The sequence below is a fragment of the Drosophila kikkawai genome, chromosome 2L, assembly GCF_030179895.1.
Source record: "Drosophila kikkawai strain 14028-0561.14 chromosome 2L, DkikHiC1v2, whole genome shotgun sequence".
NCBI classification, from domain to species: domain Eukaryota; kingdom Metazoa; phylum Arthropoda; class Insecta; order Diptera; family Drosophilidae; genus Drosophila; species Drosophila kikkawai.
Window position 1 is genome coordinate 23,737,127 of NC_091728.1, and position 235,223 is coordinate 23,972,349.

At 45.3% G+C, this 235,223-nt stretch overlaps 30 protein-coding genes across 41 annotated transcripts in view; 11 read left to right on the forward strand and 19 right to left on the reverse strand.

The window, feature by feature from the left end:
- Positions 1-7,801: 7,801 nt before the first annotated feature.
- LOC108080989 (uncharacterized) lies at positions 7,802-8,727 on the reverse strand. Its single transcript, XM_017175916.3, has 3 exons — positions 8,671-8,727; positions 8,525-8,617; positions 7,802-8,467 (listed from the first exon to the last, which is right to left on the reverse strand). The coding sequence occupies exons 2-3, from the start codon at positions 8,577-8,579 to the stop codon at positions 7,860-7,862; spliced, it is 663 nt and encodes a 220-aa protein (XP_017031405.1). The 5' UTR covers positions 8,580-8,617; positions 8,671-8,727; the 3' UTR covers positions 7,802-7,859.
- Positions 8,728-32,257: 23,530 nt separating this feature from the next.
- On the forward strand, positions 32,258-33,429 carry LOC108080864 (uncharacterized). 2 transcript variants are annotated; one of them, XM_070283277.1, is made up of 2 exons: positions 32,258-32,702; positions 32,760-33,429. In XM_070283277.1, exons 1-2 carry the CDS (start codon positions 32,651-32,653, stop codon positions 33,392-33,394), a joined length of 687 nt encoding a protein of 228 aa, XP_070139378.1. In that variant the 5' UTR covers positions 32,258-32,650; the 3' UTR covers positions 33,395-33,429. The 2 variants fall into 2 exon arrangements, with proteins under 2 accessions (XP_070139378.1, XP_017031257.1); XM_017175768.3 differs by having other exon boundaries at positions 32,353-32,705.
- Positions 33,430-45,196: 11,767 nt separating this feature from the next.
- On the forward strand, positions 45,197-51,071 carry LOC138928380 (uncharacterized). The gene is made up of 4 exons (XM_070285449.1): positions 45,197-45,269; positions 45,335-45,492; positions 45,561-45,706; positions 50,904-51,071. The coding sequence occupies exons 1-4, from the start codon at positions 45,223-45,225 to the stop codon at positions 51,069-51,071; spliced, it is 519 nt and encodes a 172-aa protein (XP_070141550.1). The 5' UTR covers positions 45,197-45,222.
- A 3,749-nt stretch (positions 51,072-54,820) lies between these two features.
- Positions 54,821-56,099, reverse strand: LOC108080948 (uncharacterized). The gene is made up of 3 exons (XM_017175859.3): positions 55,917-56,099; positions 55,615-55,823; positions 54,821-55,549 (listed from the first exon to the last, which is right to left on the reverse strand). Exons 1-3 carry the CDS (start codon positions 55,993-55,995, stop codon positions 55,232-55,234), a joined length of 606 nt encoding a protein of 201 aa, XP_017031348.1. The 5' UTR covers positions 55,996-56,099; the 3' UTR covers positions 54,821-55,231.
- Positions 56,100-56,611: 512 nt separating this feature from the next.
- On the reverse strand, positions 56,612-59,768 carry LOC108081011 (armadillo repeat-containing protein 3). Its single transcript, XM_017175947.2, has 4 exons — positions 58,040-59,768; positions 57,758-57,990; positions 57,307-57,703; positions 56,612-57,254 (listed from the first exon to the last, which is right to left on the reverse strand). The coding sequence occupies exons 1-4, from the start codon at positions 59,501-59,503 to the stop codon at positions 56,745-56,747; spliced, it is 2,604 nt and encodes an 867-aa protein (XP_017031436.1). The 5' UTR covers positions 59,504-59,768; the 3' UTR covers positions 56,612-56,744.
- Positions 59,769-60,164: 396 nt separating this feature from the next.
- Cap-G (Chromosome associated protein G) lies at positions 60,165-65,554 on the forward strand. Its single transcript, XM_017175945.3, has 7 exons — positions 60,165-60,789; positions 60,886-61,062; positions 61,126-61,940; positions 62,002-63,547; positions 63,613-64,245; positions 64,305-64,463; positions 64,765-65,554. The coding sequence occupies exons 1-7, from the start codon at positions 60,529-60,531 to the stop codon at positions 65,329-65,331; spliced, it is 4,158 nt and encodes a 1,385-aa protein (XP_017031434.1). The 5' UTR covers positions 60,165-60,528; the 3' UTR covers positions 65,332-65,554.
- Positions 65,555-67,516: 1,962 nt separating this feature from the next.
- On the reverse strand, positions 67,517-79,698 carry LOC108081008 (activated Cdc42 kinase-like). The gene is made up of 8 exons (XM_017175944.2): positions 79,546-79,698; positions 78,594-78,663; positions 78,094-78,493; positions 76,934-78,016; positions 76,126-76,868; positions 75,832-76,060; positions 69,642-70,997; positions 67,517-68,006 (listed from the first exon to the last, which is right to left on the reverse strand). Exons 1-8 carry the CDS (start codon positions 79,679-79,681, stop codon positions 67,815-67,817), a joined length of 4,209 nt encoding a protein of 1,402 aa, XP_017031433.2. The 5' UTR covers positions 79,682-79,698; the 3' UTR covers positions 67,517-67,814.
- LOC138927984 (uncharacterized) lies at positions 71,036-75,554 on the reverse strand. The gene is made up of 2 exons (XM_070283854.1): positions 71,784-75,554; positions 71,036-71,542 (listed from the first exon to the last, which is right to left on the reverse strand). The coding sequence occupies exon 1, from the start codon at positions 75,410-75,412 to the stop codon at positions 73,649-73,651; it is 1,764 nt and encodes a 587-aa protein (XP_070139955.1). The 5' UTR covers positions 75,413-75,554; the 3' UTR covers positions 71,036-71,542; positions 71,784-73,648.
- Positions 79,699-83,587: 3,889 nt separating the features above from the next.
- TppII (Tripeptidyl-peptidase II) lies at positions 83,588-90,205 on the reverse strand. The gene is made up of 13 exons (XM_017175946.3): positions 89,506-90,205; positions 88,493-88,740; positions 88,090-88,426; positions 87,481-88,030; positions 86,651-87,205; positions 86,463-86,584; positions 86,239-86,395; positions 85,981-86,174; positions 85,757-85,920; positions 85,587-85,698; positions 84,533-85,522; positions 84,144-84,471; positions 83,588-84,077 (listed from the first exon to the last, which is right to left on the reverse strand). The coding sequence occupies exons 1-13, from the start codon at positions 89,777-89,779 to the stop codon at positions 83,705-83,707; spliced, it is 4,404 nt and encodes a 1,467-aa protein (XP_017031435.2). The 5' UTR covers positions 89,780-90,205; the 3' UTR covers positions 83,588-83,704.
- A 1,033-nt stretch (positions 90,206-91,238) lies between these two features.
- Positions 91,239-94,729, forward strand: Nrk (Neurospecific receptor kinase). Its single transcript, XM_017175948.3, has 4 exons — positions 91,239-91,998; positions 92,056-92,341; positions 92,404-92,646; positions 92,704-94,729. The coding sequence occupies exons 1-4, from the start codon at positions 91,624-91,626 to the stop codon at positions 93,981-93,983; spliced, it is 2,184 nt and encodes a 727-aa protein (XP_017031437.1). The 5' UTR covers positions 91,239-91,623; the 3' UTR covers positions 93,984-94,729.
- Positions 94,603-95,457, reverse strand: LOC108080863 (uncharacterized). The gene is made up of 2 exons (XM_070288952.1): positions 95,340-95,457; positions 94,603-95,272 (listed from the first exon to the last, which is right to left on the reverse strand). Exon 2 carries the CDS (start codon positions 95,143-95,145, stop codon positions 94,741-94,743), a length of 405 nt encoding a protein of 134 aa, XP_070145053.1. The 5' UTR covers positions 95,146-95,272; positions 95,340-95,457; the 3' UTR covers positions 94,603-94,740.
- GLaz (Glial Lazarillo) lies at positions 95,292-100,066 on the reverse strand. Of its 3 annotated transcripts, none has more exons than XM_017175949.3 (5): positions 99,920-100,066; positions 98,307-98,503; positions 95,919-96,073; positions 95,783-95,855; positions 95,292-95,728 (listed from the first exon to the last, which is right to left on the reverse strand). In XM_017175949.3, the coding sequence occupies exons 2-5, from the start codon at positions 98,451-98,453 to the stop codon at positions 95,456-95,458; spliced, it is 648 nt and encodes a 215-aa protein (XP_017031438.1). In that variant the 5' UTR covers positions 98,454-98,503; positions 99,920-100,066; the 3' UTR covers positions 95,292-95,455. The 3 variants fall into 3 exon arrangements, with proteins under 3 accessions (XP_017031438.1, XP_017031439.1, XP_017031440.1); XM_017175950.3 differs by having other exon boundaries at positions 98,307-98,557; positions 99,920-100,054; XM_017175951.3 differs by lacking the exon at positions 99,920-100,066 and adding an exon at positions 99,682-99,844.
- A 232-nt stretch (positions 100,067-100,298) lies between these two features.
- On the forward strand, positions 100,299-102,415 carry zda (peptidyl-prolyl cis-trans isomerase zonda). Its single transcript, XM_017176369.3, has 7 exons — positions 100,299-100,453; positions 100,589-101,092; positions 101,154-101,236; positions 101,305-101,446; positions 101,495-101,662; positions 101,722-101,952; positions 102,014-102,415. The coding sequence occupies exons 2-7, from the start codon at positions 100,595-100,597 to the stop codon at positions 102,089-102,091; spliced, it is 1,200 nt and encodes a 399-aa protein (XP_017031858.1). The 5' UTR covers positions 100,299-100,453; positions 100,589-100,594; the 3' UTR covers positions 102,092-102,415.
- An 804-nt stretch (positions 102,416-103,219) lies between these two features.
- On the reverse strand, positions 103,220-104,615 carry Cth (Cystathionine gamma-lyase). Its single transcript, XM_017176367.3, has one exon. The coding sequence runs from the start codon at positions 104,497-104,499 to the stop codon at positions 103,318-103,320; it is 1,182 nt and encodes a 393-aa protein (XP_017031856.1). The 5' UTR covers positions 104,500-104,615; the 3' UTR covers positions 103,220-103,317.
- A 1,317-nt stretch (positions 104,616-105,932) lies between these two features.
- Positions 105,933-108,419, reverse strand: Sec6 (Exocyst complex component Sec6). The gene is made up of 2 exons (XM_017176335.3): positions 107,362-108,419; positions 105,933-107,304 (listed from the first exon to the last, which is right to left on the reverse strand). The coding sequence occupies exons 1-2, from the start codon at positions 108,331-108,333 to the stop codon at positions 106,057-106,059; spliced, it is 2,220 nt and encodes a 739-aa protein (XP_017031824.1). The 5' UTR covers positions 108,334-108,419; the 3' UTR covers positions 105,933-106,056.
- A 447-nt stretch (positions 108,420-108,866) lies between these two features.
- Positions 108,867-113,290, forward strand: Atg7 (Autophagy-related 7). Its single transcript, XM_017176298.3, has 9 exons — positions 108,867-109,097; positions 109,157-109,678; positions 109,735-109,947; positions 110,032-110,176; positions 110,236-110,583; positions 110,641-110,805; positions 112,467-112,763; positions 112,818-112,934; positions 112,996-113,290. Exons 1-9 carry the CDS (start codon positions 108,901-108,903, stop codon positions 113,047-113,049), a joined length of 2,058 nt encoding a protein of 685 aa, XP_017031787.1. The 5' UTR covers positions 108,867-108,900; the 3' UTR covers positions 113,050-113,290.
- LOC108081222 (32 kDa beta-galactoside-binding lectin) lies at positions 110,805-112,279 on the reverse strand. Its single transcript, XM_017176299.3, has 3 exons — positions 111,906-112,279; positions 111,187-111,774; positions 110,805-111,129 (listed from the first exon to the last, which is right to left on the reverse strand). The coding sequence occupies exons 1-3, from the start codon at positions 111,995-111,997 to the stop codon at positions 110,844-110,846; spliced, it is 966 nt and encodes a 321-aa protein (XP_017031788.1). The 5' UTR covers positions 111,998-112,279; the 3' UTR covers positions 110,805-110,843.
- Positions 113,291-116,184: 2,894 nt separating the features above from the next.
- LOC108081182 (cysteine dioxygenase type 1) lies at positions 116,185-117,612 on the forward strand. 2 transcript variants are annotated; one of them, XM_017176241.3, is made up of 3 exons: positions 116,185-116,472; positions 116,545-117,103; positions 117,169-117,612. In XM_017176241.3, the coding sequence occupies exons 2-3, from the start codon at positions 116,566-116,568 to the stop codon at positions 117,345-117,347; spliced, it is 717 nt and encodes a 238-aa protein (XP_017031730.1). In that variant the 5' UTR covers positions 116,185-116,472; positions 116,545-116,565; the 3' UTR covers positions 117,348-117,612. The 2 variants fall into 2 exon arrangements, with proteins under 2 accessions (XP_017031730.1, XP_041631762.1); XM_041775828.2 differs by having other exon boundaries at positions 116,185-117,103.
- Positions 117,383-121,277, reverse strand: LOC108081184 (protein FAM136A). Its single transcript, XM_017176243.3, has 3 exons — positions 121,142-121,277; positions 120,894-121,058; positions 117,383-117,890 (listed from the first exon to the last, which is right to left on the reverse strand). Exons 1-3 carry the CDS (start codon positions 121,226-121,228, stop codon positions 117,681-117,683), a joined length of 462 nt encoding a protein of 153 aa, XP_017031732.1. The 5' UTR covers positions 121,229-121,277; the 3' UTR covers positions 117,383-117,680.
- On the reverse strand, positions 121,274-122,463 carry LOC108081185 (protein FAM136A). The gene is made up of 3 exons (XM_017176244.3): positions 122,264-122,463; positions 122,028-122,192; positions 121,274-121,959 (listed from the first exon to the last, which is right to left on the reverse strand). Exons 1-3 carry the CDS (start codon positions 122,348-122,350, stop codon positions 121,771-121,773), a joined length of 441 nt encoding a protein of 146 aa, XP_017031733.1. The 5' UTR covers positions 122,351-122,463; the 3' UTR covers positions 121,274-121,770.
- A 582-nt stretch (positions 122,464-123,045) lies between these two features.
- Positions 123,046-123,859, forward strand: mRpS28 (mitochondrial ribosomal protein S28). The gene is made up of 3 exons (XM_017176242.3): positions 123,046-123,388; positions 123,451-123,572; positions 123,634-123,859. Exons 1-3 carry the CDS (start codon positions 123,110-123,112, stop codon positions 123,815-123,817), a joined length of 585 nt encoding a protein of 194 aa, XP_017031731.1. The 5' UTR covers positions 123,046-123,109; the 3' UTR covers positions 123,818-123,859.
- Positions 123,810-125,083, reverse strand: LOC108081181 (probable inactive tRNA-specific adenosine deaminase-like protein 3). The gene has a single exon (XM_017176240.3). It carries the CDS (start codon positions 124,955-124,957, stop codon positions 123,857-123,859), a length of 1,101 nt encoding a protein of 366 aa, XP_017031729.1. The 5' UTR covers positions 124,958-125,083; the 3' UTR covers positions 123,810-123,856.
- A 247-nt stretch (positions 125,084-125,330) lies between these two features.
- On the forward strand, positions 125,331-126,350 carry LOC108081092 (uncharacterized). Its single transcript, XM_017176079.3, has 3 exons — positions 125,331-125,662; positions 125,734-125,869; positions 125,923-126,350. The coding sequence occupies exons 1-3, from the start codon at positions 125,447-125,449 to the stop codon at positions 125,991-125,993; spliced, it is 423 nt and encodes a 140-aa protein (XP_017031568.1). The 5' UTR covers positions 125,331-125,446; the 3' UTR covers positions 125,994-126,350.
- Positions 126,351-126,496: 146 nt separating this feature from the next.
- Positions 126,497-176,207, forward strand: GEFmeso (Guanine nucleotide exchange factor in mesoderm). 2 transcript variants are annotated; one of them, XR_001770943.2, is made up of 9 exons: positions 126,497-127,231; positions 168,106-169,825; positions 169,891-170,085; positions 171,151-171,316; positions 171,391-171,544; positions 171,613-171,758; positions 171,819-172,032; positions 173,216-173,500; positions 173,836-173,977. XR_001770943.2 is itself a non-coding variant. In XM_017176078.2 (8 exons), the coding sequence occupies exons 1-8, from the start codon at positions 127,180-127,182 to the stop codon at positions 175,980-175,982; spliced, it is 4,794 nt and encodes a 1,597-aa protein (XP_017031567.1). In that variant the 5' UTR covers positions 126,497-127,179; the 3' UTR covers positions 175,983-176,207. The 2 variants fall into 2 exon arrangements, 1 of the variants encoding a protein (XP_017031567.1); XM_017176078.2 differs by lacking the exon at positions 173,216-173,500 and having other exon boundaries at positions 173,836-176,207.
- A 6,405-nt stretch (positions 176,208-182,612) lies between these two features.
- Rgk2 (Rad, Gem/Kir family member 2) lies at positions 182,613-192,517 on the reverse strand. 2 transcript variants are annotated; one of them, XM_017175819.3, is made up of 7 exons: positions 192,232-192,517; positions 187,510-187,668; positions 186,304-187,454; positions 185,833-186,234; positions 185,366-185,650; positions 185,186-185,286; positions 182,613-184,784 (listed from the first exon to the last, which is right to left on the reverse strand). In XM_017175819.3, the coding sequence occupies exons 2-7, from the start codon at positions 187,656-187,658 to the stop codon at positions 184,626-184,628; spliced, it is 2,247 nt and encodes a 748-aa protein (XP_017031308.1). In that variant the 5' UTR covers positions 187,659-187,668; positions 192,232-192,517; the 3' UTR covers positions 182,613-184,625. The 2 variants fall into 2 exon arrangements, with proteins under 2 accessions (XP_017031308.1, XP_041631980.1); XM_041776046.2 differs by having other exon boundaries at positions 185,366-185,656.
- A 1,122-nt stretch (positions 192,518-193,639) lies between these two features.
- Pepck1 (Phosphoenolpyruvate carboxykinase 1) lies at positions 193,640-196,270 on the reverse strand. Its single transcript, XM_017176191.2, has 2 exons — positions 195,949-196,270; positions 193,640-195,836 (listed from the first exon to the last, which is right to left on the reverse strand). Exons 1-2 carry the CDS (start codon positions 195,978-195,980, stop codon positions 193,925-193,927), a joined length of 1,944 nt encoding a protein of 647 aa, XP_017031680.1. The 5' UTR covers positions 195,981-196,270; the 3' UTR covers positions 193,640-193,924.
- A 2,481-nt stretch (positions 196,271-198,751) lies between these two features.
- On the reverse strand, positions 198,752-207,288 carry Pepck2 (Phosphoenolpyruvate carboxykinase 2). The gene is made up of 2 exons (XM_017176155.2): positions 206,816-207,288; positions 198,752-200,712 (listed from the first exon to the last, which is right to left on the reverse strand). Exons 1-2 carry the CDS (start codon positions 206,848-206,850, stop codon positions 198,825-198,827), a joined length of 1,923 nt encoding a protein of 640 aa, XP_017031644.1. The 5' UTR covers positions 206,851-207,288; the 3' UTR covers positions 198,752-198,824.
- Positions 207,289-208,613: 1,325 nt separating this feature from the next.
- On the reverse strand, positions 208,614-221,697 carry LOC108081246 (sodium-dependent neutral amino acid transporter B(0)AT3). Of its 5 annotated transcripts, XR_001770946.2 has the most exons (11): positions 221,405-221,697; positions 215,561-215,884; positions 214,187-214,419; positions 213,538-214,115; positions 213,032-213,179; positions 212,591-212,952; positions 212,362-212,524; positions 212,095-212,298; positions 211,769-211,837; positions 211,131-211,629; positions 210,654-210,751 (listed from the first exon to the last, which is right to left on the reverse strand). XR_001770946.2 is itself a non-coding variant. In XM_070288927.1 (9 exons), exons 2-9 carry the CDS (start codon positions 215,829-215,831, stop codon positions 210,539-210,541), a joined length of 2,172 nt encoding a protein of 723 aa, XP_070145028.1. In that variant the 5' UTR covers positions 215,832-215,881; positions 221,552-221,697; the 3' UTR covers positions 208,614-210,538. The 5 variants fall into 5 exon arrangements, 4 of the variants coding, with proteins under 4 accessions (XP_070145028.1, XP_017031819.1, XP_017031818.1 ...); XM_070288927.1 differs by lacking the exons at positions 211,131-211,629; positions 211,769-211,837 and having other exon boundaries at positions 208,614-210,751; positions 215,561-215,881; positions 221,552-221,697; XM_017176330.3 differs by lacking the exons at positions 211,131-211,629; positions 211,769-211,837 and having other exon boundaries at positions 208,614-210,751; positions 221,552-221,697.
- A 1,246-nt stretch (positions 221,698-222,943) lies between these two features.
- On the forward strand, positions 222,944-224,094 carry LOC108080922 (cathepsin L1-like). Its single transcript, XM_017175826.2, has 2 exons — positions 222,944-223,299; positions 223,375-224,094. Exons 1-2 carry the CDS (start codon positions 222,992-222,994, stop codon positions 224,081-224,083), a joined length of 1,017 nt encoding a protein of 338 aa, XP_017031315.1. The 5' UTR covers positions 222,944-222,991; the 3' UTR covers positions 224,084-224,094.
- A 10,005-nt stretch (positions 224,095-234,099) lies between these two features.
- The window catches only part of GstE11 (Glutathione S transferase E11), a 1,675-nt gene continuing 551 nt past the window's right edge, over positions 234,100-235,223 (reverse strand). For both annotated transcript variants that reach the window (XM_017175818.3, XM_017175817.3), the window contains exon 3: positions 234,100-234,805. In XM_017175818.3, coding sequence (XP_017031307.1) covers positions 234,226-234,805 — 580 coding nt within the window. In that variant the 3' untranslated portion in view covers positions 234,100-234,225. The remainder of the gene's footprint in view (positions 234,806-235,223) is intronic.

Genomic DNA, 235,223 nt, shown 5'->3' on the forward strand with positions numbered 1-235,223 from the left:
CAAATGGGTTATGTTTTTATGGCGAAGAGTGTCAAGTGCATTTTAATGACAATTGAAACGAGTATTCATGAAATATATTTAAATAAATGTATAAAAAAATGGGTCGTATTTTAGAAAATATGATGCCGTTTACATATAATGCTCCTGATTTTGTAATATTTTTTGTTACCTATTTTAAATTCTATTTAAATATTCTATGTAAACTCATTTAAGTCTAGTTAAGCCTTTCTTACTGTTGACAAAAGCTTGTAGTAAATATAACAAGAAATCTTTTCACAAAAAAACCTTTAAAATAATAATTACAAACAGTAAACTACTCCACTTTTCCACCCTTCTTTTTCTCACATTCCGTTTAATTCGAAAGAATAAAGAGAAAACTCAGCTTTTCTCTGGAAAGCCACAGAGTTTGTGTTGAAAAGTAAGCACCAGGATAACCACTAGCCCCCTGGGTCCTCCCTTTGCCCCTCTCTAAACCCCCCCACAACCAAATGAAAGCTTTTAAGGATGCTTGTCTGCATGCAAGCGAGTGCCTAGTAAATAACCCCATAATGACCAGCTCACATATCCAGTTTACAGTCGCCGCCTGATCCACTGCACCTAGGCCGCTGCTCTGGGCGGCCAGCCAGCCAGCCATTTAACATGAAATACAACCTCAATTACGTTTTACGAGTTTAACTCAACACCGTGCGGTTGTCTGATGGGAATTTTCAATATTATGTGGCGTGAATTTATGGTGCCAAGTGACAGGATCCGAGCTAAGCGACGACACCCAGCACGAGGCACGGAATGGAAGGGGAAGGGGGCGACTTTTATCTCCTCCGTAAAAGTATCTCCACGACAGCCAGCCAGCCCCTCGGTTTAAAGCCCCTCGAGTGACGAGGGCAACCGAAACGACAACGACAAGGACCCACAGTCTGTCCCCCACGCCCCAGACAATGGGCAATAATCATTGATTTATGGCTGTCATTTCGGTTATTAAAATGATATTTTGCCCGGCGCAGGCGGGAAATCTGAAGGACTTGGGTTTGGGGGACGACGACATCTGAGCCGGCTATCTGGGTCAGAGACCGTGTCCAGGCCCGTCCTCCTTTTGAGCTTTATGCCCCTAATTGAAACATCAAGCCGAGTATCCCGCAGTCGAGCGCTAAAAGCGTGCCTAATCTATGCATATTTCAGGCAAAGACCCCTAATCAGGCTGAGACTGGGACATAAAAAAGAGCAGGGCTAAAAAGGAAACTGTGGGCCACACTTACAGCCAACTTTTAGTTTCACTTTGAGCCGGCTTTGTTGTTGGTGGAGGAGCACTTAGGCATTCAATCAACGTGGACGTTAGCCTGTCGTGTCGAGGCGTTGGCGTGCACTGAGTGCTGCCTCGAAGGGTGGAGGTGGCGGGAGGCAGTTCGTTAGGGGTTGGCAGATGGAGGGCCTGGGGGTGCTGGGAGTTGGGGGTGCTAAGTGTCGGGCCAGCCCCATTCAGAGCTGGCCAAGCGCAACGAGAGATTTGCATTTTGTGCTTTATTCTTCTCCATTTAGCCACGGTGCAAATAAAGTTTTTGGGGTATATTTACTGGGAGGAGAGGTTGCAGGGCAAAAGGAAAGCAGTTGTGGGTATATGGGTATATATTCAACTTTAGACAGGAGGAGATTGAGCCACGTTTATCACACAAAATATACAGTATACAGTATATATTCTTAATCAGCTAAGTCGGCCTAGTTGATCATAGGTTACTTTAGTTTGTCCGCCAGTTTCTTTGCAATTTTCTTTCATAATTTGTCCCTTAATGTGTTGCTTAGTTTGTTAAACAGTCGGTTAGTAAATGCATCTTTTGGTCTGCAACTTATCCTTATTTATCTGTCAGTTTGTCCTTTACTAAAGGCTTGTCCGTTAGTTTGTCCGTTATTCGTCTCTCGGTATGTCCATCAGCTTGTCCGCATTCAATCTAGCAACACTTGTTCTTAATTTGTTAGTCAGTTTTTTCGTTAATTTGTCTTTTAACTTGTCAGAAAGTTTGTATTTTTATTTTTTCCAAGTTGTCCGTCACTTTGTCCGTAGGACTTAAGGCATGTTTATCCTTTAATTTATCTGTTAAGCTTAATCGTAAGTTTGTTAATCAGTCAAACCCTTTCTTCGTCCATAAGAAAGGATATACATACAAGAAAAATTTAACAATTTTAACATTATAATTATAATTATAAATATTTTAAATCGAGAATTAATCACTTTAGAAATAAATTAACCTTAAAACACACCCCTAGATATATTACAATTTTTTTTTATCGCAAGTGTTGGGTATCCCTTATTCGTTACCACCTATATCCCCTTCTTTAAGTGTTAATTTTTGTAGTTTTTTTTTGTTGGCCGTTCATTTGCTCTAGCTGAGTTTGCATTACTTTTTTATTGCCTACTTTTTGGCGCCCCGAGGAGCAGGTCCTTATTCTCACACATTGCAATTAGTGTCAGTCCGCCCTCGCAAGTTCACCGAGTCACGCAATGTGACACCATAAAAAAGCAACGAAAAAAAAAAAGAACTGAACCCACACCCCATATAGTGGGTTTATGGACGTGGGGAGACTCCGCACAATTATTTATTTAGTTCCGGTCGAGAGTTTGAAATGGGTGTGATCCCGTGTGACGGGTTCAAGCGGGTGTTGAAATCGGTCAGGCCGAGCAAAACACATTAAATGCTTACTTATATGGCAGGGGAAAGGCAATCAGCTTTGCGTCCGATGCGATGATGCCGGGGACTCCGGAGATTAATCCTTTTTTGCGCCCCAATCGGACAGGCGAGTTTTGCACTTCAGATTAGCACGGAATATATAAAATATATGAGCACTGCGGAGCACTTAATGCCCCATTTAAGCCGTGTCAACACGAGGCGACCACGAAACAATAATGTCGACGGCTGGGCTTTTCTTTATTAATGATTCGGTTTTGCGGCTGGCGGGTCCTGCAGGAGCTGCGGCTTCACTTCTTGTTGTTTTTATTTTCTTGTTGTTGTTGTTGTTGTTGTTGTTGGGTTGGACGGAGTATTTCGCGTTTTACACACACGCACACACACACTGCGGCACTGGCGGCGAACGACAGTTGACAACTTCCGGCGGTGGAAGTCCTCGGCGACCGTGTGTTTCGAAAAGTGTCGAGCGACTGACTAAAGTCCTTTGGACTCGAGTCTTTGAAGCCACTTCCTTGGCCACGAAGTCTCCTCGGACTCCACTGTGGGCACATGCGCAATTATTCCCGCCGAGAAGTGCGAGCGGCTCTCTGCCGAAATGCCGGCACTAAGTTTGGCCATCGAAGGGGGGTTATGGGTTGGATTTTAGGGCAGGAGAAAGGACAATTGTTTGTTTTGTGTTGTTGCTGCTGCTGCTGTTGCTGTTTGCCGCCTGCCACATGCAACTGTTGCGCATTTTTTTTTGCAAATGGCCAGCGATAAATGTGGTTGTTGTTGGCGCAGCGCTTGTTTATGATTGCACTCGATGTCGTGTTGAGTTTTTGGGGCTCCTGGCGTTGGCCGGAAGTGAAGCGGAACTAGTTCCGCTTTTGTGGGCTTTGTTTGAAATATTTTCAATGAAATCTAAAAATATATATTCAGGGAATGGTAGTTTTTGGAAAAGGTTTTCTTGGAAATTTGGTGTGTTTATCAATCATAAATGTTACAGGGCGGTCCTATGGCTTTAAAAATCTTTAAAAATGTAAATAAAAGTATTTATTTTTATGTGTATCATTTTAATGAAATCTTAAATATATATACAGGAACTTGGAGTGGTTAAAAAGGTTTTTTATAGTTATGTGTATTTATTAATAATAATTATTAAGGACATTTTGGACGTGGAGTTAACAACAACACTTAACTTAATACAAAAACAAATTAAGGGCATTATCCTAATGTGCTTCAAAATCCACAAGGCTTAAAAAAGACAGTAAAAATTTAAGTAATAGTATATAATGAAATTTATAAGGGTCATTATATGTTTTTTCAACGATATAATATATTATAAGATAATTTTAGACACTTTTGGGAGTTTCCATAGTTAATTTTTAATATTGTTTATTAAGTTTTTATATTAAAATAAAGCAAAAAAAAAAAAATAGTTAAAGCGCTTTAAAAACAAAAACAAGAATATAGTTAGCACTACAAATCCTTTTTTTTTAAATTTTACAACTTTTTTAGTCATCAAATCTAAATTTATCCTTTTAAAATGTGTTAGCAATTTAAATTAACTTCACAGAGTTTTTAATAAGCTAAAGAAAACCCTCTTCTATTTATGTTATTTTATAGTTATTCCGGAACTAGTTCCGATTTGCATATCCTTCGCCCATTGCTGTCAGTGTAAAACTGGTGCATAGTCCTAAATATCCTCAAGAGGATTTTTCGGTTGCATTTGGGGCATGTTGCACAGAAACAGTAGATAAACAAGGGCGTTATCCGCCCCTAGTGGTTTTTTGTGGAAAACAATGCAACAAACTGAAAGGGGGACTCGGAGAGATGAAAAAAAAAAGGAAAATGATAAAGGGAGCCATCGCTCTTCTAATTGCTCCAGAGAGCGTGTGGGCTATATATACCCTATGGACTTGATGTACGGTCGAAATGTCGAGTAGCCCCATTTTGTCACAGCAAATTCAATTTGTCACTCAAAAGCCGACGAAACGGGGCAATTTCCTGTTGGCAGCTGCGGAAAATCAACAAGAGGACAGGGAGCTGGGAGCCCAAGGAGCCGGCACAAACAATCTCCAAACTAATTAAATAAAACGAACTCCGAACTAAGCAAATTGGGCAACTTGTCGCAGTAATTACATCAAAATATCTATAAAGACCAAGGAGAGAGGACCGAAGTCCGAGTGAAAAAAGCTGAAGAAATAGAAATATATATGAGCTCCGTCAGCCCGATTCATTTGCAGCGACAGTTTTCGGGGTGGGGGCGGGACAGAGCAAAGAGAGAAGGTCCTGGGACAGGTCCTGTCCGGCTAACAGATGGTCGCCGGGCAGACGCTGAGAGGGGCAAACATTTTTACGACACAAAGCTTAATTTGCTGGAAGAACGAATGTCAATTAAAATTTTTTAATGAAATAACTTTCGTTGATTTGTCCCCCCAGGACCCTGGACACGACAGCTCTCAGGACTCCGGCAGGAATTCAATTAAAAAAGGTTGATTAGTTCGCCATTAGATCGGAGAGAATGCCTCATTACCACCAGCAGCGAGCACGAAAAAAAGTGGCAACTTTTAGGCCCGCCAACTTGGCCGATACGCTCGGACTTTTAATTAAACGAAGGGACAGGACACACACCCTGGAAAGTGGCAAAGCGAGCGAACCGAAGCGAAACGAAAGAAAACCAATTACAAATCATAACAAGGCCTCTGAAAATAATTGAAATTTTCATGGCTAACCCGATGCCAGTCAGCAGTCAACCCCATCTTCCATTTTCCATTCCGTAATCTCGGCGAGCTGTTCGCACGTGGAGCACGTGCCACGGTGGTAACCATTAAGCTGCCAGCAAGTAAATTGCCAGCGATAAAGTCCCGATTCGCCGGGAATCCCCCAGGTTAAACTACGCCAATACCGACTGATAAGAGACCAAGACCACTAATCCCCCAGCCGTGCACTTATCAGCGAGGCAAGCACAAGCTCCAGCTCCAGCTCCAGCTCTCGATTTATCCGCACGCTCTCTCGCCGAGTCCTTGAGTAATGAGTGCTGGGAAATGCTAGAAAATGCGGGTGAAAAAAAGCTGGTGGAACACAGGAACAGGAAAGGTTAAGCCAGTCAACCCTCGATGCAACAAATGGCATTGCCAAGGCGGATATAGAACACAATAAGAAGCCACAACACAGTAAATGGCCGAGGAGGAAGTGGAAGTGGAAACACAAGTGGCGGTGGCAGTGGCAGAACAAAGTGTAAGAGCACTAAATTGTTGCAGGAGTTGCAGGACGACGGGGTATAAACCGGAGAAAAAGCTGCAGCAGAGTGCCAAAGTTCACACCAACCCCATCGGGGAATCCCAGACAGAAAAAAACGGGTGGGTGGGATAAGGATAATAATGCGAGAGTAAAAACAAATATGCGTTGATCTGTGGCACGGACTTAGCACTCGCAAGATACATATATGTATAAAGGAAGTGGAAAGGAGTGTCTCTGTGTGTGTGTGGCAAACGGAAAATGGAATCAAATCGCAATAAAACGTAACGAAACACAGCGAGTGAAAACTAAACGGAATGGAATCCCCTTAATGCGGCATGTAAACAAAATGGGCACGTGACCAGAGAAGGGCAGAAGCCAGCAGGAGCTCTCTGAGGGGATAAGGGCCACGCAACCCTCCTCCAACTGGCTGGGCAGCGGGATGTGGCCAAAGTTGCCGACTGGCCAACAAATTGCCGCATGAAAGTAATCCTGACAGCCTGCAGATTGTTGCGCCGTCATAAAAACCCAAGTCGGATGCTGAAACCGAGACTCAGACGGCGCCAGGATCAGAGAATAAGGAAGCACTTTGGGAGTTGGCAGACACTCGCAGGACATTGTAAGGGGAGAAAAAGAATGCAGTCTTGTGCACTGACCACCAGTTAGAGCTCCGTTCGAGTGCAGCTGCAATCCTTGAATTGCTGGGCTGTCAAATCAAACGTCTTCGAGGCAATCTCCTGCCTTCCTTGGTGCTTCCCCTTTCATTTCCTGAACGCCTGTCGAACCATTCGCAGGACTTCCTTCAACACTCGCTGTCAGTCTGCTCTGCCGCTCCTTTGTGCTGTAACGTTTCCAGTTTAAATACTTTTCGTTCGGAGGCGTTGGCCTCACGTTCTACCCAACTGTTAATTAGCTCGATAAATGTGAAAATAATGAAGGAGGCGGCACTGCGACGCCTGTGGCTTCCCAAATGTTATTTCAAAGAAGGGAAAACTCAACTTGTCTTGGCACTCGCCTGCGTCCAATCAGGACTTTATGGCCAGAAGTTATGAAGTCCGAAAGATAATAATGCGCCAACACTTTATGCCTGATGATGCCTGGCACTAACTCAAATCCGACGCCACAAGGGCAACTCAACTCGACTCAACTGGCGGACAATAAAGTTAAGTGCACTGCAAGAAATCGCTGCCAACTTTTGCAGGACCGGCGCAATCAGTCACGACAATCACATTCTGCGATATTATTATTGCCGGGCCCAAACTAGAATCAAAGTCGCAGCCAACTTTCCGTCGAAAGGAAATTGTTTGCCGCTTCCCATGCAAAGCAGCATCGCCCCGAGGGTGTCGGAAGTGACGGGAAACTTTCATGGCCAGCAGACGAGTCTGGTTCTGGAGTCTGGCTCAGACCACGCCAGCCATTGCCGTCAACTGTCAGCCCCGGCGTTGGGTGGCGGCCAAAGAGGATAAGCGGACTTGCAACACGAAGGATACTTGCCGGGGGAAGAGGGAAACCGGGATAAGGCCAGAGGAGAATTTCTTTGGCAAACGCTTTTATTGCTCTTAGCCACTTGGATGTGTCTCCCCACCGAATGAGGGGATTGGGGGATGGTCGGAAGTCCCGGCAGCTCCAGCTCCCCGCCGAGGAGTTGTACTAAAGTAAATGAAGCGTGGCGCTTTGTTTTCCTTTGATTTAGTTTTATGGGTCTGCATCGGATGTAATTGAATTATGCGAGTTGGCGCCGAAGGCAGACGGTTTTATTAGCATTCGATCCTAGAAGATGGGGTTCCTAGAAGATCCTCGTAAATCCCTAATGATCTCTTTTTCAATCACAAGACTCTAAACTGCGGAATTCAATCTCGGAATAAGCAAAGTACAAGCCACCTGTAGGAGTAACTAAGTAATAAAAGTAGATTTAAGATTATTTATTACATAGTTCAAAACAATAGGTTTCTATGGCTTCCTCTTCTAATCCATATTCCTGCTTCGTTTCGGTTGGTAGTCTCGGTTGAACTCCTCGAGAATTTTGCGACCCAAGGAAACCGAGTCCTCATCAGGGCTTTCCGCTTTTTTGCGGTCCCCAAACTCCATGGGCTGATGCCAGTGGAGCTTGCCATCCTGAAAGAACATCGGCTCCAGCCGGCACTCTTCCTCCTCCTCCACGGGGTAGATCTCTTGGCCCTTGTCCTTTTGGCACATTCGACGAGCCCGCATCTCGAAGATATTGGGCTCAAACCCGGGCCGGTAGGCGACCATGTATCGGCTATCATGCCCGCTGTTGTAAAACATCGTCAGGCAGCCCAACTCCTTGGCCAGCTCCTCTGCGATAGCCTCCTGCAGTGGCTCCATCGGTTCAAAGTCGATGAATCGGCACCGACTGTCGATGAGTCCACGCAGTCGACGTAGGAGCACTTCTCCATTGCGAAAAAGGCGGGACAACTCCCCCGGGTGCTGTTTGGACACCTCGGGAATGGTCTTGATATAAATGAAAAAGATCAGCTCGCGGAGACTGCGCTTAGAAGGCAGTTCATCGGGCATAAGGTCGGATGCAAGGCCTCTGGACTCTTCCTTGATATCTGGCGGAGAATATAGTGTGGTCAAGATGTGCGTACCTGGACTAGCCACTAGCTTACCATGAGTGATGTTCTCTGCATCGCCCAGTTGCTGTTCTAGATTCTCGTCCGACATTATTGAACACTTATCCACTTTGACCCAGTTGCGAAAGCCTAGAAAGTTGTTGAGAATTTGTAACAGCGCTTGTAGCGTCAGCAAAGCTCACCTGATTGACTTGGACAAATTTTGTTTATATTTGAGTTTTAAACACTGGTAATGGCGTTACCAGATCAGACGTAGATCATTGTGGCCAGATCGTTAAGGTATCGATAGAAAGCTTAACAGAGCTGCCAGATCATCGGCTACTGGCAAGAGACAAGCTTATTTCCGGTGACCATTCTTTTTCACTGAACCGGCGCACAATAGCCACCTCTCAAACAAATAGCGTAACAAAAATAGGAAAAGTCATTTTTGGGCGAAATCGTACGATTTTGTTTTTAGCTGCTTCGGTTTTCGACAAATTTTTGCTATCGGAATGTTTCGTTTTCTCATCGTTTCTTACTGCTCAAATACTTGACTTTTTTTTATAAAAAGCAATAACGTGAAGAACTGCCTTTTATATTTACAATTGCTTATTTCGAAGCCAGGAAAGGGCAAAAAATGTCGAAGTTAAGCATACCTAGGAATTTAAAATGCTGCCACATTTTTCACAGTTTTAATTACGGTGGTGTTAATTAATTATTTGGTCAACTTTGACCATTTAAGCAATCAAATTAAACAGCATTATTTACAAACAACAATTTTGGCTCTTCTTTAAAGTTATTAATGTATTCATTTATATTTTATACGTATTTTTAACTGGCTGTTTCTTTCCACCGACAATATGGCAGCCTTGGCGATAACATTTTGCGATGGACTTATCGACCTATCGCGAAAACGAGAAAACTGGTTAAACACGGTAAAAATGTTGTCAAATCTGAGATAGGGTCAGAAATAAATTTTTTATAAAATAACTACCTGCCAGAATGATCTTATGGTGGTGTGGAATAAACATCAATAGACCACTGAGTAAACTATTTTTTTCCTTTTGTAAATAAGATCTGATTTCATATAAAAAAACCATTAACTTTTCATTCCGGCCAGGAAAAGGTGGTCGTTTTTCAAATCGAAAGAATCTTATGTTTTCTTAAACCGGAGCACCGATTTCTCGTTTTCAAAAACGAAAGCGAAAAAATCTTCCCGTTTTCAATTACCGGAGCAGGCCTGATTAATGCAGAATCAATTAATTTATTAATTAAAAAAAAATAAATAAATAGGGTAAACAAAATAGGTAAGTGCTGCAGAATTCAAAACCGAATAATTCATCTTTATGGCCCAATTCTACACCAATCCGGATGTTATTATGGCCCCTCCAGCAGAAATCAAAGTTTTAGTGCCCCGCAAAAGTCAGTCCTGGAACTTTCTGGCCATTTTCCCATGCAAAGCAGAGCCTCCGGAGTGTCAGAGTTGACGGGAAACTTTCATAAAGGAGACTCCGGGAGATGAGCCAACCACACGAGCAACGGCCATCAAGAAGCAGCCAGGAGTTGGAAGCGAACCTGCTTTGGTGAAAGGTTTTATTGCTCCTAGCCGACTCGATGTGTCTCCACTCCGAATTGGGTGCTTCGGCAGGACAGGGGATGAGGGATGTGGGATGTGGCCAGGATAGGGGAGCAGCCCGCCGAGAAATTGTACTAAAGTAAATGAAGCGTGACGCTTTGTTTTCCTTTGATTTAGTTTTATGAGTCTGCGTCGGATGTAATTGAATTATGCAAGTTGGCGCCGACGGCAGACGACTTTATTAGCATTCGATACTAAAAGGGGGAAAAGGGGAGGCTGATGATGACACGGATGATGGAGAACTCCAGGAGGCTGGCTACAGCTACAGGATACAGGATACTCTGACAAGGTTACGCTTTTTAGTGGTGACATTTGAATTTCAGATGATTCCGCACAACTCGCGGTGAAATGGGTTGGAAAATATGAGGATGAAGCCACGATAGGGGATGCAGGAGACACTCCTCCGAGCTGCTGGAGCAGCCACATCCAGTGATAAGCAGCTCAATGAATGCACGAAGCGATGGCAACTGGGTAAAATCCATAATGAAATGACAATTTTCAGGCGGACAAAGCGTTCCGCAGCCTAATTGACACCAAAGGATGTCCGGGTGCAGGACGGATTTGAAAAATAGAAAATCAAAGCTGAAACTGGATTCCAGTAAGGAGATCCAGGATAAGGGACAAGAAATCGATTTGTCAACTGCCTCAGAGCATTTGCAGCGGATTCAGTTTCGATATTGCAAGCCAATAATTAATATGTGAGTCGCCATGGCGCCAGGATAACCTCGCTGCAGATGTCCTAGCAGGTAGGAGGGGCAATCTGTCAGCTCGGTGCGGGTTTCGTCTGTCAAAAATGCAGAGCGAGAGAGGCAGTGCATCCTTGAACTGACAGGGACTGCCAGCGTCCGATTACAGTTTCATGAACAATCGAATGAGGAGGCTGGGTGGAACAGAGTGGGGGAGGACAGATCCCGGACAGAAACCAATGACAAACTGAAATCAAAAGCAGTCCTTATTCTGCTTTCGGGCTGCCGCAATCGGAGAAGTGCAAGGACACTGCGACTGAGAGTGGCATGTGTCCTGTCGAGTTGGGTTGTGCCGTGTCCGACAAGGACTAAGCTGATTCAGGCAATCCAGGGAAAGTGGCATTGGTGACTCACGCATCGCCACGCAGGTTTACAACTGCCGGATGATATCGTAATTCGCAACAACAGGAGAGGAGGGAGGAGATGGTCATCGATTGCTGCAGTCATCAAGGAGGCAACAATGCACTTAACTAGACCCGGAGGAGATGCTATCCGAACTGGCCTGCTTCACCCTGCCAACTCCTAGGAAAAGTTCTCCTCCACGTAGAAAAGTTGCCTAAAAATGCTCACGTCCTCGGCACGTGACCGAAATGTTTGGCCATAAACAAGGAAAATATGAAAATGAAGAGGCGAACTCAGCAAATAAAGGGAGGATACGAGGAAATAAGGAGGAAGTTGGGAGTCGGTAATCGGGCTGATATATTTATCCTGCTGAAACTTCGCACGAAGCCTCTTCAAAAATTCATCAAGGAGACGCGCTCAAGTCGACTTCAGCTGAGTTGAGTTCGTGGGTCGTCCTTCGTCCCACTCCCTCGATTCCTTGCTCCTGCGGGCGTGGACATTAACCCCAATTGGCTAAATGGCTCATTAGGTCAGTGGGGGAGTCCTTTCTTGGCTCGCTTCAATGGAAATGGAAACAGGAGCAACGCAAGCGAGTTGCACTGCTGCGTGGTCAGTTATAATTAGGGACATTCGCCTTCGGAGCTTTACGAGCGAGCGATTAAGCGAAAGGATACGGTGGTCATAGCTACCGTGGGAGTCCTAGGACAAGTCTAGTGCTAGGTCCTTCTGGGCTTAACTGACCCACTGTGTCCTCACTCCACGCTCGCCTCGCATTCAATATTATTAATTGACGACATGGATCCTAAGGAACTCGTAAACATATCGGTTACAGCCGGTTCATTCTCCAATTGGAAAGTGGCCAGAGCTGTGTTCGGGATGTTTGCTTAGGAGCTCCAAAGGGAGCGGCTATGGCTGAGCATAATACCAACGAAAAGTGTATTCCCTGCAAGGGCTCTTCGGCGTTAGACAGTTGATTAATAGGCCATAAACCAAGCGATTATCATTCTAATTTCGGGAGGAGAGATGGGGCAAGGGACATTCCATCTGAGCCCTGTTGGAAGTCTCTCCCCTTTCTATGTTCGAGTACAAAACACCATTCAGGATTAGCCAGGATATGCGATGTTCCACTGTGCGGAGAGTGGTGGGTGATTGCCACTTGTTCGCTGGGAAACATTTCTGGTGGTCTCGGGCTCCAATTCCGTTTGCCTGGGCAACGTTTACCGTTATGATTGCCGGTCCAAACTTCCTCCGCTCCTCTCTAGCTGGTGATTTTCCCTTGAAGTTGCCCCACAATCAAGGATACGTGGATGAGGGTTGGAGAGACGCCAGGCTGTAATTGCTTAATTTGATTACGTGCCGCCGTAAAAAGCAGAACAGGAAATTTGCACACACACAAGCTCCGTGCCGGGTAATGAAGTTAGGATGGATGCACGGACGGATGGATGGATGGATGGATGGTTGGATAGGTAAATGGGGAGTAACGGAGGCGAGCCCCAACCACAGGCTCGCAACTCGAAGCCTCCCCCAACGGAACCCGAGCGACTTTAAACTTTATCGCAGATGGCAAACAACTTAATTCGTGTTTCGGCTGAGCCTTTCGCCGCCTTCGCCCGAATGTCGCAGGCCATTTGCCATAAACAACAAACAAGGCAAGGAGCCTGGAGTGGGAACAATGGCGTCAAAGGATCGAATGGGAAATGGGAAACTGTTCGCGTCGGGCGATAATTAGAAGCGCCCAGTGCACGCTCAATTAGAAGCTTGTAGCCGCAACCCAGGAACCCAGAAGCCCGCACCCTGGTGAGGGGAGTCCGGAACACGGAACATGGAAAGTCTCTCCCACACGGCTGCACTCTCCTCCGTGCTGCAGACACGCGATGATCCGGAGCGGAGTGACGGGGTCCTGAATGTCTTAATTAACTGTTGGCTGCACTCTGCGAAATCAACAGGCCATAAATGAGGGCAGAGGGGAGTTACCCAGCCGGAGCTGGAGTTATGGCCCGCTGTTTGCCTCTAAATAATGTCGAGGACGTCGTGCCTCATATTTATGATTCGCAATTATTCTACAACGTGTGGCGGCAAATCTCCGCCTACTTGAAATTGCACGGGATTCGAGCCTGAAAGGAGGGTCTTGGCGAGAGGGTGAGCCGTGCTCCGCTTATCTGATCCCGGATACACGGAGAGTGCATAAATGCGAACACGTTGCCGTCGCCAGCAACGCACACAGGGAAATAATTCTCTTTGCCAGACGCAGACGAAAGTGTTTGCCAGACAAATGGAGGACGAGGACGAGGACATGGACGTGGACGAGAGCGGGTAGTGGGAGATGGAATGGGTTAGGTGGATTTACATGTCACTTGGCCATAAAAAGAGTTTATGTCTGACATGAGCCGAAAACAATTTGCATATATTTTAGCGCTGGATAACGGCTTAATTTGGAATACATTCGGGGATACAGACCCAGCAGAGCCGCGGCTCAGCTTTGTCTTTCTCTCCGGGGAGCATTGCGTAAGCGAAGGCCACATCCAGTTGGGCCACTTACTGGTCCTGCTCCCTGTTTTCTGTTTTGTGTTACCCGTTTTCCTGCCCTTTCACGTGGAAGGCAATCCATTTACGGACTCCTCCGTCTTCCTGCCATATTTTCTGCTACATTTCGCGGACCGAGATGAGGCGTGTGGCTGTGCTGACAGAGATGCATGTGGCTTGCCACGCAGAGAGTGCAGCTTGGCAAATGGCCTGGAATTAGTCAGCGGCGAACCTGAGCTACCTCCGAGTGCGAGGCGTTGAGGATGGAGCTGGGCAGCCAGTTGGGGAGAAAACGCCTCTCAATGAGCTTGCTTCTAATCTGATTCCCAACGACAATGAGCCTTCAAAGTGGCCCAATCAAAGCAGAATTTGGTTTGGGCCCGAGAGTAGATGGCTAAAAGGCAGACGTGCCACTAAGAGCTGCACTGAAAGAATTTTCGAAACATACAATTTGGAAGAAGTTTTTATTAACAAATATTACTAAATAGTTAGATAATATTTTTAAAGCTTATTTAATCACAGATCAATAAAGTGCATAAGGGAGCGTACAGATCTAGAATGCTGACCCTGCAGTACCACATGTTGCCAATTTCAAACTGGCCACATTGTTGACGAATCCTTGATGATTCTTTGATGAACCGTTGATGAATAAATGATTTACATTCTAGTACATACCTAAACTCATTTCCTCAGGAAATTGTATGGTCTGTCACTGATGAATTCAGCAACATCAAATTGTATGCTAATGAATTACTGTGTGCAAAACTTTTCAAGAGACCCTGAAGCTAGCATTAAAACCAGCTCAAAAGAATCGAGTACTATATAATCTTATATCGTTGCTTATCTCGTAATATATTATATTATTTTTTCGCTCAGTGATTTACTGATGACTGCAAATGCTGTTTGCCTGGACTCAGGCTCAGCAGTTAGCGTCCAACTTTGACCATTACTGGACCCACTTAAAGCGGGGGGAAGCCAGCCACCGAGTGGCATTTTGCAACACTGCCATTCTAATAAACTTGAAACTTTTTCCGCAAAAAAAAAAGAGCTGGTGGAAAAAATGCGATGGGGTGAACAAAAAACTTGTTCATTGCACTCGTAATCCCCCTTGTTCCATCCAAAGTTCGCCACGACGGCGGCGTCGGCATTGGCGCCAAATGAATTGCATTTTGTTGGAGCAGAACTCGAAATGAAGGCTCCATCCTCCATCCTCCAGCCAGGAGCCCAGACGCAACGCGAGCATTTTTATTCACTGCCAAACGGAATTTAACTGAGTTCCAGTTTCAGTTGAAATTAATTTAGCATTTTTTTGGGATTCGCCTTGCCGTTAAACTAATTTTCCCGAGCCAACAGCATATTTCCCGCGAACAGAGGGCATTTTTAATCCATTTCGGACCCGCCATTCGCCCCTGCTCCTGTCAGGCTCTCGAAGGACTCTCAATGGAGGAAATAGAGAGGCAAAGTCATAGGCAGATGCCGCCGAGAGGAGCACCTCCGCACTCAAAACTGGACTGATTGTGTTGTTAATGCCTGCAACGGTTGCCCCGGCAACCTGTCCGCCAGGCAGAGAGTCGGTGTGGCAGGCGGGGAAAACAATTTTGCAATTGGCATGTCGAGAGTCAAGATGCACTCATGCATGTGGAACGGAGCCGAGTCACGGCCGAGTGGACTCCCGGGAGTGGGATTTAGGATTCCGGGCTTCGATTCCGATGCCATAGCAACGGCAAGCGGGAAATTATGGAAAGGGCATTCAAAGTTCGCTTCAAGTTCCTGTAGTATCAATAACGATGGCCAGGCACTCGAGTTCAGTGCTCATTCCGACTGACTGACACTGGGTTTTGGCATCGCTTGGCAGGACACTGCACCGCCTCCTTTGAGAGGGAGCTTCAACACTTAATCAAGGGTCAGGCGGCGGGCACTTAATGAAACTTTTCACCAGCCGCACATACACAAAAACGAACTCGGACTCGGACTCGGGCATTCGGACACCACAAAAGAGCCGAAATTAATTTCATGCCTCAAAAAATCCAAAATCGAAAATAATTGTTGTTTCGGGGCTAAAAATCCAAACGACAATAAGCCGAATTTTTAAGAACCGAAAGAGCATGACATTTTTGGCAACAAGCCAAGTGCGAGCACTGCCTTTGTGTGGTGCGAAAAAGTCAGTGTCTTTGGGGGGAGAAGGATGTATGATGGCCATTGCTCCTGGATCTGGAGTCAGCCAAGTTCTCCACAAACCGCAATTTGTGCAAACACGCAACTTAAGCAAACCGAGCCAAACGGAGGCCGCCTGCGAAATCAAAGACAATTGGCAAAGTTTGTGCAACTTGCTTGATTGGTCAATTGTCCCCGGCAGGACATGCAATTAAAGTTTGCGGTCTGTCGGCCACCTCAAAGACCCTGTCAGTCGGTCTCTCCAAGCCAGGCCGGGCTCCTTTTAATTTGCCGGTCAAGTTTCATCGGCCTGCTCCCCCGGGATGCATGCGGTCTGGCGCCAAGGATCAGGCACAGAAACAGGACCTCAACCCCATCTCGCATCGCCTATTGAGCATGTAAATACATGTGCGAATGCAATCACCTGCGCAAACGGGGAATTCGCAGCAAATCGCTTTTTGCGGCATAATGGAACTCAAGTTGATGCCGATGCCTGGGGAGGATGCCTCGCATTATGTTCGCGTATTGATCTCAAATTGAATGTGAATCGCGGCAAGCGCGTATCAGTATCTGATTCCTCTCCGGATTGTGCACGTGGGAATTGGGCAGGTGTGGGTGTGAATGTGTGGGGGGATTCCCGGAAAAAGGAGAGGGAAACTCAGGTGGAGCAGCTCAGAGGATAAAGCATGCAGAATGGAGTGCTGCACGGTGAAAAAAGGGGTAACAGAAGGGATTTTAAATATATTTTTTTAAGCAGCTTTGCTTGTGGGGGATCCAGTTTGAATATTATACTAATAAGTATGTTATACCTTACATTTTAATTTGACTTTATTTAAAGTTCTCTATTCTTTGGATGATATATTTTAATAAAAGGCAAAACTTTCTTCAATTTTTTTGTACAAAAAAGAAAGCATTGCGAATCGTTTTAAAGTCAAATCTATTCAGATTTTACAGTTATAAAATAATATAAAACAGAGTCTTATTTATTCGGAAATATTAATAAAAGGGGAAATATGAACCCTGTAAAAAATAATTTTTACCTTTAATGAAACTTCTTTTTCCTATAGATACGAGGATACGAGGGCGAACCACTTTCCTCCTCCCCGATTTGCGTGCACTTTTCCTCCCCAGATTTCCCAGGCCAAACTAGCAACCCCCGGAACCGCAGAATATTTCTCCTTGGGGGAGTCTTTTTGGCCCCATTGATGACTTCATATGCCTTGCCGAAACTTGTTTCGTGCCACGGCATCCATGGACCTCCCTCGGCTGCTGTCCCGGCCACAGACTTTTATGACATTGAAGCACATTAAATTTAACAGCTTATCAAAGCAGTTGACACTTGCCCGGGCTCCCACTCCCCATTCCACCCATTCCACCCACTCCAGCAAGGACATTTACATTTTGGTTAACTGTAAATTGGCTTTGTTGTGTGCGAGCTTGGAGCGGGGCAAAAGTTTTTGAAGCTCATTGAGCGCGTTAATTGATTTTCGCGCCAAACAAAAGGCAAAGTTTCAAAAGGACATGGACACACGTCGGGTGTGAATGGAAAGCCAGCGGAAGCAGGAGCAGGAGCAGGAGCTGGAGTGTGACTGCCATGAAACAAAAGCCACAGGAACAGGAAGAACAGCTGGAGGAGGAACAGGAGCCAGAAGCCAGGAGCCGGCAGCCACGAACCAAAGCCGGAGCCAAAGCTAAAAGGCCAATTGTTGGCGGTGGCGGCACCAAAAAAAAAAAAAAAGGAAAAACCAGAAACAATATAGAAAACATAAAAGGAAAAGGGACCTAACCGAGCTCCGACCGAATGTCCCCGATATGTATGGGGAGTGTACATATCGCTATATGTTTGTGTTTGGGCTGGAAGCCCTAAAAAAAATATGCCAACAAGGGGTGGTGGTGGTGTGCACCCGGTGGTGGCGATTCCGGGTGATGGTGAACCAGAGAAGTGAAGCAATTTACGAAATGACATTATTTGAACGCAGGGCATAAAGAAAGCAGCGGCGACGACGACGGAAAAAAATTACCCCAACAACTAAAATAGACAGGGAATCGCTCCAGCTCCAGTTCCACATCCCACTCCAGCTCCAACTCCAACTCCAACTCCAGTTCCATTCCCCTGTTAGTTCAGGCAGTATTGTCCTTGTTGTCACTGCCATTGTCCTTGTTGTTATTGTTACACGAACATATACATCTATATATACTATATATTTGGGGGTCTTCCCCTCTGTATTTTTAAAGGAAAATACCAGGAACAACAAAAGCAAGGCCACAACGAACGTGTTGCAACTTTACATATTTTTACAAGGGGGCGAAAACTATTTTTTTCCTCACATTTTTTCTGTACTCCTTCTGCCGGGAAAAACATTTTGCAGAGAGTTGGAAGGGCAGGTCAATTGCAGGCGATTCTTTGAATTTTTTCCACTCCTTCCGCTCGGAAAATGCGGGGGTTGAGTTCCAAGGAGGGAGTGCACTCAATGCACGAAATGATAATAAAAACGAAATAAATTTTATGCAGCGGAACGGAGCCCCGCAGATGATGACGATGATGAGGGGGAATGTGGTGCGGAATGACTAACAAAATACATGAACATTTAAGGATACAGCGAGCGCATAAAGTAAATGAAGTGCATGCAATAACACATACACATACACATACACACGAAGGACCATAAAAGTCCTTCCTCTCAGTCCCCCCCCCCCCTTCCGGGGCCATGACTCAGCCAAGTTTAAGCTCGATAAACGAATATCGATTGCGGGCTTAAAATTAGTGAGTTTTTTAGCCAAAATCCATCTGAATATTTCGATATTTGCCAACATGTTCGTTCGGCCCCATACGGTATTTTAATTAAAAGCCTACCCCTGCCCACCTCCCCCAACTGCTGTCTGTTCATATCTATAGATACATCCATGTATCTACTCTCGAGCTGCAATCAACGGCCTGCAACCGAAAAAGCAGCTCTTGTGTGGGGTCAATATTTACCTGCTATGATTTTAAAATGTTATAGTCATTTTCTCTGATATGTATTTTAGTCGAGTGCGAGATTTCCCAGTCATCGCCAGTCTGTGGCAAATTGTGTTTGCCATGTCGAGAGTGTAAAAACAAATAGAAGAGGCCAGAGACCAGGCCCCAGACCAGGGAACCCCAATTGCACTTACAATAAAATCAACAATGTGCTCCAAAATATTTGCATTCTTGACTTTAATAACTCACCAAAAACACACAGAGAGATATGGAAATTTAATTTCAATTAAAGTAAAACTTTTGGATTATAGGTTTTGGTTGAGGAATTTTAAAAGTTAGATCTTTAATTACTTGAATGTTACATTCACTCGGATGGCAGAAATAGGGAGACTAATTAAATACGATAAAGAAATGTAAGCCGATTCATTTTTACAATTAAAGTCATTTGTAATAGATCTTGTAATATTCTGCAGGACTTGAGGTCTCCAGTCGGCTTCGTTTTTATAAACTGCATGCCAAGCCACTGGTTCAAAAACAACAAAAAAAAACTATTGGCGAATTTCGAGGTTTGCTTTTGCCTTCGCATCGACGCACAGTAGCGCCTTTTCTCATTTAACGTTGCAAAAATCATAACTTTTGAACAAAACAAGATAACTAAATAATTTAAACACCATTTGACAGGTAATTGTTGTAAAATTAACATTCGTATTGGAAAATCTGCCACGCCCACTCATTCGCCTTTTTAAAGGGTATCAAAGTAAAGAAATATTTTTTTTTTCAAGGAAGACAATTTTTTAAAAATATTTTTTTTTAAATTTTTTATCTTTATTTTAATGTATTTGCTTAAATAAAAATAATTTGAAAACTGAAAAAAAAAATTTTTTTTTGTTCTAAGTTTAACCGCCACAGAACCGTGAGCGCTACAGTTAGTATTTTTTATTGGTTTGTATGAAATTGTGTCGGTATTTTGGTATATTTTACCCTGAGTTGTTTCAGTGTTTTGCTTCGCAATGCCAGAGTCGCAGCTGGACGCAGACTTTCTAAACGGATTCTGATTCAGGAAAGACACACGCAGTGCGTAGTCATAGTGTAGTCGCCGGCTCTGGGCAGCTTCAGAAGTTATAGACTACTTTAGCCAGAAAAAGGTGAAAAAAATGGACACCTGGCAGGTAGCGATTTACCTGTACAAGCCCACGCAAAACTACCCTTTTTTTTTAATTTGAATAAGAGGTAATGAATATACCTGTCTTTTAAAAAGAAAATCAAGACCATTGGTTATGTAGTTTTTGTGTAATATTACCTGAAAGTCGACTAATTTACCAATTTTTTGTTGTATGACGCATACACGGAAAACAATTTGGACTTTGAATGCTCATATCTTCCTCAAAAAAAATCTGAAAATTTTTTTGGTTAAAGATTCGGAATCCTTGGGAAATTCTCTGTCGATTTCTTATGGTTTAAATCGATTTTGCGATTATGACTTTTTCGATTTTTGCAACGGCTTTTGTTCGAGAGGCGCTACTGTGCGACGCTTAGGATTCCCAACGGGTCTTAGCTTAGATTGAAGGCAAAGATTGGAGACCTCAAGTCCTGGCTTACATTACATATTCTACTAAGATATAGGTCAATGCTAAAAAAAACAAAATCATAAGATCTATAATAATAATATATAAGATAATATATAGTGAAGGATACCAGATACTCCCATAATTACCACAATTATTGAGACTATTTTTTAAGAGCTTTGGATTTTCGGAACGCTCTCGACATACTTTGCATAGCAAAGCAAACAAAATGTTGCCTGTTCAACATATTGAACACAAAGTAAAATGGTTCAAATTTGCAGTTCAGGCGGGAATCCTGAGGGGGTGGAGTTGGGTGCAGATGGAGCTGGAGTTGGAGACGAGGGCCAATGCAATTGTAGCCAGCAAGCCAATGCCAATGACAGATGCAATTATGCAAATGCATATGTGCGGGGCGGGGTGTGTGTAGCGTGTCTGAGTGTGTATAGTGTGTGTGTGTGCGCAAGCAACAATGCATAATGAATGCTCCACGATGCGTGGGTGTTCGTGTCATGTTGAATATGGACACACAAAAGGTTGCCACTGGACCAGTGATGCATGCAACTGCCATACAGCTGCAACTGCAACGGCAAATGTGACTGAGTGAGCAATTCCATCTGCGTCCATCTCCCCGCCGGCCCTTCCTTCGAGCGGGCAACCTTTGATTTATCCAATGAAATTGTTAATTTCGCAACCAAAGCCAATTTATGTCGGGCTGGAAAGGGGGACCAGTGCAGGGCAGGGCGGGCGGCCACAAAAATTGCATCAGCATCGGCAATAATTGACTCGGCATTGAAGTTTCCTTGCAGCCGCAGTTAATTCAGTTTCGGTTTCCGGTTCTCCCCTGCCCGACTTTTCCATTTTCCAAATTCGTACTTGTCGAGTTTCCATCGGCCACTTCAGTCCGGAGTCCGGAGACCCGAGCTCGGATTTCGGATTTTGGCTTTAGTTTTGTCCTGTAGAAAACGAATTTCAATTAAAATCACTGGCAATTGCAATTAATTGATTTCCATTTAAATTTTAATTTAAATCAATTGCCCTGCCCGGACCCACACACAATTATAGTCGTATATTGTTGTTAAGTCCCATCCCGATCCACTCCCCAGCATTTGTTCCATTTGCGGTCCAGTGCGGCCCGCTGGGTGGTGCATATTCTGTGCCCCCGGACGGGGTGCGGGTGCACTCCGTCTGCGGAGATCAATGTCAGATGCAAATCCATTTACCAAAGCTCGTTTGATGGCTTTAATTGGCTTTGATTGCGAAATAACAAGTGCATTTAATGCTTGTACATAGGCAGGGGGATGGTGGTGGAGGATGCCGGAAAGAGTTTCCATTTGGAGGGTGAGAAAATCGGTTATGCAACCAGTTTGCCAGACAAAATGTTTGTTAAATTCAAATGGAAAGGTGATGAGGGTTTGGGAGCTCAATACGGTTGGATAACAGGATTATTTTTAATATTTAATAGTAAATCATTCTAAAATAATCACAGGCAGGGTGATATAGAAGAAAATGGTTGCATGACAATTTATATGTAATATTTAACAAGAAAGGAAGCTAACTTCGGCACGCCGAAGTTTGTATACCCTTGCAGATTGGTTTTGATGTTTATTTTATAGATTTAAATGCTGAAAACACTCACAAAACAGAGTTTCATTACATTTTACCTATACTTATTATGTTTACAGTTTGACAGTTACAGTTTTACATTCTCAGCTTTATATATTTTATACATTTACCGATCGCTTCTATGGCAGCTATAAGATATAGTTGTCCGATTTTTATGAAATTTATACCAAAATTCTAGAATAATAAAAAAAACGTATATCTCAGAGTAAATAAAAATGCGTTGAAAAACAACGAAGCTATAATTTTATTTCTATTAATTTCTCGATCGTTCCTATGGCAGCTATATCATATAGTCGTCCGATTTTCATAAAATTTTTACCAAAATTCTGGAATAATATAAAATGGCTATATCTCAAAAATGATGCAAAAATATTGAAAAACAGCCAAGTTATACTTTTTTTTCTAAAAATTTATCAAACATTTGTATGGCAGCTATATGATATAGTCGTCCGATCCGGCCCGTTCCGACATATATAGCAGTGAGAGCATATAGAAGACTATATGCAAAGTTTCATTCAGATAGCTTTAAAACTGAGGGACTAGTTTGCGTAGAAACAGACAGACAGACAGACGGACAGACGGACAGACAGACAGACGGACAGACGGACAGACAGACAGACGGACAGACGGACATGGCTAGATCGACTCGGCTGTTGATGCTGATCAAGAATATATATACTTTATAGGGTCGGAAACGTCTCCTTCACTGCGTTGCAAACTTCTGACTGAAATTATAATACCCTGCAAGGGTATAAAAATTAAATATCTTAGCTAAACCGAACCAGGGTGCTATAAAAATTACTAGGTAATTGAAATGCCTCAAAGAGCTGAAAAAGGTATCTTCGTCTGTGCTTTAAAAAATTTTATATTTTAAATTTGATGTGTTATTTACGATTTGAGAGGTTATTACCTCATTTGTAACATAATTTTAAGGACTTTAAAGCTCCTCGTGATTTCTATAGCACCCTTTATAGTTTTAAACAATTAAACAATTAAATACAGAATTTTTTAGTCCTAATTTCTTACCACATTTATTTGTTCTTATTCACCCTCATTTTAGGTAATTAATATCTATAATTTATACTATAGCTAAACGCTTCTAAAGTCTTTTAAGGTATATAATTCAGGAACAGAGATAGCTAACCCCTTCAGTTCCATTTTCGACACCAAAAACCTGTACAGCTGTGCTCAAAGAACTACTTGCCGTCCACTTGACTGCTAGAGTCCTCGAAAAGTTCTGGAAAAAAAAATCGGGGGATATTGTCACCCCGGCCGCGTGAGTGACATGTGTGAGCTGGTATCATCCATCCGAACCCATTTCATCGCGTGCCGTAATCAAGTCAAAGCCATGCCTCCATTACTTCCATACACCCGTACAGGAAGGACCGAGGCCCACACCCACATCCACATCCATGGAATCCCTGGGCCTCCATACGCTTCCGGTGCGGGCTTTTTCGGTGTGACAAGCCACATTTCAGCCGCAGAGTCTTTTGTTTGACGCAAAATTCAATTAACGCGCTCGGCGGGATGGGGAACACACAGGAGGGGTGTTCCGAGAGAGCCAATTTACAGTTAACCAAAATTTAAATGACTTTCTGGGGATGCCCCCGACCCGTTCCAGAATCCAGTTTTGACACATGGGCCGTGGCGTCATCGTCGCTGCCTGGCTCTTTGATAAGTTATAAAATTTAATGCGCCATCATGGTCGTAAAATCCGCGAGACGACAGCCGCGGCAACAACTCAATGCCGCCGCGCACACAATATACATATATAGAGTCATGAGGCGGAAGGAAGTCAACGGAGACAGTTCCAAAGGCGAGCCAAGTCGGAAAGAAGCATGAACAAGCGAAATATGCGAGATGAACGACTCGGGAACAAAAGGAGACCATAGGCACATCGAGGATATTTCGAATTCCATTGGCATACGCTGACGCTAACCGCTGCTACCTTCTGTCGAGAGTCCGGCATTTCCCGCAGGTGTTTTCCTTTTGCCTCCACCGGCACGCCGCCGCCTGATTTAAATTATTCGCATGCCTGTCCTGGGGGCCAGGCCCCCGGCATAAATTCCCAGCTGGCGAGAGAATTTTAACCAAAGCCAATTGGCCAAGATAAGATGTAATGGCCTGTTATGGCCCAGTTCTCTGTGGCCACACATGGTGGCCGGTTGGCCGGTTGGCCGGCTGTCCAGTGTCGCCCCTGGTTATCTGCAAGAGTTACGAGGGGCCGGCTCGGTCCTGGGTCCTCGAGAATGACCAGCTGGAGCAGCTCTGTCTCAGGAGTCAACGACACTGGTCGCTGTACTTGGCTGCAATTGTTGCACGAGCAAGGCTTAATGGCCGTGGCATGATTTAGCACAACGCCAGGACGGCAGGACACCGGGATACCCTGTCGCGGCAGACGGAGTCCAGACAGGAGTCGAGCCACAGCATATTTTTGGCATGGAGCAGGGAGTGAAGGCCACACATTGGCAGTGCAGTCAAGTCCCTGCTGGAGTGCTCGTCCCAGCAGGCAGCTGCTCCATTCCCACGTGCATCACTCGAGTTGCCGCAATTTACATTCAATTTTAGATCAATACACAAGCATAATGGCAGTGCAACCCCAACTACCACCTCAACTCGGCAATGAGTGGGCGGCATTTCGGTATCATTTTTATTGCTCCTTGTGGCGGAGCTAAAGCGATTTGGTAACAATTGAGGTGGTGGAGGCAGAGCAGCCAGATTAGCTATTTTATTTACCCAAGTTAATGGAAATATCAGCTTGATAAATAGCTGTTTTTGGGGTGGAAATGGAAAGAGGTTTTTTATGTGTGCCTGAAAGTATGCAACATTTTAGGCAATTAAGATATCGTGTTGTATGGTCGGGGCGGTTTCGTAATTAAATTCATTTAAATCTAAATATTAGCAAATATTTGCTTTATTAATTATTTGTATTAACTAAAATTCAGCAAGAATATAGTAAATATCAAGTAAGAAAGCTACGTTCAGAGCTACAGCTATAGAGTTTGATTGTGAAATACGGAGCACCCAAAGCATTGTGGGTGAAATTAATGGGTTCACTTTGTCGAATAATGCTGAATGTATATGAACATTTTTAATTAAACAGTGCCAAGACAGAAGAAAATGTTGAAAAATAAAGACACATGTTGCTAGGAATATGTTGCGCAACATGTAAGTAGGGGGAAAAGTTGCTGGGAATATGTTGAGCAACACCCATTGTTGCAACATTGATGCTAATTTGGTAGCATTAGTCATATCTTTGGGATCGGTTCTGAATCAACTAGGCTGTTCTTTAAAGATGGCTCCATCCTTCTATGAAAATATTCTACCCTTTATTTACCGTGTTTGAAAAGAGCGTAACCTTGGATTTTTTAGCCATGCTTTTGCTGAATTCCTCTGGGTTTTTACATTTCGTGAGTACAATAATTCCCGCAAACCCAATAACTTTTAGCCTGTCAACTTTTGGCATCACTAAGTGGCGGAGTACCCTCATTCCCAGCCGCCTGCTCCTGGCGTGCTGATTTCTCAGGTGGTCGCTTTCGCACATGTATTTACATTCACAATGCGGCTTGGCAGGAGTACGGAAAGGAGCCGGGAGACAAAAGCTGGCGGGGACTCGCTCACTCACTGGTGGATGGATGGCGTTCCTCGCTTCGACTTTGGCGTGACTTGCTGCTGCCATAGCCGTCTTGCTCCTGCCTTTCCCCGGGGCGATTTCGCCCGACAGTCTCTTATTGTGCCAGGCCATCCTTCATGTTCATGCTCACGCTCCTGTTCATGGACAAACATTACTTGCATCTTTGATTGTGGCTGGGAACTATAACTACTCCACTCGAAAGTTGTTCAACAATTAAAAGTGTTCGAGGCGAGGAGCTGCCCGACAAGAGCCCTCCAAAGTGGCGCACAATTGCCCCGGGCATTGGGCTCCTCACATGGGCGGAGGCGTCTCTCGAGTGTCCGGGGACCACAAACTTTAATTGCATGCCCAGCTCAAAGTGCGGACAATTGGCCATTGGAGCAATTTGCCAAAGTTTGCCAGTTGCCGGCTTGTCAGCTTGCCGCCTGCCAGTCTAGGACTGGCTCGGACCAAGCACCAGAGATGACAGCTTAATCTGCATGAAGAAGGCACTTTCTTGTTGCGTTGTCTCAGCAAAGAAACACAAATTTCCAATTTGGGAAAAGAGTTTTCCGCATTGATGATGGGAATTGCTTATTGGGCAAGGCCTCATCCATCATTCAGGCAAACTTATTAAAAGGTGTTTGTCTATCAATCTCTGGACAATCTGTCAAATGTGAGGGTCAGCATGTGCGCTTGTTTGTCTGCCAGCTTTTAGATTTAATTTTCTAGAGTGTACACATGAAACAAATATCTAAAACAAAAAAGTTTCTTGAATAAACATATTATAATTTAGTGAGTCAAAAATAGATAAAAGGAAAGTACTGAATCTGGAAACAAAGACCCTTCATTCATTCAATAAATACGTATTTTAATTGTATAAATATTTATAAATTTAAATAAATTAAAGCAACTTTTCATTTAATTTTACAAGTAATTTAATTTTAATCTAAGTACACAAATGTTAAAACAGAGCTTCAAACAATCGACTGCAAGTAGTTTTCTCTTTAGTTTTCGATGTGCCATCAATTCCGCCTGATGTGGGGAATTTTTAATAGTCCGGCTTGCTGGCAAGTATCCGGAGCGGAAGAGCAAAGAAACCGGGATTTATGGGGATTCCATTCTCATTAGTTTTTATTAGTTTTTGGTCCTTTGTTCTGGTTTGCCGGTTTGATGGAGCAGCGGCGGCGAGCGCAGCCATCACTCTGGCACTTAACATATTATCCTAATTCGTTTCATTGCTGACATCTCTTTATCGTGTGATTCATCCTGGTTTGCCTTTGGCACTGGCTTTGCCTTCTGCTCGTCCTTCGCATCCTTGGCATTCCCTGGCCCACTTTATCTCAAGTTTATCTCAATTTGAGGGCGGAATCCTCCCAGGTCTTTGGCATGCACTTCTCGAGCACACTAATCGCTTTGTCTGGACTTTGGACTCCACTCCTTGGCTTTTTCCCATGCCTGCGGGCCCTTTTCGCAAAATCCTTAGTCACTGTGCCAGTGCCACTGCCACGCCCACGCTAGACATCCCTGCGCCCTGTTCCCCCGAGGATCTGTGGAAATTTGCCAGCTCATCATTTGCGCAGGGCTGTGTAATTAAAGGCGCTTGGAAAAACTCGACCACAGGACGGGACGAGGTGCCGAGTGAGTTGCCATTCCCGGTACTGCCTTTTCATGTTGATTATGCTAATTCCAAGTCGAAGCCGAACACGAAAACCAGTGAACACGACCGCTCTTACTGCTACACTCGCAAGCTCCTTTGAACCGGATCTCCGGCACAAAGGACCTCGTAGTCAGAGTCGTGGTCCTTCCGTCGCATTTCCTGCCGCAGGGCGGCGTCGGCAAGATGATGACTACCAAGGAGCAGACGAATCGCTTCGTCTGACACTCTTAATGAAAAAATGCTGCATAATCTTGGCCAGCTTTCTCCCTCCCTTGATGCCCTCCACCACCTCACGACGTGTCCTTGTAATTAAAGCCCCTGCAGGCGGGGGCCAAATGGATTCCTTTCAGGATTGCTCGGGTTACCGAGGAGCACTTCACAGCTCTGGCCATTAGCTCCACACTTCGATGGCTAAGCACAAAGCTGAGGGAGGAGGGAGGAGCTGGGGCGGAACTCGAGCAAGGAGGAGTGTGCGATGCCGAAAAGCGACTGGGAAGTGAAATATGCGCAGCTGACAGTTTTGAAAAATGAAAGCCGAGAGGGCGGCGGCCCAGGAGCAGCAGCAGAAGCAGCTCCAGCGGAAGCGGAAGCGTTCGGCTCGTGCGAATATTGCAAATGTGGCGGAAAATATGGCGTCAGTCAAAAGTCAGCGCAGCGCGTTTAATGCCCGCGACAGCAAATAAATTGCATTTCCACTGCAGCAGCCAGTGGGGAAAGCCAAGAGAAGGGAATAAAGAATAAAGCAAGGGCGAAAAGAAAATTCGCACAGCTCTGTGCTGTGGATGGGGAATGTGCAAAAAGCAATTTCAATCCAGCGACGACGACGACGACGAGGCCACCCGCTGAGCTGCAAAGGTGCAAAAGGCCCCAAAATCGCGCATCCGCCCGAGTGCCACTGGCAGCGGATCCCTTTAAGGCCAACCATGCCCCGGAACGCCGCTTAATTACCGCTCCGTTCCAGTTGGCCACGCAGCCCCTCGAATGTCTCCGGGCATATCCTAAATTAAGTTGTTATCCAGTGGAAAAATATGCAAATTGTTTTTGGCTCATGTCAGACATAAACTTTTTATGGCCAAGTGACATGTAATAGTGGGCCTCCAGCCCCATACTCTTCGCCCCTAATCCTCCCCCGGCTCCATTTGTCTGGCAAACACTTTCGTCTGCCGCCAAAATAAAAACAAAACCAAAAAAATAAACCATTTAAAAGCCGAACAAACTCCCTTAAAAAAGAGGGAAACTCAAATTCATTTGCTGTTGCCCTTTTACGCGAGTGTGAGCGACGTGTTTACGTTCATGCACTCTCCGTGTATCCAGGATCAGATAAGACGAGCCTCCGCCTCCATCCGCACCGGAGTTGGTATGGAAACCCCTTCTAAGAGCCAACTCCAGTGCAATTTCACGAGGAGTAGGCGGAGATTTGCCGCCACACGTTGTAGAATAATTGCGAATCATAAATATCAGGCACGACGTCCTCGACATTATTTAGAGGCAAACAGCGGGCCATAACTCCAGCTCCGGCTGGGTAACTCCCCTCTGCCCTCATTTATGGCCTGTTGATTTCGCAGAGTGCAGCCAACAGTTAATTAAGACATTCAGGACCCCGTCACTCCGCTCCGGATCATCGCGTGTCTGCAGCACGGAGGAGAGTGCAGCCGTGTGGGAGAGACTTTCCATGTTCCGTGTTCCGGACTCTCCCCACCATGATCCGGGCTCCTGGGTTCCTGGGTTGCGGCTACAAGCTCCTAATTGAGCGTGCACTGGGCGCTTCTAATTATCGCCCGACGCGAACAGTTTCCCATTTCCCATTCGATCCTTTGACGCCATTATTCCCACTCCAGGCTCCTTGCCTTGTTTGTTGTTTATGGCAAATGGCCTGCGACATTCGGGCGAAGGCGGCTAAAGGCTCAGCCGAAACACGAATTAAGTTGTTTGCCATCTGCGATAAAGTTTAAAGTCGCTCAGGTTCCGTTGGGGGAGGCTTCGAGTTGCGAGACTGTGGTTGGGGCTCGCCTCCGTTACTCCCCATTTACCTATCCAACCATCCATCCATCCATCCATCCGTCCGTGCATCCATCCTAACTTCATTACCCGGCACGGAGCTTGTGTGTGTGCAAATTTCCTGTTCTGCTTTTTACGGCGGCACGTAATCAAATTAAGCAATTACAGCCTGGCGTCTCTCCAACCCTCATCCACGTATCCTTGATTGTGGGGCAACTTCAAGGGAAAATCACCAGCTGGAGAGGAGCGGAGGAAGTTTGGACCGGCAATCATAACGGTAAACGTTGCCCAGGCAAACGGAATTGGAGCCCGAGCCACCAGAAATGTTCCCCAGCGAACAAGTGGCAATCACCCACCACTCTCCGCACAGTGGAACATCGCATATCCTGGCTAATCCTGAATGGTGTTTTGTACTCGAACATAGAAAGGGGAGAGACTTCCAACAGGGCTCAGATGGAATGTCCCTTGCCCCATCTCTCCTCCCGAAATTAGAATGATAATCGCTTGGTTTATGGCCTATTAATCAACTGTCTAACGCCGAAGAGCCCTTGCAGGGAATACACTTTTCGTTGGCATTATGCTCAGCCATAGCCGCTCCCTTTGGAGCTCCTAAGCAAACATCCCGAACACAGCTCTGGCCACTTTCCAATTGGAGAATGAACCGGCTGTAACCGATATGTTTACGAGTTCCTTAGGATCCATGTCGTCAATTAATAATATTGAATGCGAGGCGAGCGTGGAGTGAGGACACAGTGGGTCAGTTAAGCCCAGAAGGACCTAGCACTAGACTTGTCCTAGGACTCCCACGGTAGCTATGACCACCGTATCCTTTCGCTTAATCGCTCGCTCGTAAAGCTCCGAAGGCGAATGTCCCTAATTATAACTGACCACGCAGCAGTGCAACTCGCTTGCGTTGCTCCTGTTTCCATTTCCATTGAAGCGAGCCAAGAAAGGACTCCCCCACTGACCTAATGAGCCATTTAGCCAATTGGGGTTAATGTCCACGCCCGCAGGAGCAAGGAATCGAGGGAGTGGGACGAAGGACGACCCACGAACTCAACTCAGCTGAAGTCGACTTGAGCGCGTCTCCTTGATGAATTTTTGAAGAGGCTTCGTGCGAAGTTTCAGCAGGATAAATATATCAGCCCGATTACCGACTCCCAACTTCCTCCTTATTTCCTCGTATCCTCCCTTTATTTGCTGAGTTCGCCTCTTCATTTTCATATTTTCCTTGTTTATGGCCAAACATTTCGGTCACGTGCCGAGGACGTGAGCATTTTTAGGCAACTTTTCTACGTGGAGGAGAACTTTTCCTAGGAGCTGGCGGGGTGAAGCAGGCCAGTGCGGATAGCATCTCCTCCGGGTCTGGTTAAGTGCATTGTTCCCTCCTTGATGACTGCAGCAATCGATGACCATCTCCTCCCTCCTCTCCTGTTGGTGCGAATTACGATATCATCCGGCAGTTGTAAACCTGCGTGGCGATGCGTGAGTCACCAATGCCACTTTCCCTGGATTGCCTGAATCAGCTTAGTCCTTGTCGGACACGGCACAACCCAACTCGACAGGACACATGCCACTCTCAGTCGCAGTGTCCTTGCACTTCTCCGATTGCGGCAGCCCGAAAGCAGAATAAGGACTGCTTTTGATTTCAGTTTGTCATTGGTTTCTGTCCGGGATCTGTCCTCCCCCACTCTGTTCCACCCAGCCTCCTCGTTCGATTGTTCATGAAACTGTAATCGGACGCTGGCAGTCCCTGTCAGTTCTGGGATGCACTGCCTCTCTCGCTCTGCATTTTTGACAGACGAAACCCGCACTGAGCTGACAGATTGCCCCTCCTACCTGCTAGGACATCTGCAGCGGGGTTATCCTGGCGCCATGGCGACTCACATATTAATTATTGGCTTGCAATATCGAAACTGAATCCGCTGCAAATGCTCTAAGGCAGTTGACAAATCGATTTCTCGTCCCTTATCCTGGCTCTCCAGAGGACTAGTCTGAACCTTGTTGCTATTTCCTTACTGGAATCTAGTTTCAGCTTTGATTTCCAATTTTTCAAATCCGTCCTGCACCCGGACATCCTTTGGTGTCAATTAGGCTGCGGAATGCTTTGTCCGCCTGCAAATTGTCATTTCATTATGGATTCTATCCTGTTGTCATCGCTTCGTGCATTCATTGAGCTGCTTATCACTGGATGTGGCTGCTCCAGCAGCTCGGAGGGATGTATCGTGGCTTCATCCTCATATTTTCCAACCCATTTCACCGCGAGTTGTGCGGTATCATCTGAAATTCAAATGTCACTGCTAAAAAGCGTAACCTTGTCAGAGTATCCTGTATCCTGTAGCTGTAGCCAGCCTCCTGGAGTTCTCCATCATCCGTGTCATCATCAGCCTCCCCTTTTCCCCCTTTTAGTATCGAATGCTAATAAAGTCGTCTGCCGTCGGCGCCAACTTGCATAATTCAATTACATCCGATGCAGACTCATAAAACTAAATCAAAGAAAAACAAAGCGTCACGCTTCATTTACTTTAGTACAATTTCTCGGCGGGCTGCTCCCCTATCCTGGCCACATCCCTCATCCCTCATCCCCTGTCCTGCCGAAGCACCCAATTCGGAGTGGAGACATATCCAGGCGGCTAGGAGCAATAAAACCTTTCACCAAAGCAGTTTGCCTTTTCTTCTCCATTCGCTATATAAAGGATCCTGGTTGGCTTCCAACTCCTGGCTGCTTCTTGATGACCGTTGCTCGTGTGGTTGGCTCATCTTCCGGAGTCTCCTTCCATGAAAGTTTCCCGTCAACTCTGACACTCCGGAGGCTCTGTTTTGCATGGGAAAATGGCCAGAAAGTTCCAGGACTGACTTTTTCGGGGCACTAAAACTTTGATTTCAGCTGGCGGGGCCATAATAACATCCGGATTGTGTGTGGAATTGGGCCATAAAGCCGAATCTGCATATTGAGTTTCTTTTTTCTGGTTCGTACTTAAAGCTAAAAGTTTAAATTATTGATAAAATTAATAAATTATGGACAAAAACATTTTACTTTTTAACAACTAATATGTCAGACATCAGTAATCCAACACTATTTTGTGGGTTGTCACCTTGCCAACATGGGTTTGGCTCAACTCTGCTGCAGAAACTTGCTCACTCGGAGCAACTCTGTGTGTTGTCATTCCTAGCTGTCAATCGCTTAAATTAACCCAATTCAGCTCGGGCTGGAGAAAGTTCTCTATTAAATTCAAATTGCAACTTTGCTCAGCTGGAATTTCTCGAGTTGGTTGTCAGGAATTTGCTCAGACTTTGGAGAATTCTCAACAACTTCAAGGCTGGCAGCTCTCGCAACTGAGTTAAAGTGGAGAAGTGTTTAAAAATGTCGGGCGAGCAATTGGAAAAGCCACTGGGCGATGCAGAGAACATCACGCGTGGTGAGGTAATGGAGAACGAGAACGCACATTTTGAACAACTATATTCTCCATCAGGTGTTAAGGGAGAGTCCGCCAGACCTTTATGCGACCTGTCGCCGCGCATCCTGTCTGAGCACAACTATACAATTCTCTTGCCCGAGCCACTGCCTTCCAAACTCAATCTCCGCAAGCTGGTCTGCTCCATTCATGCCAGGACGAGTCCTAAGGAGTCCAAGATGCTCCCAAGATCGGAGTTGTCCGTCCTCGTTCGCAATGCAGACGTTCTGCTACGACGACTGCGTAGGCTCCTCGGCAGCCGCCGCCGATTCATAGACTTTAAACCAATGGACCCTCTGCAGGAGACCATTGCCCAGGAACTGGCCAAGAGGTTGGGTTGCCAGACGAGGTTCTACAATGACTGGAATGATAGCCGATATTTGGTTGCCTACCGGCCCGGCGTTGAGCCCAATGCCCTCGAGGTGCGGGTTCGCCAAATGTGCCAAGAGGACAGGGGTCTGGAGATCTTCATGGAGGAGGTGGAAAGCAACCAGCTGCAACCCATATCCCTTTCAGACAAGAAGCTCCTCTGGCATCGGCCCATCATAGTGTTTGAACAGCGCCAGATGCCGGCGAACTCTACTCAGAGTTCCCTTGCCCTGGGCAGAAAAATCTTCGAAAAGTTAAAACCAGAGTTTCGCCCGATTCGATAACAATTAAAAAGCAATTTTGAGAAGAACGTTGATCAATAGACACCTTTTATTTATTGTTATAACGCAAGTGCTTCGATTTACTTAAAATCTCTATAGTTAAGTCTTTAAATGGCTCAGAAAATATGGCAGTTGCACAGCGGAAATGAAGGATGGGCATGCCGCACTCTCATCTCTCATCTGAGCCTCGCCACTTCCACTCCAGATAGCTCCGCAGGATGTTTGATTTGACAGCCATTCAAGAGTGCTGCAGTTGCATTCTCGAGTCTCAAGGATGTGAAGCGATGGCGATGGCGGCCAGTGCTGGTCATTTCTGGTGAGAATAATGCACAATGTCCCTGCTGCTCCCCTCACATGTCCGCCTGTCCAGATGCCGAAGAAGTGCTTCCTTATTCTCGGCTCCTGGCGCCGAGTCTCCTACTGGGCTTTATGATGGCGCAACAATCTGCAGGCTGTCAGGATTACTTTCGTGCGGCAATTTGTTGGCCAGTCGGCAACTTTGGCCATATCCTTGAGTGTGTCCGTGTCCATCCCTCTGTGAGTTCCCCTTTTGGTCACGTGCCCATTTTGTTTACTTGCCGCATTAGGGGGGAGTCCATTTCCCTTAGCTTTCACTCGCTGTGCTTTCTTTTATTGCAATTTGATTGTTTTTTTTTCGCTTTATACTGTATTTTATATATGTCCATTGTTAAGTCCTTGCCACAGATCAACGCATATTTGTTCTTTCATCCGCTTTATTATCCTTTTTCACCCTTTTTCAGGGGGGAAATTGGTGTGAACTTTAGCACTCTGCTGTCGCTTTCTCCTGCTTATCCCGCTTCCCGCAAGTCCTGCAACTATTTAGTGTTCTTACACTTTTTCTGTGTTCCTTAGACTGTCATTTGCTGCATTGAGGGTTGCAACTGGCTTTGGCTTTATTTTCTTTTTTTCCTTCTAGGATGTTTTTCCTAGAACTCATTACGGGATAAATCTGTGTGAAGTTGTGCTGGGAGGAAAGGGGTTGAAAGTTTAAATGGGGATGTGTGTTTGCTTCGCTGATAAGTTCAAGTCTGAAGGATTAGCGGTCTGTTATCAGCCGGTGTTCCTGTAAAAACGCGGCTTTATCACAGTCATTTTACTTGGTGACGGTTTAAATGGCCCCTCTAGAGGCACGTGCTCTATGAAAAGCTCTTAAAATTTGATTACATTTTGAAGGATTCTCGGGATCATGTCCAACTGTTTCGCTTCGATAACTTTTTATTGCTTTGACGTCTGCCAAGTGTAATTGAATTCTCCCTTCGACTGGCATTTACAGAATTTAACTGCCGACAATTGTTTTAACCAAGTTGTGCAATTTGCGAGACTGCAAATTAAATCCATTGGCGCCGCAGCGCCTTTGTGAACTGCTCGCAATTAGTGGCACCAATTGGGACTGGACAGGAGATTCCCTTTCCGCTGCTGATTCGACCAGATTGGATTAGTGTCAGTTGCCAGTGCAATCAGAAAAAGGGAAGCAACAGTTGCAGACAGGACAGACCAGAGGATACGGCACATAGACACTGCGCATGTGCCCACACAGAAGTCGGAGACGCAGTCGGAATACCTTTCGGTTTCCGGTCTCCTCCGACCCGACTCCTGGCTGATGTTATGTAAACAAACGACAGTCGGACAACCGGCGGCTGACGAGCCTGTGGTCTGTTCGGAGATGGGCTTGGCTTCCGGACCTTTGACAACATCCGTGCTTGCCGTGTTCACGTCCATGTCAGGCCACCTTTAAGTCCCCGCTGAAAGTGCTGTAAATGCCCGGAGGTGAGGTTTTCGCCCGCTGATGAAGGTAGCAGCGGGTCAGATGCCAGATGTCGCTTACTTTTGTGTAATGAAACACCTTTGATATGGGAATCCCCATCGAGAAATGCCAGCGAGAGTTGTTCCCGCATTACTTGTCAGCAGTTTGAGTTGATTGCTTTGGCAAAGGGTTGCCGGAGCACCCTGACACCTCCCCACATATCCTTTTATAGGCAGCAAGGAGCTGGGGAACAAGGCAAATATTTGCACTCTATAATGCAATGGTTGTCTATTGAGACGGGAAAACAGGATTGTCCTCTAAATCGAAGTTAGGGTTGGTTATATATCATTTTATCTACATAAAAAGAGAGGGATTTTATCTTAAATTCCACATATAGGAACCTGATAAGGATGTCTTAAGGAGGGTTTAATACATAAAGAGAAAGAGTATTAATATATAAATAAATACAACAAATATAAATGAAGAACAAAATAATGAAGGGTTTAAAATGTAACTCAACCAATGTTACTGCTAAGCTTTTCACTTACTGTTTTACGCATTCATTGCTATTCAAAATAAAAGCCAAGGACTTTCCGTTGAAAAATGTTCATAAAAAATACTCCAACTTTTCCTTGTTTATTTTCAGAGAAATATGCAAAGCTTAAATAAATCCAGTTACTGTTTCAGTTATTGCTTATACATATTCCCCTGCACCATTCTTTGATTATTCTGTGAAAAGTCTTTAGTTTCGGATATACACAAGCTTAAACTTAAAATCAAGAACATCTGCATGCCTTAAAGCGATTCGCAAAATATATAATCCTTTGACCTTAGCCGCAAATGGCTGCAATCGAGGCCTTCGACCACACAAAAATCACACATACGCCGTGTGGTGCTGTAACCCTAACACAGGCGCACAACCGCAGGATTGCGTGACCAGCACTCATGTGTCGGTATGTAATTCGAGGGTGTGTATGTGTGTCCTGCTCTGATTAGAATAACAGCAAAGTGGAGGGAAGCGAAGAAGGGTGTACAGGAAGTTGGGGCTCCACTTGTGTTTACATAAAATCAAAAAGTTGACACTAATTGAAATATGCCAGGGATTAAGAGCCACTCAATAAATGCCAGCCAACGAGCCCTCAAAACAGGCCCCACCCTCCGTCCTTCTCAAGTTTCCTGCTTCCCCCACGACCGCAGAGCGTAAGCCATAAAAGAATATTATGCAAATTTGATGTTCCGCTCGAACACTTTCCAGCGACGGAGACCCGTCCTCCTATCGACGGGACCAAGTCCACTTTCTTCACTTAGGGGCTCGTTGATTGAATGACCACTAAGTGCTTTCGACATAACAACAACAGCCAAGGATCCGGCGACGGCAACGGAACAATAATCCGGGCACTTGAATTATGTCGGGCCCTTAAATGTATGCTATGATTTCTGGGAGCAAAATATGCCCAGATTAGTCAAGGTTCTCAAAGGTTTTTTACCACAACTAACACAAAAAAGGGAGAAAACTTTGCCTTTGCTTCGTCATAAATCAATGATTATGCCTTATTTCGTTCGAGAAAAAACATCCTCTTTCCGTTGCGATACCATCCTGGAGCCTGGTTTCCCATTAAATATTCATGCTGGCCACGCTGATACCCAGGACACTCAACTAACACATCCCCTATCAGCTGAATAGAGCTGGGAAATGGAAACATTAGCTTTAATGCGTCTGCCCAATTCCCCGAGTTTATTAAATTCGCGTAAAATATTTCGCTGGGCCCCGATTTTAATGAACCTGTAATGCGAACGGACGCTGGCCGAAATAACACCTGCCCACCGACCAAGCTCCGAGCACCGACAGACAAATTTTCAGCAATAAATTTTGATAGCTGATTAAAAATAACGAGCGACATTCGCTTTTGTTGTCCATGTAAATGGAAAATGATTGCGAATGCCTGCCTGGTGGCGTGGAAAGCGGGGAAATGAGGAAAATGTATATATTTTTGTTGTTCCCCCAGCTAATTTGTTCAGACAATTAATTTTTGTTAGGTGTTGGCGTTGGGCAGCCCAGCTTGTTTTTACAGAAAAAGATTTCTATCAGGGTTAGGGTTGGGGCTCTATAATATTTTAAAATGTTATCAATGAACGAATGGCCATTGAAGATCATTTAACCGTAAAAATAAGGGTCCATATAAAATTCACAAAAGCACAAATGTTAATAATCAATACTTGATATAAATTTATGAATATTAAAGAGTTTTAAAGCAAAAACTCTGGTAATTATATCAGAACTCCCCTGAAATCCAGAGTTCTTTAGGCGACCAGCACTTAATATTAAATAAACATTAACCCAATCAGAGTTCATGACCTTTTGGCAGCAATTTGAGTTGGTCAACAAGGAAAACTAAAGGCAAACAAAATAGAGTGCTCAGCGCCGGAATAAAGTACGAATCGGAATCACGATTCAATTAGAAATGAAAGCCACTTTGTAATTGAAACGAGGCGGAGGCCACAGGGCAGAACATCGATGTCCTTTTAATTGCAGGAGAATGACCGACCCGGAGACCGACCCCGAGTGAGCTCAGCAGGAGCCGGAGCAGAGTAAATATTGTGCCAGCCTGAAATTGTTCAAGGAAAAGCCGGGGAACGTGTCTCTCCAAGGATTCCCTCTAATGATGAAACGGAGCCAGGGCCGGGGGCCACAGGGAGTACAGATTATTATTCATTACTGCTCAGACTCCGCCTTCGGTCCTGCTCCTTGCGAGTAATTGAAAAGTTTTCCCCCTCCACCCCATCCATCCATTCAGGGCTCATCTTCTGCTCATCTCCTGGCGGCATCACATCTCATCAGCTCCTTTCGGTTCCGGAGACAATGCCAACTGCTCAATTTGTCACTTGCCGGAGGAGTTGGAGTCGGGAGCCGGGACTCGGAGGCGTGGCAGACTGACAGATGATGCGTGTGACTAAGCGGAAAATTCTCAGAGGAAACTTCATTTTCCCCCGGTAAGTTTACCCAGTTCTTGGCTCTGCTTCTTCCCTGATTATGATTGAGTTGATGTAGTTAATATGCTATCGACTAAGATGATGACTGCTCTGAATGGATCGTTCCTTGCTTCCTTCTCCTCTTATTATTATTACGTTTCCTCTTGCCAGAGGTGCTCCCTCCCGGCTGCTTGTCTGCTGCTCCATTTAAATCAGTTACAGCAATTCCCCTTCGGAAAACAAGCAGCGAAGCGAGCACACATACATTGCCATTCGTTTATTTGTCTTTTGAATTATTAATGCATCCGCTGAATGACTCCGAATGCCGAAGGATGCTAGGGCCAAGTCAACAGTACTTACTCCTGCTGGCTGTAATGAAGGTGCTGAAGATGGGGCAGAAATGGAAGAGCGGTTTGCTGATGCCGCTGATCTGGCCCTTAATCAAGTGGGCCTCCTCTTTGGGCGCAGATAAGTTTAATTAAAAAGACCGCAGCATTCCTCAGCAACTATCTTCCGTTGCTTAAACTTTAAAATTCCAAAAAGCTCGAAGCCAAAATAGATAAATTGGAAAGCGGAGGCAGCAAACTTTTCTGATTTCGATTTTTATTTCGGCTGGAAAATAAGAGAAGCGAGAAGAGCATTGGTTAAAAAGGGAAAAATAGAAAATGGAGAAAGAGATTGCCATAGAGACTGGAGCAGTTTCGGCCGCTTCTTGGCAACAATTTCATTTTGGGAGCACTCGACTGTCCCGGTTCCATTGCCATGCCTACGAGACCCTTTCCCAGTTCACTCTATCCACTCTTATCCCACCCCGATCCCCGCTGCAGTTGGAATTCCTTTCGAGTTACCTGCACACGCAACCAGCCAGGATGCGGGGCCAAGATAGGAAAGCAGGGCAGGGCAGGAGCACCTGAATAAACACGTAGACCAAACAACAATGGCTGGGAGTGGAGCGGGGACGGTGGCTAACCACCTGAACCACTGGAACCACTTGAACCACAAACAGTGCGAGGCCAAAGTTGCCCCTTTTCCAGTTCATAATTTATGCCAAACAAACACATAAATATTACCTCGAACTTATTAAAGCTTTCGCTTACCACCACCAACTTGACTCGTGTGTGCCGTAAGTGAATCCTTGGATGGATCTGTCTGGGCACCCCTGAGCTGTTAATCTTCCAGCAACTTTCTAATTACTTTTGCATGGGCTAAACTTTTTATTTAGCTTTTACAAATTGTTTGCGCCACTGAACCACACAACACACTCTCCACAAGGACTCTTCCTAATCCCAAAATACACCAATGGGTGACCGGGGAATGTGCTCATCCTTTGTCAGCTTCTCCTCCGTTTTTTACAGCCTGATTTGCACTAAACTAAATCACTTTCTATTCAACAGGATCTGGACTTTAACGAGGACACGAATGGGAAGGCAGTTCAGGAGGAGGCACTGACCAGACGTGCACAAAGTGACAAGCGATAGCCACAAAACAACACTGAGAGAGGAGGGGAGAAACCAGGAGGAAGTTGACAGGAGCTCAGCCAATAAAAGCTAACCGAGCCAGTCTGGGCCAAATACGGACACACCGATGCATAAGGCCGGAGGAGGAGGAGGCACCAGCACAACTCCAGCAGAGGAAGAGCAGCAGCAACCGCAGCAAAACAAAACTGGAAAAGTTGCTCCAAAAGAGCCCGAGGAGAGGGGACAGGCCGGAAGCCGGGGCTGAAAAGTTCCCAAATTTGGTAGACAGAACTGCCTCCAAGCCCCAACCGGAACAGTTAGCAGTTGGAATTTGATTTTAACGCTTCTCGTAGAGAGACTGTTTGTGGCACCAGCAGCTGACAACCATCACCAAAAGCAGGTCCAATTCAAATCAGCAGCAGCGGGAAAACTTCACCCGGAAACTCCTCTACCCTCAAACTCAAATCCAAAGCCACGCATCGATGGCCACACATTGAGATTGGCTGTCACAGAGTCACAGATCAGGAGAAAGTGGGGCTGTGGAAATGCTCGTCACCCTGGGCGACACATGCTCTGACAATTCATAGACTCCCCATAGAGCCCACTAAGCATAACCATCACCATGGGACGCCATCCGCCGATCCTCCCACTGCTCCTCTGCCTCGCGACTTGCACTTGGTGGATGCCCTCGGTCAGCGGCTATCTGAACATTTTCATCAGCCACCACGAGGTGATGAAACTGATGGGTAAGTCCAGTCAAAGTCCAGTTCCTGTCGCTGCCTAATCCATTATTGAAACTCGGAGGGGGACTGACACGCCCCATTCCAGGAGCATAACCTCCCCCAAGCTTGCTCTATGATTAATAGTTGGAGGCCAAAGTGCGACGGGACAAATTCATTGATCCCCGAACACGAAAACACAAACAATCCTCGAAGCCATGTTACAGTCATTAATAGTTCCGAAATTATAGTTGACCATTAAAGGGAAGGAACGTTCCAGAGGAGTCGAGGAAGTGGAGGGTACTGGAGGAGAGGAGGAATATAGTGAGGGAATACTTAGTAAGGCGAAACCAAAACAAATCGCACACAAATCGATTTCCGCTGTGCGCCTACCCTCACCGGGCTGACAGCTGCAAGTAGCTTTCCCTCCTCCCGTTTTCCATTTCCTTGTTCCACCACTCCTCCTGTTTCCCCCACCCATCTTTATTCCTCACCTTCCTCGCCGTGCTTGCTGATTCCTTGTTTGTTTTCTTGTTTTTCCGTTTGTTGCTCCACGCGAATCCTTGTTATTGATGGCGCCGGCTCCAGATCGAGCCAAGGCCAAGTTCTCCCACATTCAACTCCTCCGCCTCGCTCCCCACTCCCCCTGATGGGAGTTACATGGATTTCATAGACGTGCCAAGGCTGAATGGCCTCGTGCTTGTCGTTTGGCTCGCGATTTCCTGCTCCTCCAGTTGATTAATGGATCCCAGGAATAGAAGCGGGGAAAACTCCGAATCGGAGGTAGCGAGGCAGGGAGGAAAGCTGGCCTAGTTCGCGGTCGCTACTCCGTCAGCACTGAGTTGAGCTGGTCGCAGCATTTTCCGGCACTTAACTGTAATTGGAGCATAAATGCTTCCATCTCATTATGCAGGCTCCACTTCCTTGTTGCCAAATCAGGGCACTTCAATTAGTTGATGGCGTAAAAATAATCCACATCAAGTGGAGATGGATCCCGGATTGATGGATGAATGCTCTGCTCTCTCCTGCTTGCTCTTCAAACTCGGTAATCCATCTCTCCCCGGCCTGAATGCACCCAATCGCATTACAGATCTATGGGACAAGGAGGTTCCTTCCCGGCAATTGCACTTTATAAACAACCCATCATCTGCGCTGTCCTTATAGTCTCCATCATTCCCTCCGAGACTCTTGCAAATAGGATTTCATTAGCGACATTTCAAAGGACTTTTCCACGTTGCTTGTTGTTCTGCAATTTCCTTTCCCGACAGACGGAGCTTCCTTTCTGCCCAGTCCTCCATTATAGCCTCCTTTTTAAAGAGCTCGTTATGTCTTTAACGACCAGTTAACACCCCTGGCCATGCCATTCCTCTCTTGTTGGGACGGGTGCCACCCCCGGAGTTGTTTCGATTTGAAAATTAACAAGCAGCGTGAAATCAAACAAACTGACCCTCCGCCTCTTCTGATTCCACCCACCCCGAATGGAAAATGCCTGTGCATGATTTTCCAAGGCTTCCACCTCATTTCCCTGCCTTAGCATCTCCATGGAACCTGTTCATGTGGAAGGCTCGCTACGGTTGCATGACTCAGCCCAGATTCCTTTACGGAACCTCTATTTCCGCTTTTCTTTTGCTGCATTTCCCCACATGGAAACCTGGATTGTTCCCACCACTTTGTGTCGCACTTGTCGGCTTCTTAGGTGACGTCTTCGGTGTCTCTTTGTAGGAAGTGTAAACAAAGTTCATTGCAATATTCCTATTCCTCTCGACTGTCACAGAACCCTTGAGTTCTGATTCCACCAACTCCCGCGATCCCTTCGATGAAGTGTCGACAGCATTAAAATTAAATATTTTCCACGCCTTTGTTGAAGATTTTCCGCCTCTGAGTCCAATTTGGATGTGTTGTCCCAGCAACGAGCAATTTTCCCGTCTTCCCTCACTCCCTTTCTCAGCTCCCCTTCCGCCGAAGACTTTCCTGTTCAAGGGTGCGTAAAAATGCAATTTCAACAAGTTTCGCTTTGATGTGCACACTTTTTCCTGGCCGCCCTGCCACCCGATCCCTCGGACCGGCTTCCCTTGCTACATCCCCAAGGCGGACCACAACCTTGGGCGGGTAGCTGAAATATTCCCCTGCAAATGAAAAGTTAATGCAAAAGAAAATTATTTTTAATGAATAGAAAACAGTCCCAAAATCCCCACATTAATATACTCCCCCTCCATTTCTCCGTTTGACTCGGGCAAGAGTCCTCGCAGGGGTGGCTTGGCATCTGGAATCCATTTTTATTGCTCCGAAATCAGGAAGCAGGGGGAGGTGAGAAGCGGAAATCAGAAACTGTGCCAATCGAGCGAGAGTTTCCCATCTCCGATTCAAAGACAATTAGCAGGAACTGCCAGGGATTCCCCTTTAATAAGCGACGAGGTGAGACTGCCTCCCCTGAGATCGGTAATTGGGATGTACCGAAGGGGGATGCACTCTCCCAACTAATGACACTAATTATCCTCTTAATCTTTTATGCAAATTGTGTCGCCTCGCGAGAACTGAAATTCGCCTCAGCCAGTCCTGCAATTGCTCCTCCACTTTCCCCGCCAGAGCTCACCTCCCTTCCTGCGATTATGAGTTGCGGTTGCAGCGTCACGTGTGCGCGGCGGAGTCATCGAGACAATCGCAATGGCAGCTACTATAATTACGGCCAGGGGGGCAAGTCGGGAGGGGTCTTAGGGAGGCATTAAGCCTGCGAAGAGGTGCACCAAGGACAGGAGAAAGGCAAAACTTTTGCAGGCAAAGTTGTTGGCTCCGTGATATGAAAGACGAGCAAAGTTTGACATTGGCAGCGAGGAGAGGGATTTGTGGGGATTTGAGAAGTTATCTGGGAGCAGGAGCAACTCGCTGTGGGTGAGCGATGCCAATTGATGCTGTTTAAAGTGCAGTTGGGCTTGTGCTCCCTGAGAAGCCAATTGAGGTGGCAAAACTCTCGCAGGGATTGAGGGAATCGGGCGATGGAACATTTGTGACATCCCTGAATTGAGGACTGAATTAATTGAGGCAGTCACTTATTCAAATGCCTCCCCTCCAGCATCCTCGATACGGTTGTCAGGTCAGAAAGGAAGCAAACGATGGATGAGGACCGGGGAACATTGTCCTTTTCCTGCGTTTGTGCATATTTGATAGCGGGCACTTTGGGGTTCTGTTTGTGTTTTGCCACTGGTTCAAAGCGTCCTGGGACAGCGGCAGCAGCAGGTAGTTGGAGGCGGAGAGCTGCACTCGGAGCCCAGGCTAAAAACGCGATGGGGGGCAAAGCAATTTGGGACTCGAAAACGAAACCGAAATGGAAATAGTAAAGTAGGAAAGCGGATGGAGAACGGAAAGAAAACTGAGCTGGGATACAGAATCAGTCTGAAGATGTAGATGAAGCTGAGACCTGGATGAAGGCTAACGAAAAATGCTTTTTCTTGTTCTGTAATTGGATTTAAAATTGTTTTAAGTAGCGAGCGCGCGCTTTGTTCTATCCTAAATGCAGCACTCTCGCTTCCGTCCTTCATCATCCTCCCTCACTCAGTCTGCCGGAAGCGGAATTGCTACATTCAACATCCGGCGGAGTCGGAGGAAGAAGCAGCGTTAGAGACAGCTCAGCTAGAAGCGGGTAAACATCCAGGGTTCCACTTCAGCTTCCAGTTTCCACTGGTGAATAGCTAGCTCGGCCTGATCCCGTGGAGTGAATAATGCCTCCCACAGATGAGGGTAGCTGGGCGTCTGGCAGGAGTACAGGGAACAGAAGTAGAAAGGGCAACAATAAAAGCGGATGAATAAATTTAATTTCACGTCGTTTTAACTCAAGCAGCTCGTCTTTCAATGCCAGCGGGTGGGGAACAAAGATCAGGCTCTACTTCGGGACTTCTCCACTCGATAAGCCGTGGAAGCCGATTCCCTCCGATGATGAAGCACTCGCAGTTGACACCTTCTAATATCTCCTTCCTAGGTCCTTTTTTGGGACAACTTGAGACTCGACGCCCTGCCTCGTCGCCTGCTGGTGACGGATTCGATTTCGATTATTATTGTGTCTTGGGTTTTGTTTACTCCCCAGCATTGTCACCTATTCCCCCGTTTTCCACACAGAAAATCAATTTCCGCTTAATGGCAGAGAGATCGAGGGGAGAGCAAACAGTAAATGCACGAAGTTTGCTCAGCGGGGGAGGCCCTCTCTAAAGTAAATTGCGGGGAAACTTTCGCTTTACGTCTGCAGTGCATCCGTATCCGCTCTCACATGCTTTCCTTTCGCTTGCTTCGTCCCCGCAGGACTCGAGGCGGACTTGTTCTATGTGCACGATGGATCCATCAACACGTACGCGATGCACTTCACCGTCTCGGTGCCCGCGGACGTCCACGAGCTGGAGTTCTCCTGGCAGAGCCTCATCGCCTACCCAGTAAGACTCTACTCCCACCTATCCAGGTATATAGCCTGTAATGATTAACCAACGCATATCCCGAGCAGCTGCCCTACTCCATCAGCATTGAGTACAGCAACGACCAGGAGGCACTAGGCACGCCAACGCTGAGCATCCCGCACAAGGGTCTGGTGCCGCAGGAAATCGAGTCCTTCCTGGTCTACCTGCCCTGCACGGGCAACGTCAGCCTGCAGCTGCCCGTCAACGTCAACATGGTGGTGCGTGCTCCTCCCCGCTACAACGACACCCGGCTCCACTTCAAGCGCAACAAGATCTGTGCGAAAGGTGGGTTCAATACCCGGAGACTCCGACTCCTCCATTAATCCATCACTCATCCATTGCCGCTCACTCACTTGCAGGCATCTCACCTGAGCCCAATCAGTCGCCCGCCCCTGCCCACGCCCCCTCCCAGGGACCCGCCCTCCTGAGCGCCACCGCCTGTGCTCTGGGCCTGGTTTTGGACGTGGGCCTTGTGGCCAGCATGATGTATGTGAGGGCGCGCAAGCAGCTCCGCCAGGACTCGCTACAGTGGGTTACCTTTTGCTTCTTCTCCTCCTCAGTTTTTACCCATTAACACTCTGTTCCCCCTCTAGCACGAGCTTCACCACCGCAGCTTATGGCAGCCACCAGAACGTGTTCATCCGGCTGGATCCCCTCGGAAGGCCTCCGAGTGCCACGGGATCCTACGCCACCATCGCCCGCCTCAACAAATACCCGGCGGAGAGCAAGAAGTCGTGCAGCATATTCGACCGTAAGTTCATTACCCCGCCTCCTGCTTGAGTGACCTCTAATCCTGGGAGTCGCTCATCCAATCCACAGGTTTCCGAAGCTCTCCCACTCCCACCCCGTACGCCACAGCCCTGCTGCCCATGAACCACGAACAGGCCGCAGAGACGATTTACTCCAAGCCAGAGTCGATCTGTCCCTCGAGGATTTCCTACTACGCCTCCTCGCAGCTGACCCAGGTGAGTGCCCCACCGATACAACTATCTTATCCACTATCGTGTGTCCCAGGGGTTTGATTGGATTTGAAATGGGAGCTCGGACTGGGGTCCAGCGAGAAATCAAAGCCTTTGATATATTGTGACACGTGGCAGGCGCAAATGGAAACGAGATGGTAATGGGAATGGCAATCCCCTTGAAGCGGTCTCTGCTTTCCTTCCCCGTTGCCTGGGCTACCCTCTAATTTGTCCCGAGCACCACTCGATTGCTCCCCAGGCAGGGGACCCTCCTCCCCTCTTACTCTTCCAGAGAGCAACCTTTCCTCGACGATAAAAATTAAATTCTAATTTATATTTACGAGCTGATAAAGCTCCCGTAGTGCGTTAAACTCGAAACAAGAGCCATTCATAAATATGCGGCTTTGCTTTCCCCCCGCCTCCTCCCAAGGATGTCTGGATGTCGGCTGTCTGGCTGCCTCGGATGGGGAAACTTTCGTGCGCTCACGTACTTCATGTGGCAGGTGTGCCGCTGGAACTCGGAGGTAGAAGCTGCAGAAGGTGAAGGTGAAGGCGACACACAAACCCAGTGCCTGGCGACTAAAGTGATGTGAGTCTCTTGGGGGGAACGAGGAACGAGGTGGGATGTCCGCTTAGATAAGCAAAAGGTGCTCCACTGAGGCAGACGCAGACAGTCTGCCCCTGTGTGGTTATCTTGGCCTTTGTTTCCAAGCCACCAGGTTCTGTCCCAGACCCCTCAGGTAAAAATTAGCAAACTTAATCCGAACTAACCACAAAATACACCCAAACCGATGAGGTTCCACGCGGAATGTACTGAAAAATCTCCCATAAACATGGCAACTGATGACTCCTTAAAGACAGCTCCTCCCTTCCGTCTCTAGGGAGCACATTCGCATTTCTTTCGGGCCAAGTTAACTTCTTGGTGCTGTTGAAATCTCTGCCAAATTGGAATAAATTATTTAGCAGCCTCTTTCAATTGTTGTCCTTGTAAGCATTCCGGAGACCCAGCTCTCGGATTTTTCTAGACGCGCTGCTTCCCTCCTAGACACTCTCCCTATCTCCATTAAGACTCTGCCATTTTCGTCACCAAGTTCTAACGCAATTTCCATCGACGCATAATTAAATATTCAATTTCCATGGAGACTTTTATGTGCTTGGCTTAAAGTATCTCCTTTGGCCTGATCCCGCTCGTGATCCTTGTTTGTCTAACGATTTCTGTTTGTTTAGACTTCAATTTCATCCTCATTAAGGGAACAGCCTTCAATTGACGCTGGCACTGCTCCTAATCCATTCCCTTACATGGCTATCGGACGCCACACAATGCCAAGAATCATATCCATTTGAATTCGCCTCCGATTCCCTCTCTATCTCTATCTCTAGTGGAAGGACGCACGCATCCAAGCAGGGGACAGGGAATTAAATGAATTCTCCCTCTCTGTTGCTCTGTTTGTCTGCATGTATCCTCTGGTATTCCCCCAAATTGAGGGAAGTATAGCGGCGATGGAGATGGAGATGCGGTTGGAGAGGTTGAGGGTGCTTGCCATAATTATTGTTGTTCCGTTCAGCTCCCCCAACTCCAAGTACCAATCCCCTCCCCCTTTGGGCCATATGTGTGAGCGTTAAGCGAAGTGTACTACATTTTGGGGGCACAAACAAGGAACTAGAGAGCGAGAGAGAGTGGAAGAGCAGTCTGGGGCGAACGCACTCATTTAGTCAAACAATTATATCCAAGTGCACACAGATACACTAACACATCCGCACTCTGGCCCTGTTCACTTGTGTGGAAATATCTCATTTGTGCATGGAACCAACCCCCGCTCACGCGCTCCCTCGTCCTTCTGATTCTATTAAATCAGTCTATAAACGTCGGCAAAATGGCTTTAATGTGCAGCGAAAGTTTAGCTAACAACAGTGCTCGCAATACCAAAGGCCATAACAATGGGGTTGGAAAGGGGATGATGGGGGCCTTGGCCCCCCCCCCCATTGGAACGGGAGCCAAGCTTAGGGGTAAAGTAGTGGGACATAACAATAAAAACAGCGGCGAACAGAAACCAGACTACAGCTGTTGAAACATGACTTTGTGCTTGTTTAGAAACACTTGCAAAATATTATTGCAGCCCCAACAACAAAAGGCAGTCGTCCTCGGGGGATGGGGATGGGGAGAGCTGGAGCGGATGGAGCGGATGCGCCATGTGCAAACAGAACGGAACAGAACAGAACCTAAGCGGAGGCATTAGTATATTGGATCAGGAGGAAAGAGGAATCAGAGCAAACAGCGGAATCATGGGAATCAGAGCGGGAAGAGCCAAGAAAACGGCAATGGGTTAAGCAGAAGCCGAGAACATCGTGCGACGCATTTGAATGGCATCATTACAGGGGAAAGTTTGCCAAGTGCGTGGGCGTACTCCCAGAGAAGAAGCGGAAAGTACAGCGAGTGGAAACCAGGGAAAGCTGGAAAATTAATTTCCATGGAGCTGCGAGCATGTCTTCCTGTTTTATGGAGATTACTGGATCGACAAATGGCTGGCCAACCTGGTTAAGAGCAGGAACACGAACAGGTGCTAATTAAAAATGTTGTTGTCGCCCCATTAAAGAAATTTGTAAATCAACCTGCAGGCGACGAGCTCAGCATGGTAGCTCCAGAGGGGGAAGGAATCCTGTGAAGGGAAACGCCAGACAACCAACTCCCCAAAGAAAGTTGGAGGCACGTAGGCCGTTAATGGATTTACCACTGTTGTTCCTTTTGATTAAAACACATTATTTGCATTTGTGACAAAAGTGGAGCAACCAACGATTTAAAATGTAGACAAATTACCCAAAATGGTCAGCTGAATCTTGCTTTCCTCCGACCTTCTGCTATTGATTGCTTCCTGTCAGTGGCAGGAATCTGGTCTTTCTTGTCCCACACATAGTCGCTCATTATCCTCCACGGGATGCCGCGGTTTTCGCGCCCAACTATAGTAGGCTGGTCATCATAGATGCCCCCGCTGATTCCCCATTGCGGTCAAGTGGTTGCGGCGCCACACCACAGCTGGCCTTAATCGCTCCGCCTCCCCAGCTTGATGACTCTATGAGTGGATGCATGGCTGGGCTGGTGCTGGGTTGGACCTGCACTTAATGCCCACTGCCAACTGTAATGGCGCAATCGAGGGACCATGATTAGCAAACAGTAATTGAAGACAAGGGTTTCCCATAAAAGCTTATGCTGCCGAACTAGGTCAGTGGAGGAGGATTCCCATCCCGGCGACAAGTGTTTGACAGGGTCTCCAGCGAAACGTCAAAAGGATATGGAAACGGAAACGCAGTGTGCAATTAAAAGCATCCGCCGACTGCAAATGAATTGCTTTCATTCAAAAACTAATTGGCGGGAAATCGATATTTCTAATTCCCACACGTCGACGTTGCTTCTCACTCGAAAATTGAGGTAAATTTAAACGATTTAGCTAAGCTAATGCAATAACCATTAATTTATATTTTTTTTTTTACTTTTTGGTCTTTTTAATAAAGAGTTTTGAATGGATAAATGGGAAATAATGGTATTAGAAACAGCGATATCTCGCAATTGTCTTAAAGGAGACTTTCGAATCAAATAAAACCAAGAAATCCATGTATATCTAGACCAAACATGAAGTAAATACTACTCTTCAGTTCTTAAAATCACACTGAAAATTTCCTCCCGTGTTTAAGATAAATCTCAACCTCAAGCGGATCTGAAAACCAGCGTCGGAGTCAAGCGGCGACCTTGATTAAAGACTCCCTGAGTTAGGAGTCCCGCGGGAAATCCCCGAATGCGGCGTGGTCCTGCCCCACAGTAACGGAAGTAACGGGCGACAAAATTGAAATATAAACGCATGCTGAGCAGCACAGATCCCTTTGGTCCTGCGGCCCGGGTATTAGGCGAGGGAAAGGGACGCTGCGGAGCGACACCTGACTAATTTATGTTCATTAAGCAGGCGTTAAGTCGCCTTGAGAGCAGCAGCTGGCAACAACGTGGGGCCCTCATTTGCATACGCTCGAGGGGATGGCACTGGGGAAAGGGGGGACGTAGGGTGCAGCCGCCTGGCTGAGGGGATTCCCTAAAGCTTTGCGCACACACAAACAGACCGAGGCACACACACAGCTGATTACGTTTTACGTGCCTTAATGCCGAGGTGACAAACCAAAATGTGTAGTTCCGTGTAATTTCGGAAAGGTTGCTGCCATGGCGCCCAGCAAAAAGGGATGGAAAACATGGGGGAAGCCAGGGGGGAAAGAAACCCAAGATTAATATGCAAATTCATGTAAAGCATTAAACGTGAGCAGAGAAACATTTTGAGTGTGCATCCAAGTGAACATCGTCTCTGCACGGCAAATAAAAAAGGGGTTTGAACAATAGAAACTAAAAAAAAACAAAGGTTTTTTTTATCTATTAGATATTTAGGTAAACGTTCCTAAAGGACCCCTCTCTCAGCTTCCCTCTGAGCGAGCTAAGATTCAAGAAGAACTTCCTTTATTTTCTGCCAGTGCACGTTTGTGTGTGTCTGAGCAAATTACCGTAAAGCTGGCAAAAGAAAAGACAGGAAAAAATCAATTTCCCAACACGGAGTTTCCTTGGTTCTCTCTCTAATTTGCGCTTAGTGCGTTTTCGTGTCCTGCAGCTGTCAGGGAGAATGGCAGGAATTAAAGCCGTAAGTCGTAAGGACACCAATCCAATCCAATCCAATCCAACCCAACCCAACCCACACCCAAACCAAATCTAACCAAACCAAACTGAGCAAACCAGTCATTGGGAAAGTTTAAGGGACTCGCAACCGAAACCAAAATCCCATCAAAATCTATCAAAATCGTTTACGCAAATCGCAAGAGTCGCAAGCTCTTAATGGAGGCAAGCCCCAGCCCAGCGACTTGCCACTATCTCGTCCTCACTCCCAGAGCTGAAAGCTGAAAATCCAATAAGGGATGAGCGGCTGCCAGCAGCTTGGCGAAAGTTTATTAAAAAACAAGAACAAAAAATAGAGGAAAGCGAAAACGAAAACACTTCGCACCCGAAGTGGCGCCAACTGACAGCTTAGGTCACCACCCCCAAAACGCTCCCAAACACCCGACAGGACGCCACCCGCATAGCACTACAATGCCCCCAGGATGTCAGGCAGTCAGTCAATTGTAGTTTTCGTGGCTGTTACTCAAAGTTTTAATTACACAGTCGTTGCAAGGATGCCTCTAGCGAGGGGTAGTGGGCGGTGGGCTCCTCGCAACAAGCAGCTACAAGGCCACTGACATTCGGGGGCTGTCAATGAAGGCTGCTGCGATGCTGGATGCTGGATGTTGTGTCCTGGAGCAGAAGCCGAAGCATCAGCCCGGTCTTGTCTATGCCCCGCCAGATGCCTCGTAGTTGGGCATGTTTTTCGGCCAGCTTGTTCATCCTGCATATTCAGCGACAAGGATTTATCACCAGCATCAAGAAAACAGGGAAATTTTGGAAGGAAAATATGAACACTTAGATTTTTTATTTTTTTAAATTAGCATAATATCTCATGTCTTTTCATTCGTTTGCAAGACATGAAAAATTTTCGATATTTAGCGATTACAATATCGATTTTAAAATATACGAACAACCAAGATGTTTATATTAAAGAAAGAACATTTTTGGAAGAATAATGATCAATGATCTAAAAGTTGATTTCTTATATTTGTCTTATTTAAAATTATAATCAATTTCACGGCCTCGTTCTATTCTTTGATACTTCTACAAAACAATTCTTTCTGCTAGAGCTAGAAAAACATCGATGCTTATCGATTAAGATATCGAATCCTTTCCAATTTAGCTTTCTGTTTTTTTTATTTCTTTCAAACGTTTTAATTTTTATTTTCAAATAAATTAAATATTAAACCAGATTTAACTTAAAGTTCAATTAACAATCCTAAAACCCTTTAAGACAACTTTTAAATAAATGCCAATTTTAAGAAAGCTATCGTAAGTTTTAATTAATAGTTATTATATTTTAATTATAATTACTCAAAATTGCATTATGAAGTTAGCTTAAGTTAAGTAGTTTTCCCAATGAACTTTCTTTAGATTTAATTTATTTTCCCTAACTCATTATGGCAGTTGCCCAAACCCTCTCTTTTCCCCGGAAAACTTTAGGCAATGAAAACTCATTTGCCAGCCATTGGCGAGACGTGCGACATTGGTGGCTGCCGCTGCCAAATTCTAGGGAACTCGGAGGAGAGCCAGACCGGCAGTGCTAGGATCCGAAGCGGTAGCGCTAGCCAGGGGAATGTGTCGCGGTTTGTCAGCTTGGCACTGGATGATGGAGTGCAGCATTGTTGCATTTTAATTGAAATTTCTTTGTGGACTTGGCGCGACAAAGCAGCAACAGCAACAGCAATAGCAGCAGCAAGCAAACCAACATGGCAACAACAATCGCTAACGAGCGCCGGAATGATGGCAAATAAAAGCGGAAAAACAGAGCACAACGGCACAACGGAAAAGCGGGAAATCACAAAAAAAAAAAAACACAAAAACAGTGGAAAGAACAGTGTCGGGTGCAATCACAAAGCAAACAACGGGAATCAAGGCGGAACACTGTTCCCAATGCCAAAGTGGCAATACATAATAATGAATGAATAAAGCGAGGCGAAGCAATAAAGGCAGCGGGGAATCTCTGTGACATTTTTGAATGATTCCCGGAGAAGTATGTTCACTATTTCAATGAAATTATAATATTTAAATTTAAACCTTAATGAAAAAGTACAGATTTTGATTCGTAAATTTGATTTTAAAAAATAACTAATAATTCTAAAAATTTTCCCAAGAAAGGCCCTTATTAATAATACTTTTAAAATATATAACTTCCAATAACAATCATACGCAATGTGGACAATCCATATTTGTACAGTGCAGTAGTAAAAGATTTAATTTATAATTATTGAATTTTTGTTTTAATCTTTAGTTAAATTTTTAACTATTTCTTTCTACAAAAGTAAAGTTTTCAAGAAAACTTCCTTTCTCCATTCATTTTTTAATAGCTTTATCAGACCATAATCTACTCAATATATGCCTTTTTTCATATATTTATCATACATTTAATTTCAAATAATTTATTTTAAAAGCGTATCCCAAATTCATTACTATTCCGCCGATATTCACTCACTCTCATCAACGTTTTTGGGGTCGCGGTTCGAAATCCGTCGCATTTTTGCGGCTCAACGCAAATATAATAATAAATTTTGCATATTGCTGTTGCTATTATTTTTCATAAATGAAACTGTTGTCAATGGCTGGTCTGCAGTCGCCTCCTTCCTGTTATCCTTATTTTTGTTGTTGTTTGTTGCCGCCGCCTAGGCCTTTGTTGTTGGTGGTTTTTATGCGCATCCTGTTTGCCTTTTTGTCACCGTTTATTGTTTTTCCTGACGAGGTTCTGGGTGTGGGGGCTCGCATTGCGGTCACTTTATTGTTTGCCGGATACGTTCCGCCACATTTCGAAAAGTGCCCCCGAAAAAGCGAAGGATGCCGCTGAAGGAGCAGGAGGAGCAGGGCGCGATGGAAACCACGTAATTTGCCGTCTGATGAAGATTTACGACATGAAAGCCGCAAAAATAAACGCCGAACACACGAAGGCCACCACATAAAGCAATCCCCCCTGCCACGCCGATGCCGCCTCCGACGCCGCCGCCCACTGAGACCCATGATGGATGGCCAGCCGGATGAACCCTATCCGACTTCCTGGCCGCCGTCATTCTCCCCTCGGTCATTTATGTAAATTTGCTAAGAAAATTAAGCCCGAAATGAAGAGATTTGTCTCGGCTTTATTAGCCAAGATGAAGGAGTCTAGGCGCCGCCGCCAGTTCATCTAGGAGCCAGCAGCCAGGAGGCTAGCATTTTCGCCGCCTCCAACTGCCAGAATGTCCCTCCAGGGGAATGAAACTAGAGCAGGACATGTTCATCTACACTGCACATGATTTGGTCATTAAATGGTAAAAGTTTGGATATTCAAATCGTGGTAATCTAAGTGTAAATCACACTGAAAACTAGGAACATTTATTAATTATAAAATTATCAATATTTTTAGAGGTATATATGTAACTTTTTTAAATTCTATGTTCTTCCTGTGTAATTGTAAAAGTGTCCTGTGCAATTCATGGGCGTTAACGAGCCTTTCGTGTGTGCCCCTCACTTATGTATGTATATGGATATACGTACGTGTCCCAAATGAGGGGGCGTGCTGCATTCCAGACCCGAAAATAAGGACAAAACCAGAGGCCCGGCAGCATGTCTCGTGTTAGTATCTGTTTTTAATGGCAACTCCATTAGACGAACAGGATCTGCCGGCCAGCAGCCAAGGCCGGATAAGAGCTGCCGCCCCCTCGGCTTATGAATACTCCTCTCGGATGCGGCGACTGCTTGTCCAATAAATAATTCATGTCTGCCCAGAAGAGCCGCCCCACAGTATTTCCTCCGTCTGCTCCTCTTCCACCAGACCTCAGCCTAATGCGGATGCAGACAGAGGAAGCCGGAGGGCCAGGCCCTGTGGAAGCGGAAACGTAATGCAATTCGGAGGGCCAAATGAGGGGTTTAATGCATGTATTCATGGCGGCGATGTTTACCAGAATCTGCAATAACAAACAGTGTCCAGAGATGGGCACTGGAGGAGTTCTAATGCCGAGCTTCAAATTATTCTATTAACAGTTTATATAGGGATAAGCGCCCATGCCAGTGCATGATGTTGCCTTTGCTAGGCAATTAAGAAATTATAATTGCAATTGATTTAGGAAAATGGAATTATTTCCCAGACAATGCAAATCATTTATTAAAACTAAATCGGTTCACGCAGAGGAACAGGTATAAGCTCTTAATAGACAAAAGAAGAAGGTTAGAAAACTTTCTATATCAATAATTTAAGGTTACCGGAGATAGCTTTGTTTGTGTTTTATTTTTCCCTGCTAGAATAATCCATTAAAACTTTAGGTTGTATATTGGTATATCAATATTTTCAAATATTTTCCTAAGGAAAATATAAAATACCTACTAAAAACAAGGCTATTTAGTAAGGGATATGAATTATTTATTGGCTTGGAGAACAAACCTATGCTCTATATTTTCATATACCCTTTAGAACTATAAAAACAACGAATAACTAATTACTTTAGTTTACTATTCTTCAAATAGTAAATAAATACTTTATATTTTAATTCCAACAGTAAGTAAAATTTGACTTAAAATGTACAGAAATACAGCAGTTTAAACTTCCTCACAACTTATACACAAATTCAATTATATCCTTTCTATGATAATATAATTCTAATTAAACATAAATACGTTATTCCTTAATAGAGAAATGACAGAAAGATTGAGCTTTGGCTTTTGTTTTCGGGTGTGAGATCGCGCACTATGACTGGTCATCCTTTATTATCACACGGCAACATCGTAGTCTATCTACATTACACAGAGGACATAGATCTAAAATTAGCTAGGATTTGGCATTGAGTGGATTTGAGCATCTTTGAGGGAGCCTGGAGGCCCATCATAAATTCAGTGAGGCGGCCACAGGACTATTGCAGCTTGAGGAGAACGTGGCCGGCGTGACGCTTGTACAACACCAGAGACATGTTGACCAGGAAAGGAGCGGCCAGCCAGAACAGGCGTGTGCCAATGCCCGTGTCCTCGCGATGGAAGATCCCCGAGGCTGCTCCTCGACCCGTGTTGCAGAAGGACTCCTCGCAGCAGGAGGTGCAGGCATACAGCTTGGTCCGTTCCCCGATGATAATACAGCCGGGCTCACAGTTGGCGGCACAGCGGCGGTCCAGGGACCACATCTTCGGTGAACTGGTCGAGTTCTCCGTGCTCGTGGTGTACGAGAAGCGCTTGACCTGGATGCGAAAGATTTTTAGGTACATTTTTGGCTAAGAGAGGGCAAGAGCTAATCCACACTCACCATGCAAATGAACTCCTCGCCGTGGCACTTCTTCATTAGCGCTGTGTCATTCTTCACCGCCACATCCACGCAGGCCTCGCCGTCGTCCATCGTGTGGCAGGCGTAGCACCACAGCAGGTTCACACGCTCGATGGCCGCCGCCGTGCGATGGATGTGCCCGCTGGTCAGCGATGTGCTTGGACCGGGTCCTGGAGAGCTGGTGCCTGTGACTGGACGACGGAACATACTTGTTATTGATTTTTCCTACGCCAAGGTCGTCGCTGAGGGCTCCGCAGAGGCACCGCCAGCCAGCCGCAACTCACCATTGTTGACGCAGGCCGTGAAGACAATGGACGAGCTGGTCAGCAGGAAGTAGAGCAGCGTGACAAAGGGTCTGATCATGGCTAATCTACCGTGGAGACTCCGCTGCTCGGCCCGAGAACCTTGTTTACGTGCTCCGCATTCCGCTGGCCCCGCTGCTGCTCTCCATCTGTCCCACCACTGGAACTGCGAATGTCAGAAACGGAGCAAGACGAGGAGGACATGCGCAAAGGATTTTGATAGGCAGCCAGGACTCGAACCAGACTTATCGAAACTAATTTAGTGGTTCTTTCTGATTTATCGGTTTTTCTAAAAAATAAAAATTAATATTTATTAATTATAGGTATTTCTTAACAATTTAAATATATTTAAAACTCTTATTAACTGAATAAAAGGTTGGGAATTATGAGTTAAATTATTCCTAGAGTAAAGAAGCTCGTTTTTAGAATACGCTACATATTTTCAATTATTTTGTATTAATGCTATTTTTAATTTATTTTTAAATAAAATTCATCATAAAGAACAAAGTATATTGTACATAAATTGTTTTATAATTAAAATCAGTTAGAATTTTCCAGATTTCAAATTCTTTTTATTGATTTCTTAATATTCTAATTTTCGGAAACCCAAAAGAAAAGTTGGAAAGTTTTTTGTATTTTCCCGCTAAAACATAGACTACATAAAATTACTTAAAAACTTAAAGTTAAAAACAGCTAACCTTTTAGGTTGCTGCGCTTTACTGATTTATTTTACAATCAAGCGGACGTTACAATTTAGAAAACGCAACTATGTTGGTACAGTGATAACTATGGTACAGTAAAAACTGGTAATCAGTAGAGGCGCAGGTACTGGAGCGCCTGGCGGCTCTGCATCGGATACAGATCGCCCACGTTGTACATGAGATCCACCACATGGGTGGGTCTCAGCATCCGCCAGGGCATAAACTTGAGCGTCTTCTTGTCGCAGTGCACATCCTCCTCGGGCTCTAGGGGCAGCGGCACCTCGTTGTAGAGCACCCGTCCGTCCACACTGCGCTGTAGAGTGCAGGGGAGTCCGATCTGGTCGGCCAATCCCTTGAAGAGGATCGCCCGCTCGAACTGGCAGCCACTGCGCACCGCTCCGATCGGGATGAAGTTTGTGTGATACACGTACCGCAGTTCGGCCAGATGGCAGCTGACCGTGTGGCGGGAGCACTCCTCTGTCGAGTTGAGGTCCAGGATCTTGAGATTATCGCTCATTACTCCCGCTACCGCCTGAGCGATCAGCTTGCTGCGTTTGGCCACGTTGGCAAAGTCAATGGAGCGTCGGATTCGTTCGGGATTCTCTACCAAACCGTGTTCCTAAAGAGGGGCTTTTACAAAAAGGTTTTACTTTGATGCGACCACGACTGACCTCCAGCGTTTGATTTAGTGCCTCCAGGTACTCCGGCAAACCGGAATCCCCGGGGCGCTTGCAGTAGATCCAGCCCTCCTCGCCAGCCTGCTCCGTGATCGTGTGCAAGCACTTGACAGGCACATCGACAAGATCGGACTTATCCGGCGTGGGACGATCAAAGTTCACCACCAACACGGGCTCCAGAGGCGAGCAGTCGTTGCGCAGGATGTTCTGGAAGATGCGAAAGTCGTCGTACATTTTGTGAGCCACATAGAAGTCCTTGCCGGAGGTGATGTCGGTGAAAGTAAGGCAGTTGCGGATGCAGAACTTCAGGGTCGGGCACTTGGACAGAATGCTCTCGATGGCCGGTCCCCAGGTGGAAACGCAGAAGGCGTGCTTCTGGAACTCCATTAAACTGTGTTTGGGATAGGGTTATGACTTACTCTAAGGACCAATGACACTTCCTTACACTTCCAGGATGCCGCGATCGATGTATACGTCGATGAACTCATTGAAGCGCGTGGTCTGCAGTATGAAGTTGGTCACCGACGTCTTCACCAGATTGGACAGCGATTTGAGGGCACGCTTAATTGAGGTCACTATGTAGTTCTCCAGCAAAGTCTGGCGCACCCGCTGCTCGTCTATCAGCGTGCACAGGCAGCGGAAGATGTTGTTCACCAGTATGGAGTGGGCAAAGGAGCGCTGTGGTCGGTTGAGGATGAGTATAATTTCCTCGAATATGTGGACTTACCATCAAAAGCTGGGCAGTCTGTTCGGTCAAGGATGTATGCTCCCCCAGAAGTGTTCGGTACTCCTCGTTTTGGGCCAGACTCTCGATCACTGTCAGCAGCGAGAGGACGAAATCAATGGACAAAGCCGGCAGCCCCTGGGCAAAGACGGCTGTAAGGACGGCGGCTATGTCCTGCTCCTGCAGCTGGACGGCCGTATCCTTGAACGCGGCCACCAGCAAGCGGGCTAGGAACTCGGCCGCCTGCTCGCGGGTCTTGATGGCAACATCCGGTGACAGAACAATCGAAACTAGCTTACGAATCGCACCCTCCTCATACTCGGCCACGATGCGACGCAGTGCCTCCGGGTACTGTGAGAGGCGACACAGGCCCTGGATCACAAAGGCCGCCGGTGCCGGCTTGTTCTCCATGAGGCACTTCAGGAACATGTTCGTGATTTCCGCCTTGTGCATGCGCGGCAAGAACTGCTCGTACTGAGCTGTCTCCGCGAAGATAGAGATGATGGTGCAGCGCATCTGCAGCGGCAGTTGGTCCATGTACACCCGCAGCTGCTCCACGACCAGATCGAAGAGGTTCTGCTCAAAGAACAGCTTGGTCATCTTCTCGGAGCGCAGGGCCGTGGCTAGCACCTCGATTATATCGGTCGCCTCGGGTCCCTGGGGATTGTCGCAGAAGGCCTTGACCAGCTGCTCCAGCACAAAAAAGCAGCGATGCAGGGGCTCAAAGGCACTGTCCTCTCCAGTATCCGACAGGAGGGTCTTCAGGGCCTTCAGGGCAGCCTTGCGAATCTCCTGGTACTCGTTGGTCACCTCGCAAATGATACGATCCACCGGAAAGTCAGGCTGCGTGGTGAACAGCAGCATCTGGTCGGCGCCCTGGGCCTGCAGCATCTGGTGCAGAGCCTCGATGGAGTGGAACACCGTGTCCGGGTTCTCGGAATTGATGAAAACCAGCTTGAACTTTTCCAGGAACTCCGTTTCGTCCACAATACTGTGGGCCATCTGCGGATCCCTCAGGCACACATTTATTATATAAGTCAGATACTCGATGCAGAAGTCGTCGGCCTCCCTTTGGTAGTACTTGCGGGCCAGCTCCAGGATCTGATTCGCCTGCTCCGGCTCAAACGTGGACATGTCAACGTTGTCCAGCAAAGCAGTGAGCAGATACAAGGCGAATCGGCGGATCATCGTGTTGTCTTTGCTGATGAAGAGCTCCTTCTCCAAGAGCAATTCCAGCAGGCGATGCTCCCTCAATTCCAGTACATTCGCATCCTGACGGCGAGCAAAGTCCGTTATATGGCTGAAGACAGAGATCAGGACGCACTCCTCCATCGAGCTGAGCAGCAGCAGCGCCGTGTCCAGCTTCTTGATCGGCACATTCAGCTCTGTGAAGGACTTCTCCTCGGATTTGGTGCGATCCGGATAAGCGGTACGGGGCTCGTAGATGCGCTTCGAAATTCGGGACATATTTTTGTGGATGATCCGGTCTTACAACTTTTGTATTCGACTTGTATGAAAACGTTTTGTTATAAAAGAAAATAGCTCTATCAAGTGACAATGAAAACATGGTCGGTTTTGAAATTTTCCGAATGATCCAATAGCAATCTGCAAGGGTATAAGAACTTCGGCGTGTCGAAGTTAGCTTCCTTTCTTGTTTACATAATCATTTTACGTTGTCCTTTACATTTTGCTGATAGTTCCTATGGAAGCTATGGTAGCTAAAGGATATACTCATCAGATTTTCATTAAACCAAAAAAAAATTTAATTTTGATTCGACCCCATCCTTTTTTGAAAATAAATTAAATATATTATTATATATCTTGGAATCCCATCTTAGATCCTTACAAAAAAACCGAAAATGCTGTCTTTTGAGTATTCTTTTTCAGAGGATCTACAAGCATGTGTTCAAAAACTGATTGTGCGTATCTTTTCGGGTCAGGAAAATCCCATTTGACTCTTATCAAGGGGAAAACTAGGATGTGTAAACAATCTCCCATTTGTAGGTACATATTTACTATCGTTTTCGTTGAGCTAAAAAATCACCCCTAAAATTTCCTATTGAATACCCGGAACAGGAATGAAAATGCCAGATACCCAGAAAAGTATACTTTTATACAAAAGTCAGTTAATGCAAATTATTATTAAAACTGTTATTCACAAAGATATTCCCCGAAACACCACAATATCAAATGCAAAAAGATCCGTTAAGTTTAAACCCGAACTCGATAGGTAGCTGTGCCTATCGATCGCACCGATAACACCATTATCGCTGGTAATGCACTAAATTTGCCGAGCGCGTCGCATCGCTAGTTTGAATTTAACAAGCGAACAGGGGTGGAAAGAGGAATGAGCAATAACGCGACGCTTGTTTGTTTCGCCATCGCTTCGCACACTCTCTCCGCAATTCGAAAATAGTCGAATTTCCGAATAAACACAGCTCGAATCCGCGCTGATCTTGCGATCAGGACCACTTAAACCACACCACGACGAAATGGCCAGGCCGAAGGCAAGTGCCAAGGAAAAGGCCAATCCCAAGCCCCCGCCAGCAACCGCCAAGAGGCGAGGACGTACTACCAAGAAGCAGGATGGGGAGAAGGAGAACGAGGAGCAGGCGCCCGCACCCAGCAGCCAAGCTGAACCATCCAGAATCTCAATTGCGGCAGAGACCATGTATACGATAATGCGGCACGCCGAGCGGAAGGCGTCACTCCACAAAAACTACGTAAAGGAGATGCAGCAACTGTACACCAAGGTGAGTAGTGGCGGTGGCGGCGTTTCTAGAACGGCGCTGGCCTCGCGCAACAAGGACTCGTATTTAATGTTCGGTATCTCTGTGTTTGCCTTGTAGATGGGCCACCAAGCGTTCCAAAAGATGTTCATTGACGTGCTGAAGGCGGTCCTGGAGGCGGAGGAGGGCAACGAGAATGCCACCATGGCACTCAATTTTTGCGCCACCCTGGTGACCAGCTTCGAATCAGAGCGCACGCACCCAGTGCTTGCCGCGACCATCCACTGGCTACTCACGGTGAGTGTCTACTGTACTTGTACCCCCACCCCCTTGAAATCACAACTTAACTCTTCTGGACAGACATATTCCAGCAATCCACACATCCGGTATCGCATCTGCTACTTCGTGAATCTCATCCTCAAGGAGCTGGGACCCAATGCCGCCCTGGACGACACCCAGTGTGACGAAATCCTAGAGGCGATGCTGGAGCGCGTCAAGGATGTGGCGCCCAGTGTGCGCAAGCAGGCCGTGCTGGCCATGCAGCGTCTGCAGATGCCAGACAATCCCAAAGATCCCGTTGTGGTGGCCTACCAGTTCCACCTCTCCGCCGATCCGTCGCCCAGCGTACGTCAGTGCATCATAACGTGCATGGGCCGCAACTACATTACCGTGCCGTACATCCTCCAGCGCCTGTGGGACGTTGACGAAAAGGTGCGCCGGCACACGTACGTCAACATGTGCAACTACCCGGTCCGCTCCTACAAGGTGGCCCAGCGCCTGACCCTGCTTGAGCAGGGACTCAACGACAGCTCGGCCACCGTGCGCAAGACCGTGATCAACTACATGCTGAAGGCCTGGATCGAGTCGTACCAGCAAAACTACATCTCCCTCACGGCTGCCCTCAAGCTGGACTCCAACGAGGAGGAGTTGCTGCGCTTCCGGCGAGTCGCCAAGCAGATGCTACGGGTGATCTTCGAGAAAACGGACGTCGATCAGCTGACAGCGCTGCTGCCCCTGAGCGACGACTGTGAGCTGCACCGCTGTATACCCCACGACCTGCTGACCGTGGAGCTGCTGCTCTACTGGCAGTGCCTCAGCGAGTTTCTGGAGACGCAGGCGGACGAGACGGACCCGGTGTTGCCCGAGCTAAGTGTCTTCTGCAGCTATGTGGAGAAGTAAGTCGGGGTCATCTCTTTCCGCCGAAAGCAACCATTTAACGAGTTTCCTTCCCTGCAGATTTTGCCTGTTCCAGAAGCCCGACATGGACAAGTTCGCCCAGATCGAGTTCCAAAACATGCTGCTGTCGCTGGTGGAGATGCTGCAGTCGTACGACCTGGGCGACGAGATCGGGCGTGGCAATATGAGGGTGCTGATCACCTGCTTGCTGAAGGACTGCCTGCTGGACCACAAGATTGTGTGCGTCCTGGTGCGGAGCACGGAGCAGCTGATCACCGACCTCAACGACCGGATGCAGTACTTCATCGACATCATCTACGAGCTGTGCGAGCTGAACACCAAGCAGAACGAGCTGATTCACGACCGCAGCCTGATTAATAAGTTGCTGGACGACTTGGACACGCCGCTGAAGATGAAGATCTCGGCGCTGAAGGTCAAGATCCTGGAGCTGGAGGAGCAGGAGGACAACTTTGTGCGCCAAAAGGAGTACATACGCGCGCAGGCGGTGACAGAAGAGAAGACCGCCGTCACCGCGGAGTACACGGAGCTGATACGGCCGCTGCTCGAGCGGAGCGGCGTGCTTGAGATGCCCGCCCGGCCCAAGCTCTCCAAGCAGGAGCGCATACTGAAGGCATTGTTCATCTCGTACTACATGGTGGCATCGCCGAACGTGCACAAGCTAACGCCTGCCATCTGCCAGCTGTACAAGGACTTCATCTGCCGCCACCTGGCCTCCACCGAGGTGGACATCTTCGAGTGGGCCATCAAATGCGGCACCACCTACTGCTTGTTCTACGAGACGTACTGCAAGGAGATGTTCGAGGTGGTGGTGGAGCAGGTCTGCAACAACAACATTTCGCGCCTGTGCGAGACGGCGGCCAGCTGCCTGATGGAGCTGCTGGACCACTACGGCCTGGACTACTTTAACGAGCTTAACCAAACAGGAGCCGGCGGCGGTGGCGGCCAGTTAAACAAGAGCAAGCGGCGCCAGCTCTACACGATGCAGGACCTCTATGACTGCGACGACGATGGCACCCAATCGCAGAACAGTGACCAAAACTCCGACATCCTCATGGTGTTGAGTCACTTTGTGGATCGAGTGCAAAGCAAGGGCGTCCGCCTGGCCATAGTGCGCGGACTGTGCCGTCTGGTGCTCCGCGGACACGTGGACGACCGCACGGACGTCATGGAAACATTGCTGAGACGCTACTTCAACCCAAACACCGAGGCCATCGTCAGCCAAGTGCTGGGCATGTTCTTCGAGCAGCTGCTGCACTACAAGAAGCAGGCCCTGCTGCAGCCATGCCTCCTGCCCTGCGTGTGGACCATAATGAACTGCAACTTTGACTCGCCGCTCTGCACAGTTCAGCCAGATCACCTGACCAAGTTCTTTATCGAAATGACGATGCAGGAGGGCACCTCTCCGCAGACGAATATCCACAACAAGATCGCGCTGAGCTTCCTTCAGTACATACAGAACTACTTCACAGAGCGGCGGGATATGTGCCGCCTCTTGGCCAAGGAGCTCACCTCCCTAACAGTGAACGTATCCAACGGGCCGGCAATTAAGGCTGAAATGCTCGAGCTGGCGGACAAACTGATAGCTGTGAGTCCCTTTGCTGGTTAGCGTAAGATCCTCGTGCTTAATTTCCCTTTTTATTTACTTCCCAGAGCGACCTGGATCCCCGCCTGACCAAGAATATTGAAAACTTCAAGCTTATGGTCAACGGCAGCTTTGAACCGCCACCCCGCCGGAACCCGGAGGAGGGTGACAGCGACGAGGAGTGCGAAACAGCCACAGTGGCATCGGTTAATGTAGTGCCAGAAGAGACAGCTGCAGGGCCCGCTCCCGAAGAATCCGCCACAGAGCCATCTATGGCGGCTGTTACGGATGCGTCACAAGGTGAGGCAACCGCAGCTGCAGCAGAAGCCTCTCCGGCCTTGGCGCCAGCGCCAGAGCCCATTGTAACTACTTTTGGGGAAGCCAATATAATCGGAATCCGTCACCTGCGGCGCTCCCTGGCTATAAGTCGTTCGGAGGCGGATAGCCTGCTTGGCTTGGATGCCGAAGCCGATGCTGACTCCGAGCCCGACAACGTATCGGAACCAGAGCCTGAAGGAGCTGCTGCAACCGAGGCGGCCGAGACATCAAAGAGGAATCTACGCCGGCCGCAGATGAAGCGACGTCTCGAGCAAGCACTAGCCAGGTCATCCAAGACGCCGGAGAAGAAGCCGCCGAGCTACGAGGAACCATCGTCGTCGTCGGAAAGCGAAGTCGCCGCGAGTCCAGCCAGAGTAGATCGGGTAAGAGGTTAAAGAACTGGGCTACACTGGCATGCTAACCATCCAACTCTTCCCTCTAGTCAAACGATTCCGAGGTGATTGAAGCTTCGCCCACCGCAGTCTCGCCGCCGAGTGACAGCCGGACTCTGCCCAATGCCAGTCATGTTCGCCTGCGTTCGCTGCGCAGCCGAAAAGGCGGCGTGGCAGCCGCCCAGCCCGCTCCCAGCTCCGCCAGCAAAGTGAGTACCAGGCGCTTACGCATGCAGCTCTAAGCACTGCAGCAGGACCATAGGCACCAGCACTGAAATGACCAGACACCAGACACCCTTTATATTTAGCTTGTAAGAGAAAAGTTGCAATCCGCATTAACAAATCACAAACGTTTTCAAAACTGACACCAACGAGTTGTTTCCTTTAAGCTTTGCAGAGAGTTAGTGACTAGTTGACACTCCTCCACCACCACATTTGTAGCTTAGTTGCCTTGGGTCTTTAATTCGATATTTATTTGTTTTTTTTTTGTTTTTGCATTGTTTTCATTAGCGGAAGGTACTGGCCCTGGAAACGCCTCTCCGAAACGGACGGAAAAGAGTGCTCAGGCGAACGCCGTCCGATCCGCATTCCCGTTCCCTGCGGTCCAATGACTCGGCCGCCCCCTCGCCTCGCAACTCGCCGCTGCGAAAGCAGCAGCGCCTGGACGCCACTCAGAAGAATGCCAACAGTCCCACGGAGAGCACATCGTCAGTTAAGGAGAACAGAGTGCCGCCCATGATAGTTGCAGACTCAAAGTCCACATCCGAGGCTGAATCCGAGTCGGAACCAGAACCCGAATCCGAGCCAAGGCCATCGACGTCCAGACAGCCAGCCATCGCCAAGACGCTTCGATCATCGCGAACCCGGCTCGCCAGCACGAGCACTCCAAAGATAACGACTCGGAACTCCGCACGCGCCCAGCGGCTAAGCACCCAAGTCATGACCCGAAAGCGGATGTCGCTCGAGATGAACCTCAGTGCCGGCCAGCTGCAGTCCACGCCCAAGCGAGTGACGCGGGCGGCGCCCACCTCCATGAGCGAACACAAGACACGTAGTAGTAGTAGACGACGGAAATAGCCCTCAGCAATCAGCGTTATGTTATGTCCACTCTTGTTGTGTGTTCCAAGTTCGTTCGACTTTACGAGTTACAGTTTAGAGTTAATAACTTTCCGTGAGTTTCATTGTGTACAATATGTGTAAATTATATCTAGTTTGAAATTTCAATATATCGTTGAGTAATTTAATCAATGTTTAAGTCGCTGCGTAAAATTATAGACTAAATAAACATATAAAAGCCAAACGATTGTCTTCGAGCATCTCAGGCCAGGGGACCACCTTAGGAAGTGGGGGGTTTGATTTTTTTTCGTAAAGTTTTTTATTTTAAACAGGGCACGTAATCATTTTAGGTGGAAATATAAAAATCAATGTTTATTGATTTTAATATACATAAATAAGCAAAATTGCTTGCCATTAATAATTTATTATATTTACTGAATCGCTCAAAAAATAATGATTATTTTTTAGCCATCCCTGATTTTACAAGCTCAATATCTTAAGAATATTGTGTCCTAGTTTTACCTCATAGAAAAATTGACGAAGTTAAGCAGAGTTGAACGATGTCACGAGAACGACTATCACATTGTGTTAAACTTTCCTGAAAAATGCCAATTTGAATATCGGTATACACCATAACTGAAAATCTACTTAACCATTCGGTTTCAAATCCAGAACATAACTTCTTTAACTATTTTTAAAGTATCTTACGTCGTGCTATTTTTATACCCTTGCAGGGTATTATAATTTCAGTCAGAAGTTTGCAACGCAGTGAAGGAGACCTTTCCGACCCTATAAAGTATATATATATCAACAGCCGAGTCGATCTAGCCATGTCCGTCTGTCCGTCTGTCCGTCCGTCCGTCTGTCCGTTTCTGCGCAAACTAGTCCCTCAGTTTTAAAGCTATCTGAATGAAACTTTGCATATAGTCTTCTATATACTCTCACTGCTATATATGTCGGAACGGGCCGGATCGGACGACTATATCATATAGCTGCCATACAAATGTTCGATAAATTTTTAGAAAAAAGATTATAACTTGGCTGTTTTTCAATATTATTCCATAATTTTTAAGATATAGCCATTTTATATTATTCCAGAATTTTGGTAAAAATTTTATAAAAATCGGACGACTATATCTTATAGCTGCCATAGGAACGATCGGAAAATGAATAGGAAAAAAATTATAACTTCGTTGTTTTTCAATATATTCCTATCTACTTTTAGATATGAGCTTTTTTTATTATTTCAGAATTTTGGTAAAATTTTTATGAAAATCGGACAACTATATCATACAGCTGCCATATAAACGATCGGTAAATGTAGAGAAAATGTAAAGCTGGGAATGTAAAACTGTAACTGTCAAACTGTAAACATAATAAGTATAGGTAAAATGTTATGAAACTCTGTTTAGGGTCTGTTTTCCGGCATTATAATTTATAATATAAATATGAAAACCAATCTGCAAGGGTATACAAACTTCGGCGTGCCGAAGTTAGCTTCCTTTCTTGTTAATTTTAAATTTTATTATATTTCTTAACAAATTAACTTAATTTTTTTGTCAAAATCTGGTTTTTGACTTCCAGTTTTGATTAAAATTTGGGAAAAAAATTTGTAAAATAAAAACGCCAATTGAGAAACGCCTCGGTAGTAACCCTCCCTTATGGGCCCCCGAGATATCCTCTCTTGAATTTATATTAATATTTTTTCATATATTTCTGAGTACGACGAACTTGACAACATATATGGAAAAATACCGAAATTCAAAAGACGAAATATCCAAATAGATTTTTTTTAATTTTAAAAACAGATTTTTAAGTCCAAGATCAGAACTTTATGAATTAATTGCACCTCAAAAGTGCCCAAACCCCGTATTTGTTGCACTTTAAGATGAAAAATTTTAAAAACAAGACTTATAGGAAATATTCTTAGACCATTAAAAACCCTCGGTAAATTATATTCAGGTTCTTGGTTTTGCGATTTTTTCAAATTTTGTCAGCCTGTGTAATCGAAAAAACGTATTTGATATCACAATCTCCTCCTAAACTCCTCCCTCTACATAATTATAATGTATCCGAACATCTCACAAGGTTAGCATACATAAGGGCAGCGTTTGAGAGAGCCGTTTTTCTAAAAACTAAAAGCTGAATCCCATATTCAATTCAATCTCGTTCAAGAAAAAACCAAAGGGTTATAAAAAAGTTTATAATTTATTCAAAAAGATCTGTATAATTGTGTATAAGTGTGTGTATTTTGATGCTGGGAAGCATGCGTGAATAAGTACATGCTGAGATTCCGATCGATACGAATGAAGCCGATGGCTGGCGAGCAGTGATTACGTTAGGTTCGAGTTACGTACGAGTTCTTAGGTCTATCCGAAAAGCTTAGCCTACACGAATTAGAAACGATAGTTACGAGTTTAAGGCAACGCAGGTCGTTTAAAGCAGTTCAGGGTGACTGAAGTGGAGAGCCGAGGGAGCTGCGGCCGCTGCTAGGAGAAGTATTCTTAAAGTTTAAGGCCATTCAGTTTGTGGGCCGTCGTGTGCAGATCCCATTCGTGCTGCTGCAGGGCCTCGAACGAGGCTTCCAGACTGAGATTCGCCTCGCTAACCAGATTCTGCAGCTTGATGAGCTTGATGGACTTGTGGACGTCCCAGTTGATGAACTCCAAGGCTCCGAGACAGCGATTGGGGGTGCTCTGAGGAAAGCAAGTTTTACATGTTTTTAGCAAGAGTCACAAATTAAAAATGTATACCAAACAAGAAAGAAAGCTAACTTTGGCCAGCCAAAGTTTGTATACCCTTGCAGGTAACAATTAAAATATATCATAACTAAGCCAAAAATGCATTAATTTCGATTCGGAAAGCAGTTTAGTGTTAGTTTTTATTAATTTAAAAAAACTGCATACCAAATTAAAAATTTTAAGAAATCAAAATTTTTGGTCATTTTTGCTAATTTTAATGATGTAACCCCTTATGAAATTTCGCAAAAATGGCCAAAAAATCGATTTCTTCCGGACACGTCTAGAAAGATTCGCATGTTAATGCTGATCAAGAATATATATGGTTTATGGGGTCGGAAATGATTCCTTGACTTAGAAAAATATTATTTTGTATTATAAAATCTGATTTTTTATATTAAAAAACTTGTTGATTTTTTTTTAAATTAAAAATATCATAACTCGGCCAAAAGAGCATTAATTTTAAATCGGAAAACTGTTCTGTGCAAGATTTTCTACAGTTAATAAATCTGCATACTTCATTTAAAAATTTTGAAAATTCAATTTTTTATCAAAATCAAAAATTTTAATGATGTAACCCCTTATCAAATTTTCAAAAATGGCAAAAAAAATCGATTTCTTCCTGAAATATCTAGAAAGATTCCCCTGTTGATGCTGATAAAGAATATATATACTTTATAGGGTCGGAAACGTGTCCTTCACTGCGTTGCAAACTTCTGACTGAAATTATAATACCCTGCAAGGGTATAAAAATTGAGCTGGTATGACTACAAAATTATGTATACAATATTTTTTGAAGGACTTTTCAGAAACAAGATACATTTTTATAAACAATTTTTAATTATTAATTGGTTTTCAACATTTACTTTTCCATTTTAATAAACAAACAAAATTAATATAATTTGTATATAAAATTGAGTAATAACTCTAATTTGTAATTTAAAAATAAAAATAAATAAATATTGATTGAAAATAATTTTTCAATTATATTTTTTATTATTAATTTAAAATTACAAATAAAGGTTATTACTCAACTTTTATTTAATATAATAAAACAATAATTATATTTTTTGTATTAAAAAAGAATATTAAAAACGGAAAAGGATTATAAAGTGAAAACATACGAACCGAAAAAACATGAAAAAATGATGATTCATAATTTTTATAATAAAAATTATATTTAATTTCTTATTGGAAAATAATTTATTTTAATTTTTAATCACGGACCGTAATTATTATAAGTTTAAAAATAAAAAGTAATCTTTAATGATTATTATTTAAAAAAAAAATTTCTTTTTTTTATTTAATTTTTTTTTGCTTAAAATAAAAAAAATATATTTTTTAAGCTATTAAATAAAAATAAAATTATAACTATTAATTGTAAGCAAATTATTTTATAATGAATAAATAATCATAGGCATTGATTTTTATTTTTTCACTTGTAATAATTACGGTCCCTTATAAAAATTAACGTATTTTTTTTTGTTTTTCAAATAAGAAATTAACTATTAAATTTTTATAATAAAATTATATTTGTTACGATCGCTGGTTTTTAATCTTCATTATTTTAATATAGATTGTGTGTAGACTTACGTCCTTTCCCAGCACTTTCACCATGATGCGGACTTCATCGGAATCAACGCCCCGCTCGCAGCCCTTGGGCTTCTTGTCGGAGAACTCCAACAGGTCCTCGCAGCTCACCGAATTCGAGTCCGCCAGACGAGCGGCTGTGGCTGCAAAATACTCTGCTTCCGTTTGCGGCTTCGCTGGAGCTCCTCCGCCAGCTTGGCTGGTGCTCGGACTCGAGTCCGCCATTGAGTTGCGATTCATGGCCAGATTGACGGAGGCGCGTACCTTTTTGAACAATGCGTTTCCCGCCAGCTCATTGTCCACGCTGGAGAAGCGACGACTCGCCTCCTCGGCGACAGCTTCGGCCAGGGGCTGTGTCTCCTGATTGGGCGCCACCTCTGGCTCCAATGCACTGCAACTGCTTGCCGCAGTGGATGTTTTGCGACTGCTCTCCATGTCCAGGTTGCGCAGCTCATCGTCGTTTACATACAGACCCGAGATCTGGGTGGCCTCGAACTCGACATCCTTGCCCTTGTGGTAGTGCTCCTTTTGAATGGAAAAATTGTAGAAGCCGTCGGTCACATCTGGTGATTGTAGAATGCCCTCCTTGCTGGAATCCGCCTCCAAAATGGACTCGAACTGCAGGGATGCGGTGTCCGTGAGCCCGGCAGCATCTGCCGGCGCAAGCTTGTCCAGGTTCTGGTAGGTGTGCGAGGGTTCACTGCCCACAGCCGGCATATTTGCGTACTCCCGTTCCGGGGGACGCGACGGGCGTCGCATGCTACTGGGTCGTACTGCGGCCACCACCTCGATGGCGCGACCTGGTTGCGGCTGTTGGGAGCAGGAAGAGGAAGAGGAGTCAATGCTCTTTCCCGTCTCCTCTCCAAAGTCCGCCAGCTTGCTAAGAGTTCGCTGCAGGCCGTTGGCCGGTATAATCAGCGGATACTTGCGCACATGTCGTTTGGTGCTGTTCTTCACCTGCTTCTTGCCCTCGCGCGGCGGCAGGGGAATGGGATTGGGCGACTCCGGCTCAGGAAGTGGCTGTTGTGGTTCTTGCGGCTCCGACTGCTGAGGTGCGTCCGGAAACTTGTAGCTGCCGTGGGTCATGTAGCTGGGACTTTCGCAGGCCTCCAGCGAATTGGAGTTCTCGTCGTTGTGGCGACTCAAGGTGGCGGCCAGTTCCGCCTTGCGCACCCGCTGGGCGGCGCCTCGCGTGGGCAAGGTCATGGGCCGCTGCGACTGGTGCAGGCTCTGCAGGTCGAACTCGTCAGTGTCCAGGTGGCGGAGCAGCGTGGCTGCCGGACTGGGTCCGATGTCCAGCAGGGCCTTGCGCTCGATCAGGCTGTTGTAGGCCTCCAGTCCCTCCTTGCCTATCAGCGACTGCAACGGGGCGCCGGAGGAGAAATAAAGTGAAGGGAAATGAAATTGTACAAAATGAAAACGGCGGATGGGAAGGACGAAACAAATACGAAATAATCAGGGGCAGATAATAAATACAAAAGCAGTAAGAAAGTTTCCCTTATCAGTCCCAAAAGCAGCACCCACCATTGAAATTCAGAATTAGGTTTCCTTTATTAAATCCCTTTAAATATGCACAACATTTTCTTAGGTTTTTGATTACCAATTTTAACTCGTTTGTTTTTTGGTTCTTGGAATGCAAACTCTTCTCGATTTTCGCCACTTCAAATAGGTGTTGTTATCTTAGTTTGAATTTAGTTTAGTTTGGATGTTAGTTCTTTTAGTTCCTTAGTTTTTGGGGCTTGTTTCTTGTATAATACTTGAGTAAATTTTGGTTTTCAATTAGCTTTTTAATGTTCTCTGGGTTGAAACGCTTCGAACGTATAGTTTAGAATATCATTTTCCGTAATGCTTATACTTGTATACATAGAATTAGGTTTAGATTTAAGTAGGTGTATATATATAATCTGTATATCGTAATTTCAATTTGAGTTTATCCATAAATGCATAGAATGCGAAAATCTTTTAGTATAAGTATATTCTTTATAGTATAATATATATATTCTTAGTGAGGTTATCAAAAAATGTTTCGACACTTTGCGGCCGTCGGCAATTCGATTTGAGTTAATTTTTAGTTTTAGCTTTTGTTTGGTTAAGTTTTTTGGGTTTTTTAATGTTAGGTTTGGGGCTTTTAGGTCTTAGGTTTACGTTTTTTAGGTTAGTAGGCAAATACTCTTCAATCTCAAATCTTATCAGATAATCCATAGGGTTCGGTTCGACACTCTAGCTGAAGTGAGAGCTTAAATGCTTATCTTGGTTTCGGTATCGTTTGGTTTCATGTTTCACTTTAGCTTCACCCTAGCCTCGGGCTCAATAATAAAAATGCAAGCGTCTCAGGATATGGCAGATAATCCATTTGCATATGTACGGGATTCTTGATCCGACGACGAATGTTGTCTTCTGATGTGTGTGGACAAGTTCTGAGGATTGTCAACTGTTGTGGGTGTGTGTCTGTGTCTGTCTCTGTCTGTCCTTGTAGTTTCTTCAAAGGCTTTAGAATAACAAGATGAGTAACGCCGTTCTTCTTTTTGTACTAGGATTTATCTGGCTCTAGAGCTGGATTTAGGCTTTCTTGAAGATTTTGTTCAAAAGCAAGCTAACATTGTAGAGCTTTCATATGTCAATTCAAATGTATTGGCGTTTAGCATCTTGTTCTTATACAGTCTTTAGGTTCCTTGTGTCTGTGTGTGACTTATAATTACCGCCATGGTAATGGCCAATAGGAAATACCCTGTCTAGTTGGAGTCCCCCTAATAAGTGTGTGGTGTTTGTGTTGACATACTGTTTTCGACAAGCTACGAGTTCTTCTGGGTTTATATTTCTGTATTAAAAAATTCTTGAACATTCTATATTCCGTTTGTGGAAGCCATTATCTCTTTGTTATCTTTGTAATATTTCCTTTTAAAGTTTGTATTTGAATTTCTAGTTGTATATGATTTGTAGGCTACTGAGTGGAGTGAGTATTTCCTGTTTGAGAGTTGCAGATAAAATTTCAGACATAGTTCCGCTTTAAGTTTCGATTCTAATTGGTATTGCGTTTCGTAGAACGATAAAGTCGAAACACGTTTTTAAACTAGTCTTTGAAAAACAATGCATTTTAGAGCTTGAAATAAATTGATTTTCAGTGATTCGATTCGATGTATAAACAAATTTTTGATCTAGTATGCCAATTCTGCCTTCTTGCTCGGTTTTTAAGTGACAGTTGAAAATAATCGATGTTTGACAAGTGAACATCGATGTTGGCCGATTTTGTTGAAACATCGATTGTATCGAATAAACATCGATGTTTGTTCCAGCACTACTTTCAGCCATTGAAATCCAGAATACCAAATTCCAGAGTTTCGGGATTCCTAAACGAGCACAAATTATAATATAAAATAATAAATCAAAATTTTCAACTCTTTACTAAACTTTTTCGATTAAATCGACTCTGAAAATGTATATCGATCGCTCAATTTAAAAATCAATTTATCAACTATAGAATCGATTTTATTTACAGCTCTAATTCCTATTATGCAAAATTTAATCGAATTAAAAACAGAAACCCAATCAAAGAGAGTTCATAATGATGATGAGGAGCTATGAGCTATTAAGTGGATGAATGGATTTTGGAAGCTATGCAGCTGATCGTCTGCACATCATTATTATCTGTTCTGAGAGGTCTTCGGTGTTTTTCCTATAAGGCACACACTCTCATCTCGTTTCAAAAAATGCAAATCCAAAAAATATATATAATCTATTCGCTGTAAATACTTCTACAATTTACTCTTCGACGTCCAACAGACTCCTCCTCCGCTCAAACACTCCTTTCCCTCTCTCAAACACACACAGACACTAGCTAGCACAAACACAGCCCCGCCACGGTGGAGCGTCCATTCCTGGCCATGGTATTCCGGGTCAAATTCCTATCTCTCCGCCACACTCTTTGGGTCGTCCTGCCTTCCGATCATCCTCTAATCGGACATCACATTGCCGAACAGTAAATTGAGAACGTATTTCAGCATTTTCCTTAGTTATGGAGCCGGACTAGGCGGGATTCGCGGTGCTACGAACTCGCGCCGGAACTGAAACTCATCGCCACTCTCGGTGCTGGAAGAGGAGGAGCTATCGCTGGACCTTCTGGCTGCCACAGCTCCTCCAGCCGCGCCGGCACTGATAATCACGGCCGTGGCAAGCTGTTGCTGATGGTGCTGAGGCTGCTGCTGGTGCTGCATCTGCCGCCAGTGCATCTCGTGCTGCTTCACCGCCGAGGCGTGTATTTTCTCCGGCCAGTGGAACTCCGTGGGGCGCTTTGGCTTTGCCATTTTGCCAGTCGGCGTCAGCAGGGAGCCCATGGAGAGCTGGCGCTGCTTAAGCTCCTCGGGCGAACTGCCCACAAAATTGGTGGACGTGGGACTCTTTCCCGTCAGCCGGCTTATGTCGAACTCGTGCAGGGCGGCTCCACCACTCATGGGCCGCTGCAAGGCCGTGCCACCGTCCGGCCTGTAGGTGGCCTGCTGTACAGCCGACGAGGCTGCCGAAGATGAACCCGATCCGGAGCCGGGCATTTCGGCGCCGTTCAAGATGTAGCTCGGCTTCTGAGTGGTGCTCAGATAACTGGCGTGCGCCATGTTGTAGTTGTTGCCCGGTCCGCGTCCCCCGAAGTCGTAGATCCGCTCGTCGTATTGGAACTGCTCGTAGCCACCGCCCGGCACGCCACCCCCTCCGCGGTGGAAGCTGCGACGCTGCCCGCCGAGATTGTAGTGCGGCGCCGACTTGATGCTCGAGTTGGAGCCATAGATCTGGCGAGGTGAAATAACGGCCTCGCGCTCGTCATGGCAGGCGGACTGCACCTGGCGGTTCAATCCCGCTCGGCGGCGCCTGCCCAACGAGGCATTCGAGCTGGCCGCCACCCTGGCCCGGATATCGCACTCGGAGCGGGCCAGACTGGGCTTGACTGGCTCCTCGCCGCTGGAGGAACTCGAGTCCAGGGTCATGGGATTGTAGCTCAGTCGCCGCAGGGTTCGCGCTCGAATGGAACGGGGCTTATAGGAGGCGGAGCGCCGTGGCAGAGGCGCCTGATGCTCCAGCCTCACCTGCCGCTGGATCACACCGCGCTCCCGCTGTGGCTCCGAGAGAACCGGCGAGATGGGGTGGAAGCTCTCGTTGAAGGAGGTCGAGCGTTGGCGGTATCCCTTGGATCCCATGTACACCGAGCCGCTGCTGGCATTCAATCCCGACTTGATGGGCGAAGCGCTTGCTAGCATCTGCTTGGTGGCTCCGTTTCCAAATCTCTCGTACGCCAACTCATCCTTGAGACTGGTATAGCCGCCCGTCATGACCACAGGCGGGGCGCTGAACAGGGCCTCGCCCTTGAGGGGGAAGTGGAAGCTCTCCTGGGGACTGTAGCTGGACTTTTGGCTGCTGCGGCGCGACAGCGAGATGTTGGTATCCCGCGAGGCGAACCCCGTGTCCGGGGTGCTTGAGCGCTTGTCCTCCATGGGCTTGGGATCCGCAGGAGCGGGGGCGCTCAGCTGCGCCTGGTTGTGCATGTACTGCAGATGCTTGTCCAGGTGACTGGTGGCCGCATTGAAATCAAACATGGTCTGGACCCCGTTGCTGTAGCTGTAAACGGCCGACTTGAGGCTTCCCGTGGCACTGCTTATGCCGTCATCCAGGCTCACAAGCTGCGGCAGCTGGTCGTTGAGGATCGTGTCGTTGGAGTCACTCTTGTCCAGCTCCGTGTACGTGTGCATAAAGTCCAGATTGAGCGCCTTTAGGGTGTTTTCAATGTCCATGATGTTGTCGTCGATGCTCTTCTGCGGGTGCTCCTCCTCCGTAGCCCGCTCCCGTTCCAGGTTCAGCGGTCTGCTGAGGATCTCGCGCGATTTCTGGAACAGGAAGTCGGAGCTCTCCTTGTCGAAAATGGGCACACGCAGGTCCGTGCTGTTCTTGATCTCGCTCAGCGAGCGGAAACGCTGCACGATCCATCGATCGGATGAGGGTGGTAAACGAGAAAATAACCGAAAAAACGGAAAACGGAAAGGCCAAACGCAAACACAAAACGGGGGAAATGAGGGGGCAACGATGTACGAACAAGTAGGAGAAAGAGCAGAGTGTAGACAAAACTCGAGGATTAGAATCTGTCACGGCCAAGAATCGATGACCTAGTGCTACGGGAAAGCCAAGGGATCTAGCCAATGGAGTCGCTGCTCACCTGTATGTCGGGAATGCTCTGCAGCTCCTCCGTGAAGTTCTTCTTTTTGGAAAAGGGCGAGGCGTTGCCGTGGGTGGGTGTGTGGGCCGATCCGCTGGCACCGCCGCTTCCCATGGCTCCCGCCTTGTCCCCTCCGCTGCTGTTGCTCAAATGCGGAAACCTGAAGCTGAACTTGCGCTTGGGACTGTGGATGGCGGGCGTCTGGTCAGAGACCAGATCAATCATCGACCTAAAATGCGAAGGAAATCGGAGTCAACTTTATGTACTCGATCCAGGGTGGAGGCACTAGCTCACCTGGCGCTTATCTCGTTGGCAATCTCGATGGCGTGATTGAGAATCTTCTCATCCTTGACCGAAATGGGCTTCACGGTGCCCGAGGTCTTCTTCTTCGAGAGCGTCGGCAACAGTCCATGGCCGTGCTTACTGTTGCCATTGGTGTCGCCGCTCTTCTGGCCCAGTTTGGCCGACATTTCCGCAAACTCGTTCTTGCTGTTCACATGGTCGAACCCCGGCGACTTCGGCTGGCTTCCCGAGGCCCCGCTGATCGACCCGAACATGGAGTTAATCTCGTCCAGCAGCGACGGCCCAAAGTCCAGCTTGTCGGCCACCATCTCGTCATCCGATATCTCGTGGTACTCGTGCGGATCATCCGCCACACTCCGAGAGGCAGGGCGCCACCCTGCCTCGCTCGAGTGCAGGCTCTTGCCATCCCCCCCGTAGTTATTGTTGTGCAGGGCAAACTCCAGCTGTTCATCCTCCCCGCGGTTGAGGAAGAACGGATTGGTGGAGCCCCCCGTGGCGAAGTCGAAGGAGCTTTGGCCGTTGGTGGCTATCAGCTTGGGCGTGTGCTCGGCGGATGGAATGAAGGTAGGGTTCATGGAAGTGCCCATGGCACCGCCTCCGCCCTCTGGGAAGTAGCCACTGGCCGTTTGCAACGAATCCGGACTCGTGGGTGTCGGGGGGAGCAGGAGAGGCGTCTGCTCAATGTCCTCCGAGGGCTTGTAGGGCGTCACTATCTGCTTGGGCACGTGATTGTACTAGGGGGGAAGTAGATGAACAATTAGCAGGGAAATGTGAAGCTCTGTGGACCGGATACTCTTACATTCTGGGAGCTGCCGAGGAAGGCGATGTCGCCAAAGGTGGCACCGTCTATGCCCACGTGGCCGGTGTGCTTGAAGTCGTTCTGCGGCTTCGATATCATCTCCGTGCGCAGCTTGCGCTTGCTACTCCGGTGGTCACTCGCCCGGCTGAACGAGTCCCGGCTGGAGCTGGGCAAGCCTTCGAGGAAGGCCACCGTGTTGGAGGGGTTGAAGTAGCCCGTCTTTCCAGTGCTGAGCACTCCTTTCCAGAAGGGCGTGCCCGTGTTGCGGTCCAGGACACTGATAATGTCGCCCTGGCGGTACAGCAGGTGGTCTTTCTTGGGCTCCGCACAGTTGACCACCGCCTTGAGCTGCTCCGGCTTCATGTCGGGCAGCTGGTCATAGATCTCACCGAAACGCGGCCGCTTGGCGGCATCGTCCTGCCAGCACTTCATCATCAGGGTGTAGTACTCGCTGGGGCAGCAGTCGGGCTGCTCCAGACGCTGGTAGTTGGGCGAGTCGATGGCCTCTAGTATCTGGAGGCCGGTGAGCGCGGCCCAGGGCTGGAAGCCGTAGGAGAACATCTCCCACAGGCAGACGCCGTAGGCCCACACATCAGAGGCGTTGGTGAAGCGCAGGTAGTTGATGCACTCGGGCGCACACCACGCAATCGGCAGCTTAAGGTTCACATTGAAGTTTGTCTTGTAGTAGTCCTTGCCCACGCCCAGGGCCCGCGAGAGGCCAAAGTCCGAGATCTTAACCTTGTCCTTGCTGAACACTAGGATGTTCCGTGCCGCCAAGTCCCGATGGATCAGGCGCTTCTGCTCCAGATACCGCATTCCATTGCAGATCTGCAGGGCGAACTCGCAGAGAGTGGGTATGGTGAGGAAACTGACCCGCAGCCCGGAGTCCTTGAGGCACTCAAGCAGCGAGCGCAGGTGGGCCAGCTCGGTGACCAGCATGAGCGAGTCCGTGGCCAGGACGACACCGTACAGCCGCACGATGTTCTCGTGCTCGATGGAATGCATAATGGCCGCTTCCTTCAGGAACTCCATTGGATTCGACTGCATGCGCTCGCGGCAGAGGCACTTGATGGCCACTTGGATCTACAACAAAAAAAAAAAAAAAGGGATAAGTGGGCATTCATGAGGGAAAGGCTCTGAGAGGTCTCCTACGGACTCACCCTCTCGCTGCCATTGGTCCAGACGCCCTGCTGGACGATGCCGAACTCGCCTGTGCCCAGCTGCTTGTTCACGCTGATCGAGTCCGCCGGAATGATGTGCTTGTTGTTGGGCACCTTGCTCGGCGAACTGGCCCCGTTCTTGACGGCCAGCGATGTGCCTGCGGCGGCACCACTGCCATCGGCGGCCACTTGAGTCCCGCTTCCGGGAGCTTCCTCCCGCTTTACCATCGTGCCGGGCGCCTGCAGCAGACGCTTGATCTTGCTGAGGTAGCTGTGGGGGAAGTGCTTCTCGTAGAACTTGCGCAACCGCCGGATTTCCGGCCGCGACAGGCCGATGAAGCGCAAATCCTCGTCCGCCGCATACTTGAACTGCGCCGCGTTCGTTATTTTCAATTCGTTTCTGCGTGGGGAAAATTAAAAAAAAAAAAAAAAGGGGAAAAGTAGAAAAGTAGAGAAGAGCGGACGAGTGGCGGGCGGTTTCCGCTTTTTAGGTCACTCACTTGACGGCATTGTAGTACTGTTGCAGCTCGGACTCCGTGAGGAATTCGTATAAATCAATTTGTGGATACTCTGAAAGCAAGGAGAGGTACATGTATATATAAATAAACACATTAAGTATACTATATAAAAGCGAGACCACACAAAAAACAAATCCCGGGGCCCTTATCTTTGATGTTCTTTCTGGCGTCTGGCAGAGAATGCCGTGGCTGTGGGCTGTGGGATGTGGGAAGGGGCATCTCAATGGGAGTGTGGGAAAGGGGGAATACCCTAGGCAATAAATAACTTCTTTAACGATCGATCCGCCAACGCAGGCAGGCATCTCTGGCGGAGATTCTTTCGATCTTTTTATTTTCCAAAATTTTAAGAAAATAAAATAAGACACACACTCGCGCACACATGTGTACACCTCCTGCATACCTAAAAGTTGCCGTCCCACACAAACACACACACACGCGCAGGCAGGAGTACGTGAGCACATTGACACAAAACTCGGGGTTGTTGTTTTTGTTGTTTCTGCTGCTGCACCCGCATTTGTCATCCATTGTTTGTCCTCTTCGCTCCGCTTCGGAGTTGACACAGGGTACGGGAATACAGAGATTGCGGAGCTGATAGTGGCCCCGGGGTTTTGCATTTTGAGTCACCAATGCCGGATGCAAAATATCGCCTGGAATTTTCCGGCTCCGCCCCGGTCGGTGCATTAACGGCACTTTCCCGCAGGACTACGCTTGTCCTTGAATATGCAAAATAAAATCGATCGGCCAATACATACACTCAACACACACACAGACGCGCACGCACTGCACAGGAAAACAGCGAAAACTACGTTGCAGGAAAAGCCATTCTTAGCACGCTTTTCACTGGTTTTTCAATCGACACCGGTAAGTTCACTCATTGCGCAGTCTAATTAGGCAGTTTTCCGCCTATCAAGTGCATTTTTTCTGTCAAACTTACCCATTTTACTCTCGCCTGTGCGTCTGCATTGTATTTTGTTATTATTTTTACTCTGGGCTTCGTCGTCGATGTATTTGTCGTCCAATTTCGCAGTGTGGCCAGTGCTAATCTTTCCTAAAAATCTCAAAAGTGACATCTTCCAAAAAAATCCACATTTGACACACGAACCACACCTGATACTACAACCTCGGTCACAGATGAGAGTAACAGAGTTGTAACAGCATTTTCTGTTAATGAGAGCTTAACAGGCAAAATCGAATGTTCTGCACAATCGATTGTTTTCATGTAATCGAAGCCCCCATTCAAAATAATTTTATGCAAATTTTATGGTAAAAACATTTCTTATTTAAAGAAGTTTACAACAAATTTAACTTTGTTTTTAATTAACAACAATACATATTTACATATCTCTAAAATAAGCTATAAAATGTTTCCAGACTTCCCTGTTTAATAAATAAGACATTAAGGAATTAGAATAAATTTAAAGAAACCAAGAAAGAAAGCTAACTGGCAGTTTTCACAATTATATATTTTGTATTTTTAAAGGTTTAAAGTTACAGTCTACATTCACAGCTTTAGACTTTTGTGTACATCTGACGAACGATTCTATATGATAAAATCGTCCGATTTTCATAAAATTAAAACCGTATTTCTGAAATAATACAAAATCTTCATATCTCAAACTAGATAAAAACATGTCGAATTTTTTATTAATTGACTGATCGTTCCTATGTCAGCTATATAATTAATAATATACAAATAAAATTGAAATTCTGAAATACAAAATAACCATATCTATAACCATAGAGGAAAGTATGTTGAAAAACAGTAACAATTTTTTTCCCCATTGTTCCTACGGCATATATAAGATACATATGTATATAGTAATGAGAATAGTCAGAAAACTTTCTGCAAAGATTCAATTCCGATGGACATGGGCTAGACCGACTCGGCTGTTGATACTTGTCAATAATAAATAAACTTTATTGGTTCGGAACCGTCTCCTTCTCTACGTTGAAAATTGTTTACAAAAATTATAATTATAATACCCTGCCAGGGTATAAAAATGTTATTTTGTTTTAAACATTTTTTTTTTTTAATCACCGGTAAAATTGTCAATGTTGTTTCATTAAGCCCAGATCGGCACTCGGCAATACGAAATTACGGTAATTTAATTACCTATGTCATATAATCCAAGCAGTCTATGTCTAGCAGTGACTGCTTCGTGGTCGGCAACATAAGAACATAGCGGAGCGGGCAGTTCCCAACTGAAAACGGCTTGTCTGCGACTGCGACTGAGTTTTGGTTTTCTTTAGTTTTCAGAAAATCGCGGTCAAACTATGAAAAACGGCTTTTCAAAGTCGTATGCCAGAGAAGATATAAGGGTTAAATGAAAGCTTAATCTTTTCAATATTTAAAAAGATCCACAAATGAGGACCTCAGGTGCTACCGTTATATTTTCTTTGAATCTTATTTTTGCTATAGTTTTGGGTCGGAGATATAAATGTTCCAGTATCGATTAAGTTTTCAACCTATAGCCGAGACTTTTACAAATCTCAATGAACAATTCTTTTATTCCTATATTGCCGGCTGGCCACAGCGTTAATCCAAATTAATCTTTATACCCTTGCAGGGTATTATAATTTCAGTCAGAAGTTTGCAACGCAGTGAAGGAGACCTTTCCGACCCTATAAAGTATATATATTATTGATCAGCATCAACAGCCGAGTCGATCTAACCATGTCCGTCTGTCCGTCTGTCCGTCCGTCTGTCCGTCCGTTTCTACGCAAACTAGTCCCTCAGTTTTAAAGCTATCTGAATGAAACTTTGCATATAGTCTACTATATACTCTCACTGCTATATATGTCGGAACGGGCCGGATCGGACGACTATATCATATAGCTGCCATACAAATGTTCGATAAATTTTTAGAAAAAAAATTATAACTTTGCTGTTTTTCAACATTTTTGCACCATTTTTTAGATATTGCCATTCTATATTATTCCAGAATTTTGGTAAAAATTTTATGAAAATCGGACGAATATATGATATAGCTGCCATAGGAACAGTCGAGAAATTAATAGAAAATAATTATAACTTCGTTGTTTTTCAACCTATTTTTATCTTCTATGAGATGTAAGCTAATTTTATTAGTTCAAAATTTTGGTATAAATTTCATGAAAATCGGACAACTATATCATATAGCTGCCATATAAACCGATCGGCAGAAGTAGAGAAAATGTAAAACTGGGAATGTAAAGCTGTAACTGTCAAACTCTCAACATAATAAGTATAGGTAAAATTTAATGAAATAATATCTGCAAGGGTATACAAACTTCGGCGTGCCGAATTTAGCTTCCTTTCTTGTTATCATTTTCATTCTTTCTTAACAAAAAAAAAACAAAAAAGAACAACAGAACAAACGATTGAAGCAATTTCCAGACAATTTTGTATACATTTGAATTATACAATTTGTGCGTTCATTTCAATTCTGAAAGCGGTTCTGTGTTAATTTGTATTATTTAATTAAGTTAATTAATTTTAAGATATAAAATTTTTGTTTTTAATTTTTGACATTTTTATTAAATTTTAGGGGGACAAAAATTAAGTGTTTTTTTTTTTCTTCCCGGCATGGCTAGAAAGACTCACCTGTTGAAGTTGGTCAATGGTCTTTAAATGGATTTTTTCCATATTCTTAATGTTAATTTTTTGAAAAGGCGGAGCTTAAAAATATGAGGTCTCAGTCGAAAAAAACATCAAGCTCAATTTGAATAGCTTTTCTGTGCTAGTTTTTCTCCAGGTCAACAATTCAAATTTTAAGGCAAAGTTTTGTATTTTTATACCCTTGCAGGGTATTATAATTTCAGTCAGAAGTTTGCAACGCAGTGAAGGAGACGTTTCCGACCCCATAAAGTATATATATTCTTGATCAGCATCAACAGCCGAGTCGATCTAGCCATGTCCGTCTGTCCGTCTGTCCGTCTGTCCGTTTCTACGCAAACTAGTCCGTCAGTTTTAAAGCTATCTGAATGAAACTTTGCATATAGTCTTCTATATACTCTCACTGCTATATATGTCGGAAAGGGCCGGATCGGACGACTATATCATATAGCTGCCATACAAATGTTCGATAAACTTTTAGAAAAAAAATTATAACTTGGCTGTTTTTCAATATTATTGAATCATTTTTGAGATATAGCCATTTTATAATATTCCAGAATTTTGGTAAAAATTTTATGAAAATCGGACGACTATATCATATAGCTGCCATAGGAACGATCGGAAAATTAATCGAAAAAAATTATAACTTCGTTGTTTTTCAACGTATTTTAATCTACTTTAAGACATGAGCTTCTGGTATTATTTCAGAATTTTGGTATAAATTTTATGAAAATCTAACGACTATATCTTATAGCTGCCATAGGAACGATAGGGAAAGTAAAAGAAAAAATTAGAACTTCGTTGTTTTTCAACGTATTTTTATCTACTTAGAGACATGAGCTTTTAGTATTATTTCAGAATTTTGGGAACAATAATTTGAAAATCGGACAACTATATCATATAGCTGCCATAGAAGCGATCCGTAGATGTTGAGAAAATGTAAAGCTGTGAATGTATAACTGTAACTGTCAAACTGTAAACATAATAAGTATAGGTAAAATGTTATGAAACTCTGTTAAGTGTCTGTTTTCGGCATTATTATTTATAATATAAATATGAAAACCAATCTGCAAGGGTATACAAACTTCGGCGTGCCGAAGTTAGCTTCCTTTCTTGTTTCAAAATAATTTTAACTTTAATAACATAAAATTTTTCATAGAAAAGAAAAAATAATATTTTTTTGCTTGTATGTTAGATCGACTCTGCTGTTAATGCTTATTAAGAATATTTATACTTTATATGGTCGGACCATACACCTTCATTCCGTTGCAAACTGTTGACTAAAATGACAGTACCCTGCAAGGGTATAAAAACAGTTTCCATTTCTTGTCTAAACTAAAATGTTTACGTAAACTATCCCTTTATGAGGTTCGATTTCGAAGCATTTTCAATTAATATCTTTTATTCATTTACATATTGAGTACGGTATATATAAAAAACAATGATCGCATTGAAGCGTGCATAATTAGTATTGTGGCTACTGTCGAACGGCTAATGTCTAGAACAGACGGAAGCTGCTGGGGAAAGCAGTTATCATCATGCGATTGATGACCGCCCGGATGTGCTCGTGACCCAGGGCAGCGTTGATGGCGGCCAGCTCCTCGAAGTGCTCGCGGGCGCGCTTCTCCTCGATCAGCTTGACCACGCACTTGTACATGCGCCCGTAATGGGCATGGGCATAGGCGTGCCAAAGGGCGAATTGAATGGCCTTGGAGTCGGTGGCGTCGACGAACTTGATGACCTCCGTGTACAGGTCGTTGATGTCGGCCACACGATCCTTGACGTTATCATCCAACACTGCCAGCTTGGCCAGGGCAATGCCCTTCTTGCTGAGTGCCTCAATGAGATTATTCTTTTGCTTGTCCATGGTGCTAATGTGGAACACCCTCAGAGTGTTAATTGAGTTGATAAATTTCCAACAAATACCTTTTACTTACGTCTTAATCTTGGCCGCATCGGGCCGAGTATCGTTCTTGAGGCCGTAGTACGAAAGCAACGCCTCGGAATCGGTCTCCTGGATCACCTTTTCGGCCAGCTTGACAATGCGCTCAAGGGCGCCGCGCATCTTCTTTTGCTCCTCCTTCTGCTTATCGGAACCCTCTCCTGCCTCCTCTGGCGACGACTTTTGGGCATTGGCAAAAGTCAGCGGCAGCTGCGACTTCAGCTGCGTGGTCTCAATGCTCTGGATGAGCAGCAAGTGGGCCTGCAGGTGCTTGGGATGGGCGCCAATCACCTCGTTGTAGATCTTCTCGGCCATCTCGGGTTCTAGAAGGTGGAATCAAAGGTGTCAAGTGGCATAAACATCTTCGATTTCGGGTAAACTCACCGCACTTGACGATGTGCGAGCACTGGAAGTCACGCAAGCTCTCTGCATAATCGTCGGCGTTGGTTTTGCCCTTCTTGGGCGAGGCAGGGCAGGCACCGCTCTCCACCGGGGCATCGTTCTGGACAGTGACACCATCACCGGCCGCTGGATTAGCCACAGATGTGGCCGCCTGGGGAGTGGCCTTCGGCTTAGTGCCATTGGCAGTGACAGCGGCAGCAGCTGCTGCAGTGGAGCCGGCCGGAGGGGAACCGTTGCTAGCGCCATTCGTGGACGTCTTCTTCTCGGCGGGATTGAGGATATAGTGGAAGGGATGCAGGGCCACACGACGACCAGCCTCGTCCTGGGGAAAGATTAGGTTGCCGCTCAGACAGGAGCACTGGGCAGGCAGATTGGCCTTTGTGAGCCGCTCCTGGGCAATGGGGGCAATGTAGAGCACACGGGTGGCGCCTCTCATAGGTGCAGAGACAAACTTACGCCCACCCACAATGCACTGGTTGTAGTTCTCGTGGAAGTCGAGGCTGAGCACATTGGCCAGCTTGTAGGAGGCTACCATATTGGCTTCCGAGATCTTCTCCAGCAGATCGCGCTTCTCGTGGCGCACCTGCAGGCGAATGGTGTAGTCGCCCTTGTCGAGCTTCGTGTAGAAGTTGCGGGAATGGGCATCGCCGGTGGCCACAAGGGCCTTGTTCGCATCGTGCAGCATCCACATCTGCGACTCGAACTCTGACTCGTAGAGTAAGTCAGTGAAGATCGGGGCATACAAGGACACCTCGGCCGGCTTGGCCACGTTCAGGTTGTAGACCAACAGGTTCTGGTACACCTGGCGTCCGTCTGGTATCACGTCCCGGGTGGCGCTCAGCGGCGAGATCTTGGCCTCGCTTGGCTTCAGCACCACGACGGCGTTCTTCAACTGCAGCTGCGGCTGCAAGTCCTCCGACACCAAGGCCTCGATTTCCAGTTTGTGAATGCCACTAGCCGCATGCATGACATCTACAAGAGATCCGATCCATTCCGTGAGTTAAAAGAAACTTAACAAGGTATTAAATCCACTCACAGGCATTTGGATTGTGGGCCTCAAGGCCGCGAAACACCAGGCTGTACTTCAGGTGACTTTGCCCAAAGTTGGACCAGTACTTCGCAATGCACAGCTCCAGAATCTTGCCACCCTGCGAAAAGGAAGTTTGCTGTTTAAAAAGATCGGAATATATGGCAGATCCACTTTACCTTAACCTTGAAAACCGTGGTGAACTCGTGCTCCGAGCCCACAGGCACGATCTTCATGGTCTCCAGCTTGAGGCAGGACTGCTTGGGCAGCAGCTGGTTCGTGTGCACGAAGAACTTGCCCACGTCCTTGCCGCGATTGGGATCGGTGACACGCATGCGCAGCTCTGGAGAAAATAAGAGTCATTGAAGGGATCCCAAGTTATCTTGCGGCGCAGACTACTCACCCGCCCAAGTGGCACGCTCTGGCACGAGAATAAAGTCCCTCTGGATGGTGTTCGGCTGAAACTCCACGGTCTTGGAAGCGGGCTCGAAGATGGGAGTGTTCTGCTCCGACTCCAGGACATGCGGCTGGACCACAGTAATGGGAATCTCAAAGAGAGATCCCTTCTGCACGCAGTCCGTGTCAAAGGCCTGAATTCTATGTGGGGAAATAGTGAAACACCAATTAAGTGGAAATAGTTCGCGACATGGAAGCTTCTTACACGGCGCTGTGCACGCCCGGCTGCAGGCCAGTTGGATCCACGCGCACCGCAATGGAACGGGTGCCGTAGCTGAGATCCAGGAAGGCTCCGCACTGCACCCAGGTCTGCGAGGCTATCAGATTCAGGCGCACATTGAAGTTAAACTTTTCCTTGGGGTCTGCAGCGAAGGAATACGAAATGCTCAGTGCCAAGATTCTAGATTCTACCAGAGGTTCCCTACATACCCGCCTCCTTGTCGTTCAAAAAGACCGGCTCAATGTTGACATTGTAATCGACGAACTTCCGCTGAACGCCCTGGCGCAGGTGGATGCCCTTAGCCTGGTTGTTGCCCACGCGCACTGAGAACCTAAGGAGGTGGAGTAGTTAGTTGGTTAGTTAAGAGTATCCAAAGTTCAAGAATCAACGCCGTCACCTTAGCATATTGTCCTTTGACTGCTTGTGCTCCGTCAGGTGGTCGAAGGCCTTCTCTACATTCAACAGTCCATGGCCCTGGGCAAAGGGATCCACGTAGCCCAACTTGGTGGCTGTGGCGCCGAGCGCTCGCTTAATACTGTACGGCGAATACTCGATATTCTGCTGCTTCAGCCCGGAGATGAGCAGCGCCACGGCGCCGGCCACATGGGGTGCGGCCATGCTTGTGCCATTCATCAGCTGTGACTTGGCCATGGTGAATTGCGGAACGGACGCAATGGCTCCGCCTGGAGCGCACACTGTCACGCCCTGGCCGCCGTCTATGCAGGGATCCCGCGACGTCCAGGTGTAGACGTTGCCGGGCAGCTTCTCTCGCATCGCATACTCGGCCTCCATCATCTGGGGGGACACGTAGGCACCCACTCCAATCAAACTGGGCTGACTGATGTCCGGCGGAGTGCCCACGGTGCAGAGAGCAGGACCGTGGTTGCCGGCCGAGGCTACCCAAACAACGCCGTACTTGTTGACTACCTCGTTCATCAGCTCCCCAATCCGGCTGCGTGAGATTAGAGAGAGAGATAAGGAGTCATTAAAGATACAGTTTGACCAATTCTGTCGTCAGCTTGAAGTGATGTGTTTGCTGGAGATTGGATGGCGGCTGGAGAGTGTCGGAGACAAGAGGATTGGTGTGTGGAGAGTTTTCGGATATCTTATATCTGTCATTTACCTCGACGCACCCATCTTCTTTCGTCTGCGACGCACTTCACCCGATCCCCTAAAAGACAGCCACAACTCTGGGATTAGCTGTTACCAAAGCCAAGACTTGCTTACCCGGAATTCGACCAGTTGGCATGCTCGCCGTAGCTCATGTTGATCACGTCGATGGTCCTGCCGTCGCGGCACAGCTCCATCACCTTGGTCATGGCCCGCACCAAGGAGGTACCGGTCTCCATGGACCCCAAACGCCCATCTCCGATGCTCATCGATACGATCTTGGCATTGGGAGCTACTCCGTCAACGTCCCGTGAGCTGTGATTACCACTGGCAATGGAGGCAACGTGGGTACCGTGGGGCGAGCACATGCCCACCACCTCCAGCACATTGCCCTCGTCGTGCACGTTCACGGATATGGACAGGAAGTCGTCCACATTGCGGGTCTCGTGCGTGAGCGAGTACTCGCCGATGCGCAGGGCCTGCTCCAGATCGCCCTTCTCCGTGGTATCGATGATCGTCAGCCAGCCGTTGGCCGTGGGAAAAAGGAGGCAGTCGTAGGAGGTCTTAATGTCGCCGTACATCTTCTCATAGCTGTTGAGCATCTCTAGTTCAAAGTCTAGGTTCTCCTTTACGATCTTTTTGTCCCAGGGCAGCTTCGAGGCTTCCCCTGGCGGAAGGATTTTTCGGTTACTCAGTTGCAGCTGGGTCAGTGCGTTGTTGGCTCACCTGGGTTTTGTGACTCAAAATCGACAATCTTGCGATTGACGTTCGCGGTGGCTGTCTTGTGGGGCTTGTCCCAGTTCTTCAACTTCGCCTGGGCAACGATATTGTTCCTCACTTTACTGGGCACCAGATCGCTGAAGCTCTTAAGGCCCACGCGGACAGTCTTTTCGGGATCCGTGTTTAAGGACAACAACTCCTGACTGAGTTTGAGCGTGTTGCCGGAAAGTCCCTTTACGTTGCCGTTCTCGTCGGGCGTCACCTTCTTCTTCATGTCGACGTCGCCGCAACCGGAGCAGTCGTAGCGCTCGATCACCTTCACCGTCTTGCCATCGCAGAGCGTCTGCATCCGAGCAGAGAAATCAATTAGCTGCCGACCGCTTGGCGCTGCGAAAAAATGCCAACTCACCTCAAGTCCCGTTGCACGAGGATCCACACCGGAGTCGAAGATGGCTATGGTGACGTCGCGGCCATCGTAGTCCGGATACTTTTGCAGGAAGTTCAGCACCCCCGTCTCGGCCTTGGGCACCAGGGCGCCCGTGGGAAATGACTCGACAATACCGCTGGTGGCCATACTCATGCTCCTGTTCTCCGCTGATTTGTGGCTCTCGTTGTTGTTGCTGCGCTCAGAACACTTTGCAAATTCTTTTCTGCTCGCTGTTTTTGGAGAATCGAAGGGGGATTCAGTGTGACCGTTTAGTCGTTTGCAAAAATAGCTGACACTGCAGCAGTGATGAGCAGATAGCTCTGGTAGCAATTGTTTTTCAATAATAATAATAATTCAATTAAAGAAACCCATACTATACTAAAATATATATTTTCAGTAATTCCAGCGACGCCGAAAATACCGGCTATATGACTGGAATACATCTGCATTGTTGATTTTTAAATGAAAGGTCCAGTAGTTTAAAATAATAAAATTTTATGTATGAGAATACAACAGGTCTTGAGACTGGGCTTTGATTGAAAAATAAGCGGGTGACTATTTTTTTGATTTTTTCTATTCGGCTAAATGTAGTATACCAGGGTTTAGTACGAAGCTTACGTGTTGTATTATATGGAACTATAAGCGGTATACGTAAATAAGTAACATAAAAGGAGTACGAAATATTATTAGTTTTTTGGTAAAGCATTTTTTTTAACGCCAAAGCTTCAAAGCATTGTGATACGTATAGTTTTCCCAGCAAGTGTAGCTGTTTAGTCACAGGTTCCAAGTGAACAGGTCACTGATACTTTTGACTTGTTACATTGCCAACACTAGGCGACCGATAACACATTGGCCCATTACTTATCGGCACCTGAAACTTCACCTTTTCGTGGGATATTTGAAACGGTCGCGACGCGGTCACACTGTCTGGGTGTCTTGTTGAAAAAATCATAACAAAACTTATTTTCCCATCAAGATGTGGTTCGAAATCCTACCTGGTGCCGTGATCATCACCACACTCCTGTCGGTGCCCATATACGCCATGTACGGCCTGCAGAAGGTCACGATTGGCAATGTGAGTTTGATGGTCGCCCTCTGGCCGAGCAGCCTGAAGTTCTTATATAATCGCTGTTGGTTGTGCACTAAACGGATTTTGTTTAACATAATTACGCCACGCACTTGTCGCCAGGAGTGTGCCTGGATGCCGGATAGATTTCTTCGCGGTTTCTGATATTTTTCGTATGCTCCGCAGGCCTTCCGTCGCAACATGGACGAGCGCTTCAGCCGAGTGATGTACCAGCGCGATTTCCGACTGACCGACAATCCCTATTTGATGAACGTAAGTGATATGCTTTTATACTTTAATCTCTTGGCCAGATTTCAACAACAGTTGGCCAGCATTGGTGTTTTCTCTTTCACGTTTTTGTTTTTGATTTCTTGTACTGCTTTGGTTTGTTTTGTCATACAGTCATCTCCAAAATTATTCATTCGCATTAAATGCAATAACCCATATTATTGTTTATATTACCAATGGGAATGCATGCAATACTTAAAATTTTTCAAATGGGTCGGAAATTTTGATCAAGTTAATTTAATTAAAATTTAGACATATTTTATATTAGATTTGATCATAGGCTTAGGGAGGATGATCCTCCGGTTGAGCGGGACGACCGTCAGTTCATTCCGAACACTAAACAAAACAACTAAACTTAAACACTCCAAATTAAATAGACTACTAATGATTGTCATTTTTAATATCAACTAAAACTTCGATAATTCATCGCATTTAATATTTTCCAACATTAGCCCATCTCTTTTTTTCGTCGAAACTTTCCAACACTGCTTAAATACTTGAAAAATTTTCAAGCACAAAGGCACCATAAGCTTCTTGAAAATTGGAATAGGAGTTAAGTGCGTTAAAGAAAATTAATGTTTAATAATTCAATTATCTGTTAATAAAGTGAAAATGGTGGGATTACATAACCAAATACTATTATACTTATTATTTGTATATTTATAAATATAGAAAAAAGATAATTATTCATATAGTACATTTTATTATCATCAGTTCGGCGAGGTTATTGGCATTTTTTATATATATTTTATATTATTGTAGTGATTGCATTATAATAAATATGAATTTCTTATTGTAGTAACACTAACCTTTCATGATTATTCATATTTATGTTTTATCATCATTCCTTATCTAAGATATCAAATCTCACTTCTTCCCAAACTTCATTAGATTTTGTTTTCTATGGTTTCTAGTAGAAACTACCATTGTAGTTTTAAACTAACCCAAAATGCATGTTAATCGTCTAAGCTTTTGGAACCAACCTCCTCTATAAAGAAGACTTCTCGATTTCCTTGCAGGGTCTGGATGCCATACCGGATGAGAAAAAGAACTAGTTTGAATTAAGTCAAATTTTTCTTTAAACTTAAGGGCAAAAGTGAATAAACGAAGCGTTTAGTGCGAAAGTGATAGTTCAATTGGTGGCCTTTGTAGAGTTTTTCCTGTAGTTTCCCTCTTAGTTTCTCCCTCGGTGTACAGAGCCATTTCTTTCTAGGGACTCGAGCAAATTCCTGATGAAGAGGAGGACCAGAAGGATAATCAGGAATGCGACGGGGACTACGACGATCCCGAGCTCTTGAAGAAACGTAAGAAAGAGGAAAAATTGAGGGAGAAACAGCAGAAAGAAGAGGAAAAGAAGCAAAAGGCGACAAAGTAATAACAGTAAACATTTCGGCCTTATAGTTCCCAATCAGAATAAAGGACTCTCGGCATTTGCCGCGCGTTTAACAACCCTGTTCTTGTGTGTGTCAGGAAACCACCCCTAAGGGATAAATATGGGTGGCTAAAACCTCCCGTCCGTCGCCAAACTGTGTGTGGTATTCGGTGAAAAGGCGTCGTCGTTGAGCAGCGAGCGCGCAAATAAATACAAATTTCACCGACTAACTTTAGTTAATATTCTTGCTTAAAATCGGTTATATGCGGGCCGAGAGTATAGTTTAGTATTCGTCTGTGAAATGAGTGATTTTGCAAGTGCTTGTGAGAATTCCCGCTAGAGTTGGTTGAGAATAAAACAAGGCATATACAGAAAACACCAGCAGCCATGGCGGCCCGGCAGTGGTTGGGGGTGCCTGAGGGGACAGTGGGTGGCAGGACGGCAGGCGCTTGGCCTGCCATATTGCTGTGCGTGCTCTTGTTTACCAGTGCGACGCACGCAAGCTCCCTGAACGCCATCGAGGAGCCCGTCACCCGGCGCCACCACCAGCGGCATCACGAGCGGGAACGAGAGCAGCAGCAGCGCGAGGAGAGCGGCTACTGTGCCCCGTACAATGGCAAGGTGTGCAAGCAGTACATCACCGGCCAGGTGTGGTACAGCCTGGAGGATCCCACGGGCGGCTGGAAGAACGAGCAGGTGACCACGGCGCTGTGGGATGAGCTGATATCCGATCTTTCGGGCCTGTGCCGCGAAGCTGCCGAGGTGAGTGGCGTCTTGCCTGTGCTTTTGTGTTCTAGATGTTGACACCTGATCCTGCAGAAAATGCTCTGCGCCTATGCCTTCCCCAACTGCCACTTGGAGGGTCCTGGTGGCCGCGCCGTCAAGGCTCCGCTTTGCTTCGAGGACTGCCAGGCCACGCACCTGCAATTCTGCTACAACGACTGGGTGCTCATCGAGGAGAAGAAGGAACGCGGTAATTTTATCAAAAGCCGCGGCCACTTCCGGCTTCCCAACTGTTCCGCCCTGCCGCACTACAACGCCTCCATGCGACGGCCCAATTGCTCCTACATTGGCCTGACCGAGCTCAAGGAGTCAGAAGTGAGCTGTGAGTACACCTACCCAGAGATCAATGGGCCTCTTTTAACCCAGGAACCGAATCTTCTGCAGACGACTGTCGCAATGGTAACGGACGGTTCTACATGGGCACCGCAAACATGACCAAGTCGGGCATTCCCTGCCAACGCTGGGACACTCAGTACCCGCACAAGCACATCCAACCGCCTCTGGTGTTCCATCAGCTCCTGGAGGGGGAGAACTACTGCCGAAACGCGGGTGGCGAGGAACCGCATCCCTGGTGCTACACGGTGGACGAGTCAGTGCGCTGGCAGCACTGCGACATACCTTTATGCCGTAAGTTCATCGATTAGCTATCATTCCAGCTTAATCCCTTCTTGGTTACTCCTCCAGCGGACTACGTGGACCCCAATGCCGGCGACCTGAACACGCCCATCAAGATGGAGAAGTTTTTTACGCCCTCGATGATCTTCCTGCTGGCTGGCATTGGTTTTGTGACCATTGTGGCCCTGCACCTGATGATCCTGCTTGTCTACAAGCTGTCCAAGCACAAAGACTACTCGCAGCCCGCGGGAGCAGCCACCAACGACTGCAGCATTTCGATGCGGGGCATGGGAGAGTGTGCCGCAAACTTAAACACCAGCCGGGAGACCCTGGGTGGCAATGGGAACACGAATACCCTGGGCAAGTGGGGCACCATTAGGAGCACAGCCACCGTGCACAGCAACTGCGTGGCCCTCACGACCATTCCCAAGGAGGAGTCGAAGGGCACCAAACAGAATGCGCGCCTCGAGAAGCTGGAGTATCCACGTGGCGAAATAGTATATGTGAGATCCCTGGGACAAGGCGCCTTTGGTCGCGTCTTCCAGGCCAGAGCTCCGGGGCTGGTGCCTGGTCAGGAGGACTTGCTGGTGGCTGTGAAGATGCTCAAGGACGATGCCAGCGATCAGATGCAGATGGACTTCGAGCGCGAGGCTTGCCTACTGGCCGAGTTCGATCATCCGAACATCGTCAGGCTGCTGGGCGTGTGTGCCCTGGGCCGGCCCATGTGCCTTCTGTTCGAGTACATGGCGCCCGGGGATCTCAGTGAGTTCCTGCGCGCCTGCTCTCCGTACGCCACCCACCAGGCGCCGAACCGTGATCGCCTGCAGCTCAACGAGCTGCATCTGCTCCAGATGGCCGCCAACATAGCGGCGGGCATGCTTTACCTTTCGGAGCGCAAGTTCGTTCACCGGGACCTGGCCACGAGGAATTGCCTGATCAACGAGCACATGGCGGTGAAGATTGCCGACTTTGGGCTGTCGCACAAGATCTATCTGCAGGACTACTACAAGGGCGACGAGAACGACTTCATCCCGATCCGCTGGATGCCGCTGGAGAGCATACTGTATAACAAGTTCTCGCTAGAGTCAGACGTGTGGGCCTACGGCATTTGCCTGTGGGAGATCTTCTCCTTCGCCCTGCAACCGTACTTTGGCCTAACCCACGAGGAGGTTATCAAGTACATCAAGGAGGGCAACGTCCTCGGCTGTCCGGACAACACGCCGCTCTCCGTCTACGCTCTGATGCGTCGCTGCTGGAACCGCAAGCCGAACGAGCGGCCGGGCTTCGCTGAGATAAACCACTGCATCCAGCACAGCATCGCCGAGAGCGAGTGCAAGGCGATGCTCTAGAGGATCGCTCAAAAGAGAGGAAAACGTAACGAATCCGTGCACCACACAACGTTCGTCCGCTGTCTTCCGGGCATTCAATAGAACCGTATATTCACACAAACACACTGGGTGATTCGCAAAGGCTGAACCATCTTAGCGGGAAACTGTAATCCATTATACCCCGCCGAGATGCCGTGTCCTCGATATTTATTCCAGTGTAATTTCGCACATTTTATACTAAACCTATATGCATATTGATTTGAATTACCGCAGCAATAGGCGGGATCAGAGGGATGTTGTGATTAAGTTAGTTTAAAGACCACTCCATATCGTTACGGATACGCTTCCTTACCATGTCTCTAATCGGATTCGGATGCTTCCACACTCCAAAACTCTTGTTTGAGTACTCTGCCCTCTGATCTGTCGGTCAGCAATCGATTAGTCTGCCACAACAACGAACGCATCAGCAACGTCTCGTGTACTCATATCTAGCCCGTAGCTTAAGTTTATTAACACATAGATGCGCATATGTAGATTGCATTTTAGCGGGATTCATTTCTGACTAGCCCTAAGCACTGCCATCGGAGCTCACTCCGCGAGGAAGGAACCACTCACCGGAGACCATCAAAACAATAAGGAATATTTGAGATACGGAATATTTAGAGAACTGTCTACATCCCGAACTTTCTGGGGTAACTTTACATAATCTTTGTAACTACAAAACGTGTTAAATGTAATTTGTATAAATAAACCATCCATAATCGTAACAGAGATGATGTCAGCAGTAGTAATAGTTGTAGTAATAGTCGCCGTAGTAGCACCGGCTGTAGGTGGCAGGGTAGGGCACGGGAACGGGGACAACTCCAGCGTAACCAGCGTATCCCGCGTAGCCAGCAAAACCACCATATCCCCTATAGCCGTAATACGGGCGAGGTCCTCCTCTGTAACCTCCACCTCTTGGTCCACCAAAGCCTGGGCCTCTGCCTCCAAAGCCTCCGCCACGTCCGCCGAATCCTCCACCTCGTCCGCCTCCGAAGCCCCCACCGCGACCTCCTCCTCCAAAGCCTCCAGCATGGCCGCCTCCGCCATGTCCGCCACCGCCGCCGCCGCCTCCTCTCGCCTCAGACATCTGCCAGAGGGTCAGGAACAAAATTGCGCACACTAAGATCAGCAATCGGGACATCTTTGCCAGCTTAGAACCTTATCGATCCGTTCGTCAATCACGACTGAGTTGCAATGACTGGGAAATTCTGTTTATTGCCAACTAATTAGGACGCCAGCGCTAATTGAACCCAAGCGTCCAGAAGATACTGAAAGTCCCCGATCGAGTTAATCTTATTTGCTTCTGTATTTGCGTAATCCTCTCTCAGCACTCACACACTCCTCTCCTCGATATCACAGCAGCCTAAATGATTAGGCATCCAATGGGATTTTGTTCCTTAACCGAATGAACTTAAATATATATATAGATGGGGATGAAGGTGCACCGCCTCTCACAGCGCCTCGGGGCAGTTCTTGTTTTTGCTGATGATCAGTCTTTCCGGATCTAGGGAGAGTCGCTTCAACACATCGTAGACCTTGGAGCGTATGTCCACCTCGAAGTCTCGATCGCGTCCCAGTATCCAGATCTGATCGGAGTAGCCCAGGGAGCCGATGCTGCCGCAGGACCACAGAATGGCAAAGTTCTCGTAGTCCGTGTAGAGCACCTGGTACTTGCCAGAGCCCGGTAGAAGACGGGCAATCACATCAGGGAAACGGGTGGTAAACTACGGAAAATACATAAATATTATTGAGTTTTAATTTTCTAAACGAGCTTTTACCTTGAAATCCATGATGGAGGATCGACTATTTTCCGGTGTCGCATAGCCGATGTTTACATTCGGATTACCGGTTCTGAAAGGAGCCAAATAATATGAGTTTTCTGTACAATTTATGATGGTTTACGATGCTACTTACATGCGATTGATGTTCTTGATGGCCACTGCCAGCTTAAAATTGGCGAACTTGGACTGCTCTGCTTTATTATACGGCTGGAATTGGAAGGTGGTGCAACCGGAGGCAATTTCCGGCAGGTAAAATGAACGCTCTACCTCGTACCAATGACCTAGAACCTGCAAGAGAACCATATATAACTCTCCCATGACTATTATTTACCAGATAAAAAAGGTTCAGCAGAGAACAAACTCATGCTTGTATTTATTTGTTTATCTGAAAGATACAATTATTTCTAAACTAAGAGCTAGGGTAAGTGGGTTTATTAGTATAAAGCTATATCTTGGCAATGATTTATTATTTAAAAAAAAAAGGGACAGACCAAGTACAAATAATACATATATACCCTGGGCATTGTCGTAGAATGAGAGGTTGTTGTTCAGTTATTAATTACTCATTAGAATCTGTTACAATTTCAAAACCATTTGCAGTGCTAGATAGTTAGGAGATGGATAAAACTCTGCATTTATTCACACACTTTTTTTTTTTGTAATTATAGAAGGCTTTTGTTTATTGATTTGCATACAATTTCATCCTATTGTAGTTATAAACATGTGTTCCCTGCAAGTGTTCTCTATTTGCATTGCAGTTGTCAAAGCATTTGCCATGTTATTGACACCATAGTTCCATTGTTATCTCAGGCATTTTTATCAGGCATCCGGCACATGGATCCCAGCCAGAACTCTATAGCAACCGGCTGAGAACTCCAACTTGGACTTGGCAAAGGCATTGTCAACCCAACAGCGTTTCTCTCGGTCAAGAAATACCAAAGTGGGTTACTAATACGGCAACCTAAACAATGCGTAAAGCATAAACATTTTTTTGAAACTGGTTTCTGGCTGGCGTCGCACTTTTGGCAGGCACTTCCCCTTTGTCTTAATGCAGTTCAAAGTCGCAGGGCGCCGCAGCGAATTTAATGACCAGTAGCTGGCGTTTAATCGACGCTAGCGAAGAGCCGAGGTCTTTGCCCCGGGTCAACAGTGGGCGAGGATGACAAGTGGCTTAATTCACGCCAGTCAACAGCTCGATTGGATGGTGTGCCACATGGAAGCGGAGACCCGCACATAATTGGAGTCACAGATACGGCAACGGGTGCGATTATGGTGCATTATCATTTATGCAAATCAAGGCTCAATCAATTTAATTTAAGCTGCTAAATGGATAGAGCCAATTTTCTAGTCTATGGCCACAGTAGCTAAATAAACAGCATAGCTCGCATGACTCAAACACCTAAATGCCACAATGAAATCCACCTTAAAAAATTCTTAGAAATACAGAAAGTTCAGGAAACTGGTTTTATTCAAAAAAGAAATTTACGAAATGTATTATTTAAAAGACCTCATAAACCTTGTAAGTTATTTGAAATAATGTAAAGTTTTTTTTGAATATTAATTTAAACATCATGGAAGGAATTTAGTCACAGTTTCAGCTGACAGTTTCTCTACGGAATATATAAGAAATACCTCTTATTTTCCAATTCTGAAGTTGTCAGAATTTAAGATACATTTTAGTAAGCTATTTAGAAAATGCAACTTGTGAATTGTTCCAGTTAGGGATGCTCGACTGTGGTTCACTTGGTTGTCCTTGGCATGCCCATGTCTCTCGACTTTGGTACTGGTTGATTTACTTCTTTATAAACTAAGTGGTTTGTTTACCATTGGACAGGCCATAAAGCTTTTGTGCCTCTCGTCTCCTTCTGTAAAACAGGTTTTGCATTTTACACAGCGGATCTCGGATTGGTGGCCTTAAATTGGTTCAAGTTCATCTTATGCACAATCCACGAAATAAAATGAAGAAAGGTCTTCTCCGCCGCCTTGTGCTAATTAATCGGAGATGTGACACGTTTGCGTTGATGGCGAATAACTGATGACACTGCCGAATTTACACCGCTTATTAATGTTGTAAAAAATACTGGGTTGGGCGTGGTTAATGGTTGAGGGTTACGGGAAAGTTTAAGGATTAATAGAATTCCATTAAACACGGAGTATTTAAAGTCTAAATTTTTTATGATTGTTTTAAGAAGTTTGAACTTTTGCAAAAACTGGTTTAAATTGTATTAATTTTGATTGCACAATTTACAAGGCAATTAATCATTACTCAGGGATAGGTACATATGTATTTGTTTTAGAACTAGTAGAAAAACTAGTCACAGAGTTTAACCTTTGGCTTATAAGGTAACCTGATGCAAGAGAATTTTTATCTAAGCCTGTCCAAGTTTTTGTTTTACTTTAGTTTATCACAAGAGTGCTCTGACTTTTGATATTTTCAACAACAAGCTGTACTTAACTTATCTCAAGACATCCTAAGAAGTATATCTAGTTAATGGTTTGCACTTCCGGTTTGATCACTCACCCTGCTCATGTTGAACTTTGGCATCGATGGGTAATTCGGGCAACGTCCAAAGCCATAGGCCCTTGTCTCCGTAAAACTTAGTAGTAAAACCCCGGACAAAAGCCAAACACCACTCGTCACGACCGACAACGACGATTGTTTGCCCATAATTGTTTACTTGTTTGTTTTATTTTAAGGTTCACTTTGGATATTTGGCACTAAAATCAAGAGAATTGGCACGGTGGCGTTGATTAGTACCCAACACTACTAGGCTGCGTAGAATTCAAAATCGGGCATTATTTCCACTAAATCCAACTTGGATATGCACAAAGTGACGGGTTCACTTGGCCAACGAACTGCGGATTAACATTTTATACATTTCCTCAAAAAGTAACCGCGATTGTTTATTCCGCAGGGGAAGTGTTGTGCGATAATGAAATCGTGCTGGCTACTGCCGTACCGGCTTTAAGCCTGGACTGAAGTGGCCAAGAAGTGAAAACCACAAAACTGGGTTTCGCGGTGGCTATTTATTTATTTACACTTCACTTCGGATTTGGCTCGTGCTTGGCCCGCGACGTTGCTGAGAGTTACGTAAAGGAAAAGCCAGCGCCAAACTGCAGGCGAAAGAAAACGGGTTGCGAAAAGCAGATATTGCGCATTGCAAAAAAAAAAAGAAAAGGAAAGAAAATCGAGGTAAAAGCGAAAAGGCCTAATAGAGGAAATTCCGACCGGGATGCATCAATTGTGTCATGGAGTTACTCGGGTGCATCGCTCGATTTATGAACATGCACCTGTGCATGTTTGTTCAAGCGCATCAAGTTCAAGACAACTAAGAAGTCGGTTTCTTTCCACGACTTTGGCATTACCGCATGGAAAAATAGCTCATACAGTGATGGGAAAGGTATCATTACTTGTTCAACTAAGCTAGGTAAAAGGTTTACTCACAGAAAATGTGCAACATCATTTTTGAAACGGGTTTGAAGTCCCGCAGAACTAAATCGAATTCAAAGAAATATGCAACAGAGAAATTATATTACAAAGTTATATAATAGGCATTAAATTAATGGAAAAGAAACTAATTTAAGATAGTTTAATCGTTTAATATTGAGAGAAGTCTTTTATTTGTGTCAGGGAAGTAAAGCAATTATTGGCAATAAAATGAGTTATTATTCCTTACTTTCTACTACACTAAATCATTTATTATAATGTTAATTTGGTTAAAAGCAAAGTCTCTACGCAATAAGGGTTCAATTTATCATATTAGGAAGAATTTTAAAGATTTAAATTGGTTTGAATTTAAAAAACGCAAAATTTTCCAAAATTTAAGCAACATTTGACACCACAGAAATGCTAAAGAAAAGGGAAATGCGCTCGTAACCAGTACCTAAGCGTATACCTCCCATTACTGCCAATAGAAAGGGTGTTAATTTCACAGAAAACTGCAGCTACAACAGCCACAAGTGGCACAAAACAAAATAAGCCAAGCCAAGGCAATTGCAAAATCCACTTGTTGTCCAGCTGATTTCACTTTGTGCACAAACAGTGCCAGGCCCGAGCCCGTCTCGTTTCGATTCGCGTCTGTATTTATGCCCCGTTGGTATACAGCTAATATTAAATGTCATCTCTTTGTTTACATCGTGGCTGCTGCTACTGCTGTTGCGGTGTTCTTTTTGCATTCGCGGTTTTATCTCGCCAACTCGATCTCGGATCGCGACGAAAATGCGGATCGTTCACATCGATCAACCGCCCGGGACAACCGTTGAAAGGAAAATGAAGCTGCGGAATTTGAATTGAATTCAATTTCAGTTTTTTTCGCGTGAATGGCCACACTGACTGCCTAGTTTATCGATTCTTATCGATAGTAGGCAGAACTAGAATGCTTAAAAAGTCACGTATAAATAAATATAAAAGCGTTAAGAGTATACAATTCAAGATCTTTTAATAAAAACCTACTTTTAACAGCCCACTTATATAGTTTAAATATTTTGTCCCCTCTTTTTCCAATATTTCAAACGATAGTTGCCAGTCACAGTGACATTCCACCTCTAGTAGGCAGTGAAATGCCAAAGGCAAAAATAATTTTTTGTTCGTTTCCCTGTAGCACTTGCCGCATGTTGTTTTCGGAAACTAAGACTTGCTGTTAATAAAAGCCAGATTCAGTTACTACCGTAAGTCGGGGCTCCTCGCGGACTGGGCGACCACAAAGAGCCCGTTCATTCACCTCAATTTGCCTTTGCCCTTTGTTCATAGTTCCAGTGATTTACACACTTTCTCGCCCACCTCTCGCCACTCGTGGTCCGCAGGTAATAATGGATACGGAGAAGTCTAGCAGCAGCTCCTTCGAGGACCTCACCAACGCCGAGGACACCAAGGACATCCGAAAGGTGGCGGCGGAAGCCGCTTCCGGGGATGGCGCAACCCTCTCGGCGGACCTTGGCGATGAAAAGACAGCCGAGGAGCCGGAGTCCGCGGTGGAGGCCGAGGATGAATGTGATATACTGGGTAACAAGCAGCTGATCAAGCGAATTATCAAGAAGGCGCCGAAGGGAGCCGATCAGCCGAGTCGCGGCTTTTTGGTGACCATCAACTTCACCGGCAAGCTGGACAACGGCAAGGTGGTGGAGGAGGAGAAGGGCTTCCAGTGCCACATTGGGGACTTTGAGGTAGTCCAAGGCCTGGACATGGTGCTGCCCATGATGCTGGTCGGCGAGGTGAGCCAGGTCAGCGTAGATCCCCGCTTCGGCTATGGTTCCATTGGCCTGAAAAGGGAGGGAGAGTCCGAATTCGTTGTGCCACCCGATTCGAATGTAGGTTTCGACTCACAATCCCCTAGGAACTACATGTCTTAAATGAAGTCACATCTTGCAGCTTACCTACGAAATTGAGCTTTTGGACAGCAAATACGAAGACTTTGCGGATCTGAAGAGCTTCGAATTACTGCGCAAATATGGGTGTGTGCCAGACATGTCACCTGCCATGTGCCTGAGACATTATTAATGAAAACAAATCGTTCTTTCAGAACCCGCAAGAAAGAACGAGCAAACTTCTTCTACAAGCGCTTGGAGTTCAATACCGCCATTCATCTGTACAGGCGGGCCCTGGACTATCTGGATACAAGAGACGGGGATCCAGAAGCCGAACTCCTAAAGGAAGATCTGCCGGTGAGTACCTAACAATAGTGTTGAGCTGTGACTTGACCCCCGGATTAGTTTTCGAACAGCGACATGCAGACCCTGCTGGAGGATCGATTGATTGTGTACAACAACTTGGCCATGACCCAAATCAAAATCTCCGCCTTTGACGCAGCCCTAACGTCGGTGGAGCATGTGCTGCGTTGCCAGCCGAACAATTCCAAGGCCCTCTACCGCAAGGGCAGGGTAAGCGTCTCGTTTAGCAACCCGTTTAGTTCAATATAATCACACTCCTCACTCTTCAGATATTGGAGGGCAAGGCGGACACGCAGGGCGCCATCAAGCTGTTGCAAAAGGTGGCCACGCTCGAGCCGGAAAACAGGGCCGTTCAATCAGATTTGGCCAGACTTTTCATCAAGGCTCGTCGCGAGGAACACAACGAAAAGGAAATGTACCAGAAGATGCTCGGTCAGGCCAAGAAAATGGAACAAAAGACTGCCACCAGACAAAAGCAGCCCCTCGTAGACAACTCCAAGGTAACAAAGTCGAGTATTCCCTTCCTTTTCAATTCAGATTTTAATAATTGTGTTTTTTTAGCTCAAGCTACTGGGTTATCTGATGGGCTCCATATTGATTGGTGTGGCCGGTGTTGCCATTTATCGATACAAGTACTAAGGACAAGCACTACACGAGAACTAGTGGGGTTATTTTAAGCAATTTGAATGCATTTTTTTTAAGGAACATTATATATAATATATATATATTACATAAAAGGCAAAATTATGAATGTTGGAAAGCCGCAGTTGCTTATTATAACGGTATATGGCTCTTGTTGTACATCTAATCCTATGCACACACACACACACACACTTCACAGTAGTCGTATGGTATGGTTTTGGTAGTAGCGTACATATAATGTTAAAGCTTAATTTTTAATCAATTACATTCTGTCAGTCGAGTACCGGGAATTGTTGAATAAAACCCACAATTTTCATTTGATTTTTGAGACTTTTTCTTTCATTTTCAAACGTTACCATTAGGGATGCATCGTCGGTCTTAATATTATAAAGATAATGCCCTTGATTGCCCCTTCAAGTGCCTTATGGAGAAAAACAGCTTTGATAAGATAAAACCATCAGCAAAGATTAGCAAACTCACTTTGATATAGAAAGGAAACGGTTTTAAAACCTTGATCAAATCGAAACAGTTTCCGATTGTAGAGTTCGGAACATCCGCTCAGGAGATACATATGTCCCATATGCTTTAATACTAGAATGATTAGTGATAGGGCGAAAATAAATTGTGCTGATTCATTGTTTATGATAATCTCCACATGACAATGGCTGATTTCGTTATTTTCAAGGCTGTACCTATGGGGGGGGGGGTCACAAAGAGGCTTTATTTGAAAACATGGTGCGACAAAGTTAAGATTTAATTAGATTATTAAATGTAAAATTTAGTTTTATTAAAGCGTATGCTGAATGCATTTGAAATGCCTTAAAAGTTGATTGCTCGGCGCCAAACTGAAAACAGTTGTATTTCTGAATGGCAATTACAAAATTCCAGGAAATATATTAGTTGTCTCGCGTGAAAACAGTTGGTTATAATATTTATGATACTATATGTTTGCTTGTACATTTTTTGTTAAGAAAAACAACCATAAAACCTACATTTTAAAGGGCCTTGCGATGGGGTTTACAAAAAACAAAACCTATGCCGACAGGCTTTTTTATTTTGGGCTCGAATATTCCCTCTGTAAAGTTAATTTTGCGACTCTAAATGGATATAAAAATCCTTCAACGATCGCTTTTGAGATAAATCACTTTTATTTGGTGGGTAAAATATACAAATCCATGATCAAGCGATCTATCAATACATATGTGATGCGTAGTGTAAGGCACTTAGGCCTTGGCTGCAGCCTCGAGAGCCTGCTCCAGATCCTTGATCAAATCCTCAGCATCTTCGAGTCCCACCGACAAGCGGACCAGACCGTCGGTGATTCCCAGCGTTTTCCTATCCTCAGCGGGCACAGAAGCATGCGTCATCACGGATGGCAGCTCAGCGAGACTCTCGTATCCGCCCAGACTCTCCGCCAGGGTGAACACTTTGAGGGCCTTCAGGAACGCCGAGGAGTGCTTCAGCTCGCCCTTGATGTAGAAAGAGAAGACGCCGCTGTAGCCGTACGTCTGCTTCAGAGCGATCTGGTGCTGGGGATGCGAGGGCAGGGCGGGATGCAGAACTTTCTCCACGAGCTGGTGGCTCTCCAGGTACTTGGCGACCTTCAGGGCATTCTTCTGATGCTGCTCCATGCGCAGCGACAGGGTCTTCAGACTCCTGTTCACCTGGTAGCAATCGAAGGGTGAGGGCACAATGCCCACTGCGTTTTGCAGGAACTTCAGGCTGTTGTACAGCTTCTCGGAGTTCATGGTGATGCCGCCCATCACCACATCCGTGTGTCCGTTCATGTACTTGGTCATCGAGTAGCAGACAAGGTCCGCTCCCAGCTCCAGGGGACGCTGGAAGTAGGAGGTCAGGAAGGTGTTGTCCACCGCCAAGATTAGGTCCTCTCGGATGCCATGGACGAGCTTGGCGATCGCCTCGATGTCGGCCACCTTGATCAGAGGGTTCGTGGGCGACTCGATCCACACCAGCTTGGTCTCCGGCTTAACGGAAGCCTTGATGACATCCAACTTGGTGGGGTCCACGAAGGTGGCCGATATGCCCAAGCGAGTGGCCACCTGACGGATCAGACGGTTGGTTCCTCCGTACACATCGTCACCCATGATGATGTGATCGCCGCTGGACAGCATGGTCAGCACAGCGGTGGTGGCTCCCAGTCCCGAGGAGAAGGTCAATCCGTACTTGGCATTGTCCAGCGCCGCGAAGCAGGTCTCCAGCACATTCCGTGTGGGGTTGCCGCTGCGGGAGTACTCATAGCCGCGGTGCTCGCCGGGAGCATCCTGCTTGAAGGTGGTGCTCAGCGATATCGGCGGGATCACCGAGGCACTCTTCCACTGCTCGGGGCTCTGGCCCGAGTGGATGGACTTGGTGGCGAAGCCGCTTGGCTGGGGTTTGAAGCTCATCTCGGGGCGCGGATTAAACACAACTGACACGTGGGAGCGATCCGTACAGAATATATATGTGATGGGGGCGGGACGGAATCTGCCGACATATGTTCTCGCCTAGCCAGTGCTGCCAACGCCACGATTTCGCCCACAAGGGCCTTACTTTCGCCGACAGAGCTGCTCCATTAGCTATTTTGTGGACATGTTATGGTTTCAATAAGATTTGGATTTCGAATCTTGTTTTGGATGGTTAATTAGGGCATAAATAAAATTAAAATTAAATTAAAAGTTAATAAATTACACGGATTTTAGGGAAATATTTGTCTTAAAAATCAAAATACCCATTTTTTATTTGAATACCCAAATTAACAGAACTTTTACGTTCTAAAACTTATACATTTTCGAAATTTCTTGATACATGATATGTTGATATGATTTGTTGAATACACTTTCAATTGAATTTGCGGCTTTATCAAGGGCCAATACCCCATGACTTAATTTTGAAGGTAATAGAAATTAAACCTATAATAAACATAACTTAAGTCCTTATCTTTATCTTATCGTTATAACATTTCATAAAATACTAGGATGAGCGGCTTTTTTCAATTCAACTAAACCCGTACGGAAGAGAATACATCCTTTGCATAAATGACAAAAGGGAAATAATAAACCAGACATCCATCATTGGCTTTTTTCTTAAACTCTGCTTTTGCGTAGGCCGATATTAGGCAACGGTTTATAATTTATACCTTAGCTGAGTAATTTAATTTTAGTCAGAAGTTTCCAACGCAGAGAAGAACACGATTAAGACCATATAAACTTTATATATTTGATCAGCATCAACAGCCGAGTCGATCTACGCAAACTAGACCCTCAACTTCTGAATGAAACTTTGCAGAAAGTTTCCTGATTATGCTAACTACTATATATGTCGAAATATATCATGAAGTTGCCATAGGAAAAAAATAATAACTTCGCTGTTTTTTCATATTTTCATCTATTCTGAAGCTTGGCCCATTTAAAATATATAATTTTATTATATAATAGTTACCATAGGAACAATCAGGATAAAAAAAATAAAGCTGTGAATATAAAACTATCTATGTATATTTTTGTATTGATAAAATATAGTCGAAAGTTGGTATTATAAATTTATAATTTACATCATATTAAATATTACAAATCCGAAATATTTTTATTTAACGATTTGAGTGTTTTCAAAATTTTATAAAAATAAAATAATAATATGATATGTATAAAATATACATATATATTTTATATATCTCCTGTTAGTTTGATCCAACTGTAAACGACAAGGGTATACAAACTTCGGAGTGCCGAAGTTAACTTCCTTTCTTTTTATGGTTGTTATTAGAAACTTTATACTTAAGAATCTGATCCTGTGACTCCCATTCAGAAATATATTTTAAAATTTAAAAGCTCTATTTCATCGGTTAAGAATACAATAATTTAATCATTGATAAAGCACTTTATATATTTTACAATCCGAGATTAAGAATAGATACTGCACATAATAGATCATGCGGAATGGGGTGAAGGGTAACACGGCGACGCCTACCACAGTTTGTCGCTGAACACGATCTCCTTGAAGATGCAGTCCTGTTTGGCAATACTGACAATACTGGCCTTCTTGGACTTCATGGCATCCTGCACCTTTTCCCGCACTTCGGCTGCCTTTACGTCGTTTCGAATGTAGAAGAGGCGCACCAAATGGTCCTCGTTCAAGGATGGATAGCTGCCCAGTAGCGTGTGCAAATCCAGGACCAGCAACTCAATATCCGAGCTAAGCAGTGCCGAAAGAGTGGAGATTAGGTCGAGCGGCGAATCACTCAGAGAGATCTTGGGGGCGATCTTTTCAAAGAACAGCTTGAAACGTTTGGCCTCCGCCTTTATTTTCCGGGTGATGGCATCGCACTCGGTGCGCGGCTTTGAGAGCCGCTTGGAGAGCAGCGCCCGTATGTAGCGCTTGGCGAGAAGCTTCTGGGCCTCGTTGATCACCATCTCGAAGTTATTGGGCCGCAGGTGGTTGTAGTCTTGGAAGTAGTCGTCCAGGGTCACGCAGATGGTGTCCACGGCAATGTTGCTGGCCAGCCATTTGGCGGTGAAGAGGTCGTTGAAGTGGCACTCCATGTCCAGGAAGGCCTCCTCCAGCAAGTAGCTGGCGGCGTGCGCCCGGATCCGCTGGAAAGTGACCAGAAGGCGCTCAAAGTCCTCGTAGTGCTCTGTGCGCGACTTGGGCCAGTACAGCTGCTTCATCTGCTGCGCCAGCTCCACCATCTGCTGGCTGTTGTTCACGATGGTGATGATGTAGTGGGTGAAGTACTTGATCTGGTCGCGGTTGCGGAAGTGGTGTTCCTTCAGCTCGATCACGTTCTTCAGGTATGTCTGGCCAAAGATCTCCACCTGCTGGATGCTCATCACGAGCGCCTTGAACGTCAGCTCCTGGTGAATGGTGTTGGTCACCTGGAGATGCTGATCTATCATCTGGAAGATGATCACCGGTGCCGATGTGTGGTAGTAGTGCTCGTCCTGATCGGGCACCATCTCAGAGAACCACTCCTGCTTCTCCGTTTCCGCCGCCTTGGTCATCCATTCCTGGTAGTTGCGCTGCATATTCTGCAGGTACTCATCCTCCAACGCCTTGAGATGCTCTGGTCGCAGGAGAGGTCCGATCAACCGATGCACATCCACGTTGAGATCGGGGTGAGCCATCAGCTCCACGCCTGGATATGTATGAGTGACCCAGGCCAGCATGGAGACGTACTCATTGCCCTCCAGCCCAGAGCGCACGATGTTGTCCAGCTGAAAGGAGGAGTTTGATTAGGTATAAGCGCGGGAATCTCATCCGAGCCAACTCACATAACTAGACAGTCCCTCGTGGTAGAACTTGACGTACTCCCCGAAGATGTCATAGTGCGGCGGGAAGCAGGGCACGCACAGCGACTTGACCACGCGCAGGTCCTCGAGTATAATCTGACGCAGAATCTCCAGGTCGCGCACTAGCCACATCTTGTTGTCCGCCCGCTCCTCCAGCTTGGAGCCCTCGATGCGCGTGACCACCGACTGCTGCAGCACGTCCATTATCATGCGGCGCCATGCCTTGGGCCTGCCCGGGGGCAGGAAGCCAGTGACCTTCTGCTGCTGCAGGGCGAACTGGTCGTTCTTCTCCTCCCGCTCGATAATGCGCAGGGCGGTGACGATAATCGTTGGCTTCTTGCGCAGGATGTTCAGCGTCCGGCTGATATTGATGCGTAGCTTCTTCTCGAGCTCCCGGGACACGGTGTCCACCTTCTCAAAGTGGCGCTTCAGCGTGATCTTGTCGGAGGCGTGCTGCTTCGGCTGCTTGTGCAGTTCGTACAGAAGGTCATCCCGCGAGTTCTCCAGATCGGCCAGGCACTGGTGGGCATTGAGCAGCTTGTCGTCCTCGATCAGCGCCATTGTCTTCTGCACGCTGGCGTCCACGTTGAAAATATGCTTCAGGTTCTCCATGGCGGTGGCGTACTGCGAGTGCTTCGTGTTCTCCTCGCGGACGACCTCCAGGGCGTCGTACACCTCCGGTACGCCCTGCAGCAGGCGCTCCACCTCGTCCATCCGACGTCTTACCTCGCGCACATCCTGCATGCACGTCTCCAGCTGCTTGAGGCCCACTCGGACGCCGTCCAGTTGGTTCTGCATTCCGGTCTTGAGCAGAGCCTCCACAGAGGCTTTTTTCCGGGCGATGCGATGGCGGTACTGCTCAACCTTCTCCAGCTGCCCCGGCCGCTGCAGCATGTTCTGAATGTCCTTGAGGGCCGCCTGGCGTGCCTCCTCCTCCAGCTGTTGCAGATCCATTTTAATATTTTTCTTGTTTCTTGGGTTTTTTACTCTTCTGTTTTGGTCAATCTTTCGTCGGCCAATCTTAAGGCGTGATAGTGTGGCTGCAGCTCTATGCGGCAAAAATACCATTTTTGAGCCCCAAATGAGTACAGTAAAGGTTCTGTAAATTAACCTTTAAGATAGGGAGATTTTAGTTAACATATTAAATGATAATAGGAACTCTAAAATATATGGACTGAAAATTGTGATTAACAATACATCTTTTAAGCAATTGCTTTAACTGGATTTTTATATATTACCCGAAATTTAATGATTCATTTTTTAGTTGTAGACTACAACTTGTAATTAATCGTTTAAAAATTAAATTACTTAAATATATAATAAATATTTTTAACTTGAATAACAATAACACAAAATATGTTGGCTGCAAAAAAAAGAATACAAAATACCATTAAGTGCGTTTATATGCAAGCTCTACTGTAGTTTTCGATAGCTTTTGTTTTTGTTGGAATATCGCCCCGTCCAAGAGCTTTGTTTATTATTTTCAGCCAGTTCGAACGTAAACAACGCCCCCGAAATAGAATGAGTTCGGAACAAGAGACGATATTGCAATTTGCACCCTGGGAGTCGTTTGTGTCGCCAACTTTTTGGCACAAGCTGGCAGAGCTTAAGCTGGACCACGATCGCCTCTCGGACACCAAGAGATCCATAACTGGGCACTACACGAACCGCAATGCCAACGGCTGCCTCCTGGAAGTGGACTACACGGCCTACAACAGGTGAGCTCAAAGTGGTGTTAAGAATGCCTAAAGTAATCTCTTATCTCAATGGATTCCAGGTCATCACAGCCGCCAAAGTTCAGCCACTCCGCCAGCGGCACTATCTACAATAAGAACACCATCGAGGAGTTCAAGGCCCTGGACAAACTGCAGCTGCTGGCCGACGAGGGCAAGGAACTGCTGGCCGATATGTGCAGCGGCCGGGTGCTGGCTGATCCCAGTCTGTTGACCCGCTTCTTTGTTCTCTCCTTCGCCGACTTGAAGTGCCACAGCTACTACTATTGGTTCGCCTTTCCCTGCCCCCTGACGCCCACATTGAAGCAGCAAGGCGTGGTCCAAAAGCTGCGGGACTTGCCCAACGCCAACAGATATGTAGAGGCCTTGAAAACCCTGCCCTCCGAGTCGCAGAACTTTTTCATTCTGTATGCGAATGCAGAGCAGCAGGTGTACGAAGCCCGCAAGTTGAGCACCCTAGCTGAGGGGGAGGTGGAGCACTATTACTTTGGCTTTACCGATCCCAGCGAGTACGAGCACCCGGCTTGGTTGATGCGGAACTATGCCGCCTTCCTCCTACAGCAATGGTGAGGAGTCTCTAGTAATAATAACTCGTGATAGGTTAATCATTTCCCCCTCTTAGTCCCAGTTTTGTGGGCAAAACTCTTAGGTTTCTGGGCCTGCGTTACAATCAACAAATGCAAATGGACGACAGTCGCATCTGGCAGGTGACTCAAACGGAGGCCTGCGATCTGAAACAGTCGGGCGAGGTGAAATATGTGGGCTGGGAGCTGAACAAGAATGCCAAAATGGGGCCAAGATTGGCTCAAATGAGGGACAGCATGGATCCAGCCAAGTAAGCTTAATCATAGGAATAAATATTGTACCATTTGTCGACTACCCATTCCCTGACCTGTTCGTTCCACACTTTCCTTTGCAGATTGGCTGAAAACTCTGTCAACCTCAACCTTAAGCTGATGAAGTGGCGCCTGGTTCCTGATCTCAATTTGGAAGTCATTGCCCAAACCAAGTGTCTGCTCTTTGGAGCAGGCACTCTGGGCTGCGCTGTGGCCAGAAATCTCTTGGTGAGCTTACATCTATCCATTAGGCACTTAACCGTTTTGAGTATCTTGTAAATTTCCAGTCCTGGGGCTTCAAGCACATCACCCTGCTGGACAACGGCAAGGTGGGCTTCTCCAACCCCGTGCGCCAGAATCTCTACACCCATGCAGATGCTGTTGCGGGCAATCGGATGAAGGCCACCACAGCTGCCGAAAGATTGCGTGAGATAAACCCCAGTGCGGAAACAGCGGGACATGTGCTGGAAATACCCATGCCCGGTCACACAATTGGTGAGTCTCTTTTCGCCCAGACGGAGGAGCATTTGCTGGTGATCGAGCAGCAGGTGCGGGACCATGATGTCATCTTCTTGCTCACGGATTCACGCGAGAGCCGCTGGCTTCCCACGCTGCTGGGAGCGGCCAACCAAAAGGTTGGGTATATATAGTGTATTTCCCACGGAATCCCACTAATCTTAGACCTTTTTAAGGTGGTCATCAATGCAGCCCTCGGCTTCGATAGCTACCTGGTGATGCGACATGGCAGCACACGCGAAGAGGCCGGCGATGCGGGGCAGGAGATTGAGGGACTCAAGTGCATCCGTGGCAGCCAGCTGGGTTGCTACTTCTGCAACGATGTCACGGCCCCGGGAAATGTGAGTTAACAACGTATATATTTTCAGACTTGGTTCGGTTACACACACTCATAGTCGTGGCGGGAATACTTCTCGAAGCCGCCGCACGTCGGATCGCCCGTCTGCAGGTGATCCACACCCGTTATCTGGATCACCAGGCCATTAATACTGGTCACCTTGAAGCCCACCAAATTCATCATTGCGCTGGGTGTGCGCCAGGCATAGCTGAAGAAGTTGTACCCGTCCACGGCGGTCAGGACTTCTCGTTCCGTAAAGGCCAGCGCCAGCTTGAACTGCTGATTGAAGACGAAGGGGAATCCACCGTGGCGCTCCTCGTTTCCGAATCTAAAAGGAGGAGAGGTTAGCAATGGAAGGGTAACAGGGATAGTGGTTAGTGCGTACTCAAAGTTCTTGTTCATGGAGTTCCGCACCACCGCCTTATCGTCGAAGCGCACGCTGAAGTGCAGCTCTTCTCGCTTGGTGTCCGAGTCCATGAACTTGATGATGAACTGGCCCTTCTTGTTCTCGAAGCAGCGGGCTGTGATGACTATCACGTGGCCAGGACTGAAGAGGATCGGCTGGTCGTTGCTGAACGCCTTGAAGTAGTCCGAGGCGTGGACGGCGGGCCAGGGATTGGGGAACACGGTGCGGTGATCCACTTGCTTGATCACCTGGATTTGGTCACGAATCTCCAGCGCACGGATCGCTCCCAGCGGCAAGCGGTACCGGAACCGGCAGAACTCCCGGCTGTTTATGGAGATGGCGAAGCTGTCCTCGCAGCACAGGATGTACACGAGGAAAAACTCCCCACTGACGATGGGATTGGGCAGCGTGTTGCTGTCCAGGACATGGGTTTCCTCCTCGCCCCATACGCCGTGCACCCGGGAGTTTCTCACGATCACATCGTTGCGGAAATAGCAGGAAAAGCGCAGGCCAATGTCCGCGTCCGGATCCACCGTGGTCTTGGCTGTGCACAGGTTGATGTGAAACCTACCAAAAAGCCCAAAAACGATCATAATCGGAGCATTAGTCATGGGTCCGATAAGGAAGCCAGTTGGACAAGCAATTAGTCATGGTATGGGTGCGGGATGCAAGCAACCGTCTTCCACTCTGGCGCTCACCTGGCGGCACCATCAATGGTCTTGGCCACGACCTCCAGCACATGGCCAAACTCCAGCGGATGGGACAAGTTGCCAGCGTACTCGGTTAACATGATTCCTGCCTGTTTTTCGCCAGCAATTACCAATCGAACTCACTATCGCCTGTCCACTGAACGAAAACAAAATGTATTTTAGGGCCGGTGGGAGAGCCCGGAGCTCGCCTTCTCCCGGCTCTCCGCCGCTTGCCGGAACTTTATCTAATCAGCGACGGACGGGCGGAGCAACGGCGGTACAATTGGTGCTTGAGCAAACGCTGTAGCCGCGAGCGCAACTTAATATTTTGTGTATGGGACTAACTAGCTGTTTGTTTTGTTCTCGCCCTGGAGACGTCACCTCTGTTTGCTCGGAGCATGCGTTTGTTGACATTGCAAAGCTTGAAGAGCTTTCGATCTTCCCACTGCATCGGGGCTAAAGCTTCACGTCCCCTTAGCCCATATACATTTATTATGATCTCTGGCAAACTTAATTATTTAGAGACTCTTTTTAAAGTAATTTTCCTCCAAATTCTTTTCCTATTTGCAGTCCCTTAAGGACCGCACTCTGGACCAGCAGTGCACCGTCACCCGGCCCGGAGTATCCAATATTGCAGCTAGCTATGCCGTGGAATTGCTGGTGGCTTTGCTCCAGCATCCACGCCGGGAACTGGCGCCGGCCTATTACGCTCAGAGTGCGCGTGGTAAGTCGGAAGAGGAGGCGGCGGGCAAGGTGCCGGAAGGCCTGCTGGGCATCCTGCCGCACTCCATCCGGGGTATGCTGTGCAACTATGAGAACATCCTGCCAGCTACCCAGAAGTTTGCCCAATGCATTGCCTGTTCATCGGTAAGATTAGTTGGGGATTTAAGAGAATAACTGCTAATAATAATTACTTTACAGGCCGTTTTGGAGGCATACAGAAAAGAGGGTCATGCCTTCCTCTTTAAAACTTTTGAAACAGCCAAGTATCTGGAGGATTTGACGGGAATTTCGGAGTTTAAGCGCTTGAATAGCGAGGTTTGTGGCTAGAGTAGTGAAATGTAATATAAAATAATTCAAATATGCTAATTTATTTCAGATAATAGACTTTGATGATGAGGAATTCGATATGTCCGAGGAGGATGAAGATTAAAAAAACGAATTTTAATTGATTTCCTAAACTTTTGCTTCTGCTTCTTCAGAAATTTATTAAGCTTATCGAGGCTTCAGCTAGAAAGTTTGATTTTCCAGATTTTTAAGCATTTAAAAAGTTCAACGTGTAAGCCAAAAATTTAATCTTGATGTTTTTGCATGTACTTTTTCTAGTCATTAAGCAAATTGTGTAACAATCGTATGAAATAAATTGAATATGGCAATAAAAATGTTTAAATTAATCTGGAAAATGTAAATCCTAAATCGAATGATTCACTTGCTTTTACCAATTTAAATTTAAATACATAATAAATGTTTCCGTTAAATTACAAGTCCCGGCCTTTGGCCCCTGTGTTGTTCGCTGAATACGTTTTCCTGCTGATAAGAGCCTCCTCCCATTCAAACGCGAAAATATTGTTCTGATTCGAGAATTCCCCCCGCTGTTAATGAATGAAAAATATGAAAATATTTGTGTTCGGTCAATGAAATCATTTTATTAACTGCATTTTTCAAGGCACGAAAACAAAGATGAATTCTTTGTCTTAGATTGTTTGTTTTTCGGGAATATTCAAATGATTTACATACCTAGTGGGCTAGCTTTGCGAAAAGAATAGTTCAAAGTTTAATAAACTCGGTTAGAAAGCCGCGAGCTGGACGCATATGCTAAGTAGCTCTCGATTGGGCCAGCAAAAAATGGTGGAAAAGATAGCTGACATTTTTGAGATACACTCGCAATTTTATTTTATATTACTTTTTGATTTAAAATATTTATGAATTTAAAAATATATGCAATTATTAAGTTTAATTAATTTTTAAAGGTGTCTTTAAGTATAATTAGCAAAATTTTTTGTAAATTGGAAATATTATGTAACCTACTGAAAGCCACAGCACAAAAACATTTTTTCTGTCACTTCTTTAAGAAGTGTGCCTAAAAGTATGCAATGATACGTTAAAATAATGCGTTAGGTTGTTTGTTTTATCATATTCTTAGCCGAATTTAAAGTGTTTTGATTTTAAATCCCTAAAAACACGAAATTAACAAAAAATGAACACTTTATAATTTAATTAAACAACATTAAATTAAATTAAAATACATTAAATTGTAGAAAAATGTAGTTTTCGTTTCTTGAGAATAACGGCAACTGCAAATGTACCAACTCCAAATAACTCTTGATCAAAACAGAGTCAGACCAAGTGTTTTGAGCTAAACAAATATTGGCAAGCGGCACTTGACACCAAAATCGAAGCGGGGTTGAAAACGTTTCAAAAAGCCTTTTATCTTTCATCGGTTTTGACCCCAGGCCAGCATGCGACTTGAGAATGGGACAAAAAACACCATCGACCATTTCTCTTGGCCAAAAACGCAAAAAAGAAAGAAGACTGCCCGACAGCACAGACCCTATAATTAATAGTTTAGGCCGGCCGGGAAGGGGGAGAAATGTATCGGAATACCTGGCCGCTCAACCTCGGAGATCTCGACATCGACATCGGTAGCATAAATTTCGGGCCAACAACTGAGCAAACAACAACAATAAGAGCCAGGCCAGGCCAGGTTGCGGCGCTGAGTGGAAACCGCTTTGAGTTTTGGCTCGCAGCCGCTGAAAGCACTCAAAATGCCATTCGAGCGCCGCGTTGCCTCTGCCGGCGTCTCCAAATGTCACTCGAATTGCGTTTTGAGTGGAAACTGCGGCTCTGCCGGCCAAGATCTCCATAAATTGGTGAAAGATACCCAAAACGGCACACAAACCAAGTGGCGCGCATCCAGGTGGCAACTTGGCCATAGTGCAAATTTGAAAAAGTGCAAGTCCCAGTTTCGAGTCCTGTGAAAGCAAGAGTTTTGTATTGAAAAAAGTGCAAGTTACAAAAATTCAAAATTATTCAGTTACTGCAAAAGGAGAAAGAAGAGTTTACCAAGTCCAGCAAAATGGTGAGTCCTGCATCCTAGCTTTGTATCCACTTTCCTTAGTTTCGGTTTATTGAACTTGGCTTGAAAATTGCCTCCGGCTTTCCAGCAATTTTCCAAAGTGCTTGTGCTTTCTGTTGGCTAAATATTGACGCAGCTTGTAGTTATGTTTATTTGCCTCGTTTTTGCCATTGGCCTTAACTTGTTGCGAAAGTTGGCTACTGCCAAGTTGGCAGTTTAGTGCTGTTGGCCATTGCAAAACACTTTTTCAAATAACGAACCAAACCCCGAAATATCGTGATGTGGCGCACACTTAGGGGGAAAATATTTAATAACACAGCTCGGAAGCTCGTTAAAAAAACTATTATTATTATGTTGACAAGTTCACTGGCGCTGTGACATTGCAGCTGGAAAAGCTGGTGGAAAGCGTTTCCATCTCGAGTTATGCAGGGCATTTTCTGGGGTAAGGCAAGTAAGGAGAGCCATAAAAGAACCTTTGTTTGCCCAGTTGTTTGTTTTTTAGGGAGAAAGTAAGGTCAGTTAGTCATTAATGAACTTCCTGAATCACAAAGAGATCTGAAATGCATCACTCACTTGATGACTTTAATTTTAGTTAAGTTTTTGAAAGATAAAGGCAAGTCAGTTAAGCCCCATTTGTACCCGAAAGTAGGCAATATTTAAGCAATGTTCTTTAGAACAAAAAGAATTTCAATCTCTCATATTTTACTGGCTGTTGGCCTATCAAACTTTGCCCCCTTTGTCGGAGAAAGCTGGAATTTGATTAGTAAAATTTAAAAGCGAATATATTTGGAATTAAGTGGAAATCCAAGACCTTTGAACTGACCAACAAAATGGCGCATTTTAAATGGTAAAACCCCAAGGATCCATTATTTTTTTCAAGTAAAAAATCACCTCAAGACATGCGTCAGCATCCAGATTCGAGCAAATCAGTCCAGCTATCGTCGGTGACGGACGGGGACCCTCCATATCAGCCACAAAAACATATATTCGGCCATTGGGCAGATAATAGAATAGAAATTTGTTTTTTATTCGTTGAGCAGTCCCATTAGAGCGTCGTTAACCTCTGGTCCAGAAATTCAGGCAGGCACATCTGTTGGAGAGCCCCTCCTGGCAACATTCGATTCCCAGCTATTGATAGTGGGCTCGGCGATAATAGCTTCTTGTTTTTGTCCGGGCTTGTGACTCCGCCTTTCGTACGTCCGATCGATCCGTGCTGATTATATAGGAGCGGACCAGGAGAGACGATCTTCAGAAGCCGGGGTGTCAGTTCAGTTGGAATTGTCAGTCGAGGTGGAGCGTGTGCGCGATTACATTTACTTGAAGCGAATTCAATCTTTTCACACAACAACCAATCGGAATATATATATATATATATAGCGCCAGCCATCAGCTATCAGCTATAGGCTAGCATCGATCATAGAATCATCGATCATAGAACGTCGTAATTCATCTAAATCAATTGAGAATCCAGCTTTATAGAGACTTCCCATATATATAGAGGTAGTTTTCCACGGCCTCCATCTATTCAAAGCCAAAACCCTAACCCTTTTCTGTCTGCCCTTCGAACCCTAGGTCAATCAGAGCAAGCCCAAGATGGCCCTGTCCAAGATCGACTCGGAGATCGAGCAGGTGGACCAGGAGAAATACCTGCGCCAAGCCACCAGCTACTATCAGGCGCTGGAGAAACCCCTCAAGTACGGACCCGCCGTGGACAGCCTTCCCGACTTGATCGCCGCCCTTCATCGCGAGTTCGAGTCCAACTACGTGAACATCGAGATGGTGAACCACCTGCTGCTCTCCTACAAGTCGAATCCTCGGGAGTGGCGCAAGTACGCCAAGTTCGATCGTTACAGTTACACTCGGAACCTGGTGGATGCCGGTAATGGCAAGTTCAACCTGCTGATCCTGTGCTGGGGCGAAGGTCACGGCTCCTCGGTGCACGACCATGCCGACTCCCATTGCTTCATGAAGATGCTGAAGGGGGATCTGCGCGAGAAGCGCTATGAGTATCCCAATCGCTCCGGCAGGGATACCGGGCGAGGCCACCATCCCGACGGTGAGATCGACAGCCGGGAGCTGGTGGAAATCGGGGAGACACCCATTGCCGTCAACGATGTGGCCTACATAAATGGTGAGGAAACTGCACTGGAACTTGCAAGGGGATTTTTACTTACTTTGGGGTTTTCCTTTCCGCAGACAACCTGGGTCTGCATCGCGTGGAGAATCCCAGCCACTCGGACACCTCCGTCTCGCTGCATCTCTACTGTCCGCCCTTTGACCAGTGCTCGGTGTTCCAGGACAGCCAGAAAAAAACCACTGCCAAGGTGACGTTCTGGAGCAAGTACGGCGTGAGGACGAAGCTGAACGAGCAGTAGATCACAGCCAGATCCCAAATACAATTATTGTTGCATATTGCTAAGAATCTTTATTACTAGATATTTAACGTGCTAGGGCCCAAGGAGATCCGGGATCGGAATCGGAAACGGGCGAGCGAGGGCCACGTGGGCACTGGACTAGCTGATAAGCCTTCCTCCGATAAGCCCGTCCGTCCCGGATCGCAGTTTCGTTTTAAGTGTATCATTAGCCTTAGTTTATCTTTACCAAAAATCTTCAATATATAAGTGAAATTATTGACAACTCCCCGAATGGTGTATTAATTTATCCGAGGAGCGAGCTTCCTGGGTGGTCTCCCATTTTCAGAACAAACTTCAGACATCCAAGTTGGCGTCCCGGATAACAGACCGTTTGGGCGGACCCCGGTCCAGGGTCTGCTTGATGGACTTGAGCAGACTAGGTAATAGGTCAATGTGCTTGTCCACACAGTTGCCCGTGCAACCCTCAAACATGTGCTGAGATCGGGCCATGTCCTTGTTGCTTGGATTGCTGGGCAGACTAGAGCGGGCATCGCTGTTGCAATCCTGTGGGTAAGTTATGTCTTTTAAGATAACTATCTTTAGGAAGAGAAGCTTAGATGAACCCTTAAGGGGCTCATATAAAGCTTACTTTACTTGACATTGTGATAAATTTCGTGATCCCAAAGAATTCTTCTAAGAACTCAATGAAACCATTTATTATTTATAATCTAAAGACAAATTCACTTTTAATAAAAGTGAAAAGGAAAGCAGATACAGTGTTACGATTAAAATATATCTTAGCTTAAATCGAACGACAATACAAAAGAAACAAGAAAGAATTTGAAATATCGTTTATAATATAACAAGAAATATATACAATATATAAAAACAAAAACAAAGTAATAACAACTTTCATTGTTTTATATTTACAGTTTTACATTTTTTTTTTGTATATAGCTGCCATAAAAATAATCAGTAGAAGTAGGAAAAAATCTAGATCTACTGATCATTTCCATGGCAGCTACATATAAGATATAGCCGTTAGATTTTCACAAAACTAAAATCGAAATAAAAAATATTAAAAAATGGCCAAAGGAAAATATGTATGTTGAAAAACAGAAAAGTAATAATTTTTGTACTAAAAACTTTCCGATCGTTTTCTACCCCGTCGAAGACTCTGCAACGTTTCATTGAGCTTAAAAGCTGATAGCTTAAAAGCGAAGGACGGACATGGCTAGATCGACTCGGCTGTTGATGCTGATCAAGAATATATTTATGTAGATACTTTACAGGATCGGAAACGACACCTTCACTTGGTTGCAAACTTTTGACTGAAATTAAAGTATCCAGCTAGGGTATACAAAATTAAAGTTTCATCCGTAAGTTACTCTTAAGCTTAGACACAAAGTACAGATGGAGCAGCATAGATTTAAAGTATTAAGGGGTTATATACAGTTGTGATGATGAAAAAATCGACTTTTTTTTTATTGCATATTCTTCAAGTATATACTGTTGAGAATATTCTCACAAAAATTCATAACGTTCGGAGCATTAGAACCGAAGTTGTAGCTATTTATAGTGCAGGACCTGCATATCGGCTTGCACAAACTTGAAACTTTAAACGCGATTATCTCAGAATCGTTTTTTTTTCGAAGTTACCTTTGCGGTGGACACGATTACTAAAAAACTATTAATCCGATCAACACCAAATTTTGACCACTTATTTATTATAACAATATATAGAGCTCTAACGAAGAATTTTTAATTTTTTTTTTTAACTTTTTTTTTTAGAGCATAAAAATCGAAAGTCTTATACCTTGAAAAAGTAAATTTTTTATTAAAACCGTCGCCATTTTTTTTTAAATCAAAATTTTTACATATCCATGGTCTAAAGGACTAGACAATACAATATACTAACGAAATTTTTTTGAATTTTTGATTTCTGATGAACCGTTCTCGGGATATGATGTCCACCGCAAGTCACCATCGAAAAAAAGACGATCTTGGAATTCGGCCATAACATTTTTAATATTTAATATTTTTTTATGAAAAAATTTTATAAAGAACCCAGAAACATGTACTAAACAACGTCGGCAAAACATTTTTAATAAATATTTTTTATGATGTCAAAAACAAATCGACAAAATTGCATTTTTTTGCGCGGTACAACTGTATATAACCCCTTAATACATATTGACCTTTATTCGCCCACAATTATACGACAAAAGTTTACTTTCGCCCCTCACAGGAAAATCGGGAAGCATATTTTAACTAAATCAAGTATGGAGAATTGAAGCTTAATGAATTCTGCTTAAAATCTGATTTTCTTATCTCAGATTGCATCTTGCGTTTTTAAGTAGGGTTTAAAGGAGCACAAAAGTCTGATTTTTGACACACGTAAAGCTGTATCAAAACTATACGACACGTAAATTTGTTCAATTTACTTAATATTTTATTCTTAATATGGTAAAATAAAATGTTGTTGAATAATTATTAGAGCCATTTTGAGCATTTGCAACCTTAAAAAGTCTCTTAGGCATTGAATTCACTAAATTTGTAGGTAAATTTGGCCCAAAATTTCACTTTTAAGGCTGTCATCATTCTCTAATTTCTTGTTATTGTTATTGGCAAAAAAAAAAAAGTTGATTAAATGTTCAAATAAATTCAATTCAGGATCTCACTGGCCTACCTACGGCTCATACATTGTAATCATTGTAGCGCGGGGTCTCTCTGACTTGGTGAATAGGGTATTATCTTGCATTAAAACCTGATCTATTTCCATATTTTTTTTCCAAAAATGTTAGAAGACGATCCTGGAATACATTTTTGTATTCTCCTCTGTTAATCTTGGAGTTGTGAATCATAGATCAAGCGTTCTAGACAGTGCGTATCCGCTTTCGAAACTGCATTTTGAAAAAAAATAGGTGTTACCTCTCGCAAATCTGTCCAGTAGTGCTAAAATTGATCTGGGCCGTCAAGATTACATTTAAAAAAATGTCTAAATCAAAAATATTGGTTTTGTGGCGCGGCTTTAGGAACTGAGCTTTCTTAGTGCGGAGCACCAGGCAATCGAATTGAATCGATTGATTGAAACTTGTCTTATAGTTTTGATACAGTTTTAGGCATACCAAAAATCACTCTTGTGTTCTTTTTTTAACACTACTTAAAAACGCGAGATCTAATTTAACATAAGAAAATCAGATTTTAATCAGAATTTATTAAGCTTAGATTCTGCAATTCTGATTTTGTTTTTATATGCTATATATTTCTTACGAAAAGTAAAATTTTCAGGGTGTCGTATAATTGTGGGCAAGAGTGTATTGACCTATTTTAGCCAATATGTTTACATACCATATATACCGTTAGGCATTGGGCATAATATATAAAGAATTGAGCCACGGCACGGGCAGACATGCCAACGACAAGGGAAATCTCTATTAATTGGTCGCAAACTAAAGTTATAACAAAACCTATGCAAGACCTTATAAAAATTGTAGTTGTTTGTTTTGTGAAAGGGATTTCTTAAGAGTTCTTTTAAGAATGCTCAAAAGCAAGAACACATCCTACCCTGACACAGTTCTGCAGGCGGTTCTGAAATTGTCCGAGCTCGTGCTGAAGGTAATCCTGGGCATCCATCAGGGGACCGGCGCACTTCTCGATGCAGTTCTGCACACTCTCCAGCGTTCCACGCTCATTGTCACAGCACTTGGCAGCGCAGCGATGCATCGCAGACTTCACATCCATATATGTATATATCCGGGAGATAATTCTTAGCGGGAGAGTACTTGGACTCCAGAGACCCCCCACACACTCACCTGCATCTGGCGCAAGTGCGTACGGTACATGTCCTCGATCATGTCGCTTATGGCATTCTCCAAGCGTTTCTTCTGCTGCTCCGCCATTGGCCCAATTTTTAATATAAATAATTTGGAAATAAACAATTTAAATCTGGCTTTGACAGTTTTTCATGTGAATTTTGTATTTAAAAATGTGATGGAAACATGACTCCAGGAAGTTGTATAGATAGGTAAAAGTGTAAAATGAGCTCCAGAGCTAATAACACTATATATTTGCACGGTAATTAAGGTAAACGAGTTTCAACAACTTAATAGCAGAGCTCGTAAAATGGACTCAATCAGATCATTCGAATGCACTCCTTCCTCTTTTAGCTCTGCCGAAGCTCTCTTATACCGCAGACAATTCTCCCGTTCGTAACTAAGTTTTGTATTTGATGCTTGGCTTGATTGTATCGTCCTCGAGAGAGGCATGCAAAAGATCTTTCGGAAAAGCAAGCATACTGCTCTCGTTCTGTAAAGCGATCCGTTATAAAAAGGGCGAGTCGTTCTCCCAAGCCCCCGGACAACCGGGCGTTCTGCAGACTTTCGATCGATACGGGTGATACCCATCCTTGCGAGCTCTGCCTAATATATTATTAGAAATGCAACTAGACTTGAGGAATGCCCTCGGGTCCCTTCGAGAGCACAGCCTTCATCGTCTTCATCATGCCGGGTATAAGGCCCACATGCTTGTCCACACACTGGACGGCACAGCGCTCGAATTGGTCGGTGTATTTGGCTATTTGGTCTTCATTGGGGTTGGGCGGCATCTTCACCTTCACATCGTCGTTGCATTGCTAAGGGGGAAAAAATAATAAATTAAATAAGTTTGTTATAAGTAAACATTTTATGTTTTTCAACATACCATGACGCAACGCTGCAGTCTTCCTTGAAATTCTCCCAGTTCGTGCTGCACATAATTTTGGGCTCGTGTCATGGGCGTGGAGCAGCGATCGACGCACCTCTGGACGCTGTCCGCGGAGGACGTTCCATCCTGGCAGCACTTGGCGGCGCACAGATGCATCTCATTCTAGTTAGGATTAGAAATGATGAAACAAAGTCGGCTGGGGGTTTCCATGCACCAGGTGGCCGGACACCTACCTGCATTCTGCGCAGGTGCGTCTTGTCCATGTCTTCGATGGCTTCCGTCACGGCGGACTCGATTCGCTGACGCTGGGCCTGGATCATGTTCCTAATTGTTGATAATTTTACGCCAAAAAACTGATTTCGTAATATCAAAATAAATGCCGGCAGCGTGTTTTTTGTAATTCTAGCGATGTGCGAGCCCAGCTGCGATTTATCGATTATCTTGATTAATTCTAACAGAAATGTCGATGTTCGTTAGCGGGATGTTTCATCGATGTTTAAATCAATAAGCAACAAATGTTTGACTTGAAAGTCTTCAAGGGCAGTCGCCTTCGATCCCTTAGAAAGCACAGCCTTCATCGTCTTGATCAGTCCGGGTATAGGGCCCATATGTTTGTCCACGCACTGGCTGGCACAACGGTCGAAGTCATCTTGGAACTTGGCTATTTGATCCTTGTTTGGATTGGCCGGCATTTCTACCTTTACATCGTCCTGGCATTGCTAAGGGAAAGGATTAATAAACAAGCCAGAGTTAAAGGGAAACTAAATATTCAATTCTTCTGAGAATGCCCTGGAACTCTTCCATGATCATGGGCGCAGAGCTGCGGTCAACGCACCTTTGGGAGCTGTCCACAAAGGAGGTTCCATCCTGATATTTTTAATTTTTAATTAAATATTTGAAACGGTTTTTTGTAAATTTTAAATTGTTATTTTCGAAATGTCCAAATAAATGCCGGTATTCTAGAGATGTGCCAGCCCAGCTGGGACCAATCGATAAATGTTCATCGATAACGAAGCTTCTTCTTCCAGAGTGTTTTCCAATTTGTTTTTCTTTTTTGCCGGAAATATTGAATTAAAGCCATGTCTCTGCTTCAAAAACTAAGCAAATCGGCGCTCCAGATGGGCTCCTTCGTTGGCCGCCGGCGCATGCCGGTGACCTTGCGCTTGCTGAGCGGAGATACGGAGAAAACACCAACGGCGGAGGCGGTTGCTCCAGTGGAGACTTCGGCGGAAAGCAGCGGCAGCAAGGGCGGATTTGCCCGTGCCTTCGACAAGTACACGGCTCCCGCCACGCCCGAGCAGCCACCGGAGGACAATCAGACCTTTGCCTCCCTGCTAAGGAACTCGAAGTTCGTGGATGTGAGTGGCGCCAGATAATTCCCCAATTGGTTTATGTAATAACCCTTGATTTCCGGGAGCAGCTGGGCAGCGCCGAGGGCAAGGTAGTCAGCGGCAAGATATTCCATGTTGTGGGCGACGATCTCTACATAGACTTTGGTTGGAAGTTTCATTGTGTCTGCACTCGTCCAGCTCGCAATGGCAGGTGAGGGATTACTATTTGCTCTTAAATGATGTACCATTCATTTAAGTTTTTCTGCCGGCAGCGACTATGTCAAGGGAGCCCGCGTACGTCTGCGCGTCAAAGACCTAGAGCTGTCGACCCGTTTTCTAGGCTCATCCAAGGACATCACCATCTTGGAGGCAGACTGCCAGCTGCTAGGCCTCCTGTCCTCGCCCACCCGCCAGTCGACGGCCAGAACGGCGCCCAAGATCGAAGACATCCTTTAAATCATTTATTCTGTGCATTAAACCAAGGTTCGTTAATCGTTACGTCAGCTCCGCATCCTTTGTCGTAAACTGAAACACCTCGTAGTGGTGGTTAAGCTCCCGCACTGTGTGCAGTTGGAATCGTGTGGCGAGGGCCCCGTTCTCGGAGCTCCTCAGAAAGAACACTCTTTTCGCTCGGCTGTGCACCAAGGCCATGGAGCACATGAGGCAGGGTTCTTGCAGCAAGTACACGTCGTAGCCGGTGCACAGGTAAGGTCCGAACTTGACCAGGTTATCGGCTCCCTGAGCCTGCTGCTGATGCTGCGCTTCGTCGCTTCTTCTGGTCTCCGCCCCGAATTGCAGGTCTTTATACTCCTCGTCCTTGCTCAGGTAATCATAGTAGACTGTGGGAATGCCTCGAAGTGTGGTGTCCCCTGCTTTTGGATCCTCGGCGAAGGTAAGGTCTGTTTCAATCGCTCCTCCTTGCTGGGTGCGTGCCACATGATCTACCAGCAGCATGCTGCAGTGCTCGTGCGGACTGCGGAACTCTCCGCCTCCAGCGATGGCCACGACGCTGGGTCGCCGCGGGTCCACACAGATACCCACTGGCCGATCGGAATTCACATCACGCGAGAGCCTCACCAGCAGCTGTGCCATCCGCTTGTGGATTCGACGTTGTTCGGAGCTGAAGTTGCTGCCGTTTCTCAGGGATTCCGAATAGTGGTTCGGGTGGAACTTACAGGGCCAATGCCTCAGCGTCTTCTCGTACTGAGCCCGCAGCCGGGGCATGCGTCCCGGCACGTCCACCACCCGAACTCCCTGGCACAGTGCTCGGAGCACGTGTTCCGAGAACGCAAAGCGCTGTAGGTACTGCTCCAGGGTCTCCGATGACTCGACATCGGAGCTGGGGCAGATGAGCACACTGCGATCGTGAACGCGCTTCAGATGCTGAAAGTGGGGCAGCTTTTGGGACAACTCCTGGATCACCGCCTGCAGCTGCTGCTTCGTCTCCAACTGGCAGCTGTGCGCCTTAACCAGCTCTATGTCCCGATCGAACTCATCGGACAGAACAGCCCGGATCCCGGTGATGTCCTCGTCCTCAAAGTGGGTGAGGGATCGCCTCCGGGCACGTTTAACAGGAGGCGAAGCAGTTAAATCCATATTTGTTTAATTTCCTAGCCGTGCTGCCAACTCTTATGAAAAGTTATAATTTTGGTGTGCCCAGATGCCGCGATAGCGTCTTGGGCTTTTTTATATTTTTTAGCGGAAAAGCCGGCGGGTACACTGTTATTTTTCTAAAAACGGTACATTCCCCGATCTGAAAAGAAATAAGAAATGTAAATTTGTCCAATTCGAATGGATCTGTTAGAGTTAAAATATGTTTTAATTTGGGGGACATCAATTATTCATTATGATAGTAAAATAAATAATGAAGAATATATATACTTAATAGTCTCCTTCTTTGCGTTGCAAACTTCTGTATAAAATTATAATACCCTGCAAGGGTATAACAACGAAACATAAAACAATCGATATGAGGACTTTTTACATCACTCCTCTCAGAGCCCTTTGTCCAAAATTGAAGTTTATTTCCAAATTTTTAATAATATAACTAATGCAATATAAAGACAAAAGAAAAAAACAAACAAAATGTGTCTCAAGGGTTTTTGCGGCTACTTTTCCCTCTACCTTGGCTGCGTTTTCATCGGAGTTACGGGCGTGATTGTGGCAGTGCTGGTTTTTTCCGTGGCCCTCTTCGAGCTCATAAAGGACCAAGAGCAAGGGTTCTACGTCAAGATAATTGCGATGGTATTTGCCCTGGTCTTTGGCGTGGGCAGAGTATGCCTGCTCTTCGGCACGACGTGGGTAAGTGTGAGATCCTGATCATACGGTTGCCGAGTGTGTCTTGGGTCCCACTTTTGTTTTCCGTTTGACAGGACAGGTGCTGGGCCATCATGTTTGCCTTCATCATTGGTCTCGTGTCCTTCGCCCTGCTAATTGCTACGATGGTGTTTTTATGCATGTCGAGGAAAGAACCTGTGTACTACTTGATCGGCTCCATCCTGGCCATACGTAGGTTTAATTTTCATGTTCACCCCGATTTTATATGGCTATATTACCCTTAGTGGAGGTGTACAATCTGTGGCTCATCCTCTCCACCTGGTGGTGCTGTCGATCTTGCACGCAGGACTGCTAAGATTCATTGTTTATTGTTATTTTTTAATAATTTAGCACAGTATAAAAGTTATTCAGCCCGGACTCAAACCTTCGGTCGATGTTCGTTGCGCGCTCGTTCGAGCGCGGTTCGTGTTGGAACGATCGGTTGCGTATCTGCCAGATACAAGATACGGCGGTGGAACGCCTTACGATCGCGGCGGCAACTCCAAGTCAATCCACAGTCGCGCAACTGACCATATGTCGTTCCCGGAGCGCTCGAGCTGCTCCCCCAGCGCGTGAGCGTGTGTGTGTGCGTATCGTCGTCGATTAAAAGAAAAGGCAACCAGAGCGAGAGAGGCAAAAAAATATATAAAAAAATATAAATAAGAGAAGTGTACCTGTGTGAGCCGCCACGGCTGTGTTGTTGTTTTTGTTTCACTTGGCGCAATTAGAAGTAACGGTGCGAAGGTGATTTGCACGGGAGAAACTGGAAAATCAGCGAGGCGCGATCAGTAATTTCTGTGAATTTTCATTTTGGTTTTGTTTTCGTTTCGCAACAAGTGAGAAGACCCCTCCGAAGCCATCCATTTAATTCAATCAACGATCTGCGCGATCAACCTAAGGCCGTTGCCGCGTGTGAGGTGAGGCTTGGCTCGGGCGTTCTAAGCACAAACAAATGCTGAATACGAAAATAAACGAAAACATATCCAACGGATACAAGTTCGCGAGCCGGTTTAGTCATCATCCCAGAAGCCGGGGAGGCGAGCAGCACAGCTTCGAGATACACTCACGCTCCTCAACAGCTGTTGTTGGCTGCAATGCCACCGCACCTGGATCCCCATATTTGCCCTGCCTTGGAGCCTCGCGATAAGATATCGCTAAATACCAGCTAAACAAAAAAAAACCAATAAGAAAATCAAAATAAAAACGACGGAAAAGAAGGTGGAACGACGGGAAAAATCGCACAGTGTTCTCGGTGCCAGTGTTTAAAGTTAAATCGCGCGTTTATCTTATCGGCAGTCGGTCGGTCATTGATTGAGCTTTGCCTTTCCGCTCCCAGTCGGCGGTGAAGTCATTCCTTCAGATACAGTATCTACACGTTACGATATCTAATGCAGCAGCCATAAAGGCCCAAGCCAGTAGTCTCTATATTTAGACCGAGAGCCGAGAGCCAACCAAACCAAAAACCAAGACACTCGTAAATCAAGCCACTGGAGAGGACCAAGATGGACATAGAATCCGATTCGGACACCTCTGAGAGATGGGAGGACTTTTTTGGTAAGCGGGCGGGATCACTGAACTCCTTCTTCGTGCAGAAGACCACTGACATGACTCAAAAGGCACGGAGAGAAATCTATCTGTCCTCTCTTTCATAGAATTATGTTTTTATATCAAAGATATTTGAGCTGTAAGGATGCCTTCAAGAAACTTACTTATTTCTTCAAATAAAGGTATTTGCTTAACCTTGAATTTATTGTAATAATCAATAAAGATACAGATCCCAAATTATATTGATATTAATTTGTGCAGACAATTTTAGAAAAACTAGCTAACAATAAAAGTTGACTATGATATAAAGACTTTAAATTCTATATTCGGTTAAAAGATATTTACCTCCAGCAGGGGTCTTTTGTGAAATTGACTCACATCTGAACGCAACCCAGCTTAGTGGTTTCCCTTGGCAGAGTGTGACAAGTGACAATCGTGATTTTTGTGAAAAACCTTATCCCAAGTTAAGTTTCTTTCTGTGTCGCCAGATTCTACGCATTCCCAAAGAACTCCCGATATGGACATGCGTGCAAGAACAGACCATCGTTTTGCCTTTCTTTGGCTGGACTTGGAATGGACTTGGCTGGACGCGATTGCATTCGGTGGCTCCGTTCCGATCCCATAACTGTACAATAAGGGGGGAGAGCGAGAAAAAATGAAATAAAATAAGAAATAAGGTAACAACCCACTGCTGAGTGGTGGCATTGCGTGAATTTTGCGGTGTAACGGGTTCGCTTTGTTTTTGCATTCCGCTTTGCCCACAAAGTCCGAATCTTTTGGCATTATTTAAGCGCTCGAAAAGTCGGCCGTAATGAAATTTAATGATAATACATAATTTCGGGCTTTTGACCCACATTACCATACAAGTGTGGCCAAGAAAGGGTCCGTCTCGGTGTCTCGGGATTTGCAATTTATGCTTTGGGGCGGCGGCAGCTCCTCCATGCGGTTTGCTGACCCACTTTAATTGTGACGATTCCGATTTGCCTCAGTCGCAGAGCCCTTCTCATTCCTCACCACCACCCTGGTATTGCATTTGTTTTCCTCCTCGCCGAAAGCGTTTATTCAATTAGTGCATTAGTCACAAAGTCTCATTTAGCTGAGCGTGTATATCGGGGTTTTTCGTTGACGTTCTTCATGATAATTGCATGTTCGCTTACAGAGCGCTGTTAGATAAGGTTGCTCTTAACTACCGGGCTCTGTTAGCTAACCCTTGGTTAAAGTAGAGATAAAATTTGACAACTAGAAAAGGTAAATGCCCTGGCACTCTTTGTTAGTTAATTTCTGGTAAAATCTATTGATAAGGTTACCGTTGGCATCACGGCTCTATTAGTTAACGACAGTTTAAATCGAGAGCTAGAGTCAACAAGTGGCTGTTAGATAAGGCTTTTTCCTGGCTATTTGGCTTTGCAAACTAACTCTAGGTTAGCTCAGGTTAAATATTACAAAAAGGAAAGTCATAGTTAGAAAAAGAAGAGTAAGAAAGTTGTAGAAGCTGTTAGATTATGTTGTTTGTAGCTAAAAGACTGTTAGTTAACTTTAGGTTAAAGGGTGGGTTAGGTTTGACAAGTTTAAAAGTCTTAGGTCGCTGTTAAATAATGTTCTGCTAGTTAACCCCTGATTAATGCAGGTGCTGGATTTAACACTTAAGAAAGCTACAGTAAAAGGGGTTTAACTATGAAGACACCGGTAGCCAAGGCTTTAAGACTTAAAATATTTTTATCAAAATCCCTTTAATTTTTTTTTTTTTATTAAGGTGCTTTTTTTTTGTTTAATAAGAACTAAATACGTAAAATTATATATATATATATACAAGCTATGCTAAAGTCATACAAAATACATATTAATAATAGGCAATATAGTTATATTCATATAATTTTTTTCAAAATCACACAAATGTATTATAAAATGAATAATATTTACCAGAAAATATATTTTTATAGAATTTTATTCAAGTTTTTACCCATGACCCATAACAGCACGCGTTATATGATTGATTACTTAAGGAAGTAGAGGCTCCAGTAGAACCCAGTTCAACCCGGCTCTTGGGGCCTTTGTGATATCAATTATAGAGCTACTTTATGAGTAGTCTCTTGGCTCTCTCTCAATGAATCATATTGTGCGATTGAACGGCGGTAACGAGGCAATAAAGGGCTTGTTCTCCCGATCTCCCCCAGCTTAGGGGGTAAATACAAAAGCCCCCCAGAGCAAGAGATAAAGACTCGGGTGCGAGTGGCTGACATTTGGAAACGACCACCGAACGTGACTCCATCTGGGGTCTGCTGCAGGTCCAGATTGCATCGGGACCTATAAATAGAACCGCCGAAAGATATCGCCGGCAGTTGACCGCATGGCCTATCAAATGTCACCAAGTCTTCAGTCCCCGGGTCTTTCTCTTCACATTTTGCCTCATGTTTGCCTCCTCAATTTTCCCCCGACAAACAAACAAAACGGAGGAGAGATATTTTTGGTTTGTTGGCTGTGGACACAAGTGTATAGTGTGTTCGGGTCAAGTCGGTGGATTATTACCTCTCATAACTGGGGAGTGGAGTGGAGGGGGCACAACCACAGACACCACGGGAGTCGGAGTCTCCTCGGCTCATTCGATACTGTCGCCGATTGTGATCTGAAGAAACCTTTCTGGCCTTTCTGCGGTTGCGTTGCCCTTTTTCTCGTTTGTGACATTTATTCGACGACTGGCCTGCGTTTCATATTTTGTTTATTCAACAAATACTAATAGATATAGATATCGATGGTCGACGCACTAAGGAGTTGATAAGATTGCCCCGCAGCTATTTATTGACTCTCTGATAATGCCGACAAGGCCAAAAGTTATGTACTAGTCATGGGCATAGGCGGTGTAGTCGCAATTGAAATTCCTAAAATGTTAAGAGGTCAGTTTCGCACTGCTCCACTTCCGCTGCCGCCGAAGGGCAGAAGGTCTTCTCTTAATTAAGACAATTTACGAGGTTCAGCGAATTAACCAAGAGTTCGGTTTCATAATCGGTCGGCGGGTTCATTGGCCAATTAGATGTTAATGCCATTACCTCATCAAGACTATGGGAGTCATATATGTAGATATTGGAGTTGTCGAATAAGAAGACTTGAAAAATAAATAAGAACCATTAGTTGGGTCCATTAAAACTCTTGAAAATATAAATACCTGTTGGATTTGTAACTTTAAAGTTGGCTAAAACTTCAGTAAAAGCCAGAGTCGAGTGGCAACCTGGCCATAAGTCTTACCCCTCTAATTGCCTAAACCCCAGCCCCAGCTCCAGCTCCAGCTACAGAGACTTAGCCAGACTGTTGTATTTTGGAGTTGGAGTTGAAGTTGAAGCCCAAGTCATATCCCAGAACCAGACCAGACCTGAAGTGATCTGTGTGTGGGCTGGCTGTCTGACGGCTGTCGACGTCCATGGTAGTTCTCTCAGCAGCAACAATATAGTGAGGCCCTCGACGGTTCTCTAATTGCATTTCTCTCAGTGCAAAGACTGCCATTGTGGGCGTTGCAGAAGGTCGTAAAACCCGGGTATTGTGCACGCACGTCCCGAAAGGTTTTCCTCAATGGAGTTTGAGAGTGTCTGTCTAGCCACATACATATACTCTTAACCCTTAATTGGGAGTTTAAAATTCGAATAACAAAGAGGTACTTAATTAATAAATGTTGGTCATAAACTAATACAATAAATGGTTAATAGATAACAAACCTTTTAGGGGATCCTATAAGAAGAAAGCAAATAAAATTAAATAATATACAACTTCCTATACGGTTTAATTAGTGTAATGACTTTTAATGTTGTTTAGTTTATTAAAGTTTACATGTTAAATGAATATAAATAAATTAATAGAAATACAGTGTCAGGAAGTACATTTTCCAATTTTTGAACAGGTCCTTAATTGTGTACCTACCTCGATAATGTCTGCTAACATTCTTTTTGAATATTATTTATTGATTAACGAATTCTGTGGCACCCTTAATAGTACTATAGCTATTTATTGGTACCTTAAAGTTTCTAGAAGTCGAAAAATCTTTAAAAAAATAATGCATAACGAAAGGGTATTCAGTTCTCAGGAGCAGTGCTTCAAAGAGCCTGGCACATTTTTCGTTCTTTTTATGAGCCGCTGTTGGGACTCCGGCCTTAATGAACGCTCTTGCGGCTTGGCATCGGCATCCATCCCGCTCACAATTCTATTTGGCAGCAGATTTACAACTTCCTTGCCAAAATGCCATTTGCTTTGGCAATTTACGCCCACCGCTGGCGGGATAAGCGGGCTAAGAGGAGGGCTATGCATGGGCACCTCTGACATGCACTTAAGCCGCTTAGAACCCACATGCGAGTATATGGGGTGTGAGTGTGTGTTTGGGTTACTCGCATTTCGGGTATCGATAGGCCCGGCATGATCGTCATGAGTCATGAGCTTTAATCGAGAAAAGAGAGTGACGGGTGAGCTTGTGAACAGTTATGTTTATATCAAGCTTCGTTTCTAGTGAAAGTCATCGCTCTTGTCACTGCACTCTCCCGCTTACTCTCTTTTTCCTACTCTCCGGTTCCCCCACCTTCTTTCCATTCCATTTCACTGGGCAGGCACGCATGCTCAGTCCCCCCCCTTACTGCAGCGAAATGCAGTGGAGAATCTTTCACGCTTGGAGACTTTGGCCTCTCTCGCCATCTCCCTTGCTCTCGGTGGCCTGAAGATTAAGCCATCTCGCTCTCGCTGACACACTTTCGCTTTCATCGAATGTACTTTTCGATTGCTGACATAATGCTCCTCGATTTGCATTTAATGCTAAACGATTATTAATCGGTTCATGCAGAGAAAAAAAATGTTTATGAAATGCGAAAATCTACTTCTTAAGGTTTTTTATTGGATTTTCAAAAGTTTAATTAAATATTTTGTGATGTATTTGTACTTATTATTTATTTAAAAGAACATAATTTTGAGACGACTTTTTTCCCTTAAAATAATATTTATTCGGGCACTTCAATTAAGGTAATAGCTAAATAGAAATCGTCATAAAGTATCTTTATAAAAATGTAAAATTAATGCATACTATATTAAATTATTTTTAATTTTTGTGAGACGACTTATTTTACGTTTTTTTTTTATGACATTATCAGACCCTAAGGCTCTGTGAGTAGTACTCCAAATGTGAATTGATAAGATTGCATTGAAGATTAACGCATTCATTCATACTTAAATTTAGATTTTCATATTTTTCGTTGAACATAGAAACACAATGGCTGTCAGTTGTTCGTTTATTTGATCGTTAAATCTACAAATGTCGGCTCGTTATTTCTCTCTTTTTTTTTCCCAGATGAGGCGAAGCTCCATTTTTTTGATTAATTATCCCCCATGCCAAACGAAATTGGGTCATTGCAAATGCCAATACCAAGACAGCGGGAGTTGGAGTGAATGTGCCTTGGGGGGTATCAATATAATAACTTTCTTGACCGCATATTTTGGCCAATAGCGGGGGGTGGCCTAAAACCGGAGTCAAGGTCACTTGCGATCACATAAACACTTTCTACGCAGAAAACTTTAAATGTATTTCTATTTCTACTAATTGATTCACTGCTGGGTGACTCACCCCAAAAGCTTTTATTGCTAAAGTCATTAAATAGCAACAAAAAGTATATTTTCGTTCTTGTCATAATAACCCATTCCAGGCACTTGACCAAGTTTGAACAAATAAAAGCCCAAAATAGCCAACTAAATAAGTGGATACTCACTTTATATTTAAGCTGAGTGCAAAATGAAGACGAAAATGCCAATTCTTTTCTATCGATCATCGATCGGTATCGTTCTTAATGCGATTCAATGAGCTTCCGCATTGCCTTAGATCTCGCTGGCTTTTATTGCAAAAATACATGTGTATAATCAATGGAAATTTGTATATAATTTCCATACAATAGAGAAGCAGTGGAATGTTTTCCATTGGAGAGTATTTCAAAGGTACACATCGGCACACTTAAACTTCTTTTTAATATACTCGTATCATTATTTGAATTGAATTATTGCTAAAACCAATTAAAGTCAACAAGTCAAGCGGAGTCAACTATGACATTGATCCGTGGCATTGAAACTTCCGACTGTCTTACAGTTCTGAAACGCACTGTACCACAAGCACTTGGGTTGTAACGAAGTTTACGAGCCGACAACCTTCAAATGTCAGCGACTGTTTTACATTGAGCCTCTGCTTCGAGCCCAGAGTTTAGGTGTAAAATGCAAACGTACGGGTTAAACAATAAAAAAAAGTAAATAAATAAAAAAAACTGAAACAGAAATTAAAAAATCAAAGACCCCAAAAGTGGTGTGAGTGTCTGGGAAATTCCGTTCGAAAAATGCAGTCTCTCGTTACGTTGTCTCACATTTCACGCCGTCGTTGTCGTTGTCGTTTGCAAATCAAACAAAGCCACAGTCTGGACATTGTTTAAATATTCATGTGCTGGCAAATACTATTGTTTACCTTTGGCCAAACATACCTGGGCAAATACAGCTGTTTCGGCGACAACCCAGCTTTGAGCCAAACCAAAACAACTTGGGTTAGAACTGTGAGTTTGTTTTGCTCTCAAAAGCCGAACGAATGCAAAATTCTCTGAACCAAAAAATCACTAAAAAATATGTGTGCGGTTGAACAGGTTTGCTATTTTTTGCGTTTTTATTTTTTCTCTCTGCCTTGTTTGGCGCAAAAGTTCAACAAAATTAAGGCGAGGAAAAAATAAAAATAAAAATAAAATGAAAGAGAGCGAGGGGAAAAACGTGAGCAGCCGTGAAAAGCAAACAATGAGAAGCAAGAACCTGAACTTTGCTCAAGCCAAATCGAAAAATCTGCTTACGTAAGATCTTTAAACGCGGCTTTGTGCCCAAGAAAACAGAACAAATTATATTGGTAACCGATCTTTGGGCAGTGAAGAATTACATTCCTCGGTAATTACAAGAAATATGACTGGTAATTAAGATTTCGGTGGCATTGAGAAGCCGATTATTTGAGCTTTGAGCTGGCCTCAAGGTAGCAATTTTCCTAAAAAACTATAGTTCTTGATAATTATAGTTTTTAATCATTTTTCTGGGTCTATTATACGGTTCCTATTCTCTTTAAATTGTTTAATACAGTATAAGTTCGAGATTTATAAATTTTTTTAAATTCTCAATAAAGCAATAATTTATCGATCATTCAAAAAACAACACACAAAGACGGAGACTGATCACTTTCAGTTTTTATGATCACTTACATCTTCTTAAAAGAAATTTTCCAATCATAGTTTAATGTGTGATCTTTTAGTTGTTATCTAAAATCAGGTAACATTTTTAATTTTGTAAAAATACATTCCCAAATTACAGTTTAATGCGTGATCTTTTATCGATATTTTCTTAATTACTCCACCAAGGCGATGACTGATCACTTTCAGTTGCTATCGAAAATAGCAAAAACGAAATAGTAAAAACAAACATTTCCCAATCATCGTTTAATGTGTGATCTTTTATCGATTTTTGATTCATGATCACCAGCAGATGACGGTGATCGCAGGCATTTATAGCGCTGCTCTTTGGATCCCGAGTTTCCAGTTTCTCGAGGCACTTTTGCACCCAGACCACGCCCCTCTCACCCACGCCCACCTGCTAAATGCCAGTATGGGAGATATTTTTGCATAATTTTCGAATTAAAAACTAACAGAAAAGCGTGTTTGCATAATGGCATTTCCTAACGGCGATGACTCTATAACCGATCGGGCGCTGCAGAAAAATGCAGAAAGAGTGCCGAATTTGCATAGAGAGGCGTCTGCCAGCCAGATTTATGCCGAAAAAGCGGCGACGATATCGATGGATGGCGCGTCCGATGGTGGAAACACGGTAAAACTGGCTATAACCTGCCAGCCATGGCCATATCACTCAACGGTCTGTTTGAGCAATCTGCGTGATCAACACACGACGCTAATGTACAGATCATGAGCACTGATTGCGCCTGCTGCATGAAAATCGGAAAACTCGTTGTCGTCTGCACTCTGCACGGTCTGCAGTCTGCCAACTGCAGTATATGCAGTCGGTATGTACATATATATGATCTCTAGTAACTTGTTCTCCGATATAATAGTCATGATCATCATGATCAGCATGATGATCGCCAGTCGCTCGCTCGTTCTCTCTCCTCTTATTAATTTCCTCCACAATCTGGGCGGCATATCATGTCAAAAATTACAAAGACTCGCTTGTTCCGAGAGAGAGAGAGAGGGGTCAGCTCCTCCGGCTCCGGCTAGGTCCAGTGCTCATACAGCATCCAACGAGTGTGTGTAGCTTGGAATTTATGAGTTTGCTTTGCGTACCGACGCCGCTCTAATTAATTCGAACGATCGGAGCTTCGGGGCCCATGACCTGTGCACCCGTTTCTCCATACTCCCGGTATATTTGCCCGGGAAATTAACGCCGCGCCTCTTGGGGGCTCATTAAAAAATGGCAAGCAGCGTGACCGGCATTACGGATACCCTCTAATTTTTCATTAAGGCATTGTCTCTTATGGGAAGCACTTGGAGGAAAAATATATACAATTTTTAGCTTGGTATTAAATAAAATTCAGGGGATGTAAGTGACCTATATTGCTATATTTAATTTTTAGACTAGATTTAATCGTTTTAAGGATCAAATTTAAGTCAAATTTTTATTCCATTTCAGTTTAGATTTATTTTTATAATTAAACTGAAATCAGATTTTATTTGTTTCCGTGCACAACCTTAACCTTCACCTTCGATCTAAGCTGGGCCCCAAAAACACACATTTGTGTGTCGCTGACTTTGTGGGCTTTGTAATTTAAATGGATTTGTATTTAACAACATTATTCCGCGTGATGATGGGGCTGGCATTGGCCAACGTGGCGTATGATTTTAATGATGCCCGGCCAAGTCTAAGGTTACACCGCGCGCCCATTGTTGTAATTCGAGTCGGTTCTCAAGTTCGCTGGCTTCGGATGGATTTCCAACATTCATTCCGTTGCGATTATTGAACGATTACGCCGGGGGGCTGGCGGCCAATCCATTCGGCAACAAATTGTGCGGACATGCGGGAAAAATGTGGAAAAAAGTGAAAGACTTACTTGGTCGTGATAACACGTATTCCACAAACAAGGCGCGCATGCGTGGTGCAGCCTGCTGCCACGCCCCTCGATATTAATGCAACTGCAAGTTCAGATTTAGTTTCTTTTTTCGTTGTGTTTTTCGTAGTTTTTTCCTTCATCTTTGGCACGTCTCTGGACGCTCGGAGTCGAAGCAACACCCACTCGATATGACCGGCGGAGGTTTATCTCTTCGCGGCCCGCTGCACACTCTCATTTGGTGGCACTGCCAGTTTTTATGACCTCCCCAAGAAAATCGAACAAAAAACCAGAGAGAAAAAAGGAAAAGATCATGGTTACGCCTCTTGAGTCAGGTGCCCCGAACAAAAGCTCGGATTTCGGTTTAATGGCCCGGCTAAGGCTACGGCTAAGGCTTGTACACATTTTTCTACTTTTTTTTTAACGGCCAGCATATACATAAATCCCAGACGCGTTTGGCTTAACCCATTTGGACACTTTATTGTCCACAGAAAGAGAGAGAGAGAGAGATCCCAATAGGTCTTGTAAGACCTTATCTATAGAATCACACTTTCCAAAGCTCATGTTAAGCGCTGGGAATTTGATTTACAAGACCCATTTGAATTCATTACGGCCAGGATTATTTATGGGGCCACATTAAGGTGATAAACTTGAGACACCCAGCTGAGAGACATCAAAAGTTAACCCTTTTGGTAACATTATGAGCTAGATTTGCTTAATCTTGATTGTAAATTTCAAAATAAATTAAATTGGTTAATATTTACAAGGAATTTCTGTGAAATTTTCGTCATTAATACTGAATATTTACTAATTTTAATACCTTTTTAAGAGATTCCACAGTAAATAAATGCTCTACAATCATTATTAAATAATTAAATGATGAGAAATACGTTAAAAATCAAGGCAATTAAAAATAGTTCGATAATTTTATTTCCATTTTACTATAGTAAACCTCTTAAATGATCTATAAATTGATGATTCTTTAAATTTTTTCTTCAAAAGATTGTGTAAATTTTTAAATATATAAGGAACCTTTTCTGTAAGGAAACAATTTTATGTTATTTACAAATTAATATCTTAAATTATGTATAAACTTTATTATATAGTTCCATAATCTTTAGTAAATTATAAAAATATGAAAAATACCCTAGAAAACAATGAATTGTTCGCTTACCTTACCTTACCTTGAAATTCCAATAAAAATGTTATAATTCTCTAAATTCTTTGCCACGCTGCAATTAATTGAACATTTTAATGGCATTTCTGCTACCAATTGCAGAAATCAGCTCAAGCGCCATAATGAGCGCTCGTAAAACGCTCACCAAAACGCGCACGTAATGCTCATAAATTCATTTGCATTGGCCGAACATGGGAAAGAAACTTGAGGTGGAGTGAGAAGACATATCTCGGCAGTCTGTCGGCACTTTTTGGCCGGATCATGTTGACACAAATCAAATTGGAACAAGCCAACACGAAACAAATCAAATTAAATCAAATCGATCGCCATTAGCAGGCAGAGCACACGGAGAGCATAAAAAACATATATGGCCGAGGGGCTCTCGACCATTTCTTATCGCAGATCGGCGTGGAGTGGGTGAACCCGAGGGTTAACCTCATAATTAGCACCTCTAATTGCCGGCGCACCTTCGCCCTAATTGGGGTGGAGTAAATAAAGGGATTTGTGTTTATTTTTAAACCCTTTCCACTTGCGTAATCGCGGCTCGGTGGCGTATGCGTAATGTGCTTGTCTCTGTATTTTCTTTTCCTTTTCTTTGTGGATTTATTTTGGTTATTCCGAGTGCATGCTTTCCTTTTATTTGTCAATGTCGTGCAGTTGTCATTACGCCATTATTGTTATTGTTTCGCTTTGCGCTCTCCTCCCGTTTTTTATGGCCATAAAAGAGCAAATTGTTTTCGCCTCTTATGTAAACCAATTAGCTGCCCTGGCATTTGCATCGGGATGCATAATTTATGAGAGTGCAGAAGACAAGCAATTATTATCCAGCCAAATCCAGAGCCGAGTCAAGAGTCAAAAGTGTGGCAAAAGACATAAAGAAATGCCAGCTCGCACACGAAACCCAAGGCGCAAATGAAGCAATTAAATTCAACAGATGCAGACTCCTAAAAAAATTATAATTTCATATATGTTGAATGCCATGGAATTCAGCGTTTGAGATATTATGTTAATTCCCCCCGGAGCATGGAGCATAAAAATTTAATTTTGTGTAACTTTAATAGGCCGTAAAGCGTTTAAGTTTTGAATTTTAATTGCTTTGCTCTGCGATGATATAAGCTCTGGGGATAAATCATGCTGGTTCTGTGGATTGGATTTGTTTGGCTTTCACACACCGATCCCAGCTGCAGTTCTGGCCGATTTCCTACGGCTGAACACCGGCATTATCTGTGTCTAATGCGGGGCTTTCTTTTATTACCTTGTCTCTTCTTTTTTGTCTCTTATTTTCCTGCAGTCAAAGAAATATTGATGCTTAAGATAAAGTTATATTAAGAGTCTGAAGATAAGTTCTTGTTTATATAGTTTAATACGCCTTTTCCATGGATCTATTCAGACAACTTTTATGTGTCACTAAGTTTAATCTTAGCTTCATTGAAAATTATATATAAGCTATACTGTATTGCAAGTTGAAGCAGGTGTGATAATTCAAAATTCTGTTTAGATATTTGATTTGAAAACTACATCAATATTAATCAAATTATTCGTTCTCTCATATAAAAAACTATTATAGAAAACTTTCTTATTCTACAAGTGCTGGTTTTCTATTTTAAATAAAATTTCTCTCCGTGTATCTTCTCGTTTTGGCAAATTCATCTGCAGTTGAGTGGAGCCAAGTATCTGTAAGCTTCTTTTATGGCGGCAGCCGCTTAATTGCTTTTTCTCACCCGTCTAACTCTATTTTATATTCTCCTTTCTTTGCAGGTAAGCATCTCGCGCACAAATCACCGACGAGCACCACTGACCCACTTGCCTGGCGACAACAAGTGGCGCCGCCGCCAGCTCCTCAGCCTTCCCGCAGGGCGGCAGCATCCGACCAACCGTCCAACCTAATCCGAATCGAAACGATCGGATCTGCATGTGGGATATCTTTATTGATATGTGTCACCATTATCGGGGCGCGCTTTCCACTCCATGAGTTATGGCCCTGCCCGCAGAGAGATCGGATTGGATGGGATTGGATTGGTTTGGGTTAATTAAATGCGCTTTTCCCTACATCTCATCTGGTGGTTAGATGATGCTGGTCCGCTTAGTGATAAGATCTCCATGTGACTGCTCCATATTTCGGCTGCAAATTGAAATTGGCGTGTGTGCGGAGGTGCCGGCAACCTGTTCTCTAATTGGGTTAAAATGCAGTTGGCCCAAGGCGGAAATCAGAAATCAGCCCCGGTGCGGTGCAACGGGCGTTGGCCATTTAGCAATTGATGTTGCAAATGGCGAGTGGCATGATTTATCTGCCTGCCTGCCTGCCTCTGCCTACCGACTGACCTAAATTTTCGGCACTGCAATTAGAAATGTGACAGAGCTAGACTGAATTAAAGAAGTTCCGAGATACAAAAGATACATGTTTTGGAGGCATCTCTCTCGGTACCTTCGCATCAAGGTGGTCACCGTGTTGCTCCCCATCACTCGGCTGCCTCAAATGAACCTGTCAAACGCCAGCAAACATTCACTTTCTCTTCGGCACAGCTGGCGCTTGGCATGGGTCTCATTTTGTATCTGTAAGCTACATTTGCAGCATCCTGCATGGCCGCACTAAATTGCAATTTGTTTATCTGCCCAGCACGGGCAGCACCCACACAGAGCCGGCGATTGGCGATTTGTCTGCGAATCAGTAGGCAATAAGTCAAACGCCGCCGCCGAAAGTTCAACAAATTATGGCGAGCTGAAGGTTTTCAGTAAACGCCAGCCATTTGTTGCTATTTTTGCGCTTCCGTTGCATGTTGCACATTGCATATTGCAGGAGTAGGAGTCGGGAGACGGAGTCAGTCAGTTAGTCAGCCGGCTGTCTATCATTTGCCAGGCACTCATGCCTTTCATTTTAGCCGCAGACAATTGCCATGCCTCCCCTCAGACAGCGATCACCCACAGTACTGTATCCAATCCTGATCCCCGGATCCCCTGCTCCCTATTCCAATCCCTCCTGGTTTGCCTGGCCCTCAAAGACGCCGCTCTTTCATTTGCTCCGCTCGCAATGCAATTTCTATTTTTGTTTCGCTTCGTTTTCATTCATAACTTCGTGTTGGTCCGAATTGGGATCGGAAAAGCCACTGGATGCATACAAAGTAAGGCTAAACTCTGCTAAAGTCGCTGTCAAGTAATCAGAAAAATAAATTTATATATAGATAATTTTAAGCCATCGAGAGCGTTCTTTGTAATTATTATATTTATATTATATTTATACTTTTCAAAATTCTACGAATTTTTCTACAATTTATTATAAGTAATCATACGCTTTTTCGCTCTGTGCAGGCAGCACCACCCTCAAAGCCTTTTTCTTATGCAATTGCCGATGCTTTGATTTGCTTGCTGCTTGTGCTTTGTGCTTTCTGCTTTGTGCACTGTGTTTTCTGCATCTACATCTGCTGCTGCTGCGTTTTGCGGCAATGAGGAAGTTGTCTTTTGTGGGTGACTGTGGCAAATGGCCAGCGTCTGATTATTATTACAGCGGGGTTAAGTTTCGTCGCGGAGCTTGAAGGCGATCGCCCGCTGTGATAGCCCAAATGTCTGGCATGCCGACGAAAGCGACTGAAATCATAATTTCGAATATTATTGGGGCCATAACGAAGGCTATAAGCCATGAAAAGAAAACAAAATTTAGCAGATAAAATATATTTTAAGGAAGTAATTTTTATTTTAACTGGAAGAAATACAACTGATCGCTGTTTCATGAATTTTAACTTAAATTGAGATGTAGAAAATGTAAAATAATACATATATTCTCATGAATGCTTCCAGTTCTCTTAATAATACCACTTGGAGATATTTACACACATACATAACATATTTTTGTATATATTTCAAATATAAATAACTTGTTTTTAATCGTTTTTGTTGATTGAATCTCTTAGTAGGCTGGCGAAAGTAAAACAGGGTTAAATCTGGTCTGTAAAAAAGAGACTTCGCCTCAGCTGCACGTCCTCGACCTTTCCGCGATCGGCTAAGTGCCTGTGGTTGTTACTGCCAGCTTTTCAATAACAATAAAGGCCTCTGGTCCCCGCTTCCGACTGACTCTCTCAATCCCCACTCTCTAAATCACCTTGTCAGTCAGACAATGCAGCCGGCGCGTGCTTCTGGCCAGGCCCAGATACTCGAAGAAGGCCAGGCCATGATGCAGATGCAGATGCCAGACGATGACAGCTCCGAGCCGAGCCAAGTCGAGCCGAGTCGGGCCTAGCCCCCATTTGCCAGTGCCATTAAACGGCAGCCCAGGTGGGCGTCGCCCCTCATCCCGGCCAGACACTGCCTTGGCATCCGCATCCACATTCGCGTCCCATCTCCCCGTTCTGTGCAGACAACAATGGCAACAGAGGCGTCATCTACCAGACTACGCCGGCCAGCAAATGCGTCCGGGCTGGTTGATGATGGCAGGTCCCGGGATTCGCGTAATGAGTTAACTACACTTGAAGAAATATGGTAAAGATGTGCTAAGAAAATGTGGGAATCTTTTAAAGGTTTTACTCTGAGATTATAAACGATTTTGTGAAATATTCCTTGGATTAAGTGTTATGTCAGGTGCCTGAAATATATTTTCCACTTTAACTCCCCCTCAAGGCCCTTCTAGAATCTTTCCCAGTGCATGTCTGAGGGTTTATGCATTTTAGAGTGGACACATTCCTTGGGGGGAGGCGACGCCATTTGTCAAGTCAAAGTTTAAGCGGCGTCATGTGCATTAATTGCGGCAAATGTTTGCCTGAGCTCTGAACCCAGAGCAAACAACTGGAGGGCAGGGTGGAGGAGCGGAGCAGGCTCATGATTTTGGGGCGGGATTACTGTTCAAGACCGGAGCTGGAGCGAAAGTGATTTCGGCCGCCGGCTGCATAAATCCTGCAATGAATAATTTAGTCGTTCGAAACGAACTGTTTGGGGAAACATTTAAGCCGCAGGAGTTGCGCCGTGGCGCCCAGCCCCATTTTGACCACCCAAGCGTCAGTGGCGGCGGCGCCTTGGCGGCAAATTCATCACATGAGTGTCCCGTCCCGTCCCCAATCCAAGCCCCATGTACCCGCCCACATCCCTCGACAGCCGCCGCCTCCTGTGCCCCGCGGCGACGACTCTAAATCGTGTGTGAATGGCTTGACGAACTGCTGTGACCATGGTGCACAGTGGGGCCAATCAGATTAGACTCTGGCAATAATTAACTCATATATTTCGTTTAAGATCTTAAGTCATTTTTCGGAGTTTTAAAGCTCTAAAGGATGTCTAGGCTAAACTAGATAATATCCATATATCTGAGATACTTTTAAATCATTTTCTTGTCCTTTGGTTATTGATTTATTACTCAGTGTACTCAAATAATTTACAGCAGTGATTAACTGACCACCGTGCAGAGCGGAGCTTTTAATGGCCCGGCCCGGACCGTGGCCCGCCTTGGCCCGGCTTGACCATTACGCCGACCAATTAGTCATTCGGCACTGGTCTTACATGTCATCCGTCGAAGGGGTTTGGCCATTTGGCCAAAGACAAACGGCAAACAACACACAACACACCAATCACACACAACACAACATACAGGCAACGACAAAAGACAAACCAGCGAGCAGGCAGGCTGTAATTTGTTTGTCAATTAAAAGCGCCAGCAACATGCAAAATGCCTTTGTGCGACTCACTTTCGCAACATGTTGCTGGCTGAAAGCGATGCCGGGGTCACAGAATCCTCTGATGCACAGAGAGAAAAATGTACAGTATTATGCTAAAATTAATAAATTAATATATAAGAGGAAATATTGGATTCTTGGTCATTAAATCTAAACAAAATAATACATCAAGCCAAAAACACACAAAGATCTTTGCAAGAACAATTATTTAGTAGCACCAAAAGAAAACAGTAAGACGAAAATATCGTAAAGCGCTCATAAACGCACTTAGAAATGATATAAATTCGGTAGTTTTAGCTAAAGTCTTGCTAAATATTTGCAATGTTCGAAATCAGAAAAGAACGCTTAGAGAATAAAGAATCCGGATGTCATATCGACGCATTTCCCCGAATGTATCGTACATATGTTGAAAAATCTAATTTTACAGGAGAAGCTTTTTTTTGACTTAATTTCTTAGGAAGCTCTATAGAAAAGATAAAATTGTAAGTTAATTTTTATCGGAACTATAGGGTTTTCAGTTATAATATTTCACAGAGTAGTGAGACATTAGGTGCCTAACAATTTTGAATTAAAATCTCAATTTCGAAAAAATGCGACATACGATACTTTCGCGGAAATGCGTCGATATGTCCGTTTTTACCCATTTTAACTCGATCGCTATATTTTTGAGGTGATTATATACAAATTATTGCCAAAAAAAAAAAAACAGCATAGACTCGCAAACAATCCGTTTTGAAGCTACCTACATTTCATAACATTTTGAGATAATTATATTTTATAAAAGGCTCGTAAGCGATCCGTTTTTGAGCCATTAGAGATGAAGCTCTCAGTGCCACAAACTGGGCAACCCAGTGATAGTTATTTTTTATCATTTTTGGAAACGGTAATTTCCTATTTTGCATATTATATAATTTATTTTAGAAGGAAGACACCAATCATATCCCAGTAAAGAATATTTCCTAAATGTTTATACATTATTTTGTAGCCCCTCGAACCAGTATTCCTGTAGAGTCTAGAATTGAAAGCTCGAAATGTATGCTTAATGACCGCATTTTAGTTGCCCCGTCACGTGCCACACAATTTCTTTCCGTGTAAGGGAAAAGAAAAGCGAGAGGAAGCGGCCTTTTGAATGCGGAAATTGGCGACAGCTGGCGCTCACTTTCAACTGGCGACTTCTTTGTGGTTGGTTCTGCCTTGTCAGCGCTCATGGTGATATGCAAAAGGAAAACCGAAATCCCAATTTCGAATGCCAAAACTCAAAGGCTGGAACGCTGGAGCACTGAAAACCGAAAGCGGCAACAACAAATCACAGTGCAACAGCAGTTGCAGCTCATTATTTTAACGGCCGCCGACGCCGCCGGCGGCACTTTCTACCGACTGTCCAAAAATAAGCAGCCATGTTGCATATAGTCTCCATACACATTTGTATTATTTTTATTTCCACGTTTTTATTTTTATTTTTTTTTTTCTGCTCTTTTGGCCACAAATCCTAAAATGGCAACGGCGACATGTGCGACCGACTTAGCCAGGCAGAGGCGACAAGGTGATGGTGACATGCTCGCTGGGAAAGGATGGCACCGTGATTCCGCTGGAAATATATTCAAAGAGAGAGAACTAGAACTATAATATATGTATTTGAAAGAATGATTGACAAACTGAATGTTTAAATGCGTTTTTGAAATAATTTACAGAATTTAAGAAACTATATTTTTCATGTTTTTCTTCATCTAATTGATAATAATGGGGGTAAACCTTTCATATATATTTAAATTATATGAAATATGCATAGAAATTACTTTCATTTAACTTTAAACCAAAGCCAAAACTTTCGTTTTTAGAAATTTAATTCAAAGCCGAAAACTACATCCTAAAAAATATGTATATTCAAATAAATAAATAAAATATCGTTAGCACGATTAATGGCCAAATTTCCATCGCTGGCAGCACTCTGAGTCGCAGCTGTGTTTTTGGCAGTCCAAGTCGTAGTCGGATTCGAAGCCCCTGTCCGATCGGCCTGGCAGATGCGTGTGTTTGCCTCTCGGCGAATAAATCTCAAATATAAATAATAAGCAAATATTTTATATTTGCCTTTTACGGGTCTTTGTGCCGGGGGACTGGGATTGGGTCTCAGACGGAGATGGAGATCGAAACTGGGACCTGAGCTCATGTCGCTCTTGGGGCCCAATTTGGCGTTGGCGATGCGACGCGGCGCGCCGAGAGATCTTGGCGGCATTTGTGGGTCAGGCGGTCGTTTTTGAGGGAATCGAAATTGAAACTGGCGCCTAGCTGGCGTCGATTGATTTTCATATTTGCTCCGTGCAATTAAGCTCGAGTGGCAGAGCTGCACTGCATCCACATCCACATCCACATCCATATCCATCCGCTGCTAATTCGATCTCAACAAGCCCCCGAGGAGCCGGTGCCCCGTCCCGATTCTGATCATTCAATTAAAATATTTCATGGCACAGAGAGCGAGGGCCCCCGGCCGAATTGATTGATCAAAGCGCACAGAGCAATAAATAAAATGAGAAGTGAATAAAATGAATAAATGCAAGTGCCTCCGCCACACAGCCAATGCTCTGCACATGTTCAACACTTTGCACTTCCTCGTCCAGCGGGCATGCGGAATTCTGTCTGTCTGTATTCGCCGTTGTGCATTGGAATGCGAAATTAATGAAATCACATGCAGACGAGCCAGGAGCCAGGGAGCTCTGGGGACTCCAGGAGAGTCCAGGGACTAGGGGGCGGACGATGAGGTGGCCAGACCGCCGCTGACAGTGATTAATGCCGGAGTTGTCTGCTCCAGGAACAACAGAAACTGCGTACACGCTGGGAAAATATCAATGAAATAAAGTATAAGCCGTTTAAATTGATTTAATTTCATAAAAAAGTAAATCTGATAAGGGGATAATATGTTGTAAATGGTTGAAAGAGTTATTTAAAGTAAAAAGCACGCTTAAAATTACCAAAGAATGTAAAGGTCGGCTTATAACTTCCCCAGAAACTAGAAAATACAAATAAATAGAAAGTGTTTGAATATTTGATTATATTTAAACAACAGCAGTGTTGATTTTTACACATTTAAATATATACAAATAACTAAAATTGTGGCTGTAATACGATATTTCATTTGTAACATTTAAGAAATCTGATACAACAACGGTTTACAAATTATATAAATAAATTATCGTGTAAATAAGCTGCTCTGCTTACTAAAAACTATTATTAACGCTTTCAGATAGATTAAAAAACAACACTTTTAACTAACCAACACTCACTTCCCAGCTATTTCCCACTTAGCCTCTTGTGTATTTACAAACGCTCGCATTAGTGACACATTAAGGGCCCAAGAACAAATCACGGTCAAGAGGGGCTCCTTGGGTGGCTTATTAAAAGCGAAAATAAGCCCGAGAACACAACGGGCACAACGAAAGTAGCTTAGGTCCACAAAGCACTAAAATGAAATGGAATGTTGAAAGGGTTACCACAACAACAACAGCCACAAAAGCTGAAGAAACCCGAGGAACGAAGGTGAGAAGGCCCATTAAAGTGAGTCAAAAGTAAAAGCCGTGTGGGACAGTGACAGAGTTGGGAGATAATCCACTTAGCAGATACCAAGCCGTAGATACTATATTACGAATGGTGTGGAAAGCTTCCGTCTTTGGGTCTGGGTAATCCTCAAATCATAGTCACATTCTGCTTATCAAAATTTAATTCCCAAAGTCGGATACAGATAAAATGCTATGGCTCATTCTATAACCACTTGACTCAGCCTCAACCCTTTTAGGCTGAATCACTGCAGCCGCTGCAGACTTATGACATGCTTCTGACATGGGTTCTTCTTATGCAAGTCTCTCTTTTCTTGAGTATGAATATATATGAATTTTATATGAATCTCCCCCTGGGTTCTTTGTTTCCTGTGCGCATGCGTCACGCGCCAGACATTCATCATCATTATGAAGATCATTATGCCTACGAGATTGAGGGAGAAAGAGTTAAATTACCGACCTGCGAACCGTTTTCGCCTTTTGTTTTTACGACACAAAAATATTTGGTAATAAGCAGAAATTCAAAACAGCAGCCGCGACCGAAGAAAGTATCGCATTTCCACGGAGACCATCTTGGGTTTCACATTATACAACAAACGCAGCGCGACAAAAACTCCAAAAAACTCCACCGAAAAGATACTCACATGTGTTTCCGCAGTGGCCACTTATAATTTGTTTCATTAGGCAGCGTGAAATGGACTTTTGTCCATTCCCAGCCGTTGCAGTTGCTCCTTGGCTATAAGGCAGCTTTCCAACTTTGCCTGGTCGGTGTTCATAATTTTTCATAATTTCGCGTGGGCATTCGCATTTGCATTTGAATTTACCATTCATTCAGCCGGCCGACCGACTGACTTCCTTACTGACTACCAGCAGCTGCCTCTCGGTTTTTAGTTTTTCGGTTTTTGGCGGCCTATCCTCCAACCTCCGCAGACGCCCAGTGCCACGCCCACAGTCCACTGTCCACTGTCCACTGTACGCGGGAATGGGCGGCTATTTTTCATTTCAATTAAATTCGCATCGCGACTGCAAATCAAATCGATTGCCGGCGCATTTAACGCCTGTCACATTACTTTGCGAGCCCACTGTCCGCTCTTACGCAAGCGATCTCAGCGGTTGAGTGCTGAATGTATCTAAGAGATACAGATGCACTGAGCGAAGCTTGTTCCAAACCAAAGGATTGAGTGTTATGAGAGTCTTGATTCTTCGCTTATTCATGCTCAAGTCTGGATTCTGAGATATGGTATTTTAATTGTCCACTGTCCACTGAGATGATTGGGAGTTGGAATCCGACTAAAGGGCGTCTGGACAAACCATTCTATCAGTTCGGGTATCAAATCAAATATATGAAACTGTGTCAAACCACGAGTTTCTAAGATATTTCCTCCTGAAATCCAAAAGAAGAACTCATTTTCCTTTGCTCGAGTTTTCACTTTGCATGCCTGGCTGGTATAATAACGCTTTATTACTCTTACTTTAGTGCTCTGTGTTTGTTTTCAACGGTGGCACAGTTTCCAGCCAAGCGATTCGGGCTCCTTGTGGCATGTGCGTAGTGCAGCCATCATTTGTTTTGCCTGCTTGGGCTAATGACGTGTGCCTGGTCACGAAATGTGGCTCAGACACAGTTTTATCGCCCTAAAGTTGGTAATGATGGTAATAGAACTCCTTGCCCGCTGCTAGTGGTGGCAGCGTGAAATTCGAGCACAAAAAGGGAGAAATCGGAGAGGCACTTCATAGGGGGTTAAAGTCAAGATCTTTTCAGAAGAATCTGTAGATATGTAATGGGTATTTTCAAGAAATATTTTCAATAGATATGTCAATAGTCTGTCATCCCTAAACATTCCTCCTCTCTTCTCAAAACCACTCAGACGCGTGTCTAATTTATTATTTTGACCTTTGTCTGCTCTGCTGTGAGAGGGGATCGGATCTCCTTTGGCTTTAATTATTCACCGTGCTAAACACCTCAATTAAACAGATTGCGATGTCAGCGTTCACCCCTCAGCAATCGCGTGTCAAAGTCGGGTTTCCCTTTCAATGCTAAGTCACCCTTCGCCGGCAAGGAGGATATGTGCTGCACTGCACACACAATATGCGGAGGCACTCCCTGGAAGACAGGGGACGGGCAGAGCAACCCCATGGTGGCCAGCCCTCGAACATATATGTATTTGTTGTCCCAGTGCACGAGTGCGCCAATTTTCCAGGCACTCCCGAAAGGCACGCAACAGTTTTCGCCACAAAGCGCAGCATCCCCAGCTTTGAAAGGAGGGCAAAAGGGAAAGCCCATCCCCCGAGTTTCCACCCTCCCCCTGGGCTGGAGTTGAATAAACTCGAATTGGCGGCTGCACGGGGAGAAAATAAATTGATCTGAATAATAAATAAGGTCAGTACATATTCTATAACATTTATTTTTTATAATTTATCAAAGGGAAGTGAAGACTTTTTAGTTATTTATAGAAGGTTCCAAGTTTCTTTTATTACCTAAAATGAATTAAAAGTTACCAGGAACTTTTAACCCTTTCCTCACTAATTTACTTATATTTTAGTGCGTTTTGTCTTAAATGTTTGTTTGTTTATACATATATTTTGCTTTAAATTAAAGATCAAAGATACATATTTGACAACATTTCTTGATGAAAATGCACATATTGTTCCACAAAGAAAACAATAAACTCATGATGACATAAAGGGAATATTTCATCAGCATATCTATCATTGTTTTCTTTATTTCCCCTGCGTCTGTGTGTGGAAATCCCTTTCTCCGCTGTATTGTTCACATGTGGGGGAGTTGTGGAGACACTTTCACCCAAAAGCGGGGCTTCACTGCCGCCGTCAATACTCGTAAATCAGTGGAAGACACTCGACTCCAAGGGGAGCCAGGGCAGCATCTGCATCTTGCAACGGCATAACGAGCCCGTGCAGTGCATCCGGCAGATACGCGCATCTGGGAGTGCGGGATACAAGTGCAGGGCGACAGTAGTCACCCCCTAACAGCAACCACAGCGCCCACGCGCATGTGCAGCTCTTTCTTCCCTCTCTCTCTCTCGGTTACAGCTACCCACTCTCGCCTCTCTCTCTCGCTATGAGTTGCTCTTTCTCTTTCTCTCCGGGCGACTGTTACATTTTGATTTGGGTTTTTGTTTTGTCGTTTGGTTTTCTGTTTTCAGTTTTCAGTCTCACGTTGACCGGTGAACAGAGCGACCAGGAAAGCAAAAAGCAACCGAATTCCAAATCGTGCAGCTGACCGCTTTTTTGTTTAAACAAAAACCGAAAAAAAAACCAAGAAACAAAAAAAGAGCAGTGAAAACTACATACATAGTTAGTGGTGTGTGTGTGCAGCGATGCATTTAAATAGTTTCTGAGCGCAGCATAATACCGCTTCCGTTCTGCACCAATTGCCACTGGCCACCACGCCCTCCCCCGCTGGCATGGCAAGAAAATAATTTCAGTGTTTCCAGTGTGTTTTCCCCCAATGTTTAGCAACAAAGTTGCCCCGAAACGAGGTCAATGCATTTCCAATTGCCGATAACAAAAAAATATAAAAGCCGAAATCCAAAAGCAAAGTTCAAAGTTAAGTGCAGTGCATTTACTGTAAATCGTAAATAAATGAAATATGTAAATTTTCCACTTGAGTGAACCAACATATGTATGTGGTGTGTGTCTTGGAACTACTATATAGTACATAGTATTCGTATCTCTCGGCCCATAATTGCATTCCGGCAGCAACTTGTTATCAGCGCGGCTGCTGCGCTCTGCAATCAGACTTCCACTTGAACTATATATCCCCTCTTTATTGGTCTTTATTGGATTACCAGCCGAGAGAAGCGGGTTAAGAGGGTACAGTGGACGCACTGCATATTGGATATTGGATATTGCACAGCAAACATTTGCTTTAGCCAGGTGAGTGGGCAGCCACATTGTTGCTGCATCAATGTTAAGTGTAAGCGGGGAGGATGTTGACCAAGGGATTCCAGTCCAGTTAGGGCATTGCACTCGGCCGGGAATTGTGCCAGTGTCCACCCCCAAAAAAAAATATATATTGCTGAATACCCGCATCTCAGAGATACGAAAAGTACACAGATACAAAATATTGGTTTGGAATCTATACTTATCTTAATGAAATCAAAATAAATGTATGTATTAGCCATTAAATAAGAAGGAAAATGTAAGCCAACTTAAGGTATTGAATTTTACAAATGTTATTTTTATCTTAAAACCAAAACAACATAACATAAGCTATAAAATCTATATTTAAAACATTTTATTAGGAAACTTTGAACCTATATTACCTTGCTATTATTTTATGGTTTCATTTCGAAATGCAAGAAATTAAGAGCTTCTCTACTTACGAAACATTAAAAAGACCCTAAGATATAATTTAAGAGCCTCCCAATAGCTCTTTAATAGTCCCCATATATTTCTCTCAGTTCATAAAACTCACACAATTTGAGCCCCCCACAAACAAAAACGACTCAGAGATATAAATCTATTCTATTGAAATCTAAAATCAAAGACCAAGCGAACATGCGAAGGCGGCAGATAAAACGGATTAGCATAACATAAAGCGACAACAGCACTTAAAATTAATAAACAAAAGTCAATGACTGTTGTTGGGAAGGGGAGGAAAAGTCATACATATACCATATAGTAATGTGATATTGGGCCCAAGTACAGACTGCGTCTGCTATAATGGATACTTAGACATATAATAGATATAGATATTGTTGGGGCCAAAAACCGCATAATTGGTGTACTGTTTCCTAACTAGATCGGCGCAGATTGAGCCATAAACCCGACGATACCGTTAAAGTCATTGGATTGCCATATCTATATCTCTATGGCTGCTAATTAATCAGCCCAGCCCAGCGATTTGGGGTCACTATCTGCCATCGCTCCGTGCGGGGTGTGAACTATTCGCAATCCGCACAATCCGCTTATCAAATGAAGCCCAAAAGTGAGCGGATTGAGACGCAAAAGCGACAAAAGATAATGGTCAGTGGATTTGGACTTGGGAAACAAAAGAAGTTCAACGCTCGCGGCAACAGTTAGTTCACAGTGAACCCTCGTTTGGCGCGATGGCCGCTGGTGATAAGCCCATTCTCGCATTCGATATTCGTACTACCTGCGATCTGGGCCACAGCGTGACCAATTTCCCTGCCCTTTTCCGTTTCTGTAGGGAAAGCCCATGGAAACTAAGGTTTTTTTAGAGGGGGAAACCCGGAAGGGAGTGCCAGTTGCTGATATTTCTCACAGAGAAAGAAAATATAAATTATTTATGGTTAACAAGAGGAAGGAAATTAACGTCGCCTAGAATGCCAGCTCTTCCTCTTATAAATATAAATTTAAATATATATTACTAAACCTTTTCTACTTTTGAAAACTTGTTAATTTAAATGAAGAACCTGTAAGTGGGCTCCCTTTTTTTGTTCGCTGTAAACAGCTGTAAGAACAGCTTTATTTTGGCAATTGAAATTCCGTACCTGGAACGATCCCGTCCATTGAGAGCTGAAAGGGGGGTTCGCCAGCTGGCTCCAAGCTGGCCCACCGCCAGTCTGGCATAATAATAACCCTGAAAGTTTACTGACTTCCGTTGCAGCAACTGCAGCAGCAACTGGCCGTAGGCAGAGCTGGATGCGAAGTGGAGGCGCAGGACAAGTCCAGGGGCAAGGGCGATGGGTAGATCGGGATTGGGATCGGAATGGGGATCTGTGGACACAGATACATATAGGTATATAGCCAGAAGAACGGCTCACGTAGGTGGCGCTTGTGTTGTTTATGTCGAGGAGGAGGCGTTGGCTGCATTCTCCCGGTGTCGTCTGCAATTTGTTGCTGTTTCTGTTTCTGCTGCAGTTGTAGCTGCAACCTGCGGCTGTGCAAGGAGCTGCTCTGAGCTGCTGTGTGCTAGTGTGAGTGCTGTGTTAACAACCGTTGCTACGGTTTGGGCCCGCCGAAGAACCGTGTTAACTGAAAGGCTGCTGCCACTGCCACTGCTGCAGCATTTCCACACGTTTCCCCTGGCAGTGGCGACAATGACATGACAGCAGCAACACTAGCAACATCAGCCCGACTACCAACACCAGCAGCATAGCATCTCTATGCCCCGCAGATTGCATCTGTGTATTTATCTTAATTAGGCGGGCGTTGGCCCAGGTAAAAATGCATGAATCACAGGCGAGCTGCCGGAGTGACATGTGGAGGAAGCCTAAAAATAGCAGCTGTAATCGTGGGTAAACTGTTAAGAGACTCGGGCATTATTAAGCTGAATATGAATTCATTTAACCGAGCTGGCAAAACGTTTTTATTTATGAGATATACCACTTGCAAGGCACTGTAAAAAATAAAGGGTTTTATGGGCAAAATATGTATAAGGTCGTAAAATAATAATCTTTTAATATGAAATGAGAGGGGTTTTAATATAAAATTACTTCAATTTAAGCTTGGAATTTTTGAAAAAGACTCAAACTCTTCTAACTGAATCAGATAAATTATATCTAAACCCACTTCTAATCTCGAACTGACATTCCAAAGCTCCCTCTTTGACGTTATCCCGGTGCCTGCAAAACCAATCTCCCATAGGCCAATGTCAATTAATTAGAAATCGCTGAGCTACGAAAATTGATTTTACTTAATCAAGTGGCTAACACACACATATACTTACTCCGAGGCCAGACTCAGCATCAGAGAAAATGACGCTTTAAAAGTTTTTCGCTGTTGCCAAACGCACCAAAAATTAATCAAGCGGTAAAGGCAACAACAACAAATGCACATCGAAAATCGAAATAAAAATAATACCAACAAAAATCGAGGAAAATCGAATTTTATAGGCAGCGGCGGCGCTTGAATGCCCAAAATGCATATCGCTGGATTCCAATACGAAATTTACCGTCGCATGGCATTTTTTTTTCTGTTCGTTGTCGCTGTGGCTGTGTTGCCTGATTTTATTTTCAGTTTTGGACATAATTTACGTGATCATGGCGCGTCGATAACAAGAAATTATCGAGGCGCATGCGCAGAGTCCGCAGAGTCGTTGCAGTTGCAATCGATGTTGCCCCGACGTGGCGCTCGGTTTCTAATTGTTGCGCGCGTTTGTGAAATTTATTGCGTTTCGATCTTATTTCTTCTGCATTTGTTGCTGTATACTTTGTTGCTGTTGCTGTTCAGTCTGCCACGTAACTCGAAAGGCGCAAAAGTCGGCGGATCCGAATCCGAGGCTTACAACTTCATTTCGCTCCGGCGATTTGGTAGCCGCGATATTGCCAGCAAAAGCGAAATTTATTTTTATGTTAATGGCTCTGCCTGGGCGAACGCATTTCGTGAAAGGAAAAGCGCAATCGACAGAAATAACACAAAAAGTAAGGTTTTCGTTTACTGTTTTGCAGAGGGGGCGAGCTGAGTGGGCGTGGCAGGGGCAGAAGCACATGTTTCCTGTTTGGTGCATTGCTAAGCGCTGACTTTCTGGCTGGCTGAGAATCAGAATCACATGAAACAGCTGCGCTTTGTTTCCAGATCGCTGAACCAGGCTCTCCGACAGCCACCCGCCCAGCTCTCCCCTCTAAAATCTCTTTCTCTGGCTCCCCATAAAAAAATCTGAAGGAATTTATGGCCTGCATGAGAGCGGGGTGACTCATCGCCCCCAAGGAACATGCATCACTCTCCGGAGGCCGGATTTATCGGGGCACCGTGTGAACGAACGAAAGTGCCGGCAGGGTAATCGATACGCTGTTTGTTGTGACAGTGCGGCGATAAACATCCGCTTCGATTAGTTCTTTTTTCGGCAACCTGAACCACACGGATCGGTGGCTGGGATTTGATCAGGGATGGGGATCCCAGGCGGGAGGAAGTTCTATTTCTGCAACTGCAAATCTGGGCGAGATCAAAGCTAAAATTCTGCACAGCGAAAAAAGGTATTTGAGGTTGGTAATACACCAAAAGTGATTGATATTCCACTATAAATATATTTATACATATATTTATTTCATAATACTTTTACCTGTTGTTCTCTGAGTGTCTCTCCTTCTCCGTTTTGGCATCTCGCACTCTATAATCTCCATTAGGCCTTGGCATCTGCTGCATTCGCCACATAATTTGCGCTGTGCGTTGCATCTGCAACTTGGCAATTTCGCAATCATCGAAATGCAATTCGAGTGCAATCATTTATCTGCCGCCTGGCTGGCACAATTTTTCATTTTTTCCCGATCGCAAGTCCTGCGAAAGGCAAATATTGAGGCGCAGGGTGGAGTCCAGAGTCTAGAGTCTTGAGTTTGGAGACTGGATTCTGGAGGAGATGGAGTCGGAGTCGGAGCTGGAGTCCCGGGAGACAATCGATTACCCCGACCGGACTGCGGCGCAAACGTAATCAGACAAATTCAATTTGCGGCAATTTGCATGCCGCGCTGGTGAAAAATGACAATTGCGGCGGGGCAGTGTTGCTGCTGCAACTGCAATGTTGCTGCCGTCATTCTAATGTGGCCAAGGCTGCACTTTGCTTTTATTTATTTTTATTTTTATTTTTGTGTATATTTTTTAGTTGTTGCTGCCGCGTGGCTACCTGGTTCATGGCTGTTGCACATTCGGCGCCTTATCGCTGCACTGGCATCTGCCAGCAACTTGCAACTTGCTGCATGGACAGCGGCAATGGCAACCTGAGAGTAGCCGCCGGCAACGGCAGGTTTGGGCTTTTGGTTTTGGCCATTGCCTTAGCTTTGGCTTTGGCTATAGCTTTAGCAGGAAATGAAAAATTGGCAAACATGCCACGCTCTGCTCTCCGCGGCACAGACTTGCATATGTTGCCTTTCCGCTGGATTTCCTCTGGGCTTTTGGTTTTTGGTTTCCCTCTTTTTGGCCGCGTGTGTCTCGCATTTCAGTCGGGGTGTGTCGCCTGCAGCCGAATGCGGCCACTTTTGGCGCACTCACTTAACCCTTGAACTGGCAACATTGCATTGTTTTTGTCGCGGCCGAAAACGTGATTAAATTTAATTAACATTTGCTTCCTAAAAACTTGTCCGGCCGATGTGAAATTTAGTCATTAGTTGTTGTTATTGCGCGACCATTAGCGCAGACACGCCCACCTTTGATCACGATCCGATGCGGCCTGCAGGTGCCGCATGTTTTTGTTGTTGTTGTTGGCTGGCATTGCCATTCAAGTTGGCCAAAAAAAGTCGGCAAAAAATCGGAGTTACATCCCAGCACGATTGAATTAGCATAACCCAAACGGGGCCGAGTCACAAATCGGAATCACCGATAATGATGGCGTGTCGCTGGCAGACACACGAAAAGAATTTAATTAGAAGCCAGCTGGAGTGGGGAAATTCTGTTCTCTGCTGGCTGGGCTTTTCCAGGTCATCATCAGCCCGCCGCCACACGCCACATGAGTCGAGAAAAGCCCGAGGAAAATGCAGTCGTTAAGCGAAAAGCTTTGCGGCATGTCAACACGGCCTTTGCCGTAAATCAAATGCGCAGAGTTCTCTAGATCCCCACAAGAAATCTGAGAACACTGAGGAAAAAGCTGCCTAGAAATCTGTTTAAAATTCCGTATAAATTAGAAAGAGTGAAATTTTAGGGATCAAGAATTATAATAAGGAAGAATTTAATAGCCTTTGCAGTTTAATATAAAAAATATTATAACTTTAACATTTCCCAGAGTAAATGGTACATTAAACTATAATCCTTCGTATCACAGAGTAATGCTGGAGAATTATGTCCCTTAAAACCAATTTGTTTCCTGTGTAGAAATCCCTAGACCTAATAACAGACCCATTGCCTTTGGCCTGGCACAATTTGTCCGAGGAATGAGCTGAGGAATGTCGCAATCAAAATTTCAACATCATGTTGCCTCAACAACAGAGGGAAAAAATGAGAGAGAAAAAAGTGGGGGATGCGGAAAAATGGGAAAAGTGCGCCCACGGAACTATTTATAGACGCAGTCGATCGCCAGTCCATCGGGCCAAATGTTTTCGAATCTGAAGTAGATTCTGGATCTGGAACTTCTCGGGCATTGCACAAGCGCAGGCAGGCAGACATAATAATGGAAATAGAGGGCTCCCAACTCACTTCGAATGGGACTCTGAATATGCTTCTAATTGGCGCAAATTATTGAAAAGATCTTCTCCAGATTGTAATGACGGGAGCGAGGAGAAGTCTTTGAAATTGCCAGCAATTTGTTCTGCCTTCCCCGGGACTCTGCAGACTGCATAAATCTTCTATTTGGTTGGACGCTCTCCCCTGACAATAAAGTATTAAATTACCATAAATTATTATTGTGGAAAGGCATTTAATTAGAGAGCCAGACGCCGTATAAAACAAAATAAAATAAAATAAGGGGAATGCCAAAAAAGAGTAGGAGACGATATGGGGGAACTATGGCCAAGGCTCTGACACTAAACTTGACCCACAAAACCGAGATAGAGTTGTCTCTTTAATTTTTATATGGTTCAATTAGGCAGCGAGAACTGAACTTTGGAGCTTCTGTCAGATTTATGTAGGGACTCTAGTGCACAGCAATGAGTTCTTCTGGTATTTCTGGATTTTATTTTGATTTATAGATTAAAAAGTTCACTTTTCCCAACAATATAATCTCAAATTAATATTATCAAAATGTAGTATTTAATATGAATAGGTTTTCCTTCCCAAGTGACCTTATTTTTTCCAAGTGGCATCTCCAATTGAGCTTGATGAATGGACCGCGTGTTTTAATTTTGCTCGAATGTGTGGCAATGCCGGACTCCACAGAGATCTCCCATGGAGAGCGACTGGCCCCGATCCGCTCCGCGGAGGTGGTTCCTCTGTGGAGCCACTAATTAGTCACAATTTCCAGAGACATGGACAGTGTCAAAGGTCCAGAGGAGTTATTTTTAGCCGTCGTGTGTTGCCGCATCATGCTGCGGGCGTGCGGCAGAATGTTGCCGCTGCTGCTGCCGCTGCGCATGTGCAACCAATTATTAATTGCATATGCAACATCGCTGCATTCCTCGGGCCTCGGCTGGGATCTGAGTCAGCGGTTTGCTCCATGGCGCCGATCCTCGTCAGAGGCGTCAACAGCGTGTGCCCGTCGTCGTTCCAACCACAATGTGTAGGTGGATTGACTAATAGCCGGGCCAGAGTCTCTTCCCTCATCGAGGCAGACAGTCTGCCACAGAACCTGGACGAGGATCCCAGAAGGAATCCATAGAGTATCCAACGATCGGTGGATCGGCACGGGCCTGCTGCACTTTCTTGTCGCGCCCCTTTTTGCATTGCTTATTAAATTACAAAACAACGGCCCACACATAAATAAACGTGGAAAGCTCTTCCCTGGCCGGGCATTAGATGATGGCAATAGGAAATGCCTCCTCCTTAGTGCCCATATCGGGTCCCAGCTCCATCTGGGACTGTCTTATGAAAAATTCCTAGCGCTTGGCGTCTATAATTAAGCGTGAAATGTTGCTGGCGTTACGCCGCATTCCTTGAACCGAGTCTCGACTCGAGCCCTTCGGCTATGGCAGCGCGGATTCAAGACCACGAAGAAATATCCAGGGACCAAACAGCACACACTCCACAGGCACTGAGAGAAATTGTGTACGTAAAATATATATAAAATATCGATATTTGCAGATAAATAACCATTATTTTAATGTGCGATAAATCTATATATCGGTTGAAGTATCGGACTAATCTTGATCTATAAAGAAGTTATTTTTCGATATACGTTTTCTTTTTATCGATAAATGCGATATATTATATATATCATTAGATATTTTTCCATATCGAGGTGATATTAATGTATTTTTATACCCTTGCAGGGTATTATAATTTCAGTCAGAAGTTTGCAACGCAGTGAAGGAGACGTTTCCGACCCTATAAAGTATATATATTCTTGATCAGCATCAACAGCCGAGTCGATCTAGCCATGTCCGTCTGTCCGTCTGTCCGTCTGTCCGTTTCTACGCAAACTAGTCCCTCAGTTTTAAAGCTATCTGAATGAAACTTTGCATATAGTCTTCTATATGCTCTCACTGCTATATATGTCGAAATGGGCCGGATCGGACGACTATATCATATAGCTGCCATACAAATGTTCGATAAATTTTTGGAAAAAAAATTATAACTTGGCTGTTTTTCAATATTATTCCACCATTTTTGGGATGAAGCCTTTTTTTATTATTCCAGAATTTTGGTAAAAATTTTATGAAAATCTGACCACTATATCTTATAGCTGCCATAGGAACGATCGGGAAATTAATCGAAAAAAATTATAACTTCGTTGTTTTTCAACGTATTTTCATCTACTTTGACACATGAGCTTCTGGTATTATTTCAAAATTTTGGTATAAATTTTATGAAAATCGGACGACTATATCTTATAGCTGCCATAGGAACGATAGGGAAAGTAATAAAAAAAATTATAACTTCGTTGTTTTTTAACGTATATTCATCTACGAGATATGAGCTTAAATTATTATTATAGATATTTGGTATAAATTTTATAAAAATCGGACAACTATATCTTATAGCTGTCATAGAAGCGATCGGTAAATGTATAAAATATATAAAGCTGGGAATGTAAAACTGTAACTGTCAAACTGTAAACATAATAAGCATAGGTAAAATTTAATGAAACTCTGTTTAGTGTCTGTTTTCGGCATTATAATTTATAATATAAATATGAAAACCAATCTGCAAGGGTATACAAACTTCGGCGTGCCGAAGTTAGCTTCCTTTCTTGTTTTTATCGATATCTTTTATCCGTTTCTTACGTTGTGTTTCTTTCAGGGTTCATGTGTATTAGCTGTACGATATTTCCGAATAGATTTAAATATATTTTGGTCATACATTGATCTTATCAGATTTTCCCTCTCGATATAGATCCCTAATTCCCCTTTCTCTCAGTGTGGGTTTCATATCCCAGAGATGCAGACAAAAGCGAAGGCCAAGCGCAGGCACTTTTATGGGTTCCTTGTGCGCCGCAGCAACAGCAGCAGCAGCAGCAGCAATTCTTATTAATTGCAAGTGTCCGCACTTACTTTGCAACATGTTGCAATTAGAATCTCGGGCCGAACCGAGGCCTGCCGCCTCTTTGTTGACGGAAGTCAATTCAAATTAAGACCCCCGAAGGCTCCAGCTCCAGCTTCAGCCTCAGCTGCACTCGGTCCTCGGTCCTCGGCCCAAAAGTTCAACGATCTGCGTGGACTCTCGGCGGAACAATGCTGCAACATGCTGCAAGTTGGGCCTGCGAAAATTGATTTCTCTTGTTAGGGCTTTAGCGCTTTTTCGGATAGCCATCCGAGCATTTAACCAGGCAGTAATTAAAATAAATTGCCTGCCCAGCGCGGCCACATCCAGCCACATCTAGTGTTGGCCATCTAACGCTCCAGCGAAGCTGTTGATAGAATTGGCACTAGTCGGGACCCGGGACTATGGACTCCTTGCTCCCCATGGCCATCAAATTAAAGCGCTAAATTGTTGCTCGCCTTTTCCTGTCTTTCATCACGCCATCGTCGTCGTCGTGGTCGTCGGCTGGTTCAGGTTCATTAACATATGTTATGTTTGCCGGGGGATCTGGCAGGGATCCGGGACATGGAAGAGCCTGGCGAGTGGCAGTGAAACTTTATGATGGCACAAGACCAAACCCAACTCGAGTTGCAGATGCTGCGCCAGGTCCGAGTCGGAGTCTGGCTCATCAATTAAAGAAGTGGCCATAATTTGATTGTCTTAGCTGTGGCCTGACCTGCTTTTTATGGCCACGCCGCCAGTTTTCCACTTGCCAATTACGGCCATGGCCAAACAACAACAGCTGCCACACCGCCGGTGGTCTCTGTGGCCACCGCTCTTGGCCCGAACTGGATGACTGTCGATGGAACCAAACGCGTTCTGCGCCTCCTTTGGCCAGCGGCATATTTTCGCTGGAAAATCTGTGAGCCACTTGGCTCTATTGACTCCGAGAGCATTGACCATTAATTGATGCCTTTCAAAAGCATTGACATTGGATCTAGCTGCGGCATGTGGTCCACTGCCTTGGGCGGTGATCTGGCACAGCCACGCCGGATCGTAGCTCCAATCCGAATGGGGTAAGGCACCGCATTCCGCGGATGTGGCCTTGCTAAATAGGGGCATCCATCTATCCAGGGGGGATTGGCTTCGATGGCTATGAGTGCATCCCTTTGCCGTGATGTAACCGAAGGCCTCCACCTCCAAATATCTTATATTATGTGTATGCCAAGTTCCTATTTGCTCTGAAACTGAAGTAGTTTGTGAAGTATTTCCACCTTGTTTGAGTTTGTCAACTTTAAGAGAACTACGAGGGGGACCTTTGGTGACCCCGGACCCCGCCCCAGACTTAAGCCGCTGGGGATTGACTTGTCATATGGACAGACAGCAGAACTTGTTAACAATGTTAACAGAGATATACTCGATCTGGGCCCCGGCCAGAATGCAAATTTATCCAAGCGATGCGATACGCAGAGCAGCTTGTTTATGGAGCTCATTAGCGGTAAGCCACTACCAAGAAGCCAATGCGATCTGTCCAGTGGTCCAGCTCCTATCTAGAGTCAACAGTGTGCCCTCGAGTGGTTCCAGCACACACTTGGCCCTATCTGTGAGGTGTCTTGGCCTTCAAACCAGACAGACGCGACTCCCCCACTCCAGCAGCTCCAGCTCTAGAGCCAGCTCCACCTCCGTAGCGAGTGAGTGATTGACTGACTGAGATGGTAACCCGACTGGGTTACCAGTGTGTATCGCCCACGTAGATGCAAGATTTTCGGGGACTGCAATCCAAGCACTTATGCAATCCGTGCTCCACATTAATCAATCAGGGAAAAGCCTAAGCCCTGACTGACATTTCCTGCGTGCGATGTGTGTGCGCGATATGGCTATATGGGTTTGAAAATCGAATTGATTTCGAAAGCGAAAACCGCACGCCGAACTTAAACCGCATGGAAATGTTGCCTGTCCGCAGAGATTAGCGTTTCTTGGGTCATTGTATTAGCGTGGAAAGTGGTTAGCATATGGCAGTGCCAGCTGCTAATTAAAGCCGATGGCCATCGCCTTATATAATGTGTCTGCCTGCTCCTTTCTAGCGGTGATATCTCCATTTAGCTGGGAGAAATCGCTGGCAGGCAGGCAGCCCTTGAACTGGCCATATTTGGCACCGCCATCCAGGCCAATGAACTGGATTTGGATGCGGCTGCAGCTATATTTAGTGGGCAAAAAGTGTTTACACTTTTATGCATTTCGCGCAGTTGCCATTCATCAACAGACACATCGCATCACATCGCACAGACGCGCAGGAGATCCTCCGAAATGCCAGAGTCACGTCAAAGTCAAGGCGGGCCATTGAGAGGGCAACAAGGAAGGGAGGTTCTTCAAGAACACGTCGGAGTTGGCCTAGGCCTAGGCCCAGACCCAGTCCCGCCCCTTCATATTCCCGGGGCTGAAGTGCAAAGTGCAACAGCTTGGCCTGCTCCACTCCACTTCAGAACACTCCGCTCCTCAAGTGAAGTGTCGCCTGCCAGGATGGCTGAGAGAAAAGAGAGAGGCACAGTGGAGCCACTGCCAGGAAAAAAACTAAAATTAATAACTAACTGAGCTTAGTTTAAATAATATGTATTAAAATTTTGTCTTAAACTCGGGCTACTTGGCATAGAATAGTAAACTTTGTTAAGCTTAGAATACATAAAAATATGCTTGGTAATATATTCTTTCTGATTACATTTTCCCCTCTCCACACCCACTGTACTCCCAGGGAAGCCAAAGTTAATTTAGAATCAGCAGTCAGGCTATGTTTTATGAGATTTTAGCACTTTTCAGCCATGGCATGTTTCGGCCTGGCCGCGGCTGTTTAATGGATGTCTGCCCCATGGAATTTAGCACGTTTTGCCACTCCGCCACTCCAAGGAAAACTAATATGCCAGCCTGCCAGCCTGCCTGCCAGGCTGCTCTTCGCCGGGCCGTGTGACATTTATGGCTTCCCAACCCGGTCCGGGAGTGGGTCTCCTGACCAGAGTCTGGCTTTGGCTTCACGTGCAAATATGAACAAGATTTATAACTTTTTGGCGGCGACATTTTCCTAGATTTTTGTTTGCTGCCGCTTTAAAAGGATTTCACTTTTCGCTGGAATCGGAGGAGCTAGAGGAGGAGATGGAGTAGCTGGAGGAGGCGCACTAAAAGCAAAAGTTGCCGTGTTATTTGCCATTGCGTTGGCCTGGATGAGCAGCTCGCCGCTAGCAGCTATAGCAGCCATCGTTTAAGTGGATCCAGTGGATATCCAGCAGGGGCTAAAAATAAAAACCAAATCCATTGCCCTCGGTGAGGGAGCGGGATCTTGAGGAATTTTTATGCTTATGCGTCTGCAAGATTCGCTCAATTTCAAAAGAATTTCCAGGCCGGGAGGAAAGCGAAAACGATCGTTAATCCTCAAGAAATTATCAATGGGTCTTAACGAACATTAGATGCAATTGGCTTGAAGTTGGAGACTTAACTTAAATTGGCAAGAAAGTCTGGGAGAACTAAGATGAAACTATAAATAAATCAATAATGAGTGGATTTTATGAGTAAATATTAAAATACAAATACAAATTTCTAAAACATTTCCGTCGTCTTTATTTTCTCGAATAAATGTACACATTTTTCCCATTTAATTGCACTGCCTGGAGTTTCCCTGTTTTTGCTAAAACATATGGGCCATTTCCTCTGTAATTTCCACGCAGTTTTCCCCCACACACATGTTTTCCCGAACATACTTGCATATTTTTGCCTGCGGATTCCATTTCCGTTTGCCAGCCTTTAGTTTCAGCTTCAATTTCTGTGTGGCTTCTGTTTATGGTAATATCGTTTGAGTTAAGAGCCCTGTTCCAGGTCGTCGTCTTATCGAGGGAAATGTGTTTTTAAGTCGCGCTCAACGGCGAGGCATTGAATAACATTTTAATTGGTAGTTGCAAAATGCGTGCCCATAAGCCAAGACCCGTGGGGACACGTATGGTGCTCGGTTGATAAGGTTGTGCACTGCCGGAAATGTAGGGTTAATTTTAAATATTAAGTAACATTAAGGACGACCTTTAGATATTGCCATGTTCTGTTAATAATATTGAAAACGATTTAATATGCATACAAAAACTCAGATATTGCTCTTTTAATTTAAATTCAAAGCAATTTCTGTGGCACTCCTGATAAGAGATACTGTATCGATATTTAAGTCGTAGGTTGCATATAGATATATCGATGTTTTAACATTTTAATATGTATATCGCATGATACATCGGTTCAATTCCTCTGAAGTCAACCAAAGTAAAAGCAAAGAGAAAATCTTTCTTTCAACTAATTGATTGAAAACAAAAAAGGGAAGCATGTATTAAATCTATTAATTAAAAGAGGTTCTCAGAAGCTTCTGTTTTCTCAGAAAAGAAGCTGCGCGATGAATCCAGAAATATCTCCGCAATCCCATTTAATCAGCACCCATCCAGTATATAGTTTTAATCACGTTTTAATCAAGTTCAATATTTCCTTTTATTTCAATTCTTTTCGTTGCACTGCACTTTATTTTATTTAATAAAAATCAGATAAACACGTCTTCTCTCTCAGAAGAATAAAACAGGAAGAGGAAGAGACCACGCAGAATAGTGTGGACATCTCCTATTAGTTGTGTTTTTGCCACGACACACTAATATCGATATCAAGTGTGTTCTTCAAATAATATATCGATATAAGGGGTCTTCTAACAAAATCAATATAAATACGCAAACAAATTGAATGTTTAATAATTTATTTCATATTTCGATATATTTATGTTAAAAGCGATACATTTCGATATTTGCTATGTTTGAATCTCAAACCCCTAGTCTTGAAAACGGCTTCCTTTACCATTGTTTAGGCTTAACTCAGACTACTATTACATTTTTTCTCTCCCTGTAACGGCTCCCTAAACACCAGACTAACCGTGGCGCCAAGTCAAGTCGGGGCCAGACAAAATGAAATGCCGATTAAAATATCAATTGCCAGACGCGGACCTGGGCCATCCATCGATGGTGGCGACTAAGCGCATTAATTTAATGCTCTCAACTGCTGGCCGTGCATAAATAAGGTGTCTCCGCCCGGCATCCGTCGACTTCGATTTGGATTCCGATTCGGCTTCAGATTCCGATACGAATCCAACAGATGACAGCACTTTCCCTTGCGTCGAATAATTCAGTGAGCGACTTGCGCGTAAATTGCAAATCCGTCAAGAGAGCAGCTGCATCTTCGTGGCTCCGGATGACCTTTAGCTGCGGCTATTTTTAGCCACAATCGCGTAATCTTTGGCCAGTAACCAGGGGAGCCTTATGAAATTGTGTCAGGCCCGCCATAAATTGCCGGCTTTGGGAGCTTGCCCCAGGTGCGTGGCGAGGCGAGGCGCTCGCCGGGGAGTGGACACCTGAAGTCGTCGCTCGAAATTACGACCGCCTCGGAATGGCTGGCTGCCATAAGACACTTTGTCGCCGGGGCATTAAAGGGATTTGGATTTTGGAATGGGTTTTGTGGAAAATGAAACCAACAGACGGGTCTCGGATCTCGCATCTGGGGTCTCCTTCTCCTCCACGTTTACGACAATGTCCACATCCACATTCTGGCCCTGACACCCTTTCTGGCCGTGAGCGGGCTACTCCAATTGCAGGGGAAAAAAAAAACAAATTGCAAATTGCAAATGGCAAAATGACAGAGAGCTCACTTTGCATTGTTTCGCCGTTTTGGACAGGCGTCTGTGGCAGAATTTGTTGAGCACCCCGGTTGTTGGAGATCGCCGGCCAGATTCCAGATTTCAGATACCAGATTATGGCCTGGCCTGGTCTGGGCCAACAGTTTCCCAGGTCTCGGCGGAATTATGCCATAAATAGTTTTGGAACGGCCACAGCTGTTGGCTTTTAATTAAATGCTCTCCGGCAAGTGGCAGTGATTATAGCCAACATTGCAGTCTCAGCGAAAAAGTGTCACTAAAGTTTCAGATTTTATTTGAAAAATTTTAAAGGCTTGATATATGTAGCTATCTTTTTTATTTTTTAAGTTTACCTAGATTAAGAAAGCGTTCTCTTAAGGTAATTAAAAATCAAAAGAGTTTTTAAAAACCTTAAATATTTATTTATTTAGGTAGTTCCCATACCTTGTTCGAGGTTCCAAAATCAGTGTTAATTTTAAAGATTTTTATGAGGCGATTATTGTGATTGGAAACCCAATATTTAATAGATATTATCTAGATTCTGTCATATAATATCTAGCAAATTTAATTTTCAATTTATTTTGTTGAAATCTCTACCAAGTTACCCTATTTTTTCCCGCTCTGTATGGTTACCCATGGGGGAACCTGTCGGCACGGCCCACGTTTTGGCAATTAAGCAAAACGCTTCGCCGTCAAACTGGGTCAGCCTGCAGGATGACGGCGAGTGCGAGAGTAGTATCTGGCAATAAAAAAAGCTATATAGCATCCATGCATCCAAACTGTCTATTGGCCATTCCGGTGGAGTATCTGCTCTGTCTGCGCTCGCTCTCTGCCCACGCAAAATAATCAGACAGAATGATGGAAAATTAAATGTACAAATCATGTTTACGACTTGTCGTCAGTCTCCCCGAAAAGGCGGTGGGCGTGGCAGCACTCATGCAAACTAATTGTTGTTCGTGGCTTTTGCAAAATGTTGCCCAACATGTTGCCGCTGCCGAGAGAGAATCGCGAGTCCCAAACTCCAAACTCCAAGCTCCGGGCCGCATTGACACCATTCGCAATTAGGAGAAAAAGTGGCCCGTCGGCTACCGTGGATGAGAGGATGGTGCTCATGGCACTCTGGCAGAATCCGAATAGCTGGAAACCAGCTCCAGCAATTCCCCGGTAGCCGGCGAACGTAGGCCGCAGTTTTGTCTTAAAAAAGTTAATTGCCTGATTTGCTCAGCCTTTGCGCCAGCGGGAAGTGAGATGTATGGGCTGTTATGTTGTTAGCCAAATGTGCTAACCGATAATCGCATAAACTGTGGCCTTAATGAAGTTGCCACAAGGGAGAGCGGGCGAGGAGGCATTAGCACGAGCAATTGAATGAGCAGTCGCACTGGCAGATGCCGATGCAGATGCTGGAATGGTAGAATGCAGAATGCAAATTAAATCTCCCCTGCCTGGTATTTTATTTATAGAATTTACGATGTTGGCTTTAAGTGCAATTTTAGGGTCTTTGTCTTGGGTAACAAATGCAGAGAAAGAAATATGAAATGTTTTCAAAATTCTTTTTCTAAATGTAGCAAGTTAAAGCCGAGAAAACCAACTATAAAAGCCCTGTCAGTATTTATTTAGCCTCATATTTTGTGTTCTAAATTTGAACTTGGGAATTTTAGTTGCAAGACCTAGAGTGTTGTGTTATAAGAGATTCATTCAAACTCAACACAGAATCTTAAAAAATTAATGTTCAAATTCATTGATTTACAACAAATTATTATTTAACTATCTTTACCAGTATCTGTATGATGAATTTTTACATACATTTTCTATTTCATAAGCTTAGTTAGAAGATCGCAATTCGATCTTGTTTTTTCCTTGTGTGGAACAAAGAGCAATCATTAAAAGTGGCCTGCATGCACTATTGACTATTGAGTGACGCGATCTATAATTTATAGATCAAGTCTCCCTGTCGATAATGTTATTAAATCCGCAGTTGCGAGCGCTATTGATTAATTGAACCGTTTGTGAGAAATGATGAGCAGCAGGCCAGGCTTGGGGAATGTCCATGCCTATGCCAATTGCCGTTGAGTCGGTCGGGTCGATGTTCTACGTCTTTTGTCGATGTTGCCAGGCTTGGCATGTTGGTGTTGGTGTTGCCTGTTGCTGTTGCTGTTGCCATGTTGCTGCTGCGCGTTGTGGTTTTGCCATGTTGCGTTGGCATATCAATTCACATGTCAGGCCGCCAGGCAGGCGAACAGCAGCAACCTACTTATTTATGCGGCCGACCAGGCCGAGTTACCAACTCCGACTCTGGCTCGGATTGCGATGCCGAGAGCAACTCGAAGCCGGGCCAGAATACTAGCCTGCACTGACTGATGGCCACGTTCTGACCGCGGCTCGTTGGCCATGCATCCTGCGGCTAAACAACTCAATACATCAGCGCCGTCCGCCGTCCTCCGTCCTCTGTCCTCCGTCTGCCGTTGTTGTTTGGCCCCGGCATAAATCATTTTATGCAACAAAATTATGGCAAATATCGCAGGATTACGAGCGTGTGTGTTGCGTGGCCATCAACATGGCAGCACCTCCATCGATCGATATGGATCGCTGGGGTATTGAATGTGTTCGGGACTGGGAATGGGAATGCAACGCCCACGGGACACGCGCTTTGGAGCCTTAGGGAAATACTTTAAGCAAATTAGTCGTCACTCCATGACTCCTTTTCATAAACAAAATTTATAAAAGTATAAGAGGTAATAGAATAAAACTATAACACATTCTCCTCCATTTACAGGCAGCACCACAGAGTTGGCACCTTCGCTGCTGGGCATCTACGACACCTTGACGAACAGCCTCGGCGCTGGGCCCACGACATCCTCTTCGGCGACAACCCACGAAGCGAAGGCCTCCAGCAGCGGCGACTCGACGCCCAAGCGGAGCAACAGCAACTGCAGCAGCACCAGTGACTCCTCCTCCGCCTCCTCCGCCGCTGACTCCTCGGCGAGTGTCTGCACCAGCGATGACCAGGGCGCCAGCTACACGCTAGCCAAGTCCAGCTCCCGGTCGAATCACCCGGGGCCACTGCCACCGTTGCCATTGGTGGTAGCGGGTCTGCGCGATGAGCCCGACGGCGCACAGCTGAGCCGGCTGGTGGTGCAGCGAAACCAGAGCCAGAGCGGCATCCACGGCAGCAGCAGCAGTCTCGCCTCCAGCGGCAGTCGGCGGGGCAGCAACATCCGCATCCTGTCCCCCAACGTTCACCGGATCATCACGCACTCGGATATACAACCCGTGGAGGCGGTGTCCATCGAGGCCTTGCAGCAGCAGCAGCAGCAGTCCCAGAGGAGTCCCACCCAGGGACGCTACATCAAGACCCACAGCAGTGGATCATCGCCTGTGCAGGGCGTCGGGTCCACGCCCAAGCTTAAGCTATCGCACATACCCCTGTCCAAGATCACCGGCAAACTGTCGACGCAGTCGGGCAGCGAACTTGTGGCCACCTTTGACTCCAGCACGGAGTACCTGCAATCGCTGAACTTTGCCGCCGCCGAGAAGCTGAAACCAGGAGCGGACAAGGACGAGGATCGGACGCCGACGAACAAATCTGTGCCGGGGACGCCCTTCCACTTCGATGGGCATCCGTTCCAGGCGACGCGCAAACTGACCCTGCCGCGGTACGACTCCCAGCAGAGCATCAAGCTGATCGAGATGGAGCAGCTGGCGGCCACCAGTGTGCAGCTGCAGCAGGCGAAGCCGGGAACGCCTGGAACACCCGGATCCCCAACCACACCCACTCCGAACCTAAACCAGAAGCCAAATCCTAAGGCCAAGGAGTTCGTGTGCAGCGAGCCCCTGAGTCCGGTGGACATAGTGGACACTATCAACTTTGACCTGGTGGCTCAGCACATCGAGCGACTGACTCTGGCCGATCCTTGGGCTATGGACGGACCCGGTGAGGAGCTTGTAGAGGCGGTGAACAAGCCGCTGGTGAGCAAGCCGCTGGTCAGGAGCAGCTCCGCCGCTTGCGCCTCCACGATCTCCAGCTCGCCACTGCTGACCTATGCCCGCACCAAGAGCCTCGGCGCCAAGGCCAGCACCTTGGGCGGCGGCGTGCCCCTAAAGCTTCCCACAGCCGAGCAGCTGGCCGAGCTTGAGGAGGCGAACAAGCTGTCGGCGGAGAGTCTGGACCGGCTGACCGACATCAAGCCCAAGTTTGCCGCCCGGCTCAGTGAACTGGCCCGCCTGAACAATCGGCCGCTGTCCTCCTCCTCCATCTGCTCAACCTCCTCCAGCTCCAGTTCGGGCTCCGACCAGCTGCTCAACGGCAAGCTCACGGCCACCTCGTACCTGGCCAGCGTGGAGAGTCTGGCGGAGAGCGAAAACGATCTGGGAGACTCGCACCATCATCATCCGCACCATCATCCGCCCGCCATGAGTGTCCTGGAGAAGACCTGCCTGGAGATTGTGGACTCGGAGCGAAGCTTCGTCGAGGATCTGGGTCAGGTCATCAAGGGGTGAGATCTATATATAAGCTTGGAGTAACCCTAGATCCTAATGTTGCTGTCCTTTGACCTCAAAGGTACCTCAACGACTGGAAGGAGCGCGCCTGCCTGCGCGTGGACGAATTGCAAATACTCTTCGCGAACATTGAAGAGATTTACGAATTCAATTCGATGTTGCTCCAGCGGCTGGTCAACACGGGATTGGAGCCCGGCCGCATTGCCAGATGCTTCATTGACCTGCGCGATGGCTTTGATGTGTACACAACCTACTGGTGAGTGAATGACACACCAGGGTGTTGATAAGCCCCCGAAACTTCGGGGAAATCCCTAAATACTTTCAAAGTAACTTTGCTTAATCTTATCAGTGGCAGTACCTTGGAAATTTGGGTCTTATCAGGCAGAGCCTTTTAAAAATTACTCACTCAAAGCTTATCGTTTACATACCAAGTTCAGTCATTAGTTATACATTCATTTGCAGATTAGTTTTAGTTACTCTTGAACTAGTTTTTGCTAAACTTATTTTTGTAACTCAGTAAGTACTTTGATTAGGAAAATAATCAAAAGAAAAGTTTTGAATCCCCAGTAAACACAGGAAGATACGGTTACATAGAAGTATATATAGTTTCTGTAATACATATAATATTTCTGAGCCTTATCCATTTGGTATTCTTACCAATATATAGAATATATATTTAGGGATCCACCAAAGTATCTATGTATATTTTTGAAGAACTTAATACGACAAAGACTTCGAACTCTTATCCATCCGCTCTTCTTACTTTCCTGTAACTATATATTATAATGCCTTATCCTGACGGTTGTTCACACATCTCCGTAATTATGAGTCAAACTCCCGCCGCGATCTCGTTGTTCCTGCTTACGGGGAAAATTACAAAAAGAAAAGAAACACTGCAACCATCGCTGACCATCGCCACATGGCGTGTTCGCTCCATCTTCGATACTGTTTCTGGGGCTTCGGCCAAGAACGGTAACGACCAGGCCAAAAACGATCTCGATAGGCAAAGCTTTAGCTAGCAGCATGACACGAAACGATGGCCAAGACGATGGCGATGGCGTCTCTTGGCAATCCAGGCACGCCATGTTCCATTTAAACGCTGACGTTTACCTGGCCGCGATGCCAATTTGGAGAGCTCGGTCCGATGGCCAGAGTTTGATTTGTCGCCCCCAATGACATGTCGGCATACATCATCCGCTCCCTCTGACTGACTTCCTGACTCCCTCGCTGCCCATTTGAAATTCAGATTTAATGCCCGACCCGATGATGAAGACCTAAAAGCCCATGTCACATATGTCATAAATCCCTCTCCTTCCCGCAGCACAAGCTACCCGCAGGCCATCTCGCTGCTGACCAAGCTGCTCCAGGCCACCTACACCTACACACTGCTGGCCTCCACGCAGAAGGGACTCCAGCACCGGCTGCCCCTCGGCTCCTATCTGCTGAAGCCGGTGCAGCGCATCCTCAAGTACCATCTGCTGCTGGACGTAAGTGGGGAAAGTGGGTGACGGTTGACGACGAGTGACGCTACATGACTTTCCACTTCCTCCTCTCCCTACAGAGCCTTCGCAAGCACTGTGACTTGAAGGAGGTGGCCGAGGCCCACGTGATCATGCGCCAGGTGGCGCACAACATCGACCAGGTGAAGCGCAAGCAGGAGCAGCAGAGCCGCGTCAAGGAGCTGTCTGGGATACTGGACGGCTGGCTGGGACCAGGTGAGAGCGCTGGTCCACTTATGTAATGGGGAAATGCTATAACCATCATATGCCATGTCCCATTACAGAGCTAACTGTCCTGGGCGAACTGCGGCAGGAGGGCCTGCTGATGGAGCAGCACAACAAGCCCCGTCTGGTGCTCCTCTTCGCCACGATGCTGATCATCACCAAGCAAAAAGAGGATGGACGCCTGCAGTTCAAGACCTACATATCGGTGGGTATCTCTATATATATATTCCTGTGGCACTAATCCTAATCCCCGATCAATCGACAGCAAAACAACCTGATGCTGAGCGAACACCTGCCCGGAGAGCCGACCAGCTTCTACGTGATTCCCTTCGACGAGCCCCGGCACCAGATCAAGCTGACGGCCCGGAATCGTGACCAGAAGCGCATCTGGACGCAGCACATCAAAGGTGTCATGCTGGAGAAGCTCGACATTCCCATGCGCGCCAAGGAGCTGGTCTACCAGCTGGGCAACGAGGAAGGTGAGCGCTCCCCGCCTGGATTGCCTGCTAACTTGGCTAACTTGGCTTAGCTTTCTGGCTTAGCTCTAGGGTTTTAGTTTTAGTTTTTGTTTTCTTTTTTTTTCGTTTTGTTTTTGTTTTTCCTGTTGCTGTTATGTTTGTCATGTGGCCAAAAAACACTTAACGATTCGGATTGGGGACTGCACGAGATGATGAAGTGTCTGCAGTTATGCACATGCGGGTACTTGTTATAGTTGGGTAATGTAATGCCTGTCGACCTGTCGTCGTCGGCGTCGGCAGGAGAATAGTCACAGAGAGAGAAATGGCTGTAAGTCGGGCCTAATCAAAGGGCCTATTCTTACCATTGAGTATCTTATTGAGAGGATAACGATATCAATAATATTTGAATTTAAATTAACTTCCAAGTTGTACCACTATGTATAATATTTGATCTAGATGTGTTCATAGTATTTTGTTCAAAATCCAAACATTAACGAACTAGAAATGTACATAAAGTAAGAAGCTTTCTTTCAATAATAATTGTTTGAACGAGGTTTAGGCCCTTTCTTGGCATAGTTCGATATATTAAATAGAAATCTATCAACAATAAAATATAGATACAGATAGATGGATATATATGTATATATCGATACTGCCTTCAGTTCCTAATACGAACCCCTAAGATTTCACATAAAAAGTTTTACTCCAAGAGAGGTATAATTAAAATATTTGAATCTCAAAACATCAATTCTTATTTAACTTTTTGATAATTATCTCTCTGTGTACAACGCTCTCCTTGCACCAAGTTTTTTCTACCTGGAAGTAGGATCTATTTTTCCCGCAGTGCACTTATGATTCGCACGCTCCAGCTGCGGCGACTGCGGCGAAGTGACATAACCAAGTGGCGACTCCAGCCAGCCTTTCGCCAAAATCGTGCCAAATCTGTCGACGCCTCGTCGACCGGGATTTGATTTATTACTTGGCCCCGATGTAGGCGAAATTTTAATTGCGAACCTGGCGCAGTTGCTACTTTATATCTACATATATGTACATCTGTGTACCGGATCCGAATCGTTGAGGGTTTCTTTTCTCGGTCCTCCGCGGTGAGGTGGTGTCCTAGGCTAGTACTAATTTTAATGATCTGTGTAAACTGCCGATTTGATCTAACTCTACTCTATGAATTGCTATATGTTTACCGTTGTAGTACTACCAGTGATGCATTCTAAAACTAAACACCCCAAAACAAAGAAACGAAAAAACTTTGACTAGTGTTTAAGGCGTTCGTTCTAAGGGTAAACCCCCACACCCAGAGACTGAGACCGATATCTAATTACCAACCAAAAATATATATAAATCCAAACCGATCAGACAGAAACTAAGGGCTGTAGACAACTGTAAACCCCAACCAAGTACATCTAACTGTAAACATCCTAATCGTAATCGTAGTACTCTCGCTAGCGTAACGTAACTCTGGTGTCCGAAGAGCCTAGTAAGTATTGCGAGAACCGCACCCGTACTTGTACCTGGATTGCTAGCTGTAATTGGCCTCCTAACTCGATCGGGCTCTGTGTTTGTTTGCATGCATTTAACCCTCTTCTCGATCCCACTTCCCCATAATCGAACTGAGAACGAACTAACTCACCCACTAACCAAGTGACTAACTAATCTTAAAGGTTACCGCATGATCCCTAGTTAGAATGCATCCTCACTGGTGTTTGTTTATCGCCCACCTCCTGCTACCCTCATGTCACTCACCTCCGCCGCTTATCATTGTTTTGGAAGAACAGCCTCAGACCTCGACTAATCCACTTCACCTAATCCCAGATCGGACGCCGGATCGCAGCACCTGGAAGTGGAGCCTCCACTCGGGCAGCAACTCCACCCCCACCTATCTGGAGCGGCGGAACGCGTGTCGGCGCAGCGAGATCCGCCAGCGAAACTCCAAGTTCAAGCGAAAGACGGTGGCCAACTCCAGCTCCTTCGACAGCTTTAACGAGTCCTTGGAGGCGGAACAGGAAGAACCCAGTCAGGAGAAGCCATCGAAGCCCCTGTCCCGGAACAACAGTCTGGACGACACGGCGCTGCAGAAGCTGGCCGCTGCCATGAGGTATCGTAAGAGAGATGCCGCCGCTAAGGAGGAGAACAAGTCTCCGCCCAAGGAAGCCGCCTGCAAGTGCAGCCAGGAAACGAAGCCTGAGCAGGATCAGCCAGATCCCTGCTCCTGCATCCTGCGGGATCAGCGCAGTCGCAGCAGCAAGTCGCAGTCTCCGGTCTTCAGCTACAAAGCCCTCAAAGAGCGCAGCAAGTCGGTACCCCGGATCGGAGGCTTCAGCATGGACGAGGAGGCGGAGCGGGAACGAGAGCAGGACGAGGACAGCGCCGCCTCCTTGAGGGGCAGCAAGCCCGATCTCAGCGAGCGCAAGGCCAAGGGCAAGGGCTTCTTCGAGGTGCGGCAGTACAACCACAAGACGATGCCCAAGAGGATTGCCACCATGAAGAAGCAGCGGAGCAGCACCAAGAGCTGCTCCAAGTTCTACATGGATCTCAGCGAGTTCGACAGCAGCAGCGCCACAGTGCTCAAGATTACAGAATCCACGGAGGAGCTCCGGCCGGAAAGGGAATCGAAAATAGAGTTGGCCCAAGAGGCGGTCACCTTGGACGAATCCTCGTCTGATCAGTATTACGCGGCCAGGGACCAGGCGGAGACTGAGCTGCTCTCGCCGGCAGAGAAGTCGAAGAGGGACGCCCAGATCGTGCTGGACTTGCTCAAGAACACGAAGGAGTTCGAGAGGATCTACAACAAGCAGCAGAAGCGACGCGAGAGTCCCGTGAGTCCAGTCCAAGACACGAATCGTGGTCCCTTCCAACCGCCACCGCGTCCCCCATCGCGGTCTCCGCCGCCCCTGGAACTGGAGGAGCAGCTGAAGCAGGCCAAGGAAGACGCTGTGGATGCTGGGCGAAGTGAAGAACCCATCTACGAGACCTTGTTGCGCAACGTCCACGTCCCCTACAAGTTCTCGCCCGTCCTGGGACGCGCTAAGTCGGCCCAGCTGCTGAAGAAGCGCTCTAAGACTGCGCCACCGGCTCCGCGACCGGAGTCGGACTACGTCACGCTGGTTTATTCGCCGGAAGGAGTGCTGCAGCGCGTGGGCGAGGATGCGGTGCATCGGGACAGCTGCAGCTCCTCCTCTACGTCCACTTCCAACACTTCCCACGGATCTGGATCCACGCTGAAGCGCGACAGCCAGAGTACGGTGATCAACCTCTCGATGGAGGCGGTGCCCAAGAGCCTGGTCTCCGGCTCGGGCTCGGAAAGCTCTCTGCTGCCGCGGGCCTTAAAGTCCATTGACAACCTGACCATGGCCTTCGGTCGCTCCAATCGCCCGCCGGAGCGTCGTGTGTCCGACGTGAGCGAGATGTGCCGCCAGAGCGTGCTCCATCGCCAGGGCAGCGAGGCGGTGGGCGAGCGTATGGCACACGTGGACTACGCAGATCCAAAAACCCTCTTCGGCCTGGCCCCGCTCCTGAACCACTCGGAACGCGACTCGGTCTTCTCGCTGACCTCCTCCTCCAGCGACAGCATGTGCGAGCAGCAGCGCAAGCAGCGTTCGGGCATGGACCCGCCTTCAGTCTCCTCCGCCCAATTCGAGTATGAGCAGCAGGTGGAGGATAGTCTCGAGAACGACTTCCGGGACTCGGCCATTTACAGTGACGACAACAACGACAAACGTCCCGGGGACTATGAGCTACAGCCGCGGCGTCCTACCAGTCCGCCGCCACCGCCGCCTCCTTTGGGACCACGTCCGGCCTCGTCTCACTCTCATTATCATCATCAGCACCAGCATCCCCCACAGATTGCCCCGAAGCCCTCCAAGGATCAGATGCGACTCGGAGCAGCAGGCGGTGTCATCGTCTGCCAGTCAGCCTCCCGTAGCTGGGTCCTTCAGCAGATCGAGAACTTCAACAAGTAGGAAGAGGAGTCCTCGACGAGAATGCGGCTTCTTTTCCTCATTTTGCCATAAACACAATTCCTTTGTAATATCAACTTGTACATAGATCTAAGTGTCTGAAACACACACCCCACACACACTTTGTATGCAATGCTAATCTTAGATACTACATTTAGTCGACTGTTTTATGTTTAGAGCCTAGTTGCATAACCGCAGAGTCATTTAATAAAATTTGTAATCACTTTATATATTATTAAAGGGGGTTTGAAGGTTGTGATTGGGAAATCTGAAGACAACAAGGTATTTGTCAATCGATAAACGGATAACATCGTTTAAGAACTCTTCGGTTAGTACAGATAAATGCTCGGCTTTCCAATGAGTTTTTTAATAAAGTTTGCAATCACTTTGAAAGTGAAAAAATTGCAGATCCAAGTTCCGAAATATACTTTTCTGAACTGAACTTGAATCCAGCTTCAGGAAATTTCCTATACCCCTTGGTTTTGAGATATTCCATCTCAAAAGTGAAAAAATACGGTTTTATAAACTAATTGTTAAGGGAAGGAACAGTTTGTTATGTTACCGTTACGATTGTTTAGAAGTAATGAGCTTACGGTGCATCAAGCGTACCCAAAAGCCACCTTTTCTGCATTTTTTAGTATTAGCACAGCACAAGGTTAAGGTGGAAGTTATTGCTTATGATTGGAAATTGATTGATTGGGAATACAAATTGATTACAGCTTTAACACTTCGATGAGGACTAAACAAATTTGGTTTTCCACTAACAAAGCTTGTATCCGGTGGAAAGCTTTTGTTATCCTTTGGGAAACTTTTCAGGAAAAGAATTCATAGCAATGACTCAGAACTTTTATTAAGCTTTTTCTGGTTGCTATAAAGTTCATATTCCAGTTTATAATTATGGCGTTGTCTGTTAAAAAGCTAACGCTTGAAAGTATGCAACTAAAAATAGCACTTGTTTCAGCTTGAGAGTATGCAACAATACGATGGCCTTGAATTAGCAAATAAATTTTTATATTTTGGTAATATATTTATACCTAGTTTTATTTTAATTTTGTATAGTCTGGAAAAAGACATTCAAAAACCATCAAATAAAATATTTGTAAACTTACTTTTAGGCTGCGAACAGGAGGTAAATTTGCTTAAATTGATTATTGATTCTCAATTCGAAAGAATATATTTAACAGTTTTGAAAAGTACTTCTTTTGAATTCTGTTAAAATATATCTTAAAGCTTGAACTAAATTAAAAATTTTTTTTTTTTTTCCTATTATTTATTAAGGCATACGGGGAGTACTGTTTACCCCTTTGTGTCCTTAGTGTCTGTTAATTCAGCCCTAAAGCGGGCGCGCCGGCAACCTTATTGGTTAGCATTTTCATTAAAATATAAAAAAGAAAACAATTGATACAGATTTTCTGGCTCTACAAAGTTGACGTTTCCAAATAAAAATGTTATATTTTAAATCCTAAAAAAACATTCTAGGATTTAGATACATAATTTAACATAATGTATGTATAGTTAAATTTGATCAAAGATTGTCAAAATTAAACAAAATTCCAGCTCAATAGATTAACTCTTCTTTATAGTTTTGATTTTAGATATTAAGCATGGCTCACCATTTTTATGTAAGTTCTGTTTTGCCCCAACTCAAACGACATATAATTTGATTTTTAACATTTAGCAATTTGCATAAATTTTAATGGAAATTCTATTACCCGCTTAATGGAGTGTCATCAAGTGCTCTGCCCCGCACCTTAATCGTCTGATAATTATGGCGCAATATAATTTATAATTTGAATGCCGGATCCATCGCATAAGCCCTTCACACGGTCCAGGAACTCTTCTGGCCTCTCCGCTCATTATGCATGCGCCTGACCGTAGGTCTGGGAGGTTGATTCCCTCGGGGGTTCCGCCATCGAACAATGACGAAAATCAGGCCGTGGGCAACTGTCAACGTAATCTGGTGGAAAATTAAATGCAAACGCGAAACTCCCATATCGCCACTGTCAACACAGTCAGGCTGTTTGAAAATGCGAATAAAAAATCCACGTGAATTGGCGCTTGCATAATTCATGGCTGACAATTAATGCTCGCCCTTGGTCCGAAGCCACATACCAACACAGTGGCGGCAGCTTTTCGATGGTCAGCGCGGAGTCCTCAAAACTGGCGGGCAGTTTGTGGTTGAATCGCCCACAGGATCTCACCGAATGTCCGTGACGGCTGCAACAGAGTTGCCTGCATTTTATGGCGCTGCCCAGGCCAACGTGGGTCACAGCCCATTTGACGGCGGGGGCAAGGTCGAAAGTCTAGGCCAAAGCCAAAGCCAAAGCCCGAATATGGACCACTGGACAAATGGAGTCGTTCAATCGGATCCCAAGGTCGAGGTGCGCCAGGAAGCAGGGTACAAGGACTGGTACTGGGAGCCAGTTCTATTTTGCTCCCCGAGCGTTTTGCCAATCGTGCCCTGACTGCATTATGTGGCTGCCATACAGTCTGCGTAACCGAGTTTGCCCCCTCCGGTGGTGGCCTGTCCTGGCACAAAGGTCGCCTGCGTTTTCCACTCTCCCTTTCCTGGGGGAGCTGACAGCGTCAGTGTGTGGCATCGCAAAAAGCGGACAAAAAAGCTTATTCGCTTGTTCACCTGCCACCTGGTTCCCCCGAATATAACACAAAGAATAAAAAACAACACACAAAACACAAACACACAGACAGAATTTCAATTTCTTTGACACGTTCTTGTTGCTGTTCGTTTGCAAAACGCTCAACAAGTGCCTTCTCGCCAGGATGCTGAGCAGTTGAGCCCCAGCTTCCAGAACGGGCTGTGACACGAGTTACATACACTCGGGGAAAAATAGTGTTCTCTCTGCGTAGAATATATAGAATAGGGCTATTATTATGTAAGTTGGGAGCACGAACTAGTAAAACTATTTAGTAAGAAAGAGTTAAGCTGGTATCTTTTACAATGCATATACATCTGGATTTATTTTTCTATTTTATTTGCTTTATAATGTGATATTTATACTTTTCCAAATAAAAAGAAGGTTACCTGATCACTGATTGTTTAATAAATTTTTGTACTCTCTTCTATACGTAACGAAACTCTACCAGAGATGGATCTCTTTAACAAAGGTCTAGTAAACTTCCCAGTTTTGTTATTTTATTTTACTCTTCCATATTCCCATATATTTATTAATTTATTGCTGCAAGTTCTTTCCATTTTGTAAAGAAACACTATCCTGTCACAACTACTTTCCAATACAATTCCCTTTTTTGTTGCAAGTACGTTGCCACTCAACAAATTGAAGTAGTAGTGTATCCATATATCTATGTCTATATATACTTGTAATATTTTCCAAGTGCACAAGTAGATAGAGAGTGTAACAGACAAGCTTTGACTTTTATGCTAGACCCCCTTGCACGCCCGTAAGGATACCAGCCACCCACTCCGTTTCGGCACCCCATCTGGAGGTCGGTCTCTGGCCTGCTCGTTTCTGGGGAAAACTTTAGCAAATTGCCATTTTGGCATTTAGCGGCAATGGCGACGCTTCCCGTCCTGCCGCCAAACAATTTTCTTACATTTGAGAGATTATTTTGTCGTGGTCCTTTCACATTTCACATTTAATTCCGACCCCCTGGCCGGGCCGGCTCTGGCCGCCCCCTTCCGAAGGTCGTCGTGGGCTACAATCGAAATTCCGCTTGTAATTTACATGCCGCGAGTGCCACTCCCACTCGTATTCGTATCTCTACGCATTTTCGTATCGTATTCTTCGGGTTGCCAGCGCGCCGGCGACTTTTTGCGGCCTGCTGCTCTCCCGCCTTCAGCCGTAGAATAAACAATGCCCCAAACCCGCTTTCCCCATTTCCAAACCCAGCAGCAGGCCCTCCCCGCTCAACCCCGGACAACATCCTGTTTCCTGCGCCGCGCAAATTTGCAAGTATATCGAGGCCCACAAACATCAACAGGCAAACAAACAGCCGAGTGGAAGCCAGCGCCAACCTTTTCTCATTTCCTTTGTGGAGCGAGCAGGCCCCAGTGTAGACACCCGGGACCCACTATACTATATATGTACATTTAGATATACAGCCGGGGTCCGTAGTCCTTAGTCCAGGCAGCGCAACTTGTTGCTGTTGGCTCTCAGCCATCGCAAAAAGCAATTTCAGGCCAATGCGATGAATTGACAGCGACAGGAGTAGAAAATGCTGCACGGCAGAGGCAGGGCAGAGCAGCCGCTGGCGTTTGATTCTGATAACCCGGCGCACACACACGGACGGCGGACAGGTGGAACAGGTGCTGGAAGACAGGTGAAAGGGCGGGACAGGAGCAGCGACGGGAGGAATCCTGCAGACGACCACGACGACCCCTATCCGTTCAATCCATCCCAGATGCCCGGCTCTTCATTACGCTTATGGGCCAGGCCACTCGCCCTCGTTGGGCGTGCAGAGAATTCGTTCAGCAGAGCTCGGAAGCTCACATACTCTTCATTTTTTATATTTATTTATATTTTGATATTATATTTTTATAAAAAATATTTGTAAAATTGATTGAAATTGAATTAAATGTACTTACTTTTCTTGGAAAGCAAGCAACATTTTATTAAATATTAAGCATTTATATAGCCTTATAGTTTTTGAATATAAAATAATATAATAGTATGAGTGTTAATACTTAACATTCAAAATTTTAATTTACTTACTTTAATCACAACTCAATTTGATATTTAACTTGACCGTGTTATGTTTGTTCCCATTACTTTCCGTCTTTTACATTTTAAAGTAGTTTACCAATTAGTTTTATAATTAATTTGTTTATACTCAGTGCAGAAAATCTAAAAATCACCCTTTACCTGTTTCCAAGGGTATTCCAAAGTCCACATGGCCAGCACAGTGATTCGTCGCGTCGTCGACTGTTTGTTTATCACCCTCCGTCCCTCCGTGCAAATAATCATACTTCAAAGGCGATAAATCGTTATTTAAATTTCATTTTCCACATTGCTTAAAGTTTCATTTTCGTAAATTTTCAGTTTCGTCGCCGCTGCGGGATTCCCGATCCCAATCTTCTGCCTTCTCCGGCGGTGAGAATGAGCCGGAGCGCCGAGAAAGTATGCTTTAAAAATTCGGCTTATTTGGTTATGAATCCCCCGAGAGTGTTGGCTGCCGGCGCGAATATTTCTTCATCTGGGATGCTCTGCGAGAATACCTGGGAGTTTGTTTGTTTGTGCGTCTGAGTGGCCTCGATTTTTCCCTTATATTTTTTTAGTACTTTGCTGCGAGTACTAGACACACACACGAAACAGATGGCCAACAGCTTTCGGCCCTATAAAATTGTGTGTGCTTTGGCATCCCTTATGATCCCTTTTTCCCTGTAAGGACAAAGTAATCCGTTTGGATAGGTGAAAGCAAAGGCCTTCCGTCGTTCTTCCCTATCTGTGCCATATAATCGATGCGAGCTTCGAGATGGAATCGCCGGACGACAATGGCTGACCGGAGGAGAAGGCTCCGAATGATATTCCATAATTCCCACCTGCCGCCCCACCGCCCCGACATAATTGGCTTAATATACATTTGCCGCTTAATCCACCTCGACCTCGCTTTAATTGTGTGCCGGGCATTAAGCTCCGCCGGAATATCCTGGCTTGAGCGCCATAGCGCTTAAGCTTTTAATCGATTTTTGTCGACTCTCCTGTGACTCGATTATGATTACGACTCTCCGATTGCGAGAGAAGAAGCCGTGTGCCCCCGCATCCTTGGGTCATCCCAATGCCAAGCAGCCAACGTTGCTTATTTTCATAAGAATTTACAGCGCCTCCGAGGATGCTGATGAGGGGCGATGCTGATTAAGGAATGGCTCCGGGGCGGGATATTCATTTACGCTTGTTTATTGAACTTGGAATTAGTTTGATTTGGCCACTGAGCCCGGGCTCAGAGCTCCAGCACAAAGGACACCGAAAGAAGGACGCAGGGGGAAGTCGAAGCAATCTCGTATTAACGAAAACGACAACTCAAAAAGGAACAATTTCCAGGATAAACAAGAGGAGGAAACGGCAACGGCAACGACCGCTCCTTGGTGCGTTAAATATAATAAAATAAGCTCATTAAAATTATGAGACCCAGCAGGTGGCGGCAGTCCGGGTCCCGGGTCCCGGATCCCGGGAAACTTGCTCTTCCGCGTTGCGAAAGGCAGATAAATCTCGAATCGAGGTTGCCATGCCAGAGCTCTGGCCATCAATCAGAGCCGGATTGTCAACTTTTCAGCCGCTCATCTCTCATCTGGGTGGGTGGTGCGTAAGTTAATTACGGCTAGGCCCGGCCCCAACGCCCGGCGATTGATTCAACGGAAAAATCAGGGGAAAACCCGAAAATCCAACAGTAGCAGCAACCCGCAGAGTCGAAAACCAATATTGCGCCGGAGTGTTCGTGTCACGGAAGCATGAAATCCGGCAGAAGCAAGTTTCGGGTGCGATTGACAACCGGCACTTAACACATTTCCCGCGCCCCTAATGAACCGCAAGTGCGCAACAGCTGAGCTCCGGATGAGTTGGCATTGGATGTGGCCCCCGAGTCAGTCAGCTGCAGGAGTTCCATGCTCCACACCCCACTTACCCACTTTCCCACTTCCAGAGTAGAAAAACAAGTTAGTTACCCAGTTACAGAGCGTCCTTGTCCTTTATTTATCGGATTTTGTGGGATCGAGACAGCGGGGGGACGCGGATTCGGATTGGCAGGGAGCGTTATATAGTATGTACCGAGGGAGAAATCGGATTTTATCTCCGTGTACTCTAATTAATTTGCTTTTTCTGCAGCCTCATCTCGGTGACAAGCCGAAAGTGTACAATTGTGGATTAAACTATGCAGCACAAGGTTCAGTTTGCTTTCTGCGAGAGCGTTTTGTGTATAGGCCTTTGTCTCTGCTTTTGGCTTGGAAAAATATAAATATATAACATCGATCTTCACACACACAAATATCTATATAATGTATATATGTCATACGCAGTGGGTTATGTCTTTACAGTTACAGATACGCTTTAAGCCAGGTTAAATCTGCAGTAAAATATTCCTTTGAGAAACAGTTGTTATTATTTTAGCATTCGTTTGGTTTTGTTTGTTTCATTTTATGTTCTTTAACGGCTTCTACACAATAAATTCGGTGGGCGTTTACAGCTCGCTGGTGATTCGATTTTGGAAATCAAGTTTAGCGCGAATCAAATTAAAGCCTCGGCCTTGTCACACGCGGCGTATGCGCGATGCTATGCGTGGCCTCTGGAAATACTCGAATCCTCCGGCCACTTTTTTTGTTTTTTATGCTGCGCTGCAAATTAAAACTTTGGCCGTAGCAAGTTTGCTTCTCTGTTTTGTTTGCTAAATGTTAAAAATGATAAAGTGCACTCGACGCAGGCAGAGGGAGGGAAGTGGGACTGGGTTTGGGGCTGGAAATAGGACGTGACACGTGGAGCGGAAGGAAAAGGGTAAAGCAAACATGAGTGCACAGCTGTCGAGTGCTCGACTTTGGACGAGCCGGTGGCCACACATCCTCCTGGCAGCGCCTGGCAGCTCCTGGCAGCTCCTGGCAGGCCTTCATCCCAATCTCCATCATCCCCCTAATGTGTAAGTTTGCGTATGAAAATAGTTAGAGTTTCGTTTGCTTTCGCTTTTGCCTCTCGCATTTTGTAAAAGGTATTTTTCAAATATAAGCGTATGAGTTCAGAAGTGTTAGAAGTTCCATTCAAGTACATGCATAAATATATATATATATACTATATGTTAGAGACTAGCGTTTGTATAGGTACATCTATATAATATAGCTTCTGAGTTGGATACTTTGATTAAACGGTATTTGTTCTTGGCTTAGACTAACAACAGTCAACATTCAACAGTCATTCCGATATGAGAGATTTTCGTCAATTGGAAGATTTTCATTTTCATTACATCTTTTGCGAAGCAGGTGGCGAAGGTACCATGAATATATAAACCTAACTTACGGATAGCTCACACTTATCGGATATAGGTCACGTGTACATAATGGCCTCGTTTAACATTTATAAAGTTCCTCTCGAGTTGCACCTTAAGTGTCTCTCCTTTAGTTCAATTGACAGCGCGCATTATTGGAATTGAAGTTATTTCTCAGTGGAACACATCTATGCAAGTACACATGTAAATATACACTTATAAATATTATATATAGTTTTACTGATAATAATACCGCCCCCATTTTCAGCGATTGTTTCTTGGTTTTTTTTTGTAGATTTTTCGGGGTGGAGGCTGCACACGCCTCGCTGGATCTCTTATCAGCCCGGCCTTCGTCTGGTCATGATAATCCCAGCACATAGACTCCAAAACATCCGCCATAAACAAGCGGATTATCGCTGGGCAGGAGGAGGCCTGACCACAGCCAGTGACTTGCCGAAAAAAGCGAGACCAAGACCAAGACCAAGACAGAGACCGAGACCGAGACTGCGACCTGGCATTAAACTTTTAATAAACGAAGCCCGACAAAGGAGATGAACACATCTGTGCCCCCGTCGAATGGCATTTGGAATATTTCGCCAGGCAGCCAGCCGTTCTTTTGATAAAATTCTCCTTTGTATACACACAGTATCATTTCGCCCCCTTGCATTCCGCGAGGACGAACCTAGTAGCACATGTTAGTTGTCCTTACAGCACGTGCAGATTCTCACAGCTCTTGGACTTGGAGATGTCGCTGAGACAGATCTTTTGCAGCAGCTCCTTGGCCAGATGCAGGGAGATGTGTGTGCGCGAAGTCTTCATCTTGGAGGCGGTGGCCTTCTTCTCCCGCTTCTCCTTGAGGCGCATCTAAGCATAAGAGAGGAGGTAACAATTTTCTAAATTTATAAAATAATATTAATAAATCCAGGCCTCATTTGTAGCCACTTTCTTGAAATCTTAGACGTTTCCCTGCTACCAACTTCTGGAAAATAATCATAATACCCACGCCTGGCGAACCTAATCTGGTTAGCTGACCGAGTTTCCGCCTGCCCCGCTCACCGCGCCACATTTTCATTAATTAGTGAGCCGATCCGGAAGCAGGCCCAGCCCCAATCCAGGCCCAAGTCCAGCCGTGGCCTGGTAACCGACGCCGTCTGGTTAAATCCATTTAACTCCATTTCCTGCACAATTTGGCCATGCACCAGTGGGTTGCGTGTGGTTCGCACCTTGCTGGAAACCACAACCACAGCCCCTCAGCTCGAACTCACCTGCTTCAGTATGCCCACGAGCAGCTCATCGACGTTGTGCTGTATGCCACTGGACGTCTCAATAAATTTGGCGTCGCGTGAGGCGGCCAGGGCTTTGCCCTCTTCGAATCGAAGTGGATGGAGGGGGAGAAATCAAATGAAATCAAGCCGTCATTATTAGGACACAGGGGCAGTGCTCACCCTGCGAGGTGATGAGCCGGGCTCGGGCCAGGTCCGCCTTGTTGCCCACTAGGATGACGGCCTTGTCCTTCGTGTAGTTCTCCTGCCACAGGTAGTTGATGATCTCTTCGGCCACGCGGAAGGAGCTGCGATCCACTACAGAGAAGACAACGACGCAGCCGTGGGGCTCGTAGGTGGACAGGGAGTTCTCCACGCTCATCTCAACGCTGGGGTGATCGATGAAGACCATCTCCGACTCCTCATCGTCCAGCAGTACGCTCACGGTCTTCTCGCCGAACTCGTCGTCTAAAACTCAGATCAGAATTAAACTCTAAGGACGCCAGTGGCAGCCGGGAAGCTAGGGGTCAGGCACACATAGGTTCCAGCTAGGGGTTGTCACGTCTACTCACTGCGCTCCCTGGTTCCCTGCTGCTCCAGGTCTTTGGTAGGATCAGGGGGGGATTGGGGCACTTTGGAGTACTACTTACCCAGACTGGCGTCGTACGTGTGCATGTACTCCGAAGTCATGAACTGGTTGACCAGCGCCGTTTTGCCCACGCCGGCATCGCCGAGCATCACCACCCGGTATCTGGCCGGCGGCGGCGGCTCCAGGTTCTCGGAGTCGTCCGGTGAGGCCGGCAGGGAGTCAACGTTGGCGTAGCCAGCGCCACAGCAGCTGCCCTCAAAGGGCGACCGCTCGCTGGCCCGGCTATTCGTCGAGTTGACGCTGGTGTTGCTCCGCGATCTCCGCGAGATGATCGAGTCGCCGCAGTTGACCACGTTACCCTTACTTATGGAGAAGTGCCGCAGGCGGTAGAGGTCGTCACTGGCCCGGGGATTGTACGGGCGCTCTGGGAGGGAGCAGACCCGAGGTCTGATGTGATCGGGAACTGGCGGGAAGACACGAGTTGGAAAGTGAGTATTCAATACCTAACCCGTTGGGGTGATCTGCTGCCCACCTGGCAACTCGAGAAAATTGGAGGTCCGGCGCTGACGGCCCCGGTTTGAGCTCTGGAAGGCCAAAGGACCCACGTCGTCGTTGGACACAATCGAGGCATTGGAGCAGGCGCTCTTCATCGACTCCCGCGAGCTGCGTCTGCTGGCCAGGTAGGCCAGTCCGCCCTTTGAGCTGCCCCTGCGGCGTGGCTTGTGCTCCACATGGGCGGCGTCCCGCTTGGGCTTGGCCGGCTTGCAGCCGCTCAGCTCGTGGTCGGCGTCATGGGTCAGGTCACTGGTGGATTTGCGGTAGCGCAGCGAGACCACGCTGTCCGAACAGGTACGATCCAGAGTGGAGTGGGAGCTGTGCAGCACCTGGTAGCCGGGATTTGAGGTGATGTTGATGGCGTGCCGGCGCTGGCGGTTCGACTGCGGCCTCCCGGCAGCGGATCCTTCCTGGTGCGTGTCCATCTCGGGCTCCGTAAAGCTAAAGCTAGTGGTGGTGTGGGTCACCATGGTGCTGTTTGTGTGCTGGGTACCCGTCTCGCCGGACTCCATGGACAGCTGTGTGCAGTCGGTGACGCAGGAATCTCTCTTCATGCCATAGTAGTTGCCACCCGAAGAACCAGTTCCTCCCGAGGCAGCGGCACTAAGGTTCCGAGCCTCGATCTTGCTGATCACGGGCAGTTCCCACTCGTCCCGCTGCCGCTTGTTGTCTCTGCCCGCTCCGCCCGAGCCTCCCATTGCCATGGCCATGGCCATGCCCTCGTCTACCCCCGTGGTGGTCAGCTGCGGTAGCGGATCTAGCGGCGTCTTGGCCCGCATCAGCTTCTTGGAGCCCTGACGACGCGGCGAACTGGGTGGATCGTAGTACAGAGCTCCGTCGTCCGGCGAGATGGGCTCGTAGTACTCAAACTTCCGCCCATGACTTGGACTCACTGCATCGAAGACGAACTGGCACGGCGACTTGGGACTACGGGCGGTGGTTCGACCGCTGAGCAGGGAGGCGGAGTCGTCTATGGAGCCGGAGGAGGGCGTTTGGTAGTAGGAGCTCGGCGTGGAGCTGCTCTCATCGTCACAGCTGTCGTTGGCAAAGGTGGTAGTGATCTTGGGACTCCTCGGCGTCTCGTAGCCTCCGTAGCTGTAGCCCGCGTTTCCAGCGCCGTGGTATTGTCTAGCGAAGTATCAAGGAATCTCAAAGGTTTCTGAGGAAGATGGACAGGACTTACCTGGGCAGCTTGGGAGTGGCTCCCTTGCAGGGAAGCGGATTACTGGCGGCCCGAGCCGGTATCTTGTGGTGGGAGGAGTGGGGATGCCCATAGGAGGAGGCTCCTCCGCCAACGGCTCCCTCGTCCCAGCTGCGCTGTTGCTGTGCCATATCAGGGCTTCTGTGGGTAAAATGTTGCCTGATTTTTTTAAGTGTATCTCTAAAATCTCTAAAATTATGATAAATATATTCTCTAAGTCTGCTTTTGAAATGGGAAATAAAAGCTTTTTATATTGCAAGATAGTACTTGTAGACATTTTATTTAGCCTTGTTCAAGATTTTATCTCCTAAATAAACCTTGAATAAATTCTACATAAATTCAGAAAACTTTAGAACTTCTAGTCAAATGCAAAAGTTGTAACTTCTTTTTTCTGACGTGCACTTGGGCTAAAATAAAGATGATGAGATGAGAAGATGCGATGGGAACGACTCGCTTATGGCCAACTCATGTGTAAATATCATGGGCCATTACTCATCCTGCACACACACCGCACCAACACACACACACACACCCACCCATTTGGAGGATACAAAGTGCGCCCCTGACCGTGCAGAGCCCGGCCCAAATGGGCACAAAGTAAACATAATTTATGGCTTTATCTGTATTTAATCAAAATAATGAAAAGCGGGCAATAGAAACCAGGCATCATAAAGGCCAGGCCACGCCCACGTCCGACCGCAGAGGGAGGCGGCTGGCCAGGATGGGGATGTGGATGGGGGCTGAGGTCGGCATGGCCGCAAGTCATTCTCCGGGGGAAGTGCTCTATTTGGCTAGGCAATTATTGTTAAATGGGCGCTCTCTCTCTCTCTCTCTCTTGGACAGGGAGCGGAGCTGGTGGCGTAAGTGGCTGCCCCTATTAGCGCCCCGAAACCGCACTTTTCCCCTCAAGCTGTCAGCACCTTCACACACACCCCCGCACACACACCACTCTCCTGCTAACTTATGCAAAAGTTTCCTCGCCCGCCGCCCGAGTTGCAAACAATCGGCTTGCGGCAAACTTCTCTCGCTCGGTGCGGGCACAAAGTTCCCTAATAGGATTTGCCAGCTCCGGAGTTTGACTTGCAGCCAGCCGAAGTCTTTGAGCTTGCTGCCTACATTTGGGCGTCCACGAACTTGATTATTGCCGCAGACACCAGACACCCACGGACAACAGAGTGTTGGCCATATCTGAGGCTCTAATCGAGCTGCCAAAGGGGATTTTTCAGACGCTTTACCACCACAAGCAGTATTAACAATTGCCGGAATTGTGCACGGAAGTCAGAGAAGCAAGTTATTTTTTAAGTTTACTTAGGTTTTGTTTATTTACTAAAGATTAAACTAAGTTTAAACTAAAGAAGAATTTAAACATTTAACAAAACACTTTAAGTTCAGCTTGCAAGAGTTTATTTCTTTTGTCTATAGACAATTATAGTTTGGAATTATTCCAGAAATCACAACAGTTTTTTTACACTGTAGTGCAAGTTTCTAATTATAGCAACAGTAGGCTAGAGGTAAAAAAAAAACACAAAAATAAAGCTAGGAGATATCCAATCACTTTAAATGATGTCTAAAAGTATGCAATGCTATAATTCCCGCTTTTTTTCGATGTTTACCACCCTCGGGTCTTGACATAATCCATCAAAAATAATACGAAAATAGTTCAATTTATGTAAACATAACAATAATTAATACCTAACACAATTAGGGACTCATTATAAACCAAAATTTTTTAACAGATTAGTTAAGTTACCCCTATTTATCTGCTTCTGGTATTATTGAAGTTGGATTTTTATCTCCTATTTTTCTTTCAGTGCTTTCTATGTGTGCAAGCCACTTTAGTTATACGATACTCCAGTGGCGTTTGTTGGAAGTGCAAGTTGCACTTTCAAGAGCATGTGTTTCTGCCTCCCATTGGAGCAGCAGCAGCAGTAGCAGCAGCAGCAGCTGGATGCCGTTAAGTTTTCCCTGGACACGTGGCTGCTTCGACTTTCCACACAAACACACACTCAGCTCTCTCCATGGCTCACGTAGGAGGGACTCCGACCCCTGGGCCATTATTATCTATCTACGGCTATCTACGTATCTACGTATGTATCTACGGCGGTTACAAATAGCCGGAGCGCAGCCACGCACAAGTACGTGTCCATACGGCAAAGCAAATAGTGCGGAATAATGGCCGCAGCAGCATACCTGCTCATTTACCTGTTACCTGTTACTTGTTACCTGTTGCTGCTATTATTTGTCTGTTTGTCTGGTAGTTGTTGCTGTTGCTTGTTATTGCTGTGGTGGTCCTGCAACCTAATACAGTCGAAAGTCCTTCCTCAGTCGAATTTCGTGTAATGCGAATGAAAGTGAGTCACTCTTGCGTGAAGCGGAGACTACGAATGTTGCGATAATTTGGTGTTACGACCGGGGTACTCATTAAATAGTAAGCGTGAATGTATTCATTAAACGTTGCGTTGGTTTTTATAGGTAAGGAGTTTACTTAGTTAGTCAAAAGTCTAATAAATTAAGCTTCAACTGATAGCATTATTATAAAAATAGAGCAAGTTTTCAAGAAATTTGGTACTTTCTTGCATACCTTTAGACACATTTTTTTAAGGGATTTAAAACCTAATCTTTTTTAAATAATAACACGTATTCAGAATTATAGGTCCATAAGGAATAAGCACTCTTCAAAAAGATCTCTAAAACAGCTTTAACATTAAATATAAAATCTACTTAAAGTTCCCCAAAAAACCAGTCTAATATTTTCTTTGTTTTACTTGTCCGAAAAATCTGCATACTTTTCATAAATTTCCAATCGTCTGTTGATTATTTGAGTTTGGCAAAAGTTCCTTTTGCATATTAATGAGCTCCCAAGTTGTCCGCTTAAAAGTTTTCAATTTAAGTCCTTGAATCTTCCGGGGAATCTTTCGGTAAATACCACTTACAAGGCATCAATTATTCGAGTGATTGATTCAAGTGTTTGTCAACTTGTTGTTTCTGCTGCTGCTGTTGCTGCTACCTTTTCGTTTCGCATTTCCCATTTTCCGCATTTCTCCCCGATTCTACCTCGATTCTCCCCTCTCCCCTTACCAATTCCCTGGTTTTTTCGCCGTATTTTGCATTTTCACGTAATATAATGGCGTGTTGCCACCGCAACGAATCGATGGATGGAATGGGGACTCCGTTTGATAACAAAATGTTGATGTGGAAGTGGCTCAGAGTCCAGGGCTCACCTGTCTCTCTCTCTCTCCCTGTCTTTCTGTCTCTCTCTTTTGGCTTTGCGAAAATCTGCAGACAACAAATCAATAGGAAAATCCGAGCCATTCGCATTCGCATTGCCATTCCACGTTTCGGACGCATTCAAATGCTGGGTTTCCTTTCAGTCTTTATTCTTTTGCTACGGTTTTGTGTATGTCCTGGGAAATGGGAGCCTGGCAAGCTTATTGTCCTTCTTGCTGGCCGGAGAAAAGGTAAGCTTGTGTAAGATAATAATTGCCACAGATTTATGGATTATGAACGAAATGCGAACCCAATCAGTCGTCGTCGTTGGGTATTGAATTATTGATGGAATGTCCTGCCCCGTCCTGTCTTTTTCTGAGTCGTTTTGTCCCAACTTTAAACAGATTGCGGCTGGTAAGTTATGCATGGACTCTGAACGATGTGTGGCCCGCATTTGCATATAGAATTCCCAGCCTGGCTCCAATCTGGCACCTTTTCCGCCCTTTGCTTACGCTTTTGCTTCGGCTTTCCCTTTCCGTCTTCCGTTTTCCGTCTGCGTGGGCTTTTCCGCCATCATCATCGCGGCCAGAGAGTAATGACTCTTCCTGCACGGACCGTCATTAAGTTGCAGGCCGCCGTCATAAGTCACAATGCTGTTTCGGGGCAACTCGGACAGCGGCAACCCTTTGGGTAAACTTTGCCTGTAATTAAGCCCGCACCCGTTAAACGCATACTTAACCCCGCCCACTATCCCTGCCCCTAATGTATCCCTCGCAGTGGGGGCTACTTTACGGCCCCTACTGCCCCTTCTCCCTTTCTTGTTACAGCAAGAGAGACACACTGCCTGTAAAAATAAACTGTGGAGTGTGTGTGTGTGTGCGGGGCAAACAAGGAAAGTCCATAAAACACTTAAGATCAAAGACTATGTGTGTGTGTGTGTGTGTGCGGGGGCGGCGGCCAGTTCGCAAATTACAAATCCTGGCCGAAGTCACGTCGCAAGTTGGTCATTAGCCGCCACTTGAGGCGCCCACCTCCGGCCGCATCGATTTTATTGCAACACATAATTCTTGAGGCCGGGGCCATTTGTGCAAATCTCATGTTGATGGCATATTAAGTGACCTCCGCTTTTCAGGACACCCCCAGCCAGACCAATTTGCACTTTAAATGCCCGGCGGGGCTGTGGCAAAATGATGATGTCCTTTGGCAAGACAGAAACGGCGCAAACTTACGTGTAATTAGACGCGTCTGGGCGCGAGGATTAGCAATTAAGCGAATGTCCTGTGCGCGCAACAAGTGGCGGGGTGGGGCAGGGGCAGGGGCAGGAGCAGGAGCTGGGTAGGGACGATACAGGACCCGAGTAATCCCTGCCCGGGGTTCCGGAGGGTGGCAATTGCCGTTTGGGGGCGAAGTGAGTGCAGCGCATAAATCAACATGTCAAATCGCAGCTTACAAAGTGCCAGGCACACACAGGCACACACAAAGCACGCTCTCACTTACACTTTCACTCCGCGTGCCGCCTTCAATGTTTAATGTTTACCATTTTCATTAAATTTGTCGGATAATTCGGTCTGCTATGGCAACTTTGCTAATTGTTAGCCGCCAACTAAATGCCACTAAAACAAACACCGACGACGACGACGACGACAACGATACCAACACCAGTTGGTGGCTGGCTGAACGCAACGCAACAGTTTGCACGGAGCGCCGCTCGGGACTCTCTGCACTTCCGCCTGCGCTTCCGTTTCCGTTTCCGCTTGCACCAACCAACTTCCGCCCGGACGAAGCTGCGGCGGCGGCTGCTCGAGCTGAACTGTGAACCTTCGCCAAAGCGAAGGCCTACCTTTGCCGAGTCCCCGAGCAGCCGAATCGTGCTGCCAAAGCTCCGGCTTCGCGTGAGCTTTCCTCGGGTTTTCCACTGGACTGGAAAATGGAGCCACTGAAAGCTGCCGCCAAGTGCAGTGGAGTTAAGTCTTGGCATTGCTGGAGAAGATTCTGGGGCTCATCTACCGGTTTTATGTTTTTCTTGGGACAATTGTTAATGGATTTGGGTAGGGAAATTACGGTCAGAGAGTCTCTAATACCTAATTATATTTTTTCGTTCTTTTTTTTTGGTATTGGTTTTTGATATTGCTGAAAATTATTCTGGTGCTCATTTGACTGTTAAGGGATTCCTTCATGTTGAAAAATACTTGAGGGAACTAAAGGACATCACAAGAGATACTAGAATATATCTGGCTAATAGAGCCTTATTGAGTGTGTATGGTATTAAGTCTGGATCTATATTAGACCTCTAGCTGTTGAGAGCTTTATTAAAAACTTACTTTCAAGATTTAATTTAAAATAAAAATAAAAATATGCATCTTAAGGAAGTAGTTGTAAAATATGCTAAACTAGATCTCATTATCGATCAATATGTCCTTGCAGAGTATCATAATTCCTGTCATGTTTTTCAATCAAAAGACGTTATAAACAATTGAAATTATTTCTTATTCTTTTAAATTTACTTAGTAACATGAGTTCCGTTTAAAATACTCTTCTTTTGCTTTAAGATTTTCGAATTTTTCTTAAGCTAATAAGACATGTAAAGAAACATTGTGCTAAGGAATGGAAAGGGTGCTTAAATGTACAAAAGTGGTTACTTTAGTAAATATTTTGACCTATTTTACTAAAGTATTATTACTCAAAGCTTTTGCTCTCATCATCATTTGAATGAATATAACATGCGTTGTAATTTAAAGTTTTTGTTAATTATTTTTCAAGCATCTACAAAAAGTGACTAAGATGGAGTGGTTTTTTACTTATTAAAGAAAAATATTAGATCGTGATTACCTATTTACCAGCCATAATTTGTATTAATCAGTGCTAATTCCCAGTCCCATCCTTGGGTTGAATAAATACTCTCATCTTTTGTGGTTTATAAAATCTTGTTTTATTTTTTTCATGTTTTTTCTTTTCTTTTTCTTTGTTTGCTTGGATAATCTTCGCTTACTGGCTAGTCTTACGGCTGCTTACATAATAAATAGTCTGGAAGTCTTGGGCTTAAGATCTAGAGAAACGACTAAGTTGGGACAGGGATATATGGGGATATAGGACAGGATAGCGTATAGCGGGTGAGTATGTGGGGCAGATGGGGCGGGGCGGGTAAAGATGTGACAGCTTGGGGGCTCCTCGTTGATCCCTCGATCGATCCTTAGAGGCTGGCCACGCGGGCGGAGAGGTCGTCCAGCTGCTGGTAGATGCTGGCGGGGAGGTCGGCGCCCACCTGCGACTCGAAGTAAGTGCGGATCTCCTTCACCTCCTGCGACCAGAAGTCCTTGGGCAGCGAGAAGATCTCCTTCACGTCCAGCTGTTCCTTCATGCCGGCCAGGTTAAGCGCACCCTCGGCGGGAATGTGTCCGATGGCCGAGTCCACGTAGCAGGACTCGCCGTTGATACGGCGCAGGATCCACTCAAGAACGCGCGAGTTCTCGCCGTATCCGGGCCACATGAACTTGCCCTCGGCGCTCTTGCGGAACCAGTTGACGTGGAAGATCTTGGGCACCTGGCCGCGCTTCTCCATGCTGAGCCAGTGGGCGACATAGTCGCCGAAGTTGTACCCGAAGAAGGGGCGCATGGCGAAGGGATCGTGCATGATCACCTTGCCCTTGTGCTCGGCGGCGGCGGTGGCCTCGCTCCTCATGGCGGCGCCAATAAAGACTCCGTGAGTCCAGTCCCTGGCCTCATAGATGAGGGGAACTCCGGCGGGACGGCGGCCTCCAAAGAGCATAGCGGAGATGGGTACTCCCGCCGGGTCCTCCCACTCGCCATCGATGATGGGGCACTGGGCGGCCGGGGTGCAGAAGCGGGAGTTGGGGTGGGCAGCGGGCTTGCCGGAGTCCTTGGTCCAGGGCTTGCCGAGCCAGTCGGTGATCTGGACATTGGGAGCCAGGCTGCTCTCCATGCCCTCCCAGAACACGCCGCCGTCGGAGGTGGAGGCCACGTTGGTGAAGATGGTGTTCTTGAACACGGTTTTCATGGCAATGGGATTGGTCTCCATCGAGGTGCCGGGAGCCACGCCGAAGAAGCCGTTCTCCGGGTTGATGGCACGCAGCACTCCCTGCGAGTCAAACTTCATCCAGGCGATGTCGTCGCCCACGCACTCCACCTTGTAGTTGGCCAGCGAGGGGTTGAGCATGGCCAGGTTGGTCTTGCCACAGGCCGACGGGAAGGCGGCGGTGATGTACTTCTTCTCGCCCTTGGGGTCGGTGATGCCCAGGATCAGCATGTGCTCGGCCAGCCAGCCCTCGCGCTTGGCAATGGTGCTGCCGATTCTCAGGGCGAAGCACTTCTTGCCCAGCAGCGAGTTGCCGCCGTAGCCGGATCCGTAGGACACGATCAGGTTCTCGGCCGGCTTGTGCAGGATAATGGTGCGTTCGGGATCGCAGGGCCAGGACGGCTGCTCCACCACTCCGTTAGCGGGGGCACCCACCGAGTGCAGGGCGCGCACGAACTCCTCCTTCTTGGCCAGTTGGCGCAGGACAGCGGCGCCCATGCGGGTCATGATGCGCATGGAGGCCACAACGTAGGCGGAATCCGTCAGCTCAATGCCGATCTTGGAGAGCGGCGAGCCCACTGGGCCCATGCTGAAGGGCACCACGTACATGGTGCGACCCTTCATGCAGCCTGGGAAGCGCTGCTGCACCGCCGACTCCATGTCCTTGGGCGAAATCCAGTTGCCCAGGGTACCCTTAACGCCCTCCAGCGGCGTGGGGATGGTCTCCTCTCGGCGGTCCGTGCAGATGAAGGTCCGCGACTCCACGCGGGCCACATCAGCCGGATTCGTGCGGGCCAGCCAGCAGTTGTCGTACTTGGGCAGCGCCACAATGGTGCCCGCCTCCAGGAGGCTCTTGATAAGCATCTTGTTCTCCTGCTCGCTGCCATCGCAGATGTGCACCTGATCGGGCTGGCACAGGGCGATGCCTTCCTCCACGAAGCTGCGCACGCCGGCGGTCAGGGCGTTGGCGTCGCCATAGGAGATGGGGATGCCGCGGATGTGGCTGTAGAGGCCGCAGTTGTCCTGGCGGAGCTTGTGCAGCTGGGGCAGACCGCACACGTTGCCAGAGCTGATGGAGAGAAGGGGAAAATTGCAATTAATAGGTTGCTAAAATATTCAGCATTAAATATGAATGGTTTTTGGGTCATTGGAAAAACTGCACATATTTTTGAAATACTTACATAATTTTGCTTTGTTCAATGAGCTCAGGCATTTTGCTTGTGGGTTTTGTGTGTTTTGCGAATTTAAAACTTTGGAATAAACTGCACAACAGTTTCTACTTAATTTTTAAATGTCGTGAAGGGGTTTTTGGCACTTTGGCTAAATCTTTTGTATCACAAATGGTGGGTTAATTATCACAATTATTGATCTCCTGCGACGACTATTCGTTTCGTATGTTCTTCCACAGCTTTTTGTCAAATATCAACTTGATTTTCAGACCACTGAAAGTAGGCTTTTCACTTGATCTTTCCATTTACTGTGACCACTAGTGACTGATGCCAGCTGCCCGGGCTGGCGGCCTTTTATACGCGCCAGCCGACGCCTCGGCATCGAGGCGACTAGAACAAGTATGCCGATCGGCCGAATCGGCGGCAATCGGCTCTTGCGATCGTCATATAGCGCTATATTCCGAGCCGATCCGAGCGAGAGAGGGTCAAACTCCGGACGAGCTGATTGGTCGTCGGCGGAGGCTCGGCGATTGTTTTGGTTTTTCTCGTCTGCTGGGAACCAGCGACGGGGGCTCCGGAATCCGGGGTATATACAAGTCACACCAGTACACACCATATATTCCTGTCCCCACTTGGCAACAGCAGTGCGAGTGTTGTTGGGCGTACATTTATTTAGTTGCCATTGTGCGTTTAGGGGCATTTCGCATTGATAAGAGCGGAAAGCAAACGTTTGTTGTTATGTTGACACCCTGCCGATATTTTGCCACTTTCCCGTTGTTAATTTAATTATTTTGTTTATGATTTGCCGGCGATAGGAGCAGGCGAAAATAGAAACCAGTTCACGGACAGCTGAGGCAACAGCAGTTGTCTCTGCCCAATGCAGCTGCGTACATTCTGGATGTCTCTCAATGTGCAGCGCCTGCACTTGGGCAATAACTATGTGGAAATGCTGGGAAAATAAAAAAATAAGTAATACATTTTAATTAAAAAAGAAAATATATACATTTCTTAAACGATAAAGTAAATAATAACTTGTTTTTATTGCGTTCTTGTGGTATCTAATATATATTTTGCTGTTTTACTTAAATATTATTTTGTTTTATAGTTTAATCATATTTTTCCCTGTGCATTATGGCCATCTCTGCAATAGTAGGCCTTCACACGCGCACTCCTACGCCACCACCTCATCACATGGCGGGGTCCCCACACTCTCATTCTCATTTGGACCCTCGCCAAATCGAAAAAACTTTCGCTTATTTGCAGAATCGGTGACGGAAAAATTCGTATATCGTGGATCCCGGTCTGCTCCTCAATTGGCCATGGCCGTTTTGGAGGCCAGCATTCATGTGACTGCTTTTTTCTCTTGGCGGACCAAGAATAGCCACCCAATGGTTGTCATGTGGCCACGCTCTGTTTTCATCTGGGGAAGGAGAAATGAAGGTGCTGCTGGCTGGTGGTGGTGTGACTTTGGCCCCTGAAATCCAGTTAACCACGAATAAATGTCACAGAAATTAATAGTTGGGTTGAAAGTCCAAAGGTGGCTTTATTTTTAAAACATTTTTATAGATAAAATCATACTGCCAAGAATAGGAATAAGAAAAAGAATATGAATTTAACTTCTTTATAACACATATAAAAAACAGTTTGTAAGTGAATATTTGTAGATAATTTTATTTATTTTTTGAGGGTGGCTTACTCTCTTTATTAAAGTAAACGGTAACAAATAAATATAAGCTAGAAAATAAAAGCAGACTTAGGGAAGAAATTACCCATATATAGTTCTAAAGCCCTTGACTTAATACCCCTTTTACTTTTTTTCCGTGCAATTACCTCTCTTTATTGACCGTTGCAAATCAGGTTCCTGTGCACATATAGCCTAGATACAGAAGGGACTGGGCGCCCAATGGCCTTGGCGGGAAACCTGGTCAGCAAGTGGCCCTCATCCTCGGATCCTGCTCCCCCTCTCCCTTCGCTGCCTGGCGCCGCAAGTCCAGTTTCGAATTTAATCGAATTCGTCTACACGCGTCGCCCCGTTTTTCGGTGGGTTTATTTATAAACTATGGACTTGTTTTTCTAGTTGGGCCTGATAATCTTCATCATCGCCGCTAATTGCAAAACCCAGACTTGGACTTGGACTCGGATGCTAACTGCTTCGCTCCTGTTCTCACCTCGCCGCACCTTGCTCGGCGCATTTCGATGAGTTGAGCTTTATTTTACGAAAGATTTACGTCAATAGAAGGGGCCGGGAAATATACATAATCAATATGCGATCTGCTTGGCTGCTATGTGGGACAGTCTCTGGCGACGGGTTATCAGCGGACGAGCCTCTGGGTTCGTCTAAATATAGATCGAAGGCACCCGGATCTGTGCGGCGACCAGGAAATTTCCAATGTAAAATCATCATTCATTTTGGGTTTACGGATTTTAGGGATTAGTCTTTCTTCGCCTTGGTTCTTGGCTTTCATTGTTTCTTTTTTTGGGGGGAGGTTCTTGGCTCTTTGGATTCTTATCACTTGGCCACCATTTGAAGGAACATCACACCACACGCGTCCAGAGGCGCAATCAGGCCTTGGCAACCCAACCCTCATACAGAAAAAGAAAACAGTTTTTTGGCTTCTTTTGGCATTTTATTTGCTTGTTTTCCATCGCCCCGATCTGCTGATAACTCAGGTTAAACGGCATTATGGATTTATACGCTTGTTTACGCCAATTGCGGACGGGCCTCCGCCCCGACGGCCACCGATAAGCCAAAGACCAGGCCACGCCCCAATGCCCAGTCCCAACCATAACCAAAAGTCGAATTTCGCTTTAAAAATCTCGCTTCGCTTCGTTTTATTTTAGGCAATAGGGTCTTAGATTAGGAGGGAGTAACCTATGGAACACACGCATCACATGTCGGCCACACGCGCCTTCAGCTCCTTCAGCTGCTCGGCCACCGGGCTGGGCAGGTGGTGACCCACCTGCTCCTCGAAGTAGCGCTCGATGGCGCCCACCTCCTGCTCCCAGAAGTCCTTGGGCAGCTGGAACAGCTGCTCGAGATCGATGCGTTCGTTCATGCCGCCCACGTTCAGTGAGTCCTTGGCGGGCAGCCGGCCAATGGGTGAGTCTTCGAAGCACTGCTCGCCCTCCACCCGCCGGAAGATCCAGTCCAGGACACGGGAGTTGTCCCCGAACCCGGGCCACAGGAACTTGCCTTCGCTGCTCTTGCGGAACCAGTTGACGTGGAAGATCTTGGGCACCTGGCCGCGCTGCTCCATGCTCAGCCAGTGGGCGAGGTAGTCGCCGAAGTTGTATCCGAAGAAGGGCCGCATCGCGAAGGGATCGTGCATGATGGTCTTGGCCTTGTGCTCGGCGGCAGCGGTGGCCTCGCTCCTCATGGCGGCGCCCATGAAGACCCCGTGGGTCCAGTCCCTCGCCTCGTACACCAGTGGCACACCCTCAGGACGACGTCCACCGAAGAGGATGGCGGAGATGGGAACTCCGGCGCTGTCCTCCCAGTTAGGATCGATGATGGGGCACTGGGCGGCCGGCGTGCAGAAACGGGAGTTCGGATGGGCAGCGGGCTTACCCGACTCAGGCGACCAGAGCTTGCCGAGCCAGTCGGTGACGGTCACGTCCTTCAGCTGCGACTTGTCCATGCCCTCCCAGTAGACGCCGCCGTCCGAGGTGGAGGCCACGTTGGTGAAGACCGAGTTCCGGAAGATCGTGTCCATGGCAATGGGGTTGGTGCTCCTCGAAGTTCCAGGTGCCACGCCAAAGAAGCCGTTCTCCGGGTTGATGGCCCGTAGGACACCCTTCTTGTCGAATTTCATCCAGGCAATGTCGTCGCCCACGCACTCCACCTTGTAGCCCGGCAGAGTGGGCGTCATCATGGCCAGGTTGGTCTTGCCACAGGCCGATGGAAAGGCGGCGGCAACGTAGATCTTCTTGCCCTGCGGATTGGTGATGCCCAGGATGAGCATGTGCTCGGCTAGCCAGCCCTCTCGCTTGGCAATGGTGCTGCCGATCCTCAGAGCGAGGCACTTCTTTCCCAGCAGCGAGTTTCCACCGTATCCCGATCCGTAGGACACGATCTCGTTTTCCGCGGGCTTGTGCAGGATGATAGTGCGCTCGGGATCGCAGGGCCAGGATGTTTGGGCCTGGACACCGCTTTTGGGCGTGCCCACCGAGTGCAAGCACTTGACAAACTGGCCATCGCCGCTTTGGAGGAACTCCAGCACCGGCTTTCCGGCCCGCGTCATGATCTTCATGGACTCCACCACATAGGGGGAGTCTGTGATTTCGATGCCAATCTTGGAGAGCGGCGAGCCGACTGGGCCCATGCTGAAGGGTATGACGTACATGGTGCGCCCCTTCATGCAGCCAGGAAAGCGCTCGGCGATGGCCGCCTGGAGATCCTTCTCGGAAATCCAGTTACCAAGCATTCCCGGTGTGGCCTTCTCCGTCACTGGAACCGTCTGCTCCTTGCTGGCTGTGGAGATGAAGGTCTTGGACTCTACACGAGCCACATCAGCCGGATTGGTGCGGGCCAGCCAGCAGTTGTCGTACTTGGGCAGCGGCAGGATGGTGCCCTGCTTCAGCATGAGTCCCTGGAGCAGCTTGCTCTCGCCGGGAGTGCCGTCGCAGATGTGCACCCGCTCCGGCTTGCACAGATCCACGCACTTCTCCACATACTGCTTGACGGCGGGGGTCAGTGCCTTGGCGTCTCCGTAATGAACGGACAGGAAGCGGCAGGTCAGCCGGAAGTTGTAGCTTCGGGCGGCTGGGGAGACCAGGCTGAAAGAAAATAATAAAGGGAACTCCTGTAGTTATTTAGCAAATATTTGACTTATTTATATTTATTATTAGCCTAGGTTAAGATATCGACAGATAACGTAAGGTAAGAGTGAGTTTTACTCTTTTTATGCCTCTCCCGTGGCTACCTAAACCTCAAGAGACCCTTTCCCATACTTTATCTATCGCCATGGCTTATCGTCGCCGTTCAGCTGACTAGCCGAACCGAGCACAACTGTACCACCGGCGTGGGCCTCGTAACGTGAATTTGAAATTCTAAGCGGTAACGCACCGCCAGCGCTGGAAAAGATATACAGATACGGAGATACATCGATACCAAGATACTGAGATACAAATAAAAGGCGAAAGACAGACGGCCAAACTGGCTGATCAGCTGTTCGTCTGGTCGGTCTGGTTTCGAGAGCTCCACTCCAAAAACTCGAGAAACTTGCTGCGCGGGCAATTCGCAAAGATCTGTGTGTGAGGATGGGGATGGGGTTGGGGATCCAGCTCCAACCTTCGTCGTCTTGGTGCCAGTCGGTGGTGTCCACGTCACTTTCATTAGAAGCGGGTTCCCCGCCGCTGAGACTTCCCCGTTCCCGCTCCCGTTCCCCTGCGGCTGCATGATGCAATCTTTCATCATCTTTCTGCTCTTTGCTCCGTTCTCTGTTTTGGTTTGGTCTGAGGCAGATAAGAGATCAGGGGCAGCAGGTAGATGCCACCAAGTACACCCCGATACTCTGTAGCGCTCGCTTCCGGCAGATATGCTTGTTGTACACCAGATACTGACCAGTGATCGGTGGGATATCTCTGACCCAGTCACATGCCAGACGACTGCTTACACCGGGTCCAAAGTCCAGCGGAATTATCATTTACACGCGTTTCAGGGTTGCCCCAATTGTGACGTCACACGAGCGACTGAACCCAAAATTAATGTATGTTTTATATATTTTCGGAACTGCGCAGTTTTCTCCGCCACACACGCTATATGTATGCTATATGCGTATGTATCGGAGCAATCTGGCCTGGTTTATATTAGCATAAGCTGTCGTCTGCATGCTCGGGGCGTGTGAGGCGAATGATAAAACCGAAGGAGACTAGGCTTTGCTTTGAAAATATACAACCAAAGGTGGCCAATTAGGCCGCAAATTAAGTGAAAATTAAATTTTAATTCAATCATATTAAGCCAGTTCTGGCTGGCTTTTGTTTGGGGGCTTTTGTGGCTTTCGTCTGGCTTTTATCTGGGCGGTTATTTGATTTAGTTATTGGAGGGTGTGTAGTTAATGCCAGATTCGCGGTCTCTCTGGCGTGGAATGCTAGTCAAATAGTCGGCCACAATATTTATGGTGGAATCGATAACCGCTTTATTCCGAATCCCACCGAAATCACCAAACTCTGGACTATCAACCGCAGCAGCAGCGAGGCGGCAGCTAAGCTAATTATTTGAGCAGCACTCGAGTTGTCCCAGCGCCTCTTTGATTAGGGCCACGCGCCAGAATTGGAAGCTGAAATTGCTGCGTATTCGATGCTATTTTGGGAGATAACAGAGAATGTCTCGTGGCCTTTCGAAATGGCAACCACTACGTACACTAGCCTGTAGTCCCCTTCCTCAGAGTCTCTTGGCAGTTCTGTCCCAATGACGCCACGAATGCTGACCACTCCGCACAGTTCGGATTTGATTCTTTAAAATACTCTAACAAAAGAAGTACTAAGAGATTCTTAGTAATAGCAGCTGTACAATTAAAAATAAAATCTTAAAAATCGAATTAGAGTTTTCTTAATCTGAATCTTGTAGATAAGCAATGGCTAAGCTATACTTTAAAACAAAATAAAAACTAATGAGGTAGGTACTTCCAACTTCGTATTGCTTACTTTTCGTTTGTTTTTTCTGTGTTTACTTATTTTCTTGTATTTTTTATTGCAAAAAGCCGCGTAAAAATATGTTGAATTTTCAGCCAGCGCGTGTTTCATGAATGTGTGTGTGTTTTAATATGGAAAAAGAACATATCTGTTTATAAATAGTACTTGTAGTGATACAGAATTTCCCCCAAAAACGCTTGGCAACAGTCATGGGGGTGTCAGCTGATTCAGCTACATATAAATATATATATTTTCCCGAAAAAAACCTCGAAACTGTACTTGCAGTCTGACGAAATAAACAAAACTGGTTCCATCAGTAAAAAGAGGGTTCATTAGCCCTGGCCCTACGCCTCAAGTCCAATAAAAGAATCGGGTATCAAATGGAGGCGAAGGGCAGCCCCAATCTGCGGCTTATCAGCAGGAGGATCCATTGGTCACTTTTTATGAGTAACTCAGAGAGCTGAAGAGATGTTCATTCAATATAGTAAATATAAAATTGAAATACTTATTCCCCGAATAAATGCGCGTGTTATTTCATTAGAAGTGACGATTCCTTAATTGTTTTTTATTATTTACAATGTAGTAATGACGCGGAAACTGCACTATCACTTGATGGGATGAAAAGTTTTCCATTAGCCAGATTATGATGGACGTCATTGGCACACTCTGTCTATATTTCTATGAATGCCAACGGGAACTTTATTTATAAAAAATATATTTAAAAATAACAAAAGAACCCGTGAGTAATTCCGTGGCTATAAGAAATTATGGGGCTGACGAATTCCTTTCATCAATAAACTACGCAGAATTTGTGGCATAAAACCCAGTCGTAACTGGTAATTGTTGGACCCAGACTGGAGGATAGTTTGTACGTATAGAGAGAGCTCATTACCGCATATCAAAGTCCAGCTAATTTCGTATTTTGTTTACCGACTGATAAGCGGATCCCAGACAGCCCACGCTTCCCACATACCCCATATATTCCACATATTTGTAGATTAAAGTGTTCCGCGAATATAGTACGGTGTATAAGGTAATGGTCGGTCTGGTCCGGTCTAGCGTGGTCTGGCTGTCTCCCCCAACTAGTTCCATGAATTACACGGAGAATACACTCCAGAGGTAATTGGAAATAGTTGTCGCTTGACTGGAGCCTAGTTAATCAATGGGGTGACTCAGTTCGGGGCACATTACAATTGAAGAAGCGTCACAATATCAAATGCAAAGGGGGAAATCTTATCTGGCAGAAGTTTCTGGGAATTCGGGGAATATGTGGTAAACAAACCATTAACTGATAGGCGAGCCTTGTTACCTATAATTCTCATATAAATCACTGATCGAAGGGGCCTTGGGAAAGGCGCGTGCCCCGGTGCCAGCCGATAAGCAGAAATAACATGCTAAAACCCGCCGAACAATTACATTTAAGTGAATTGTTTTGATTCCTGCCATGCATAAATAATGCTATTTGTGTTATGGCAAAATTTTGCCATGGGGGCTCGGCCTAAAAAAAAAAAGAGAGGAAAAAAGAAATAGCTTCGGTGTCAACAACAATATTTTTGTTGTCTTCAACGTCGTCGTTGCTGCTGTCGTCGCTGTGTCTAAAGGTTATCATCAATGGCAGCCAGCTGCTGGGAGCAACTGGGAGCTACTAGGAGCTACAGAAGCTTGGAACAAAAAAAAAATACGAGCCAAAGATACAAGTATCTTAGGGATACCTGGGGAAATTAACTGCTGCTGATGAGCCATGACTCTGCTTTTTAGTGCCTCTCTTCTCCGTTTAGTGGCTTTTTTAACAACTGCCTCTTCTTCTTCTTCTTCTCCTCCTCCCCCACACGCCACCAGAGCAAAACAGAAGCCAAAAAACGAAAACAGTCAACAGGCGGGGACAAAGATTCGAGTTGTTGCTAGGCGGCCTCAAAAACCCACACATGCAGTGCTTTGTTTTTATTTTTTGCTTGATTACGCCTAATGGCCTCACACACACGCAAAAGGGAGGCAGAGCCAGTCGAGCCACTTGATCAAACACCTATACACTCAAACAGCAAAGAAAAACGAGCCAAAACAAAACTACAAAAATAATAAAAAGAAAAAAAAAACAAGAGAAGAGCTGATAAAGACCGAACAAAGCAAAAGGCGGGAACGCGGAAAGCTTTTCATTAAGAGGGGTATAATATTTAATTTTTTTTCGTTATATTTTTTTGTTTTTTTTTTTTATTATAAATGTTTAATATCTTTAGAATATTTTGTTAAAGTTTTACATCGATCATAACAAAATTTACAAAGTTATGCATAGCTAAATGGAGGTTGTTTTGTGTTCAATGTATGAGTTTAAAATAGTTTAAAGCTCTCCTAATTTGTAATGTTTAATTTGAAATTTGGCACACAGCTTCTTTGACAAATTCTTCAAGTACTCACATCGGGATTTTTCTAATTTTAAATTTTATTATATTTTTCATTTAACAAAATATTATAACCAACTTTTCTTGGAGGCCACTCGGAAGATTCCCTTTTACTTCTATACTTCTAAATATTTTTACATAAAAAAATTTACAAAAATTCTTCAAATGTTGTGTTATTATATGATATTTAATTCATTTAGCTAGCTTTAGCCCATTCGCCACAACCAATTTTTGAAAAGTTTTCCGTTTTGTACGGAAAACCAAAGTTGTAAGAGGCAAGTGTTGCATACGGCCAGGCGCTAAAAGAAAACTTGTAGGGCTTTGGTCACTCACCCGCCACCTAAAAGTAGGCAACGGAAAGGTGCGAACACTTATCAGGAAATACGAGAGAAAAATGATAAGAAATAAGCATTTAAATAAAAATAACATCTGTTACTAAATAGTATTTTGCTTCCAAGAATAAACAAGTAAAATTTTAATGACAAGTTTCTTAAGTTTCTTAAATATCTCAACTTTAAACACATTTGTAACTAAGTTTAAGCTTTTTTTTATTCGAGTGTCTGGACAGCTGAGAGATTAAGTACTTTTCCACACATATGTATATATGTATGTATGTATATATATTTAGCTTCAGAAGCTGAGAGCGGCGAGTGCAATGATCTTGGAGCTACGAGTGACATTAACATTGATGGGCGGCGAATGATTATAGTAAGGCACTGATGCTTGTTTACGTCGTGAATGAAAGTGTAACAGACGCTGAGGGTCTCGCAGGGTGTGGAATTTTCCCGCCACACTATAGGAATGAATCAGAAACTAGTCGTAACCAATCTCAGTTGGGGTAGGTTAGTTACTAATGAATACTAATGTTGGATTTACCTTAGAGCTTGTAAGCCAAGCAGACCACACAATGCCAACTAATTGGTATTTTACACCCTTTAGTTGGGGTTTTAGGGTATATAAGTTATTAGTAAGTAAAATTGTAATATCTTCAAATAGGAATCAAAGTTAACTTTTATAGATTTGTTATAAGTATCTTATAAATACTCATACCAAATTAATTTGAAAACAAATATAGCATAAGTAGCTTACCCATTTTTCTTTGAGTGCTCTCTATCTACTAATTTATATAATCACAATTACTGAGTGTACAAAATGGGCCTTAATCAACATGACAGATTATTTCTTATGTCACTTATAATTTATTAGACAAAGCTTTTTTTCCAGATGTCTTTCTCCAAGGGTTAACTAAATGATCTTACAGAAATGTTCTAAGACTAAGTGAATGCTTCCAAATAAATATGTTGCCCACTAGTGATTATAAACAATTTGAATTAATATGGTCGCCCAGAAGATAAGAGCTGTTTACGTTTTCTGAATTCCACTTTCATAAGATTCGATGATTAGATGATGTACCGAAATACCAAAATTCTAATCAAATTATTGTTTTAGTTTAGTTTAGATTAGCAGTTGATTAATATAAATATATCTTCAAGTGTTTGTGGATATCTTGGGAGCCAGGGGGCATTTCCAGTACAAACCTGAGGGAACTAATATAGTTTCATGGATAAAAACCTATTCTCCCCTTAAGTTCAATGCTAAAGGTCTGATATAGGCTGTATAAAATCAATACCAAAGTATTTTGAGTTGCAGATTTTCCAAATACTTTTCAGTGGATTTCTAACCAATTTGAAGAAAAAAGTTGATAAGCAGACCTTCTTTAGGTTTCCTGGCTTCTCTTTAAAACACAGGGTATCGATCAGTCGAACCTCCTGCTAATTACAACTGTGCCACCCATTCAACCTGTCGATACACCGCCTCGTGGGAATCCCGCAGAATGCCATCGGACTCACCCGCATCCCAGCAGTTGTGCGCCCCTGAGCAGCATTCTGTCACCTGGCAGCGGCGACTGCGGTCGCTTTCACTTTCTTGGCGCAGTTGCAGTTTTATCTCCGCCTTAATTAATTTATCGCTCTCCTTCCGTTCCGCTGGGCCCTCCGCTGTTAATGTGATGAAATTGCCGACTTAATTTGAATTTATTCAGCAGCGTCAAATGCACTTTTCGCCAATTGAGTGAGCGTGGAACTCTCTGGGGCACTTGAGGCGCTTCAGATTCAGATTCAGCTTCGGTTTCGTCTTAAGTTTCAGCCTCGCGTTCGGAATCAGATGCTGAGCTGCAGATGCAGATACCACCACGGATTCGGATTCGGATTGAGATATAGCGGGCACTTGTTGCTGCGCTGGCACAACGAGCCAAACTGACTTCATGCGGCACTCGCTGCGCTCAAGTAACATGTGTCGAGCATTTTGCCTTTTCGGTTGGGTCTCTGGCTCCGCTCCCGCGCTCTCGGGCGGTCTGATCTGATTGCCCCTCGATTTCGGTTTCGATTCGGTTCTCATGGCTGGGGCACACGCAGAGTAGTGTCGCTCCGATAAGATAAGACGCGACTCGACAGTTGCTGCACTTGCCACGGATTACGTGCCGCCCACTGCATAGTCACCCGGCGGCTGGAAAAGCACTGGAGGAACCCAGAGGAGTCTTTGGCCAGGCCACGCCCCCCTGGAGCAGAGTAACCTGCCTCACAACCGGTCCGCGGGAGACTTTTGCAATGTCTGCGCCGGTGGCTCTTATCACACAGGTTACGCCATGGCTGATCTGTGTCTACACGTTGAAAAAAGTCTGTGCATTTGGTGACAGATATTAAAAAATAAGCTAAACATTTTTTTAGAAAAGTAATCCAATATTTTTTACAATATATTTACCTTTTCTGAGAAAAATATAAAACTAAGGCAATACAGGAAAATAGTGTTATACCAGAATCAAAGACTAAAGACTAAAAAATTCAGTGTTCTAGATAGTGTAGAATCTAAAATATTCATATTTGCAAGAAAAAAAAACCTTTTGAAACCATCTTAAGACTCCACAAAGTTTGAAAACTAAAAATATAGTACTTTAAAATACATTTCAAGTTCACAATGATGATGCTTATAAATTTCTAAAAAATACTTTTTAAATTATTTCAACCGAAGTAAGGGTATTATCACGAAGGCATCTTGCTAACCCGTTTCCTGTACTCGGAGTATTTTTATTCCGAGTGCGGTGTTTTAACAAATTAATTTGTGTCTCCCCCCCTGCATTTGGCTTATCATTTCAGCCATATCGAACGTGGCTTCCAGACGGTGGTCATTATCGTTTTACCTGTGTTAGCATATTTATAGACCAATGCCATTTACGATGCTTGTTGCCAATAAAAAAAAAGACGGGCAAGCCACATGGCCAATCCCGCCAAGGTCAGCCCAGAGAAAACTCTCCCTTTGGTGCACTGAAAACTGGAAGTATCCCAAGGGGCCTGACTTGCCCAATCATATGTTTCCTTGAGGCAAGAAAGCAAAACAAAGCGAAACTTTCCCCTGGGCGATAAGCCTAATCGGGGATTCTTAGCTCTCGGTCCCAGTCCCAGTCCAAGGTGCTTTGACCAAGGGGGCAGAAAACCAAATACAAAACATTGTGTCGTCTATCAAAATCCAATAAATGCGGATCGTCCAATCTGCAGATGCGTCTGTCAAGCGTTAAACGTGCCAGCGGGGATACAGAAGGACCTCGCTTCGAAGAACCCGTAAAAACCCCCCATTAATAAAATAAACTCTTGCTTCGTTTTGCTCTTCTTCAACTTAACACTCTAAATTTTGAAATATCTTTATTAATAATAATTTCTTGCGTACGGTACAATAATGTTTCATATAAGTATTCTTCTCTTTGCAGTGTTTCTGTTATTTTTAAATACATTCAAATTTACACATCTCGCTCTGGGCTTTAGCACTACGACAATAATTGATATATCATAATTATGGTAGAGCTAGGTATATAGATTATATGTAGTGTGTATATATATATATAGATTCATGCTCGTATATATAGTGGCGTAAACAAGTAAACTATACACTTAGGCTTGGTACTATGTATTTGGTTTCGGTTTCGGTTTTGGTAGCGTTGTCTGCCATTGCGAGGATTCTTGGACTTGAGTGGATGAGGCTGCTGCTGGAGGTGAACTAATGCCTTCATTCTTTACAGTTACAGTCAATAAAACGTACGTACAAATCGGCTAACTATCGGCTGTCTGTGGTGTACAAAACGGATGCATGCATATCTCCCAAAAATAAGGGGTTCAAGGGGAAAGGTTCCCTAGTCGGGGACTACAAATCTCTCTAAACTCGACGGGGCCGTTTCATAAGTATTTTTCCTATAATTGTCTTATTGTCTTCGACGTTCTGCCGTCCTTTGTCCTTTGCATTGACTTTGAGTACTTGAAAATTCCATGTGTTTTGATTCAGTTGTCGCCTCTCAAATATCGGATATCAGATATCGGATATCAGATACCGGAAATCGGAAATCAGTGGTGCCTTGCCTTAACCGAAATGAGAGAGAGAGTTGCGGGGAGGAGTGTGAGAGAGTGTGTGAAAACCATTTGCAGAAACCGAATTTGGAAATGTGGCAAGGACTCGTCGTCGCATCTTCTGGTGGGGCCAACTCAGGGGGGCGAACAATGGGGTGCGGCTTAATAACTAGTTAAATATTAGACGCTTTATGGTTTCCCTTCTCCGATAGAACTTTACAACCACTAAAACTATTCACAGCAGTTTATTTACTTGTTTTTGTTTCCATTTCGCTTAGTTCAGTGTCGGTGTGGGAAAATACTCTTGAATGGGGGAAAAGAGCTGGGAGCTGGGTCTGGGGCTGGGGCTGATGAAGACTCTTAAGACCTAAGTTTTGAGGATATTATTTAGAATATCACACATTCCATGTATCTTTGTCTAATCAATATAGTAAGTATAGGTAGTTTTGTTCAACTCAACTAGAACTCGGAGTGTTAATAGGGTGTCTCAACGCGCTTAACCTGTTTGAAGTAAGATTAAAGTGTGTAACTCGGTTTAGATTACATCATATATGTATATACTCGCACTCGGGAGAGTTCAACTTGAAGTCAAAATTATAACGGCAGATCTCTACTAGAACTAAAACTAAATGTTGAGTTTAACTCGTTGGAAATGCGCTGGCTAAGTCGACTATAAAGCGTTTGCCGCAGAAGTGTATTCGTGGGAGTTGGGGGCGGGACAGGAATTCGGGCTGGAGGAATGGTATTTGGACAGGAGGGGGGCGTGGACTCAGAAATACTTTCAGTTTGTGTGCTCGAGTGTCTAATTGTAAAGCTTAAAGCATTCCAACTAAATGCTACATAATCGAATTTAAACTCTTAGCAACCCGTGTCAGTTAATGAATTTCTCATTGTACTCGTACATAGTTTGTTTAAATTTAGTTAAGTTTAGTTTTGGGCTTGGATCAGTAGTCAACAACTTTAGTTACTCGAACTCGAATTCAATTAGCTCCTCCGGTCGTTTATTCTGGTAATCGGTAATCACTTAGTTTAGCTTTAAATTATGTTAAAATACTTAGAGTAAATATTTATAAATGTGTTTGCGCTCCCGTCGTCTCAACTATAGTAGGGTTCACTTGCCATATCTTTTCGGTTCGCACCTGGACTCTACCTGTATCTTGTACCTGGGGGACTGCGGCTGCCCTACACATCGTACGCCTCCTTCTTGAAGTTCGGCCTTCTGCTGGTTGGCACATTCAGCACATTCGCTGTCTTGGCGGTCGTCGTCGGACGCATCATCATCATCCGCATGGTCATGGGCTTGTCCTCCTCCTCGTCGTCGGAGAAGTCGCTCTGCGTCTTCACATGGCCGCCCAGCGCCGGACCGCTAAAATCATTCTCGTCGTCCTCGTCCTCCTAAAGGGATAGAGAAATGATAGGGGGACCATAAAATATGACAGGCAGGGAAAGTCCTTTAGGAAATCAAGAGTTGCTTACGAAAAATGATAAAACATAAATCAAATGAGCTGACACCACGCTGCGTATACTTGATATTCTACACAAGCCCAAGCGAAAGCTCTCTACACGGCCAGCAGGTGGCTCTCAGCGGCAGGGAAATGTACAATACAAACAAAAACATAAGTTAAGTAAAATGTAGGTAAAGATAGATACAGTAAAGCTACAGGGTCTGTATCCTGTCTTTCGGGTAAAAACATCGAAAACAATGAACAAACGAACGAACAAACCAACAAAGGAAATGTAAATGGAAAGTCGGCTTCTCGCACAGTTACTTTACCTGTATATGGGCCTCGATCAGCCGCCAAATTCGATATATGCTATATATATGTGTAATAGTACACATATTATGTACACGCATGGCCCTAGGTTCAAGCACACACACAAGCGATTAGCTAGTCTCTTTCCTAAACCTAAACCTAACCCTCCGGTAAATAATTGTTCTGGACTCTTCAGTTTCGATTTCGTTTTCGTTTCGGTTTAAAAGAGCATCTTGGTTTAACTTAGTTCGGCTTTTTTGACTGGCTAGCTACGAGTATTTGCTGTGCGTTCATTAGTTCTTGGTGTCTTGAGTACAGGTAATTGCTTGCTAACTGATGGATGAGCACTTGGTTTCTACTTGAGTTGACGCGTGGAATTTAGCACTGTCCAAACGTTTTTTTGAGTGTGTCTTTTGAGTGTTTCGGGGTTATCCTAGTGTCTGGTTTGATTTTGTGTTTCTGTTAAAACTTGGCGCTGCCCTCAAGTACGTCTCTCCAGGATTTTGGTTCGTTCTAATTCTAAAACATTGACCAATGGGTGGGAGCAGAGGGGAAGAAGAGCAGAGAATTGTGTGATTAGCGTTAGTGTGTGCAGGAGGTGGCTCAGGGTGGACCTCGTCTATCCTTTCTAGCCGAGGACGAGGAGGACACAACTTACTTCAAAGTCTCCAATAGTGAAGCGTGTCGCCGCTAGTGAATCTTGCGGTGGCATATCCGGACTCATGTTCTGAACAATGGGCGTGAGTTTTGGTTATGCAATCGATATAGATCGGTATTTGGATGTAAGCATTGTCAAATAGAAGGAGCAAGCGCAAGAGTGAGGAGTGGATCATTAGGTGAGAGAAAGACACAATTAGTCACACGTAAAGACCAGAGAGATAGAAAGAGATGAGCTTAGAAGTAACTTAGCCTAACAACACAACGAATGGCACAAAGAAAGCCCAAGTCCAGACCGAATCGATCCGGATCGGGGTCCTCACTTACATCGTCATCGTTGTCGATCATCTCCTTGGTGGAGGCGGTTGTTTCGTTTCGCCGGATCGATCCCTGGTGGATGTCCAGGTCCACCTTCAGGCACTGGAAGCTGCGCATCAGGAACACAATGGGCATGGGCAAAACGCCGGCCAGGATCATGGATAGGGCAATGCCCATCACCCAGTTGGGGTAGTCCTTCTGTTCAATCATGCCCTGGTTAAGGAATAAGGTAATATATTTGCATTCGAGTTAGAAGAAGATTTTGCTTCCACTCACCAAGTCGGCATTCCAAGCTCCATAAGTGGGGTTCCTGATGACCATAAAGATTATGGAGGAGGCCAGAATGCACACCATAATGACGGGGCCAATATACCTCCAGGTCCACTGCCAGTACCGGCCGGGTCGGTAGCCCGTCATCTGGTAAATGTCCTCGGTGAAGCTGGAAAATGATCAGCGTCCTTTAGGGTTCGTTGCTCTAAAAGAGTAAAAAACACTCCCAACTCACCGCTCATGTCCGTAGATGAAGATCACCGCTATCATCTCCATAAGGGCCACCACCACCAGGCCAATAGTGCCGGCAAAGGAGTCGAACATCTTGAGCCAGTACTCGCCGGCACCTGTGCAGAAGATGAAGCCGACAATAAAGCAGAAGAGACACACCACGCCAGTGACATGCTGTTTCTTAACCCGCTTGACAATGTCTATGTCGAACAGAGTACAGAGCATGCCCTCCAGGATGCCGATCTGAGAGCCCAGGCCCAGCGAGAGCAGCATGGTGAAGAAGAGCACCGCCCAGAAGGGAGCTCCGGGCAGCTCCACGATGGCCTGCGTGAAGACGATGAAGGCCAAGCCCGTGCCCTCGGCGGCCTAGGGGGAGGGTGGAATATAGAACTCTGAGTAATCCCTTCTAGCTTCCACTGCAAAATTCCTATTAGACAGTACTCACATTGTCCAGCTCGTGGGCCAGGCTGCACTCGCTCAGCTGCAGACGAGACAGCTCCGTGGTGTTTACCTGGCTCATGGCATGCTCGTAGGCCACTGTGGTGGTGTCATTCCTGGCCAGCAGATTGCTCTTCACCAGGATCTCCGTGTTGCTAGAGGGAAGAGCAGAAGGGCAGGGAGAATCACAATCAATTCCAATTCCGGATGAAATCGGTTCAAACCCGTCGATGGACACTGACTGGCGGTTCAAGAGCAATTGTGCATAACTCAACGTAGGCCCGGGTCCGTTAATTGATGCAAATTGACAGACACGACCGCGATTCCATCGATGCCGTGTATCGATTCCGAGAGGGAGATACACCCTCATTGATACGCAAATGGATACAAAGGCGGCGGTCGCCCTGCGCCGGTTACAACTGGTCGGTCGCTTGGGTCGGCTTATTAATGACCACCGATGCGTGTGACGCACTCCCACTCCCAGTTCCCGTTCTAGTTCTCAGCCCGACTCACCTGGCTATGCAGCGGTCCACGTTGACGGTGGCCTTGAAACCGAGAATGGCGAAGATGACGACACTGGCATAGATGGCGGTGACGGCGTTGCAGACGGACACCAGCAGGACGTCCCGCACACAGTTGTTCTTGGGCGTGTTGTAGCTGCCGAAGGCTATCAGGGACCCAAAGGCCAGGCCAAATGAGTAAAAGACCTGGGTGGCCGCATCCAGCCAGACCGTCGGCTCTAGTAGCTTCTCCACCTTCGGCGTGTACATGTGCATCAACCCGGCCCCGGCGCCGCGCAACGTAATGCCGCGTATGAAGAAGATGGTCAGCACGATGTAGGGGAACAGGGAGGTGAAGTAGACCACCTTGCCGGAGCTCTGGATGCCCTTCATCACGATGAAGAAGACAATGGTCCAGGAGAGCAGCAGGCAGAGCACGATCCACCACTTCAGGCCGCCGGGCTCGTCCATGGACGGAGCGGCATCCAGGGTGGTGCGGTACCAGAAGTACGTCGTCTCCGAGGACTTGGCGCACTCCTCCAGCTCGAAGCCCGTGCTGTTTGTGGGACAGGTGGACCAGGGCAGTGGGTACTATGGGAGGCAGGGGAGCAAGTAATAAAATATAAGCGTTTAGCTACTTCAAAATCCAATTCCCCACTCACCCGAAAACTATTGAAGAGGTAGAAGAACACCCACGTGATAATCACATTGTAGTAGAGAGCCACAAATAGCGTCACAATGCACGACGAGATGCCAATGCCTCCCAGCCAGGGATGGATAGTGTTCCACACGCCCAGCGCACCCAATCGCATTCTCTGGCCAATGCCCAGCTCAATGAGAAACAGGGGTATGCCCTCCAGTATCAGCATAATCATGAAGGGTATCAGGAAGGCACCTGGAATGGGGAAAGCCAGAGAAAATATATGAGAAAATAATACAAAAAGGGTGTTAATTTATAATACATATATTGCTTATTTAACTTTACAAATAATTTTAAGCTTTAAAATGTTTTAAGATTGAATTGAATAATTTTAACTTTTTAAAGAAACAACTTTTATTTTTCAAGATTTTATAATAATATATATTTATTTAATATCCTAATAAAAACCCGGAATTATATTTAAATTATCAATAAAAATTCGAGCTCATTTTGAAGTTATATATTAAATAACTAGAGGCTCTTTGGGAATTAGACACATTTTATTATTTTATTTATTTATTTAAAATGAATTAATTACTTTCACTTTACTCTAATTGGAATGACAGAAGAGTGGAAGAATGGCTTCAACATTTGTTAATTTCCATTTTTTGTGCAAATCCACTTGATTGACAAGCGAACCCGACACAAAATCAATGCGCAGCAGGCCGGAAATTTGCATTTCTGGTCGGGGCGGGAAATATCTGGCTGGCAGAGCTGGAAACTAGAGAGTATTCCGGATTCGATGCCTCCGTCACCTTGTCAATTGTAATTGTAATTGAATTAAAAGCAGGGTGGGGTTGGCTCGCCATTAGAATGGTGCGTGCTCAGAGCTCACCCGGTCCAAGGCCGCCAATTGGGCCCTTCCGCCGTCGAAAGCCGTGCAATTAGTGCACATTAAATCCCATAATGTTATTATTAGAGCCGTGCACCTGATTAGCTGCAGTTCGTTGGCCACCTGATATTGGATATACCGCATATGGAATGTGACAGGTGGGCCGAAGTGGGGTTGGGGAGGGCTATTACCCATTTTGGCGTTATCGCTCGCTTGACGCGTGCAGGCCGACCAGACATTGATTGAACAATTCTGCAGCAGTTGGCGCTTTTCGTAATCCGAGTCTCTGCGATACATTCCAGGCCAGCTCAGGCAGGGACAAGAATTGAATAGGTAATCGAATAGGTATTATTTCATACAGAAAAGCTAACTAATCAGATTTATATTTGGCTTTTAGCTATCCTAAAGTTCTTTAAGAAATATGCGTTGTAAAACAGTAGTTTGACTTGTTATCTTTATGACTACTTAACTTTAAAAGACTTAAAACTTTCTTCCCCTACTCACCTCCTCCATTCTGTTGGCACAGGTAGGGAAAGCGCCAGATGTTGCCCAGACCCACCGAGTAGCCAATGATGCTGAGGAAGAACTGCATCTTGCCGCTCCAGGCGGCACGCTCCGGCTCCCCGCCAGGGATGTCCACCGACTGCACGGAGTTGCGCTGCGGCGCTGTGAGGACGATGGTCACTCCGTGGGTTCCATCTCCCCGGGCCCGTGTGTTCAGTGGCGCCATTTCGTGGCCGTTGCGCGGCGCATCGATGATTTTGGTGGCAGCCATCAACGTGCGGATTTACCTGGCGAAGTGTCCGTGTCCGGGTCCGTGGTTACCTGCTGGAAAAGTGGAGCAATCGGTTAGGAAGAGGCACACTACAATTGGTCGCCTGTTTGATCGATACTCCTCGAGTATCCCTGAGTGAGTGTGCATGAATGCGGCTTTATTTGCCCATTTGTGTGGTGGTTTGTCCTTGAGACCGCCTTCTAGTGGCTGCTAACTCAATTTGGTTCCTAATTGTTTGCCATCAGGCGGGTTCCATCCTGGTTAATGGAAACTTTCCCAGAAAGTCTCATTCCTATTTTCTGTCTTTTTCGTAATTTCATTACTATGCAAATTCGGTTTCGGTCCGTGGAGTGTGTACACAGCATGTGTGTTTATTAGTTTCTGCATAATTCCTTGACGCTAATTCATTCGCTTCAGATTCCCAAAATATGTATGCTTCGTTCAGGCACGTATGAATGTCAGGGGTCGTGGGTTAATTGGATCCCTAGTTTCTGCACAAAAACAAAAAAGGACCTCCTGGGACTGAAAACGAGGTAGTGAAACAAGGTGGCCTCTTGATGTAAAAGGTAAAAAGGGGAACTATATTAAGTTACACTATCAGAGGAATAGAATTTTAAGAAGCTCATTAACGTTAACAAAATAGTTTAGCATTTAAAAGTTTAAATTTTGCAAATATTCATAGAAGGTTAGACCGGAATCGATGTCCCTTTAAGCCCTTACATCTTTATTTCAAGTCGCAAATCATGGTTAAATATCGATAAACCTAAGCCACCCACTTGGTACCCCTGAAACGTGACTTCCTGAACCTTGTTGCTCGGTGTAAAGGCGAGCCAAAAACTGTGTTGACTACCGCAGAAGGTCGTTGTAAATTGAAAGAGCAGCCCCGAAAAAGAGCAAGGCAGGCAGAGGTTGGGCCAGAGGAGGTCTATGTGGTGGCTATTTACTTGGAGGCTCGTCCTCTGTTGCTGACGTAGTAAATTAAAGCCAGAGAGAGAGCGTGGCAGTAAGTGGCGCCACGAGAAAGAGATGGCTTCAGCGTGGGTGTGTTGCTCGCAGCAGCAGCAGCAGCAGCTGTGTGGCAAGAAGCAGCTATCGGAGGGAAATCCACCACTCGGAGAGAGAGGAAAGCTCGGCGGAGGAGCTTTTGGCGTCCTGCCGCTTCATTGATGGGCACATGGGAGCGGAGTGGCCCAAGGGGAACGCACACCTCCATCACAGATACACTCCCCCTCTATTCCTATATTCATTTTCTATTCCGCCATACCCTGCGTATACGTAATGCGCTATGACGTCTTTTGATGGCTGTGCGGATTGCGCTTCTGCCGCCCATTCGGTATAAATATTTACCCATTTATTGCCACGCCACAGAATGTATCACCCGGATGCACAAACCAAAAATTATAGCCTCAAGCTGCCGCATCTCTGATTAAATTGCATGGAAATGGTCAATAATCACAGGACCACCGACAGTCCGTATGCACTTTGTCCACCCCTGGAGACACCTCCGACAGCACCTAGACCTCCGACATCCTCTGACATCTTCGGGGTAAAACTCAGCGGGCGACGGACTGATTACACAATCCGGTTGCTGTTACGTAAACCTCCGACGAGTGTGTGAAAATATTAAAGTCCTGTGATTGTTGTGCTGTTGCTTTTTGCGTCGCAACTTGCTCGGAATACCACGACCCACCCCTTACCCGCAGTCACCGGCTTTTCTAAATAAAGCTCTGGCCAGGATGTAGCGGCCATGGCCCTGTCATTGGAACGGCTTAGCCCACTTTGGCTAAAAACACAATGCTTAAGCCATTGGCGTAGGAAATTACTCAATGAGGGGTCAAGATTGATGGCCACAAAGTGCGCCTGATTGGCTTTGACAGGATGTAATTGGATAACGGAGATCCCGTGGCTGCTCTCTTACATAATTCCCTTGTTTATCCAAACACGTGGAATAACTTAATATTTAATGGGGATTTTACAGAGAAGATAAATATTTTGGGATACTTCAAGATTTAAAAGGTTTTTCAGGTAAGCATTTTCTGTAAGCTATTTAAGAGTGCTTCAAAAACAAAGGTTTTCTTTTCTTAATTTAGTATGTTTGATGTTTAGTTTAATACTAAATTAACTGTTTTCCGCTTGTTTTTATAACATAAAAGTTATTTGTTAAATGTTGCTGTTCATCCAAAAATATTTAAGATAAATCATAATAATAAAAGAGTTTCATTCAAATTTTATATTTATATACATATAAAATTGTCAAATTGTAATAGCATTTAATATTATATTTTTCTTAGTGCACAGTGTGCGAATATTCAAAGCTAAGAAAACATTTCCGGGTGGAATTTAAATGAATGGAAATTTACCAGGAGAAACACTAAAAAATACCCAGCTACCACAAAGCAACTCACACACAGGTAGGAAAGCTTTGTGCCCTTAAATCCCTATATAAAAATACACAAAGGACCAAGAGAATTGCGTCGCAGCAAAAGGATATGCCGAAAAAAAAAAACAAGTTCATCCCCTTTTCATCTCTCGCGGGTCAGGGAATCGGAATAAAATTAAAGCTTCTTCCCGGGTTAAAGTGCCCTCGAAATAGTTTAAAACAAAAAAGGAGGGACAAAAAGAGCGATGGAATCGCGAATCTGATGACATGGCGTGTTTCCAGGCTAAATCGATAAGAAGCAATATACAGAATGAGGAAGGTGCATGGGTGGGATTGGAAAATGGAAAGTGCGGTGGGACAGGCAGCTGTCTTTTCCTATTCTGCCTAAACCGGTTTGAGTTTGATTGCCAATGAAATACACTGTGTTTATGCAATCGATTTTGCACATTTCATACATTGGGGTTTTTGTTTACGCCACACATGAATAATATTCGCAGTGCGAATAGCTCAAAAACGCTCACAAACGCTGCTCTTGAACTTAAAATGCCAACTATTAGTGCCATATTTGTGGCTATTTTGGGATCCATTCGAAATACACACAAAACCCCATTGCGCAAGTGGCTCTGTTGCCAATTTGGCCCTTTTCCTAAAAAATAAAAGGAGAGGAAAACAGAATAGTAATTGATTTGGCCATCGTTTGGCGCCAAGGCGAGCATTGCGCCGAAAATCCAGCGAGGACATGACCGCCAGCCCCAAAAAAAAAACACCCGCACTTCCGCTTCCGCCTGACCTTGATACCCTGCCTTCGATGTGTGCATCCTCGGGCATAGTCGCCTAGCAATAAGCCCCTGCTTGGTCAGGATTACTGAAAATGAGGGAAACCCCTTGCCGCTCAGCCGCGGTGTTGGGTTCCAGCTCCCGTCTGGAGCTTCGTCTTCGCCTCAGTGTCCGTATTGTTTACGCACGCCTAACCTTGGTCAGCTGCTGCTGCTCTATCGAAGGACGGTTTGTTTTTGCAACAATATTATGTAAATAAACGCAGCTGATGGAAAGTTTTCAGTCAGTTTTAACCAGTTTATGGTTAGAAGAGCAGAGTAATGGGTTTCAAGTGTTATTCCAAAGGAAAAATATGATTTGTTTGCTGAGATACTCAGAAAATTATATATAATTCAAACAATAGCTGTTTATATTTGATTTAAAAACAGAAGTAACTTTTATTATAAGAAACGAATAAAATACCTTTTCTTTTGTTATAAAAAAACGTTTGCTTTGTCTGGCAAATCATTAGTTTTGCACAAGGTAAGCTCAATCAATCAAATAACGAAATTCAATTACATTTAATTTCGTTGGAAATAAAGCCAGCAAAGCCTCATGCAACTCAATCAATAATGGGCTTGTTGTTATTATTGTGAATTATATTTGAGTTTAAAAAAGGTTTACTGATAAAACCTACTATTTGTAATTCAAAGGACCTTATAAATATAAGTTACTATATTATATATATTTCGAATTTTCAATATTTAATTTTAATTTATTATCGCAATTCCTGAAACTACTGTAGTAAGCTTTTAGAAATACCAAAGGACTCGCACTCTAACCCCGCCGCGTAGATCCTTTGTGCGACTTAACCTTTCAGCCAGGCAAACAATCAATAAAGAGCATATTTTCTATTCCCAAGAACCAAAGACAGCGTTAATATTTTAGCCAAGAGCGTTTGCTCGGTCACATGCACTCGTCTGGCCGAGCACAGTGCCAAAATGCCAGTGCCTTATATAGACTATATATCATATCCCCCGTACATGCACAACTTTCGCTCTCACTGCAGAGAGAGAAATGGGCAAACAATGAGAGAGGGAGAGATAGCGAGAGAGAGAGAAAAGGTGGCCTGCAATCAGACAGGCACAAAGTTCAATTTCTTGTGCTTCCTTCTTTTCGTGTTTGCTTTTCCTTTTCTTTTTTTTTTTGGCACAGCATCAACATCAACTGTTGGCCTGTTGAGGACGCTGAGAAGGGCGGTGTGAGCTTTCCGCAACCAAACAAAAATCAACCCCTCGATGGCTAATGCCATTGCCAGCCCCAATGCATTTTATCAGCATCTCCAAAATAATTACAAGTTTGCTCTTGAAAAGTATTTTGGAATGTTTCAATATAGGATTAACTTGATAAATTCAGCAAGAGTTTGTGATAATTGTAGGTATTATTAAGTCTTCTTTAAACTTTCATACATTTAAAATTATACCCAAGTCTCCAGGAGATTTTGAAATCTGTCTAAATGATTTTTCTTGTCCCCTTTAGGATCAAGTTAGAAATTGTAACTTCATTTCATAGAAATATCTAAAATCGAACCTCTTAAAGTTAATAATCAGTAATTTTCCTTGTTCCTTACTTAAATCTCCAGGAGAATATGAAATATCCTCTAAAATAAAACGGGAAAACATATCCATATCGTTTTTAGGATCAATGTAGAAATTGTGTCTTTATAATTATAACAAAATCTAAAATCGATTCAAAGTCATATAGATGCAAATTGTAACTAAATCTCCAGGAGAATTCGTATCTCCACAACATCAAATCTCCACCTTTAGTCAAGTTTGGAATTGTATCCAAATTTCAGTAAACCCCAAACAAATACAGTATGGAGATGCAAATTGTATCTAAATCCCCCGGAGATTTCGAAAAGTTCCCCTGAAATAAGGGGTTTTCTAATTGCTTTCCTCTATCTAACCCTCGAGATCAAATTAAAAATGGTTGTTTACCCTCAGCCGGTCGGTCTGGTCAAGTGATTAATCACTTGCCGTGGGCTCTTGCCAAAATCTGATGTTAGCCATACCCCATAGACATTTTTATAGTAGTATATGCCATGACAACGTGCAAATAGGTGCACTTTGTTGGTGTTTTGGAATGCAAACTCTAGAATAGAATGCACGAAAATGCAGATTTTTCGCTGGGTGTTCAAAGGCACGAAACAATTGAAATTTGCATGTGGGAGAGTTCAGTGCTTTTCATGGAATTCCACGTGCAAACCACCAAACTCGCTATTTTTTTTTTATTCCATTCTGCCAAAACGAGGAAGAGCTCTGGACAGAGAGAGAGAGAGAGAGAGGGTAGAGCGAGAGAAAGATAAAGAGAGACAAAGGTCCTTTGAATGCGCGTGTATTGGTGGGCAGGACACGTCAGGCAGAGAGTTTCGTACCAAAGTTTGTCTTGGCTTAGCTTCTCGGGATTGCGACTCCAAAAAATTCCTGGCTGCTGTTAAGGGCGGATTTTCCACACACACACACTCACACAGACGCACAATTGCGCTTAAATTTTAATCTGGAAAATCTTCTTTTCTATTAACTTGGCAGAACTGCGTTTAAATACTGGCTATGCGCTCAGCGAAATGCACACTCGGTTCGGGAATCCGTTTCGTTCGACGAATTTTCTGCGTTTGGGTTTTTCCGTTTTCCGTGTCGGAGCTTTGCTCGATTTTCACGACCGTTGATTTGTGCTTTCCGTTGTAAACTGAATCCGAGTTGCTTGGCGCCGCGCGAAGCTTGCTGTTCGCGTGGTGGATTGTCGGATTTCGGTGGTGGATTCTCACGCACGCACACTACGCAGATGCCGCACCACCACCAGCCTAATATGTGTGGCGCTGACGCAGGACGCAGGACTCTGCATGGAAATTTTTTCGGAGGGCGGCTGCGAGCGGGCTTAATTTGGGCAAAGCTTCACTTTCATTGATTCGCCAGCCGCCAGCGAAAGGAGGCCAAAAGCTCGGCGAGCACGTGGCTCCTTTGAGGGGTTGAAGGCGTAAATGCCGCCGCTATGGCTGATTTAGGAGTGGTGGTTGCGAAAGGAAGGCACAGGAACAGAGAGAGGGAGAGAGTGAAAGAGAATGGGAGAGCCAAAGAGCGAAGAACTGAAGGAATTAAGAATGTTAAATATTAAAATGAAAATCCATAATGTATATTCCAACAAAAATTAAATTAATATTTAAGAAATACACAATGTTGCCAAAGTTATTGTTATTAATTAAAGACTAGCTATAAGTTTCATCATTATTTTATTAGATTTAAAAATAACCGTCACAAAAAAGTCAACTTTTCATTGCAGACTTCAGGGCGCTACAATGTCGCATGCCGCTAGAGGGCGCTTTTTTGTGTGACCATTTATATCGGTTAGAGATGACAGTTTACTTAATCGAAGATATCGTTAGTATCGCTTGACAACATACGATGAGCGCGCTTTTTAAAAAATTTTATAGAATACCCTCGCAGAGTATTACATTTTTGGCAGAAACGCAATTAGGGAGTTTTCTTCGACCCTATAAAACAGGTCCGCTGGAGTTGGTAAACATTTCAACATAATTAAACAGTTTGTTTATCTGTTGAAATTAACTTTGTGTAGAATAGTTATAATTATTGATTTAAAAACGTACCGAATACCTGTTACAAGTGATTCATTCATCAATGGTCCCCTTTCCAGTGGCGTCATTTTAATTGACCAAGCGCATACGGAAGAATGTCATATTTATGAGCATTAAAAATGTGTTGATAAGAGAAACTGATAAGCTAAATTTGCTAGGAAATCTGATTGCAATAATCCAAAGAAGTGTCAGAGATATTTTGAACGATAAGCTTTTGGGTGGTCTTCGTATGTTTAATTGTGTAATGCGAATTATTTCCACTTATCTAGCGGGTATATAAAAGACGTCCAATATCAGTGGATATTCAGAAAGCAGAACGACTTCTTAAAGAGTTAAATTTTTTAACTTCTCGAAAGTCCTTCAATTTTCAAAATGAGCCAATCCTTGATACTCGCTCTTTTGGCCCTGCTCGCTGCCAGCAATGCGGCATCCGTGGACCAAGTCCTTGATCAGCAATGGCGTGATTTCACTCTGGAGCATCGCAGAATCTACCAGAACGCCGCCGAGGAGCGCTTCCGCCTGAAGGTGTTCAGTGAGAACAGAAACGCGATTATCGAGCACAACCAGCGATTCGCTGCTGGTAAGGTGAGCTTCAAGCTGGCGATCAACGAGTACGCTGACCTAACGAGCGAGGAGTTTAACGAGCTGATGAATGGCTTTAACTTTAACTTCACGCAGCAGTAAGTCAACTCTAGAGATTTAAATTACTTTTTCGCATGTCCTGTAATTTGTTCATTTACTTGAAATTATTTCAGGGTTACAGACGCCAGTTGGGACGATGTGACCTTCTTCTCGCCAGAGTTCGTCAGCCTGCCCAGTTCTGTGGATTGGCGCTCCAAGGGCGCCGTTACGCCCGTGAAGAATCAGAAGCAGTGTGGCAGCTGCTGGGCCTTTGCTAGCACGGGAACCCTGGAGGGTCTGCAGTTTCGCAAGACCGGGAAGCTGGTTGCCCTGTCCGAGCAAAACCTGGTGGACTGCTCCACAAACTGGGGAAATCAGGGCTGCCAAGGCGGCTTCATGACCAACGCTTTCAATTACATCCGGGAAAATGGCGGCATCGACACAGAGGTCTCGTATCCCTATAAGGGCATCAATGACAAGTGCAAGTACAACAAGGCGGCGATCGGAGCCACAGTCACGGGATTCAGAATACTGCCCAAGGGCGACGAGAACAAGCTGGCCGATGCGGTGGCCAACATCGGACCTATTTCGGTGGCCATTAACGCCTCCCCCAGGTCCTTCCAATTCTACTCCAAGGGAGTGTACAACGAGCCCGCCTGCGATTCCGAGAAGTTGAATCACGGCGTCACGGTTGTAGGCTACGGCAGGGAGGCCGGCAAGGACTACTGGCTGGTGAAGAACTCCTGGGGCACCAGCTGGGGCGACAAGGGCTACATCAAGATGCTGAGGAACGGGAAGAACCAGTGCGGCATCAGCACCATTCCCGTCTATCCGACGCTTTAGTGGAGAACTTACTCATCGAATTTTCTTTTAAAAATTGTAATATAATTATTTATTGTCAATATTTTCAATAAAATACTTTCTATTTGAATCTTTTAATATTTTACTACAATTAATGATCAATTAATTGGAAACTGTGTACAAATTAGAGCAAATATGGCAAATAAATGAAGTGTTCATAAAGAAAACCATGCCAAATCTGACGGAACATGACAAAAATGTTAAAGACTTGGTGGCCCCTGTCCCCGAAAAGGTTAAATATGTACGCCATGTACACAAACTCGTAATGTTGTTTCGTGGCCGGGAGAAAAAAAGCCAAAAAAAGGAAACAAAACAATGGCAGCTTCGCGAACAACATAGAGTCCCGTCTTGTTGGCTCGAAAAACCAAATCACAAATATTGTTTGACCCTCATTATGTTTGAAATTTGCTTTTCCAGGCCCAGCCAGTGAACACGAGCACATTAAAGATAGGATAAACCAAGGAGAAAGTCAAATTTCGAAGAACCGAAGGCATAAGTATCCCTATTAAAATACTTACAAAATATTAAAGGTTAAATATTTTTATAGAAAAATTAATACTATAGTTTTGAAGCCACGAACATAATTTTAATGTTATTTACCCTTGAAATCGAAATTTAAAATTATAAAGGTAATGATTAATCCATTTACTTTATACTTAAGGAAATATTTTAAATCATTCAGTAGCAAGTCTGATTTTTAAACAAAGCTCCAACTTATTTCCAATATATAGGTAAGCATTTCAGTTATGCCAACTTTAGCTTCGAAATCCTGGGCTTTAAAAAAATAACTTATTCGTAAGTGGTCCTTTGACCCAGTGTAGAGTATCCTTTTCTGGCAACCAGTTAGGGGGTACCTACTAAACGCCGCAGAAGAGGGTCGAACAAGAGCCAGGACAGAAAACAAGGGCGGCCTGTAACTATGTTAAGTAAGATGTGCACAAAGTTAGTTTTGCCTTCCTTGTTCGCTTTTTCCTTTCCTTTCTGCTCCACCCCTCTCGTAAACTCATTTGCCTGGCACGCTGACAAGTCCTGGGCCCAGAAAGCAGTAGAAAAAGGAAAAGAGCCAACTTCAACAGCAGTGGCAATCGCTTCGCCGGCGGCAAGTTTACAGAAAATACAGCAAAGTAAACATCTTCGGCCCCTGGGCAGCACAGGCCCGAAACGAGGCTCCCGCCCTCAAAGAAAATACAAAATAATACAATTTAATATAAACGCCTTCTTGGGGGGGAGGCGGGTGTCTCATTGAATTTTTCACCGCCGTCGGAGCGCCGTCTGTTGTTGTATCGCATTGACACGCGGCGAGGATAATACGCCGGAGCGTATGCAATGAAAAATTCAACTTTTGCATAATCTGGAAAAACTTGCGCACGCACGAAGGTAAACAAATTTGCACGGCCATCCTCCCCGTGACACACAACGCAAGGTAAATGAAAATGTACTAAAACTGAGGCACGACGCTTAGAAAATTATGCAAAAATAAACAGGCGAAAACAAAGTGAATGGAAAGCGCAAATGCATTGAGCGAAAAGTGATCGATAAATGGTATTAATTGAAGACAGAAATAAGAGTAAAGTGTTAAAATATTCTTAATTTTGTATAGAATTGATTTTAACATTTACTTTTTCGCTTACATTTTTTCCTAAATTAGAAAACAATTTAGAAAATATCTATATGTGCCCTTTTGGCAAAATCATCGATGCTTATCGATTAAACAACGATATTTTTAAATAAGAGCATAGAAAACTTGGTATATTTTTGACTGATACTCTATTAATAGTTATTTGATATGAAATTATATTTTATTGGTGGCAACTGCAAAGAGATCTATAGTATCGGCATCATCAAGTAAGTGAGCACTCTTTATTTTGACTGGACTGTTTCTTAACGATATTTATCGATAAATAAATAAACACAAACCTAATCAAGGTTATTTTAATTTTTCTCTCTGTTCCCAAACAAAGTAAAAAGTGCGATAAAAACAAATGCGTCTTCTGCTCGGGCATCATCTCTCTCCTCTTTCTCCCCCTCTCGCCAAGGTGATTATTCATAATCCCGCCCGAAAAAAAGCGTCCGTGTGGCTGGCTGGATTGAATGACTAAAGACAAAGTTTTTCCTCCTGCCCAGAAGATAAATGCGGGCTCTGCCTCGGCTCCCGTTCCATTCTCTGTGCCTGCCCTGCAGCAATGTCCTTAAAGCCGCCCACAGGGCCACCCACTTTTCCACCTGCCAGATATTATACCTGTCTAGTATGAGATTCAAGCGTTAATATTTTTAGCTGCGCTGGAATTTGTAGTCTGGCAGCGATAAAGCATCTTCTCGGTGACAATGAATCGGGGATAAAGCATTTTACGTGCCACTGGCTGGCAAATAAAGTGCTCCTCTCCATGCCTCTCGCTGGGTGTGCGTGTGTTGTTGTGGTGTGGCCTGTGGGGTTGTTTTTTCAGCCACGTCGCTGATTTCGCATAAATTATGCAAGTAAATTTCGCCCGAGAGTGAAGCATGCAGGCGACCAAATCTGCGGTGCGGCCAAAACACCGGGACCACGGCCAGGACCAGGAGCAGACCCCTAAAATTCCAGGCAAACAAATTACAAATGTTCTTTTTATGCAGTGAAAACAAGACATTTTGTGCGTGGCACGGTCCTAAATTTAGCAACGTTTTTTTTAGGACACTGCCGAATTTACACGAAACAAAATTTAATTATTTTCACTGGGAAATCCTTTCCGTTTTGTGTTTAAAATAAAGCTAATGCAAGTGGAGGTGCTTCAGAAAAGCTGTGCTTATATAATTATTTGTTTGTATTCGATGGAAGTTGAAGTAGAATTGTCATTTTAACTTACCTATATCTCTCCCTTGAAATATTAATGGAAAACTCTCTAGCACATCCTCCCCTGCTTCCCTTACAAGTCGAGTTGCTGTTGAGAATTCACTGGAAGAAGAGATTCCTGTGAATTATTTTTCCATGTGCCCAAAAGGCAATCGAGAAAAGGGACCGCAAAAGCCACACGAAAGGCATTTACATTCGGAGTCGAACGAAATTAGTTTCCGTTAGCCAAACGGAGTGTGTATTAATGAATTTCCATTCCACCTTTGGGCAGCTGGGCCCCCCAACATCGGGGTTCGAGTTTCGAATCGAATGAAAACGATTTCGAGCTGCATTTGACTGGAAGACCGCAAACCCAATTTCTCATATTCCGCAGAAACATTTACCAAGCTCCCAGGGAGCCATCCCACCGGGTGGGTAGGTGTCCTGCTCCTGCTCCCTATGAGGCCAACAACAGGTTGCAGGTTGCGGGCATTGGCCAACTGGCCATTGGCCCTGACACATTTTCGCTGGCATTCCCACCGACATTGTCTTCGGTTAGGGAAATGCTCCCCTGCCTGTGGAATAACATAAAAACCACCAGCAAGGCAACCTTAACTTCGTCATAAAGATGTTATTTTATAGAGATGAAGCCGATTTTTTCCCCTTTTAGCAACATTTCTGGATTTAATTGGGTTTTCCGTTTTATTTTTACACAGGTCACAATGTTGTTACAGCCGAAGTTTACTACAGAATGCTACATACTATCACTTATTTAATGCAAATGTAATGTATACTTTGTATCTACTTATAGCGAACCCATACGGGGCTTTCCTCCTGCTCTTGGCCATATCGGTTTCATTATCTTAGGCTAATTTCGGTAATATATACATGGCAAATATGTACCTTTTGTGTAAGCTAATCCAGTAGTTTGTAAGCAAAGCCCCGAGTATGTGAATGTCCCAATAAATGTAGTAGTGCTGGGTCAGCCGGAGCTGTCATTCAAACGATTATCCGATTCTAATAAGCAAGAGGACCAAGGAACCGCCATAACAATGCTCGTCGCAGTGAATTGACTCCAGTCTCTTTACACCTGCCATTGTGTGCTAATTTGCAACGGTTATGTTATTCCGAGCGGCGCTTTTCATGTATTTGTGTCCCCGTTTGGGACTGCGGAGGATAGGTTTGTTAGGTCGCCGGAAACCTATTCACATCCTGCCAGTCTCTGGATTGGTCCTGGCATGTAGTTATGCAAATTACACGCCCACACACATGGCTGCACGTACAATATATGTATAGAATAAGTATATGGGCGGGGGGAATCGGGATCTGAATCCAAAGCAAACGTTTTGAATGGTTTTAATAACTTTACACACTCACGCACACACCTGCCTGCCATCCGTCGCCAACAATAGCAACAACGACTGCGGATAACAATGGCCTATAGTAATGCGTCCTGAAGGATGCGTGTGTTTGTCGGCCTCGTGCATGCCTCAAATACCAACGCAGCCGAAAATGAAAATGAAATCCTCCAGCTCCTACTTCCGGCAAGCACACACACAGACACACCTGGACTGGCCAAATTAATGCTAACGAGGATTAGACAAAGTTAAATACGAATTCGTTCCCGAGCTTCCTGAATCGGGCGCCCCAGCATCCTGTCCCACTTTCACACACAAAACAAAATCGATTTGGAGTGGATAATATATACAATGGTAGATGGTGGATTTGTAGGATGGATTAGGGGAGTTTATGATACCTAAACATGCAGAAGGAAGCTGGGAACAGGTTGCAAAATTAAAGCTTAGGAACTATTTATTTTTGACCAAAATTTTTATGATTGCAAAAGATAAAACAGTTTAGCTTGTAAGATGTCATTAATTAAAATCTCTAAGATATATGCACATTTCTTAAGTTATAATCTATGTACTATAAATTCAACAAATATTTAGTACTTTATAAGTTTCTAATAACTTCTTCCAGTGCAGTAGAGTTCACAGTTCAAAGCTGGGATGTATTTCCGACAGGTGTTTCACGTAAATGACAGCACTGTATTAAGCGACGTGAGAATTCGCTAGTCTCACGTTTATCCTGCTCGAAATTAATCTGCGCTGGAATAATAAAAACAAAACTTTTTTAAATAAAGTCAAAGTCAAAAGATAATTAATTCCCGCTTTATCCCCATTCTTTGGGGGCGTCAGGAATGCTGATGCTTTGTTGCCAAGTTATTAAGAAGCGTCCCCAGCCCTCAGCCCTTGGCCCCGAAAGTTCAGCATAGTTGTCGCTCGGAATGGCATTCACGCAGGCTCCTCCTTTCAATAGGAATAATGCTCATAATTAAAGCAGAGTCTGCCCTGCTACCTGCTACCTGCTCCCACCTGGCACGCAGGTCGAGTCAAAAGCAATTACAAAAGCTGCCCGAAAATTGCGAACGAGACAGAGAGTGATAGCGAACAATGGGTGAACCGTTGGAGCGGTCGAGTTTCGTATGCAAAACACGTATACGTCATGTGGGCCATGATTCAGGCAATTACAAAAGCTTTTTGTGTGGGGCAAAAGGGTTGGTGTAGAGTGGGGCATGTGGGACGTTGCATCTAGCGGCAGGCAAGGGGCAACTGTAAACTGGCAGCTGGCTCCTGGTGTTGTACAAACGAAAACATGAAGACCGCACCGGAGACCTGCATTCATTGTTGCAGTGAAACAAATTACAGGAAAAATATTTAAAAAGAATCATTTATTCTCATTGTTTATTAATCTCATCACTTTAATTATTTTTGCCATAGTATATATTATAAAAATAGAAGTATCCGGCTCGAAGGACCAATTCCTTAGATTAAAACTATCGAAATAGAGTTGGCTTGAAGTTAAACTTTCCTTTTAGAGATTTATTTTTCGAGCGAAGAAGACTTACAGATATGGCGGCTTTGAGCTTAAAACATTTGCAAATAGTTTTCAAGGCTATTCTTATAGTTACAACAATAAAATAAAATCAATCAAAAATTATCTTTAGCATTAAAGTCATTCGAATTTCCCTCAAATTCTTTTAGTGCTACAATAAATTGATTGCTTTAGTAACTATTGCCAAATATACCTGGTAATATTTTATCCCAGTGTGCTGCAGTCCCAATGCAATCTTCGTTATGCATGGCATGGCTTGGCTCTTTCTGATTTATGCCGGTTGAACCAGGTCACACCCCCACTTGGCCAAACATTGTAAACACACGAATCAAACCGTAAATGAAGCTGGCAGGCTAAATTTTGTGGTCGTGCTGTGGCGGCAAATGAAAGTTAATTGGTTTAAGGAGATTGCCTGGCGAGGCGCCGAGGATCCGAGGTACCGAAAAGGCAGGCTGGTGGCCGGAATCCTTGGCGGCAATCCTCGCGGTGGCGAACAGGCAGGCGGCAGGCAAAATGCCAGGCGAAGCGCAATGAGGCGAATGCGTGAAAACGGCGTGAAAGCAGGGGGCTTAGGAGCTGCCGGCGGCCTGTAATCAGTCGCGGACTGGGCTGGAGTCATATGGCTGAATGAATTCATTTGCAAGTCAGCCCAGTCCCCTTTCCATTTCCATTTCTATTCCCCTTCTCTGTCCCCGCCTCGGGGCAATAATTCGCCTGTTGTTGCCCCTAATTGGAAAAGTTTGTCGAGCACTTAGTGTCAACGAATTTATTGTCTATAATTGCTGCTGTTGCTTTCTGTGCCTTATTCATTCTTTTTTATTTTCGGCTCTTTAAGTCGGCTGTTAATGGGTAATGTATAAGGCACGACAGCCATGAAATCCGACACATCCTCGGCTGTCGCTTCTCCATTATTTAAAGCTAATTACACTTGCAACATGCTCCGGTCCAGAAAGCTTACACTTTTAACACGTTTCACCAATTAATTAAAAACGCAGGAAAGAGGAAAAAAGCGCAGGAAATTGCATTACATTTATATATTATGCTGTAAAAACTTGCCTTTAAATAGTTGCAGCTTGAAATAACTATCAAAATATCAAATGGGATTCTATTCTTCAGCTTATCCTTTAATTCAGAAGTGCAATAAGCCAAAAGCTGGCTTAGATTATTCACTCTCACAGTCTTAGCATTTAAGCTCCTTGCAGGTATTGCTGGCAGACACTGTGTGAGTGCAAAGGTCCTCCCTCCCCCTTGGGCTCCTCCCGATATTGATTAAATGAAAGCGCAGTGACATGTCACATGGCCATGAGAAACTCGGCACTCGGACTCGCAGCGCTGCTGGGAATCTGCATTTACAGATCAAGTTTCCTCCGTTCATACATATCCAATTATGCAAATGCAAATGTTGCTGCTGTCAGCAGGCGGCATTCGGATTGCGAGCACTTAATCAACATGCATTGAATCGGCTCGGGTTCTGGCAGGATGCGCTAGCAGTGACCTGGCCCCGGCACACAATGCCCAGAAGTTTGTGCAGCCGTTTATCAGGAGCCAGCCAGGCATCAGGCTTTCGGGCCTTCAGGCTGTTAGGCTTTCGGGTGGAAAGACAGCCGGACAGTTGAGCAGGATAATCGCCTTTCATTGTCCTGGCACACACAGACACACACACAAGTGCACTTGCCCTCAAGTGCAGAGTACGTTAGTTGGGTTAGTTTTTCAAAACAGATTTGTGCTTATTGCCCGGCGATTAGTTAGCTGTGAGAGCAGCCCCCTACCCCACATTATGCATTATGGAAGCAAGTGTCCGACTTCACATCGAATTGCCAACGAATGTCCGAACAAACGGACAAGGATGCCGATACGGAGCACGGCCATCAACGCTTCATGTCCTGCCATTGAGTGGCGACATGAATTCCCCATGAGAACCTGTCCATTGTCCAACTCGGCTCAAGAGCAGAATCATGTCGAGGGCAAGTGGGCAGGGATGATGAGTGCTGGCAAAGGTGTACCTAGCCACAAGGCATGGGACTTTATTTTAAGCATTTTTTATATCTATATTGTATATATATATATATATATATTATATATATTTATAACTTGATTATCAAACCTTTTGATACAGAAGAACTTTAATTTGTAATGTACCAATTTATAGTATTTTGTACCATTCAATTTCCCATTTTGTACCAACCTTCGACCAAAGATAGGTACAAATCATGTACCAGTACCCTCTGCCCATCACTGAACTACCGAGATGGATTGCCCTGATTGGAAAGCAATGCCCCAATGTCATAATTACATATCGAACTTCCAAATCGTTAACGCTGCTGATTGGCCTTGTTAGCCGAAAACCAAAGTCCAGGGGGATAGAGGGACCGAATCGAGATTTGCACACAATAAATGTGTATTCCAATTAGTTTAATTATTCCGATTCCAGGGTTCAATGGCGACTACTGGTCGATTCCTGGGAAATATTATTATCGAAGCAATTGTGGGACCTGGACCTTGGCTTGGCAGCAAGAAGAAGTTAATTTCATTGTTAAACAAACCGCAACCGCAGAGCAAACAATGGAGCGGAGCCCGGCCAACAAACAGATGGCCAAGCGACGTTTCAACTTTAAACGAACCGGAAATGGGCGAAGGTCCTGACGGTCCTGGCGGCGAGCCACCGAAAAAGGCATCATTAATCATGAGTAGCTACAGTTGGCCCGACGGTTTACTTTTCCTCACCGGCACGCGCTTAGGTTGCCTTTTTCCTTTTGCGGCATTAAATTTTAATCCCAAAGACACACACACACACACAAAGAGAGACCGGTGAAGGGAAAAAAGAAAAGCCCCGACCTTTTACCCACACAGTTAATGGCATTTGGAAATTTCACTCCGCTAAAAAAAAAGAGCACGATGAAACGTGGCCCAAATCCAGTTTCACGGACTGCGGCGAAACTTTTGTCGCGCAGTGTTGCACTTTAATCGGAACTGAGTGCCTCCTCGCGGCTGATGGCTCCCGGTTTTGGGTTGCGAGTTCCGGGTTGAGGAGGGTCTGGCTCCCTCTCCCGATCGACAATGGCCTCCGGCCATAAGTGCAGAGTAAAGTGTCACATCGCGTTTGCGGAAAGCTGAACGTGGCCATATATCCGGATGCATCAAGTGGGAAAAAGCTAAATATTTTGATGCAAAATCCAAAATAAAAACAAACTTTGTTTTCCCTTGTGGAAAATGCAATATATTTTCACACTATGTCGCGTTTATTAAGCCTGGCAACACCTTTACAAAGAGTTTTTAATAAAAAGGATTTGATTATAGGTTTTTCTGGCATGTGAAATAAATATATAGGGAGATGATAAATGAAATATACTAGGGTGCTCCAAAAGCCACTAGGGTTCTTTAAAACCAATGTAATGTAATTTTTTGTTAAACTAAGGGATATTAAAACAACGCCAAAATAATCCCCTTTTCAAATTAAATAAGTCAGCCAAAACACCCAGTAAAATGGAGTTATTACTCCCCAGACCACAGAGACCCCTTACCATACAAAGTACAGAAAAAATTAACTATCCTGTCAAGCACCTGGGCAATTTTAAAACCACCATAAGTTAGAGCAAATCCATGGCATACTTTATGGCTGTGCGGCATCGTCTTATTTCCGTTCAAGTGGCCAAAGTCAGCGGCAGAGTGGGAGTCAAGAGTTTGGCCGCAACAAGCCAAAGAAGCTTTAACAACTATAAAGGCGATCACTTACGGCTTGTAATCAATAACGGGAACAGCCAAACGTACAAACACCAACTACAACAACACGAAGAGCAAACAAAAAACAAACAGAAAACAACAACACGGACAAGGAAAACAACAAACAGCCAAGAAAAACAAGCAGGGAGAGGGCAAGGAGAAGCGGCTCAAAGAAAACTTTCTGGCTTGAATTTCACAAAACCCAGTTCGTAGTCCATGAGTCCGTGTCCGTGGAGTCCATGGAGTCCATGAGTTTGCGAGTCCAAGTTCAGGTTACTGGCTGCCGGCTACTGGTTACTGGTTGCTCCGCTGCCGGCTTTTGGCCATAAAAAAGTTTTGCCATTACTTTTCGACCAGCTGCACATAACTGTCGCTGTCTCCGCCATCTCTTCCCGACTTGGATATCCTATTATTGTTTGCTGTTCGGCTCCTGATTCATCGTCCTCGTCGGCTGCTGTCTAATGAAACTCATGTTTTTATTACACCCGGTATTGATTGATTGCCTCCAGTAGAGTCACTGGCAAAAAACTTGAACCACTCCTCAAAAAAGTTCTAGCAGTTGCCAAAAATGTCTCAATTATATACAAAAATACAGAAAATATATTTTCCACAAGACTTTTTCACAGTTTCAACATAATAAAAGTACAAAACTTGGACATCATCGAGGACTTCAGAAAATGCTGTTCTCTCCCACTTCAAGGGCCTACTTTTGCTGGCGTTCAGCGAGCAGTCCCTTGACCAGGCCCACTAGCATGTCCAGACCATCCTGGTTGGTCTTCTGGTAGTAAGGAAGAGCCTGCAGGCGCTTCACCCACTCCTTTAGTTTAGGGAACTGATCTGCCTCAATGGGAGCAAAGGCCTCCGCCGTGGACACCGAGGCAATGCAACTGAGATCCGCAATTGTCAGCTTATCGCCCGTGAGATAGGGTCCACTGGCCAGGCAGCTTTCCAGGCCATCGTAGGCCTTCTGGACGTAGGCCACACGATCCTCGGGAACCTCTCCAACGCCGAAGTAGATCACCGGCTCCACGATAAAGCGGATGCGCGGGAACAAGTGACCGCAGTCGTAGTAAAGACGGGCGTCCACCAGACGCCGCTGCACCGGATACTTGGGATAGAGAGAGTCATCGCCCTCGGGTCCGTACTTATCAGCCAGGTAGCTGCAGATGATGTGCGAATCGCTCACAATGGTGCCATTATCATCCAGCACCGGGATCGTGTGCTGGGGGTTCAACTTGAGGAACTCCGACGACTTGTGCTCACCGGCTTTCACGTTGACAGTGCTGAAAGAGATAAGGAATAGTTAGTGAAGTTTTTAGAGAGAAAAATATAAATGGAAATTTTGTTTCCATATCTATTAAATTCTTTAGGGAACGGTAATCAGGTTCAATGACATTTTTAAAGCTGATAGACATTCAAAATTTAAAGCGCTATTAAATTGCTTGAATTTCTATTATATCTCGAAGCCTAAATTGTATGAATATAGTACAAGGGTATTATAATTTAGTAAAATTGAGTAATACTCATGGAAGTTAATAGATAATAAAGTTCTGTGTATGTTAAACTTCTGCATCATGGTTAGTTGTGTTGGCAGCACAAAGGGTGTTATTCAACATGTCCCTAGCAACATTTGTCCTTATGGGAATGTTGCGCAACATGTTCTTAGCAATATTTGTCTGCATCGGTCATCATTTTCTTCTG

Bases quoted from the DNA above. Each gene is read 5' to 3' on its own strand.
- LOC108080989 (XM_017175916.3), bottom strand. From the start codon at position 8,579: ATGTCGGACGAGAATCTAGAACAGCAACTGGGCGATGCAGAGAACATC. The intron at 8,468-8,524 runs GTAAGCTAGTGG...ATTCTCCGCCAG, and splicing joins TGCAGAGAACATCACTCATG to ATATCAAGGAAGAGTCCAGA.
- LOC108080864 (XM_017175768.3), top strand. From the start codon at position 32,651: ATGTCGGGCGAGCAATTGGAAAAGCCACTGGGCGATGCAGAGAACATC. The intron at 32,706-32,759 runs GTGAGGTAATGG...ATTCTCCATCAG, and splicing joins TGCAGAGAACATCACGCGTG to GTGTTAAGGGAGAGTCCGCC.
- LOC138928380 (XM_070285449.1), top strand. From the start codon at position 45,223: ATGATGTATGTGAGGGCGCGCAAGCAGCTCCGCCAGGACTCGCTACA. The intron at 45,270-45,334 runs GTGGGTTACCTT...TTCCCCCTCTAG, and splicing joins CTCCGCCAGGACTCGCTACA to CACGAGCTTCACCACCGCAG. The intron at 45,707-50,903 runs GTGAGTGCCCCA...GGATGCCTCTAG, and splicing joins CCTCCTCGCAGCTGACCCAG to CGAGGGGTAGTGGGCGGTGG.
- LOC108080948 (XM_017175859.3), bottom strand. From the start codon at position 55,995: ATGATCAGACCCTTTGTCACGCTGCTCTACTTCCTGCTGACCAGCTCG. The intron at 55,824-55,916 runs GTGAGTTGCGGC...TCCGTCGTCCAG, and splicing joins CACGGCCTGCGTCAACAATG to TCACAGGCACCAGCTCTCCA. The intron at 55,550-55,614 runs GTGAGTGTGGAT...TTTCGCATCCAG, and splicing joins GCGAGGAGTTCATTTGCATG to GTCAAGCGCTTCTCGTACAC.
- LOC108081011 (XM_017175947.2), bottom strand. From the start codon at position 59,503: ATGTCCCGAATTTCGAAGCGCATCTACGAGCCCCGTACCGCTTATCCG. The intron at 57,704-57,757 runs GTAAGGAAGTGT...TCCCAAACACAG, and splicing joins GATCGCGGCATCCTGGAAGT to TTTAATGGAGTTCCAGAAGC. The intron at 57,255-57,306 runs GTCAGTCGTGGT...GCCCCTCTTTAG, and splicing joins CACTAAATCAAACGCTGGAG to GAACACGGTTTGGTAGAGAA.
- Cap-G (XM_017175945.3), top strand. From the start codon at position 60,529: ATGGCCAGGCCGAAGGCAAGTGCCAAGGAAAAGGCCAATCCCAAGCCC. The intron at 61,063-61,125 runs GTGAGTGTCTAC...TCTTCTGGACAG, and splicing joins CCATCCACTGGCTACTCACG to ACATATTCCAGCAATCCACA. The intron at 63,548-63,612 runs GTGAGTCCCTTT...TTTACTTCCCAG, and splicing joins TGGCGGACAAACTGATAGCT to AGCGACCTGGATCCCCGCCT.
- LOC138927984 (XM_070283854.1), bottom strand. From the start codon at position 75,412: ATGGACATTGAAAACACCCTAAAGGCGCTCAATCTGGACTTTATGCAC.
- LOC108081008 (XM_017175944.2), bottom strand. From the start codon at position 79,681: ATGTCACTTTTGAGATTTTTAGGAAAGATTAGCACTGGCCACACTGCG. The intron at 78,017-78,093 runs GTGAGTCCGTAG...TTTTTGTTGTAG, and splicing joins GGACCAATGGCAGCGAGAGG to ATCCAAGTGGCCATCAAGTG. The intron at 70,998-75,831 runs GTGAGCAGCGAC...GCCCCGTTGCAG, and splicing joins AGAGCATTCCCGACATACAG to TCGCTGATAGGCAAGGAGGG.
- TppII (XM_017175946.3), bottom strand. From the start codon at position 89,779: ATGTTGCGACGGAAGGCCTGCGGAGCATACGAAAAATATCAGAAACCG. The intron at 86,396-86,462 runs GTATGTAGGGAA...CCTTCGCTGCAG, and splicing joins TTTGAACGACAAGGAGGCGG to ACCCCAAGGAAAAGTTTAAC. The intron at 85,699-85,756 runs GTAAAGTGGATC...TCCTTTTCGCAG, and splicing joins CCACGGTTTTCAAGGTTAAG to GGTGGCAAGATTCTGGAGCT.
- Nrk (XM_017175948.3), top strand. From the start codon at position 91,624: ATGGCGGCCCGGCAGTGGTTGGGGGTGCCTGAGGGGACAGTGGGTGGC. The intron at 92,342-92,403 runs GTGAGTACACCT...AATCTTCTGCAG, and splicing joins CAAGGAGTCAGAAGTGAGCT to ACGACTGTCGCAATGGTAAC. The intron at 92,647-92,703 runs GTAAGTTCATCG...TTACTCCTCCAG, and splicing joins CTGCGACATACCTTTATGCC to CGGACTACGTGGACCCCAAT.
- LOC108080863 (XM_070288952.1), bottom strand. From the start codon at position 95,145: ATGTCCCGATTGCTGATCTTAGTGTGCGCAATTTTGTTCCTGACCCTC.
- GLaz (XM_017175949.3), bottom strand. From the start codon at position 98,453: ATGGGCAAACAATCGTCGTTGTCGGTCGTGACGAGTGGTGTTTGGCTT. The intron at 95,856-95,918 runs GTAAGTAGCATC...GGCTCCTTTCAG, and splicing joins ATCAAGAACATCAATCGCAT to AACCGGTAATCCGAATGTAA. The intron at 95,729-95,782 runs GTAAAAGCTCGT...TATTTTCCGTAG, and splicing joins CCTCCATCATGGATTTCAAG to TTTACCACCCGTTTCCCTGA.
- zda (XM_017176369.3), top strand. From the start codon at position 100,595: ATGGATACGGAGAAGTCTAGCAGCAGCTCCTTCGAGGACCTCACCAAC. The intron at 101,093-101,153 runs GTAGGTTTCGAC...CACATCTTGCAG, and splicing joins TTGTGCCACCCGATTCGAAT to CTTACCTACGAAATTGAGCT. The intron at 101,447-101,494 runs GTGAGTACCTAA...CCCCCGGATTAG, and splicing joins TCCTAAAGGAAGATCTGCCG to TTTTCGAACAGCGACATGCA.
- Cth (XM_017176367.3), bottom strand. From the start codon at position 104,499: ATGAGCTTCAAACCCCAGCCAAGCGGCTTCGCCACCAAGTCCATCCAC.
- Sec6 (XM_017176335.3), bottom strand. From the start codon at position 108,333: ATGGATCTGCAACAGCTGGAGGAGGAGGCACGCCAGGCGGCCCTCAAG. The intron at 107,305-107,361 runs GTGAGTTGGCTC...TCCTCCTTTCAG, and splicing joins ACGAGGGACTGTCTAGTTAT to CTGGACAACATCGTGCGCTC.
- Atg7 (XM_017176298.3), top strand. From the start codon at position 108,901: ATGAGTTCGGAACAAGAGACGATATTGCAATTTGCACCCTGGGAGTCG. The intron at 110,177-110,235 runs GTGAGCTTACAT...GTAAATTTCCAG, and splicing joins CTGTGGCCAGAAATCTCTTG to TCCTGGGGCTTCAAGCACAT. The intron at 112,764-112,817 runs GTAAGATTAGTT...ATTACTTTACAG, and splicing joins AATGCATTGCCTGTTCATCG to GCCGTTTTGGAGGCATACAG.
- LOC108081222 (XM_017176299.3), bottom strand. From the start codon at position 111,997: ATGTTAACCGAGTACGCTGGCAACTTGTCCCATCCGCTGGAGTTTGGC. The intron at 111,775-111,905 runs GTGAGCGCCAGA...GCTTTTTGGTAG, and splicing joins ACCATTGATGGTGCCGCCAG to GTTTCACATCAACCTGTGCA. The intron at 111,130-111,186 runs GTACGCACTAAC...TCCTCCTTTTAG, and splicing joins TCCATGAACAAGAACTTTGA to ATTCGGAAACGAGGAGCGCC.
- LOC108081182 (XM_041775828.2), top strand. From the start codon at position 116,566: ATGGCCCTGTCCAAGATCGACTCGGAGATCGAGCAGGTGGACCAGGAG. The intron at 117,104-117,168 runs GTGAGGAAACTG...TCCTTTCCGCAG, and splicing joins CGATGTGGCCTACATAAATG to ACAACCTGGGTCTGCATCGC.
- LOC108081184 (XM_017176243.3), bottom strand. From the start codon at position 121,228: ATGGCGGAGCAGCAGAAGAAACGCTTGGAGAATGCCATAAGCGACATG. The intron at 121,059-121,141 runs GTGAGTGTGTGG...ATGGATGTGAAG, and splicing joins CGCACTTGCGCCAGATGCAG to TCTGCGATGCATCGCTGCGC. The intron at 117,891-120,893 runs GTAGGATGTGTT...ACTTACCCACAG, and splicing joins GCCTGCAGAACTGTGTCAGG to GATTGCAACAGCGATGCCCG.
- LOC108081185 (XM_017176244.3), bottom strand. From the start codon at position 122,350: ATGATCCAGGCCCAGCGTCAGCGAATCGAGTCCGCCGTGACGGAAGCC. The intron at 122,193-122,263 runs GTAGGTGTCCGG...AATCCTAACTAG, and splicing joins CGCACCTGCGCAGAATGCAG to AATGAGATGCATCTGTGCGC. The intron at 121,960-122,027 runs GTATGTTGAAAA...TTTCCCCCTTAG, and splicing joins GACTGCAGCGTTGCGTCATG to CAATGCAACGACGATGTGAA.
- mRpS28 (XM_017176242.3), top strand. From the start codon at position 123,110: ATGTCTCTGCTTCAAAAACTAAGCAAATCGGCGCTCCAGATGGGCTCC. The intron at 123,389-123,450 runs GTGAGTGGCGCC...TTCCGGGAGCAG, and splicing joins GGAACTCGAAGTTCGTGGAT to CTGGGCAGCGCCGAGGGCAA. The intron at 123,573-123,633 runs GTGAGGGATTAC...TTCTGCCGGCAG, and splicing joins CGTCCAGCTCGCAATGGCAG to CGACTATGTCAAGGGAGCCC.
- LOC108081181 (XM_017176240.3), bottom strand. From the start codon at position 124,957: ATGGATTTAACTGCTTCGCCTCCTGTTAAACGTGCCCGGAGGCGATCC.
- LOC108081092 (XM_017176079.3), top strand. From the start codon at position 125,447: ATGTGTCTCAAGGGTTTTTGCGGCTACTTTTCCCTCTACCTTGGCTGC. The intron at 125,663-125,733 runs GTAAGTGTGAGA...TCCGTTTGACAG, and splicing joins TGCTCTTCGGCACGACGTGG to GACAGGTGCTGGGCCATCAT. The intron at 125,870-125,922 runs GTAGGTTTAATT...TATTACCCTTAG, and splicing joins CGGCTCCATCCTGGCCATAC to TGGAGGTGTACAATCTGTGG.
- GEFmeso (XM_017176078.2), top strand. From the start codon at position 127,180: ATGGACATAGAATCCGATTCGGACACCTCTGAGAGATGGGAGGACTTT. The intron at 127,232-168,105 runs GTAAGCGGGCGG...CTCCATTTACAG, and splicing joins GAGATGGGAGGACTTTTTTG to GCAGCACCACAGAGTTGGCA. The intron at 169,826-169,890 runs GTGAGATCTATA...TTGACCTCAAAG, and splicing joins CTGGGTCAGGTCATCAAGGG to GTACCTCAACGACTGGAAGG.
- Rgk2 (XM_041776046.2), bottom strand. From the start codon at position 187,658: ATGGCACAGCAACAGCGCAGCTGGGACGAGGGAGCCGTTGGCGGAGGA. The intron at 185,657-185,832 runs GTAAGTAGTACT...TTCTGATCTGAG, and splicing joins CACGTACGACGCCAGTCTGG to TTTTAGACGACGAGTTCGGC. The intron at 184,785-185,185 runs GTGAGTTCGAGC...TCTTATGCTTAG, and splicing joins TCGTGGGCATACTGAAGCAG to ATGCGCCTCAAGGAGAAGCG.
- Pepck1 (XM_017176191.2), bottom strand. From the start codon at position 195,980: ATGCCTGAGCTCATTGAACAAAGCAAAATTAT. The intron at 195,837-195,948 runs GTAAGTATTTCA...TCTCTCCATCAG, and splicing joins ATTGAACAAAGCAAAATTAT to CTCTGGCAACGTGTGCGGTC.
- Pepck2 (XM_017176155.2), bottom strand. From the start codon at position 206,850: ATGCTGCTCAGGGGCGCACAACTGCTGGGATGCGG. The intron at 200,713-206,815 runs GTGAGTCCGATG...ATTTTCTTTCAG, and splicing joins GCACAACTGCTGGGATGCGG to CCTGGTCTCCCCAGCCGCCC.
- LOC108081246 (XM_070288927.1), bottom strand. From the start codon at position 215,831: ATGGCTGCCACCAAAATCATCGATGCGCCGCGCAACGGCCACGAAATG. The intron at 214,420-215,560 runs GTGAGTAGGGGA...TCCCCATTCCAG, and splicing joins GTGCCAACAGAATGGAGGAG to GTGCCTTCCTGATACCCTTC. The intron at 210,752-212,094 runs GTAAGTGAGGAC...CTATCCCTTTAG, and splicing joins TGATCGACAACGATGACGAT to GAGGACGAGGACGACGAGAA.
- LOC108080922 (XM_017175826.2), top strand. From the start codon at position 222,992: ATGAGCCAATCCTTGATACTCGCTCTTTTGGCCCTGCTCGCTGCCAGC. The intron at 223,300-223,374 runs GTAAGTCAACTC...AAATTATTTCAG, and splicing joins AACTTTAACTTCACGCAGCA to GGTTACAGACGCCAGTTGGG.